The sequence below is a fragment of the Stomoxys calcitrans genome, chromosome 3, assembly GCF_963082655.1.
Source record: "Stomoxys calcitrans chromosome 3, idStoCalc2.1, whole genome shotgun sequence".
In the NCBI taxonomy this organism is placed as follows: Eukaryota; Metazoa; Arthropoda; class Insecta; order Diptera; family Muscidae; genus Stomoxys; species Stomoxys calcitrans.
In genome coordinates, this window is record NC_081554.1 from 47,517,953 (window position 1) to 47,806,310 (window position 288,358).

The following is a 288,358-nucleotide window of genomic DNA, read 5'->3' on the forward strand; positions in this document are numbered from 1 at the left end:
TTTATCAAAAAGCGGCTCAGGTAAGGTGAAATTCACAACGTCTGGAACATCGGATAGTGTACCAAGGATAACACAGTATATGTAGCCTCCACATGACCAAAGAGAAAGCACGCTTAACCTCACGACAGTGGTCGCAGCAATTTGTCTAGCCACATGTCCAGCGGCATTAGGTTAGGTTAGCCTGGGTTTGGTTGGAAAGAGTAGTAGTAGTTGTAGTAGTCCTATGTGTCCCGTTATGATACCAATAACTATACAGATCTCTTTCTTGCTTCTTTTCAGTAATAGCCTCGTCTTCTCACGATCCGGATACCCCCATAGGATTTTCGCCATCCTTCCGACCGTTTCGCTGTTCCACAATGTTGCATGCGCATCAACTCGGACTGCGTCGACCCGAAAGGCTTCAGGTTAACCAAGTTTATTGACTGCAGTCCTCTGGGCTTCACTGCCAAATCGTATACCCTTTTATTTCCCCTTACTCCGTTATGGCCCGGCACCCAAACGATGCGGATTTTCCCATCTTCAGAGAAGGCGTTAATCTCCTTCTTACACTCCAAGACTGTTCGTGACCTTACCGTCCTCTTCTTCTCACGATCCGGATACCCCCATAGGATTTTCGCAATCCTTCCGACCGTTTCGCTGTTCCACAATGTTGCATGCGCATTAACTCGGACTGCGTCGACCCGAAAGGCTTCGGGTTAACCAAGTTTATTGACTGCAGTCCTCTGGGCTTCACTGCCAAATCGTCTGCCCTTTTATTTCCCATTACTCCGTAATGGCCCGGCACCCAAACGATGCGGATTTTCCCATCCTCAGAAAAGGCGTTAATCTCCTTCTTACACTGCAAGACTGTCCGTGACCTTACCGTCTTGGTTGTTATTGCCCTAATGGCAATTTTACTGTCCGTAAAGATGTTCACACTCGACGTCTAAGCACCACACCACTTCACGCATTCCGTGATCGCCCGGATCTCCGCCTGCTGGACTGTATTATGGTCAGGCAGTCTAAAACAGATCTCAGTCCCTGGGATTTTCAATGTAAACCCCCTGGCCTACTCTGTCCTCTAGCTTTGATCCATCCGTGTAACATGATCTTCCAGATGACAATACTAGGCTTCTGTCAATCCAAGACTGTGCCGATGAGAGCAGTGCCTCGCACTCGACTTCAAGGCTCATCTCAGGTATCCGATCGGAAACCTCTCCCCTTCCTTCCAGGTTTCCTATCGTCGCCTCGATTATACCGCGACGGTATGAGCTGCTCCCATCCTCAATCCATTCTCACATCGCCTTAAGTCTCATAACCGCAGTGGCTGCCTCACACTTAGTCTGTATGTCAATGGGTCGGATATCTAGAATAGTCTCCAGTGCTCCAGTGGGCGTGGTCCTCATCGCTCCGCCTATGCCAAGACAACATGTTCTCTGAATCTGTTGTGTGGTCCTTATGTTGCACTTTTTCTCCATAGCAGTCCCACAAACTACTAAGGCGATGTAAGTATTGGTCAAATCACGCTTCTGTAGAGCCTGTGGACTATCCTAGGATTCAGGCGCCATTTCGAGCCTACGGCCCGACTACATAGTGCCCAACATCTGTGAGCCTTCTCAGTACGCTCCTGAATGTTACACTTCCAATTCAGTCTCCTGTCCAAGGGCATACCTAAATATTTCACCTTGTCAGATATCGAAATCGTTTTATTGAGGAAACGTGGTGCGTTAAATTGGCCCCGTTTTCGTCTTCCTCGTGAACAGGCATATTTCAGTCTTCTCTGGGTTAACATTGAGACCTCTGGGTCTAACCCATGTCATATGCCATGTGCTAGACTCTTTCGGCCCTTCTGCATAGCTTGTTCGGATCCTTTTTTGAGACCTCTGGGTCTAACCCATGTCATATGCCATGTGCAAGACCCTTTCGGCCCTTCTGCATAGCTCGTTCGGATCCTTACCACTTAAAAGTATTATAACATCCCTTCAAATCCCTCTTCAATCAACATTCGTAACAGGTCATTTATGGTGGTCACCCATAAGAGTAGCGATAAAATGCCCCCCTGTGGCGTGCCCTGTGCCACTTTCTCCCTCCCAGCGCCATTAGGTGTAGCATTAAAGTCAGTGCATCAGATGGTGTCGTCCTCAGTGCGGCTGTGATGAACAAACAAACCATCCTTTGTATCCAGTTGAGTATTAAACAATAGGTGGACTTTTGAAGCGCTGTCCACCACACCACAACACCATATAGACTTATAGGTCTGACAACTGCAGTATATACCCCATGGATGACGCACGTTCCAAACCCTTAACTTTTGCCAATGGCCCTTTCGCAGCTGAACAGGGCAAGAGTTGCCATTCTTGCCCTTTCCAAAATGTTGAATTTGAAGTTCAATTTCCTGACCAACAAAACAGCAACCTTTGGATCCATTTGAGTATTGAACAATAGGTGGACTTTTGAAGCGCTGTTCACCACACCACAACACCATATAGCTTTGTAGGGCTGACAACTGCAGTATATACCCCACGCATGACGCACGTTCCAAATCTTTTGCCTTCGTGTGGTAGGGTTTTCCTGCTATCGGAATGAGAAAGACCTTCGTGTGAGATCCCGGTTATACGGCTTAAATTTGTACAATCCAGCTCAATATTATGTCATTAGTTCACATTCGTCAGTCTTGCATTCATTTTCATTTCAAATATCCCCTTCACAACTTCTGCTGTCAAGTTTGTGTCTTAAGTCTTTCGTTTTCATTTCAACAAATCAATGCGATTTAAACACTGTCCTGCTGCCACAGTTTGTTGGGTGGCAAACTCAAATCATATGATTCCTCCACAATGACAACCATAAACATGGCATGTTTTTATGGACTTTTCAGCCTCAGTCTTTTCCTATAGAATTGCTTTTACAGCTATTCGCTGTGCTTTGTCATATATTGAACAACACACAGTGTGTGCAAATAAAAACACAATGAACCGGCAAAGTGAGGGACACTCGATTTGGTTGCAAGCCAAGCGGATGGACACCGACATTCGTTTCTGATTCTGTTTGGTATTTAATGATTGAGAAATATTGTTACAATTTGGGCATTTATTCGTGCAATTTACTTCTGTGGTTTTCTTTGACCACAATTCGATAAACAAAAAAAAAAAAAACTATTTCAGTTTTTATATCTCGTCTTTAGATTTCGTTTAAGTTTTTTGATGCTTGTTTGTTAAGTGTAACTTGTATTTTAATTTTTTGTTTTCCTAAACAATTGCAACTTCCCAAAGCAAGCCCAAGGCTTGTGAAATATAAACGGGGTTTGGTTTAAGGCTTTAATTTTGAAGCAATTGCAGGTTACAAAAATGCATTTAGTTTTAAAGAAGTGTTTTATCGATAAGTACCTGTCGATACAGGATGTAGGTAAGTAGTTGCTAATAACAAATCAGATAACAAGAGCGCTGAAAACAGTACAGGGCAAATTTTTATTGGCACCCTTATAGTAGTAACCCAAAAAACGCGAATTTGATACAAAAGTGTGTGTGTGTGTGTGGTGTTGGGAGGGGGGTGAATTCATAGAGAAAATCTCCCCACCCGAAAACATCCAAACTTGTGCCTGATAATAACTATATGGAAGTTAAATAAGGGAAGAGGAAATTTAGATCTAAGAGCCCCAGGTTCGTCCCACCCAAAAAGAAAACCCAAACGGACAATATGTGATAAGGGCTATATGTGACTTAAATGAAAGGTCTTTGATAGAAAAAGATATTCAAATTTGGCATCAAGTGTCTAAGGGGCCGCTCCTCCCTCAAAGGATATGTAGGTCAGTCGAGATAATATGAAGTTCAAATAAAAGGTTTTTGGGATATAAATTTGTGGAGTAAATTCACTGGAAAAAAGGGCGGCATGATGTTTTTCCCCAAGAAATTACACCCAAAATGCTTTACTTCTATTGGAGTCAATATGTGATTTCCTCCAATAAACCCCAATTATTCACTTTTAATTGAGGGTATAATAATAACGAGGCTTACTTTTACTGCGGGACCTTATTTCACAATTTTTGAGCTAAAAATTATTCATTATACTACAAAAAACAAGTAAAAAGGCATTAAGTTCGGCCGGGCCGAACTTTGGATACCAACCCCCTTTGGTCACAATCCAGTGAAAATTTAAGAATTTATGCAACCAAATTCGGCACGGACATTGAGTGATCTTATATATATATGTCACTATTCAATTTTGTACAACAAAATATTGGTCTTTTTGGCAGATATATCCAATTATAAACGGATCTGAACCATATTAAGTTCGGATATCGTGAGGCTCAGAAAAACTCACTGTTGCGAATTTCAGCGAAATCGGGTAAAAAATAAAGCTTTTATGGGCTTTAGTCCCCTTATCGGCCGATCGGCCTATATGGCAGCTATATCTAAATATAGTCTGATCTGAACCATATTTAGGTCGGATGATGGGAGGCTTAAAATAACCCATTTTTGCAAATTTCAGCGAAATCGGGTGAAAAATAAAGTTTTTATGGGCATCAGACCCTTATCGGGAGATCGGTCTATATATAACAGCTATATCTAAATATAGTCCGATCTGATCCATAATTATGTCAAATATCAGGAGGCTTAAAATAACCCGCTTTTTAAAATTTTAGCAAAATCGGTTAAAAAATAAAGCTTTTATGGCCTTCAGACCCTATATCGGGAGATCGGTCTATATGGTAGCTATATCTATTTATAGACCTATCTAATCTATATTTAGGTCGCGTGTCAGGAGTCTTAAAATAACCCTCTGTTTCAAATTTCAGCGAAGTCGATTAAAAAATAAAGCTTTAATAGCCTTCAGATCCTTTATTGGGAGATCGGTCTATATGACAGCTATATCTAAATATAGTCCGATCAGATCCATATCTAAGTCGGATGTTGGGAGGTCTTAACCTACTCACTGTTTCAAATTTCATCGAAATCGGGTAATAAATAAAGCTTTAATAGCCTTCAGATCCTTTATTGGGAGATCGGTCTATATGACAGCTATATCTAAATATAGTCCGATCAGATCCATATTTAAGTCGGATGTTGGGAGGTCTTAACCTACTCACTGTTTCAAATTTCAGCGAAATCGGGTAATAAATAAAGCTTTTATTGGCTTCAGTCCCCTTATCGGCAGATCGGTCTATATGGCAGCTATATCTAAATACAGTCCGATCTGAACCATATTTTGGTCGGATGAAGGGAGGCTAAAAATACCTGAATGAAGGGAGGCTAAAAATACCTTACTGTTTAAAATTTTAGCGAAATCGGTAAAAAAATAAAGCGTTTTATGGCCTTCGGAACTTTTAGCGAAATCGGTAAAAAAAAAATAAAGCGTTTTATGGCCTTCGGACCTTTTATCCTGAGATCGGTCTATATGACAGCTACATCTAAATATAGTCCGATCTGATCCATATTAACGTCAGATATCAGGAGGCTTAAAATAACCCACTTTTGCAAATTTCAGCAAAATCGAGTGAAAAACAAGTAAGAGCGTGCTAAGTTCGGCCGGGCCGAATCTTATATACCCTCGACATTGATCGCATTTGTCGAGTTCTATGTGCGATGTCTCTTTTTAGACAAACATAGAATATTGAATAAGAACTGTTATGCTATTGGAGCTACATCAAGTTGTAGTCCAATTCGGATCATAAATGAATGCTGAACATTGTAGAAGTCACAGTGTAATATTTCAGTTTATTTGGATAAGAATTGCGCCTTGTTGGGGCTCAAGAAGCAAAATCGGGAGATAAGTTTATATGGGAGCTGTATCAAACTATTGATCGATTCAGACCACATTAGACACCTATGTTGAAAGTCATTAGAGAATCCGTTGTACAAAATTTCTGCCAAATAGGGAGAGAATTCCGCCCTCTGGAGGCTCAAGAAGTCAAAATCCCAGATCGGTTTATATGGCAGCTATATCAGGTTATTTACCGATTTACGCCATACTTAGCACAGTTATTGGAAGTCATAACAAAACAACTCATGCAAAATTTCATTCAAATTGGACGAGAATTGCGCCCTCTAGAGGCTCAAGAAGTCACGACCCAAGATCGGTTTATAGGGCAGCTGTATCAGGTTATCCACCGATTTGAACCATACTCAGCACAGTTGTTGGAAGTGATATCAAAACACTATGTGCAAAATTTCAGTCAAATTGGATGAGAATTGCGCCCTCTAGAGGCTCAAGAAGTCAAGACCCAAGATCGGTTTATATGGCAGCTATATCAGGGTATGGACCGATTTGAACCATACTTGGTACAGTTGTTGGAAGTGATATCAAAACACTATGTGCAAAATTTCAATTAAATCAGTTAAATCAGTTAAATTCAGTTAAATTGGACGAGAATTGCGCCCTCTAGAGGCTCAAGAAGCCAAGATCCAAGATCGGTTTATATGGCAGCTTTATAAGGTTACGGACCCATTTCAACCATACTTCGCACAGTTGTTGGAAGTGATATCAATACACTTAGTGCAAAATTTCAGTTAAATCAGACGAGAATTGCGCCCTCTAGAGGTTCAAGAAGTCAAGACCCAAGATCGGTTTATATGACAGCTATATCAGGTTATGTACCGATTTGGACCATACCTAACACAGTTGTGGGAAGTGATATCAGAACACTATGTGCAAAATTTCAGTCAAATCGGACGAGAATTGCGCCCTCTAGAGGCTCAAGAAGTCAAGACCCAAGATCGGTTTATATGGCAGCTATATCAGGTTATGGACCCATTTGGACCATACTTCGCACAGTTGTTGGAAGTGATATCAAAACACTATGTGCAAAATTTCATTCAAATCGGATAAGAATTGGGCCCTATAGAGGCTCAAGAAGTCAAGACCCAAGATCGGTTTATATGGCAGCTATATCAGGTTATGGACCCATTTGGACCATACTTCGCACAGTTGTTGGAATTGATATCAAAACACTATGTGCAAAATTTCAGTCAAATCGGATAAGAATTCCGCCTTCTAAAAGCTCAAGAAGTCAAGACCCAAGATCGGTTTATATGGCTGCTTTATCAAAACATGGGACCGATTTGACCCATTTACAATCCCAACCGACCTCCACTAATAAGAAGTATTTGTACAAAATTTCAAGCGACTAGCTCTACTCCTTTAAAAGTTAGCGTGCTTTCGGCAGACAGACGGACGGACGGACATGGCTAGTTCGACTTAAAATGTCAGGACGATCAAGAGATCAAGAATATATATACTTTATGGGGTATTTGACGCATATTTCGAGGAGTTACAAACAGAATGACGAAATCATCCATCCTATGGTGGAGGGTATAAAAATGCATACATTTTGGTACCGATATTGGTACCTTTTGATACTTTATTTGCAGATGGAACTAGGGGTCTGAAATGTGGCGTGTAGGTACAAGAAGAAAATATTTAATGGGTGACTAACTGATCCATTCAAAATTCGTACATTTTGGTACCAAGTTGGTTTGGTGAAAAATAGGTTCTAATACATTCAAAATGGTACTTCCTTCACAAATGGAGCTAAAGCGCTCAAAAAAGCGATTTAGCTTTACCTTGACTATATATATTGGACTTTTTGATGCTTTGGTACTATTTGATACATTCTTTGCAGTAGGTGACCAATTTTTGAAATTTTATACCCAATATTACAAAACTTCATAATCTTATAAACTGGGTGCCTACCTAGGCTTTTAAAAGTCCTAAGAGGGTATCAAAAACGGGGGAAGCGAAGCCGACCATGGAATGCTAGTTTCTTATATAATAAGTACAGTGAAGTCAACGGTCGATTTCACGTATGGCTTATCGCTTAGGTGGAAATTTATTTCACTTATCTGAACTACGTTTAACTGCAAAATTACGGATAAGTGATGCGGTTTCGACAGTACCACCAATCTTTTAACATGATGTGGAATTTATCAAAATTTACTAATAGTAGATAGAAAATCCAATCATGTGGACCCCTTAAGGTCGAATCTGGATAAATTCGTAACAAACAAGGCACAGATGTTGGAGGTTATAACAAAACTCTCAAGAAGTTAAAATGGGGGATCGAAAATGAATGAAATATGAAAGCTATACTAAGTTGTGGATAATTGGTTTAAATCTTCTTCTGGTTATAGTACCCTGTGGTACACATAAAGTAAATTTGAAGTCAGTTTTCAATGTCCATCCTCCAAAAAAAAAAAAGCAAAATCCCATTTACATCATTAATTGGCAAGTTTTGTGCATCGCTTTCGATAACTCAAATCATCATCATCAAACTGTATGTCAATTGCAGTTGACGTTGCATTTTTTTCCAACTGTTCGACTTTCAATGCCGTTATCTTAACCGCCCATTTGTGTGTTGGTAGTAAAAGGCGTTTTGATCGAATTTTTGGTGACTTTTATTATTGCCGTTTCGTTCGTTTTATTTACTTTGCCTTTTTGCCATGCATGGCAATCTCATTAAAATATTCTGCTTTTATTGAAGTTTTGTGTTACACGTTCGTTGTCATGCATTAGTGCTGGTGGTATCATGAGCTCGCAGGAATTTCTTGTCAAATCATTTTCATTTAGTGGCAGTTTGGCTATTGTGTCTTGTTCGATGTCTGTTTTTTTTCTTTGCTTGGACTATCGACAAATGTTGGTTGAGTGCGGTTTTTCATTGGGGAATTTTAATTGTTATTTTACAAATAAATCTGTTCACTTGAGGTTTATGCGTTCCGTTTTGTGTGGTTTTTACTTTTACCAACAACAATACCAAAAAAAAAGTTTTATTGCATTTCATGTTACGTTTTCGAATTGAAATTCAAATTAAACGTCGGATTTTGTCATAATTGTTACACGTAATATTGTAATGTGTGTTTGTGTGTGTGTGTGTAATGTGTCTCGAAAGTGAGAGAGTGTGTAATTCAGTGCAATGCGCTTTGGTGTTATTGCATTTAACTAAATTGGGCAACGGTTCACTCAAAATAGGGGGTGGGGGGGAACGCGGTTTACTCCTAATTCAAATTGATTGAAAGTAAAAGTTTCGATTTGAATGATGAGGAAGTAATTAAAAAAAACTGAAGGAGAAGGAGGTTACAAGATGACACTGTATGTTATAACATTTTTGAAGAAGATATTGGGTTGCCCAAAAAGTAATTGCGGATTTTTTAAAAGAAAGTAAATGCATTTTTAATAAAAATTAGAATGAACTTTAATCAAATAAACTTTTTTTACACTTTTTTTCTAAAGCAAGCTAAAAGTAACAGCTGATAACAGACAGAAGAGAGAATGAAATTACAGAGTCACAAGCTGTGAAAAAATTTGTCAACGCCGACTATATGAAAAATCGGCAATTACTTTTTGGGCAACCCAATATTACGAAAGTTTGGGGTATTTAATATCATATGGACTGCAAAATAAGAAAATGACTAGTAAAAAGGGAGCCCCAAAGAATATCCTCAATTTTTAGTACATCAAATAACTCAAAATTAATTTCAGGTTCGATAAAGATATGTCCGTCCGACTGTCTGTCCATGTAAAAATGTAAATTTGTCCAGTATCATTCCATTAAGGAACAGGGGTAAATTTCTCACGTATCAATGAGTGTTGTCGGATTCAAGTTTTAAGCTCAATGATAAGGGGCTTCCTTTTTCTAGCCTAGTCCAAACGGCGTGCCGCAGTGCGATACCTCTTTGGGGAGAAGTTTATGTCAGGGTTTTCAATAAAATTGCTACAATTTTTCTCGACTTCTTTTGTATGGCCACCAAGTTCTCGCTTGCAGAAGTGCAGACCCTAAACACAATTTTCGATGGTTTTCAAGCTTAAATCGGCCGATACTGCTGCAACTTCGCCTTCGATATACGTACGAAGTTCTCAATCGTCGCTGGCTTGTAGGCATAGACCATAGACATGACGTAGCCTCATATGAAATCGGCGTCAAATCGCACGACCGAGGCGGCCAATCGACTGGGCCATTACGTGAGATACCACGTTCCACCCTTAACACAATTTTCGATGGTTTTCAAGCATAAATCGGCTGATACTGCTGCAACTTCGCGTTCGATATCCGTACGAAGTTCTCAATCGTCACTGGCTTGTAGGCATAAACCATAGACATGACGTAGCCCCATATCAAATCGGCGTCAAATCGCACGACACAGGCGGCCAATCGACTGGACCATTACGTGAGATACCAGGTACCACCCTTAACACAATTTTCGATGGTTTTCAAGCATAAATCGGCCGATAATGCTGCAAATTCACCTTCGATATCCGTACCAAGTTCTCAATCGTCGCTGGCTTGTAGGCATAGACCATAGACATGATGTAGTGCCACATCAAATCGGCGTCAAATCGCACGACCGAGGCGGCCAAACGACTGGACCATTACGTGAGATATCAGGTTCCACCCTAAACACAATTTTCGATAGTTTTCAAGCATAAATCGGCCGATAATGCTGCAAATTCACCTTCGATATACGTACAAAGTTCTCAATCGTCGCTGGCTTGTAGGCATAGACCATAGACATGACGTAGCCCCACAGGAAATAGTCTAACGGCGTCAAATCGCATGACCGAGGCGGCCAATCGACTGGACCATTACGTGAGATACCAGGTTCCACCCTAAACACAATTTTCGATAGTTTTCAAGCATAAATCGGCCGATACTGCTGCAACTTCGTCTTCGATATCCGTACGACGTTTTCAATCGTCGCTGGCTTGTAAGCATAGACCATAGACATGACGTAGCCCCATAGGAAATAGTCTAACGGCGTCACGTCGCCCGACCGAGGCGGCCAATCGACTGGACCATTACGTGAGATACCACCTTCTCCAAACATGGTTTCCAATAAATTGATTGTGACATTCGCTGTGTGGCTTGTGAAGCCGTCCTGTTCGAACCACATGTTCTCCAAGTACATATCATCCAATTGGGCCCACAAATATTCTGTTATCATTGAACAATAGCGATTTCCCTTCCTATTTTAATCCTCACGGAAGAAGTACGGCCCAATGACGCCGCCGGCCCATAAACCGCACCAAACGTAAATTTTTTGCAGTGGTGACTCATGCGGTACCTGTGGATTGCTGTCTGACCAATTACACATATTTTGCCCTCTGACGAAGCCATTCAGCCAAAAATGAGCCTCATCGCTAACGTTCTTAACGTTGACTCCCCTAACTCCGAATTTCGTTGTTGGCTGGTATATCTTTTCATCATGAAATGGCAAACCTTACTGAAGAGAAACATCAAAAGAGCGGCAAAAAATATGGCGTCCTTTGATGTCTCTTGGCAAACCTTACTGAAGAGAAACATCAAAACAGCGACAAAAAATATGGCGTATTTTGCTGTCCCTATCGGTCTACTTTTGTAAAGTCCCCGAAAAACCCTGTACATGGCATAATACCTCACAAATGTCACCAGCAGTAGGAGTCCATGTTATAGACGTTATTGCTACAATTGAAGCACAAGTTTGTTGTACAAATGTCACCAGATTTGACAACTATCACTTATGGTTTCTTTGTCATTAGTGATAATCACGTGTTCCCCACCTCGTATAATCTGCTCCAGAAAAGTTGCCTCCCAATGATGAACCTCCCGTCTGGTATTAAACGCTTCGTAGAGATTCTTTTCTATTCTTACTGAGGACAGTGTATCAGCAAACATCATTCTCCAGAGTCTTATCAAATTTGTTCAGTTCAGCTGGCAACCCATCGGCTTCTACTGCATTGTTGCTTTTCAATACGGTACTTGGACCTTATTCTGACTCTACAATGTATTTTTCCTAGTGTATGCAATGGAGGCCACCGTAGCGCAGAGATTAGCATGTCCGCCTATGACGCTGAACGCCTGGGTTCGAATCCTGGCGAGACTAGAAATAATTTTCAACGGTGGTTTTCCCCTCCTAATGCTGGCAACATTTGTGAAGCACTATGCCATGTAAAACTTCTTTCCAAAGAGGTGTCGCACTGCGCCACGCCGTTCGGACTCGGCTATAAAAAGGAGGCCCCCTACCATTGAGCTTAAAACTTGAATCGAACTGCACTCATTGATATGTGAGAAGTTTGCCCCTGTTCCTTAATGGAATAGTCATGGGCAAAATTTGCATGTGCATGCAATGTATACACTACGAAAAATTTTCTTTCCGCATGCAAAGCACACTATCTGTATCTGTTACAAGATTCACTCCTTCTTTTCAAAACATCACTACATTAGATTTGAAATAGCACGGCCAGCGCGGAATATAATAATCTTCCAAAATAAGATAAAAAACAACTGGCCAAATCTAAAAGGCTACTCATATGAAGACTTGGGCAAGATACTTAAAATTGTTTTAGCATAGAAGAGATTGACGATAATGTCAACAGGATTGCGTCTTGAAACTGGTGGGTCATTCGAAGATATTTCCCTCTTTGAGAAAGAAAGAAATCAGTCCAAGAAAAACCCTAGATGACCGGGAAGGTTCGCTAAATTGCAAAAGTGGTCCGCAGACTTGATAACAGAGCACGTCGCACAGTGGGCCTAACGACGAAAGTATTAAAAATAAATCCACAATTTTTTATCTGTTGATCTGAGCAGTAAATTAAACCTGTGGTATCACATTTGACTTAAAATGGTCTAAGTGAGTCTGTAAAGGACTGTGACCCTTACCTAACCTAACTTTCATATAAAACTGGACGAAATATGCAAAAATGTTGGGACGTCAAATAAAACACCTCTTGCTAAATTTTGTAAATATGGAATGAAAATTGTCGCTTCTACAGCCTAAAAGGCCATATCGTATGAAAGCTATATATATATGGGAGCTATATCTAAATCTGATCCAATTTTGATGAATTGTTGCCTACATATGGAGGAGACAGCCAAAACCAAATTGGCATTGTGGCTTCTACAGCTTTAATGCCCTTTTAAAGCTGTAGAAGCCACAATGGGATGAAAGACGTATATAGGAACTAAGTTCGGGCTGATTTTTATACCCACCACCATACGATGGGGGCATATTAATCTGGCCATACCGTTTGTAACACCTCGAAATATTGATCTAAGACCCCATAAAGTACATGTATATTCCCTTGATCGTCTCGACATTTGTCCGTCCGTCTGTCGAAATCACCATAGCGGTCGAACGCGTACTGATATTTACCATTGATGTAGGTCGTTGATTGCAAATAGGACATATCGGTTTAGATTTGAATATAGTTCCCATATAAACCAATCTACCGATTTGAAGTCTTTAGCCCCCAGAAGCCTCAATTTTTGAACGAAGTGGCAAAAATTTAGCATGAAGTGTTTTGTTATGACTTCCAGCAACTGTGCCAGGTACGGTCCAAATGGGTCTATAACCTGATATAACCGATCGCCCGATTAGACTTTTTGAGTGTAATGGCTCATGACTTTTGTCCAATTTGGCTGAAATTTTGCATATGGCGTTCTGTTATGATTTTCAACAACTGTGCCGTGGAAAGCTCAAATCGGCCTAAAACCTGAAATAGCTCCTATATAGTCCAACCTCCCGATTCGGCTTCTTGAGTCCATACAAGGCTCAATTTTTGTCCGATTTGGCTGAAATTTTGCATATAGTGTTCGCTTACGACTTCCAACAACTGTGCTAAATACGGTCCAGAAAGGATTCGGCACGGCCGAACTTAGCAGGCGTTTTCCATGTTATCTGTTAATCTGAGCGGTAAACAATGCTCTAGATATATGTATAGAGCAGAACAAAGGATTTCAGGAAAATGGCGTGGCACAGTGGGAGAATATCGAAAATAATAAAAAGTAAAAAGTATGGCGTGCGAGAACGGGTAAAGATATCCCTATGAAATTGGGACTCGACGCCTTTTAGCAGGCCCCTAAAGTTGGCCAAGTCAGTATTTCGAAAATTAGTTGGGGCTGTCAAATCTTCGTTTGTGGTCCGATTTCGAAAATTTTGCTGGATTGTATTCAAAAATCCTTACAAAAAAGTCCGCTTGATATCTACAACGTCACTGGTTTCGGAGATATTGGAATCATTTTTTTTTTTGCAATTTTGACCGAGACGCTGTCGTATTTTGCATATATAATAGATAGATTATATAGATCCCATATATATGTCAGATTTTAGGTAATTTACAATACTGTTGTCATTTTTTAACCGTAGGTATCACAGTTCAAACGCCGAGGTCCATCAAGATTGGTTCAGAATTAGATTTAGCTTCCTTTTTGTACTTACAGGATAGGTGTAGGGTATTATAAAGTTGACACCGTTCGACTTTTACCTTTGCTTACTCGTTTTTACTAATTTTATGCGATTTTCTCCCACTGTGCAACACCTGAAATTGTACGGCAAATGAAGGCTCGAATTTAAGGAAATACACGTCGCGGCGACAATCAAATGGCTAAATATCTGACAATATTCCGTGAAATGAGGTTCATTATGGCATGGCACACGATCTTATACCAAAGTAAAACAAGTAAAAAAGCATTAAGTACGGCCGGGCCTAATATTGGTACCCACCATCTTGTATATATGTTAAAAACCCTTCGTCTGTGAAAATGCATCATTTTCTATATAGCATAGCAGCTATATCAAAATATAGTTCGATCTCCACCATATTCAAGAAAGGATAAGGCACAACTCATTAGATTCACCTTTTATGGGTCTAAAATCTTAAATCGGGAAATCGGTATATATTGCAGCTATATCCAAATCTGGACATATCTGGGCCGTATTCAACAGGGATTGTGCCTAATTTCAACAAATGCGGTTAATAAATTCACCTTTTATGGGTCTAAAATCTTAAATCGGTATTTATAGCAGCTATATCCCAATCTGGACAGATCTGGACCATACTCAACAGGGATGTCGAGAACCCTAACACAGTAAATGCGCCTATTAAGGGGCCTTAAATCGAGAGATCTGTCTAAATAGCAGCTATATCTGAATCTAGACCGATCTGTATTGAACAAAGACGTGGAGAGGCCTAACACAACTCACTGTGCCAAATTTCAGCGAAATCGGATAATAAATGCAGCTTTAATGGGCCTAAGACTTCAAATCGGTTGATCGGTCTATATGGGGATATAGTCAAGATATAGTCCGATATAACCCATCTTAGAACTTAACCTGCCTATGGACATTAAAAGAATCTGTGCAAAATTCCAGCTCAATATCTATATTTTTGAAGATATTGAAGCGTAATTCCAACAAAAAGACGGACGAACGGGCGGGCGGACGGACGGAGGAACGGACGGTGGAACGGACGGACAGACGGTTGGAGGAACGAACGGTCTGACATTTCAAGCGGCTAGCTTTACGCTTTCGACCGCTATCGTGAAGCACAAATAAGCCATCCTTTGGATCCGGTTAAGTATTGAGCAGTAGGTGGATTTTTGCAGCGCCGTCCGCCAGACCACAACACCATATAGCACTCACTATAGGTTTGACAACTGCAGTATATTTTCAATGCATGACGCACGTTCCAATCCCCCACCTTTTGCCAATGACCCTCATGCAACTGTAAAGGGCAAGAGTTGCCTTTCTTGCTCTTTCCAAAATGTTGGATTTGAAGTTCAATTTCCAGTCCAGCAAAACACCAACATTTGGATCCAGTTGATTATTTAACAATAGGTGGACTTTTGAAGCGCCGTCCACCACACCACAACACCATATAGCTTCATAGGTCTGACAACTGCAGTATATATCCAATGCATGACACGCGATCCCCAACTAGTGCCAATGCCACTAGATCCCCAATTTTTGCCAATGGCTCTCTTGCAGGTGTATAGGGCAAGAGTGGCTATTCTTGCCCTTTCCAAAATGTTAGATTTGAAGTTCAATTTCCTGTCCAGCAAAACACCCAGGTATTTTGCGCTTTCTGTAAATGGAACATTCTCTCCACCTCTCTTGCTGAAAAGTACTACTTCTGTCTTGCACGAATTTATACCCAGTCCACTCTCGGTAGCCCACTTTGCTGTTGCACGTAGAGTTTCCTGAAGTATATCTCTTAGAGATATACTTCATGCAACTGTAAAGGGCAAGAGTTGCCTTTCTTGCTCTTTCCAAAATGTTGGATTTGAAGTTCAATTTCCTGTCCAGCAAAACACCAACATTTGGATCCAGTTGATTATTTAACAATAGGTGGACTTTTGAAGCGCCGTCCACCACACCACAACACCATATAGCTTCATAGGTCTGACAACTGCAGTATATATCCAATGCATGACACGCGATCCCCAACTAGTGCCAATGCCACTAGATCCCCAATTTTTGCCAATGGCTCTCTTGCAGGTGTATAGGGCAAGAGTGGCTATTCTTGCCCTTTCCAAAATGTTAGATTTGAAGTTCAATTTCCTGTCCAGCAAAACACCCAGGTATTTTGCGCTTTCTGTAAATGGAACATTCTCTCCACCTCTCTTGCTGAAAAGAACTACTTCTGTCTTGCACGAATTTATACCCAGTCCACTCTCGGTAGCCCACTTTGCTGTTGCACGTAGAGTTTCCTGAAGTATATCTCTTAGAGTGCTGGGAAACTTTCACCTAACCGCAATTGCCACGTCAGCAGCATACGCAAACACTTTTTCTCCTTTTTCTTCCAGGGACGTAGAGCTTTCTGAGTATATCTATTAGAGTGCTGGGAAACTTTTCCCTAACCGCATTTGCCACGTCAGCAGCATACACTTTTTCTCCTTCGTGAAGTGTATCTCTTAGAGTGCTGGGAAACTTTCACCTAACCGCAATTGCCACGTCAGCAGCATACGCAACCACTTTTTCTCCTTTTTCTTCCAGAGACGTAGAGATTCCTGAAGTATATCTCTTAGAGTGCTGGGAAACTTTCCCCTAACCACAATTGTCACGTTATCAGCATACGAGACCACTTTTTCTCCTCTTACTTCCAGAGACAATAATATATACAGTACCCCTCCTTGATGCGTTCCTCTGCTGACCCATCTGCCAAGCCTGCGTGTAATGCTTATTTTGCTAGGTAAGTTATTAACAAACTTTCTTACGGTAGAGTTTATGCCTACAAACTCCAACTCCTTTATGATTGACGTCGGTTTTACATTATTGAAAGCACCTTCAATGTCGAAAAATGCTACCATTGTACATTCCTTGACAGCGAGAGAACCCTCTATATAGCCGACTAGGTCGTGAAGGGCTGCTTCAGTGGATTTGCCTTTACTATATGCATGCGGCTGCCGCGACAGACGATCTCCAGGGATCTTCGCCCTAAGACATGTTTCTATCAATCTCTCAAGAGTCTTCAGCATAAAAGATGACATTCTAATGGGACGAAAATCTTTCACCTTCGTGTGGTAGGGTTTTCCTGCTTTCAGAAGGAAGATGACCTTCGTTTCCCATCATCTCACAGGTATATATGACACAAGCAGAGTATATCTCCCTAAGCCAGGCAACCAGTCTATCAGACACAGCTTGTTATTTAACCGGTGATACATCATCAGGGTGTGTCTCGAGGACAAATGCTAGATATAACATATTGGGTTGCCCAAAAAGTAATTGCGGATTTTTTAAAAGAAAGTAAATGCATTTTTAATAAAACTTAGAATGAACTTTAATCAAATATACTATTTTTACACATTTTTTCCAAACGCTCTATTGCTTTAGAATGTGTAAAAATAGTATATTCGATTAAAGTTCATTCTAAGTTTTATTAAAAATGCATTTACTTTCTTTTAAAAAATCCGCAATTACTTTTTGGGCAACCCAATAGATAATCCTTTTGAAGACTGATACATCGCTTCTGTGGCAAGTTTGGTGGCATTTAAAAGTCTTTTCCAGTGATCTCGATTTCAAGTTCCCTTCATATGTGCTGTGTCAATAGACACACAAATTAAATCACACTCAAGGATTTCTTACAATACAAAGACTAAACCAAACCAAACTAAACTTTTTCAAACAAACATAAAGGCTAGGAAATGAAAGAATAACAATACATAAATACATTAAAAGGGATTGGCCATAGTGAACACAACTAAATAAGTCAGTCACTCACTCCATGAAACCTGATATCAATAATATGAGAATAATTAATTGAATAAATTCTACAACTAAGCGTCAACCAAGGCACCTTTTTAAACGGATCTAGACAATGTGATAAGAGCTCAAGTGATTTGGTTTCCATTCACCAAATGAATTTTCATAAAACTCCGCTGGCAATTATTATGGCCCATGAAAAAAGCAATTTTCAAAAATAATAAATTACACATTGAACAGCATGAGAGCTCAGCCAGCAAACAACAACAAAGTAGTCCGCACCAGACGGGCGGTTAATGCGATTTCTAATAGTCAAAATCATAACACCCCCGACTTTAAACATCTCAAGAAAACCATTCGACAAAGCAAATAATATTTCATAATATTAAGAACTTTTCATAGAATGGCGTTAATACAAAAGGCAACCTTGGTTGGCAGCAATCAGCATTAAATCGTACATGAAAGCAATCTCAATGAGAGAATTAAAATAAAGAAACCGACTACAACTGATTGCAATTTAATATTGCCATACAACACTTGGCGAAGAACAATCCATCTGACATCAGAATCAGAGCAAGAATATAATAATCACAACGGCAACCAAATTGCAAATTTTAACGTCATTTACACTTTGGCTAATAATATCGGCCCAGAAAACAATACCCAGGGTACTTAAAATAAAGGCAGCACCAAATATCAATCCTTAGCCATTCGTGAATAATGAACGAATTTCAAAATTGCAATAATCATAAATTACTGAATGCAAATGGAGCAGAAATTTGGTATGTAAAATTCTCAAATTATTATGAGCCGATCCATTGTTCTATGGCGTTGTTCCAATGTATTTTTGCGGTTATCACAATTTGTTAGTGTTGTTATGAATTATGATTTTATGTTTCAGAAAATTTTAGATTTCGGCAATGGTTCATGCTTGCATTACAAGTGGGAAATTAACGAAAAGGAAAAAATTCAAAGTAATTCTTGCACAGTGACACAAAACATGTAAAAACAATTTCTTTATCTTATACCTTCTTCAATGATTGAAATCATGTTGCCACTGAGTCACACATCTTCCTAGATAAGTTTTACAAGGTTGAAGGAGTTACAAATACGGACAGCATTGGTTCTCAACATTCATAGTCATAGGCTGGCAATGAAACCTTCTCGGTGAGTTTAATGGAAGCTTGTCTTCATCCCTATCTTCAATCTTCAGCAATGATGATGTTTTAAGAAATGCAGGCTAGCGGGATCTTAAGAATAACATATGAGGCCAGCTTGACAAAATAATTCGAAGTAGTATGGATCTTGATATACCCACCACCATAGGATGGGGGTGCACTAATCTAGTCATTCCGTTTGTAACGCCTCGAAATAATGATCTGCGACCCCATAAAGTACTAGCATTCCGGTGATCCGCTTCGCAACCCCTGTTTTCGGCACCCCCTTTTTAGTGTCGATTTAAAAAAAAAAATTGGATAGTCATTCAGTTTATAAGGTTATGAAGTTTTGTACAATAATTGCATATAAAATTTTCGAAATCTGTCCCCTTCTATAAAGAAAGTACCAAATAGTAGCAAGAATAAAAATTCATGGGAAAAATCTTTTAGTTGCCCAATATATTGGGTTGCCCAAAAAGTAATTGCGGATTTTTTAAAAGAAAGTAAATGCATTTTTAATAAAACTTAGAATGAACTTTAATCAAATATACTTTTTTATACTTTTTTTTCTAAAGCAAGCTAAAAGTAACAGCTGATAACTGACAGAAGAAAGAATGCAATTACAGAGTTACAAGCAGTGAAAAAATTTGTCAACGCCGACTATATGAAAAATCCGAAATTACTTTTTGGCCAACCCAATATATTGTCAAGGTAAAAATGAATCCCAATTTTTAGCGCTTTAGAAAGAAATGTTTAGTTCCTAACCGAACGATTTGGAAAAAAAAATCTTATGGTCGTCCAAAATTCATTGTCAGTATGTAGTTTTATTCCAATTTTGAGACCCTTAGGTCACTCTGTAAACAAAGTTCCATTTTGTATGTTTGAGTATATAAATGCATGAATCGAAAACAAATCTTCTAACCGCCCAATGTTTAGTTGCCACTGTAACCGTATCTGAATATTGAGTGCTTTAGCTCAATTCGTAAAGAATGTACCATGTTGTATGTTTAACAACCTAACTGTACGATTTTCAATAATCTTCTGGTCATCCAAAATTTGTACTCAAGGTTTACTTGTATGCCAATTTTAAGAGCTTTAGCTCACTCCCTTAAGAAAGTATGATTTTGTATAATAAATAACAAATATCTTCTAGTTGCCCAATATAGTCTTTTAAGGTACCAATTTCACCACATTTAGTACGTTTTCTTCCACATATTGTATTTTTGGCAAGACTGTGATGTTTGTCGAATTGCTTAATTTAAGCTGTCCCCGTTCGATGCAGGCGATGATAAGCTATTTCGTACTATTTTGCACTTTTTGATATTAAAATGTACGAATTTTGAATGGATCATTTAGTCACCCATTCCTTTTTGTACCTACATGCCAAATTTCAGAACCCCCTCTCCATCTGAACAGAAATTAACAAATGGTATCAAAATGTAGGAACTTTGATTAGATCATTTAGTTACCCATCATTTATTTCTTAGATGTAACGACATGCCAAATTTTAGATTTCAAGCTCCATCTGAACAATTAAAAAAAAAATGGTACCAATTTTGGTACCAAAATATAAGAATTTTAAATAATCATTAAGTCATTCACCATTTCAGACTTCAAGCTACATCTAAAGAAAAAGAACAAAATTTTACCAATTTTGGTAGCAAAATTTTACGAATTTTGAGTAGATCATTTAGTCACCCATCATTTATTTCTTGATTACATGCCAAACTTCGGACCTCTAGCTCCAACAATGAAGAAATTGCCAAATGGTACCAATTTTATTACCAAAATGTGCAAATGGATAAAAGATCATTTAGCCACCCATCATTTATTCCTAAATAGTACCAAAAAGTAAGAATTGTGAATAGATCATTTAATCATCCATCATTTATTTCTTAGTTGTACCTACATGCCAAATTTCGGACCCCCAGCTCCATCTATAAAGACGGTACCAAATGGTACCAATTTTGTTGCTAAAATGTTCGAATTGTAAAAAAATCATTTAGTCGCCCATCATATGTTTCTTAGTTTTTCCTACATGCCAAATTTCGGAACTCTAGCTCCATCTAGACAGAAAATACAGACCTCCATCTGTAATGAAAGTACCTAAATGGTACCAATTGTGGTACTAAATGCACGTTTCCTCCCGTTACCAGTACTATTTTACAATTTTTTCTTCTAACCCTCATCCTTTTGCACCAGATATCTTTAAAGTCGAATTTCAAATCTCCAGCTCTATCCTATCTACTCTAGCCACCGTAGCGCAGAGGTTAGCATGTCCGCCTATGACGCTGAACGCCTGGGTTCGAATCCTGGCGAGACCATCACAACAAAATTTTCAGCGGTGGTTTTCCCCTCCTAATGCTGGCAACATTTGTCAGGTACTACGCCATGTAAAACTTCTCTCCAAAGAGGTATCGCACTGTGGTACCCATATTAAAATTGTTTGGCGTCAATTTTAATATGGGTACCACATGTATTGAAAGAAATTCATTTAACAGATCGAATCAACGCTTGTGATATGCACCTTAAACGATCCGTTTTTAAAACGAATCATAACTGGAGATGAAAAATGGATTGTTTACAACAACGTTAGTCGAAAACGATCATGGTCCAAGCATTGTGAACCAGCTCAAACCACTTCAAAGGCTGATATCCACCAAAAGAAGGTTATGCTGTCTGTTTGGTGGGATTGGAAGGGTGTGGTATATTTTGAGCTGCTTCCAAGGAACCAAACGATTAATTCGGATGTTTACTGTCAACAATTGGACAAATTGAATACAGCCATCAAGGAGAAGCGACCAGAATTGGTTAATCGTAAAGGTGTCATATTCCACCAGGACAACGCTAGAACGCACACATCTTTGGTCACTCGCCAAAAACTGAGTGAGCTTGGCTGGGAACTTTTGATGCATCCACCATATAGCCCTGACCTTGCACCATCAGACTACCATTTATTTCGATCTTTGCGGAACTTTCGGTAATGATGAGGCTATAAAATCGCACTTGGTTCAGTTTTTTGCATATAAAGGCCAGAAGTTCTATGAGCGTGGAATACTAAATTTGCCAGGAAGATGGCAAAAGGTTATCGAACAAAATGGCAATTATATATTTGATTAAAGTTCATTCTAATTTTTATTAAAAATGCATTTACTTTCTATTAAAAAATCCGCAATTACTTTTTAGGCAACCCAATAGTCCCCATATAAACCAATTCCCCGATTTGGACTTCGTCAGCCCCTAGAAGCCTCAATTTGCATCCAAATTTGGAACAAAGACTTGAATTACGATTTCCACCATCCATGACAAGTATGATCCGAATCGGTCTATAAACAGATATAGCCCCCATATAAACCGATCCCCGGATTTGACTTCTTGAGCCCTTAGAAGCATGCATTTTCATCTGATGTGGCTGAAATTTGAAACACAGACTTGAGTTATGACTTCCAGCATCCATGCTATGTATGATCGGCAGAAGGACTTCTCCAAGAATATCACCCTAAACAACCTTTACAAATTTCCATAGACATTGTAATGTTTAGCCAAACTTTCAATGTGGATTGAGCACAGGTCTTAAGATTTAACGTTAATCAAGTCAAACCCACTAAGCCATGGCAATTTTAACTAATCAGCGTAAAAACACCACAAATTACGGCCGACAACAATAGACAATGGCGTAGCCCAAAATCGAACTTTAATCAATGGATTTAAACAAATTGAAAGTGAAGTTGGCCAAACAACAAGTAATCCAACTCAAACTCAAAGAAGCCAATTTTTTGCTCTCTGGCAAATGGCAATAAAACCCACTACTCCAAGAAACAATATCGGCACACGAGCTATCTTTTGTTTTCATCTGAATACAAAACCAAAACGACAGCTATAAAGAAACAACGAAACTTAACAAAAGAACTTAAAATTGTATTTGGCTTAAATTGCTGCCAGTTGAGTTGAGGAATTAAAACAAAAAACCACAAAACAACAACACCCGCTAATATGTCAAAGAATTGGGTCAACAAATTCAAGCAAATAAATTGCTTTAGCAAGCCAGAGTCTAAGATGCTAAGTGTTTGCTGGTGCTAGGACTGGCTGCATTTAAAGCGTGTCTAACATTTAGATAACCCAGCACAGTGTCTGGCATGGTCTTGAAGGAAGTTCCAATAAGAGGAATATTGTTGGAGTATAGGGATGACATAAGGCTTGAAGGGATCAAGTAAGGGATCTTTCAAAATCCAGCCCTACACAGTTCCTTGATGAAAATGAGTTCGTTCCTGTGCTTTTAAATTTAAGCTTAGTCTGGGGAACTCGACATACAACTGTATTTGAAATAGGTACCACGGAAGTTCTATTTCATGTAACGAATCAGAGAGGGTTACAAAAGTCTCAGGCTAGCTTAAACTAAGATTGACTAATAACAGGATCATCAGCATAAATATTTCGATCATAGCGTCCACAGATGATGAAATCTCCATCGGACTTCTCAGTACTATTGGGTTGCCCAAAAAGTAATTGCGGATTTTTTAAAAGAAAGTAAATGCATTTTTAATAAAACTTAGAATGAACTTTAATCAAATATACTTTTTTTACACTAAAAGTAACAGCTGATAACTGACAGAAGAAAGAATGCAATTACAGAGTCACAAGCTGTGAAAAAATTTGTCAACGCCGACTATATGAAAAATCCGCAATTACTTTTTGGGCAACCCAATAGAAGTTTAAATGGAACCCTGTACATAAAAGCCTTGTTATCACACATGGAGAACTTACACATTGGCTTTTTCATTCTGGACCCTATGGATGGATTGGGCAGACTGAGGTGGGTCTCGGACTACCTGACTACTGACTACTACTATCCAATGGCAGAGGGCTGTACGCACCGGATTGACCCGATGGAATCCTCATCGGCAAGGGCTGCCGCCTCAGAGTAAGTGTTCGTCTTTTTTCGTCATGGGAGAGGCACATCCCGGAGTGCCTTCTCCGCAAGCTTCTGGTCCGTGCCGGAATCGAAAAGAAGCCCGGCCCTGGTTCTGTTCGGTTTACCAGAACCGCCTCCATTATCGATCGGTGTCGGTGAGATGTAACCGGTGCACGGAGTGGATACATTGCCGATCTTGCTCTGGCTTTACTTCACAACGGGAGTATAGTCATACTGGCTATGTTGCAAAGTGCTGTGCGAACATAGCCAGCAGTGAGTCACAAGCGTCGTCGTCATCGCCTTCTGCGTCCTCGTCGTCGGGCTATGTGACCTCAGCACCTGCAGCTTGCAGAGCTGTCACGGTTACAATGTGCTCGTAAGGATCGCTCAAGGAATGGAGGTGGGGGATTGGCCTTCGTAATACACCATTCCGTGCAATATGGACCTATCTCGCCTGAGCATGGCGCTAGTGACCCCTACATGGAATGCATGGGGATAGCAGTCTGGTCCGGCACTGCCGAGATAGAGCTATACAACGTGTACATACCGCCGGTTGGTAGCTGTCTCCCGTTTAATGGCCAGGCTTACAACCCCGACATAAGTTGCCATCTGGCCATAAACGTCTGGTTCTAGGGGACTTTAATGCGCATCACACGTCATGGCATTCTCCCCTAGGTAACGACCAGCGTGGCATAGCATTGGCAGAGCAGATTGAAAGCTCCACGTTTTGCACGGTGAATGAGGATGCCCCCACTAGGATTACGAGGAGGTGCAGCAGCTCGCCAGACATCTCCATTGTATCCCTGATCTCCTGAGTGACGTATCCTGGCAAGTCGTCATCTCTTTGGGGTCAGACCACCTCCCCATAACTCTCACCATCGACCGACCACCCGACTTCATAACCTCTGAGCGCCGGACGTTTATCAATCATAAGAAGGCCGATTGGGCTGGTTTCAGAGAGTATACCAATCGCCGCTTCAGTGAACTGCCACCCCCCTCTGATGTGCTAGTGGCCGCGAGGAAATTCCGAGACATCATTAACTTAGCAGCCGCTCGCTTTATACCAGCCGGTCGAATACCCCAAGTACGGCCCAATTTCCCGGCGCAAGCAGTGGTGAATTCGTGGTATGGACCCCGCTAAACCCAGCGAGCTGAATCTGGAAATAAACAGGGTAGTCAACGAATATAAGCGGAATTTGTGGCTGGAACACTTGGAGCAATGTTACTTTACACCGGTGTATGCGAACTGTGGCCTACTATTAAGTCACTCTCGAACCCGGGGTAGGCGGGATGACAGGACCTCATTCACTTTTGGCGAAATAACCGTGACTGATCTGAAGATATGCACCAGGTTGTTCAACCGTCAATTAATTGTGCATCCCCAAAGAGACAGGGCTAGGAGGAGAGTCATTCGACGCATCCATGGTCTCCAAGCCGGTGGACAGCCATCACAATTTACCGTGGGCGAAGTTACGAATGTCATCCGTGGCGACAAATCATCTAAGGCGTTGGACCTCGACGGAATCTCTACATTGATGTTGACGAATCTGGATTCACCTGGAGTTGAGTACCTTACCACTGTCCTCAAACTGTCTTTGAACACTCTTAGAGTTCCCGAATGTCTGGAAAATGGGCAGAGTGATCCCGCTACTGAAACCTGGATAAGACCTGAGTTTGGGGGAGTCGTACAGATCGATCTCCCTTCTCTCACCAGTGGCAAAGACGCTTGAGGCATTACTCCTACCGAGCCTCGTAGGAGAATTTCCATTCGCCGAGCATCAACATGGATTTCGAAGACTGCACAGCACAACAATAGCTTGGCATGCCATCACCGCACACATTTGCCAGGCCATGTGATAGGACGGTCCTCGTGGCACTGGACCTTTCGAAGGCATTCGCCACGGTCAGCCATGCCAAATTATTGGAGGACATCGCCAACACGTCCCTCCAGCCAGGCCTGAAACGATGGATCGCGAATTATCTGTGTGGTCGCCAGTCATTTGTGGAATTTAGGAATAAGAAATCGAAACACCGTAGAGTGAAACAGGGAGTTCCCCAAGGTGGGGTGATATCTCCGGCACTGTTTAACCTCTACCTATCCTCCATCCCACCTCCTCCAGACGGCATAGAGATCGTATCATATGTGGACGATTGTACGATCATGGCATCAGGCTCCCCACCCATTGATGACATCTGCGATAGATTGAACGTCTACCTCAACGAACTTGCCTCATATTTCGCTGCAAGAAATCTGAAGATAGCCGCCACCAAATCTTCAGCCACATTGTTCACTATAAGCTTGAGATGAATACTAAGCTGACTGTGATGGTCGAAGGAGAAATGATTCCGTCCCTCAAGTGTCCCAAAATACTTGGCGTCACATTTGACAGCTCTTACATATTCTCCTCACATGCCACAGCAATCTGCGATAAAATCAAAAGTAGAAACAAGATCTTCAAGTCACTTGCTGGCAACACTTGGGGTGCAGTCAAAGAAACCTTGTTGAGCACGTACCAAGCAATTGGCCGGTCTGTGGTAAGTTATGCAGCGCCAGTGTGGTCTCTTCCACTTTGTGACACGCAGTGGAATAATATTCAGATCTGTCAGAATGCCGCCTCCGAACTGCGACGGGGTGTCTCTTCAGTTCTCATGTGGACCACCTCTATCAGGCCACCACCAGTGCGAAGACATAACTACATGCTGTCCAAGCAATACCTTTTGGGCTGTTATCGCAGAAACCATCCAAACCATCATCTTGTGGATAGATATCCACCGCCCAGAAGCCTTAAGGTAGATCTACACGACCTAGAGCGTGAGGTTCAGCGCTACAAGAGAGATCAAGCGGCATATCAAGCGGGTCTAAACCACATTCATACAGACACGGTAGCAGATGCGGTAATTGGCTACCGGGTGAATGTAGTCCTTGGAGAACGACCGCCACCCATTGCACCCGAAGAAATCGACCTCCCCCGGCAAACCAGAGTTGTTCTGGCTCAATTACGTTCCAGCAGATGCAGCCGCCTCAATTCCCACAGAGCTAGGACTGATGCCGACGTGCAAGATGTATGTCCCGATTGTAACCAGGGATCGCACGATACACGTCACCTGTTTAACTACCCGGCCAGACCCACTCGACTCAGACCCAGATCCCTGTGGACGCACCCCATCTTAGTCGCAGAGTTCCTGGGTCTTGACACTCAACAGAATCAAGCAGACGAAAGATAGAACACAATAAACTGCTACAACAACAACAAGAACAGCGAACCGATTTAGACCTTACTTAGTAATGTTTGTTAAAAAACAAACACATTATGCAAAATTTCTTCCAATTCGGATAATAATTGCGCCCCTAGAGGCTCAAGAACTAAATCGGGAAATCGGTTTATATGGGAGCTTTATCAGGCTGCAGACCAAATCAGCCCATATTTGACGGACATGGGAGAAGCCGTTGTACAACATTTCAGCCAAATCGGATAAAATTGCGCCCTCTAGAGGCTTAAGAAGTATAACCGGGAAATTGGTTTATATGACAGCTTATTCAAGTTATGAACCAATTTAGACCGTACCTAGCATAGGTGTTGTAAGACAAAACAAAAAACACTGTATGCAAAATTTCAGCCATTGGGCCCTTAATTGGGCCCAAGAAACAAAATTGGGAGATCGGTTTATATGGGAGCTGTATCAGGCTATAGACAGGTTCAGACCATATTTGACACGTATGTTGAAGGTCATGAGCGAAGCCGTTGTTCAAAATGTCAGCCAAATCGATTAAGATTCACATCTTCTTTGAAGAAGTGCGGTCCAATGATGCCACCAGCCCATAAACCGCACTAAACTGTGACTTTTTTTGGATGCATTGTTAGAAACTGTCAATTAGGGCTTAGAACATACTATTCGCTCAAGAAATAAAATCGGGAGATCGGTTTATATGGGAGCTGTACACAGCAATAGACGGGTTCAGACCATATTTGACACGTATGTTGAAGGTCATGAGAGAAGCCGTTGTTCAAAATGTCAGCCAAATCGAATAAGATTCACATCTTCTTTGAAGAAGTGCGGTCCAATGATGACTCCAGCCCATAAACCGCACTAAACTGTGACTTTTTTTAGATGCATTAGTAGAAACTGTCAATCAGGGGTTTGAACGTACTAAACGTTCATATATCACATACGACTCGTGGTTTGAACCCAATATGATTTTCAACTTTCAAATTTCCTATTCTAATCCTCCGGTGCTCGTTTTGTTTTATCTCAGTCAAAAATTATACTTTCATATTTTTATTTTCATCTTTCCTTACGGCAGCAGTACCGACCTATGGATCACTGGAATAGTGCAATGCTGTAAAGAATAGGATGCGTGCGAGGGAGTTCGAGAAGATCCGCAACGCTGGCAGACCTGGAGGCGATACTGAATATGCAGCCCTTTGAGGACCATATTCGGGCGTGCTCGGCATGCTGAAGGAGGATGGTTGTGGCCATAGTTCCATTGTGGGTGTTATGTATGTGGAGGGTAGACTGAGGAGGATCTCCGACTAACTGGCACCAGTGCCGACTGCGGTGACGGCATTCGCGATTCATTTTCCTGTGAGGGAGAATGTGAATGGAGAGCCAATGTTGTACTTAAGGAGGGTGAGACCTCAATCCACACCTAAGGCTCCAAGATGGAGTCAGGGACTGGATTGGGGGTCTACTCTGATGCACTCAATATCAGTATGTCTCTGAGACTGTCGGGCGAGTGAACGGTCTATCAGGTCTGTGCCTTTGCAGTGGCCGCAAGAGAAATTCTGGGGAGGGATTTACCGCCCTCGAAACTCAGAATTTATGTGTACAGTATGTCGGCGCCCAAGGCCGTGGGGTCGAAGATGGTGAGGCCGAGATGCGTGGCGGATTGCTTGGAATCACTGGATAGGTTCCGGGGCAACGATTTGATGCTGACTTGGGTTCCTGGGCATAAGAGTATTCCAGGGAATGAGAGGACGGACGAGTGCGCCAGGACGCGTTCGTCTGCGACGGGCGGACCAGTCAACGGTCTTGCAAGCCATTTGTCGAGCTACTGAACATAGTAGAGGGTATGGGCAAGGCAGCGTCGGTGGCGAGTTGGGACCTGGAGGATGGTTGCCGGACTGCAAAGGCGCTATGGCCGGTCGTCGACCGAAAGAAGATGAGAGAGTGGCTGGCGTTCGTTAAGATGTCAATGCGTACCTTGACAGGGGTCATAACCGGACACTGGGCCATAGACACCATGGCAGCGGAGTGACTTCTGCTGGAGTTGCCTTAATGAGTATGAAGGGGAGACTATTGAGCACTTGCTGTGTTCATGTTCGGCTCTGCAGGGACGTAGGCTCTCCTTTCTGGGGAGTCGTTTCCTCTGTGATCAGGGTGAACTTGTGAACGTATCTATGGTAGGCCTTCTGAGATTTGTTGAAAGAACTGGATGGGGGCGCCATAAGCTGCGGCGTAGGTACATCCGTGATTGCGTGGGGATGGGCGTTTCTTCATTTCATTCATTATGATTCATTTTTATTTGAAATATTTTTCACACGAATTTTGTTGGTAATCGCCTTCACCTTCCTGAGAAGTGCAGTAAAGTATCGTCGCGTTTGGAGCCATTTTAAACAGCCCAACTTTGCTTAAATTAAGTTCAATAAAAGTTTCCTGTCGTTTAACAAATTGGTGTAGCCATATAGCAGCAAATGGTAGGGGCGGTAGCGGTGGCAATTGTAGGTGGTTATGGGGTTTACTGCATCACATTTTCAATGCCTTCAAACTACAATAGGAAGTTTTTTTTTTTTTTTAATGGTGAGCTATACCAATTTATACATTTAAAAAATAAACTGCACAAAACTGTAACATGGTTACTCGGCCACACATATTTAGTATGACTAACAAGTCTTCAATTTAAAACCCCCAAAACCTTCACAATTGAAATGATTTAGTTTCAAAGACTATGTACGTGCAAGTATTTAGTTCATACAAAATGGGTAAGGCTAGCAAAAATCTATGAACGTTTTTTTTTTTTCTTTTATAAATGCAGCAGTTTCTCATGGACTTTAGATGTGGAAAATTTTTATTAAAGTTAATGGATGCGGTTCTGAGTGATCAACGATAATACTAAAATAATCCAATGGATTACTGTGGGAGAATGGGCACAGTGGAAACAAAAATAGAGATATATACACATTGAATGATATTGCTGCAGGATGTTAGAGATTATTTTGGTAACTAAATTATGTAATTTTGCAAAAAATCTTAACAAAAAATCACAAAATTTATTGACATTTAAAAATTTGTTCTCGATACTGACCTTATTTGTTGTGATATCACTTCCATTTGGTGATCTGTGCAGCGCATCCATATTCTGTAAAAAAATAAAGAAATGCTTTTAGTTGCTTCACCAAACGTAATCGCAAAACTTAAAATACAATCTTTAGTTGAGGGAGGAGTAAATATTGATGTGGGCCCAACCAACGATACTTCATTTTTTTACCCTCCACCTTAGGATGGGCGGTTTGTCTGTTCATACCTCTGTCCGTCCGTCCGTCTGTGAAAAGCCTACTAATTTCCGAAAGAGTAAAGCTATGCTCTTGAAATTTTGCACAACTACTTACTATTAGCCCGGCGATACGGGAAGACTATGAGCACCACACAGGCTGGAACTTTGAGCTCCGACTTGTGTGGTGCCCATCGTTATCACGGGAAGCTTAGCTGAAAGCTAACGGGAGCGTCCACAGGTTGCGGATGGTAGAAAGCTCCGTTTTTATGCTCCGCATTACGATAACGATAACGATGGGCACCACACAAGTCGGAGCTCAAAGTTCCAGCCTGTGTGGTGCTCATAGTCATCCCGTATCGGCCGGCTAATAGTCAGTATTTGTGCAAAATTTCAAGCGCATGGCTTTACTCTTTCGGATTTTAGTAGGCTTTTTACAGACGGACGGACGGCCGCGGCCAGTCAGCGATTTTCGAGAGGAGAGTCTCAGTGAGGAGTCAGGTGGCACTGGCTCTTAATTAAATACTGAGTGCCAATGAAACTCGAGATGACAAGGCGAGTTATTGGCGCCTTCAAATAACCAATGGCCAAAATCAGCGTCTGTACCCAGGTTAGGGGCGGCTGGCGGCGAGCGTCGGATCTTGGAGCAAGCGGCTCGCCACAACGAGGGATACGTGTGTACAATCCCACGAAACCCATGCGGTTGGGGCGCTGGGCCAGTGACTTACCACCGGAAAACTGAGAACTATGAGAAACAAAGGAATAGTAAAAACGGGACCCCTTTGGCTCAGATAGGTCCAGATTCGAATATCGCTGCCATATAGACCGATCTCTCGATTAAAGGTCTTGGGCCTATAAAAGCAACATTTGTTATCCGATTTTTCTGAAATTTGGGACAGTGAGTTATGTTAGGCCCTTCAACACCCCTCTTCAATTTGGCTCAGATCGGTCCAGATTTGAATATAGCTGCCATATAGACCGATCTCTCGATTTAAGGTCTTGGGTCCATAAAAGCCACATTTATTATCCGATTTTGCTGAAATTTGGGACAGTGAGTTGTGTTGGGCCCTTCAACACCCCTCTTCAATTTGGCTCAGATCGGTCCAGATTTGAACATAGCTGCCATATAGACCGATCACTCGATTTAAAGTCTTGGGCCTTAAAAAGCCATATTTATTATCCGATTTTGCTGAAATTTGGGACAGTGAGTTATGTTTAGCCCTTCAACACCCCTTTTTAATTTGGCTCAGATCGGTCCAGATTTGAATATAGCTGCCATATAGACCGATCTCTCGATTTAAGGTCTTGGCCCTGTAAAAGTCACATTTATTATCAGATTTGCTGAAATTTGGGACAGTGAGTTGTGTTAGGCCCTTCAACACCCCTCTTCAATTTGGCTCAGATCGGTCTGGATTTGAGTATAGCTGCCATATAGACCGATCTCTCGACTAAAGGTCTTGGGCCTTAAAAAGCCATATTTATTATCCGATTTTTCTGAAATTTGGGACAGTGAGTTGCGTTAGGCCCTTCAACACCCCTCTTCAATTGGGCTCAGATCGGTCCAGATTTGGATCAGCTACCATATAGACCGATCTCTCGATTTAAGGTCTTGGGTCCATAAAAGCCACATTTATTATCCGATTTTGCTGAAATTTGGGAGAGTGATTTGTGTTGAGCCCTTCAACACCCATCTTCAATTTGGCTCAGATCGGTCCAGATTTGAATATAGCTGCCATATAGACCGATCTCTCGTTTTAAGGTCTTGGGCCTTTAAAAGCCAAATTTATTATCCGATTTTGCTGAAATTTGGGACAGTGAGTTGTGTTAGGCCCTGCGACACCCCTCTTCATTTTAGCCAAGATCGGTACAGATTTGAATATAGCTGTCATATATAGCCGATCTCTCGATTTAAAGTATTGGCCCTGTAAAAGGCAGATTTTTAATCCAATTGCGCTGAAATTTGACACTGTGAATTATGTTAGGCTTTGCGACGTCCGTGTCGTATATGGTTCAGATCGGTCTATATTTGGATTTATATACTTTGTTCTACAAAATTGAACAATAACTTGTTACGAATTTGATCCAAATCGGACAATATTTCGATGTAGCTACAAAGGGGGCATAAATTATGCACTTTTTACCAGACTATGACGAAAGGCGGTTTACCTATATACCCTAGGTGGTGGGTATTCAAAGTTCGGCCTGGCCGAACTTAATGCTTTTTTTACTTTTTCCTTTTGGAATAACATGTCCCTCAACATTAATTACAAATAGCATAACATTTTTCCGCCATAACCTTTTGGAGTTTACTATAAACAACACTAAAAACACAAAGTGAAATAAATAACAGCAAAATGTTGGTCAAAATAAGCCATAGCAATTAAAACACTTAAAGAACTGTTTAAATTCAAAAAAAAAAAAAAACAAAAAATATATGGCATTAATACCACCCAGTCATCATTCATTGTAAACTGTTGATGGTATGTACTAATAGACACGTTATAAACGGCCACAAACCAACGCCAACACCATAGAACAAAGGTAGCGTTGAACAAAAACTAAAACATTAAGGTGACTTAATAAATGCCATAAAAGGTCTGACTGGAGTCGCTGGCTCACTCATTCACATAAACTACAATACCTTCAAGAGAGGGGGTGGTTATATACAATGCAACTTTAGATATTTGTTGTCATTTATAATCGTTGTACAAGAACTCTGAAAAGAAGACAAAAGCCCAAAATCAAAATTGAACCAACGAGCGGGCGGAAATACTAATAACGATGGTGAGGGAAAATCGTGATTTACAATTTACAAGGACATGTTCAATATAATCTGACAATGGTTTAAGTTTTAGGGTAGTTAAACAAGAAGTTATTGTAGCTCAAGTAATTATTTGCAGCAAGTCTGTACCTCTTTGTCCACATTATATCAATGGCATAAATCGATTTTTATACAAAAACAGAACATTATAATTTTGCTTTAATAGTCGCCGAATTTGAACAAAAAACGAACGTTTGTTGTTATATTTTTGGCGCCACACTGACAGATAATATCAATAAATTCAATTATCAATTGCAAAATAATTTGAATATATTGATGGCTATGAGACAGAGGGCTTTAAGAACTTTTAACAAAAATTAAAAAAAAAACATAAAACAAAAGACTTAAGGCACGAACCTCATGAGCTAACAAACCCAAAAGTTCTTTTCGCCATCATTTGGTCATGCTGATGGCATAGGTGATTGGCACTGGCTTGCCGTTGATTTGTTTAAGAACCCACGTTGAAATCTATCGAATGGCTTCAAAATGATATATGCTATCGTTCCAAATAAGGAAATTGATTTGTTTATTATAGGTTTTTTCTCAAATGGAAACAATGTTCTGTCAGTAATGAATATGTTGTAATGATTTTTATTTCAATAATTCAATTAAAGCATTTAAAAATATTGTCATTTATAATATAGGTTTTGCAGTTGTCATTTATGTTATTCCAAAATTTCGGAATTTTAACGAAAATCGGCCAAAATGGCCATATCTCCTTAACTAAGCCTCGTAGAGCAAAACTAACGTTAATTCATGATCCCTTCCAAAATTTCCGAATTTTAATTAAAATCGGCCAAAATATTAAATTTTCACTTGCAAAACTTTAAATGGCCATATCTCCTAAACTAAGCCTCGTAGAGCAAAACTAACGTTAATTCGTGATCACTTCCAAAATTTCGGAATTTTGATGAAAATCGGCGAAAAATATCAAATTTCACTTGCAAAACTTTAAATGGCCATAACTCCTTAACTAAGCCTCGTAGAGCAAAACTAACGTTAATTCATGATCACTTCCAAAATTTCGGAATTTTAATTAAAATCGGCCAAAATATGAAATTTTCACTTGCAAAACTTTAAATGGCTATATCTCCTTAACTAAGCCTCGTAGAGCAAAACTAACGTTAATTCGTGATCACTTCCAAAATTTCGGAATTTTGATGAAAATCGGCCAAAATATCAAATTTTCACTTGCAAAACTTTAAATGGCCATATCTCCTTAACTAAGCCTCGTAGAACAAAACTAACGTTAATTCGTGATCACTTCCAAAATTTCCGAATTTTGATGAAAATCGGCCAAAATATGAAATTTTCACTTGCAAAACTTTAAATGGCCATATCTCCTTAACTAAGCCTCGTAGAGCAAAACTAACGTTAATTCGTGATCACTTCCAAAATTTCAGAATTTTGATGAAAATCGGCCAAAATATCAAATTTTCACTTGCAAAACTTTAAATGAGCCTCGTAGCGCAAAACTAACGTTAATTCGTGATCACTTCAAAAATTTCGGAATTTTGATGAAAATCGGCCAAAATATGAAATTTACACTTGCAAAACTTTAAATGGCCATATCTCCTTACGTAAGCCTCGTAGAGCAAAACTAACGTTAATACGTGATCACTTCCAAATTTCGGAATTTTGATGAAAATCGGCCAAAATATGAAATTTTCACTTGCAAAACTTTAAATGGCCATATCTCCTTAACTAAGCCTTGTAGAGCAAAACTAACGTTAATTCGTGATCACTTCCAAAATTTCCGAATTTTGATGAAAATCGGCCAAAATATCAAATTTTCACTTGCAAAATTTTAAATGGCCATATCTCCTTAACTAAGCCTCGTAGAGCAAAACTAACGTTAATTCGTGATCACTTCCAAAATTTCCGAATTTTGATGAAAATCGGCCAAAATATGAAATTTTCACTTGCAAAACTTTAAATGGCCATATCTCCTTAACTAAGCCTCGTAGAGCAAAACTAACGTTAATTCGTGATCACTTCCAAAATTTCGGAATTTTGATGAAAATCGGCCAAAATATGAAATTTTCACTTGCAAAACTTTAAATGGCCATATCTCCTTAACTAAGCCTCGTAGAGCAAAACTAACGTTAATTCGTGATCACTTCCAAAATTTCGGAATTTTGATGAAAATCGGCCAAAATATGAAATTTTCACTTGCAAAACTTTAAATGGGCATATCTCCTTAACTAAGCCTCGTAGAGCAAAACTAACGTTAATTCGTGATCACTTCCAAAATTTCGGAGTTTTAATGAAAATTGGCCAAAATATGAAATTTTCACTTGCAAAACTTTAAATGGCCATATCTCCTTAACTAAGCCTCGTAGACCAAAACTAACGTTAATTCGTGATCACTTCCAAAATCTCGGAATTTTCATGAAAATCAGCCAACATATGTAATTTTCACTTGCAAAACTTTAAATGGCCATATCTCCTTAACTAAGCCTCGTAGAGCAAAACTAAAGTTAATTCGTGATCACTTCCAAAATTTCCGAATTTTGATGAAAATCGGCCGAAATATGAAATTTTCACTAACTAACTAAGCCTCGTAGAGCAACACTAACATTAATTTCTGATCACTTCCAAAATTTCCGATTTTTGATGAAAATCGGCCAAAATTTCACTTGCAAAACTTTAAATGGCCATATCTCCTTAACTAAGCCTCGTAGAGCAAAACTAACGTTAATTCGTGATCTCTTCCAAATTTCCGAATTTTGATGAAAATCGGCCAAAATATGAAATTTTCACTTGCAAAACTTTAAATGGCCATATCTCCTTAACTAAGCCTCGTAGAGCAAAACTAACGTTAATTCGTGATCACTTCCAAAAATTCCGAATTTTGATGAAAATCGGCCAAAATATGAAATTTTCACTTGCAAAACTTTAAATGGCCATATCTCCTAAACTAAGCCGCGTAGAGCAAAACTAACGTTAATTCGTGATCACTTCCAAAATATCCGATTTTTGATGAAAATCGGCCAAAATTTCACTTGCAAAACTTTAAATGGCCATATCTCCTTAACTAAGCCGCGTAGAGCAAAACTAACGTTAATTCGTGATCACTTTCAAAATTTCGCAATTTTAATGAAAATCGGCCAAAATATGAAATTTTCACTTGCAAAACTTTAAATGGCCATATCTCCTTAACTAAGCCCCGTAGAGCAAAACTAACGTTAATTCGTGATCATTTCCAAAATTTCGCAATTTTAATGAAAATCGGCCAAAATATGAAATTTTCACTTGCAAAACTTTAAATGGCCATATCTCCTTAACTAAGCCTCGTAGAGCAAAACTAACGTTAATTCGTGATCACTTCCAAAATTTCAGAATTTTGATGAAAATCGGCCAAAATATCAAATTTTCACTTGCAAAACTTTAAATGGCCATATCTCCTAAACTACGAAGCGTAGAGCAAAACTAACGTTAATTCGTGATCCCTTCCAAAATTTCCGAATTTTGTTGAAAATCGGCCAAAATATGACATTTTCACTTGCAAAACTTTAAATGGCCATATCTCCTTAAATAAGCTCCGTAGAGCAAAACTAACGTTAATTCGTGATCACTTCCAAAAATTCCGAATTTTGATGAAAATCGGCCAAAATATGAAATTTTCACTTGCAAAACTTTAAATGGCCATATCTCCTAAACTAAGCCGCGTAGAGCAAAACTAACGTTAATTCGTGATCACTTCCAAAATATCCGATTTTTGATGAAAATCGGCCAAAATTTCACTTGCAAAACTTTAAATGGCCATATCTCCTTAACTAAGCCCCGTAGAGCAAAACTAACGTTAATTCGTGATCACTTTCAAAATTTCGCAATTTTAATCAAAATCGGCCAAAATATGAAATTTTCACTTGCAAAACTTTAAATGGCCATATCTCCTTAACTAAGCCCCGTAGAGCAAAACTAACGTTAATTCGTGATCATTTCCAAAATTTCGCAATTTTAATGAAAATCGGCCAAAATATGAAATTTTCACTTGCAAAACTTTAAATGGCCATATCTCCTTAACTAAGCCTCGTAGAGCAAAACTAACGTTAATTCGTGATCACTTCCAAAATTTCGGAATTTTGATGAAAATCGGCCAAAATATCAAATTATCACTTGCAAAACTTTAAATGGCCATATCTCCTTAACTAAGCCTCGTAGAGCAAAACTAACATTAATTCGTAATCACTTCCAAAATTTCCGAATGTTTATGAAAATCGGCCAAAATATGAAATTTTCACTTGCAAAACTTTAAATGTCCATATCTTCTTAACTAAGCCTCGTAGAGCAAAACTAACGTTAATTCGTAATCACTTCCTAAATTTCCGAATTTTGATGAAAATCTGCCAAAATATGAAATTTTCACTTGCAAAACTTTAAATGGCCATATCTCCTTAACTAAGCCCCGTAGAGCAAAACTAACATTAATTCGTAATCACTTCCAAAATTTCCGAATGTTTATGAAAATCGGCCAAAATATGAAATTTTCACTTGCAAAACTTTAAATGTCCATATCTTCTTAACTAAGCCTCGTAGAGCAAAACTAACGTTAATTCGTAATCACTTCCTAAATTTCCGAATTTTGATGAAAATCTGCCAAAATATGAAATTTTCACTTGCAAAACTTTAAATGGCCATATCTCCTTAACTAAGCCCCGTAGAGCAAAACTAACGTTAATTCGTGATCACTTCCAAATTTTGGAATTTTAATGAAAATCGGCCAAACTATGAAATTTTCACTTGGAAAACTTTAAATAACCATATCTCCTTAAATAAGCCTCGTAGAGCAAAACTAACGTTAATTCGTGATCACTTCCAAAAATTCCGAATTTTAATGAAAATAGGCCCAAATATGAAATTTTCACTTGCAAAACTTTAAATGGCCATATCTCCTAAACTAAGCCTCGTAGAGCAAAACTAACGTTAATTCGTAATCACTTCCTAAATTTCCGAATTTTGAAGAAAATCTGCCACAATATGAAATTTTCACCTGCAAAACTTTAAATGGCCATATCTCCTTAACTAAGCCTCGTAGGACAAAACTAACCTTAATTCGTGATCACTTCCAAAATTTCGGAATTTTGATGAAAATTGGCCGAAATATGAAATTTTCACTTGCAAAACTTTAAATGGCCATATCTCCTTAAATAAGCCTCGTAGAGCAAAACTAACGTTAATTCGTGATCACTTCCAAAATTTTGGAATTTTAATGAAAATCGGCCAAAATATGAAATTTTCACTTGCAAAACTTTAAATGGCCATATCTCCTTAACTAAGCCTCGTAGAGCAAAACTAACGTTAATTCGTGATCACTTCCAAAATTCAGAATTTTGATGAAAATCGGCCAAATATCAAATTTTCACTTGCAAAACTTTAAATGGCCATATCTCCTAAACTACGAAGCGTAGAGCAAAACTAACGTTAATTCGTGATCCCTTCCAAAATTTCCGAATTTTGTTGAAAATCGGCCAAAATATGAAATTTTCGCTTGCAAAACTTTAAATGGCCATATCTCCTTAACTAAGCCCCGTAGAGCAAAACTAACGTTAATTCGTGATCACTTTCAAAATTTCGCAATTTTAATCAAAATCGGCCAAAATATGAAATTTTCACTTGCAAAACTTTAAATGGCCATATCTCCTTAACTAAGCCCCGTAGAACAAAACTAACGTTAATTCGTGATCATTTCCAAAATTTCGCAATTTTAATGAAAATCGGCTAAAATATGAAATTTTCACTTGCAAAACTTTAAATGGCCATATCTCCTTAACTAAGCCTCGTAGAGCAAAACTAACGTTAATTCGTGATCACTTCCAAAATTTCCGAATTTTGATGAAAATCGGCCAAAATATCAAATTTTCACTTGCAAAACTTTAAATGGCCATATCTCCTTAACTAAGCCTCGTAGAGCAAAACTAACGTTAATTCGTAATCACTTCCAAAATTTCCGAATTTTTATGAAAATCGGCCAAAATATGAAATTTTCACTTGCAAAACTTTAAATGTCCATATCTTCTTAACTAAGCCTCGTAGAGCAAAACTAACGTTAATTCGTAATCACTTCCTAAATTTCCGAATTTTGATGAAAATCTGCCAAAATATGAAATTTTCACTTGCAAAACTTTAAATGGCCATATCTCCTTAACTAAGCCCCGTAGAGCAAAACTAACGTTAATTCGTGATCACTTCCAAAATTTCGCAATTTTAATGAAAATCGGCCAAAAATGAAATTTTCACTTGCAAAACTTTAAATGGCCATATCTCCTTAACTAAGCCTCGTAGAGCAAAACTAACGTTAATTCGTGATCACTTCCAAAATTTCGGAATTTAGATGAAAATCGGCCAAAATATCAAATTTTCACTTGCAAAACTTTAAATGGCCATATCTCCTTAACTAAGCCTCGTAGAGCAAAACTAACGTTAATTCGTGATCACTTCCAACATTTCAGAATTTTGATGAAAATCGGCCAAAATATGAAATTTTCACTTGCAAAACTTTAAATGGCCATATCTCCTTAACTAAGCCTCGTAGAGCAAAACTAACGTTAATTCGTGATCACTTCCAAAATTTCGGAATTTTAATGAAAATCGGCCAAAATATAAAATTTTCATTTGCAAAACTTTAAATGACCATATCTCCTTAACTAAGCCTCGTAGAGCAAAACTAACGTTAATTCGTGATCACTTCAAAAATTTCGGAATTTTGATGAAAATCGGCCAAAATATGAAATTTTCACTTGCAAAACTTTAAATGGCCATATCTCCTTAACTAAGCCTCGTAGAGCAAAACTAACGTTAATTCGTGATCACTTCCAACATTTCAGAATTTTGATGAAAATCGGCCAAAATATGAAATTTTCACTTGCAAAACTTTAAATGGCCATATCTCCTTAACTAAGCCTCGTAGAGCAAAACTAACGTTAATTCGTGATCACTTCCAAAATTTCGGAATTTTAATGAAAATCGGCCAAAATATAAAATTTTCATTTGCAAAACTTTAAAACTTTAAATCTCCTTAAATAAGCCTCGTAGAGCAAAACTAACATTAATTCGTGATCACTTCCAAAATTTCGGAATTTTGATGAAAATCGGCCAAAATATCAAATTTTCACTTGCAAAACTTTAAATGGCCATATCTCCTTAACTAAGCCTCGTAGAGCAAAACTAAAGTTAATTCGTGATCACTTCCAAAATTTCAGAATTTTGATGAAAATCGGCCAAAATATCAAATTTTCACTTGCAAAACTTTTAATGGCCATATCTCCTAAACTACGAAGCGTAGAGCAAAACTAAAGTTAATTCGTGATCACTTCCAAAATTTCGGAATTTTGATGAAAATTGGCCAAAATATGAATTTTTCACTTGCAAAACTTTAAATGGCCATATCTCCTTAAATAAGCCTCGTAGAGCAAAACTAACATTAATTGGTGATCACTTCCAAAATTTCGGAATTTTGATGAAAATCGGCCAAAATATCAAATTTTCACTTGCAAAACTTTAAATGGCCATATCTCCTTAACTAAGCCTCGTAGAGCAAAACTAACGTTAATTCGTGATCACTTCCAAAATTTCGGAATTTTGATGAAAATTGGCCAAAATATGAATTTTTCACTTGGAAAACTTTAAATGGCCATATCTCCTTAAATAAGCCTCGTAGAGCAAAACTAACGTTAATTGGTGATCACTTCCAAAAATTCCGAATTTTAATGAAAATCGGCCAAAATATGAAATTTTCACTTGCAAAACTTTAAATGGCCATATCTCCTTAACTAAGCCTCGTAGAGCAAAACTAACGTTAATTCGTGATCACTTCCAAAATTTCGGAATTTTGATGAAAATCGGCCAAAATATGAAATTTTCACTTGCAAAACTTTAAATGGTCATATCTCCTTAACTAAGCCTCGTAGAGCAAAACTAACGTTAATTCGTGATCACTTCCAAAATTTCGGAATTTTGATGAAAATCCGCCAAAATATGAAATTTTCACTTGCAAAACCTTAAATGGCCATATCTCCTTAACTAAGCCTCGTAGATCAAAACTAACGTTAATTCGTGATCACTTCCAAAATTTCCGAATTTTAATGAAAATCGGCCAAAATATGAAATTTTCACCTGCAAAACTTTAAATGGCCATATCTCCTTAACTAAGCCTCGTAGAGCAAAACTAACGTTAATTCGTGATCACTTCCAAAAATTCCGAATTTTGATGAAAATCGGCCAAAATATGAAATTTTCACTTGCAAAACTTTAAATGGCCATATCTCCTAAACTAAAAAGCGTAGAGCAAAACAAAAGTTAATTCATGATCCCTTCCAAAATTTCCGAATTTTGATGAAAATCGGCCAAAATATGAAATTTTCACTTGCAAAACTTTAAATGGCCATATCTCCTTAAATAAGCTTCGTAGAGCAAAACTAACGTTAATTCGTGATCACTTCCAAAAATTCCGAATTTTAATAAAAATCGGCTAAAATATGAAATTTTCACTTGCAAAACTTTAAATGTCCATATCTCCTTAAATAAGCCTCGTAGAGCAAAACTAACGTTAATTCGTGATCCCTTCCAAAATTTCCGAATTTTAATAAAAATCGGCCAAAATATGAAATTTTCACTTGCAAAACTTTAAATGGCCATATCTCCTTAAATAAGCCTCGTAGAGCAAAACTAACGTTAATTCGTAATCACTTCCAAAAATTCCGAATTTTAATGAAAATCGGCCCAAATATTAAATTTTCACTTGCAAAACTTTAAATGGCCATATCTCCTTAACTAAGCCCCGTAGAGCAAAACTAATGTTAATTCGTGATCACTTCCAAAATTTCCGAATTTTGATGAAAATCGGCCAAAATATGAAATTTTCACTTGCAAAACTTTAAATGGCCATATCTCCTAAACTAAGAAGCGTAGAGCAAAACAAAAGTTAATTCGTGATCCCTTCCAAAAATTCCGAATTTTAATGAAAATCGGCCAAAATATGAAATTTTCACTTGCAAAACTTTAAATGGCCATATCTCCTAAACTAAGCCTCGTAGAGCAAAATTAACGTTAATTCGTGATCACTTCCAAAATTTCGGAATTTTGATGAAAATCGGCCAAAATATCAAATTTTCACATGCAAAACTTTAAATGGCCATATCTCCTTAACTAAGCCTCGTAGAGCAAAACTAACGTTAATTCGTAATCACTTCCAAAATTTTGGAATTTTAATGAAAATCGGCCAAAATATGAAATTTTCACTTGCAAAACTTTAAATGGCCATATCTCCTTAACTAAGCCCCGTAGAGCAAAACTAATGTTAATTCGTGATCACTTCCAAAATTTCCGAATTTTGATGAAAATCGGCCAAAATATGAAATTTTCACTTGCAAAACTTTAAATGGCCATATCTCCTTAAATAAGCCTCGTAGAGCAAAACTAACGTTAATTGGTGATCACTTCCAAAAATTCCAAATTTTAATGAAAATCGGCCAAAATATGAAATTTTCACTTGCAAAACTTTAAATGGCCATATCTCCTAAACTAAGCCTCGTAGAGCAAAATTAACGTTAATTCGTGATCACTTCCAAAATTTCGGAATTTTGATGAAAATCGGCCAAAATATCAAATTTTCACTTGCAAAACTTTAAATGGCCATATCTCCTTAACTAAGCCTCGTAGAGCAAAACTAACGTTAATTCGTGATCACTTCCAAAATTTCGGAATTTTGATGAAAATCGGCCAAAATATCAAATTTTCACTTGCAAAACTTTAAATGGCCATATCTCCTTAACTAAGCCTCGTAGAGCAAAACTAACGTTAATTCGTGATCCCTTCCAAAAGTTCCGAATTTTGATAAAAATCTGCCAAAATATGAAATTTTCACTTGCAAAACCTTAAATGGCCATATCTCCTTAACTAAGCCTCGTAGATCAAAACTAACGTTAATTCGTGATCACTTCCAAAATTTCGGAATTTTGATGAAAATCGGCCAAAATATGAAATTTTCACTTGCAAAACTTTAAATGGCCATATCTCCTTAACTAAGCCCCGTAGAGCAAAACTAACGTTAATTCGTGATCACTTTTATGAAAATATGAACTTTTCACTTGCAAAACTTTAAATGGCCATATCTCCTTAACTAAGCCTCGTAGAGCAAAACTAACGTTAATTCGAGATCACTTTTATGAAAATATGAAATTTTCACTTGCAAAACTTTAAATGGCCATATCTCCTTAACTAAGCCTCGTAGAGCAAAACTAACGTTAATTCGTGATCACTTCCAAAATTTCCGAATTTTAATGAAAATCGGCCAAAATATGAAATTTTCACCTGCAAAACTTTAAATGGCCATATCTCCTTAACTAAGCCTCGTAGAGCAAAACTAACGTTAATTCGTGATCACTTCCAAAAATTCCGAATTTTGATGAAAATCGGCCAAAATATGAAATTTTCACTTGCAAAACTTTAAATGGCCATATCTCCTAAACTAAGAAGCGTAGAGCAAAACAAAAGTTAATTCGTGATCCCTTCCAAAATTTCCGAATTTTGATGAAAATCGGCCAAAATATGAAATTTTCACTTGCAAAACTTTAAATGGCCATATCACCTTAAATAAGCTTCGTAGAGCAAAACTAACGTTAATTCGTGATCACTTCCAAAAATTCCGAATTTTAATGAAAATCGGCCAAAATATGAAATTTTCACTTGCAAAACTTTAAATGGCCATATCTCCTTAAATAAGCCTCGTAGAGCAAAACTAACGTTAATTCGTGATCACTTCCAAAATTTTGGAATTTTAATAAAAATCGGCCAAAATATGAAATTTTCACTTGCAAAACTTTAAATGGCCATATCATATGAAATGTTCACTTGCAAAACTTTAAATGGCCATATCTCCTTAAATAAGCCTCGTAGAGCAAAACTAACGTTAATTCGTAATCACTTCCAAAAATTCCGAATTTTAATGAAAATCGGCTCAAATATTAAATTTTCACTTGCAAAACTTTAAATGGCCATATCTCCTTAACTAAGCCCCGTAGAGCAAAACTAATGTTAATTCGTGATCACTTCCAAAATTTCCGAATTTTGATGAAAATCGGCCAAAATATGAAATTTTCACTTGCAAAACTTTAAATGGCCATATCTCCTAAACTAAGAAGCGTAGAGCAAAACAAAAGTTAATTCGTGATCCCTTCCAAAATTTCCGAATTTTAATGAAAATCGGCCAAAATATGAAATTTTCACTTGCAAAACTTTAAATGGCCATATCTCCTAAACTAAGCCTCGTAGAGCAAAATTAACGTTAATTCGTGATCACTTCCAAAATTTCGGAATTTTGATGAAAATCGGCCAAAATATCAAATTTTCACTTGCAAAACTTTAAATGGCCATATCTCCTTAACTAAGCCTCGTAGAGCAAAACTAACGTTAATTCGTAATCACTTCCAAAATTTTGGAATTTTAATGAAAATCGGCCAAAATATGAAATTTTCACTTGCAAAACTTTAAATGGCCATATCTCCTTAACTAAGCCCCGTAGAGCAAAACTAACGTTAATTCGTGATCACTTCCAAAAATTCAAAATTTTAATGAAAATCGGCCAAAATATGAAATTTTCACTTGCAAAACTTTAAATGGCCATATCTCCTTAAATAAGCCTCGTAGAGCAAAACTAACGTTAATTGGTGATCACTTCCAAAAATTCAAAATTTTAATGAAAATCGGCCAAAATATGAAATTTTCACTTGCAAAACTTTAAATGGCCATATCTCCTTAACTAAGCCTCGTAGAGCAAAACTAACGTTAATTCGTGATCACTTCCAAAATTTCGGAATTTTGGTGAAAATTGGCCAAAATATCAAATTTTCACTTGCAAAACTTTAAATGGCCATATCTCCTTAACTAAGCCTCGTAGAGCAAAACTAACGTTAATTCGTGATCACTTCCAAAAGTTCCGAATTTTGATAAAAATCCGCCAAAATATGAAATTTTCACTTGCAAAACTTTAAATGGCCATATCTCCTTAACTAAGCCTCGTAGATCAAAACTAACGTTAATTCGTGATCACTTCCAAAATTTCGGAATTTTGATGAAAATCGGCCACAATATGAAATTTTCACTTGCAAAACTTTAAATGGCCATATCTCCTTAACTAAGCCCCGTAGAGCAAAACTAACGTTAATTCGTGATCACTTTTATGAAAATATGAACTTTTCACTTGCAAAACTTTAAATGGCCATATCTCCTTAACTAAGCCTCGTAGATCAAAACTAACGTTAATTCGTGATCACTTCCAAAATTTCCGAATTTTAATGAAAATCGGCCAAAATATGAAATTTTCACCTGCAAAACTTTAAATGGCCATATCTCCATAACTAAGCCTCGTAGAGCAAAACTAACGTTAATTCGTGATCACTTCCAAAAATTCCGAATTTTGATGAAAATCGGCCAAAATATGAAATGTTCACTTGCAAAACTTTAAATGGCCATATCTCCTTAAATAAGCCTCGTAGAGCAAAACTAACGTTAATTCGTAATCACTTCCAAAAGTTCCGAATTTTAATGAAAATCGGCCCAAATATTAAATTTTCACTTGCAAAACTTTAAATGGCCATATCTCCTTAACTAAGCCTCGTAGAGCAAAACTAACGTTAATTCGTGATCACTTCCAAAATATCGGAATTTTGATGAAATCGGCCAAAATATGAAATTTTCACTTGCAAAACTTTAAAAGGCCATATCTCCTTAAATAAGCCTTGTAGAGCAAAACTAACGTTAATTCGTAATCACTTCCAAAATTTTGGAATTTTAATGAAAATCGGCCAAAATATGAAATTTTCACTTGCAAAACTTTAAATGGCCATATCTCCTTAACTAAGCCTCGTAGAGCAAAACTAACGTTAATTCGTAATCACTTCCAAAACTTTGGAATTTTAATGAAAATCGGTTAAAATATGAAATTTTCACTTGCAAAACTTTAAATGGCCATATCTCCTTAACTAAGCCTCGTAGAGCAAAACTAAACTTAAATGGCCATATCTCTTTAACTTAGCCTCGTAGAGCAAAACTAACGTTAATTCGTGATCACTTCCAAAATTTCAGAATTTTGATGAAAATCGGCCAAAATATCAAATTTTCACTTGCAAAACTTTAAATGGCCATATCTCCTTAACTAAGCCTCATAGAGCAAAACTAACGTTAATTCGTGATCACTTCCAAAATTTCAGAATTTTGATGAAAATCGGCCAAAATATCAAATTTTCACTTGCAAAACTTTAAATGGCCATATCTCCTTAACTAAGCCTCGTAGAGCAAAACTAACGTTAATTCGTGATCACTTCCAAAATTTCAGAATTTTGATGAAAATCGGCCAAAATATCAAATTTTCACTTGCAAAACTTTAAATGGCCATATCTCCTTAACTAAGCCTCGTAGAGCAAAACTAACGTTAATTCGTGATCACTTCCAAAATTTCAGAATTTTGATGAAAATCGGCCAAAATATCAAATTTTCACTTGCAAAACTTTAAATGGCCATATCTCCTTAACTAAGCCTCGTAGATCAAAACTAACGTAAATTCGTGATCACTTTCAAAATTTCGGAATTTTGATGAAAATCGGCCAAAATATGAAATTTTCACTTGCAAAACTTTAAATGGTCATATCTCCTTAACTAAGCCTCGTAGAGCAAAACTAACGTTAATTCGTGATCACTTCCAAAATTTCCGAATTTTGATGAAAATCGGCCAAAATATCAAATTTTCACTTGCAAAACTTTAAATGGCCATATCTCCTTAACTAAGCCTCGTAGAGCAAAACTAACGTTAATTCGTGATCACTTCCAAAAATTCGGAATTTTGATGAAAATCGGCCAAAATATGAAATTTTCACTTGCAAAACTTTAAATGGCCATATCTCCTTAACTAAGCCTCGTAGAGCAAAACTAACGTTAATTCGTGATCACTTCCAAAATTTCCGAATTTTGATGAAAATCGGCCAAAATATCAAATTTTCACATGCAAAACTTTAAATGGCCATATCTCCTTAACTAAGCCTCGTAGAGCAAAACAGACGTTAATTCGTGATCACTTTCAAAATTTCCGAATTTTGATGAAAATCCGCCAAAATATCAAATTTTCACTTGCAAAACTTTAAATGGCCATATCTCCTTAACTAAGCCTCGTAGAGCAAAACTAACGTTAATTCGTGATCACTTCCAAAATTTCGGAATTTTGATGAAAATCGGCCAAAATATGAAATTTTCACTTGCAAAACTTTAAATGGCCATATCTCCTTAACTAAGCCTCGTAGAGCAAAACTAACGTTAATTCGTGATCACTTCCAAAATTTCAGAATTTTGATGAAAATCGGCCAAAATATCAAATTTTCACTTGCAAAACTTTAAATGGCCATATCTCCTTAACTAAGCCTCGTAGAGCAAAACTAACGTTAATTCGTAATTACTTCCAAAATTTCGGAATTTTTATGAAAATCGGCCACAATATGAAATTTTCACTTGCAAAACTTTAAATGGCCATATCTCCTAAACTAAGAAGCGTAGAGCAAAACTAACGTTAATTCGTGATCACTTCCAAAATTTCGGAATTTTGATGAAAATCGGCCAAAATATCAAATTTTCACTTGCAAATTTTTAAATGGCCATATCTCCTTAACTAAGCCTCGTAGAGCAAAACTAACGTTAATTCGTGATCACTTCCAAAATTTAGGAATTTTAATGAAAATCGGCCAAAATATGAAATTTTCACTTGCAAAACTTTAAATGGCCGTATCTCCTTAACTTAAATCGCGAGTCGATCGGTATACTTGTCACTGGGTCTATTACTTAATTATAATATACTGTGCCCCAGTAGTGGTGAAGAGTATAGATAGACGAGTTTACAAGGTTATATTTCACATAAATTCTTATTCTGTATTGTATTAAACTCCACCCAATTTTTAAATTTTCCCACAAAACTTGAATTTAATTACCACTGACCGCCTAAAAAAATTAACACAGCAATTAATTGTTCTCTATCCCCAATCTAAAATGGGACACTGCACCCAAATAAACTAAAACGAAAAACAAGTCCTATTTGTCGCACAAATAACATAAAACTGCATTTAGTCGGAGTATTGTATAACACTTTGATATTTTCAATAATTCGAGAGTAAAGAAGTAAAAAAAAACGCAAAAAGATTGTAAAGTTTTGATAAACACAAAAAACTAAAGCAGTTTTATATACAAAAAAAAAAGATCTGAACTCAACCCAAAACTACATAAAGTGAATGTCTTTTGGTCGAATAAATGTTTTACTTTATTTACAAAGCGGGGTTTCTGTTGGCGTAGTTTGGCAAATTGTGCGATGGAATGAACCACGCCAAGCCAAACTAACTCAAATTGCTCTCTTTTAGACATCGAACACAGTTTGCATTATACACAGCAAGAGGGGAGCTATGTAGTTCAATAGTAATGACTTTAAGAAACCATAAATGAAAACTATTTGACCAAAGGCTACACCCAATACAAGGGGGATGGTTGAGGCCACAGTTCGATTCTGGGTGTTATGGATGCGGAGGGTAGACTGAGGAGAATCTCCGACTACCTTGCACAAATGCCGACTGGAGTGAGAGCATTCGCGATTCAATTTCCTGTGAGGGACGAATGGAGAGCGAATGCTGTACTTGACGAGGATGAGACCTCAATCTACACAAATGGCTCCAAGATGGAGTCAGGGACTGGGTTGGGGGTCTACTCTGATGCACTCAATATCAGTATGTCTCTGAGACTTCCGGACGAGTGTACGGTCTTTAGGCAGAGGTCTGTGCCATTGCAGTGGCCGCAAGAGAAATTCTGGTAAGGGACTTACCGCTCTCGAAACATAGAATTTATGTGAAGAGTATGGCGGCGCTCAATGCCTTAGGGTCGAGGATGGTGACGTTTAAATGCGTGGCGGATTGTTTGGAGTCTCTGTGAAGGCTCCGGACCCACGATGTGACACTGACATGGGCTATTAGGCTTGAGGAGATTCCAGAGAATGAGAGGGCGGACGAATGAGCCAGGAGGGGTTTGTCTGCGTCGAGCGGACCAGTGATCGGTCCTGCCTACGTGCAATTTGGCAGGGTGGCGTCGGTGGCGAGGTGGGACCCGGTGGAAGGTTGCCGGACTGCAAAAGGCTATAGCCGATCATAGACCGGAGGAGGACGAGGGAGTTTCTGGCGTTCGGTAGGAGGTTAATGGGTCCCTTGACAAGGGGTAATAACCGGACACTGCCAGAGGCCGCATGTCCGCGTGCATGCGGATACCGCACAATGACTTTTGTAGGAGTTGCTTCGATGAGGATGAGAAGGAGACTATTGAGCTTTTGCTGGGTTCTTGTCCGGGTCTGCAGGGACGTAGGCTCTCCTTTCTAGGGAGCCGTTTCTTCGGTGATCTGGCTGAAATTGCGAACGTACCATGCTTGCGTGGTGGCGGGCGTTTTCTCACCCCCTGCTTGGTTTCTCCATTCCTCCTGCCTTTATTTTATTTGTGTATAACCTCTAGTCCGAGGTCTCACATCTTCTTTCTCTTTCCCTTCTCTCTAGGGTATCACAATGGGCCAAACTGGCCTCCGAGTGAACTCACCTTTTGGTGGGCAACCCATTCAACCTAACCTAAGCTAAGCTACATTCCAGGTCAAATACTTAGGAGTGATCTTAAACAGAAAGTTAAATTGGAAGTGTCACCTTCAGGAGCGTATCGAGAAGGTCCACAAACGTTGGGCACTATGTTGACGGTCTCACATCTTCTTTCTCTTTCCCTTCTCTCTAGGGTATCACAATGGGCCAAACTGGCCTCCGAGTGAACTCACCTTTTGGTGGGCAACCCATTCAACCCAACCTAAGCTATGCTACATTCCAGGTCAAATATTTAGGAGTGCTCTTGGACAGGAAGTTAAATTGGAAGTGTCACCTTCAGGAGCGTATCGGGAAGGTCCACAAACGTTGGGCACTATGTTGACGGGCCGTAGGCTCGAAATGGGGCCTGAATCCGAGGATGTCCACTGGCTCCACAGGAGCGTGATTAGATCAATACTTAGATACGCCTCAGTATTTTGGTGGACTCCGATGGAGAGCGATGAGGAATACCCCCACTAGGGCACTGGAAACTATTCTAGATATCCGACCCATTGACATACAGATTAAGTGTGAGGCAGCCATTGCAGCTATGAGACTTAGGTTAGGTAGAAAAGAGGGGGCGGATATTAATCCGCCACAAGCCACTACAGACATACACCTTAGCCATGAGACTTAAGGCAATGGGAGAATGGATAGAGGATAGGAGCAGGTCATACCATCGCGGTATACTCGAGAAGACTATACGGAACCTGGAAGGAAACGGATACCAGAGACGACACTTGAGGTCGAATGCGAGGCACTGCTGCCAATGTCACAGTCTTGGATTGACGGAATCCTAACATTGGCATCTGGAATATCATGTAACACGGATGGTTCAAAGCTAGGGAACAGAATTGGCCTGGAAATCAACATCTGGGGATTGAAATCTGTTTAAGACTGCCTGACCCTACGGTCGTGCTGGCGGAGATCCGGCCGATCACGTAATGCGTAAAGTGATGTGGAGTTAACGCGAGGACATCGAGTGTGAACATCTTTAGGGACAGTAAACTGGCTAGCAGGGCAATAATAACCAGGGCGGTAGGGTCACAAACAGTCTGGGAGTGAAAGAATAAGGTTAACGTCTTCTCTGAGAATGGCACGATCCGCATCGTTTGGGAGTCAGACCATAGTGGAGTAAGGGGGAATGCAAAAGCGGACGATTTGGCAGTGAAGGCTAGAGGACTGCCGTCAACAAACTTGATTAACCCAAAGCCTTACGAGTTGACGAAGTCCGAGCTAAGAACGTAGGCTGCGAACGCAAGGAACGCTGTAGAACTACGAAACGGTCGGTAGGACGGCGAAAATCCTATGGGGGATCCGGATTGTGAGAGGACGAGACTATTACTGAAAGGAAGCAAGCAGAGGGTCAGTAAAGCTTTCGGTATCATATAAGCACTCATGGGGCTACCAACTCATTTGTGGAGAAGATTATGAGACGTTGGAGCATTTCCAATATCATTGCCTGGCTTTCGCGGCTAACAGACACCAGACATTAACAAACTAAGGGGCGTGGTGTGGAAAACAATTAAGGATTTTGTAAGCAGCACTCAATTCCTGGCTTAAATTTTGTTTCTCGATGCTACTTGTTAGTATTGGGTTGCCCAAAAAGTAATTGCGGATTTTTTAAAAGAAAGTAAATGCATTTTTAATAAAACTAACTTTTTTTCTAAAGCAAGCTAAAAGTAATAGCTGATAACTGACAGAAGAAAGAATGCAATTACAGAGTCACAAGCTGGGAAAAAATTTGTCAACGCCGACTATATGAAAAATCCGCAATTACTTTTTGGGCAACCCGATATTTAGAGCGCACAACAATCCGATTACTGGCTTAGGTGTATGGTCATAGTGGCATGGGGCGGATTAATATCTGCAGCCCGTTTTCAAAATAATTTACCTAAGGTCTTGAGCGCATAAAAGGCTCATTTTTTGTTGATTTCGCTGAAATTTGGCACAGTGACTTGTATTACGCTTTTCGACATCGATATCCTTCTTGAAGATAACCCAGATCGGTTCAGATTTGGATATAGCTGCCATATAAACTGATCTCTCGATTTAAGGTCTTGGGCTCATAAAAGGGCGCATTTAATATCCGATTTTGCTGAAATTTGACACAGTGACTTATGTTAGGTTTTTCGACATCCGTGTCCTATATGGTTCAGATCGATCTATATTTGGGCCAAAAAGACTAGTATTGAAACAAAATTGAACAGTGACTTGTATTTGTTAGGCCACTTAATGCCAATGGCATCCAAGTCGGACAATATTTGGATATAGCTGCCATGGGTATGCATCAATGCATTTTTTACCGGACTATAAGAAAGGTCGTTTACATATACACCCGAGGTGGTGGATATCCAAAGTTCCGCCGGCCGAACTTAATGCCTGTTTACTTGTTTTCCTTACATTTAAGTACTACATTTACGATTTAGTTACCCATTTAGTATTGAATTTTCGTAACTCATTTAGAAAAAACTAATTTTTTTCTTAATATTAAAATTTTGTAGCATATATTGGGTTGCCCAAAAAGTAATTGCGGATTTTTTAAAAGAAAGTAAATGCATTTTTAATAAAGCTTAGAATAAACTTTAATCAAATATACTTTTTTACACTTTTTTCTAAAGCAAGCTAAAAGTAACAGCTGATAACTGACAGAAGAAAGAATGCAATCACAGAGTCACAAGCTGTGAAAAAATTTGTCAACGCCGACTATATGAAAAATCCGCAATTACTTTTTGGGCAACCCAATACAATTTGCTGTTTCTGCGTCAACGGGCAATGATTTCAAATTCCATAGTCATGTTCTTCGCTTCTGGTTTAACGTTGAATTGATAATAATGGGCTGAATTATTAATCCATTGCCTTTTACTTGACTCGAATACAAATTGAACTGGTTCTGCTAGTAAAAAGATTTTTCGATAAGTCGATAAAACTTGAATTTGTAGCCAAATGAAATAAGCCCAAAAGAATGAAAATATCACCATTTAAGTTTTTCTTTTTGTTTTTGAGTCTCAAAACAAAAAGAAAAGATCCATAACGAAATTTTCTCCAACTTAATATTGGGGCACAATTCGCATTTAATTTTGGGGTGCATTTGCATACTTTGGGGTTAATTTTTTTTTTTGAGTGATTTTTCATTCAACCCAAATTATATATTTTTATAACCTCCACCATAGGATGGGGGTATACTAATTTCATCATTCTCTTTGTAACTCCTCGAAATATGCGTTTAAGACCCCATAAAGAAAATATATTCATGATCGTCATGACATTTTAATTTGGGCTAGCCATGTCCGTCCGTCCGTCTGTCCGTCTGTCCGTCCGTCCGTCTGGCTGTCGAAAGCAGGCTAACTTTCGAAGGAGTAGAGCTAGGCGCTTGAAATTTCGCACAAATACTTATTATTAGTGTAGGTCATTTGGGATTGTAAATGGGCCAAATCAGTTCATATTTTGATATAGCTGCCATATAAACCGATCTTGGGTCTTGACTTCTTGACCCTCTAGAGGGCGCTATTCTCGTCCGATTTGGCTGTAATTTTGCACGTGGTTTTTTGGTATCACTTTCAACAACTGTGCTAAGTATGGTTGAAATCGTACAGCTGCCTTATAAACCGATCTTGGATCTTGACTTCTTGACCCTCTTGAGGGCGCTATTCTCGTCCGATTTGACTGTAATTTTGCACGCGGTGTTTTGGTATCACTTCCAACAACTGTGCCAAGTATGGTTGAAATCGTTTCATAACCTGATATAGCGGCCATATAAACCCACCTCCCGATTAAACTTCTTGACACTCTAGAGGGCGCAATTCTTGTCCGATTTGACCGAAATTTTGCACGTGGTGTTTTGGTATCACTTTCAACAACTGTGCTAAGTATGGTTGAAATCAATTCATAACCTGAAATAGCTGCCATATAAACCGATCTTGGGTCTTGAATTTTTCAGCTTTTAGAGGGCTCAATTCTTATCCGATTTGGGTGTAATTTTGCACGTGGTGTTTCAGTATCACTTCCAACATTTATGCCAATTATGGTTCAAATCGGTTCATAACCTTATATAGCTGGCATATATGACTTCTTGAGCCTCTAGAGGGCGCAATTCTTATCCGATTTGGCTGTGATAACAACTGTGCTAAGTATGGTTCAAATCGGTTCATAACCTTATATAGCTGGAATATACACCGATCTGGGATATTGACTTCTTGAGCCTCTAGAGGGCGCAATTCTTATCCGATGTGGCAGAATTTTTATAGAATGGCTTCTCTCATGACCTTCAAATTACGTGTCCAATATGGTCGGAATCGATCTATAGCCTGATACCGACCGATCTCCCGATTTTGCTTTTTGTGCGCCAACAAGGCGAAATTCTTATCCGAATGGACTGATATATTACACAATGACTTCTACAATGTTCAGCATTCACTTCATTTATAGTCCGAATCAGACTATAATTATTGGGTTGCCCAAAAAGTAATTGCGGATTTGTTAAAAGAAAGTAAATGCATTTTTAATAAAACTTACAATGAACTTTAATCAAATATACTTTTTTACACTTTTTTTCTTAAGCAAGCCAAAAGTGACAGCTGATAACTGACAGAAGATAGAATGCAATTACAGAGTCATAAGCCGTTGAAAAAATTTGTCAACGCCGACTATATGAAAAATCCGCAATTACTTTTTGGGCAACCCAATAGATATAGCTCCAATAGCTTAACAGTTCTTATTCATTATTCTTTGTTTGCATAAAAGAAGATACCGCGCAAAGATCTCGATATATGCGATCCATGGTGGAGGGTATAAAAGATTCGGCCCGGCCGAACTTAGCACGCTCTTACTTGTCCTTTTTATTGGATTGCCCAAAAAGTAATTGCGGATTTTTTAAAAGAAAGTAAATGCATTTTTAATAAAACTTAGAATGAACTTTAATCAAATATGCCTTTTTTACACTTTTTTTCTAAAGCAAGCCAAAAGTAATAGCTGATAACTGACAGAAGATAGAATGCAATTACAGAGTCATAAGCCGTTGAAAAAATTTGTCAACGCCGACTATATGAAAAATCCGCAATTACTTTTTGGGCAACCAATAATTGAGGATGTATCGGGCCCACTTTCATGGCACCAACATTTAAGCTCCTAGTGACGGTAGAAGGCTAACCGCAGATTAGTTTATATGAGAGTTATATCGACTATACACCGATATGAGACATACTTGACATGGTCGTTAAAAGTCATGACAGAACACAATGTGCAAAATTGCGGCTACTAAGCGCAAGAAGTCAAGTATAAGGACCACTTTATATGGATACTATATACAAATCTGAAGCGGTATGACCCATTTGCAATCCCCAACGACTTACATACATAAAAAAGAAGTATCTTTGCAAAATTTCGAGTTGCTACCTTTATGCGTTCATCCGCCATCGTGATGTCGACAGACGAATGGACGATGTCGCAGCCCGGCTGCCGCTTTCGGAAAAATGTCTTAAACGCATTACTGCACACTTGAATTAAGGTATTATCGCCTTATGGTAAACCTTTCTTTAATGTCTTTAAAAATGAGAAATTTTTTTTATTATGCATCTATATCTTGTAACAAATTAAGCTATTTTTTTTTTTCATTAAAAACAAGCTTAACCCTCCAAAATTATTATTCCATAAAAAAATATGACTTTTTTTTTAAGATAAGTACACACTTTTCTTTTTTCTACATTAAAATTTTCCAAAATCCAAAATAAACTTGTTGGACTTGCAATTGGGACCATGTTTACGATTGAATTTCTTGCCATGGTTTTATTTTTAATGATTATTAAGTAATTTTGTGCATAACCCAACCAAAAAAAAAAAAAAAAACTGAAACAGAAACAGAAGAAAACAAAAGTACCTTGGTGTACTTGTCGTTGGCTTAAATCTAATTAACCTTAACAAATGTGACAAATTGGTAACAACATTTTTACGAATACTTTAATGTTTGGTTTCTGTCTCACTTCACTTTTCCTTCGACTGGGCCATTCACTTTGCGTCATAATACCGGAATTTAAGTTAATGCAGCAATTGCTCAATTAAACTGAAATATTTCGTTGCGGTGTTGTTTTGAGCGATACGAGTGTATGATATTTAGATTTTGTTGTTTTTTTTTTTTTTTTTTTTTCAATCCCACATTATCTGGCAAAACAGTCGCTCTTATCGTTGGCATTGTTTTTGACGCCTTTCGTATTTTGAAATATTATTTTACTTTATTTGGTTAGGTTTTCTTCGTTCTCTATCAATCATTAAATGACAAATTAATTGCATTTTAAATTCTTTGTGGATAAGCTGTCATTTCATTTTCAAATGTACTGCGGAACAGAAAGTAATGTTCATAAGTAGTAGGCAGACTATGGGGTGAGTTAAGTGGTGGTTGGAAACCAAAATTTAGGTATAGAAGCAAAATTACAACAAAATGCCAAAAACAAATGGGAAGAATTTCAATGCCAAAAGTTTTAGTAATGTAATGTTTTTCAAAACATGTTTCTTCCCATTACCTACATCATTTTTCCTTCCGACTTTTTGCATAAATTATCACTAATTCAAAATAATGCTAAATTCGGCCGCGCCGAATCTTGCGAACCCACCATCATTGATGGTGTTAAAAATTTTTAAATACCATATTTCTACAATATAAGGCTACAATTGAAATTCGAAACTGATTTGAACCATATTTGGCACCATTATCGAAAGTTCTAACGAAGTATTCATGCAAACTTTCAGCCAAAACGAATAATAATTACGGCTTCTGGGGGCGCAGGATGTCAAATTGGGATATGGGTTTATATGGGAGCCATATCATATTTAAGACCGATTCTCACCATACTCAGCACGATTGTTGAAAGTCCTAACAGAACACTCCTTGCAAAACTTCGGCTCTACCGGAGTTTTGCGACTTTTAGGGGCTCAAGAAGTTAAATCGGTATATGGCCCATTTGCAATCCCCAATGACCTACATTTGTGCAAAGTTTGAAGCGGTAAGCTTTAAGTCCTGGCTATGCTTTCGTAAACATAACGTAAATGTAGAAAAACGTACCAACTGTTCTATTTTGCTGTATGAAAACACATGCAAATGATTACCGAAAGTCTGTTGACCGTAAACGGAAAGTAGGTTAGTTTAGGTTGGAAAAAGGGTGCATATATTAATCCGCCCCATGCCACTATGGACATACACCTAAGCCAGTAATCGGCTTGATTTCCTCTGGTTTCTAGTCTTCCGAATTCGGACAGCTGGTTTTAACTTAATACGGAAGCTTATTGGATTCGGCGTTGGTCGTGCTAATTAACCTAATGTAACAAGTATGCAATACTCACATTAGACACTAAATAACATGTCACAATGTTCAACTACTTTGCATTTACTTTAGATTTCATATACTATTCGATATGGTCATTGTTTAATTTGGATCACGTTTATGATATCAATAACATGCCACAGTACCCCATTTTGGCACCTTTGTCTTCAGATTCGAAAGTGCAACTAATTTCGGTTCATACGGTACAAAATTATTGTCCTGTTATCGGTAAATCAATGTTGAAATTATTTCCTTTGTTATAATGGTTAAAATCCACCAAACCATTGTCCAATATTTCAATTGTTCCCTCCCAAATTATTAATGCGTAAAAGCTGTTGACTTACGGCCATTATTCAAGGCTTATAATGCATTTTAGATTTTCTTTGATAATAAGCCAAATTCTTTGTGCTGCCCTTGCATTGAAATAATAATACTGATTATCCACTTTCACACAATTGAAATATGGTTCTTTATTTTGAATTTTTCACGGCTAGAAAATCATTTCAAAAAAAAGTCAATGTCCGCCAATATGGATAGGAAGGGCTGAAAAGATATTTTTTGGAAATGATTGATTTGTTTCATTGATAGATAACAGTTTAAGGCCCCATATCACAGTCTTTGGATGAAAGATAGTAGCATTGGATTTTAAGTTTGCGGTTTTGGAGAAATTTTTACAGCATTGATGAAATACAGAAGACTTAAAAAACATGCACCACCTCGGTTAATTATTTCCAAATTTCATCAAAATCGGATGAAAAATGCTCATTTAATAGGTTCAATACTCTATATCGGGAGATTGGTCTATATGGACGATATTCAACAAAAAGGTGTAGAGGTTTATCAAAACTCACTGTTTGAAATTTCATCAAAATCGGATAAAAAATGCTCATTTTATGGGCTCAATACTCTATACCAGTTCTCTATGACCAATTCTTGATCTCTAGAGTACCCCCCAAAGCCCACCCGGTCGTTTAGTTTAGAACCATCCGTATGGAACTCGATGTAACTTTTATAACCAGGGATATTGTAGTTCCGGAGGCCACAGTAGCGCAGAGGTAAGCATGTCCACCTATGACGCTGAACGCCTGGGTTCGAATCCTGGCGAGACCATCAGAAAAAATTTTCAGCGGTGGTTTTCCCCTAAACCACCGCTAAAAATTTTCGGGATTCAGGATTCGAACCCAGGTGTTCAGTGTCATAGGCTAACCTCTGCGCTACGGTGGCCTCCACTTTAAAATATTAAAAACGTAAAATTAGGTGATGTAATGTCGAGAGAAGAGAATAATATGTGAAGCAATGGCAAGAAGTGCATGTGTCTTAAGTCTTTTGTTTTGTATGAGAAATGTTAATTTCTTACAAAACAAAAGACTTAAGACACATGCACTTCTTGCCATTGCTCCACATATTATTCTCTTCTCTCGACATTACATCACCTTATTTTACCTTTTTAATATTTTAAAGTGCTTTTGATTAATACAACATTGACCAAAACCAAAATAGGTTTTTGTCGTTTTTTTTTCTGTTTCTGTGGAAATGACTTTCACTGCCACATTTTTACATCATATGTGGTGCTGGTTGGGGAATTTACAATTTTAGGTTATTACTCATTACATTGTAGGGGTTTTGCTGTAGAGCACAGTCTCTACATAATTGATGTTATTAATAAATTTCCACATGCCTTAGTGTAAGCATAGTAATTAGTTCAGTTTTTTTTTTTCTTTTTCCATTTTTCCCATTGTAGACGAATGTGTGAGCTCTTTAATTTGGGTAATTAATGATAAATTTCTGGTCAGAGAGCCCAGACAAAGCGCCAAAGTGCATTTCAAAGTAAGTACTGCTATTGCAAGAGAAAGGCTTGGGTGAATGATATGCACCTTTTGAGTTATCCAATGCATTGCCCCTCTTTTCATGGTGAAGGGCACATAATGACACAACCGTTTCACACCTAATCCCAAATGGTGAACCGAATGATTTGAATAAGGTGTTGAATGTGGTCAGAGGTTGGTGTGTTACATTCCTTAAATAATGAATATACAGGAAAAAATTTTTAACATTCAAGCTTACTTTCTACCAATATCCCCAAGGGATATGGGGGACTACAAGTAGTGCGCAAAAAAACTTACTTTAGTAATAGGCAAGTTGTTTGAATAACAGAGAAATACCTCTTATGGAAAAGTAGTACATTAATAAACAAATACGTATGCGTTCATCAATGGTATGCTTATATAATAAAAAACTCAATATTCTCAGAACCCAATTTGACCAATTGAACATCAAATCGATGATTTTGGTAAATGCACATCACACTGTTGGGACAAAAAAAAAAGAAATCTGCTAACATACAAAAAAGGTGTTAAGGCCGTGAAAGGAACTTTTTTTCGCAGCTGGTATTCGTTAGCAAAAGCGGAATGAAATTTCATCGAAAATTTATTTGAAATTGAAATTTCAGTTTGAAATCTTTAAAGTGCCTGTATCTCCTCAACTAAGCGAGAGATAAATAAAAGATAATTCATGACTCCATAAAAGATAAAAACAAGTAAAAAAGGCATTAAGTTCGTCCGGACCGGACTTTGGATCACCACCACCTCGGGTATATATGTAAACCCCCTTTCGTCACAATCCGGTAAAACTTGTATAACTTGAGTTCCCAAATTAGGTACGGACATTGAGTGGTCTAATAAATAAAAGCCACTGTTCAATTTTGTAGAACAAAATATTGGTCTTGTTGGCAGTTATACCCAAATAGAAAACGATCTGAACCATTTAGGACACGAATGTCGAAAAGCCTAACATAAGTCACTGGGTCACATTTCAACAAAATCAGATAATAAATGCGTTTTTTATAGGGCCAAGATTTTAAATCGAGAGATCGTTCTATATGGTACCTATAATCAAATTTGGGCCGATCAGCTATGTCCTATATATAGTCTGGTCAGAATGGGATGTGGGAGGCCTAAAACTACTCATAGTTTCAAATTTCAGGGAAATCGGGTAATAAAGAAAGCTTTTATGGACTTCAGACCCTTTATTGGCAGATCGGTCTATATGGCAGGTATATCTCAATATAGTCCGATGTAATTCATATTTAGGTCAGATGTCGGGAAGCTCAAAAAGACTCACTGTTACAAATTTCAGCGAAATCGGGTAATACATAAAGCTTTTATGGGCTTCAGACCCCTAATCAGCAGATCGGTCTATATGACAGCTATATCTTAATATACTTCGATCTGAAACATTTTTGTGGCGGATGTCGGGAGGCTTAAAATAACCCACTGTTTTAAACTTCAGCGAAATCGGTTAAAAAATAAAGCCTTTATGGGCTCCAGACCCTTTATCGGAAGATCGGTGTACATGGCAGCTATATCGAAATATTAGCCGATCTGAACCATATTTGGTTCAGACGTCGGGAGGTCTACAACTACTCACTTTTTCAAATTTCAACGAAATCGGTTAAAAAATAAAGTTTTTATGGGCTTCAGAACCTTTATCGGGGGATCGGTCTATATGGCAGCTATATCTAAATATCGTCCGATGTAATCCATATTGGGGTCAGATGTGGGGATGCTTAAAAGAACCCTCTGTTTTAAATTTCAGCGAAATCGGTTAAAAAAATAAAGCTTTTATGGGCTTCAGACCCTTTATCGGTAGATCGGTCTATATGGCAGCTATATCTAATTATGGTCCGATCTGAACCATACTAAAATCGGATAATGGGAGGCTCAAAACAATTCACTGTTTCAAATTTCAGCGAAATCGGTTAAAAAAAAAGCTTTTATGGGCTTCAGACCCCTTATCGGCAGATCGGTCTATATCCCAGCTATATCTAAATATAGTCCTATCAGAACCATATTTGGGTCAGATGTTGGAAGGCTCAAAAAAACTCACTGTTTCAAATTTCAGCGAAATCGGTTAATATATAAAGCTTTTATGGGCTTTAGACCCCTTATTGGCAGATCGGTCTATATGGGAGCTATATCTAAAAAAAGTCCGATCTGAAACATATTAAAGTCGGATAATGGGAGGCTCAAAAAAACTCACTTTTTCAAATCTCAGCGAAATCGGGTAATACATAAAGCCTTTATGGGCTTCAGGCCCCTTATCGGCAGATCGGTCTATATGGAATCTATATCTCAATATAGTCCGATCAGAACCTTATTTGGGTCAGATGTTGGGGGGCCAAAAATTACTCACTGTTTCAAATTTCAACGAAATCGGTTAAAAAATAAAGCTTTTATGGGCTCCAGACCCTTTATCGGTAGATCGGTCTATATGCCAGCTATATCTAAATATAGTTCGATCAGAAACATATTTGGGTCAGATGTTAAGAGGCCAAAAACTACTCACTGTTTCAAATTTCAGCCAAATCGGGTAATACATAAAGCTTTTATGGGCTTCAGACCCTATATCGGCAGATCGGTCTATATGACAGCTATATCGAAATATAATCCGATCTGAAACATTTTTAGGTCAGATGTCGGGAAGCTTAAAATAACTCACAGTTTCAAATTTCAGCGAAATCGGTTAAAAAATAAAGCATTTATGGGTATTAGACCCCTTATCGGGAGATCGGTCTATATGTCAGCTATATCTACATATGGTCCGATTTGGCCCATTCAAGAACTTATCTAGCGTGCATCAAAAAGACGTAACTGTGCCAAATTTCAGCTCAATATCTTAATTTTTGAAGGCTTTAGAGTGATTACAACAGACAAACGGACAGACACACGGACATTGTTAAATGGTTTTATTGGGTTACCCAAAAAGTAATTGCGGATTTTTCATATAGTCGGCGTTGACAAATTTTTTCACAGCTTGTGACCCTGTAATTGCATTCTTTCTTCTGTCAGTTATCAGCTGTTACTTTTAGCTTCCTTTAGAAAAAAGTGTAAAAAAAGTATATTTGATTAAAGTTCATTCTAAGTTTTATTAAAAATGCATTTACTTTCTTTTAAAAAATCCGCAATTACTTTTTGGGCAACCCAATATATACTCTGTAGGGTCGGAAATTGATATTTCTATGTGTTGCAAACGGAAAGAGTATTTGACTATACCCAAGGTGGTGGGTATAAAAAACTATGGAAAATCTACATAAAATCGAAATTTCAGTATGAAAACTTTAAATTGGCTGTATCTCCTAAACTAAACGTCCTAGAGGGAAATGGGGCTCAATTCGTTACATATTTAAGGTAATCAAAATTTCATTGAAAATTCATCCAAATCCCATATATCAATGTGAAAACTATAAATTGTCGGTATCTCCTAAACTAGGCCTACTATGGGGAAATGGGTCTGCACTCGCAACTTCATCAAAAAATTCAAATCAATCTAAAATCGAAATTTCAGTATTAAAATTTCAAATTGTTCGAACAAGTTTCATACGTTTTTGACTTTGACTTTTAAAGCTTTAACAATCAAGCCAAATGTTTAAAGAGAAACAAAACATAATACTACAAATCGTCCTTCACTTTTGCTAACGAGCCAATAAATGAAAAGTGTAACATGTTGAACAAAGGCGCACACATGCGCACATGCAATGGGTGTGGACTTCTTTGACCACTGACCGATCGACCGAACCGGACCATGCTTAGCCGGTGTTAAGGCATATGATACGGCATGGACTTGTTACAAAAAAGCAAAAAACAGAAACCAGACAATCATTGGCAAAGACTCGCACAAGTACAACAATTTAATTAAAACATTACACAAATGATTTGCCAAAATGACTTTACACTTTTCATTTCATCGATGAATGGAAGGACGGATGGTCCGCCATACAATGGCATATAGACCGCCCCACAACAACGCAGTCGCCAGGTGAACTGCAGCGGTTGATATGCCACGCCACGCCACACCACAAGCGGATACCCACCCCAACACATGTGTGTGGCCAAAGATTAAAATAATAAAAAAAAAAAACAAAAAACTTAAATTAACGTAAATATTGATAAACATATGCATGATAATGACCGTTAAATTTGAAAACAATTGACTAAGAAACGCTTGTATCGCACTGACGACGACGACGATTATTGGATCGATCGATTGATTTATTATGTTACGAATTGATAATGGCAACGGTGATGGTGATGATGATGATGATTTTTTAATTTCTGTTGTTATCTTTCACGGTTATGACAGGGGAGGGAAGGAAATTAGCAATTAAACATATGGACTTGAACCATAAGGTGGAACGTTGACAAAACGCATACAAAAAATGCCACAGGGTTATGGGTCTCCCCAGATAGAATAGTTGAAAACCAAATACTCCAACTAATAAAAAGAAGGTTAGGTTAGTTCAAAAGAAGTACAAAGGCATTAAGTTCCGACGAACCAAACTTTGCAGAAATTGCAGAAAGATGTCGAGGGGCCTAACATAACTCCCTGTACCAAATTTCAGCGAAATCGGATCCAAGACCTTAAATCGAGAGACCGGTCTATATGGCAGCTATTTTCAAATCTGGACCGATCTGGGGCAAATTAAAGAAGGATATCGAAGGGCCCACACCCTGTCCCAAATTTCGGCGACATCGGATAATAAATGCGCCTTTTATCGGTCCAAAACTTTAAATCGAGAGTTTCGACTCATTTGGGCCAAATTGCAGAAAGATGTCGAAGAGCCTAATACAACTCACTGTCTCAAATTTCGGCGAAGTCGGACAATAAATGAGCCTTTAATGGGACCAAAACCTTTAATCGAGAGATGGGTCTATATGGCAGTTATATCCAAATCAGGACCGATCTGGGCCAAATTGCAGATGGATGTCGAAAAGCCTAAAACAACTCACTGTCTCAAATTTCGGCGAAATCGGATAATAAAAGCGCCTTTTATGGGTCCAAAACCTCTATGTGGCAGCTATATCCAAATCTGGAGCGATCTGTGTAAAATTGCAGAAAGATGTCGAGAGGCCTAACACAACTCATTGTCCCAAATTTCGGCGACATCGCATAATAAATGCGCCTTTAATGGGCCCAAAACCTTAAATCGAGAGATCGGTTTATATGGCAGCTATATCCAAACCTAAACCGATCTGGGCCAAATTGCAGAAAGATGTCTGAGAGCTAAACATCACTCACTGTACCAAATTTCGGCGAAATAGGACAATAAATTCGCCTTTGATGGACCCAAAATCTTAAATCGAGAGTTGAGTCTATTTGGCAGCAATATCTAAATATGAATCGATCTGAGCCAAATTGAAGAAGGATATTGATGGGCATAACACATTTCACTGTCCAAAATTTCAGCGAAATCGGATAATAAATGCGCCGTAAAAGGCCCAAGATCTTAAATCGAGAGATCGGTCTATATGGCGACTATATCCAAATCTGGGCCAAATTGCAGAAGGATGTCGAAAAGCCTAAAACAACTCACTGTCCCAAATTTCGGCGACATCGGATAATAAATGCGCCGGGTCTGAAGGGTTTGATGCATAGCGACACCACTTGGTAGAGAAGTTGGTGGAATCCTCACACAAATGTAGCCAGCATTAGTAAGAGTAGAACCGCGGCTAATGTTCACGCTGGGATTTGAACCCAGGCGTTCGGCGCCGTAGGCGGACATGCAAAATCCTGCACCACGGTGGCCTCCGTGTACACTTATAATACCGAAAGCTATACTGACCTCCTTCTTACTTCCATTCAGTAATAGCCTCGTCTTCTCACGATCCGAATTTCCCCATCGAATTTTTGTTGTCCTACCGACCGTTTCGCATTTCCAGAGGGAAAGATGCGCTATCGTCACTCACGCTCTTAACTCGGACTACGTCGACCCGAAAGGCTTCGAGTTAACCAAGTTTATTGAGGGCAGTCCTCTGGTCTTCACTGCCAAATCTTCTGCTCCTTTATTACCACTTACTCCGCTTTGGCATGACACACAAACAATGCAATCCTACGAGAAGGCTGTTCAGGATTGTTCGTGATTGCCCTGCCTTGTTTGTGATTGCCCTGGTGGCCAGTTTACTGTCCTTAAAGATGTTCACACTCCCCATCCTCGCGTTAGCACCACACCACCTCACGCATTCCGTGATCGCCCAGATCTTCGCCTGCAGGACCTAACATAGATCTCAGTTACTGGATTCTCAATGTAGACTTTCAGGCCTAGCTTTGATCCATGCGTGTAACATGATCTTCCAGATGGCAATCCCAGAGTTCCGTCAATCCAAGACCGACCGCTGGAAGCAATACCCCGCACTCGACCCCAAGTGTCATCTGAGCTATCCATTTCGAAACCTCTTCCATTTCTTTCAGGTTTCATATTGTCGCCTCGATTATACTGCAATGGTATTACCAGCTCCTATCCTGTATCCATTCTCCCGTCGCCCTAAGTCTCATAGCCGCAATAGCTGCCTCACACTGAATCGGTGTGTCTATGGGTCGGATATCTAGAATAGTCTTCAGTGCCCTAATGGACGTAGCCTTCCAGATGGCAATCCCAGAGTTCCGTCAATCTAAGACCGAGCTGCTGGAAGCAATACCCCGCACTCGACCCCAAGTGTCATCTGAGCTATCCATTTCGAAACCTCTTCCATTCCTTTCAGGTATCATATTGTCGCCTCGATTATACTGCGATGGTATTACCAGCTCCTATCCATTCTCCCGTCGCCCTAAGTCTCATAGCCGCAATAGCTGCCTCACACTGAATCGGTGTGTCTATGGGTCGGATATTTAGAATAGTATTCAGTGCCCTAATGGGCGTAGTCTGCTCCGCCTAAGCTAAGACAATGTGATCTCTGAACCTGTTGATAATACAACAGGTTCAGAGATCACGTTGTCTTGGCACTTTTTCTCCAACGCAGTCCACCAAACTACTGACGTGTAAGTATGTATTGGTCTAAAAACGCTCCAGTAGAGCCAGTGGACTATTCTCGGATTTATGCCCTATTGCGTGCCAATGGCCCGTCTACATAGTGCACAACATCTGTGAGCCTTCTCGGTACGTTCCTGAATGTGACACTTCTTATTCAGTTTCCTGTCCAACATCACTCCTAAGTTTTTGATCTTGCCATATATCGAGATCGTTCTGTTGAGGAAACGTAGTATGTCTAATAGGCCCACCATCGTCTTCCTTGTGAACAGGCAGATTTCAGTTTTCTCTGGGTTAACACTGAGACCCTTAGAGACCCCTCCAAGTCACTTTAGGCCCTTTGCATAGCGGAATCGTATCCTTACCCCTGAGAAATGTTATAAAATCGTCTGCGCAGCAGACGCCTTCAAGTTCATACTCAGTCACCCATAGGACTGGCAATAAATTACCCCCCTATGGCGTGCTCCGAGCCACTCTCTCCCTTGTATTAATGTCATGGGACCCATAATTTATGCACCTGTTCCTTAGCATATGCTTTATCAAGTCTCTAAGGACCTTCAAAAAATCTATTTCAGGGAATTCAGGAAAACCTTAAACTTTTTCCATTCGGTACTACCTTAAATGCTCCAATGTCTCGTTGCTTTCCCAAGTCGCTTTCCCCAGTATGAGCCTCGTTTTGTCACAACCGTCCTGGTTTCTGGTGCCTTTAAGGCATCCTCGCTGTTTGATGTTCGCACTCGACATCCTATCACAGATTTACCATCTCACTCTTTCCACAGGATCATGTTATGGTCAGACAGCCGGAGGCAGACCTAGGTTTTCTACTCCTCTATATAAACGTCCAAATTTGTTCTACCCCTCCCAGAGATTCATCACCACAAGATTGCGCCACTGGCAACAGTGTCTCGCACTCGACCAAATAAGAGGAGAATAACGGAAAAATATTTGTTCTCTCAAAATTTTACAGCAAATTTCAAGCTTATAGGTGTCGGTAATCATTTTATTTTTCTTCAAGGCAATTAGCTTTGCCGAAAATATTAAAAAATCAAATTTACAGCAAAAAGAGATAAAATAAAAGAAAAACAGATACACATATTGGAAGCTAAGATTGTCGAAACTGTATACATGAGCATCCTTCACGGAAAATGAAATATTGAATATTTAGAAAATGCAAACGACGCAAACTGCATGCCATTGAGAGCAGAATCCAGCTTGCGACATATTCTTAGATAATTCTCATTTGTCTATATTCACCAGCGCCACCAACTCGACCTCAACATCTGTCTCAGATATCCGATTCGCAAGCCCTTCCAATCCAATAAGGTTTCCTATCATCGTGTCTATTATGCCGCTATGGTATCACCTGCTCTAATCCTCCATCGACCGAAATCTAATGGCCGCAGTGGTTGCCATGACAGAGTCTAGCTCTGAAACGCTCAACCTACTGCACTTTCGTGGCTGCTCGGATCTGTGGTTTGATATACCCGGATGACATCGATGTCCCTCTGATACAGAGCATAGTGCCGAGCCACTGTCCGTGGTTTAGGACATCATAAGATATATCGATCGACAGATAGAGAGAGACAAGCTCAATGATCGTTGATTTTCTTTGCAAATGGAAAAGGAAAACCGTTTCATCTTTGGTAAGAATACTTGTCAAACATATTAGGTATAATGGCTTCAAGGGCCGTAGGTTGGTATATTGTATTTGAATCGTTTTTATTGCGAAAACGCCTCTACGGTACAAATACCACATTAACCACGCTCGACAACCCTGTCTATTAGCTGTACCTTTCCCAATGCATGTGTTTTCGTGTAATGACAGATTTTTTTTCTGCGACAAGTACACTACTTCCATGGTGCACATGATTCTGTGCATCTGTTGGAAATTGTATTGATGGCTTTCAACGCTAGCCAACGGTAACGGCTATCGCTGTAGCTCCGTGTGCCTAGGTTCGAATCCCGGACGATTTTTTTTCGTTCTCAAGGTTTTTGCCTGTTGCCTTGTTTGTTTCTCTTTCGTCAATACAACTTCCAACACATGCACAGAATCATGTGCACCATGGAAGTAGTGCAATTGTCGCAGATAAAAAATCTGTCATTACACGAAAACACATGAATTGGGAAAAGTACAGCCAATAGACAGGGTTGTCGAGCGTGTTTAATGTGGTATTTGTATCGTAGAGGCGTTTTCGCAATAAATACGATTCAAATACAACATACCAACGTACGGCCATTGAAGCCATCACACCTAATATGTTTGACAAGTCTTCTAACCAAAGGAAAAACGCGTCCCATAGTAGTTGGTGGGTGTTGCGACCTCGGGTTTTCCTTTTCCATTTGCAAAGAAAATCTCCGATCAATGAGCTTGTCTCGAAAGAAAAACAAACAAAATTATAATATTTCGTCTTTATACCACCCTATGGTCTGTTGTCGCCACAATTGTTTATGATTCACTTGCCACTCTAATGATGATGTTATTATTATTTTGTAACCAACATATGCTTGAACAAATCGTCATTATTGCATCAAAATTCAAAGTGCAACATAATTGATTTTCGTTGCGACGCAAGATTTGTTTGTTTCAGTTGCCACCATGTCAAACTTTTAATTAATGTCACAATGGAAGTCTTTATTTCATTTCACACATCGGGAAGTTTTAATTTTTCATTTCCACGCTGATGATGGACAATTATGATTGCATGAAATTCAATTTGAAACAAGAAATCCGATTGTCTTGCCAATGTGTTACGGGATTTCGATAAAGATTGAGCAAAGGGAGTTGTCGAATAATTAAAAATAAAATGCTTAAAATTCCATTGTTTAACACTTTAAGGTCATACAAGAAGCAATGCAAGTCAATATCACCACAAAAAAAGTGTAACAACCATCAGATAGTACAGAGTATAAGTGATGACATAACGAGGGGGGTTAGGCAAAGTTAGGGTGAGCTAAAAAGTTTCACGTGGTGCTTACAACATGCAGAAAGAATACGAAACCCGAAATATTTACATATAAGCAGACCCTTTGATATGATTATTAGAGCCTTATATCGAACATATTTTTCCATTCCATTAAGGAACAGATTTTACAGAAATTATTTTGATTTTCTCACCATGAAGGTATATTAAGGCATAATCTATTTACGCTGTCGATATGACTCCCCTGGTTATTAAAATTCTTTATATAGAAGACTTTGGATGGTTAAACAAATTCCCTAGGTCATTAAAGTGCTTTAGACGGAAAATTTTAGATTGTAAAATATTTCTACCAATGGTATAAACCTTTAAAAAGAATTTTTCCTACAAAATATCATTATATTGGGTTGCCCAAAAAGTAATTGCGGATTTTTTAAAAGAAAGTGAATGCATTTTTAATAAAACTTAGAATGAACTTTAATCAAATATACTTTTTTTACAATTTTTTTCTAAAGCAAGCTAAAAGTAGCAGCTGATAACTGACAGAAGAAAGAATGTGATTACAGAGTCACAAGCTGTGAAAAAATTTGTCAACTCCGACTATATGAAAAATCCGCAACCCAATACAAACTCCATTCATCTCCTTCTTCAACTATTCACTTTACTTTACTTTACTTTAATTGGCTACGACAGAATATTTGTTCCACTAGCCGAACGTAGAATAGCGTTCCAAGCGCCTCGATCTTCTGCGCTCATTCTAAAATCTCTGACACCAAGTTTCGAGGTGTCTCCCACAACTTGATCTTTCCATCGGGCTTTTGGTCTTCCCGGTTTGCATGTACCACCGTGTTTGCCTTCAAAAGACTTCTTTGCTGAAGCTTCTTCATCCACTCTGACAACATGACCTAGCCAACGCAGCCTTTGTATTTTGATGCGTGTAACTATGCTATAGTCGTCATACAGCTCGTGGTTCATACGTGGTCTATATTCTCCGTTACCGCAAACTGGTCCATATATTTTACGAAGAATTTTTCTTTCAAATACTCCAAGTACTGCCTCAACTGCTTTCACAAGTACCCATGCTTCAGAACCATAAAACAGCACGGGTAGTATCAGTGTCTTGTATAGTGTAAACTTCGTTTGTCGAGAGGTGGCCTTGTTTCTAAGCTGCTTACTTAGTCCAAAGTAGCATCTGTTTGCCAGTATTATTCTTCGCTTTATCTCAAAACTGGTGTCATTCGTTTCGGTTACGGCGGCGCCGAGGTAGATAAAGTTACTGACTGTCTCAAAGTTGTGGTTCCCAATTTTCTCCATTTTCTTTATCTGCTCGGTTGTGCAAGGCTTTTTAGGAGCTGAAACCATCCATTTCGTCTTATCTCCATTTACTGCCAGACCCATTTTCACTGACTCTCTTTCGATTCTATCAAAGGCTGCAGTTACTACTTCCGGTGACCGACCTATGATATCGATATCGTCGGCATAGGCGAGTAGCATGTGCTCTCTTGTGATTATTGTGCCATATCTATTCACTTCTGCATCTCGTATAATCTTCTCCAGCAGGATGTTAAAGAGATCACTCGATAGGCTGTCTCCTTGTCTGAAACTTCGTCAGGTATTAAATGGTTCGGAGAGATTCTTTCCTATTCTTACTGAGGAACGCGTATCAGCAAGTGTCATCCTGCGGAGTCTTATTAAATTTGCAGGGATACCAAACTCAGACATGGCTTGAAATACCTATGAACGTAAAGGAGTATCGAAGGCGGCTTTGTAGTCAACGAAGAGATGGTAGGTGTTGATTTGTCCTTCTCGGGTCTTTTCCAGGATGGGCGCAGTGTGAATATCTGGTCTAGGGTGGATTTACCTGGTCTAAAGCCGCATTGATAGGGCCCAATTATCTCGCTGATTTTAGGTTTCAATCTTTCACACAGTACGCTCGAGAGTATCTTGTATGCGATGGGGAGGAGACTTATTTCTCTGTAGTTGGCACATTCCGTCTTGTCTCCTTGCTTGTGTACGGGACATAGTATGCTGAGGTCCCAATCATCGGGTATCCGATTACTGCAGATAATCTGATGCATACGCCTTATCAGCGTGTCGCCTCCGGTCGTAAATAGTTCAGCGGGTAACCCGTCGGCTCCTGCTGCCTTGTTGTTCTTTAGTCGGGTCATTGCTACTTGAACCTCATTCTGACTAGGAGGTAAACATTCTATACCATCATCAGGGATTGGTTATGCGGTACCCTCTTCGCCGCCAACATCGGACACTAGCAGTTGGGTAAAATGTTTTTTCCATATCCTTGCTATCTGTGTCAGTTACCTGATTTCCTTTTTTGTCTCTGCAGGAGAATGTACCTGCACCAAAGCCATCGGTTTGATGTTTAATTCTTTGGTAGAATTTCCGGACTTAATTCTGACTCCTGTACATCTCAATTCGCTCAATTGTTCAATTCTTTCCTTGTTCTTTTTCTTTCTACGGAATAGATGTTTTTCCTCTCTCCTTTTCTCCCGATATTTCTCCTTCATCTGGCGCGTTGCTACTGATTGCAGGGTTGCTCTATATGCCGCATTCTTGGCTTCAGTAGCATCTCGACACCCTTGATCGTATCATGGGTTTCTTGGAGGAGGCTTCCGGTACCCAAGTAAGAATTTCGCGGCATTTTCCATGGAGTGGGCAATAGTTTGCCACTGCTTCATTGTATCATCGGAACAAGGAGTGCTTTCATGAAGCAGTTGGGTCAGTCGAGTGGAGTATGCCGCTGCCATTTGTTGTGTTTGTAGCTTTCCAATGTCCAGCTTCCGTGCAGTGTCAGGTCGTACTTTCCTCGCCATGTTCAAACGGGTGCGAACCTTTGCTGCAACGAGGTAATGATCCAAATCTATATTCGCTCCACGGATCGATCGTACATCTAACACGCTGGATGAATGCCTCCCATCTATCACAACGTAATCAGTTTTGTTTCTCGCGTTTTGATCGGGTGACAGCCATATGGCTTTGTGAATATTTTCTTCAACTATTCACTAGCGGCATCAATTTGATAAAATTCTTTGGGTCACATTGTAAACCTAAACTCTGATTTTTTGATTTTACTTGGATCTAAGAAATTAGTTTTCCAACTTTTCAAACTCCCCGGTGATACAAAAAAAAATTAGTTTTAATACGAAACCATCAACTGGCGTATTATCACTTGCCATTTCCCTTACTCGTAAGCATTCATTCATCGACAACAACAGTATGCTCTTATTAGAGGTATCGGTAGCATTACCTTTACCGCCACCTCCACCTCCAACACCAACACCACAACCATGGCCAAATAGTCAACTCGCTAAGCCAATTGATTTTTAATAAGCCACAATTGTTACGCTCAAAGTGTCAAACCGTAACACCAAAATCAATAAATGAAAATAGAAACAAGACAAACGGTGGCACAGCATATTGAGAGCACTGACTGACGGCCCAAACAACAGAAAACTTCAAAAAATGCGTTTTTCAAACACCATTTAACCTTGTCCATGCTTCATTTGGAGGAGCTGCGTAAGAGCTATTTTGAACTTTAAATTTGATACTAACACTTAACACTGAGCTAAAATCGTTCATGCCTTGACTGCCTAAGCGAACAAGGTGTTAGGATGTACTCCAAACACAATTCTCTTTAATGGGCAATCAGCCAACATGGCCTATGCATGTCCAATTATTGATGTCATGAAAGTTCATTCATAAAAGCACCTTAGGGGGTACACTGTGTTTAACGAAAACAAAAAAAAACATGTATTCTTCCATTCAAATCAAGTATAATTAATGATTGGCTTTTAAGGGTTTGAGGTATCAAAATAATGGAGAAATGGATATTCCAATACCCACTCAAACTTCCTGCTTATTGCAGGGTTTTTCAGAGAACCATGTTTTCCATCATCTTGTCGGCATTGGTTCGACACACCTATGTCTAAAACCCTACAAGGTTTCAAAGAAGGAACTTGCCAGGTTAAAAAGTCGATCAATAGGGGACTTGTGAAGATGAATTACTGATGGTGTTTGTCTTAACGCCCAAATGATTTTTGTTAAAATGCATATCTCCAAGCTATAGAAAAATAAGACACAGGGCAGGTGGTATTAAACTGTGATATTCCCATACCTATATGTACTTGGTCACGACTAGACATCTAAACAACAAAGTTGCGGTGTAACTGGTAGCGCTACTAACTGAATAATTGGAAATAAGGCCCCGTGGGCGTGATTGTACCATTGGCCTTTTGTACGATCTCTACAGTGGTCACAAAATCTAAAGTCCTTATAAAATTACGCAAAAACAAATTTGCCATGAACAATCCGTTTAGGAACAGGGTCAAACCTCTCCCGATTCAAGTTTTAACTAAATGATAAGGGACCTTCCTCTTATAGCCGAGTTCGAACGGCGTGCTGCACTTCTTTGGCAGGAAGTTTTTACTTGGCAAAGAACCTTACAAATGTCGCCAGCATTAGGTGGGGATAACCACCGCTGAACATTTTTATTGTGATGTTTTCGACAGGATTCGAACCTAGGTGTTCAGCGTCATAGGTGTACATACAAACCTCTGCGCTACGGTGGCAACCAAAATAACGCAAGTTTCAAAATTTTATACAAAGACCAAAAATTGACCTCTTTTGAAGACAGAGGTTAAGTTAAGATTTAAGTTAATGTTAAGGTTAGGTTAGGATTAGAATTAGGTTAGGTTTGGTTTGGGTTAGGTTTAGGTTAATATTAGGTCTAGGTTAGGTATAGATTAGTTTTAGGTTCGGTTTAGATTTAGGTTAGGTGTAGGGTAGGCTTAGATTAAGTTAGGTTTAGATTGAGATTAGGTTTACGTAAGGTTTAGATTTAGGTAAGGTTTAGGTTAAAGTTGGGTTAGGTTTAGGTTAAGGTTATATATGGGTTAAGGTAAAGGTAGATGCAAAGGTAAAGGTAAAGGTAAAGATAAGGTAATGGTAAAGGTAAAGGTAAAGGTAAAGGTAAAGGTAAAGGTAAAGGTAAAGGTAAAGGTAAAGGTAAAGGTAAAGGTAAAGGTAAATGTAAAGGTTAAGGTAAAGGGAAAGGTAAAGGTAAAGGTAAAGGTAAAGGTAAAGGTAAAGGTAAAGGTAAAGGTAAAGGTAAAGGTAAAGGTAAAGGTAAAGGTAAAGGTAAAGGTAAAGGTAAAGGTAAAGGTAAAGGTAAAGGTAAAGGTAAAGGTAAAGGTAAAGGTAAAGGTAAAGGTAAAGGTAAAGGTAAAGGTAAAGGTAAAGGTAAAGGTAAAGGTAAAGGTAAAGGTAAAGGTAAAGGTAAAGGTAAAGGTAAAGGTAAAGGTAAAGGTAAAGGTAAAGGTAAAGGTAAAGGTAAAGGTAAAGGTAAAGGTAAAGGTAAAGGTAAAGGTAAAGGTAAAGGTAAAGGTAAAGGTAAAGGTAAAGGTAAAGGTAAAGGTAAAGGTAAAGGTAAAGGTAAAGGTAAAGGTAAAGGTAAAGGTAAAGGTAAAGGTAAAGGTAAAGGTAAAGGTAAAGGTAAAGGTAAAGGTAAAGGTAAAGGTAAAGGTAAAGGTAAAGGTAAAGGTAAAGGTAAAAGTAAAGGTAAAGGTAAAGGTAAAGGTAAAGGTAAAGGTAAAGGTAAAGGTAAAGGTAAAGGTAAAGGTAAAGGTAAAGGTAAAGGTAAAGGTAAAGGTAAAGGTAAAGGTAAAGGTAAAGGTAAAAGTGAAGGTAAAGGTAAAGGTAAAGGTAAAGGTAAAGGTAAAGGTAAAGGTAAAGGTAAAGGTAAAGGTAAAGGTAAAGGTAAAGGTAAAGGTAAAGGTAAAGGTAAAGGTAAAGGTAAAGGTAAAGGTAAAGGTAAAGGTAAAGGTAAAGGTAAAGGTAAAGGTAAAGGTAAAGGTAAAGGTAAAGGTAAGGTTAAAGTTAAGGTTAAGATTAAAGTTAAGGTTAAAGTTAAGGTTAAAGTTAAGGTTAAGGTTAAGGTTAAAGTCAAGGTTAAAGTTAAGGTTAAGATTAAAGTAAAGGTTAAAGTTAGGGTTAAGGTTAAAGTTAAGGTTAAGGTTAAAGTCAAGGTTAAAGTTAAGGTTAAGATTAAAGTAAAGGTTAAAGTTAGGGTTAAGGTTAAAGTTAAGGTTAAGGTTTAAGTTAAAGTTAAGGTTAAAGTTAAGGTTAAGTTAGGTTAAATTAGGTTAGGATTAGGTTAGGATAAGTTAGGTTTGCGGTTGGGTTAGGTTAGGCTTAAAATAAGGTTAGATTAGATTGAAAAGAGGATGCGGATATAAAAGTAAGGTTAACGTTACGGTTATGATTAAGGTGATTATTAAAGTTAAGGTTAAACTAAAGGTTGGATTAGGTTAGGTTAGGTTTAAAATATGGTTAGATTAGGTTGAAAAGAGAATGCGGATATAAAAGTGAGGGTAACGTTACTGTTAGGATTATGGTTATTATTAAAGTTAAGGTTAAGTTTACGCTTGGGTTAGATTAGGTTTAGACCTGCTTTAGCTTAGGTTAGGTTTATTTGAGGTTAATTTTAGTTTATTAGCTTAGGTCAGGTTGAAACAGGATGCGGATATTAATCCGCTCCATGCTATGGACGTATACCTAAACCTGTAATCGGTTTGTTGTGCGCTCTAAATACTAAAAAGTAACCTCGAAAAAGAAAATTAAAGTCAGGAAATCCGTGCTGCTTACACCATTTCTAATTGTTTTCCATACCACGTGCCTTAGTTCGTTTATGTCTGGTACAAACTAAAACAATTAGGGATTTAGGTTACGTTTTCGTTAGGTATAGTTTAACTTATGTTTGAGTTAGGTATTGGTTAGGGTTAGGTTAGGTTAGGTTTAGGTTAGGTTTATATTCATTTAAAGTCAGGTTTAGGTTAGGTTTATATTCATTTAAAGTCAGGTTTAGGTTAGGATTAGATTAGGTTTACATTATGTTTAGGTTAGGTTTAGATTAAGGTTATGTTTAGGTTCAGTTTAAGTTAGGTTTAGGTTAAGGTTTAGGCAAGGCTTAGGTTACGTTTAGGTTAGATTTAGGCTAGGTTAAGGTTAGGTTTAAGTGGTGGTCTGCAGTCTGAATTTTTAGACATATTCGTCCATTTTGATTTCCAAACAGGAGACTCCAATAACTGTGCTAAGTATGGTTCAAATCGATCTATAGTCTGTTATAGCTCCCATATATTCCGGCCCTTACAAGCCGCGATATTAATACGATTGCAACACATCGAAATATCCCTTTCCGACCCTACAAAGTGTATACTTTTCTTATCGTCGATTTAACGATGCCCGTGCGTCTGTCCTTTTCGTGTGACGGTCAGTTGTAATCACGCTACAGTCATTAAAAATTGAGATCTTGAGTTGAAATTTTGCACAGACTCTCATCTCTTTTATACGCAGGTAAAGTTTTTGAATGGGTCAAATCAGAGTATATTTGGGTATAGCTGCTATATAGAGATCGATCTGGCAATTTAGGGTATTAAGACCATAAAAGCCGCAATTATTATAATTTTGCACAGACTCGCATTTCATTTATACGCAGGTAAAGTTCTTAAATGGGCCAAATCAGAGTATATTTGGGTATAGCTGCCATTTAGAGATCGATCTGGCAATTTAGGGCCTTAAGCCCATAAAAGCCGCAATTATTTTCCAATTGTACTGAAATTTGAAATAGTGACTTTCTTAAAGAATCCCAATATCCGGCTCAAATATGGTTCAGATCGGACTTTATTCAGATATAGCTGTTATATAAACGGATCTGCCGATTAAGGGTGTCTTCATCCCATAAATAGCGTCAGTTTGGAAAAAAAACGGGTGTGCACCCAGTTAAGTGAATTTTTCCTACAGTGTCGTCGTCACTGCGGCTGAAATGCACAAACAAACCATACTTTGTATTCGGCTGAGTTTTAAACATTAGTTGGACTTTCGAAGCACGGTCCACCAGACCACAACAACATACAGCATTATAGGTCTGACAACTGCCGTGTATACTCAGTGCATGACACGCGCTTTAAACCCCCAAATTTTTGCAATGGCACTATAGCAGGTGTATAGGGTAAGATTTGCATTTCTTGCATATATCCAAATTTTTGATTTGACGTTAATTTTCCTGCCCAGATATTTTGCGTTGTCAGTAAATGGAGAACATTCTCTCCTCCTAAGAAGACATGTGCCACTGTAGGTCATTTCTTAATCGTCTTATATCAAGACTATCTAGAAAACATATGCTTTACGGGGTCCCATATCAAAAATTCGATGATAAACAACAGAATGACAAAGTAGGTATGCACTTCTCCTATGGCGGAGATAAAAAAGTTAGTTTAACTAGTGATAGGTTTCTCTGTTGACAAGATTGCCCTAACCTTTAAATTTCGAAGCCAATCAGTAAACTATTGACGACAAGAGCGACCTTCTGGTAGTTCCGTCATATACCCTTATTAAAACTTCAAAAGTTGATATTTAATTAATACTCATAAGCAATTTACCAAACCATTTTTACGTACGAACAAAGCTAATCGATCCTAATGAAAAAAATATTGCAATATTTTTATTGAATTCTACATTGCTGCAATTATTTTGTTTGAATGCTAGGAATACGATATTATTTCTACAAAACATTAACAATTTATTAATAAATGGAAGTTAACAAAACTTCAAGTTCCTGGTAAACAAAATAATCTAAAAAAGGGGACACACCTTGTTAACAATGGCAAAGCCAGTGTACGCCTTAAGTAACCTCGGAACTACTGCACTAATACGAATAAAGCCTTTGTAAACAAAATCTTAAACTAAAATTTTTTTTATTTCTAAAATTACTAAGAATCTAGTTTAGTAACTGATTGGTGGCTATTTATGGTACGCTTTGCAGCAAACTGCCTGTCTCGCTCACGGTGGCAGAGTACAAAATCGGCCAAACCCAAGATTTGATATTCCACAAGTACAATGTATGTATGTACTCGTACTTTATGCAATCGCTCCAGTGGCCTGTGAAACCAGTACAAATTGAAATTGGTCACACTCGATATCGTAGCAGTTTTGCGTCAACAAAAGACTGGATATCTCAGCTGAGATTAGTTGAAAGCAAATCAAATTCTAAGAGCAACTTATTCGATTAGTCAGCTCACCTAGCCAGCCCAGTCGACTGGTTGACCTTCTCGAGGAGTACATTGAATGGAAAGTGGACAGATGTACTACTACTAGTGTTAGAGCCACTGAGCAATCAACGGCATTGCATATGGACAAAGTTGTTGAAGTGCGCTTAATTGGTGGCATGAGTTGTTAATAGCTGCACTTTAAGATTGCTAGAATTGAAAACTTTCTCAAAATGTGACTATATATAAGTAAACTATAAAGAAACATTCATAGTAGATGCCATAGAGAATCTTTTTAAAACCTACCAAAAAATTAAGAGAGAGATATAAAGGGTGATTTTTTTGAGGTTAGGATTTTCATGCATTAGTATTTGACAGATCACGTGGGATTTTAGACATGGTGTCAAAGAGAAAGATGCTCAGTATGCTTTGACATTTCATCATGAATAGACTTACTAACGAGCAACGCTTGCAAATCATTGAATTTTATTACCAAAATCAGTGTTCGGTTCGAAATGTGTTCATTCACCGTTCAGCGATGAGGCTCATTTCTGGTTGAATGGCTACGTAAATAAGCAAAATTGCCGCATTTGGAGTGAAGAGCAACCTGAAGCCGTTCAAGAACTGCCCATGCATCCCGAAAAATGCACTGTTTGGTGTGGTTTGTACGCTGGTGGAATCATTGGACCGTATTTTTTCAAAGATGCTGTTGGACGCAACGTTACGGTGAATGAACACATTTCGAACCGAACACTGATTTTGGTAATAAAATTCAATGATTTGCAAGCGTTGCTCGTTAGTAAGTCTATTCATGATGAAATGTCAAAGCATACTGAGGATCTTTCTCTTTGACACCATGTCTGAAATCCCACGTGATCTGTCAAATACTAATGCATGAAAATCCTAACCTCAAAAAAATCACTCTTTACAACCAAACGCTCGTAAGCAAGAGCAGTTGTCAGACCAATAATACCGTAGTTGTCAAACCTATAATGCTATATGGTGTTGTGGTCTGGTGGATGGCGCTTCAAAAGTCCACCTACTGCTCAATACTTAACCGGATCCAAAGGATGGCTTGTTAATGCATCACAGCCGCACTGAGGACGACACCATTTGATGCACTGAATTTAATGCTACATCCTATGTCTGTGGCATTGTTGCTGGACATGTGTTGCATTGGACATGTGGTGGTACCACTATTCCTGATAGAACCGATTGGAACTACGATATCCATAGTAACAGAAATTGCATAGACTTCTATACGGATGGTTCCAAACTAAACGACCACCGTGGGCTTTGGGGTGTACTCTAATGATCTAGAACTGGTCATACTGCTGCAGTGTGTATCAAGCAGAGATTTTTGCAATTAAGGAAGTGGTGGAATGGCTAAGATTGGTATAAATATCTTCTGAGACAGCCAGGCAGCCATTAAATCTATGGAGAACTTATTTCTGCACACAAAAACCGAGATGGCTGAACAGTTCAAAATTAACCTATTCTGGGTGCCGGGCCACAGAGATATCCCAGGGAGTTGTAAAGCGAACGAGCTTGCGAGACTAGGAACTACCTTAGACATTACAGGGATACTGGAATCTGTTGGTATGCCTCTGGCGACATGTAAGCTAAGTTTACAGTACCAGACCGGAAGGATAACGAATGATAGAGGGAGCTGTGAGATTTCCAAAACTATGTGGCCTAATCTAGACTTGAAGAGGTCTACCGCTTTTCTGTCATTGCAGACAGGTCACTGTATAATCGGAAAACATGCTGACAGACTGAACGATGCCAGCAACGACTTCTGCAAAGCTGTGAGGGCATCGAAGAAGAAGAGACTATAGAATATCATTTGTGTGTGTGTGTGCCGCACTGGCAGTCAGAAGGAGTTCCACTTGAGGTTCTCACTTCTTTGAGAACCTGTCTGATTTAGCAGATGTGAACATTCTCAAGTTATTGGGCTTTTTAAAGAGATCTGGAAGGTTCAACGGTAGGAACTAGAAGGCATCTTCCTTTTTTCTGTTCCTGCTGTATCACAATGGACGAAAACCTCTAAGTGAGTCTGATGGCAGACTACCATTTAAATCTAACCTAAGCAAGAGCCGAAGACGATAACCTAGTCACCCCTCCAACCAATTAAACTACCTTTTTGTCAACCCTCGATTCTAATTAACTTGTGTTATCATTTAAGGATTATGGGTCAGTGAGTTGACCCTAGAGACGAATGAACTTTCCTCAACCTTCGACAAAACCACGTTACAACTTCCTTTGAGTGTAGGTCGGTTAGGATGGTACAAGGACTATATCGGTCCATGTTTTGATATAGCTGCCATATAAACCGATTTTGGATCTTAACTTCTTAAGCTTCTAGAAGGCGTAATTCTTATTCGATGTGGCTGTATGAGGGGTTTTGTTCTGACTTTCAACAACTACGCCAAGTATGGTCAAAATCGGTTCATGAATTGATATAGCTGTCATATAAACCGATCTCGGATCATACTTCTTGAGCCTCTAGAGAGCTCAATTATTATCTTATTTGGCTAAAATTTAGCATGGGATGTTTTGTTACAACTTCCAACAACTATGCCAAGTATGACCTAAATTGGTTCGAAACCTGAGCCCGCCCCGCTGCGCTTTCTTTCACTCTCTTATTTTATCTGAGCCCTTTACTGGCACGGTCAGGAAATAAGTCCTGTTTGGGGGTGTTGGTACGGCCTTTCAGATATGTCGCCCCAATGTGGATATCATATTGGTGCTCTACTCCCTAATACCTTTCATTTGAGACATACGGCCGGTATGGTGGTATTTTTGAGAGTAAGGTGGACCCCCATATATCAGATTCGTGCTCGAGTCTCAAATACCTTTCATGTGAACCCCATATTGTCATTATTGGTTTATATTTCCATATGGCGGGCTATGGAGGTGGAGCAGCCCCCTGGATATCCCACCCTTAATAAAGATACAAAATTTCTGCTTTTGAGTTATAGACAAATTAAATTTCGCTTAAATCGCCCACACATCTCCGAGATCTGGCGTTTTTGAATATAGGGTAAGGGGAGGGACTGCCCAATAAAGTTTGGATGTTAGATCTACTTCATTCTTTTGGTTTTGGTGGTGAATTGGAGTAGCCAAACCCTTTGCCCTCCCTCCCAAAAACCACATTTAAGCTTCATACTGTTATAGTCGGTATATAAGTGTGGTTTAGGGGGAATTTATGAGGTGCGGCGTCCCTAAACCACTTGACCTTAAACGAGATATCAAATTTGAGTCCCTTTTTGCCATAATTCACAAATATGACGCTAAGACCCAAAAGACAATTTATTCGAGTCCTTTATTGCCGCGATCTACATGCCTTGCCGAACTGCAGGACGTGACCGAAATACTTGAATACTTTACTTTACTTTAATTGGCTATGACAGTATACTTGTTCCAATAGGCGAACGTAGAGTAGCTTTCCAAGCGCATCGATCTTCTGCGCTCATTCTAAAATCTCTAACACCAAGTTTCCATATATCAATATTAGATTCGAACTCTACTGACATAGACCTTTCATGATGGTCTTTTATGCCCCCTTTGGACATCCAATTTTTAATATTCGATAATCATATTCGTACTCTACTCTCGAATACCTTTCATTGGAGTCCCATTTGGACCAGGTCGGTCTACTTTTGATTTTGATCGGTATTTTTGATGCGGTTTTGGGCTTGCGGTGGCGCCCTAGGCGTTTGGATTCTTGACATCATATTCGTATTATACTCCTGAAAACCTTCCACTATAGTCACATAATGTCCCAATCGGTCCACTTTGATTTTGGTAGTTTTTGGGCTTGAGAAGGCTCCCTAGATACTTGGATCCAATTTTTGTATATCATTTTCATACTCTACTCTTGAATACCTATCATTGGGGTCCTATATTTGTGCCGATCGGTCCACTGTTTATTTTGGGCGGTACTCTTGAGGGACGCCCTAGGTATTTGAATCCAATTTTTGACACCATGCTCGTATTCTAGGGCAGGAGGCCACCGTAGCGCAGAGGTTAGCATGTCCGCCTATGACGCTGAACGCCTGGGTTCGAATCCTGGCGAGACCATCAGAAAAAATTTTCAGCGGTGGTTTTCCCCTCGTGATGCTGGCAACATTTGTGAGGTACTATGCCATGTAAAACTTCTCTCCAAAGAGGTGTCGCACTGCGGCATACCGTTCGGACTCGGCTATAAAAAGGAGGCCCCTTGTCATTGAGCTTAACTTGATTCGGACTGCACTCATTGATAGGTGAGAAGTTTGCCCCTGTTCCTTAGTGGAATGTTCATGGGCAAAATTTGCATTTGCATTTGTATTTGCTAGTATTCTACTCACGAAAGAAGTCTTTCATTTGAGTCCCATATTGTCCCGATTGGTCCACTTTGATTTTTGGTGGTACTCTTAAGTTGGTTTTTGGACTTGGGAGGGCTCGCTAGGTACTTGAGCCCAATTTTAAATATCATATTCATATTCTTCTCCCAAATACCATTCATTTGAGTCCCATATTTGCCCGATCGGTCCGCTTTTGGTTTTGGGCATGACTGTGGGGTGGTATTGGGCCTGGGGCGGTCCCCTAGGTACTTGGATCCAATTTTTAATACCATATTAGTATTTAACTCCCAAATATCTTCCATTTTAGTCTCATATTGTCCCAATCGATAAATATGTCCTGCTGGGGAGTTTTGGGGGTGGAATAAATTTTTATGTCACATTTTTACTCTACTTTTAAATGCCTTTCATTTTATACCCCTATTTCCCAAAAACGGTAAAGAGCCCTGTTGGGGGGTTTTTTGGGGGTGGGGGACCCCCTCGAACACTTTGGGCAAAATGTGTATACCAAGTTCGTACTCTACTCTTAAATACCTTTCATTTGATACCCATATTGTCACAATCAATAAACATGTCCGTCCGGGTGGGTTTTTCGGATGGGGCGTACCCACAGGTTATTTGACCCCAAAATTTTATACCAATTTCGTGTTTTTAGGGTACCATTAGGTATTATGCAAAATTTCGCTTAAATCGGTGCACCCATCTCCAAGATCTGGCGTTTTGGAAAATTGGGGTAAGGGGGAGGGTCCGCCCTCCTGATTAAAACCTCCCAATATGCGACTCAAATATGGTTTAGATCGGTGTATATTCAGATATAGCTACCATATAGACCGATCTGCCGATTGAGGGTCTTGATTTCGCTGAAACTGTGATTTGCATGGAGTTCTTTTAAAAGAGGATGGTTAATTTATCCATGGTGGTGAGTATCCAAAGTTCGTTTTTGGGATGGGGCGTACCCACAGGTTATTTGACCCCAAAATTGTATACCAATTTCGTGTTTTTGGGGTACCATTAGGGGTTATGTAAAATTTCGCTTAAATCGGTGCACCCATCTCCGAGATCTGGTGTTTTGGAAAATTGGGGTATGGGGGAGGATCCGCCCTCCTGATTAAAGCCTCCCAATATGCGACTCAAATATGGTTTAGATGGGTGTATATTCAGATATAGCTACCTTATAGACCGATCTGCCGATTAAGGGTCTTGATTTCGCTGAAACTGTGATTTGCATAGAGTTCTTGTAAAAGAGGATGGTTAATTTATCCATTGTGGTGGATATCCAAAGTTCGGCACTGCCAAACATAACACGTTTTTACTTGTTTGCCTATAAGGAGCAACTGGGCAAAGAACCTGATAATTTCGATCCATGGTGGAGGGTATATAAGATTCGGCCTGGCCGAACTGAGCACACATTTTCTTGTCTGTTAAAATGTTAGATCCACAAAAGCACATCATATTCGTCCTTGCCTACCACGTCGTCAAAAAATTTCAAATAAACCACAGCCATTTGAAAAACCAGATCCGTTTGCCAATCAAATCAAAAGTTCTTAATAACACCAATCAATGGCTTAACGCCATTTATGACGATATTAAGGAATATTATTATTATCATTAATAATAACATGTTGTGTGTTTGCAAGTGAAGCAAACAAACAAAGCTTTTACATAACCATAGACAAAATTGGCACTAAACTCTACTAGCTCAACCATTTCCACGTTTAGTCAGAACAACATGAACTATCAACCCACTACTTCGCCCTACTTGTACCAATCACACCACACCTTCAAAATGGACAAATGGCTCCAAACAAAAAAAAATTAAACAACAGTAATTTAAACTTTTACTTTAGTTTCCCAATACGTTCAATCCATTGCGCAATTAAGATTCTGAAAATGAATGCATTTTAAAAACAGAAAATAAAAAAAGTATAATGGCAGTAATAGCAAGACAAGCATTGTTTAAAATTTTATTGTTTCTTAGAAGAAAAACTCAGATTTAGATGTGTATTAGGGGGTTGGTATGACAATTTGGTTAATTTCCTTGCATTTTATTATCAAAATGCGTGCTCTGCCAAGAAAGTTCATAGCGCGCTTCTTTCATTTTACGACGAAGCTTATTTTTGGCTCACTGAGTACATAAATATACAGAATTGTCGATTTTGGAGTGAAGATCAGCCACAAGCATTGCAAGAGCTACCAATGCATTCAGAAAAAGTCATAGTTGGGTGCGGTTTATGGGCTGGTGGCATCATTGGACCGTACTTCTTCAAAGATGATGCTAAACGTAACGTAACTGTGAATGGTGAGCACTATCGTAAGATGATAACCAACTTTTTTTTTGCCCAAAATGTCCATGTGGTTTCAACAAGACGGTGCCACATGCCACACAGCACACGTAACAAGGGTCTGATAATTTGCAATCTGACAATTTGTAAGAAAGGGGAAAAGCTGACCTTTATTACCAGCAACAGGCTGGTGGTACAAGACATTATCTTTGTATCGGGAGATATAAGCCCAATAATATGCGACTGGGAAGTGTTGGATGACCACGGCTTCTCTGATCATCGCTAAAATAGTTTCAGCCTTGGAGAAAATACTACAGAAATTGGAGAAATTCCCTCGGCTAAACAGAAGAAAGGCGGAGTGGGAAAAATTTCAGCACAAATTCTGCACGTCTATCCCTTCTAAACCAGAAAAAAATGTGGTAACTGCGGAGGATATAGACATAATAGTCAAGCGAAGCAAGAACGCCCTGAATGACTCGCTTACGTCTGCATGTCCTAGTGCCCAGCCAAGGGGCAAACAACGACCGCCTTGGTGCAGCCCAGAACTGGCTGGTCTAAGGAAGGACTGCAGAAAACTCTGCAACATAGCGAAAGCCCCAAGAGCACCACACAATTGGGACATCTATAAGGCTGAGCTAAGAAAATATAAGGGCGAGCTGAGAAAGGCTCAGAACAAATCCTGGGTGGAATTCTGTAGCTCCGTGGAGTATACATCTGAGGCATCTAGGCTAAGGAAGATTCTGTTCTCGAGACCTATTACGGTGGGGTATATAATGAACTCAGAGCATGTATAGTCAATGACTATTAAGGAAACACTAGAACTACTCGTTGATACACATTTCCCGGGAGGTTGTCGAAGGTATTGTGTCTGAGCCGAAAATTCTTTAGGTTTAAGAAGTTTCGACCCCTTTAAGTCTCCAGGCCCTGATGATGTATCACCGGTTGAATTACAAGCAGTTTCCGACAGACTGAATCCTTGGCTTGGGGAGATATACTCCGCTTCTATCAGCGTGTCGTATATACCTGTGGGATGGAAGGACACAAAGATTTTCATCTTGTTAGTCTGTCATCCTTTTTGCTAAAGACCCTTGAGAGGTTGATAGAAACATATCTTAGGGGAGAGATCCCTGGAGTACACCTGTCGCGGCAGCAGCATGCCTATGAAAATTTGCCCATGAACATTACTGCAGGAACTGGGGCAAACTTCTCACTAATCAATGAGTACTGTCCGATTCAATTTTAAGCTCAATGATAAGGGACCGCCTTTTCATAGCCGAGTCCAAACGGTGTGTCGCAAAGCGACATCTATTGGGTTGCCCAAAAAGTAATTGCGAATTTTTCATATAGTCGGCGTTGACAAATTTTTTCACAGCTTGTGACTCTGTAATTGCATCCTTTCTTCTGTCAGTTATCAACTGTAACTTTAAGCTTGCTTTAGAAAAAAAGTGTAAAAAAGTATATTTGATTAAAGTTCATTCTAAGTTTTATTAAAAATGCATTTACTTTTTTTTAAAAAATCCGCAATTACTTTTTTGGCAACCCAATATAATGCTATATGATGACCTACAATGCTATATGGTGACCTATAATGCTATATGGTGTTGTGGTCTGGATAACGGAGCTTCAAAAGTCCACCTACTGTTCAATAGTCAACCGGATCCGGAGGATGGCTTGTTTGTTCATCACAGCCGCACTGAGAACAACACCATCCACTGAATTTAATGCCTCTGGCAATTGTGGCTAGGCAAATTTCAGCGACCACTGTCGTAAGCCTATGGGAGCTTTCTCTTTGTTCGTGTGGCGGCTACGGACAATGCCCCATGTTCCAGGCAGTGTGGATTACACCCTACCCGAACCGCTTTTTGATAAAAAGTACTGTACCACTATTCCTGATAGAGGTAACCAGACCAAGAGAGGATCCTTGCAATTAAGGAAGTGGTCGACTGTCGCAGATCTCTTAACGATCTCTTTTTATACCCACCACCATAGGATGGGGATAACCCCATCCTATGGATGGGGATAACCCCACCCCTAATCTAGTCATTCCGTTTGTAATATTTGTCTGCGACCCATCGAGTTTATATGTCCGGGAACGTCTCGACATTCTGATTCGTTTTAGCAATGTCTGTCGAAATCTCGATAGCAGTCGAACGCGAACAGCAAGCCGCTTGAAATTTTGCACAGATACTTAGTTTTGATGTAGATCGTTGGGAATTGCAAATGGGCCATATCGGTTCAGATTTGGATACAGCTCCCATATAAACCTATCTCCCGATTCGACTTCTTGAGCTCCAAGAAGCCGCAATTTTTATCCGATTTGGCTGAAATATTGCACATTGTGTTCTGTTACGATGTTAAGGATGTAATGTTTATTGACATTTGTCTTAAATCTCTGGATGTGATAGTGGGTAAGAAAAATATGAGCCGGAAGTCGATTCCACATACGAACAGTTCTGGCGAAATAAGAATTTTCTCTGTAATGGATTGTCCGGTCCGCCAATCAATCAATTTAGTATTTCTGACAAACACCCTTACATCAGGAATAAGAAGACGAATATCAGACGAACACACACCATTAAAGTAACGATTGAACAGCACCAAACAACCCACGACGATGTTCAAAGGAGGCAATAGAGTTGGATACCCCACTTACCCCAAATAAACGCCATTGCTCTCCTCTGTACACGGTCCAGTAGCTCCAGGGATGATTTTAAAGCTCCAGCCCATACACATGAGTTGTATTCCATTTTCGGCCTTATGAATGTGGTATAGATGTTAAGAAGATCAGAAGGTGTGAAGTAATTCTTTTTCCGTTTAGGAAAGTCTAAGCACTTGAATGCTTCTTTCGACACTTCAAATACACGTTTAGTCCAACGGACATCACTTTGTATTTTCATGCCCAAAACATCAAGAGTTTCTGATTGCTCAACATCTATACCATTGATAGACAAAGATGATCGTAATGGGTCAGCAAATCGTTTGTGTGGCAAAAAAACAACACTGAGTCTTCCGTGCATTAAAATCCACTCGATTCATTCGACCCTACTCAGAAATGGCCAGCAAATCCCGGCAGAGTGTATCGTCCATAGCCCGCCTCTTGTCCGTCCATAGCCCGCCTCTTGTACGATTGACAGAGATTACTATCATCCGCAAATGAGTAGATCGGATTCGATGTCTGACTCAACAGATCGTTGATGAAAATAAGAAAAAAAGAAGGAGAAAGGACAGAGCCCAGGGGTACATCTGCGGCCAATTTATGCTCATTGGATGAGAACCCACCTATAATGACTCGAATAGTGCGATCTCTGAGAAAGCTCGAGAGAAGAATCTCGTACTCGAGTACGATTGACAGAGATTAAAAGCATCCTCAAATGAGTAGATCGGATACGATGTCTGACTCAACAGATCGTTGATGAAAGTAAAAAAAAAGAGAAGAATAAAATGAAAATAAGAAAAAAAAAGAGCCCTGGGGTACACCTGCGGTCAATTTATGCTCATTGGGTGAGAACCCATCTATAACGATAGAATAGTGCGATCTCTGAGAAAGCTCGAAATAAATCGAACGAAGGCATTAGCGAAACCAAATGCGACAAGTTTTGATAGTAGCGCACAGTCCCAGACTCCATCACATTGCCTTGGAGATATCCAGAGCCACAATATTACTCTCATCGAACTGATGGATTGAGCGAATCCAACGTCAGAAATGTCATGAGGTCGCCCTTAGAGCGATTTCTGCGGAACCCATACTGTTGGTCGCTAAGAAGGCCATTACACTCTAAATACCTCACAAGAGGGTGATTAACCATGCTCTCCATAGCCTTGGAGAGAGCGGAGCATATCGCAATTATCGCAATTGGTCGGTAATTCGCAGGGTTGTTCGCCTCACCCTTCTTGGGTGTTGGCTGAATGTTCGCAATCTTCCCAGGCGCCGGGAAGACTCCCACACGGTTGAAAAGGTTGTGTAATAGACGAGCAAGCGTCGAAGAACACTTGCGCAAGACAAGTGTTGATATGCCATCCGGGCCCGGGGATTTGTTTACGTCGAGATTCTCAAGAGCCCTTTTAACGCCACGAGTTCGAAAAAATATATTGGCCGGTAATTCGCAGGGTTGTTCGCCTCACCCTTCTTGGGTGTTGGCTGGATGTTCGCAATCTTCCCACGCGCCGGGAAGACTCCCATACGGTTGAAAAGGTTGTGTAATAAACGAGCAAGCGTCGAAGAACACTTGCGCAAGAGTAGTGTTCATATGCCATCCGGGCCCGGGGATTTGTTTACGTCGAGATTCTCAAGAGCCCTTTTAACGCCACGAGTTCAAAAAAATATTTGGGGCATGACGCCAAATACATTTTCGATTAAGGGGAGTGGTTGATTGCTATCCGGAAAATTTACCAATAAATATATCAACTAACAGGTTAGCCTTATCAACTTACGCAGTGAACGATTGATCATCCTTAACAAGATTTGGGATAGATGAAGAACTACCCTTTACCCAGCCCGTAAATACCAACCCGTTAACAAGGAAGAACTCCCCATGTTATATAATCTGTCACAAAGCACATAGCCCCACACAGCCGCAGAATCACCAGGCCCCAGCAGATTTTTAAAATATCCATTGCTTAAGGAACGCCTTATATTTTCAGTCTAAGGGCAATCTTTTTCGCCGCCCATTGCCCTTACACAACATCCATTTTGGTCCTGGGAAAGGAGGGTCTCCAGCCCATCAGCCCCATAACGTTTACAAGGAATAACTCCCCAGGTACATAATTCGTCACATCACACATAGGCTGCCGCCAAAACGCATGACCAGGCCCCAACAGATCAAAATAACGCTCATACTTCGAGTATCGCTTTGAGGTTCTCAATCTTCATTGCTGCACTCCCAGCATAAAAGTGGAAAGGCATTAGATTTTGCATGGCATTTAGCGCCTCCCTCGAGCGCCTTCCCTAATACCAGATTCCAAGAGGTGAGAACTAACTTTATACAAAAACCGATTTGCCGACTTATTTCATGAGCATCAGGAGGGAGCAAAAATGGAAGGTAGTGTTCTATTTTGACTCTCAATGTCAAATTTGATTTGGGATCGCCCAACAGCCGAACTTTATGCCTTTTTACATTTTTCTTATGTTTCAACACAATTTCTTTATCTTGTTCACATGCATTTCTTTTTTCATACCGCGGCCAGACTGGCCTTTAAAAGAACTCACCTTTGATGTTGGATTACCCACTTATGCAAGCCTGTCGTACTTTTGGTTTCACTTACGATACGTCAAGAATTTTATGAGTAAATCACAACACTTACCTGAAATGAAACAAACATAGAGGGGCCTTATTAAAACAGTTGAGAAGATATTACAAATTATTATGTCTCATTATATTGAAGTATACACATAGGTTAGGTTGAAAATAGGGTGCAGATATTAATCCACCATAGTGGCATGCCACTATGGACTTGTTGTGGGCTCTTAAAACTAAAAAGTAACCTCAAAAAAGAACTTTGGAACTCCGTGCTACTTACAAAATCCTTAATTGTTTTCCATACCACTCCCCTAAGTTAGTTCATGTCTGGTATCGTGTTCCCCCCTGTTACGCTCCAACGTCTTACCATATTCCCCACATGACTTACAAATGCTATCACTTGCCACACCAATATTGCGTAAGTGAGCACGTAGTCCTTAGTGTCCCGTTATGACACCAAAAGCTATACTAACCTACTTCTTACTAGGGTCCCGTTAGTTCAAGACTGTGCCGCTGGCAGCAGTGCCTCGCACTCGACCTCTAGTGTCGTCTCATATATCCCATCGGAAACCTCCTTCATTCCTTCCAGGTTTCATATCGTCACCTTGGTTATACCGCGATGGTATGAGCAGCTCCCATCATCAATCCATTCTCTCATCGCCTTAAGTCTCATAGCCGCAATGGTTGTCACACATTTTATCTAAATGTCAATGGGTCGGATATCTAGAATAGTTTCTAGTGCCCTAGTGGTCGTGGTCCTCATCGCTCTGCCTATGCCAAGACAAAATGTTCCCTGAATCTGTTGTATAGTCCTTATGTTGCACTATTCTCCATAGCAGTCCACCAAACTACTGAGGCGTAAGTAAGTATTGATCTAATCAAGCTTCTGTACAGCCAGTGGACTATCCTGGAATGCAGGCCCGATTTCGAGCCAACGGCCGGTCTGCATAGTGTCCAACATATGTTTCCTATCCAACATCACTCCAAACTATTTGACCTTGTCAGATATCGAAATCGTTTGATTGAGGAAATGTGGTGCGTTAAATTGGCCCAACTTCGTCTTCCTCGTGAACAGGCAGTCTTCTCTGGGTTAACATTGAGACCCCTGGGTCTAGACCAGTCATATGCCATATGCAAAACCTTTTCAGCCCTTCTGCATAGCTTCTTCGTATCCTTACCCCTAAGAAGTATTATAAAATCGTCTGCATAGCAGACGGGTTCAAATCCCTAATCAGTCAGCATCCGTAATGTGTTATTTATGGTGGTCACCCGAAGGAGTGGCGATAAAATGCCCCCCTGTGGCATGCCCTGTGCCTTTTTCACCCTTATGTTTATGTCATGGGACCCGCCATTTATCCACCTGTTTCTTAGCATATGATTTATCTAGTCTCTAAGGACCCGGTCCACCCAGTACTGGTCTAAGAATCGGATCAATGTGTCGGTCCCCACATTGTTAAACGCCCCCTCGATGTCAATGCAAACCGCCAGCGTGTTCGTCTTGGCATCGAAGGGTTCTTTTATTATATGCACAATCTCGTGCAGGGCAGTCTCCACTGACCTGCCCTTGACATAGGAATGCTGTTTGTATTTAAGCAGTTCGCTTTGCGTCCCATGGTTTTGAGTGGAAAGGACGTAAGGCTCATAGGCCTATAGGCCTTTTGTGTCGCATAACTCACTTTGCCGGGCTTGGGTATAAACACCACCCTTGCCCTCTGCCAGTCTTTCAGAGTATATGCAAGTGCTAGGCACGCTGTGAAAACAGTGGCCAGATGAGGCGCCAAATAGTCGGACTCCTTTTGTAGTAACGCCGTGACTTAAATGGTTTGAAGCTCCTCAAAACTTCCTTGATCATAAACTCCGTTATGAAAAACCTTCGATCAACCTCATTATTCCATGATTCTGGTGTCTTTGTGAGTACCGACGTATCCTGTGGAAAATGCGCTTTCATTCAAAGCGTCAACCTGTCCTCCGTTTTCTCTTCTCTCACCCCCATGTCGTCTACTAATGTTTCAGTTTTTGAAATGGATTTTTGAGAGAAACTTTGTCATTAACACTATGGACCTGGTCACAGAAAGGCTTCCAGGAGGCAAGTTTTGCCGCTCTGGTATTCCTATTGTATTCCTTGAGCCGTGTGTAATACACATCCCAATATTCTTCTGCTTTTTTACGACGTGCTTTGTTAAAATGTCTGCGGACCTCTTTCTCAAAGTTAGGAATCTCCCTGGTCAACCAGGACTTTTCTTGTGCTGATTTCCTTTCCCGAAGAGGATAATTTTCTTCTAGGGGCTTAAAAAATCAAAACAGAGTATCGAGGATTCGGATTATACTTGGCATGGATGCTGGAAATCATAACACAAGTCTTTGTTCTAAAGTTCAGCCAAATTGGATGAAAATTGAGGATTCTAGGGACTTAAGAAGTCTAATCCGAGGATCGGTTCATATGAGGGCTATATCGGTTTATAGACCGATTCAAATCATACTCGGCATACCCCGTACCCTAATTTTCAGAAACTCCATATCTCGGAGATGGGTGATGCGATTTAAGCGAAATTTTGTGTGCTCTCATATAGTACCCTATAAATAAAAATTTGGTATCCAAATTTCGGATGGGGTATCTAGGGGGGCTGTCCTACCCTAAAACCTGCCAAACATATATTTACACCAATCACGACAATATGGGAATCAAATGAAAGGTATTTAGGATAAGAAAACGTATTGTCGGACCAAGTGCTAGGGGGACCACCCCAAGCCCCAAAACACACCTAAATCGGATATATTTACCGACCATGTCAATATGGGACTCAAATGAAAGGTATTTGCGAGTAGAATACGAATCTGATATCCAAATGTGGGACCACGTTTCTGGGGGTCCACCCCTTTGTTTGTTTGTATGTTTGTGTGTTCCTTATAGACTCAGAAACGGCTGAACCGATTTTCTTGAAATTTTCACAGATGGTGCATAATGACCCCGTGGTGAAAATAGGGTACTACATTTTTTGATTTCTGAAGGGGGGGCGGACCCTCCCCCTTGCCCTAATTTTCAGAAACGCCAGATCTCATAGATGGGTGGTGCGATTTAAGCGAAATTTTGTTTTATAGTATCCTATAAATAAAAATTTGGTATCTAAATTTCGGATGGGGTACCTAGGGGGGCTGCCCTACCCTAAAACCTACCAAACATATTCTTAGACCAATCACGACAATATGGGACTCAAATGAAGGGTATTTAGGATAAGAAAACGTATCTGATATCCAATTGTCGGACCAAATGCTAGGGGGACCACCCAAGCCCCAAAACACCCCTAAATCGGATATATTTACCGACCATGGCAATATGGGACTCAAATGAAAGGTATTTGCGAGTAGAATACGAATCTGATATCCAAATGTGGGTCCACCCTTCTAGGGGTCCACCCCTTTCCCAAAACACACCCCAAACAGGACTTTTTTACTGACCATGGGAATATGGGGCTTAAATAAAAGGTATTTGAATGTAAAATACGAATCTGATATCCAAACATGGGACCAAGTATTTGGGAGGCCGCCTCTCACCAAAAGCATTCCACAAAGGGGACAAATTTACGACCGTAGCAATATGGGACTCAAATGAAAGGTCTTTGGAAGTAAAGCACGAATCTGATATCAATATTTGGGAAAAGTGTCTACGGGGCCACGCTACCCCCACAACACCACCCAAATAGTAAGTATGTTCTGACTATTGCAATATGAGGCTCAAATAAGAGGGTTTTTAAAGTGGAACACGAATCCGATAAATAATTTCAAGGCCAACTCACTGAGTGGCCGCCCATCCCCCAAAACACCCCCCAGGCCGGCCATGTTTGTCGACTATAGAAATATGGGGCTCAAATTAAAGGTATGTGGGAGTAGACCACGTATCTGATATCAACATTAGGGGCCAACTGTCTAGCGGACGTCCCACCACCATAACAACCCCCAAATAGGACATATTTGCTCACCAAGACAATTTGGGTCCTAAAGAGAGGGGAACTAAACATTCATAGTTTTTAGGTCCAATACCCCAATCCGGACATATTTGCTGACTTTTGCAATAAAGAGTTTAAATGAGATTAGAAAACGAATTTCGTATCCAATTTTGAGGCCAATGGCAATATGGGGTTCAAATAAATCATATATACAGGGTGATTTTTTTGAGGTTAGGATTTTCATGCATTAGTATTTGACAGATCACGTGGAATTTCAGACATGGTGTCAAAGAGAAAGATGCTCAGTATGCTTTGACATTTCATCATGAATAGACTTACTAACGAGCAACGCTTGCAAATCATTGAATTTTATTACCAAAATCAGTGTTCGGTTCGAAATGTGTTCATTCACCGTTCAGCGATGAGGCTCATTTCTGGTTGAATGGCTACGTAAATAAGCAAAATTGCCGCATTTGGAGTGAAGAGCAACCAGAAGCCGTTCAAGAACTGCCCATGCATCCCGAAAAATGCACTGTTTGGTGTGGTTTGTACGCTGGTGGAATCATTGGACCGTATTTTTTCAAAGATGCTGTTGGACGCAACGTTACGGTGAATGAACACATTTCGAACCGAACACTGATTTTGGTAATAAAATTCAATGATTTGCAAGCGTTGCTCGTTAGTAAGTCTATTCATGATGAAATGTCAAAGCATACTGAGCATCTTTCTCTTTGACACCATGTCTGAAATCCCACGTGATCTGTCAAATACTAATGCATGAAAATCCTAATCTCAAAAAAATCACCCTTTAGATATATGAGAATAGAGCACGTTGATGATATATTTTCCGGGCTTAGTGTTTGGGGGACTACCCCAATCCCCAACACACCCCTAAATCGGGCATATTTACCGGTCATGTCAATGTGGAGCTTTAATGAAAGGAATTGGGGGTAGAGCAATAATTGATACCCACTTTCGGGACCAATTTTCTGTGGTCTATCCCTTTCCCAAAATACCCCACAAACAGCAATATTTTAGTGACCATCGCAATATGGGGCTCAAGTAAAGGTATTTGGGAGTAGAATACGAATTTGATATCCAAATGTAGGACCATGTATTAAGGGCATCACCCCTTTCCCAAAACACTCCCAAAGGGAAAAAAATTTTCGACCATGCCAATATGTGGCTGAAATAAAAGGTATTTGAGATAAGAAAACGAATTTGATAACCTATTTTGGGGCCATGTGTTTGGGGGACGCCTCATCCTGCGAACTCCTCTTAAGCCAATGGCAATATGGGATTTAAATAAATGATATTTGAGAGAAGAGCACGATGCTGATATTTTGTCAGGGCCATGTATCAGGGGGACCACCTCTCCCCCGAAAACACCACTAAATCAGACATCATGAGAATATCGGGCTGAAATGAAGTATTTTAAGAATGGAGTACACCTTACATCCAAATTTAAATTCGTAGACCAATAAAAATCATGTGGGGTTCAGATAAAGGCACTTTTAAAGGCATTTTTAAACTGTTAGTTAAGTTTGTATGGTATTTCACTAAAAGCTCTTTAATTGTCGAAAATAAATATTTCAAGGAAACTTTTGTTCCATATAAAGTAAAAGAAGGCGCAGCGGAGCCCGGGTCAGCTAGTATCAGTATATAGACCGATTCGGATCATACTTGGCATGGATGTTGAAAGACATACCAGAAGTCATTGTGCCAAATTATTGGGTTGCACAAAAAGTAATTGCGGATTTTTTAAAAGAATGTAAATGCATTTTTAATAAAACTTAGAATGAACTTTAATCAAATATACTTTTTTTACACTTTTTTTCTAAAACAAGCTAAAAGTAACAGCTGATAACTGACAGAAGAAAGAATGCAATTACAGAATCACAAGCCGTTGAAAAAAATTGTCAACGCCGACTATATGAAAAATCCGCAATTACTTTTTGGGCAACCCAATAGATGAAAATTGAGGTTTCTGGGGACTTAGGAAGTCAAATTCGGGAATCGGTTTATATACTAGTCTATTGACCGATTCGGATCATAATCGTCAATGATGATAGAAGTCACAATAGAAATCTTTGTGTCACGTTTCATACAAATCGGATGAAAACTGAGGCTTCTAAGGACTCAAGAAGTCAAATCCGGGCTTCGGTTTGTATGGGGGCAATATCAGTTTATAAATCGATTCGTATCATACTCCGCACTAATATTGGAAGTCAAAACCCAATTTTATGCTTAACTTCAGCCGAATCAGATGAAAGTTGAGGTTTTTAAAGCTTAAGAAGTCAAAACTTGGGATCGGTTCATATGGGGGCTATATCTCGGCCCATTTGCAACGCCAAGAGCGACATCGATAAGAAGTATATGGGCAAAATTTCAAGCCGATATCTCTGTTCGTTCGAATGCTTTCGTGATTTCGACAGACTGACGGATATGGCTAGATCGATTCAGAATTTCAGACCTTCATAAGGTCTCAGATCAGATCAATATTTCTAGGTGTTACAACGGAATGACTAAATTAGTATACCCCCCTCCTATGTAGGTGGCCATTAAAAAATGTCTTTAGGAGTAGAGTACGTAGTAGTTTAGGGCCAAGTTTTGGGTGGGTAGGCCAAGCCTGCCTTCAAGTTTAAGCTCAATAAGCGACCTTCTTTTTATAACCGAGTCCGAACGGCTTGCCGACACCTTTTTGGGGAGAAGCTTTTACATGGCACAGTTCCTGCCAAGGAGGAAATAACCACCGCTGAAAAGATTTTTTTTTCCTGATGTTCTGGCTAGCAAACAGAAATGGGCATAAACAAGAATAATTAAGTTTCCACACAATTATTTATATTGGGTTGCCCAAAAAGTAACTGCGGATTTTTCATATAGTCGGCGTTGACAAATTATTTCACAGCTTGTGACTCTGTAATTGCAATCTTTCTTCTGTCAGTTATCAGCTGTTACTTTTATCTTGCTTTAGAAAAAAGTCTAAAAAAGTATATTTGACTAAAGTTCATTCTAAGTTTTTTTAAAAAATCCATTTACTTTCTTTTAAAAAATCCGCAATTACTTTTTGGGCAACCCAATAATACCTCCCTTTTACTTTTCTTATTATTTTTTAACCAAAATCTCCAGAACCCCTTCGTTAGTCACATGAGCGGAGAGTGTTGGTGTTGCTGCCGGTGCCGTTTCAATCATATGTCCAACTGCAATGATCCATTGTAGGAGAATTGATGTTGATTCCATTATGGTCAGCAAGCAACAAACTGTGCTCCACCTTAAATTGACTCAGTTACTATTTTCTGAGATTTTTTTTCTTGTATTTCGTTTAATTTTTTTTCCTATGCATTTTAGCAATTGTTGCTCTTGTTTGGAGTGGATTTGTTTGTTTATATTTTCTATGGCATGGCAACTTATAGTTGGATTTTTTTTCATTTTATATCTTTTGTGAATGTAGTCAATTTGAAATTTATTCTAAACTGAATTGATTGCTTTTCCTTTGCGAAAAATGTGACGAAAATATCAAAAACAACAACAACAACACACAATTGTGGTAAAGGCCACAAGTGGCATGAATTTGCAATTTTCGTTGAACCATTGAATGATTTTTGATTTGAGTTTGTTGGGGCTTGTTTAAATTCGATTACTTCAGAGATTTCAAATTTGATTTCGCTTTCGATTTCTTGCGTTTTCATCTAATGACCATATGAATGCTATGTTTAATTAATTAATTTCCAAAGGTTTGTTACAGTTTTTGAGACTGCGGCTCAACAAAAAATTTAACTCAAATTGGCAGAATATCCGCACCAGTTGTTCTATTTGTAAGCCACACAAAAAAGTAAGAACACCAACATGCCAACGACAAGTTTCCAGACATTTCCGTTGCTGTGTTACCGCTAAAGATTAAGACCTAATTAAAGTCATGGCGATTTTTTTTTTATTTCTAGTATAAAGAAAGAAAAACAAAAGACTTAAGAAACGAACTTCAGAAAATTCAGCTCAGAATTAAGGCATTATTAAGAAGTTTGCTAGAATAGACTTTAAAACTTTTGTAATGGCATTTCCTTTCAGAAGATTAAGGCATTTATTTTTAGTTAGTTTTTTGTATTGGATAAAATCAAGTTTTGCATACAATTAGGCAAAAAAAAGACAATTTTCAATTTTAGGCCAAATTCTTGTAACACAATGAACATCAACGCCTATGTTACTCTGTTTTTTCGGCATTGCATCATGTAGTACATCGCCGTGAAAGGTTTATCGAATATAAGGACTACACCCTGTTATCGCACAGTGGGTCAAACGGCGAAAAAATTGGAAATAAGCCCACAACTTTTTACCTGCTGATCTGGCGGTATAAAAAGTTCTAGACATTTGTAGGACAGGACATAGACATTCAGGTCTGTATCTTTAATACAGTGTAAGATACAGGATATCAAAATAGACAACTTTCAACTTCCCCAACTTTTAAGCGACTATAACTTTGGATCCACATAACCAATGATTTAGGACTCTAAAGAAAGTGCACGCTAATTTTTATTAGTGTAGGTCGGTTGGGATTGTAAATGGGCCATATCGGTCCATGTTTTGATATAGCTGCCATATAAACCGATCTTGGGTCTTGGCTTCTTGAGTCTCTAGAGGGCGCAATTCTCGTCCAATATGACTGAAATTGTACACGTGGTGTTTTGGTATCACCTTCAACAACTAAGGCGCTAATTATGGTTTAAATCGGTCCATGTCTTGATATAGCTGTCATATAAAGCGATCTTGGGTTTTGACTTCTTGAACCTCTAGAGGGCGCAATTCTTATCCGATTTGAATGAATTTTGCACGAAGTATTTTGTTATCATATCCAACAACTGTGCCAAGAATGGTTCAAATCGGTGAAGAACCCGATATAGCTCTAATATAAACCGATCTCCCGATTTGACTTCTTGAGCCCTGGAAGCCGCAATTTTTGCCCGATTTGACTGAAATTTGGCACATAATGTTATGTTATGACTTCCAACAACTGTGCAAAGTAAGGTCTAAATCGGTCTATAGCCTGATTTAACTTTTGAGCCCCTGGAACCCAAGAACTATGCCAAGTACGGTCTGAATCGATCTATAATCTGCTATAGCTCGCATATAAACCGATCTCCCGATTTTACTTCTTGAGTCCTGAAAGCCGCAATTTTTGTCCGATGTGGCTGAAACTTTGCACTTGGTTTTCTGTTACGACTTCCAACAACTGTGCAAAGTACAGTCTAAATCGGTCTATAACCTGATTTAGCTACCGTATAAGCCGATTGCCCGATTTAACTTTTGAGTCCCTGGAAACCAACAACTGTGCCAAATACGGTCCAAATCGGTCTATAACCTGGTATAGCTTCCATATACACTGATCTCCCGATTTAACTTCTTGAGCCATTTTTCATTGGATTTGGCTGCATTTTGCATGCGGTGTTTCGTTATGACTTCCAAAAATTGTGCTTGGTACAGTCAAAATCGGTCAAGAACCTAATATAGCTCCCATATAAACCCATCTCCCGATTTGACTTCTTGAGCCCCTGGAAACCGCAATTTTTGTCCGATTTAGCTGAAATTTCGCATATAGTGTAACGTTGTGACTTCTAACAACGCTGCCAAGTACCGTCCAAATCGATCAAGAACCTGATATAGCTCCCAAATATACCGATCTCCCGATTTGACTTCTTGAGCCCCTGGAAGCCGCAATTTTTGCTTGATTTGGCTGAAATTTTGCACATGGCGTTCTGTTACGACTCTCAACAGAACTCAACAACTTTGTCACGTGCAGTCCAAATCGCTTTATAACCAGATATAGCTCCCACATTTTAGCAAAATCCATGGTTGTGGATTCCCAAGATTCGGCCCAGCAGAACTTTGCACGATTTTACTTGTTCATTGCCATTTCCTCTCTTGCCTTCAAGGCGACCTGTCCAGACTGATTGATATGTAAATCTTCGTCTTGCTGGGGTTTATTTTTCCCACCCTGGGGATAAAGATCATTCTGACCCCTCTACATACCCTTGGTATGACGAATAATAAGGCGGAGTTACTCCAAGGCAATGCAGTAGTGGCGACGAGATGATTTCGTTCGTTCCGTCTAATTGAAATGGCTGAAAAATGCGAATCGCCCAAACTATCATCTCGTCGACGACAATGTCACCTATAAAGTCTTCCATAGATACATCTCCTGCGTGTACTGTGATATCTTGAGAGCCTACCCCTTTCTGGCCAACCGCCCTTGCTAGATCATTTACCACCCTGGCGATAAAGATCACTCCGACCCCTCAACATACACTTGGCATGTAGAATAATACTAGGCTCGACTAAATTTACGTTCTAACCATGGCGGAGTAACTCAAAGGCACTACAGCAGTTGCGCTGAGATGATTTCGTTCGTTCCGTCTAATTGAAATGGCTGAAAAATGCGAATCGCCCAAACTATCATCTGGTCGACGACAATGTCACCTATAAAGTCTTTCATAGACACATCTCCTACGTGTACTGTGATATCTTGAGAGCCTACCCCTTTCTGGCCAACCGCCCTTGCTAGATCCTTTACCACCCTGGCGATAAAGATCACTCTGACCCCTCAACATACCCTTGGCATGTAGAATAATGCTAGGCTTGACTAAATTTACGTTTCAGCCATGGCAGAGTTACTCCAAGGCACTATAGCAGTTGCGCCGGGATGCTTTCTTTCGATCCGTTCAATTTAAATGCCTAGAAAATGCGAATCGCCCAAACTATCATCTGGTCGACGACTATGTCACCTATAAAGTCTTCCATAGATACATCTCCTACGTGTATTGTGATATCTTGAATGCCTACCTCTTTCTGGCCCACCGCCCTTGCTAGATCCTTTACCACCCTGGGGATAAAGATCCCTCTGACCCCTCAACATACCCTTGGCATGTAGAATAATGCTAGGCTTGACTAAATTTACGTTTCAGCCATGGCGGAGTTACTCCAAGGCACTATAGCAGTTGCGCCGAGATGCTTTCTTTCGATCCGTCCAATTTAAATGCCTAGAAATTGCGAATCGCCCAAACTATCATCTGGTCGACGACTATGTCACCTATAAAGTCTTCCATAGATACATCTCCCACGTGTATTGTGATATCTTGAACGCCTATCCCTTTCTGGCCCACCGCCCTTGCTAGATCCTCTACTTACCCACACGAACAAAGTAAATTCCAAGAATCATTACACCTTTGTTTGTTATCTCAACTAAGCGACTAAATGTTGCGTTATATAATTTTGCTGATTTATGAGATTTCATATCAGTTGGGGGATCTGTCCATAATTACATCAATTCATTTTCTCATTAAATTCATTAATCAACATGAACACGTTCACAATTGATTCAATCAGTCATGTATCATTTTTGTTTTTACAAATAAGCAAAATAAAGTCGACCACCACCACCACCAGCAACCTCAGATGAAAATGAAAGTTCATGACAAATTATAAAGATTGATCACCCTTTGATTCAGCAAATTGCCACTTAAAATCAACCAATCGAAACAAAATTACCATGAGGTGGCAAAATTTGAAAACGTTCAGTATTTTTTTTTTTTTTTTTGATTTATTTTCCCAATAACTTGTTGTTATCACTTCATTCTTTGGCAGAAAACAAAATAACCATTTTTTAAAAGATTGTTATAACCGCACTTGGAATTGGCCTTTGGTAAACAATTGGGAAAAAAATAAAGAAACAAAACAGGATTTCAATTTCAAATTTGAACCAGGCACCACAATTAACCGCAGTACTAGCCCATGAGTAACAACCGACCTAATAATCAATCACCCCAACTTGGTATTTCCCCTTTTGGTCCAATAGAAAAATCTTATGACAATCACTTTTGCCAACAACATACCTATCTCAGACAAAACACAATATTTTGGTATTGGTCATTTTGTTGTTAATTATCGTTTTTGCTAAAGACCTTAAGTAACACCTTTGAAAATATTTGAAAGAACGAAATACCACAACAAGAGATCCAATGAGACCACCATCAGAAAAATCCCAGATAACTTAAGCAAAAACGATAAATATTAAGTAAATTTATAATGACCACAAAAATGTCGTTGGAGCTGTAAAGGAAAAAGAATTTTTTGAAACAAATTTAACCTTTATCTTTAGCTAGCTGACCCGAGCCCGATCCGCTGCGCCTTCTTTTACTTTATATGGAACAAAAGTTTCCTTGGAATATTTATTTTCGACAATTAAAGATGCTTTAGTGAAATACCATGCAAACTTGACTAACAGTTTAACAATATAAGTGCCTTTATCTGAATCCCACATGATCTTTATTGGTCTGCGAGTTTAAGTTTGGATGTAAGATGTACTCCATTCTTAAAATACTTCATTTCAGCCCAATATTCTCATGATGTCTGATTTAGTGGTGTCTTCGGGGGAGAGGTGGTCCCCCAGATACTTGGCCGTGCAAAATATCAGCATCGTGCTCCTCTTTCAAATACCATTTATTTAAACCCTATATTGCCATTGGCTTAAGAGGAGTTTGCATGATGAGGCTTCCTCCAAACACATGGCTCCAAAATAGGTTGCCAAATTCGTTTTCTAATCTCAAATACCTTTCATTTGAGCCACATATTGACATGGTCGAAAAATTTTGTTCCTTTGGGGGTGTTTTGGGAAAGGGGTGATGCCCTAAATACATGGTCCTACATTTGGATATCGAATTCGTATTCTACTCCCAAATACCTTTACTTGAGCCCCATATTGTGATGGTCACTAAAAAATTGCTCTTTGTGGGGTATTTTGGGAAAGTGGTAGACCCCCAGAAAATTGGTCCCGAAAATGGGTATCAATTCTTGCTCTACCCCCCAATAGCTTTCATTTAAGCTCCACATTGACATGGTCGGTAAATATGCCCGACTTAGGGGTGTTTTGGGGATTGGAGTGGTCCCCCAAACAATAAGCCCGGAAAAAATATCAGCAACGTGCTGTATTCTCATATATCTATATATCATTTATTTGAACCCCATATTACCATTGCCCTCAAAATTGGATATCAAATTCGTTTTCTCATCTCATTTAAACTCCTTATTGCAAAAGTCAGCAAATATGTCCGGTTTAGGGTATGGGCCCTAAAAACTATGAATATTTAGTTCCACTCTCTTTAAGACCCAAATAGTCTTGGTGAGCTAATACGTCCTATTTGGGGGTTGTCATGGTGGTGGGACGTCCGCTAGACAGTTGGCGCCTAATGTTGATATCAGATACGTGGTCTACTACCACATACCTTTAATTTGAGCCCCATATTTCCATAGTCGACAAATATGACCGGCTTGGGGGGTGTTTTGGGGGATGAGCGGCCACTCAGTGAGTTGGCCTTGAAAATATATATCGGGTTCGTATTCCACTTTAAAAACCCTCTTATTTAAGCCTCATATTGCAATAGTCAGAAAATACTTACTATTTGGGTGGAGTTGTGGGGGTGGGGTGGCCCCATAGACAATTTTCCCGAATATTGATATCAAATTCGTGCTTTCCTCCCAAAGACCTTTCATATGAGCCCCATGATTGCTATGGTCGTAAATTTTTTCCTTTTGGGGGTGTTTTTGGTGAGAGGCGGCCCCTCCAAATACTTGGTCTCATATTTGGATATCAGATTCGTATTCTACATTCAAATACCTTTTATTTAAGCTCCATATACCCATGGTCAATAAATAAGTCCTGTTTGGGGGGTGTTTTGGGAAAGGGGTGGACCTCCAGAAATGTGGTCCCATACTTGGATATCAGATTCGTATTCTACTCGCAAATACCTTTCTTTTGAGTCCCATATTACCATGGCCGGTAAATATGTCCGATTTAGGGGTGTTTTGGGGCTTGGGGTGCTCCCCCTAGCACTTTGTCCGACACTTGGATATCAGATACGTTTTCTTATCCTAAATACCTTTCATTTGAGTCCCATATTGTCGTGATTGGTCTAAATATATGATTGGTAGGTTTTAGGGTGGGGCAGCCCCCCTAGGTACCCCATCCGAATTTTGGATACCAAATTTTTATTTTTAGGGTACTATATGAGAGCACACAAAATTTCGCTTAAATCGCACTAACCATCTCCGAGATCTGGCGTTTCTGAAAATTAGGATAAGGGGGAGGGTCCGATATCTAAAAATGTAGTACCCTATTTTCACCACGGGGTCATTATGCACCATCTGTGAAAATTTCAAGAAAATCGCTTCAGCCATTTCTGAGTCTATAAGGAACACTCGAACATACAAACAAACAATCCTACAAACAAAATCAAATTGATTTTTATATATTAGATGTATTGGGTTGCCCAAAAATTAGTTGCGGATTTTTCATATAGTCGGCGTTGACAAATTTTCACAGGTTGTGACTCTGTAATTGCATTCTTTCTTCTGCCAGTTATCAGCTGTTACTTTTAGCTTGCTTTAGAAAAAAAGTGTAAAAAAAGTATATTTGATTAAAGTTCATTCTAAGTTTTATAAAAAATGCATTTACTTTCTTTTAAAAAATCCGCAATTACTTTTTGGGCAACCCAATAGTAACACTTCGAAATTTCAAATCGAAATCGGGTAATAAGTGCCCCCTTCATGTGATTAAGCGCTAATTCGGATGATCGATGTATATGACAGCTATATCTGAATATGATCCGATCTGGGCAATATTTGGTTCGGACGTAGGGAGTCTTAAAGAAGCTCTCTGTTTCAAACTTCAGCAACATCGGCGAAATAATTCGCATTTTATGGTGTTTAGGCCCGAAAGCTGAAGATTGGTCTCAATGGCGGCTATAATTAAATAAGGCCCGATCTGGACCAATTTCGGAACAGATGTTGGAAGTTTTAATACAAATCACTGTTCAAAATTTCAGCCAAGTCGGGTAATAAATGCGACTGTTATAAGCCTAAGATCCAAAATCGGCAGTTCGGTATATATGACAGCTATATCCAAATATTTTCCGATCGGGACCATTTTTGGTTCGGATATCGACAGGGCTAATAAAACTCACTGTTCTGAATTTTAGCAAAATCGGGTAACAAATGCACTTTTTATAGGCTTAAGACCCCAAATCGGCATATCGGTCTATATGCCAGCTATATGTAAATATGGTCCGATTTACACCATATTCGGATCGGATATTGAGGATCCTAGGCAACTGGGCAACACTGCTTAAAATTTCAGCAAAATCGAAAAATAAATGCGCCTTTTATGGTCTCTATACCCAAAAGCTGAAAGTCGGTCTCTATGGCAACTATTGGGTTGCCCAAAAAGTAATTGCGGATTTTTCATATTGTCGGAGTTGACAAAATTTTTCACAGCTTGTGACTCTGTAATTGCATTCTTTCTTCTGTCGGTTATCAGCTGTTACTTTTAGCTTGCTTTAGAAAAAAAGTGTAAAAAAAGTATATTTGATTAAAGCTCATTCTAAGTTTTATTAAAAATGCATTTACTTTCTTTTAAAAAATCCGCAATTACTTTTTGGGCAACCCAATATATTTAAATATAGCCCGATTTGGACCATGTTCGGAAAAGATTTTGGGAATCTTGATACAACTCAATATTTCAAATTTAAGCGGAATCGTGTAATAAATACTCCTGTTTTAGACCTAAAACCCAAAATCGGCAGATCGGTCTGCATATATTCCGATCCGGGCCATTTTAGGTTCGGATATTGACGGGTCTATTAAAACTCACTGTTTCGAATTTCAGCGAAAACCGGTTATAAATACGCCTGCTATAGGACCAAGATCCCAAATCGGCATATCACTCTATATGGCACCTATAGATATGGCTATTTAAAGTTTGCCTATCAAAACTTTAAATAGCCATATCTCCTTAACTAAGCCTCGTAGAGCAAAACTAACGTTAATTCGTGATCACTTCCAAATTTTCAGAATTTTGATGAAAATCGGCCAAAATATGAAATTTTCACTTGCAAAACTTTAAATGGCCATATCCCCTTAACGAAGCCTCGTAGAGCGAAATCGGCAAAAATATGAAATTTTCACTTGCATAACTTTAAATGGCCATATCTCCTTAACTAAGCCTCGTAGAGAAAAACTATCGTTAATTCGTGATCACTTCCAAAATTTCGGAATTTTAATGAAAATCGGCCTAAATATGACATTTTCACTTGCAAAACTTTAAATGGCCATATCTCGTTAACTAAGCCTCGTAGAGCAAAACTAACGTTAATTCGTGATCACTTAAGAAATTAACGGACATATTACTTGATTATGATAATGTGGGATTCAAATTCAATATATTTGAGAGCAGTGTACTAATTTGATGTTCAATTTTTTGGTTCAAGTATCTAAGGGTCGTCAATATTGATATCAAATAAAAGGGTTTTAAGAGTAGAATACGAAATGGCATTGGCCATACAAAGTAAAGTTAACTTCTTAAAATACTAATAAACGGACCTTTGGTCGCATTTCGCATTCCCTACATATTTATGTACATTTGTGACCATTTTAGACGTACATTTTGGATTCAAAAGCTCATATATAATTTTACTAGATATTTTGTTTTAGAAAGTTTGACTTTTGAACATCAAAAAAACTAAAAGATAAGTTGATATATATTGGGTTGCCCAAAAAGTAATTGCGGATTTTTCATATAGTCGGCGTTGACAAAATTTTTCACAGCTTGTGACTCTGTAATTGCATTCTTTCTTCTGTCAGTTATCAGCTGTTACTTTTAGCTTGCTTTAGAAAAAAGTGTAAAAAGGTATATTTGATTAAAGTTCATTCTAAATTTTTTTAAAAATGCATTTACTTTCTTTTAAAAAATCCGCAATTATTTTTTGGGCAACCGAATACATATATAATGACATTTAATATATGAAAATAGCAGAAAATGTTTGCCATTTTTGCAAAAAAAATTTTGCTTTCCCATTTCCAGCAGACTTTCTCTTGAAACTCCAATTTTTTTTTTTTTTTTTTGATTTTACTAACAAATTTGCAACTTTTTTGCAATATTGTACACAAACCTTTGAAGCCAAGATGCAACCATGAACCCTAGAAGTTTAGTTTACAAATTTAAGGAAATTTTTGTTTTGTCTATTGTGAAAGTGGGCTCAGCGGAGCGTGCATGGGTGGGCTAGTTTACCTTTAACTTGTGTCTTATCATTGTTCTACGTGGGCAATTCATTACTGTTTGAAATCATTTTTTCATCCAGATGCTTATTTCTTTCTTGCATGGCCTAAAGGCTGTTTTCTAAAAGAAACTCAATTTGTTGGAATTTAAACAACCTAATCTTAATATGATATTCTTTGTATTAATACCCACACATATAGACCTTAAGTAGCTTATTACAAAATGTTTTACTGTTATTTACACAGAACCTGTCTATTCAGTACCTGTTCATATCTATTCATTTTTAGTATAATAACTAAAATTGTTAGTGTCACATTGCTAGGCAATCAAATGACTAACTTGATATTGATCACTTGCAGTAGAAACACACTTGCATATGAATTTTGACAATTTAATTTCCATATATTATTTATGAAGTGGAAAGTTAGACTGAATAAGAAATTAAGTAAATCTAAGAAGGCAAGGTGGATTAATGTAAATATGAACTTATGAAGTGGACAACAGTGCACAGTGGTCGCTGCCATTGGCCAAAATTCGAAAAAATTAAAATCGAATGTTTAGTACCCAATATGTATACATTAACTCTTAAGAGGTTAAGCAATGGTACTCTTGAAGAATAGCACTAAAAGTGATGATATGTAATTATTGGGTTGCCCAAAAAATAATTGCGGATTTTTTAAAAGAAAGTAAAGGCATTTTTAATAAAACTTAGAATAAACTCTAATCAAATATACTTTTTTACACTTTTTTTCTAAAGCAAGCTAAAAGTAACAGCTGATAACTGACAGAAGAAAGAATGCAATTACAGAGTCACAAGCTGTGAAAAAAATTGTCAACGCCGACTATATGAAAAAATCCGCAATTACTTATTGGGCAACCCAAACTTAGTTTCAGGCTTGAGTTAAGTAAGATCTATAGCTTAAGACTCAAAATAGGCCGATCTGTCTGTATAGCATCTTTATCGAAATATTGCAAATTTGCCCATGAACATTCCAGTAAGGAAAAGGGACAAACTTCTCACATAGTACTCCTCACTGAATACAGTCCGATTCAAGTTTAAGCTCAATGATAAGGGACCGAGTTCTAACGGCATGCCGCAGTGCGACACCTCTTTTGGGGAGAAGTTTTTACATGACATAGTACCTCACATATATCGCTGGCATTAGGAGCGGACAACCACCACTGAAAATTTTATGATGGTGTCGCCAGGATTTGAACCCAGGCGTCCAGCGTCATAGGCGGACATGCTAACCTCTGCACTACGGTGGTCTTCAAAAAGTCATATTTTTACCATATTTGGTTAGTACATCGGATCGGACATAGTAAAAGAGTTCGTTTAAATTTTCAACGAAATAGGGTGCTCTTTACCCGTAGATATAAGATACCGGAGTTCAAACTCTCGTCCTTGGACGGGGTAACTCTGCAGCTGTCGTAGAAGGCGAAGTAACTAGGCATAGTCCTCGAATCGAAACTGTCCTGGCATAGGTACACCGAGGAAAAGCATTAAATAACTGTGAGCTTTTTATTCCTGCAGGAGGATGTTCGGTAGGAAGGGTTGAGGTAATCCCCAAGATGGTTTATTGGATGTATACGGCCATCGTGAGACTGGTATGGTAGAAGGCCGTAGAGAAGAGGACGCGTGCGAGAAAGTTCGAGAAGGTCTAGAGACTAGCCTGCATCAGGGTCACAGGAGCACCGCAGACAGATCTGGAGGCGATGTGGGATATGCAGCCCATTGAGGTTTATATTAGGAATTTCGCCCCCCAGATCGCGCTTAGGCTGAGGAAGCTAGACATGCCAAAGGAGGATGGATGTGGCTACAGTTCGATTCTGGGTGTTATGGGTGCGGTGTTGAGGAGGATCTCCGGTTACCTGGCACCAGTGGTGACTGATGCCAGTCGCATTCGCGATTCGTTTTCCTGAGAGGAATGAATGGAGGGAGAATGTTGTACTTGAGGAGGATGAGACCTCGATCTACACCGATGGCTTTAAGATTGGATCCAAGGGACTGGATTGGGGGTCTACTCTGACGCACTCAATATCGGTATGTCTCTAAGACTGCCGGACGAGTGTACGGTCTTTCAGGCCAAGGTCTGTGCAATTGCAGCGGAAAATTCTGGTAGGGGATTTACCGTCCTCAAAACTCAAAATTTATGTGGACACTATAGCGGCGCTCAAGGCCTTGGGGCCGAGGATGGTGAGATCGAGAAGAGTGGCAAATTGCTTGGAGTTCTTGGATGGGCTCCGGGCCCACGCAGTAATGGGTTCCTGGGCATGAGGGGATTCCGGAAAGTGAGAGAGCGTACAAGTGCGTCAGGAGGGGCTTGACTGCGCCGGGTGGATCAGTCACCGGCCTTGCCTACGTGCTATTTGTCGAGCTACTGCACACAGTAGAGGGGATGGCCAGGGCGGCGTCGGTGGAGAGATGGGTCTAGTTGGATGGTTGCTGTACAGCAAAGGCGCTTTAGCCTATCGTCGACCAGAGAAGGATGAGGGAGTTGCTGACGTTCGATAAGAAGTACATGAGTATCTTAACAGCGGTCATAACCGAGCACTATGCTATACCGCACAATGACTTCTGTAGGAGTTGCCTTGATGAGGATGAAGAGGAGACTACTGAGCACTTGCTGTGTTCATGACCGGCACTGCAGGGACGTAGGCTGCTACTTTCTGGGGAGCCGTTTCTTCTGTAATCTGGGTGAACTTGGGAACATACTTCTGGTAGCTCCCCTGAGATTTGTTGAAGGACGGGGGGTGCCATAAGCTCCGGCGCTGGTTCATCCGTGCTTGCATGGAGATAGACGTTTTTTCAACCCCCCGCTCGGTTTCTCCATTTCTCCAGTTTTTCTTTTACTTTAATTCGTGTATAACCTCTAGTCTGAGGTCTCACAACTTCTTTCTCTTCATTTTCTTTCTGGGGTACCGCAATGGGCCAGACTGCCTCCGAGAGTGAACTTCCCTTTAGTGGGCCAACCACTCAACCTAACCTGACCTACCTAGGGTAAAAAATGCGGCTTTTATGTATTTTTGACCGCATTTTCCATACAAGTGCGACCACAGTGCAGTGGTAAGAAATAAGAAACAAATGATAAGTTCAACCGGCAAACAATTTATACAGAATAAATTTTGTTGAAAGGCATAATTTTACACTACATACCAATCTTCTGCCAAACCAGCAAAAATTAAAGCTTCTAGGAACCGAACAAGGATGATCGAGAGACCGCTTTATATGGGAGCTATATCAGGTTATAGACTGATTTGGACCATATTTGGCAAAGTTGTTGGAAGTCGTAACAGAACAAATCACCAAATCGGACAAAAATTCCGGCTTCCATGGGCTCAAGAAGTCAAATCTGTAGATCGGTTTATATGGGAGCTATATCGGGTTATAGACCGATTTGAACCGTACTTGGCACGGTTGTTGCAAGTCATAACAGAACAACACATGCACAATTCAGCCAAATCGGATAAAAATTGCGGCTGGTAAGAGTAACATAACCACATGGAAGTCATAACCGAACACTATACGCAAAATTTCAACCAAACCCGACGAAAATTTCGGCTTGTAAGGGGTCAAGAAGTCAAATCGGGAGATCGGTTTATATGGGAGCTACATCAGGTTAAAGGCTGATTTGGACCGTACTTGGCACGGTTGTTGGAAGTCAAAACAGAACACTATATGCAAAATTTCAGCCAAATCGGACAAAAATTGTCGCCCACAGGGCTCAAGAAGTCAAATTTGGAGATCGGTTTATATAGGAGCTATATCTAAGTCTGAGCCGATAAGGCTCATTTGCAATCCCCAACGACCTACATCAATATTAAGAATCTGTGCAAAATTTCAAGCGGCCAGCTTTACGCGTTCAACCACTATCGTGATTTCGACAGTTGGACGGACGGACGGACATGGTTAGATCGACTTAGAGCGTCGAGACGATCAAGAATATATATACTTTATGGGGTCTTAGACGAATATTTCGAGGTGCTACAAACGGAGTGTTTAGATTAGTATACCCGCATCCTATGGTGGTGGTTATAAAAATACTAAAGCTTTGTGATGGATATTTTTAATGAAATATTTACAAAAATGTCCTGATGGCGAACATTCTCTTTCTCCCCTCTTGTTAGGTTACTTCGCGATGTAAACTTTCAAAACAACGATACAAGTGTCTTCTTTATTTGCCTCTTCTTTCGTAATCGGTTCCCCTTTTTCGAAAAGGGGGAATTTTGTTCCACAGTGTGTTATACGCCTCTTCTAGAGAAACTCAGAAGAATTTTTCAGCGTTGGTTTTCGCCCAACTAATTTTGACTATATTGGTGAGGTGTTTAGCCATGTAATTTTTTTTCTCAAGGATGACGATTAGCGATACACCATTCAAACTCAGCTATAAAATTAAGCGCTCTATCATTGAGTTTAAACTTCAATCGGATGGCACTCATTAATAAGAGAGAAGACTCCTCCATGTTCCTTTAGTGAGTGTTCGTTTTGCAAATTTTATTTGTTTGAACGAACGTCACCACTGTATGCTGCTTAAAAAAAGAACTAGTCTTCATATTAACCTTGTAGTAACACCAATTAAATATAATCAGCAAATTCCTCCACCAACCTGATATACATTTGCATAACAAATTATTTCGTTATCAAACACACAGGGCACAATTTTGTACAGCTATACTCCCACGGTTTTAATATTAAAAGTGCAAGTGTTTCTGGAAAGCTACAGAAATTATTAAATACTGCACACTATAACAATGTTAGATACCCAATTCTATGCCACTTGTGTTAAACCTTGGGGGCTCATGTGAACGAAAACCTGGATATCGGTTTATTTGGAGCATATATATATGCAAGAAGCATAATGGTATGTTTTTTTTCTGGGGAATTAATACCAAAACAATACCATATGGTATTTAAAACGTTTTACAGCATCCATACCATACGGTATTGTTTTGGTACTACTTTACGGTATTGCTTCACTATCAATACCCTTCGGTGTACTGAGCGTTAATATTGACTGTGATAAGAAGTATAAGAAGTTGGTGTTACTCCTAATATCCCTATAATTAAACTACCTTTATACTCCTGTTTGAGAGGCAAGATCGACGAGATAGTGGATTTTATGAGTCGGAAGAACATATTGGTTGCAGCGATCTAGGAGACAAAGCTGACCACTACCTGCAGCTTGCACAGTTGTCACGGATACAATGTGCTACGTGAGGATCGCTAAAGGAATGGAGGTGGGGGATTGGCCTTCGTTATATGCCATTCCGTACAGTATAAACCCATCTCGTCTGGTGCTAGTGACCTCAACATAAAGTGCATAGGGATAGCAGTTAAGTACGGTACTGCCGAGATGGAGATATACAACGTGTACATACCGCCGGTTGATAGCTGTGAACCAGTAAATGGCCAAGCTTACTTGCCCAACATAAGTGGGCGACTGTCTAGCCATAACCGTCTGGTTCTAGAAGGCTTTAATGCGCATCACGTTTTATAGCATTCTCCCCTAGGTAACGACCAGCGGGGCATAGCTTGGCAGAGCAGATTAAAGACTCCACGTTTTGCACGGTGAATGAAGATACCCCCACTAGGATTACGAGGAGGTGTAGCAGCTTGCAAGACATTTCCATTTTATTCCCTACTCTCCTGAGTGCCGTAACCTGGTAAGCCGTCATTTCTTTGGAATCAGACCATCACCCCATAATTCTCACCATCGACCGGTCGAATATCCCAAGTGCGACCCAATTTCCCGGCGCAGACAATGATATTCGCAGACGTGCGCGATGGGATTCGTTGCACGGAACCCACTAACGCCAGAATCAGCGAGCTGAATCTGAAAATTAACAGGGTAGTCAACGAACATAAGCGGAATTTGTGGCTGGAACATTTGGTAGGCTCGTCTTGGCTACTGGTGAGAGTAGGGAGATCGGTCGGTACGACTCCCCTCTACTCGGATCCTGTCCAGGTTTCAGTAGCGGGATCACTCTGCCCATCTTCCAGACATCGGGTGCTATAAGAGTGTTGAAAGACAGGTTGAGTACAGTCGTAAGGAATTCAACTCCAGGTTGATCCAGATTTTTTATCTTCAGTGTAGAGATTCCGTCGGGGCCAAACACATGACTTGGCGCCACGGATGACATCCGTAACTTCGTCTATTGTAAATTGTGATGCCTGTCCATCGGCTCGTAGACCACGGAAACCACGAATGGCTCTCCCCGTAGCCCTGTCACTCTTGGTATGCACAATAAATTGAAGGTTGAACAACCTGGCCCACCTCTTTGCATCAGTCACGGTTACGTCGCCGAAAGTAAGGTACTCGCCTCCAGTTTGATCCACATTTTTCAGCTTCAGTGTAGAGATTCCTTGGGGACTTAGGGCCTTGCATGACTTGGAGCCACGGATGACATCCGTAACTTTGTCTACTGTAAATTGTGATGCCTGTGCATCGGCTGTCACTCTCGGGATGCACAATAAATTGACGGTTGAACTACCTGGCGCACCTCTTCGGATCAGTCGCCAAAAGTGACTGAGGTCCTGTCGTCCAGACCACCGGGGTTCGAGAGTGACTTAGACCACAGCTTTCCTATACCGGTACCTAAGTTACATTGCTCCAAATGTTCCGCCGTGGCAGCCATCACAATTTACCGTGGACGAAGTAACAAATGTCATCCGTGGCGCCAAGTCATCCAAGGCGTTGGGCCCCGACGAAAACTCTACACTGATGCTGAAGAATCTGGATCAACCCGGAGTCGAGTACCTTACCCGATTTCCCGATGTCAGGAAGATGGACAGAGTGATCCCGCGGCTGAAGCCTGGAATAGATCCAAGTATGGGGAAGTCGTATAGACCGATCTCCCTTCTCTCACGAGTAGCCAAGACGAGCCTCCCGAGCCTCGTAGGAGAATTTCCATTCGTCGAGCATCAGCATCGATTTCGAACCAACTTTACATGCCATCATCACACATATTTGCTGTGGCTTCAATATGCCCAGGTCATATGACAGGACCCGAGTTTGGGGGATTTGTACAGACCGATCTTCCTACTCTCATCAGTAGCCAAGACGCTTGAGGTACTACTCCTACCGATAATTGTTGGAGAATTTCCATTCGCCAAGCATCAGCATGGGTTTCGAAGACTGCATAGCACAACAACTGCTCTGCATGCCATCACCGCACACATTTGCAATGGCTTCAATCAGCTCAGGCCATGTGATAGGACAGTCTTCGTGACACTGGACCTATCGGAGGCATTCGACACGGTCAGCCATGCCAAACTATTTAAGGACATCGCCAATACGTCTCTCCAGCCAGGCCTGAAACGCTGTTTCGCGAATTATCTGTTTGGTCGCCAGTCATTTGTGGAATTTAGGGATAAGAAATCGAAACACCGTAGAGTGAAACAGGGAGTTCCCTAAGGTGGGGTGATATCTCCGGCTCTGTTTAACCTCTACCTATCCTCCATTCCACTCCCTCCAGACGGCATAGAGATCGTATTATATGCGGACGATTGTACGATCATGGCATCAGGCACCCCCGAAACACCGAAGAGTGAAACAGGGAGTTCCCCAAGGCAGGGGGATATCTCCGGCACTGTTTAACCTCTACCTATCCTCCATTCCACTCCCTCCAGAGGGCATAGAGATCGTATTATATGCGGACGATTGTACGATCGTGGCATCAGGCCCCCCACGCATTGATGACATCTGCAATAGGTTAAACATCTGCCTCAACAAACTTGCGAAATACGCTGCAAGATATCTGCCACCAAATCTTCAGCCACATTGTTCACTACATAGACGCATGAGGTGCGTAGGGAGCTGAAAGTGATGGTCGACGGAGTGACAATGCCGGCCGTCAAGAGCCCCAAAATACGTGGACCACCTTCATCAGGAGACAAAGATCCTACCCGTCCGAAGACATAACTACATGCTGTCTAAACAATACCTTCTGGGTTGTTATCGCAGAGATCATCCAAATCATCATCTTGTGGATAGATATTCACCGACTATGATCTAGAGCGTGAGTTCCAACGCTACAAGAACGAACCTCTAGATCAAGCGGCATATCAAGCAGGTCTAAACAACATTCATGCAGACATGGCAGCAGATGCAGTGAATAGATACCGAGTGAATATGGTCCTTAAAGAACGACCGCCTCCCATTGTACCTGATGAAATCGACCTTCCCCGGCAAACCAGAGTAGTTATGGCTCAATTACGATCCGTCAGATGCAGCCGCCTCAATTCCTACAGAGCTAGGATTGATGACAACGTGCAGGTTGTATGTCCAGATTGTGACCATGGACCACACGACACACGTGACCTGTTAAACTGTCTAGCCGAACACACTCGTCTCAGACCTAGATCGCTCTGGACACACCCCATCTTAGTCGCAGAGTTTCTGGATTTCGACACTCAACAGAATCAAGCAGGCAAAAGATAGACCACTACACAATGCTACAATATGAACACTGTTGGTATGCATTTTTCGTTCGGTGTAGTTTAAGGACGTCACTGGAAAACATTTCTATCGTATCCTAATCTAAAGTTAAACTTTTTCAGAATATTTTAATCTTATAGTTAAATTCTTCATAAATTTTTATGTGTTTCAGACTTTGAGTTTCTTTAGTTGAGTTTATAACCAAATTTAATATTATATTGAATAACAAACCAATACAATTCATATAAAGTTAAGTTTATAGGTTTAAAAAAATATACACAAAACTGTTAACCACTATTCCAAATATGCAAAATAAAGTTTAAATTTTTTTCCAAATTTAAGCAGGATGACTCTGTCAAATTACACTGAATTACCATCGAAATATTTTAGTATTATTCGCTCAATAATAGCATTGTGAGATTAAATATCCAATCATGGGTTGAAGGACATATTGTTTGGGATTTTTTCTTTCTTCAATAAATACAACAAAGCAAACAATCAGATATGTCAAACTCACACTCCATCAAAGACCTGCGACAATCAAATGGGTCACAATAATCGCCTGATCAATTTAAATGTTCAGCTCAGATAATTGAAGTACAATAACACCCTTTCCATGTGTCATTTGATATACGATTGTCGATTTTTTTTTCTTATTGTTCTCTAACATGGCTTGGCGTTTTTTTTTTCTATAAAGGCGAAGAATAATCGACGAAAAGTGGATGCTTGTTATGTGCTATGTGGACGCAAAAATGTTTAATCATGCGTAATGGCAGCTAAGGTCAAGTGAATGGTATTCAATGGATACAGTGGAGTATAGCGATGACTTTTTTTTGGCCATTTAATTTGCACTTGACAATCATAGTTGTTTGTCGAAATTTCGGAAATTTCCTCAGTACGGTCAACTCGTACCAAGGTTCGTTCAGATTTAAAGTTTCTTTTTTTGCCATAAATTACAATATATCCTAATCACATTCTTAATTTGTAATTTATTTATTTACAGCCGCACAACAAGAATATAAAAATCTTGTAATTAAAGTGTGGGTAATATCTCCAACAATTGTACATAGTAAACACTTAAAACTAAGAATCTATAGCTGTAATATACATCACAAATTTTGAATAAATAACTTACTAACGGAAAAAAACTAACATTTGCGCCTTTGTAGATTTGAATTTAAAAGAAAAAACAAAAATGAATTTATCAATTAAAAAGGTATTAATAGACTTAGTTGATCCGAAAAAAAAAGAAATTACGGTAAGTATATAAGAATAAAAATAAATAAATGAGTCTTAACATTCATCAACTTAATGCAGTAAAATGTTTCCAAAGTCTGGTTTTAAATGTTGCCGAGTTACTGAGTAATTGCAGATCGTTAGGAAGTGAGTTCCAGAGACGTACAGCGAATATGAACATATGCCATTCAGAAACAAGCCTCCCATAAATTTTGGGAATGATTTTTTTTACCTCTAATAGATCTGGCGAAATCAATAATTCCATACAGATATTGTGGTGCCTGCGTGTAGATCAGTTTATGCAGAAAAGTAAGCGATCTCAGGTACAACAAGTACTGTAAGGAGACGCCATACAGGGATAAAGAGTATTTAGAGATGGAATCGCCCCGTCTCAAGCCAAATACATAACGAGTAACGCTATTAAAAAAGGTGTTCAGCTTACGTCTACTTACCGAGTCGCAATTAGCAAACAACTCACAGCCGTAAAGAATGCCAGGAACAAGATAAGTCTTTGCCAAGAGAGACCTAACCCGCAGCGGATTAACCGACTGAGTGGCCCAGAGAGCACGCAATTTTGAATATCCCTGACCAACGACAGAGTCGATATGATTACTCCAAGTCAGAGTGCTGTTAATAACCACGCCCAAGTTCTTTGCATAAGGAACGATTTCCAATCAGGAGTCGTTAATGAATATACCGACATCACATGAAAAACGAGACAACCTGTTTCTGATAACCACACACTTGGACTTTACGGGGTTGAGACACAGGCTATTGGATTTCGCCCATGTGCTGACTCTTGACAGATCATGATTAAGCAGACGTATGTTTTCAGCAATCTCATCCCTCGTACTGCCAATATATATTGGGTTGCCCAAAAAGTAATTGCGGATTTTTTAAAAGAAAGTAAATGCATTTTTAATAAAACTTAGAATGAACTTTAATCAAATATACTTTTTTTACACTTTTTTTCTAAAGCAAGCTAAAAGTAACAGCTGATAACTGACAGAAGAAAGAATGCAATTACAGAGTCACAAGCTGTGAAAAAATTTGTCAACGCCGACTATATGAAAAATCCGCAATTACTTTTTGGGCAACCCAATATATTTGTACATCGTCAGCGTACATATGTAAAATTGCAAATTTTGCCCATGAACATTCCACTAAGGAACAGGGGCATTTATATTGTGGACTGCTCAATGAGAGCAGTCCGATTCAAGTTTAAGCTCAGTGATAAGGAGCCTCCTTTTTATAGACGAGTCCGAACGGCGTGCTACAATGCGACACCTCTTTGGAGAGAAGTTTTACATGGCATAGTACCTCACAAATGTTGCCAGCATTAAGAGGGGAAAACCACCCCTGAAAAAATTAATTATTTTTCTTAAGGTCTCGCCAGGATTCGAACCCAGGCGTTCACCGTCATAGGCGGACATGCAAACCTCTCCCCTACGATGGCCTCCAGCGTACATATTTACCTTACAATAGGACAATTGACTCGCCAAGTCGTTACTGTACAATGAAAAGAGAAGAGGTCCCCAGAATTGAACCTTGAGGAACACCTTTTAAAACAAGCAGAGGGGACGATACAGAAGACTTATAACTGACGGACTGAGTGCGGTGTGACAGGTACGACAAAATAATACGAACGGACGTAAAAGAAAAATTGTAAAGATGTCTCATCTTATCACATAACAAGGAATGGTCCATAGTGTCAAATGCCTTAGAATGGTCAAGAAGAACAAGGAAATTTATCTTGTCATTCTCCAAATTGAGCCTGATCCCCTCTGTGACCTCTGCCATGGCAGTTACGCAGCTGTGGTTAGGTCGAAACCCGGACTATCTCACATATAACAAAGAGTTCTCGTTGACAAAAGACGACATTTGCAAATATTCGGTTGCCCAAAAAGTAATTGCGGATTTTTTAAAAGAAAGTAAATGCCTTTTTAATTAAAATTTAAAACGAACTTTAATCAAATATACTTTTTTTACACTTTTTTTCTAAAGCAAACTAAAAGTAACAGCTGATAACTGACAGAAGAAAGAATGCAATTACAGAGTCACAAGTTGTGAAAAAATTTGTCAACGCCGACTATATGAAAAATCCGCAATTACTTTTTGGGCAACCCATTACAATAATTTCTCAAAGACTTTTGACAAGTAACAAAGAATTGCAATCGGTCTATATTCCTTGGAATTTTTAGGCAGTGGGATGACCTTGGCATGTTCCCCCCCCCCCGCTAATGGAAAGTAACTCGTGGTCAAAATCCTATTGAAAACATAGGTTACATGAGGAATAATAAAGGGGAGCAAGAGTCTTACAAATCTAGGATCAATGCCATTATATCCGACAGCGTTAGACTTTACAGTCGCGACGTATTCAAGGACATCGGCGGGACCAATACAGCTGAAGCCAAAACCAGAGTCGTCATCAAAAGAGGGGAAGATATTGAAGCCATACAAATTGGGATCAACTGGGATCTGTGGGACATTAACAAAGGCATCGCTAAGCCCATTGATGTCCAAGTTTGTTGAACATCTATTAGTATCTTTCCCAATTCCTATGTATCGAATAACCTTCCACGTTCTATTGGAACCTATTGCAGAAGTAAAGCGTTTGTAATAGAGGTCTTTCTTCGCTTTCTTAATCAACTTATTGACGTGGTCTCTTGCTGAGCGAAAGGCATCATGTAACTCAGGCGTCCTGAAACGTCTCCACCTGCAATGTGACATATTCCTCTCGTGAATAGCCGAACGAATATCCCGGGAGAACTACGGTTCGATCTGGAGGACACTTCTCTGGTCTTGAGTGCAACCGTAAGTTCCTGTAGGTCACGGATATTCCTCTGTAGAAAATCAGTTTATTCATCGACAGTTTCCATACGAAATATCTGATCCCAGTCGATGAGCACAGCACTCGAAAGCAAAAAATCATGGTCGAGACGGGCAAAATCTCTATATGAATAAGTTTCCCTAGTCCTGGTGAGCTCAAATTCATAACATAAAAAGTGATGGTTCGAAAAACATGAGGCTGACAGTTGGTTGTATAGGAGGACTTTAGAAGTGTCACTTACAAAGTACAGATCGAGAAGCGTGCTGGAGGATGCGGAAAAATGCGTGGGAATTGTTGAATTGACAGGCAAAAGCCCCAAGGAAGACATTTCCATCGTCAAGCCCGTGTCCTGTAAAACGTTAGCGTTGAAGTCCCCAGCAACCACAATGTCTGAGTAAGCAAGAGAGAGAGAGGTTCAAGGACAGAGAAAAAATCTCGTGTATCCGTACGGTTGTTCGGTCTATAAACGCACCCCACTTTGTTTAGATTTTTCCAAATTTGTTCTATGTTAATAAAATACTTTCTATTTATGTGATTGATTGTGGGCTCATTTTTTCAGTTTTTGTGATTTGAATCTTAAAAATGGGTTGATGTGCACCCAACTGCATTACTATTAATGATAGCACACGCACGGGCAGATTTATCTCCATAATAGACAACATTAAAGTTATTGAATTATTTGTTCATATAGCAAGATATGTTACCTTTTAAAAACTTGGCAAACACATATTGGTACTATGGTTATTCCTGTCTAGTTGTTTTTGTGTTAACAGCATTCGATAAGGATTTTAAATACGGCAAGGGAATGTGAGACATTTGGAATCATAATTTCATTGTATGTTTAATTTGTATACCCTCCGCCATGGGATAGCGGGTATAGTCATTTAGTCTTTTCGTTTGTAACACATCGACATATCCACTTCCGACCCTACAAAGTATATATATTTCTGATCGTCGTAAAATTCTAAGACGACTGAACAATGTCCGTGTGTCTGTCCGTCTGTGTGTTCGTCAGATGTAATCACTCTACAGTCCTTAGATATTAAGCTGAAATTAGCACAGACTCGTTTTTCTTTTATAGGTAAAGGGGCCAAATCGGACTATATATGAATATGGTTGCCATATAGATCGATCATGCGATATGGGGTCTTAAGCCTTTAAAAAGTGAATTTATTATCAGATTTCGCTGAAATTTTATACAATGAGGTGATTTAAGACTCCCTATCCGACAAACCCTCTTTATTTCAATATTAACCGGTCCCCCGCTCCGCAGCCACTTCTTTAATGCTCTTATACATTTTACTGGTACCCTATATTGCAATGGTCGTTATATAAGTCCTGTTTTGGTAGAGTTTTAAAATGGGGACATTTCGCCCAAAATTTGGATATGGATTTCCTATCATTAAAGCGCAGAGGTAAGCAAGTCCGCCGATGATGCTAAACGAGTGAATTCAAATCCTGACAACAACATCGGAAAAATTGTAAATGGTGGTTATCCTCTCCTCATCTTGGCGACATTTGTGAGATACCATGCCATGCCTAGAGGTCAATTAAAAAGTAGGTCCTTTATCATTGAGCTTAAGCTTGAATCGGACAGGACTCATTGATATGTGAGAAGTTGGTCCCTGTTCTTTACTGAAATGTTTATGGGCAAATTTTTGCTCTACTCCTTTATACCTTTCATGGGGCTCACATAATGTAGTGGTTGAAAAATATGTTCGGTTTGGGGCGTATTTTTGGAATAAGGTAGCCATCCAGAAACTTAGCCCTTAAAGTAACTATAAGCGTCGTGCTAAACCCTCAAATACTTTTTATATGAGTCCCATATTACCATAGTCGATAAAAAAGTCCGGTATCATTTCTGTCCTATATTGTCGTGATTGGTCAATAAATCCATTTGACGGGGAGTGCTTTTTGAAGGTGGGATGCAACCTCAGACATTCCACCCAAATATGGATGTCAAATTCGTGCTCTACTCCCAAATACCTTTTGTTAAAGTGAAAAATTGCCATGGTTGATAAATAGGTACGGATTGGAGGGCATTCTGGGGCAGAGAATAGTTATCAAATTCGATCTCTACTCTTAAAAACCTTTCATTTGAGTCCAATATAGGCATGATAGGCAAATATGCCCATTTGGGGTGTTTTTGCGGCAGGGGAGGAGGGCACCTTCCATGACTTGCACCTAATTTTTTCTGACACATTCGAAATCTATTCCAGAATACCTTTCACTTGATTCCCATATTGACATGAACTTCTCTTTGGGAGAGTTTTGATACTCTGACCCAATTTTTAGTACCATATTCATACTCTACTCTCCAATACCTTTCATCAGATACCCATATTGTTCCGATTAGTCCACTTTTGATTTTCGGTGGTGTTTTTGGGGTAAGGGGGAGGTTGTACCGCCCTTCCGAAATCGAAAAATTTTATGGCCTATGTTTGCTTCCAGACCAACTCACACAATCTGTGAAAATTTCGACAAAAAACGGTTCTGCTCTTTTTGAGTCTATACGGAACAAATAAAAAAAAACGAGTCCCATATAGTCGTGATTGGCTAATATGCCCATTATGGGCGTTTTTGCGGGGTTAGTTGACCCCCTATACTTTGACCTTATTTTGTATTTCAGATTCGTAATCTACTCCAGAATACCTTTCATTTGAGCCCCATATTATTAGCAACGTTCTGCTTGGAGGAATTTTGGGGTTGGGACCACTTCCTGGGAACCTAGACCCAGTTTTTAATACCATATTCGATAATGGGGAAGGGTCCGCTCCCTTCCGATATCACAAAATTGTATTCCTCCTATCTGACCACATTCATAATCTACTCACGAATACCTTTCATTTGATAGTCCAAAAAAATTATTTTAGGGGGATTTGGGGTTGGGGCGGGCACCCAGTCACTTAGACCCAATTTTTATGCCCTCCACAATAGGATGGGGACATACTAATTTCGTCATTCTGTTTGTAACACCTTGAAATATGCGTCTGAAACCCCATAAAGTATATATATTCTTGATCGTCATGTCATTTTAAGTCGATCTAGCCATGTCCGTCCGCCTGTGTGTCGAAAGCACGCTAACTTTCGAAGGAGTAACGCCATCTGCTTGAAATTTTGCACAAATACTTTTTATTAGTGTAGGTCGGTTGGGATTGTAAATGGGCCAAATCGGTTCATATTTTGATATAGCTGCCATATAAACCGATCTTGGGTCTTGACTTCTTTGGCCTCTAGAGGGCGCAATTCTTATCCGATTTGGCTGACATTTTGTACGTGTTGTTTTGATATCACTTCCAACTGCTGTGCTGAGTATGGCTTAAATCGGTCTATAATCTGATATAGCTGCCATGTAAACCGATCTTGGTTCTTGATTTCTTTGGCCTCCAGAGGGCGCAATTCTTATCCAATTTGGTTGAAATTGTGTATGAAGTGTTTTGTTATGACTTTCAACAACTGTGCTATGTATGGTTCAAATCGGTCCATGGTTTGATATAACTGTCATATATACCGATCTTGGATCTTGACTTCTTGAGCCAATAGAGGGCGCAATTCTCATCCGATTTGACTGAAATTTAGCATAAAGTTGTTTAATATGACTTCCAACAACTGTGTTGAGTATAGTTCAAATCGATCTATGGTTGCCCAAAAAGTAATTGCGGATTTTTTAAAAGAAAGTAAATGCATTTTTATTAAAACTTAGAATGAACTTTAATCAAATATATAATTGCCATTTTGTTCGATAACCTTTTGCCATCTTCCTGGCAAATTTAGTATTCCACGCTCATAGAACTTCTGGCCTTTATCTGCAAAAAACTGAATCAAGTGCGATTTTATAGCCTCATCATTGCAGAAAGTCTTACCATTTAAGGAGTTCTGCAAAGATCGAAATAAATAGTAGTCTGATGGTGCAAGGTCAGGGCTATATGGTGGATGCATCAAAAGTTCCCAGCCAAGCTCACTCAGTTTTTGGCGAGTGACCAAAGATGTGTGCGGTCTAGCGTTGTCCTGGTGAAATATGACACCTTTACGATTGACCAATTCTGGTCGCTTCTTCTTGATGGCTGTATTCAATTTGTCCAATTGTTGACAGTAAACATCCGAATTAATCGTTTGGTTCCTTGGAAGCAGCTCAAAATATACCACACCCTTCCAATCCCACCAAACAGACAGCATAACCTTCTTTTGCTGGATATCAGCCTTTGAAGTGGTTTGAGCTGGTTCACCATGCTTGGACCATGATCGTTTTCGATTAACGTTGTTGTAAACAATCCATTTTTCATCTCCAGTTATGATTCGTTTTAAAAACGGATCGAATTCATTGCGTTTAAGGTGCATATCACAAGCGTTGATTCGGTTTGTTAAATGAATTTCTTTCAATACATGTGGTACCCAAATATCAAGCTTTTTCACCAGTCCAAGACTTTTTATTTGATAAATGATATCTCACGCTCAGTTACATGACGATCCAATTCGATTAATGCTTTGATTTGGTCATCATCAACTTCATTTGGCCGACCTGAACGTGGCTCATCTTTATGTGAAAAATCTCCAGAACGGAATTTGCGAAACCAATTTTGACACTGTCTTCCTTTTAAAGCTTTATCACCATACACATCTCGTAACTTTTTAGCAACCTGCTCCGCGTTTTTTCCTTTACGGAAATAATAGAGTAAAATATGACGAAAATGCTCCTTTGTGGGCTCCATATTAAAATTGACGCAAAACAAACAAATGTAAACAAAATTTCGCGCACTTTTTTTCTAAAGCAAGCTAAAAGTAACAGCTGATAACTGACAGAAGAAAGAATGCAATTACAGAGTCACAAGCCGTTGAAAAAATTTGTCAACGCCGACTATATGAAAAATCCGCAATTACTTTTTTGGCAACCAATATAACTTGGTCCAAATCTTGGCTTTTGACATCTTGAGCCACTAGAGGGCGCAATTGTTATCCGATTTGGCTGAAATTTGGCATGACGTAGTTTGTTATGACTTCCAACCACTGCGATAAATATGGTTTAAATCGGTACACAATAGATATAGCTGCCATTTAAACCGATATGGGATCTTGACTTCTTAAGCCTCTAGAGCGCGCAATTCTTATCTGATTTTGCTAAAGGCTTTTGTGCAACGGCTTCTACCATCTCATGACCATCAACATATGGGTCCAATATGGTCTTAATCGATCTTTATCCTGATACACCTCTTCCGATCTTCTGCTTCTTGAGCCCCTACAAGGCGCAATTCTTAACCGAATGGACTGATATATTACACAATGACTTCTACTAAGGTCTTCGACATTCAATTCACTTATGGTCTGAATCGGACTATAACTTGATATATCTCCAATAGCATAACAATTCTTATTCATTATTCTTTGTTTTTCTAAAAGGAGATACCGCGCAAAGAACTCGACAAATGCGATCCATGGTGGAGGGTATATAAGATTTTGCCCGGTCGAACTTAGCACGCTCTTACTTGTTTCGTATCTTTTGGACAACGCCATGTCATTTGGTAACACTACCAGTATCTTTTCGTGTCATCTACCGTACATTGATATATAAAATGTCATTTGAGGGTGAAACTAGGTACGCTTGGCCAGCTAATTTTCTGTTTAAATCAAACATGAATGAAACTTGCTTTCATTTACAAAAAACAAGTAAAAGCTTGCTAAATTCGGCCGGGCCGAATCTTATATACCCTCCACCATGAATCATCATACTTCACAAGACTATTGGAGACTAAAGTATGAAGTCATTATGCAAAATTTCAATCATATCGGATAAGATTTAAGCCCTCTAGGGGATTAAGAAATATAATCGGGAGATCGTTTTATGAGGGAGCAATATCAGGTTATCAACCGATAGTTGTTAAAAAATAAGACTCTTCATGCAAAATTTCAACCAAAGCGGATAATAATTTCGCCCACTAGGGACTCAAAAAATCAAGATCAGAGATCGGCTTATATGGCAGCTATATCAGGTTATGAACCGATGTTGACAATACTTTGGACAGTTGTTGAAAATCGTAACAAAACGTCTCATGCTAAATTTTAAACGAATCGGATAATAATTGCGCCTTTTAGAGTCTCAAGAAGTCAAATCTAAGATCGGTTTATATGGCAGCTATATCAAAACATGGGCCGATATAGCCCATTTACAGTCCCAACTGACCTACACTAATAGGAAGTATTCCTGCAAAATTTGAAACGCCTAGCTATATTTCTTCGAAAGTCAGCGTAGTTTCAACAGACAGACGGACATGGCTTAATCGACTTATAATGTTGCAGAACAATATTTCGAGGTGTTACAAGAGGAATGATGAAATTAGTATTCCTCCCATCCTGTGGTGGAATGTATAAACAACTGTTGGCAGCTAAATAGTTTTCTTTGTTGTTGTCCTAACAATTTTTTTGTATCATAATATGTAATAACAAAAGACTTAAGAAACATGCGCATAACAAACAATACCAAATATAAGGCAAAAAGCAGTACAATGGCAGTTTGATTATACGCACGCGCAAATACAAACATGAAACACTACATATACTCGTAACTTAATTATTAAATTCCCACAATTATTTAAAATGCCTACTTAATTCAATTATATATCGTACACACATTTAAGTCTCATTAATACCGGAAAGACAAAAAAAAAATTTTCAAGAAACCGAAACAAGTAACAACGCATTAAGTACTGCTTGCCCGAAGGTTATATACCCATTATAATGGCTTTGAATTTTATCAAAATTTATTTGTTGGGACCAAAGTTGAAGGGACCAAAACTAAACACTGTCCAAATATTGTTAAAATTGAGTTGCAAACTAGTAAAAGTGTACTAAGTTCGGCCCGGGGCGAATCTTGTATACCCTCCACCATGGATCGCATTTGTGAAGTACTTTGAATGATTTTTTCAATATATTGGGTTTCCCAAAAAGTAATTGCGGATTTTTCATATAGTCGGCGTTGACAAATTTTTTCATAGCTTGTGACTCTGTAATTGCATTCTTTCTTCAGTCAGTTATCAGCTGTTACTTTTAGCTTGTTTTAGAAAAAAAAAGTGTAAAAAAAGTATATTTGATTAAAGTTCATTCTAAGTTTCATTAAAAATGAATTTACTTTCTTTTAAAAAATCCGCAATTACTTTTTGGGCAACCCAATATATATAAGATACATCAAGTTATGCACCAATATGGACCGTACTTGTTATGGCAGTAAAAAGTGCGCCCTCCAGTGGCTCCGAGTGTCAAATTGGGAGATCGGTTTACATTGCAACTATATCAGGTAATCAATAGATTTAAACCATACTTGGTACAGTTGTTGGAAGTCATACCAAAACAATGTATGCAAAATTTAAACCTAATTGGATAAGAATTGCGACCTCTAGAGGCTCAAGAAGTCTAATTGACCTACCCTAATAGGAAGTATTCCTGCAAAACTTGAAACGCCTAGCTTTATTCCTTCGAAAGTCAGCGTAATTTCGACAGACGGACGGACATGGCTAAATCGACTTAGAATGTCAAGACGATCAAGAATATATATACGCTATGGGTGATCGGTTTATGTCGCGGCTAGAAGCTCAAGATATCTAATTGGGGATCGGTTTATGTCGCGGCTATATCAGGTTATGAACTGATTTGGACCGTACTTAGCACAGTTGCTGGAAGTCATTCCTAAACGTTATGTGCAAAATTTCAGCCAAATCGAATCACAATTGCGCCCTCTACAAGCTCACGAAGTCAAGACCCAAGTTCGGTTTATATGCTAGCCATAACAGATTATAAACCGATTTGAACCATACTTAGCACAGTGGTTGGAAGTGATATCAAAAAACCATGTGCACAATTTCAGCCAAATCGGATAAGAATTGCGCCCTCTAGAGGCCAAAAAAGTAAAGACCCAAGATCGGTTTATACGGCAGCTATATCAAAACATGGACCGATTTAAACCATACCTAGCGTAGTTGTTGGAAGTGATATCAAAACACCACGTGCAAAATTCCAGTCAAATCGGATAAAAATTGCGCCCTCTAGAGGCTCAAGAAGTCAAGACCCAAGATCGGTTTATGTGGCAGCTATATCAAAACATGGACCGATTTAAACCATACTTAGCGTAGTTGTTGGAAGTGTTACCAAAACACTACTTGCAAAATTTAAGTTAAATCGGACAAGAATTGCGCCCTCTAGAGGCTCAAGAAGTCAAGACCCAAGATAAGTTTATTAGGCAGCTTTATCAAAACATGGACCGGTTTAAACCATACTTAGCGTAGTTGTTGGAAGGGCTACCAAAACACCACGTGCAAAATTCCAATCAAATCGGATAAAAATTGTGCCCTCTAGAGGCCAAAGAAGTCAAGACCCAAGATCGGTTTATATGGCAGCTATATCAAAATATGGACCAATTCGGTCCATTTACAATAACACCGACCTACACTGATAAGATAGATTGGTGCAAAATTTCAATTGTCTAGCTTTACTCCTTCGAAAGTTAGCGTGCTTTCGACAGACGGACGGACGGACAGACGAGCGGACATGGCTAGATCGTCTTAAAATGTTATATCGATCAAGAATATGTATACTTTATGGGGTCTCAGATGCATATTTCGAGATGTTACAAATGTAATGGCAAAAATAGTATACCCCCATCCTATGGTGTAGGCTATAAAAAATAGACAATGATGCTAACTTGTTCAATGTTCACAAATGAACACCATAATGAAGATACCAAAAGATAAACCATAACATTTTTCCAGGTGCATTTGTCTTACTTAGCAGTTTAAATAGAAAATACTAAAAAATTTCCTTAACATTAATTATGAAATAAAAAAAATGTTCAGCAATTTGCAATGCTATGCTGGAAATCATAAAAATATTTTAAAATCATCACATTAGTTATAAAACAATTGAGAAATGGCATGCAAAAGTGTGCTAAGTTCAGCAGGGCCGAATCTTATAAGCCCTCCACCATGGATAGCATTAGTCAAATTCTTTTCCCGGTATCTCTGGAAAACAAAGGATATTGGAAATGAATTGCCATGATAGTAGAGCGATATTAGATTGTGTATGCATTCGGACCATACTTGACTTGGATGTTAAAGAGCATAGCCGAAGTCAATGTCTAACATTTCAGACAAATCGGACAAAAATTGCAGCTTCCAGGGGCTCAAGAAGTCAAATCGCGAGATCGGTTTATATGGGAACTGTATAAGGTTTTGACTTGGACATGGTGATGTTGGCAAAATCCAGGCTTATCTTGGTCTTTCTTCATCTAAATGTGGACACAAACTTCCCAGCAGTGTTACCTGGGTACCAACCTGAAACATTCGTTTAAGGTAGTGAGCTAAAATTTGCCACGAGTTCACCAGTAGAACGATAAAAAGATGGGTTGGGTCGTTTGGTTATTAGCCCATTAACCGAAAAACTTGAAGACATTACTTTGATGTTGCCTTTGTTGACGACCCCTGAAAACGTTTTAAGGAACATGATTTGCGTACCTGCACCCGCAATGTCCGCACTATTGCTAGAGAGTGCGCTGTATACACACTGGCGGATGTATTGGAGAAACATTTACAGGGCAGACATTACTGCCATACAGGAAGTTCGATGCCTCGGGAAGGGCTCCACAACAGCTTCAAAAGGTGACGCCCTATATAAAAATGCAAAATTCATCAACGTCAGCCTTATTTGCGCCCATGCCCCGACGAAAGACAAGGACGACCAGCGGACCATTAATGCGCTTTTCATGACCCAAAAACCTTAAACCGAGAGATCGGTCTATATGGCAGCTATATTCAAATCTGGACCAATCTGTGCCATATAGCAGAAGAATATCAAGGGGCTTAACCTAACTCACTGTCCCAAATTTCGGCGACATCGGACAATTAATGAGCCTTTTATGGGCCCAAAACCTTTAATCGAGGGATCGGTCTATATAGCAGCTATATCCAAATCTGGACCGATCAGGGCCAAATTGAAGAAAGATGTCGAAGGGCCTAACACAACTCACTCTCCCCAATTTCAGCAAAATCGGATAATAAATGTGGCTTTTATGGGCCCAAAACCCTAAATCGGAGGATCCGTCTATATGGCAGCTATATTCAAATCTGGACCGATCTGTGCCATATTGCAGAAGAATATCAAGGGGCTTAACATAACTCACTGTCCCAAATTTCGGCGACATCGGACAATTAATGCGACTTTAATGGGAAAAAAAACTTAAATCGAGGGATCAGTCTATATGGCAGCTATATCCAAATCTGGACCGATCAGGGCCAAATTGAAGAAAGATGTCGAAAGGCCTAAGACAACTCACTGTCCCCAATTTCAGCAAAATCGGATAATAAATGTGGCTTTTATGGGCTTAAGACCCTAAATCGGAGGATCGGTTTATATGGCAGCTATAACCAAATCTGGACCGATCTGGGCCAACTTGTCGAAGTATGTTGGAGGGCCTAACACAACACACTGTCCCAATTTTCAGCGAAATCGGATAATAAATGTGGCTTTTATGGGCCTAAGACCCTAAATCGGAGGATCGGTCTATATGGCAGCTATATTCAAATCTGGACCGATCTGTGCCATATTGCAGAAGAATATCAAGGGGCTTAACTTAACTCACTGCCCCAAATTTCGGCGACATCGGACAATTAATGCGCCTTTTATGGGCCCAAAACCTTACATCGAGGGATCGGTCTTTATAGCAGCTATATCCAAATCTGGACCGATCCGGGCCAAATTAACGAAGGATATCGAAGGGCCTAAGACAACTCACTGTCCCCAATTTCGGCAAAATCGGATAATAAGTGTGGCTTTTATGGGCCTAAGACCCTAAATCGGAGGAACGGTCTATATGACAGCTATAACCTAATCTGGACCGATCCGGGCCAAATTAACGAAGGATGTCGAAGAGCCTAACACAACTCACTGTCCCAAATTTCAGCAAAATCGGAAAATAAATGTGGCTTTTATGGGCCTAAGACCCTAAATCGGAGGATCGGTCTATATGGCAGCTATGTCCAAATCTGGACCGATCTGGGCCAACTTGACGAAGTATGTCGGAGGTCCTAACACATCTTACTGTACCAAATGTCATCAAAATCGGGTAATAAATGTGGCTTTTATGGGCCTAAGACCCTAAATCGGCGGATCGGTCTATATGGGGGCTATATCAAGATATAGTCCGATGTAGCCCATCTTCGAACTTAACCTGCTTATGGACAAAAAAAATAATCTGTGCAAAGTTTCAGCTTAATATCTCTATTTTTAAAGACAGTAGCGTGATTTAAACAGACAAACGGACAGACGGGCGGACATGTCTATATCGTCTTAGATTTTTACGCTGATCAAGAATATATATACTTTATAAGGTCGGAAATGGATATTTCGATGTGTTGCAAACGGAATGACAAAATGAATATACCCCCATGGATGTTTATAACCACCACTGAATGGTTAATTTTCATAACCTAATTTCCCTACAGCCGTTGGCATACTCCACTCGGCTGACCTAATTGCTTGAAGAAAACACTCCTAGGCTCAATGGCAAACCATTTCCCACTCCATGTAAAGAGCCCCAATATCCGTGCTTGTGCACCAAAAGCCTCCACCAAGGAACCCATGGTACGACCAGGAGTGCCAAAAAGCTACTGAGGCCTAGAATGCTGCATACAGGGCAACCTTACAGTCGGTAGCAATGCGCCAGATGAAGGAGAGTTAACTGAGAAAAAGGGGAGAAGAAAAACGTCTCTTGCGCAAGAAGAAAGAAATGGAAAGACTTGAGTGTGAGTGAATCGAGATGTTCAGGAGCTAGAATGAAGTCCCCGAATTCTACCAAAGAATTAAACATCAAACCGATGGCCTTGGTACAGGCACATCCTCCTGCAGCGGCAAAGAAGGAAACCTGGTAACTGATACAAATTGTGAGCAGAGGCCATCGTATCGCAGAGCTTAGCATGTCCGCCTAAGACGCTGTACGCCTAGGTTAAAATCATGTCGCCAACTGCAGAAAAAGTGTTAGCGTTTGTTATTCCCTCCCAATGTTGGTACTGTAAGGTACTCTGCCATGTAAAATCTTCTTCCCAAAGGGGAGGCCCGTTATCATAGAGCTTAAACTTGAACCAGACAGCACTCATTGATATGTGAGAAATTTGCCCCTGGAATGTTCATGGTCAAACTTGCAATTAGCAATTTGATCCTGGTAGTGTGCTAAGGATATGGAAAGAACGCTTTTCCCAGCTGCTGGTATCCAACGTTGGTGGAAATGGGTATACCACAGAACAAGTCTCTGATGATGGTAAATAATGTGTACCATCTAGCCAGAACGAGGTCCACGTAGCAGTAACCCGACTGAAGAACAACAAGGCAGCAGGAGCCGATGGGTTACCAGCTGTATTAAAGGGTGATCTTTTAGCTATGGCAATACTGGGTTAAATAGCTTACGCACGTTTCGTGTTTTATTCCACTCTCAAACATCTTCAATTTGGTCTATAATATACCATGAATCATCGTACAAACGAACAACGCCTGCAAGTTTTTGAATTTTATTATCAAAATGCGTGCTCTGTTAAGAAAGTTCAACGTGCGCTTCTTGCATTTTATGGTCAGTTTAATCGACCCACTGAAGCGTGGTAAAAGATATGTTAATAAGTGGAATTGTGGATTTTGAAGTGAAGATCAGCCAGAAGCATTGCAAGAGCTACCAATGCATCAAGAAAAATTCACAGTCTGGTGCGGTTTATGGTCTGGTGGCATCATTGGACCGTACTGCTTCAAAGATGATGCGAATCCTAAAGTAACTGTGAATGGTGAGCGCTATCGTGAGATAATATCACAATTTTTCTGCCCAAAATTCAAGAGCTTGACTTGTAGGACATGTGGTGTCAATGGACTTTTTGAGAGGCGAGTTCGGTGAACATTTTATTTCACATTCGAGACTGGTCAATTGGCGCCTAGATCATGCGATTTAACGCCTTAAGAGTATTTGTTGTGGTGTTATGTTAAAGCTCATATTTATACAGACAAGCCCGATTCAATTGAAGCATTAGAAGGCAACATTGCAGCATTTATTCGTGAGATACCGGCCGAAATGTTGGAAAGAGTATGCCAAAATTCGACTTAGCGGTCGGACCATTTTAGGCACAGTCAAGGCCGACATTTGCGTGAAGTAATCTTCACACATTAAATAATATGGACCGTACTATCGATTTCAATAAAGATTTATTGCACTTTTCGGAATTTTATGTGTTTTTTTTTTTTGGAAATCTTTCACTATCGGTTACCCCCACCGATTTTGGCTTAACGGTTTATCCCCCAGAGCAAAGTGCAACTTTTATTTAAAAACATATACCTTTCGTTCTTCTTTTACTCAAAAAAGATTTTTCTTAACAACTGATGTTGCTTATGAAATTTTTTCCACTTTACTTAACCTTAATGTATACACCGTGCCAAGCAAGTACACCTGAATGATTTACGCACAATTTATTTGAATTGTGGAGTTTTCTAGGATTAAGAAAATGTCTAGCAAGCTTGGCGTTTCCATCTGGAGCTATTGAACCAGTTTGTCATGTTGTCATACCACCGCTCCAATATGGTAATCAACAAATAATCAATTTGTATGAAGAAAAAAATGAAAAAAATAAAATGGGTTAACAGCGCCAATTTGTTGGAGCCAGTTTCACACTAATTTGGTGCTTATATTAAATGCTTCATACGCCAAATACCATCACTTTTTGGTTTTAAGAGCGTTTTTAAAGTGATAACTGAAAGTGTTAGGAATTGCATATGCTTTCATATTTTTTAGTAGTAGAAGAACAAATTTATCGTTCTATATATCGTTCTAAGGCATATTTTAAAAGTCTGCCGTGAGGTTGGAGTCCACAAATGACTCTTTTGTACGTATGGGTGTTTCAAGGTTGCTCGCACACGACGCACTTCCAAGCAAATGATCGCCAGCTTTTTTGGAAAAACTGGACATGTCGCAATCGTACCACTAGAACAACGCAGGATAGACAATTCTGAGTGGCACACAATCATTTGTTTGCCAGTTGTCTTCCAAGAAATCAGGAGAACCAACCGCCGAAGACGAACCACTCTTCACCACGACAATGTGAGATCTTACACATCGGCTCAAACAACTGCATTTTTGATCACTTAAAACATCGATTTGATGAGTCATCCGCTGTATAGTCCTGACCCAGCATCGAATGACTTCTTTTTATTCCCGTACGCAAAAAATAGAATGAGAGGTCAACGTTAAAGCGTTCAGAATGTATGTTTTGGAGATACCTCTATCAGAGTGGCAAAAGTCCTTCGACAATTGAACTTCTTGAGCGGCTAGAGGCCGCAATTATTGTCCGATTTGGCTGAAATTTTGTAATGTGACGTGTTCTATGACATTTAACAGATGCGTCATATAAACCGATCTCCCGATTATACTTCTTGAACCTCTAGCGGGGGCAGTTCTTATCCGAAGTGCCTGACATTTTTCAAAATCACTGTACCTATGATCTAACATACGTTGCAAATATGGTCCGAATCGGTTCATAACCTGATAAAGCTCCCATATAAACCGATTTCGCTATTCTACTTCTTGGACCCCTGGAGGGTATAATTCTTAACCGATTTAGATGTCATTTTGCACAGTCACTGTATCTATGACCTTTACAATACGTGTCAAATATGGTCAGAGTCGGTCCGTAAACTGATATAGCTCCCATATAAACCGATCTTCGAATTTTACTTCTTGGCCCGTTAGAGGGCGTAATTCTTATCCTCTAACATGAGCGCCAAATATGGTCTGAATCGGTTCATAACCTAATATAACTGCAATATAAACCGTTCTTCCGGATTTCAATTCCCGAAGCTCTATAGGGGGCAATTGTTATACGATTTTGCTGAAATGCACAGTCACTGTATCTATGACCTTTAATATGAGTGTCAAATATGGTCTGAATCGGTTCATAACCTGATATAGCTCCCATATAAACCGGTCTCGCGATTCTACTTCTTGAGCCTCCTGGAAGCTTTTCTGCGAACAGGTCGATAGCGATAATGATGCCGCCAAGATAAAAAAGTTTTTCTCAAAAACCCATGTTCGAACTGAACCATTAGTAGGCGACATTAGAGTGAGAGCAGAGACAACGGAGGACATGTTGAGGCTTTTGATGAAAACCCATGTTCCACAGGATGCGACGGGACTCACGGAGACACCAGAATCTTGGAATAATGATGTTGATCGAAGGTTTATAATTACAGAATTTATGGTGAAAGAATCCTTGAGGAGCTTAAAACCATTTAAGTCACCCGGACCTGATTAAATATTTTCAGCGTCACTACAGAAGGAGGCAGACTATCTGGCGGCACAGCTGGGCAATATTTTCACAGTGTGCCTGGTGCTTGCATATACTCCGAAAGCCTGGCAGGAGGCAAGGATTGTATTTATATCCAAGAACGACAAGGCAAGCTATGCGACATCAAAGGCCTGCTGACCCATAAGCCAGAAAGGACGTTAGCCCTTTCTACTCAAAACCATGGAACGTATTGCGGACACCATGATAAAGAGTAGGACATCCAGCGAACTGCTCAAATATACCTAAGTCAAGGGAAGGTCCGTGGAGACTGCCCTGCACGAAGTTGTGCATAAAATAGAAAAATCCTTCGATGGCAAAACGTACACACTGGCGGTATGCATTGACATCGAGGGTGGACTGACACACTGATCCAATCCTTAGACCAGTACCGGGGGGACCCGGTCTTTAGAGACAGGACAAGCCATATGATAAGGAACAGGTGGCTAAATTGAGTGTCCCAAGGCATAAATATAAGGGAGAAAGTGGAACAAGACACGCCGCAGGGGGGGGGGGGGGGGGCATTTTATCACCACTCTTTGGGTGACCACCATAAATGACCTATCACGGATGCTAACTGAGGAGGGATTTGAACCCGACGGTGTTATAATACTTCTAAGGGTAAGGCTCCGAACAAGCAATGCAGAAGGGTCGAAAGGGTCTTGCATATGGCATATGACTGGGCTAGACCCAGATGTCTCAATGTTAACCCAGAGAAGACTGGAATATGCCTGTTCACGAGGAACACGAAGACGAAGGTGGGCGAATTTAACGCACCACGTTTCCTCAATAAGACGATTTCGATATCTGACAAGGTCAAATACTTAGGTGTGATCTTGGACAGGAAACTGAATGGGACGTGTCACATTCAGGAGCGTACTGAGAAGGATCACAGATGTTGGGCATCATATAGACGGGCTCGAAATGGGGGCCTGAATCAGAGGATAGTCCACTGGCCCTACAGGAGCGTGATTGGACCAATACTTAGTTACGCCTCAGTAGTTTGCTGGACTGCTATGGAGAAAAAGTACAACATAAGGACCATACAACAGGTTCAGAGAACATGTTGTCTTGGCATAGGCGAAGCGATGAGGACCACGCCCACTATTGCACTGTAGACTATTCAAGATATCGGACCCATTGACATACAGATTAAGTGTGATGCAGCCACTGCGGCTATGAGACTTAAGGCAATGGGAGAATGGATTGAGGATGGAAGCAGCTCATACCATCACGGTATAACCGAGGCGACGATAGGAAACCTGAAAGAAAGGGAAGAGGCTTACGATCGGATACCTGAGATGAACCTTGAAGTCGAGTGCAAGGCACTGCTGCCATCGGCACAGTCTTGGATTGACGGAACCCTAGTATTGCCATATGGAAGATCATGTTATACGGATGGATCAAAGCTAGAGGACAGAGTGGGCCAGGGGGTTTACATTGAGAACCCAGGGACTTAGATCTGTTTTAGACTGCCTGACCATAATATGGACCTGCAGGCGGAGATCCGGGCCATCACTGAATGCGTGAAGTGGTGTGGTGCTAACGCGAGGACGTCGAGTGTGAACATCTTTACCGACAGTAAAGTTTCCATAAGGGCAATAAAAACCACGATGGTAAGGTCACAAACAGTCTTGCAGTGTAAGAAGGAGATTAACGCCTTCTCTGAGGATGGCAAAATCCTCAACGTTTATGAAATGAAAGAGCAGACGATTTGACGGTGAAGGCAAGAGGACTGACCTCAATAAACTTGGCTAACCCGAAGTCTTTCGGGTCGACGCAGTCCGAGTTAAGGAAGTGGGCGACGAATGCGCATGCAACATTGTGGAACAGCGAAACGGTCGGTAGTACGGCGAGAATCCTATGGGGGATGCAGATCGTGAGAGGACGAGGCTATTACTGAAAGCAAGAATGAAGGAGGTCAGTATAACTATTGGTACCATAACGGGACACATAGGACTACGAGCTCACTAATGTAAAATCGGTGCGGCAAGTGATAGCATGTGTAGGGCATGCGGGGAAGATCATGAGACCTTGGAGTATTTTCTTTGTCATTGCCCGACTTTCGCGTTTAACACATACCGACACTGAGGTGGGGACGCAATAACAGATATGAACCAGCTTAGAGGCGTGGCATGGAAAACAATTTAGGATTTTGTAAGTAGCACGGAATTCCTAACTAAGATTTTCTTTTTCGCGTTACTTTTTAGTTTTAAGAGCCCACCACAAGCCGATTTCTGGCTAGGGGTATGTTTATGGTGGCATGTGGCAGATTAGTATTTGCATCCTTTTTTCAGCCTAACCTAACCTAGTCAACCAACCATTCTTCTTCAAGCCCATGGTTCCTGCATAAAAACACGTCAAATCCTTCTACCATAAGAAGGACCTCTAGTGCCGCCGAAGTGGCCTTACAGAGAAAACATCATTGAAATTTTGTCTTGAGAGCACATTTTATTAAAAATTTTATGTTCAGAGAAAATATCATGGAAATTTTGTCTTTTGAGAACATTTCATTGAATTTTTGTCTTTAGTGAAAATTTCATGGAAATTTTGTCTTTAGAGACAATTTCATTGAAATTTTTTTTTTTTTTAGAGAAAATTTCTTAAAAATTTTGTCTTTAGAGAAAATTTCTTCGAAATTTTGTCTTTAGAGAAAATTTCTTAAAAAATTTTGTCTTTAGAAAAAATTTCATAGAAATTTTGTCTTTAGAGAAAATTTCATGGAAATTTTGTCTTTAGAGAAAATTTCTTACAAATTTTGTCTTTAGAGAAAATTTCTTACAAATTTTGTCTTTAGAGAAAATTTCTTACAAATTTTGTCTTTAGAGAAAATTTCTTCGAAATTTTGTCTTTAGAGAAAATTTCTTCGAAATTTTGTCTTTAGAGAAAATTTCTTCGAAATTTTGTCTTTAGAGAAAATTTCTTCGAAATTTTGTCTTTAGAGAAAATTTCTTCGAAATTTTGTCTTTAGAGAAAATTTCTTCGAAATTTTGTCTTTAGAGAAAATTTCTTCGAAATTTTGTCTTTAGAGAAAATTTCATTAATTTTGTCTTTAGAGAAAATGTCATAAATTTTGTCTTTAGAGAATTTTGTCTTTTAATGAAAATGTCCCTTTTTACTACGAAAAGCCTCCGATTTCGTTAAAGGGCGTTTCAGTGTTTCTTAGAAAAAAAATGAAAACTACAATACAGTTCCTTGCACAAAGCCCCACGAATTGGGTCATAGTAATCCGCCTTAATGGGCATGTCTTGTCAAGTTCAAGTTCGTTACTTAAGTCTTTTGATTCACCAAGTAAATGAGTTGGCAAAAAATAAAGAAAAAATTTAAACATCATAATTTTCAGGTCATTGCCAAAAATGGGCTATTGTAACGGAATACAGCAGTTGTTTATGTACCTCTAAGAGCAAATATCAAATGAAAGATACAAGAGTCTGTATTAATCTTTCATGAAATAAGTGCGACCAAAGAGGTGGTGTGGCACGCGTTATCGTTTGGTAAAATCTTCATTGAATGCCTTTGTGAAACAACAACAAAAGCTCCGCATAAGTATTAAAAATTACATGCCTTAAACATAAAAGTGAACTGCTTCAATAAATCAAAGATTTTAAAGTTACTCCTTGGATGCCCAGCTGAATAACGCCTTTATGTTGTTTATTGAAAATGAAATTGAAAGCAAAAGGAGCAGACTCCCCACCACATGTTGGTTGATTTTATTTGCCTTTTGACAGAAAATCCTAAGTACTAGGGGGATTTTGGTTTTGTTTGTTTTGAAAGCTTTAGGTTTTGGAAGTGAAAAGGCATTTCATTTTTATTTTCGCATAATACACCCAGTATGGAATATCGTGTATGCCACACTCTACCATGCCAATCGTCGTACTTTCAAGGTCACTTCGACGACAATTGATTGCATACTGTTTCATTTACAACAGGATGACAGGGACAGAGCGACAAGGAAAGCGAAATTAATTTACGAGTATTTGGCAGATTTCGATTGTTTGTTTCTTTCTTATCTCGTATAACGCACAGTGGGCGCTTTGGTGAACTTTAAAGAGAATGACAAGGCAAATCACAAGCAATGCCAATAATTGCTTATGAGTGAAAATGTTTTTAACACAAAACTGGTAATGGTAACACAGGATGTAATAATCATTAGAGCAAAATTAAAAAATTTAAAGATAATTTTATTTTAAGGACTTTTGCATCCAAATCTGTAATCATAGTTTCTTCGATTATTGTTACGGATTCCATAAGACCGAAAATAAAACAAAATCCTTAAACGATTTGTGCTGTTATATATTAAATGGGATTATAAAGGGTTTATGTTCAGCCTAAAGATGTCTTATAATCCATTGGCCATCTATGACGCTGAACCCCTGGGTTCGCATCCTGGCGAGAACATCAGAAGAAATTTTTCAGCGGTGGTAATCTACTCCTAATGCTGACGATATTTGTTAGATACTGTACCAATTGGTATGACAGACATGTAAAAACAACTCAACAAAGCATCTCGCACTGGGGCATGACGCTCAGACTCGGCTTAAAAGAAGGCCCCTTATCACTGAGCTTAAACAGCACTCAATGTTAAAGGATAAGTTTGCCCAGTTCCCTAATGTAATGTTCAAGGGGAAAATTTGCAATATTCTGTTGTCGGGACTAAAATTTAGTCGTTTCGATTTGCAAAATAGTTTTCGTAGACCATATTAACTATTTTCGTCAGCCCAAGCAGAAAATATCATGTCAAACAAGTAAAAAAGCGTTATGTTCGGCCGGGCCGAACTTTGGATACCCACCACCTCGGGTATATATATAAACCACCTTTCATCAAAATTCGGTGAAAATTTCATACCTTATGTCCCATATCAGTTTCATCAAAATATGTTCCGATTTGGACCAAATACTAATAAGTACACTAGCTATATCTAAAAATAAACCGATCTGAACTATATACGACACGGATGCCGAAAAGCCTAACATAAGTCACTGTGTCAAATTTCAGTGAAATCGGAAATCGAGATATCGGTCTACATGCCAGCTATATCCAAATCTGGACCGATTTGGCCCAAGTTGCATAAAAATGTCGAAGAGCCTAACCAAACTCACTGTCTCAAATTTCAGCGACATCGGACAATAAATGCGTCTTTTATGGCCCCAAAACCTAAAACCTAAATATCGGTCTATATGGCACAGAACGGTCCAAATCTGGACCGATCTGTGCGATATTGCAAATGAATGTCAAGGGGCTTAACTTAACACACTGCCCTAAATTTTGGCGACACCGAATAATAAATGAGCATTTTATTGGCCCAAAACCATAAATCAAGAAATCGGTCTATATGGCAGCTATATCCAAATCTGAACCGATCTGAGCCAAATTGACGAAGGTTGTTGAGGGGCCTAACACAACTCACTGTCCCAAATTTCACCAAAATCGGACAATAAATGTGGCTTTTATGGGCCTAACACCATGAATCGGAGGATCGGTCTATATGGCAGCTATATCCAAATCAGGACCGATCTGAGCCAAATTGACGAAGGGTGTCGACGGGCCTTACACAATTCACTGTCCCGAATTTTATCAAAATCGAATTATAAATGTGGCTTTTGTGGGCCTAAGACCCTAAACCGGAGGATCGGTCTATATGGCAGCTATATCCAAATCTGAACCGATCTGAGCCAATTTAACGAAGGATGTCTAAAGGCCTAACAAAACTCACTGTCCCAAATTTCAGCAAAATCGCATAGTAAATGTGGCTTTTATGGGCCTTAGACCCTAAATCGGAGGATCGGTCTATATGGCAGCTATATACAAATCTGGACCGATCTGAGCCAAATTGACGAAGGATGTCGAAGGGCCTAACACAACTCACTGCCCCAAATTTCAGCGAAAACGGATAATAAATGTGGCTTTTATGGGCCTAGACCCTAAATCGGCGGATCGGTCTATATGGGGGCTATATCAAGATATAATCCGATATAGCCCATTTTCGAACTTAACCTGCTTATGGACAAAAAGAGTTTCTGTGCAAAATTTCAGCTCAATATCTCTATTTTTAAAGGCTGTAGCGTGATTTCAACAGACAGACGGACAGACGGACGGACATGTCTAGATCGTCTTAGATTTTTACGCTGATCAAGAATATATATACTTTATAGGGTCGGAAATGGATATTTCGATGTGTTGCAAACGGAATGACAAAATGAATATACCCCCATCCTTCGGTGGTGGGTATAAAAATCTCAAACCCTTGAATGTTGAAATTCGACTTGCATCGTCTAAGGCGAAACAAGATAGTATGAATAATGGACTCAAGAAGAAGGATGAAAAAATGCAATACAGAAACTATTCACCCTATAACAGCCTTATATACCAATCGGATAATAATTGCGCCTTGTAGGGGCTCAAGTAGCATAATGGGGAGCTGCATCAGACTATAGATCGATTAAGACCATATTGGACATGTAGGTTGAAGGTCATTTGAGAAGCCGTTGTACAAAATTTCTGCCAATTCGGATGAGAATTACACCCTCTAGTAGCTCAAGAAGTCAAGATCTAAGATCGTTTTATATGGCAGTTATAGCAGGTTATGAACCGATTTAAAATATACCAAGCGCAGTTGTTGAAAGTCATAACAAAACACTTGCAAAATTTTAGCCAAATCGGATGATAATTGCGCCCTATAGAGGCTCAAGAAGTCAAGATCCAAGATCGGTTTCTATAGCAGCTATATCAGGTTATGAATCGATTTGAACCATACTCGGCACAGTTGTTGGAAGTAATAACAAACAACTTCATGCCAAATTTCAGCCAAATCAGAAGATAATTGCGCCCTATAGTGGCTCAAGAAGTCAAGATTCAAGATCGGTTTATATGGCAGCTATATCAGGTTAGTAACCGATTTGAACCACACTAAGCGCAGTTGTTGGAAGTCATAACAAAACGCGTCGTGCAAATTTTCATTCCAATCGGATAAGAATTGCGCACTCTAGAGGCTCAAGAAAGTCAAGACCCAAGATCGGTTTATATGTCAGCTATATCAAAACATGGACCGATATGGCCCACTTACAATACCAACCGACCTACACGAATAAGAATTATTTGTGCAAAATTTCAAGCGGCTAGCTTTACTCCTTCGGAAGTTAGCGTGCTTTCGACAGACAGACGGACGGACATGGGCGTAGAGAAAGGCACAACCCAATCCTTTGAACTTAAACTTCAACGGTATTTGGGAGTAAAGAACGAATTTGATATCTATTTTCAGGGAAAGTGCCGTTGGCCGCCCCAGCCCCAAAACATCCTCCAAACAATCACCATATAGAGCTCAAACGAAAGGTGCTTGAGGCTAATAAAACGAATTTGATAGCCAATTGAAGAGCCATATCATTGGGGAGCCGCCTAAGCCCAAAAACATCCCTATTCGGACGTATTTACCGACCATGGCAATGTGTGACTTATATAAAAGCTATTTTGGGAGTAGAGTACGAAATTGATACTCATTTTCGGGACAAAGACCCTGGGGTCAACCCCCCAACCTCAAACAGAACTTATTTACCGAGCATGGGACTTATATAGAATGTATTTTAAAGTAGAACACGAAAACTTATATTTACATTAAGGACCAAGGGTCTGTGTGGCCACCCCACTGCCGGAATACCCCTTAAACCGGAAATAATGTAAAATAGAACTCAAAAAGAAAGGCATTTGGGAGTAGAGTAAACATTTGCTCCGGAACCGAGAAAGAGCAAACATCTCACACATCAATGAGTGCTTTCCGATTCTAGTTTCAATGATAAGGGAACTTTTTTATGGCCGAGTGCGAACGGCATGCCCCAGTGCGACACATCTTTGGGGAGAAGTTGTTACATGACCACGCATGGCATGGCATGTCACAAAGGTAGCCAGCATTAAGAGGGGATAACCACCGCTGTAGCGCAGAGGTTAGCATGTCCATGGCCTATAACGCTGAATGCCTGGGTTCGAATCCTGGCGAGACCATCAGAAAAAAAATCATCGGTGGTTTTCCCCTCCTAATGCTGGCAATATTTGTGAGGTACTATGCCATGTAAAACTTCTCTCCACATAGTGGAGTGGAATGTTCTTGGGCAAAATTTGCATTTGCAACCATCGCTGTGAATTCTTTCCGATGTTCTCGCCAGAATTCGAACACAGGCCTTGTCATAAGCGGACATAGGCTGCAATGGCACGAATTTGATATCCACATTCAGGGCGAGTTAGAGAGCTAAAGAAGGAACAGCGAAGCGGGCCCGGGTCAGCTAGTTTACAAATAAAAAAAAACTAAAAGCAAAGGAGCGTGGAGCGAAAAAAATTGCCAAAGCGGAGCGGAATGACGGAATGGGAGTGGAGCGGAGCGGTAGAAAAGGAATCCGCTCTGGATCCGGATGGAGAAAATTGAGAACCACAACTTTGAGATAGTCAGTAACTTTAATTACCTCGGCACCGCCGTAACCGAAGCGAATGACACCCGTTTTGTGATAAAGCGAAGAATAATACTGGCAAACAGGTGCTACTTTGGACTAAGTAAGCAGTTTAGAAACAAGGCCACCTCTCGACAGGCGAAGACTACACTTTACAAGACACTGATGCTACCCGTGATGTTATATGGTTCTGAAGCATGGGTACTTGTGAAAGCAGATGAGGCAGTGCTTGGAGTATTTGAGAGAAAGATTCTTCGTAAAATATGTGGACCAGTTTGCGTTAACGGAGAATATAGGCGATGTATGAACCACGAGCTGTATGAGCTGTATTAGGACTATAGCATTTACACCCATCAATATACAACGGTTGCGTTGGCTTGGTCATGTTGTCAGAATGGATGAAGAAGCTCCAGCAAAGAAGTCTTCTGAAGGCAAACACTGTGGTACACGCAAATCGGGAAGACCAAAAGCGCCAATACCATGGCAGCCGGTTGTATGTACCGGATTGACCCGATGGAGTTCTTCATCGGCAAGGCCATCAAAAGCCTAATGGAAAGATCAAGTGGTAGGAGACACCTCGAAACTTGGTTCCAGCGATTTTAGAATGAGCGCAGAAGATCGAGGCGCTTGGAACGGTAATCTACGTTCGACTGGTGGAACAAATGTTCTGTCATAGCCAATTAAAGTAAAGTAAGTAAGCTCCGGATTCCTGGTTATAATACACCGTACAACCCTGTAATGGTGGAGTATACAATAATATATCGATATTTCTACAATTGTCATATGAACCAATAAAATGAAAATGTATGCCATTTTAACCCACTGTTCTTCCACCAATGTTATCCTTGCTTTACACTTCAAAGCATTTTATATTTCGTTGCTGTTCCGTTTTTTCTTTCGTACAAAATACGGAAGTTCCTTTTCAATTACTGGTCGTTGGTGATGATGATGGTGATGATAACACATTGAGTTGGTGAGGCGTAGCTTGGTGTGGCCGATTGGAATGAATGCAATGTTGTGGAGTGACAAATAGCCAATGACGACAAGAATTGCAAGTCAATTTACATGCCAATGCATTACAGCATTTTTCTTGGCCATTGAGGAGAGAAAAAGAAAAATGTGTTTGTAGGAAGAAACGTGAAAACAATTTATTGTACATGACACCAGGGACGTGGACTAGGTTTGTATTGAATAAAAGCTTTATTCTTTTTTTTGCAAAAGGTAGTACAATATTTTAGATGTTGTCTGAAAACAATTCACAATAAACGATACACAGTGAGATGAAAATGAGGGAGTTAAAAGTTCGTTACACACTTTACAAAACGGAGGTGTTTACTAGATGATCGATGAAGTTAAGGACCCTAACGGGTACGCGGTTCTATCAATGGAATCTCAAAATTAATCAGACTCTCCCTACGAACCCTTTATGGTAATCGGACAAAATATACAATACATGGACAGACAGACAAGGCTACAGGAAATGAGGAATCCGTATATTTAGCAATGGGTCTAGTACTTCCTCTCCATGACAAGTTACCCTGTGGCAAAGATTATTTCAAACGCAACAATGACATGGTCTTTGGAATCTTTAGAATGTTGAAGTAAAAAAGGTTTCAGCGTTTTCCCCCATAAATGCATTCTCCTCATAATTCCTTCAAAAAATAATCAACCACGTTTCTGTACTAATCTTTCCGGTTTCAATAAACAGTCAATTAACATTGACCACCACGGGTGAAACGCAATTTCCATTTAACCAACTTTTTTATAACATTGTTTTATGCAGTAAAGTCAGCTATAGGCTTAGATACAAAAAATTGCCTACTTTATTGCCAGTTCTTACAACGATTATCTTATATTGGGTTGCCCAAAAAGTAATTGCGGATTTTTCATATAGTCGGCGTTGACAAATTTTTTCACAGCTTGTGACTCTGTAATTGCATTCTTTCTTCTGTCAGTTATCAGCTGTTACTTTTAGCTTGCTTTAGAAAAAAAGTGTAAAAAAAGTATATTTGATTAAAGTTCATTCTAAGTTTTATTAAAAATGCATTAACTTTCTTTTAAAAAATCCGCAATTACTTTTTGGGCAACCCAATATATAAAATTCAATTTGTGTTTGTTTGTTTGTGTGTCTGTTTGTTTGTTTGTTTGTATGTCTGTTTGTTTGTTTGTTTGCTCAATAACGGCTGAACCGATTACATTGAAATCATATAGAGTTAGGGGGGGCGGACCCTCCCCCTTACCCTTAAATACTACCCAAAAATAAAAGTGGACCGATCGGGACAATATGGGATTCAAATGAAAGGTATTCAAGAGTAGAGTAGGAATTTCATAATAAAAGTTGGGTCCAAGTATCTGGGCTTTATAATTTATTGCTAACGGAAGGGGGCGGACCCTCTACCCAAAAACACCACCCAAAATCAAAATTAGACAATATGGGTATCAAATGAAAAGTATGCGGTAGTAGATAGCGAATCTGGCGTACAAATTCAAGTCGGAGTATGGGGGGTCACCCCACCCCCCCAAAAAAACACCCAAAATGGGCATATTAGCCAATCACGGATATATGGGACTCGATTTGTTTGTTCCGTATAGACTTAAAAGCAGCAGCACAGATTTTCTCGAAATTTTCGCATATTGTGTAGGTTGGTCTGAAATGAAACATAGAATATATTATTTTTCGGTATCGAAAGGGGGAAGGACCCTCCCCCTTATGTCAAAAACATAACCCAAAATCAAAAGTGGACCGATCGGCACAATATGGGTATCAAATGAAAGGTATTGGAGAGCAGAATACGAATATGGTATTCAAATTTGAGGCCTAAGTACCCATCGCGCCGCCCCAAAACTCAAAACTCCCCCAAACAGACATCATGTCAATATGGGTCTCAAAAGAAAGGTATTCGTTAGTAGATTTCGAATCTGGCATACAAACGCCATTAGACCCATTACGACTATATGCTACTTGGCAGAACTGATTTTCTTAAAATGTTCATAGATTGTGTACGTTTGTCTGGAAGAAGCCAAGGCTATATAATTTTTAGATATCAGATGGAGGCGGACGCTCCCCCTAACCCCAAAAACGCCACCCATATCCGAAAGTGGTCCGATGGGCACAATAGGGATATCCAATGAAAGGTATTGGAGACCAGAAAACGAATATGGTATTAAAGTTTGGGTCCAAACACACAGCGAGTACAAAACGAATTTGATATCCAATTTTGGAGCCAAGTGTTTTGGAATACGCCATAAAGCACCCCCTTAACTGAACTTTATTTCCATGGGGAATAAAGTGCGAATTTGATACCTTTTTTCAGTGCAAAGTGCCGCCCCAGCCACAAAACACCCTTCAAACGGTTCACTTATACCGGCCGTGACAATATGGGGAATATACGAATATGATATCCATATTTGAGTCGAAATGTCTGAGGTACCATCCTCTCTAATGAAAACATTACCCTAAGGAAGAACATTACCACCGATTCAAGTTTAAACTCAATGATAAGGGACCCTTTTTATAGCCGAGTCCAAACGGCGTCCCGCAGTGTGACACCTCCTTGGGGCATTGTACCTCCATACATGGCATTGTACCTCACAAATGTCGCCAACATTAAGATAAACACCACTTTGTCCGTTGTTCTCGCCAGGATTCGAACGCGTTCAGCGTCATAGGCTACCATGGCACGAATTCGATATCCGCATTCAGGGCGAAGTGTCCCCACCCTAAAAAGATATTAGAGAGTTAAAGAAGGCGCAGCGGAGCGGGCCCGATTCGTCTGGTACCTAAATAAAATGCAATATAGGGTTGCCCAAAAAGTAATTGCGGATTTTTCATATAGTCGGCGTTGACAAATTTTTTCACAGCTTGTGACATTCTTTGCATTCTTTTTTCTGTCAGTTATCAGCTGTTACTTTTAGCTTCCTTTAGAAAAAAAAAGTGTAAAAAAAGTATATTCGATTAAAGTTCATTCTAAGTTTTATTAAAAATGCATTTACTTTCTTTTAAAAAATCCGCAATTACTTTTTGGGCAACCCAATACTATGTGATGGCAAGTTACATTGGCCTACGCCCACATTTATTTATTGCCAAAAATGTTTTCTTTGATGTACAACTATGCAAGAGAACCGATTATGTTAGCCTAGTTTTTTTCTTTTTCTGCATACCTTTTACCGCCTCAAGAAGAAAGGACCATGTCGTTATGTGATGGTTTATTTGACTTCTCAGAAGAAAACAAAGCCAATGCAATACAACGTAACCTGTTACGTATTGTCTAAAGGAAAAGTGACTACCGTTATTGCGGGCCGGTCACCAACATCATGTCACAATGTCCGATGCCACCAACGCTCCACTATCTTTGAAGCATTGGCTAATAGTACCATGTTTACTTTTACTTTTCTTTCCATGTCTGCCCCATTTCCTTGTTCATGTGGACACAGCATGGTTGGTTGGCTGGTCGGCATACCCGCCTTTTGCAACAACCATTGACCATTGATTCATGTAGCCCCAAGAAGCCACCCCAACCCAGAAATTGAAAACTGTAACAGTTTAAGAGCCAACGGCAACAACAACAAATAGGAATCAATAGACGGCACTGTTAGTCTGTTGCAAAGCCTAGTGGGGAGTCTGTCTGGGAATTTGATTTAAAAGCGTGAATGTATTTTCTTATCGTACACAAAAAACGCCCCTTTTGTTAACCAACGCCTCAACTTTACTGTTAACACTTCTTTTTGTGTTTCTTGCCATGCCACAGATTTAGGTTGAATCGTTTAGTTAGGCAGCTGTTATCAACATGGCAAACGTTTAAGGAATATAATAGTCTGTAAATGCCAAATTGTTGGGACTCCAAAAGCAACAGCAACTAAGCATAGCAACAAACATTTCATTGTTGTCAATTGGCATGAACTATGAGCTCAAATATTATAGTACAACTAGTCAGGTTATATCAAAATGAGAAGCCATACTGGCAACAATTAAATATAGAATCTCTGGCCAAATAAATTTTGCCTATGTTAGACGAACCACCAACTACCATAGGTTAAATCAATTAAAAGTGGTAGTCTGCAATAAAACTCACTCGAATCTTGGGAACCCACCACCATGGATTCTGCTACAAATTTATACAAAATAAATTTAGTTGAAGGGAATAATTTTATTCTACAGCTTCTAGGAACCGAACAAGGATAATCGAGAGGCCGGTTTGTATGGGAGCTATGGCGGGTTATAAATCAATTTGGGCCGTACTTGGCTCAGTTCTTGGAAGTCATAACAAAATTTTAGCTAAATCGGACAAAAATTGGGGCTTTCAGGGACTAAAGATGTGAAATCGGGAGGTTTTTATGGGAGCTATATTATGTTTTAGCCCGATTTGCACCGTACTTGGCACTGGTGTTGGAAGTCGTTATAAAACACTACATGCAAAATTTCAGCCAAATCGGACAAAAATTGCGGCTAGTAAGAGCTCAAGAAGTCAAATCAGGAGATCGGTTTATATGGAAGCTATATCAGGTTAAAGACCGATTTGGACCGTACTCAGCACAAATGTTGAAAGCCATAACAGAGCACAATGTGCAAAATTTTAGCTAAATCGGACAAAAATTGCGGCTACCAGGGGCTCAAGAAGTCAAATCGGGGAGATCGGTTTATATGGGAGCTATATCAGGTTATACACCGATTCGGACCGTACTCAGCGCAGATGTTAATAGTCATAACAGAACACTACATGCTAAATTTCAGCCAAATCGGATGAAAATTACGGCTTGTAAGGGCTCAAGAAGTCAAATCGGGAGATCGGTTTATATGGAAGCTATATCAGGTAAGAGACCGATTCGGACCGTACTCAGCACAAATGTTGAAAGCCATTACAGAGCACCATGTGCAAAATTTTAGCTAAATCGGACAAAAATTGCGGCTACCAGGGGCTCAAGAAGTCAAATCGGGGAGATCGGTTTATATGGTAGCTATATCAGGTTATACACCGATTTGAACCGTACTTGGCGCTGTTGTTGGAAGTCGTTACAAAACACTACACGCAAAATTTCAGACACATCGGACAAAAATTGTGGCTTGTAAGGGCTCAAGAAGACAAATCGGGAGAGCGGTTTATATGGAAGCTATATCAGGTTATAGACCGATTTCGACCTTTCTTTGCACAGATGTTAAAAGTCATAACGAAACACTATGTGCAAAATTTCAGCCAAATCGGATGAAAATTACGGCTTGTAAGGGCTCAAGAAGTCAAATTGGGAAATCGGTTTACATAGGAGCTATATCAGGTTATAGACCGATTTGGACCGTACTCAATACTGATGTTGAAAGCCATAACAGAGCACCATGTGCAAAATTTTAGCCAAATCGGATGAAAATTACGGCTTGTAAAGGCTCAAGAAGTCAAATCGGGAGATCGGTTTATATGGGAGCTAAATCAAAATCTGAACCAATATGGCCCATTTCCAATCCCCAAAGACCTACATGAATATTAAACATCTGTGCAAAATTTCAAGAGGCTATCGTGATTTCGACAGACGGACCGATGGTTGTGGGTATATCCTTTGGTGGTGGGTATAAAAACAAGTAAAAACGTAACGCGTATGTTCGGACGGGTCGAATCTCAGTACCCTCCACCATGGACCGCAAGTGACAAGTTTTTTACCAGGTAATCTCTTTACAAGCAAACAAAGGATATTAGATTAGATATGCTATGCTATTGGAGCTATATCAGGTAATGAAACGAATCGGGCCATACTTGGCTTAGATGTTGGAGACCATAGTAGATACCATTGGGCAAAATTTCACACAAATCGTATAAGAATTGCGCCCTCTAGAGGCTCAAGAAGTAAAATCGAGAGATCGGTTTATATGGGAGCTATATCAGGTTATGGGCCAACCAGATTTGGTACGGATGTGCAATGTAAAAATAACCATGCAAGATTTCGCCAAATCGGATATAATTACGCCCTCTAAGCGGTTTATATGTGATGCAAATGCAATTTTGCCCACGAACATTCCATTAAGGAACTGAAGCAAACTTCTCACACTTCAATGTGATTCAATTTTAAGCTTAATGATAAGGGACCTCCTTTTGATAGTCGAGTCCGAACGGCGTAACACTGAGCGACACCTCTTTGGGGAGAAGTTTTTATATTGCAAAGTATCTCACAAATGTCGCAAGAATTAGGAGGGGATAACCACAGCTGAAATTTTCTGATGTTGCTGCCAGGATTCGAGCCCAGGCTTCCAGCACCATAGGCGGACATGCTAACCTTTAGGCTAAGGTGGCCTCCAATAGGGAGCTACATCTAAATATTGCAATCCCAACCTATCTACACTAATAGAAAGTAAAACGAGTAAGGAAAGGCCAAGGTCGGATGGAGCCGACTTTATAATACCCTACACCTACCCTATAAGTACCCACTGGGAGATATATCGAAATAGTAAAATGTGCCTTTTATGGTCCTTAGACCCCATAGCTGAAGATTGGTCTCTATGGCAGCTATATCTAAATATAGCCCCATCTGGACGATATTCGCAACAGATGTTTGGAGGTTCTAATACACCTCACTGTTCTAAATTTCAGCGAAATCGAATAATACATACGCCTGTTATAGGCCTAAGACCAAAAATCGGAATATTGGTCTATATGGCAGCTATATCCAAATATGTTTCGATCTGGACCATTATTGATTCGTATATCGACGAGCCCAATAAAACTCACTGTTCCGAATTTCAGCGAAATCGGGTAATAAATGCGCCTGTTATAGGCTTCATTCCCAAAATCGGCATATCAGTCTATATGGCAGCTATATGTGAATATGGTCCGATATACACCATATTCGGGTCGAATGTCGAGGCCCCTAGTGCAACTCCCTGTTTCAAATTTCAACAAAATTGAAGAGTAAATGTGCCTTTTATGGTCCTTAGACCCCATAGCTGAAGATTGGTCTCTATGGCAGCTATATCTAAATATAGCCCCATCTGGACCATATTCGCAACAGATGTTTGGAGGTTCTAATACACCTCACTGTTCTAAATTTCAGCAAAATCGCATAATAAATGCGCCTGTTATAAGCCCAAGACCCAAAATCGGCAGATCGGTCTATATGGCAGCTATACCCAAATATGTTACGATCTCGACCATTTTAGGTCAGGATATCGGCGGGTCCAATAAAACTCACTATGCCAAATTTCAGCGAAATAGGGCAAAAAATTCGCCTGTTATAGGTTTAAGACCCTAAATCGCCAGATCGGCCTATATGACAACTACGAGGGTTGCCTTTTATATTTCGGGACTAGAGAACAAAAAAAAAATATTAACCATCGAAAATTGCTTTATTATTTTTCTAAATATTCCCCATTAAAATCTATACACGTTTGCATGCGTTTGAACTAATTGTTGAAAAAATCTCCAGTGTTTTAGTTGGCATGGTCGTCATCGCCCCGTCTATGCTATGACAACATGTATTCTAAACCTGTTATTGGGTTGCCCAAAAAGTAATTGCGGATTTTTCATATAGTCGGCGTTGACAAATTATTTCACAGCTTATGACTCTGTAATTGCATTCTTTCTTCTGTCAGATATCAGCTGTTACTTTTAGCTTGCTTTAGAAAAAAAGTATAAAAAAAGTATATTTGATTAAAGTTCATTCTAAGTTTTATTAAAAATGCATTTACTTTCTTTTAAAAAATCCGCAATTACTTTTTGGGCAAGCCAATATTATCCTGACGTTGCACTTTTTCTCCATCGCAGTGCACCAAATACTAAGTATTAGTCCTATCACGCTCCTGCAGAGCCAAAGAACTATCCTCGGATTCAGGCCCGATTCCGGACCGTCTACATAGTGCCCAACATCTGTGAGTCTTCTTGATACACTCCCGAATGTGAGCTGGGATGACTTTTAGCACCGCACGGGTTGGAACTCAGAGCTCCGATTTATGTGGTGTTAATGGTCATTACAAGAAGCTCAGCTAAGAGCTACCGGGCCCGTCCAGGTTGATGATAGTGGAATGCTTCGTATACGGCAATTGCAGCAACGGACAATCGTGAAATATCGAGTGAAGAGTGTCTGTGAGGGGCCGCGCGGTACTGGCTCTTGGCTAAATACTGAGTGCCTTCGATACTCGTTATGACAGGGCGAGTTATTGTCGCCTTAAATAACCAATGATCATAACGTTCCTGCGGCGAGCAGTCCTATGGACCGGAACCTGCTTGCTTATTTTTGAAGCTTGATGAGGATCGCTACCTCCACATACAAATGTGGCTATAACAACAACACTTCCAGTTAAATTTTGAGTCCAAGATCACTCCTAAGTATTTGACCTTGTCGGATATCGAAATCGATCTATTGAGGAAACGTGGAGCTTCAAATAAGCCCACTTTCGTCATTCTCGTGAACAGGCAGAATTCAGTATTTGCTAGGTTTATTTTATTTTTTTTATTATTTCCTAGGTCTAGCCCAGTCGTATGCCATCTCCATGACGCTTTCGACCTTTCTGCATAGCTGATTCAGATCCCTACCCCTTAGAAGTGTTATAACATCGACTGCTTAGCATACGGCTTCATATCCTTTCTCAGTCAGCATCCGTAATAGGTTAATTATGGTAGTCACACATAAAAGTGGCGATTAAATGTCCCCTGTGGCATGCTCGGCACCACTTTCTCCCTTATACTTCTCATGGCGCCCACAATTTATCCACCTGTTCCCTAGCATATGGTTTATCCTGTCTCTATGGACCCGATGCAGCCTGTACTAGTGTAAGGATTGGATCAGTTTATCGATCCTCACAATAGAGCTGGCAACATATCGATGGCACTATCGATACAATCGATATTTTATTGTTTGTCTGAATATCGATTTATATTTTTCCTATCGATACTGTCGGCAAACCACCGTAGCGCAGAGGTTAGCATGTCCGCCTATGACGCTAAACACCTGGGTTCGAATCCTGTCGAGACCATCAGAAAAATTTTTAGCGGTGGTTTTCCCCTCCCAATGCTGGCAACATTTGTGAGGTACTATGCCATGTAAAACTTCTCTCCAAAGAGGTGTCGCACTGCGGCACGCCGTTCGGACTCGGCTATAAAATGGAGGCCCCTTGTCATTAGCTTAAACTTTAATCGGACTGCACTCATTGATATGTCCTTAGTGGAATGTTAATGGGCAAAATTTGCATTCACTATCGGCAAACCTAAATTTTTTACCAAATTGGGTTCGAATCCTGGCGAGACCATCAGAAAAAATTTTTAGCGGTGGTTTTCCCCTCCTAGTGCTGGCAACATTTATGACGTACTATGCCATGTAAAACTTCTCTCCAAAGAGGTGTCGCACTGCGGCACGCCGTTCGGACTCGGCTATAAAATGGAGGCCCCTTGTCATTAGCTTAAACTTGAATCGGACTGCACTCATTGATATGTCAGAGGTTTGCCCCTGTTCCTTAGTGGAATGTTAATGGGCAAAATTTGCATTTACTGTGGGCAAACCTAAATTTTTTGCCAAATTGAACACAAATAAGCGCTCCGACGCTGCATGTTTCCTATACGATACAATGTCCCTTCAGAGGGCGCAATTTCATCCGATTGTGCTTTCGATTGATATTTTTCCTGTCGATACTGCCGGCAAAGTTAAATTTATTTGCAAAATTTAACACAAATAAGCGCTCCGACGCTGGATGTTTTCTATACGATACATTGCGCCTACAGAGGGCGCAATTATCATCCGATTGGGCTCAAATGTTTTACAATGATTTCTCTCATGACTTTTAACTGATTTTATTAAATTTGGTTTTATTCCGTCTATGCATTGATTTTGCTTCGAAATAAATCGATTTCCTGATTTTTACTTCTCTTTTACGTTAAAAATATAGGTGATGGGAAACTATCGATAGTATCGATACTATCGATATTGATTATTAGAATATCGAAAGTATCGGATGTTGTTGTCGTTGTCGTAGCCCCATTCATGTAGAGGTGGCGATTCTCGTCAAGCTTCTGTAGGTGAGCAAGCTCGTTTTGGTCCAAAGTCCGATCGCCACGGGAACAAAGTGGCCATTGGTTATTTAAAGGCGCCAATAACTTGGCTTGGCATACCGAGCATCATAGGCACTCATAGGCCACGGAGGCCACCGTAGCGCAGAGGTTAGCACGTCCGTCTATGACGCTCAACGCCTGGGTTCGAATCCTGGCGAGACCAACAGAAAAAATTTTCAGCGCTGATTTTGCCCCCTAATGCTGGCAACATTTGTGGGGTACTATGCCATGTACAAACTTCTCTCCAAAGAGGTGTCGCACTGCGGCACGCCGTTCAGACTCCGAGGCCCTACTATAAAAAGGAGGCCGCTTTTCGGACCAGCTTAAACTTGAATCGAACTACACTCATTGATATGTGCGAAGTTTGCCCCTGTTTTTTAGTGGAATGTTCATGGACAAAAATTTGCAATTTGCATTTGCCGGTGCCACCCGACCTCTTACTGAGACTCTCCGCTCGATACCGCTGATTTTCCGCGACTGCCGTTGTAGTTACTCCATATGGGGCATTCCACTATCCGCATCCTGTGGACACGCCTGGTAGCTCGCAGCTAAGCTTCTCGTGACAGCAATGAACACCACACAGATCGGACCACAATGTTGCAGCCTGTGTGGTGCCCACAGCTATCTCGTGCCGGGATCCATAATGGTCGTTTAAGGCTGTGTAAACCACAGTTTTAATTTCTACAAAATTTGGCGTTATCTGTGTTATTTAACGTCCCAATATGTGTGCAAAATTTCATAAAAATCGATCTAGATTTTGATTTTATTGATTCATTCATAATTTACCCGAAAATTATTTCCAATATTAGTGAAACATTGTTCGTTGGGCCTCTTTATCCAGGAGAGGCTGTGGTATTCATGACTAAGCAGTGGTGCTTTTTCAGACTTTAGAAAACACACACCCGAACTAAGGTAAATACCTCAAAAGTGTCGCCAGCACTAGGAATGGTTAAGAACCGCTAAATCATTTATGTAACCAAATTTTCTGCCAATTTGGCATTATAATCTTCCTATACAGAATAATTAACCCACAAAATATTATTTACAATATTTTTTCTATTTAATTGAAGGATTACACGCCCAATTGATACAACTCCATGGTCATGCAAAATCAATGCAATTTATGTAGAAAAGAGAATATGAAAAAACTAAATACATTAACCTTTTGTAAATCAATGAAAACAATTTTTTAAGAAAAGAAAAAAAAACAATTGAAAACTTGACTCATTCCCTTTACCTTAATCGTTGCATTTTTGCTAGATCTTGCAAGCCACACCTCCAAATTCAAATACATATCATCTATTTAGATCTATTTTGAGGAACCATAGAAGAAAAAACAAAACAATAAACACACCATTGATTGCGAAAACAGCATATGTCGAAGGCAATAAATCGAAAAATGTAAAATAAATCTTCAATTATTCAAATCTCTGGCCCACAAATAGTCATGGGTCTCTAAACTCAAAAACAATGCTACCCCCACATCCATAACAACAGCCACCGCCTATAACACACCGCACAACAATGGCATGAATGGAAATCTTTAAAAGCAGAAAAAAGTTAAACAAAATAAAAAAAAAAAAATCATATTCACTTTTTTTATTCAGAATGAGATTTATATCTAAGAGCAGAAAAAAGGGGCTATAGAAACTCCAAAGCACAACTGAGGATACCCGGACCACCATCATCGTGCCAAAAGAATCGTGGCCCATGCACCATGAATGACAGTGAGATGTTGCAATTGACTGCCGCCTCGCCGTCGATTGGCATGATGCAGCTTCAGCTGTTGCCTTCTTTGTGGCAAGGTGTAAGGTCACATTGTTTGGCACGAGTCAATCATCGAATGTTTGAATGACAATAGCAGTGATGATGTCGTATCGCTCACCCACTACATCATGCCTATTATTATTTGTGAGGCATCATGCCATCTTACTTATCGAACAGAACATGAATTATGTTGTCGAAAATACATAAGTCGCAAATCACAGCAGCGATTTAAAGCAATTAGCAAAAAGTATTTTCAATAAGCCTACAGCAGGTAAACTAGGAAAACCACAAGTTTGGTCAAGTGCTTGGTCAAATTTGGAGGGCAGTTATATGTATGACACTGCATTTAAAATATTGTCGACATATTTAATGAAAACATGATTTCTTGAAGAGAAAATAAGAAAAATCTGTACGACCATTTTTCAGAGTAAATGGCCCACCGTGGCCAACAGGGAAATAGTGGGCTAAAACCATTTACACAAAATATACTATGGACCACACTTTTTCCCAATCTATTCAATTTGGAAGCCTCAGTATTAAAGAAACCAAGATATTGGCCATTTTTGGCGAAATTTTAAACATTTTACCCTATGATGCCCCATTTTTCAAAGTAAATGGCCCACCGTGGTCAACTGGGAAATAGTGGGCTAAAATCCTTTTCAGAAAACATTATGTGGATCAACCTCTTACCGACTCTGTCCAAGTTGGTACCATAAGTGCTAAAGAAAGGAAGATATTGGGGTTTTTTAAAAAAATTTTGTAGTTTTTCCTGGTGATACCCCATTTTTCAGAGCAAATGGCCCACTGTGGCCAGCTGGGATATAGTGGGCTATAATCATTTACATAAAATATACTATGGACTACACTTTTTCCGAATCTATACAATTTAAAAACCTAAGTCTTAAGGCACCCAAGATATTTGCGGATTTTTGGAAAAATTTGTTCATTTTGTCCCATAATGCCAGATTTTTCAGAGTAAATGGCCCACTGTAGCCAAATGGGAAATAGTGGGCAAAAACCAATAACAGGATATATAAAATCGACCACCTATCCAATGTGGAACCCCAGGTGTTAAAGTTGGCGATTTTTGGCAAAATTTGCTAATTTTTAATTTCGATGTCCCATTTTTTAGAGTAAATGGCCCACTGTGGTCAACTGGGAAATAGTGAGCTGAAATTGTTTCCAAGAAATATAACACTGACCATATTCCTTGCGAATCTATCCCAGTTGGAACCCTAATTTTGGCAAAATTTGGTCGTTTTTCTTACAATGCTCTATTTGTCGGTGAAAATGGCCCACTGTGGCCAACTGGGAAATAGTAGGCTAAAACTGTTAACAGGAAATATAGTAGGCACCACGCTCTTTCCGAAACTATTCAATTTGGAACCCTAAGTTATAAAGAAACCGGAATATTGGCCAGTTTTGGCATCATTTTGGTAATTTTTTCGATGATATCCCATTTTTCATAGTAAATGGACCACTGTGGCCAACTGGGAAATAGTGGGCTTAAACCATTTACACAAAATATACTAAGGATCACACTTTTCCCGAATCTATACAATTTGTATTAAAGAAACCAAGATATTGGCGATTTTTGGCAAAATTTGGTCATTTTGTCCCATAATGCCCCATTTTTCAGAGTAAGTGGCCCACTGTGGCCAACTAGGAAATAGTGGGCTAAAACCAATAACAGGATATTTAAAATCGACCACGCACATTCAGAATCTATTCAATGTGGAACCCCAGGTATTAACCAATACATTGGCGATATTTGGCAAAATTTGCTAATTTTTAATTTCGATGTCCAAATTTTTAGAGCAAATGGTCCACTGTGGCCAAGTGGGACATAGTGGGCTAAAATTGTTTCCAGGAAATATAATATCTACCACGTTCCTTGCAAATCTATCCCAGTTGGAACCCTAATTTTGGCAAAATTTGGTCGTTTTTCTTACAATGCTCCATTTTTCAGTGAAAATGGCCCACTGTGGCCAACTGGGAAATAGTGGGCTAAAACGGTTAACAGGAAATATAGCAGGCACCACGCTCTTTCCGAATCTATTCAATTTGGAGCCCTTAGTTTTAAAGAAACCGGAATATTGGCCAGTTTTGGCATCATTTTGGTAATTTTTTCTATGATGTCCCATTTTTCAGAGTAAATGGACCACTGTGGCCAACTGGGAAATAGTGGACTAAAGGACTAAAACCATTTACACAAAATATACTATGGACCACACTTTTTCCAAATCTATTCAATTTGTATTTAAGAAACCAAGATATTGGCGATGTTTGGCAAAATTTGGTAATTTTGTCCCAGAATGCCACATTTTTTAGAGTTAGTGCCCCCCTGTGGCCAACTGGGAAATAGTGGGCTAAAACCAAGAACAGAGTACATAAAATCGACTACGCACTTTCAGAATCTATCCAATGTGGAACCCAAGTGTTAAATAAACCAATACATTGGCGATATTTGGCAAAATTTGGTAATTTTTAATTTCGATGACCCCATTTTTTAGAGTAAATGGCCCATTGTGACCAACTAAGAAATAGTGAGCTAAAATTGTTTCCAGGAAATATAATATCGACCACGTTCCTTGCAAATCTATCCCAGTTGGAACCCTAATTTTAGCAAAATTTGGTCGTTTTTCTTACAATGCTCCATTTTTCAAAGTAAATGGCCCACTGTGGCCAACTGGGAAATAGTGGGCTGAAACCGTTTACATGAAATATAATATGGACCACGCTTTTTCCGAATCTATTAAATTCTATTAAATTTAAGCCCTTTTTTGCAAAATTTGATCTTTTTTTTATATGATTCCCCATTTTTCAAAGTAAATGCCCCACTATGGCCAACTGGGAAATAGTGAGCTTAAATCCTTTTCAGGAAATATAATAGGGACTACGCTCTTTCCGAATCTATTAAATTTGGAGCCGCAAGTATTAAAGAAGCCAAGATATTGGCCATTTTTGGCAAAATTTTGTAATTTTTTCTCATGATTCTCCAATTTTTTGAGTAAATGGCCCACTGTGGCCAACTGGGAAACAGGGGGCTAAATCCGTTCACAGGAAATATAAAATGGACCACGAAATTTCCGAATCTATTCAATTTAGAACCATAAGTGTTCAAGAAACCGAGATATGGACTATTTTAAGCAAAGTTTGGTAATTTTTCCCTATGATGCCTTATTTTTCAGAGTAAATGACCCACTGTGGCCAACTGGGAAATAGTGAGCTAAAACTGTTTAAAGGAAATAAAATATGGACCACGCTCTTTCGAACCTGTCCAAGTTGGGACCTTTAGTGTAGAAGAAAGGAAGATTTTTGGCGATTTTTGTCAAAATTTGCTAATTGTTCCCTATGATGCTCCATTTTTCAGAGTAAATGGTCATCTGTGGCCGACTGGAAACAGTGGGCTAAAACTGTTTACAGGACATAAAAAAAAACCAAGGTGTTTCCGAATCTTAGGGCAAAATTGGGGCATTTTGTCCTAAGATGCCCCATTTTTCGAAATGAATGCCCCACTGTGGCCAAATTGAAAATACTGGGCTAAAACCGTTTACAGAAAATATAATAGAGGCCACGGTCTTTCCGAATCTATCCAATTTGGAACCCCAGGTGTTAAAGAAATCAATATTTTGGCGATTTTTGGCGAAATTTGCTGATTTTTAATTTTAATGCCCCATTTTTCAGAGTAAATAGCCCACTGTGGCCAACTGGGGAATAGTAGGCTAAAACCGTTTACAGAAAATATAGAACGGACCACGGTCTTTTCGAATCTATACAATTTGAAAGCCTAAGTATTAAAGAAACCAAGATATTGGCGATTTTTGGCCAAATTCTGATATTTTGCCCAATGATGCCCCATTTTTCAGAAAAAATGACCCACTGTGGCCAACTGGGAAATAGTGGGCTTAAACGGTTAACAGGAAATATGGTAGGGACCACGCTCTTTCCGAATCTATTCAATTTGGAACCTTGAGTTTTAAAGAAACCGCAATATTGGCCAGTTTTGGCATAATTTGTTAATTTTTTCTATGATGTCCCATTTTTCAGAGTAAATGGCCCACTGTGGCCAACTGAGCAACAGTGGGCTAAAACTCTTTACAGGAAATATAATTAGAACCACACTCTTTCCGAATCTATCCAATGTGGAACACCAAGTATTAAAGAAACCAAGATATTGGCGGGTTTTGCCGAAATTTGGTCCTTTTCCTTTTGATGCGTTATTTTTCAGAGTTAATGGCCCACTGTGGCCAAGTGGAAAATAGTGAGCTAAACCCGTTTACAAAAAATACATAATATCAACCACGTTCTTTGAGAATCTATCCCAATTGGAACTCTAAGTATCAAAAAAAAGCAAAATGTTGGTTATTTTTTGTCCAAATTTGGCGATATTTCCTATGATGCCCGATTTTTGTGGCCCATTGTGGCCAACTTGGAAACAGTGGGCTACGCTGATGCGGTCATAACCCTCAAAATTTGTTTATGCATTAAGGCCGCCTGAAAATCGGCCAGAAAGCCCATTGGACATTATGACCTATTCTTGTTCTTAAAATAATTAAACCAATTTTGTCATTTTTTCCTATTATGCCCATATTTCGGAGTAAATGGCCCTTTATGGCAAACTTGGAAATAGGGGTCTAAAATAGTTTTCGGGAAATATAATATCGACCACCATCTCTCCGAATCTGTCCAAGTTGCAACCCTTTTGACATCTTGTGCCCATGGAAGCCGACAAACATTTTACTTTTGCAAGTTAACACATTATGTTTGCAGGTAAACATATTACGTTTGCAGGCAAACCTATTATGGTTGGAGGTGAACATATTATGTTTGCATCCAAACATTTTATGTTTGCAGCCAAACATTTTATGTTTGTGGGAAACTCTTATTGTATGTTGGTAAACATTTAATTTTTCTGGCAACCATGCAGGCAAACACACTACGTATTTGGGAAAACATATTATGTTTCCAGAAAACATATTGTGTTTGCAGGCAAACATATAATGTTTGTAGCCAAATACATTATTTATGTATGTTCGAATATTAGGTACGTAAGCAAAGATATTAGGTAATGTTAGATAAGGTAGAAAAGAGGATATTAATCTGCCCCATGCCACTATGTACATACATCTTAGCCAGTAATCGGTTTGTTGTGCTCTCTAAATACTAAAAACTAACCTTGGAAAAGAAAATTAAAGTCAGGAATTCCGTGCGGCTTACAAAATCCCCAATTGTTTTCCATGCCGCGTCCCTTAGGTGGTCTGGTTTTGTGTTCCCACCTAAGTGCCGGTGCCTGATAGCCGCGAAAGCCAAGCAATGACATACGAAATGCTCCAATGTCTCATCATCTTCCCCGCATGCCCTACACATGCTATCACTTGCTGCACCGATTTTGCATAAGTGAGCTCGTAGTCCTATGTGTACTGTTATGATACCGAAAGCTTTAATGACCTCCTGCTTGCCTTCTTTCAGTAATAGCTTCGTCTTCTCACAATCCGGAACTCCCCATAGGATTTTCATCGTCCTGCCGAACGTTTGGCTGTTCCAATGTGTTACATTCCCACGCTCTTAAATTGGACTGCGTCGACCCAAAAGGCTTCGGGTTAAGCAAGTTTGTTTATTTGTTTCTCTGACCTTCACTGCCAAATCGTCTGCTTTTTCATTCCCCTTACTCCGCTATGGCCCGGCACCCAAACGATGCGAATCGCGTCATTCTCAAAGAAGACGTTAATTTCCTTTTTACACTCCAAATCTGTTCGAGGCTTTACCGAACTGTTTGTTATAACCCTTAGGGCCAGTTTACTGTCCGTAAAGATGTTCACAATCGCCGTCCTCGCGATAGCACCACACCACCTCATCTCCGCCTGCAGGACCGTATTATGGTCGACTCCCAGGCCCACTTTGTCCACTGGCTTTGATCCATCCGTGGCAGCATTACCTCGCACTAGACCTCAACTGTCGTCTCAGGTATCCGATCGGAAACCTCTACCATTCCTTCCAGGTTTCCTATCGTCACCTCGGTTTTACCACGAAGGTATGACCCGCTCCTATCCTCTTTCCATCGCCTTAAGCCGCAAAGCCGCAATGGCTGCCTCACATTTAATCTGTATGTCTATAGGTCGGATATCTAAAATAGTCTCCAGTGCCCTTGTCGTCGTGGTCCTCATCGCTCCGTCTATGCCAAGGCAACATATTCTCTGAACCTGTTGTATCATCCTAACGTTGCACCTTGTCCCACTCTGTTTTCTAGCTTTGATCCATCTGTGTAACATGATTTTTCAGAGGGCAATACTAGGGTTTCGTCAATCCAAAACTGTGCCGCCGGCAGCATTACCTCGCACTCGACCTCAAATGTCGACTCAGCATTCGGATCGGAACCCTCTTCCCTTCCTTCCAGATTTCCCATCGTCGCCTCGATTATACCGCGATGGTATGACCTGCTTCTATCCTACATCCATTCTCCCATCACCTTAAGTCTCAAAGCCGCAATGGCTGCCTCACATTTAATCTGTACGTCTATGGGTCGGATATCTAAAATAGTCTCCAGTGCCCTTGTCGGCGTGGTCCTCATCGCTTCGCCTATGCCAAGACAACATATTTCCTGAACCTGTTGTATGGTCCTTATGTTGCACTTTTTCTCCATAGTAGTCCACCAAACTACTGAGGCGTAAGTAAGTATTTGTCTAATCACGCTCCTGTAGAGCCAGTGGACTATCCTGGAATTCAGGCCCTATTTCGAGCCTACGGAACGTCTACATTGAGCCTAATATCTGTGAGCCTTCTCGGTACGCTCCTGAATATGACCCTTCCAATTCGGTTTTCTGTCCAAGATCACTCCTAAGCATTATTTGAACTTGTCAGATATCAAAATCATTTTATTGAGGAAACGTGGTGCGTTAAATTGACCCAACTTCTGGGTAAACATTGACCCCTAAGTCTAGCACAGTCGTATGCCATCTGCAGGATCCCTGACCTTTCTGCATAGCTGATTCGGATCATTAGCCTTTAGAAAAATTATAACATCGTCTGCGTAGCAGACAGGTTCGAATCCCTTCTCGGTCATTATCCGTACTAGGTTATGATTGGTGGTCACCCATAGGAGTGGCTATAAAATGATGATGATTTGTAAGCAAATATATTATTGGTAGGCAAACATATTATGTTTGTTGGTAAACATATTATGTTTAATAGTAAACATATTATGTTTGTTGGTAAACATATTATGTTTGTTGATAAACATATTATGTTTGTAGGCAAAAATATTATGTTTGCAAGCAAACATAAACGTTTGTAGCAAAATTTTATGTGTTTGTAGGCAAACATATTATATTTGTAGGCAAATGTATTGTGTTTTGGGAAACATTTTGTGTTGGATTAGCAAACATATTTTGTGTATAGGCAAACATATTGTAGTATGTGTGCAGACAAACTCTTTATTGTATTTAGGCTAACAAATTATATCAAATTATATCAAATATCTTCATTGCTGGCAAAAATATTTTGTATATAGATAAACATATATTTGTTCTTAAACATAATTTTTGTTGCCAAACGTATGAAAACAAATCATGGTCGTAGTAAAAAAAGTAATCTTAATGTGGTTACTCACCTTCTATCTGCTTTGAATATCCGAATCCAATGGTTCCAATATAAGAAAATAACGCTGAAAGAAGAAAAAAAAGAAGTAATGCTATTAAAAACCAAATCAGGGATGTCAAAAGTCGGGTGGTATCGATTAAATTATACCCTACACCTGTCTTAAAAGTGTACTGGGTAATATTTTTATATATGGGCAATATTGTGGGCCTTAAACAGTTACGCTTTAAATTGTAAAAATACAATAATTAGACCGCAAATTTGGAGTTTTTTTGTATTATGCACCAGTAAAAAGGCGTTAAGTTCGGCCAGGCTGAACTTTGGATACCCACCACCTAGGGTATATATGTGAACCACCTTTCGTCATAATCCGGTAAAAATTGCATAATTTATGCCCCCATAGGAGCAATATCGAAATAGGTTCCGATTTGAACCAAATACGGCATGGACAATGAGTGGTCTAATAAGTGCAACTCGTTGTTCGATTTTGTAGAACAAAATATTGATCTTTTTGCTAGCTACATCCAAATATAGACCGATCTGAAGCATATACGACACGTATGTCGAAAAGCCTAACAAAAGTCACTGAGTCAAATTTCAGCGAATTTGGATTATATATGCGCCTTTTTCTGGGGCCAAGACTTTAAATCGAGAGATCGGTGTATATGGCAACTTTATCCAAATCTGAACCAATCTGGGCTAAATTGATGGTGGTTGCCTAAGGCCCTAATACAACTCACTGTCCCAAATTAGGGCGAAATCCGACAAAAAATACGTCTTTATGGACCGAAAACCCTAAATCGACAGATCGATTTATATGGCAGCCATATCCAAATCTTGATCGATGTGGGCTAAATTAAAGAAGAATGTCGAGGGGCCTATCGAAAGCGGACAATAAATGCGCTTTTTATAGGCCCAAAACCATAAACCGAGAGATCGGTCTATATGGCAGCTATATCCAAATCTGAAACGATCTGAGTTATATTGGACCTAACATAAGTCACTTAGTCAAACTTCAGCGAAATTGGATTATATATGCGCCTTTTATGGGGCCAAGATTTTAAATCGAGAGATCGGTCTGCATGGCAGCCATATCAATATTTGAACCAATCAGGGCCAAATTGATTATGGATGTCGAAGGGCCTTACACAATATACTGTTCCAAATTTCGGCGAAATCGAACAATACATTCGTCTTTTATGGGCCCAGGACCTTAACTCGAGAAATCGGTCTATATGGCAGATATATTCAAACCTGGACCAACCTGGGCTAAATTGAAGAAGAATATCGAAGGCCCTAACACAACTCACTGTCACAAACTTCGACAAAATGGGACAATAAAAGTACCTTTAATGGGCCCAAAACCTTAAATCGAGAGATCGGTAGCTATATCCAAATCTGAACCGGTCTGGGCTAAATTGTGATGAATTTTGAAGGGCCTAACACAACTCACTGTCCCAAATTTCGGCGAAATCGGACAATAAATGCGTCTTTTATGGGCCCAAGACCTAAATCGAGAGATCAGTCTACGTGGTAGCTGATCCAAATCTGGACCAATCTAGGCCAAATTGAAGAGGGATGTCGAAGGCCCTAACACAACTCACTGTCCCAAATTTCGGCGAAATCGGGCAATAAATGCTGGCAGCATTAGATTGTGCCACATAATCATTGAGCGTTCATGTCGCCCAATTTGTGGCCATTTGGGTTTCAGTGCCCCTCGAAACTCATCTCGAAAAGTTAGCTTAAATGTCGTTAAATGTGTAAGATATTGGATTGCCCAAAAAGTAATTGCGGATTTTTTAAAAGAAAGTAAATGCATTTTTAATAAAACTCAGAATGAACTTTAATCAAATATACTTTTATTACACTTTTTTTCAAAAGCAAGCTAAAAGTAACAGCTGATAACTGACAGAAGAAAGAATGCAATTACAGAGTCACAAGCTGTGAAAAAATTTGTCAACGCCGACTATATGAAAAATCCGCAATTACTTTTTGGGCAACTCAATAGTTCTAGTTTTACAAGCTCGACTTCTCCACAAATTCCCGGTATATGTCTTTGCCCCGACACCCACAGCAAGTGAATAACGAGCTGTTCAATTATATCAATAAAAGCTCTGGGATAGTCAAGAGTGGTTTTTGAATTCAATAATACATTCTTCAGAGATGTAAAGGCTGTTTGAGCAGATGTATGTGGTGAATGCCCACCTTAGTTAAGGCATTAGGCATTATATCTTAACCATTCCACCACTTCGTTCATTTCTATGATCTTTGCATGATACACACTACAGTGGTAAGTCCTATTTGTTAATCAGGTATAGCAGTACCGTCGAACTTATGAAATAGCTATTAACTACTAAATTTTGCATGAACACTCCATTAAGGAACAGAGCACACTTCTCTCATAGCAATGAGTGCAGTCCGATTAATGTATAACCTCAATGATAAGGGATCTCATTTTAATATCGACTACGAACGGCATGCCGCATGATGACACCACTTAGTAGCGAAGTTTTAACATGACAGGATACCTTACAAATTTAGCCAGCATTAGTAAAGGAATAACCACCTCTGAACGCGCCGGGATTTAAACCCAGTCGCAGTCTGGCATTGTATCAAGGACAACACATTTTTCGTAGCCGCTGCTTGAACAGTAGATGGATTTGTACAGCGCCTTTCACAAAACCACAACACCATACAGCATTGTAGGTCTAACACCTCCTAGTTAGACTGTTTCTGTTGACTAGCCCTTTCTTTACGACTGATGTTGACGAAACAGGTGATTCTTAGCATCTTCCGTTGGGGAAATCTTATATATAAAAATCAATTTGTGTTTGTTTGTAGATTTGTTTGTTTGTTTGTATGTTTGTGTGTTCCTTATAGACTCAGAAACGGCCGAACCGATTTTCTTGAAATTTTTACAGATGGTGCATAATGACCCCGTGGTGAAAATGGGGTACTACATTTTTTGATATCTGAAGGGGGGCGGACCCTCCCCCTTACCCTAATTTTCAGAAACGCCAGATCTCGGAGATTGGTGGTGCGATTTTAGCGAAATTTTGTGTACTCTCATATAGTACCCTATAAATAAAAATTTGGTATCCAAATTTCGGATGGGGTACCTAAGGGGGCTGCCCCACCCTAAAACCTACCAAACATATATTTTGACCAATCACGACAATATGGGACTCAAATGAAAGGTATTTAGGATGAAAAAACGCATCTTATATCCAATTGTCGTACCAAGTGCTAGGGGGACTTGGGGTGGTCCCCTCAAAACACCCCTAAATCGGACATATTTACCGACCATGGCAATATGGGACTCAAATGAAAGGTATTTGCGAGTAGAATACGAATCTGATACCCAAATGTGGGACCACGTTTCTGGGGGTCCACCCCTTCCCCAAAACACTCCCCAAACTGGACTTATTTACTGACCATGGGAATATGGGGCTTCAATAAAAGGTATTTGAATGTAGAATACGAATCTCATATCCAAATATGGGACCAAGTGTTTGGGGGGCCGCCTCCCACCAAAAAACCCTTAAATGAAAGGTCTTTGGGAGTAAGGCACGAATTTGATATCAATATTCGGGAAAAGTGTCTATGGGGCACGCCACCCCCACAATACCACCCAAATAGTAAATGTTTTCTGAATATTGCAATATGAGGCTCAAATAAGGGGGTTTTTAAAGGGGAACACGAATCCGATATATATTTTCAAGGCCAACTCACTGAGTGGCCGATATCAACATTAGGGGCTAACTGTCTAGCGGACGTCCCACCACCATAACAACCCCCATATAGGACGTATTTGCTCTCCAAGACAATTTGGGTCTTAAAGAGAGTGGAACTAAATATTAATAGTTTTTAGGGTCAATACCCCAAACCGGACATATTTGCTGACTTTTGCAATAAGGAGTTCAAATGAGATTAGAAAACGAATTTTATAACCAATTTTGATTTGGCAATGGGAATATGGGGTTCAAATAAATGATATGTAGATATATGAGAATAGAGCACGTTGTTGATATATCTTCAGGGCTTAGTGTTTGGGAGACCACCCCAATCCCCAAAACACCCCTAAATCGGGCATATTTACCGACCATGTCAATGTGGAGCTTAAATGAAATGTATTGGGGGATGGAGCAAGAATACCCATTTTCGGGTCTAATTTTCTGGGGATCTTCCCCTTTCCCAAAATACCCCACAAACTGCAATTTTTTAGTGACCATCGCAATATGGGGCTCAAATCAAGGTATTAGGGACTAGAATACGAATTTGATATCCAAATGTAGGACCATGTATTTAGGGCATCACCCTTTTCCCAAAACTCCTCCAAAGCAAGTATGTATATAAAATCTGACTAATAAGATGTAAAACTTCGGCTTACCATATAAATTTCCCTAAGTCATATCCTGACGATTTCGAGAAGTTGAAATATTCGGTTGTATCTACCACTCATTTGCTATTTCCATACAGCATTTAATTTGGATCATCTTCAAACTACAATAAACCATATTCCAGAATGCATTGAATTTACTTAGACAAACCATTTTTCTATGATGTCACCAACGCAATGATAAAAGGATTATACTTCCTTACCTATAGTAACGCCTATAACGAGTCATATTCTTTGAGTTTTGTTTTTAAATCGATGATAATCTCAGTTGATTTTATGAGATGCATATTTCAAAGTATTCATTATGAGGGCGTGGATGTTTGAAATGAAAAACTTTACAAATGTCATTTCAATTAAATGTCAACCACTAAGCAGGTGATTCAATGTGTCAGCCAGCCTGTCAACGACAAACAATGTCTTAATCATAGACAACATGAACAGGCTAAGCCCAAGTTTAAATTTTGTAAATAATTCAAAGTGATTGATTAAAGCCGTATCAGTTAAATTAATCAAATTATATGTGCATGAGTAGGATACCATGAACTATATAAAGGTAAGAAAACATTATTAGACATGGAAAACTTTATCAACTATGACTGTTTCCATATAAATTTCAGTCATGAAGGTTAGTAATGGTTGTTGAAAAAATAGGAATATTTCTAGCTAGTTACCTATGAATCTTCAAGATGCGACATATGGAGAGGAGGTTAAAAATGTATTTCAATAATTTATTTTGAGCAACTTGCAGCTTGTTTAGGCGACAAGCCCAAATCGGAGCTCCATAGAATAATGTAGGCTGAAAATGGATTTCATAAGTAACATCTTATTGCCTTCACTGAAGCTAGAATTTCGATTGACAAATGGGTAGAGTGACTTGGTGAGTAGTCCTATTTATTGGATGAGCATTATGCCCAGGTATGTGACTTTCTGCTCCCAATGAACTTCCCTATTCAGAATGACTACGGTATTCTGCGGAATAGAACATTCCTTACGCCTTCTGGTAAAATATATCGCTTGACACTTCCCACCGTTCACCAATATCCTCCATTTGTGAAAATATGCGAGCAGTCATGTCATACCTGCCTGTAAGCTGGAGATTATATCCGAAACAGCGGAGCTAAGTACCGCGGTGTCATCGGCAAAAATTGAATCATACAGTTCTAATGTGTATAAGTTGTACAGTGGAGGGACAATTGTCAAATTTCATGGAAAGTTTGTTTTGGAAACCTGGTTGTGAAAGAAAATTTCGTAGAAATTTTGTCCTTATAGAAAATTTCTAGAAATTTTGTCTTTATACAACACTAGCTGACCCGGGCCCGATCGGCTGCGTCTTCACTTACTTTATATGGAACAAAAGTCTCATTTGAATGTTTATTTTCGACAATTAAAGATCTTTTAGTGAAATACCATGCTAATTTGACTAACAGTTTAACAATATAAGTGCCTTTATCTGAATCCCATATGATCTTTATTGGTCTACGAACTTAAATTTGGATGTAAGGTGTACTCCATTCTTAAAATACTTCATTTCAGCCCGATATTCTCATGATGTCTGATTTAGTGGTGTTTTCGGGGGAGAGGTGGTCCCCCAGATACTTGGCCCTGAAAAACTGTCAGCATCGTGCTCTTATTTCAAATACAATTTATTTAATATATTGCCATTAGCTTAAGAGGAGTTTACAGGATGAGGCGTCCCCCAAACACATGGCCCCAAAATAGGTTATCAAATTCATTTTCTAATCTCAAATACCTTTCATTTGAGCCACATATTGCCATGGTCGAAAATTTTTTCCCCATTGGGGGTGTTTTGGGAAAGGGGTGATGCCCTAAATACATGGTCCTACATTTGGATATCAAATTTGTATTCTACTCCCAAATAACTTTATTTGAGCCCCATATTGCGATGGTCACAAAAAAATTTGCTGTTTGTGGAGTATTTTGGGAAAGGGGTAGACCCCCAGAAAAGTGGTTCCGAAAATGGGTATCAATTCTTGCTCTACCTCCCAATACCTTTCATTTAAGCTCCACATTGCTATGGTCGGTAAATATGCCCGATTTAGGGGTGTTTTGGGGAGTGGGGTGGTCCCCCAAACACTAAGCCCTGAAAATACATCAGCAACGTGCTCTATTCTCATATATCTATATATCATTTATTTAAACCCCATTTTGCCATTGCCCTCAAAATTGGATATCAAATTCGTTGTCTAACATCATTTAAACTCCTTATTGCAACAGTCAGCAAATATGTCGGGTTTGGGGTATTGGCCCCAAAGTTCCACTCTCTTTAAGTTCCAAATTGTCTTGGTGAGCAAATACGTCCTATTTGGGGGTTGTTATGGTGGTGGGACGCCCGCTAGACAGTTGGCCCCTTATGTTGATATTAGATACGTGGTCGACTCCCACATACCTTTAATTTCAGCCCCATATTTCCCTAGTCGGCAAACATGACTGGCTTGGGGGGTGTTTTGGGGGACGGGCGGCCACTCAGTGAGTTGGCCTTGAAAATATATATCGGATTCGTGTTCCTCTTTAAAATCCCTCTTATTTGAGTCTCATATTGCAAAAGTCAGAAAATACTTACTATTTGGGTGGTGTTTTTAGGGTGGGATGGCCCCATAGACACTTTTCCCGAATATTGATATCAGATTTGTGCTTTACTCCCAAAGACCTTTCATTTGAGCCCCATACTACTATGGTCGTAAATTTGTCCCCTTTGGGGGATGTTTTTGATGAAAGGCGGCCCCCCAAACACTTGGTCCCATATTTGGATATCAGATTCGTATTCTACATTCAAATACCTTTTATTTAAGCCCCATGTCGCCATGGTCAGTAAATAAGTCCTGTTTGGGGGTGTTTTGGGAAAGCGGAGGACCCGCAGAAACGTGGTCCCACATTTGGATATCAGATTCGTATTCTACTTGCAAATACCTTTCATTTGAGTCCCATATTGCCATGGTCGGTAAATATGTCCGATTTAGGGGTGTTTTGGGGCTTGGGGTGATCCCCCTAGCACTTGGTCCGACAATTGGATATCAAATACGTTTACTTATCCTAAATACCTTTCATTTGAGTCCCATATTGTCGTGATTGGTCTAAATATATGTTTGGTAGGTTTTAGGGTGGGGCAGCCCCCCTAGGTACCCCATCCGAAATTTGGACACCAAATTATTATTTTTAGTGTACTATATGAGAGCAAACAAAATTTCGCTTAGATCGCACCACCACCAGATCTGGTGTTTCTGAAAATTAGGGTAAGGGGGAGGGTCCGCCCCCCCTTCAGATATCAAAAAATTTAATACCCTATTTTCACCACGAGGTGATTATGCACCATCTGTGTAAATTTCAAGAAAATCGGTTCAGCCATTTCTGAGTCTATAAGGAACATACAAACAAACAAACCTACAAACAAACACAAATTGATTTTTATATGTAAGACTAGATGAACCGTGCCCTTTCCGCTACGCCTTCTTTTACAATATGTGGAATAAAATTATCCTTTGAATATTTAGTTTTATTTTTGGGGATGCTGCTACAGCCTTTCAGATATTTTGCCCCAATGTGGATATCATATTGGTGCTCTACTCCCAAATACCTTTCAGTCTCTTATTGCTTTAGTCGGTAAATATGTCCGGTATGGATTTTTTGGGGGGTGTGATTCGTGCTCTAGTCTCAAATACCTTTCCTTTTGAGTCCGATATCGTCATTATTGGTTTAAATATCCATTAGGCGGGCGACCGCCCTAGACATCCCAGCTTAAATAAGTAAACCAAATTTCTGTTTTTGAGTTAAATTGCAACAAACATAATTTCACGCAAATCGCCCCACCCATCTCCGTGATCTGGCGTTTTTGATAACATGGTAAGGGGAGGGTCCGCCCATTACAGTCTGGATGTTAGATCTATTTCATTCTTTTGGTTTTATTGGTGGATTGGAGTAGCCAAACCCTTTGCCCCGAAAGGGGATATCAGATTCCTACTCTACTCCCAAAATCAAATTTAAGCTACATATTGCTATAGTTGGTATATATGTATAGTTTAGGGAGAGTTTATGAGATGAGTCGTCCCTGAAACACTTGGCCATAAAACAGATATCAGATTTGAGCCCCTTTTTACCATAATCCACAAATATGTCCAGTTTAGGGGCGGCCACTCACGCACTTGGCCCTGAAAAAATATCAGCATCCTGCTCTTGTGTCAAATTCCTTATATCTGAGCCGCAATCGCAACTGGTTTAGGGGGAGTTTATGGGGTGGGAATGCCCTAAACGTTTGACCTCAAACTTGGATATCAAATTCGTTTTCTACTATCAAGTACCTATTATTTGAGCCCCTTATTGCCATAGTCGGCAAACATGGCCGGTTTGAAGGGAGTTTAGGAGGCGGACCCTGAAATAATATCAGCATCGTGCTAGAGCACGATTTTGTTTAAGCCCCATAATGTCAAGCATTTTGAAGGTGGCGATCAAATATTCAGGGCTATGGGTCTCGTTTAGATCCACACTAATTATTTCTTATTGTATCGGTTATCTACATTCAAAATCATATTTCAAAGCTACCACTTGGTATATCACATTTTTAACTATCCGCAGGTTCTCCTGTGCCTATCCAATTTGAGGGTAAAAAGGGTACTCTCCTACCAAAGACCTTTTATTGCTGTCCTATACTATCCCCGATCGGCCTTCATCTAATATTTTTAATTCCTTTTTATACCCACCACCGAAGGATGGAGGTATATTCATTTTGTCATTCCTTTTGCAACACATCGAAATATCCTTTTCCGACCCTATAAAGTATTGTGTTGCCCAAAAAGTAATTGCGGATTTTTCATATAGTCGGGGTTGACAAAATTTTTCACAGCTTGTGACTCTGTAATTGCATTCTTTCTTCTGTCAGTTATCAGCTGTTACTTTTAGCTTGCTTTAGAAAAAAAGTGTAAAAAAAGTATATTTGACTAAAGTTCATTCTAAGTTTTATTAAAAATGCATTTACTTTCTTTTAAAAAATCCGCAATTACTTTTTGGGCAACCCAATATATTGTTGATCGTCGTAAAAATCTAAGCGATCTAGCCATGTCCGTCCGTCTGTCTGTTGAAATCACGCTATAGTTTTTAAAAATTTAGATATTTAGCTGAAACTTTGCACAGCCTCTTTTTTTGTCCATGGGAAGGTTAAGTTCGAAGATGGGCTATATCGAACTATATCTAAATATAGCCCCCATTTAGACCGATCCGCTGATTTAAGGTCTTAGACCTATAAAAGCCACATTTATAATCCGATTTTGCTGAAATTTGAGATAGTGAGTTGTATTAGGCCCGTCAATATCAATTTGGCCCCGATCGGTTCAGATTTGGATATAGCTGCCATATAGACCGATCTCTCGATTTAAGATTTTGGACCCATAAAAGGTGCATTTATTGTCCGATTTCGCCAAAATTTTTTGACAGTGAGTTGTGTTAGGCCGTTCGGCATTCTTCTTCAATTTGGCCCAGAAGATGGGCTATATCGGACTATATCTAGATATAGCCCCCACATAGACCGATCCGCCGATTTAAGGTCTTAGGCCCATAAAGGCCAAATTTATTATCCGATTTTGCTGAAATTTGGGATAGTGAGTTTTGTTAGGCCGTTCGACATCCTTCTTCAATTTGTCCCCGATCGGTTCAGATTTGGATATAGCTGCCATATAGACCGATCTCTCGATTTAAGGTTTTGAACCCATAAAAGGTGAATTTATTTTCCGATGTCGCCAAAATTTGGGACAGTGAGTTGTGTTAGGCCGTTCGACATCCTTCTTCAATTTGGCCCAGATCGGTCCAGATTTGGATCTAGCTGGCATATAGACCGATCTCTCGATTTAAGGTTTTGGACCCATAAAAGGTGCATTTATTGTCCGATTTCACCAAAATTTGGGACAGCGAGTTGTGATAGGCAAATCGACATCCTTCTTCAATTTAGCCCAGATCGGTCCAGATTTGGATATAGCTGCCATATAACCCGATTTCTCTTGGGCCCATAAAAACGCATTTATTGTCAGATTTCGCCGAAATTTGGGCCCTTCGACATCCCTCTTCAATTTGGCCCAGATCGGTTCAGATTAGGATCAGCTACCATATAGGCCGATCTCTCGATTTAGGTCTTGGGCCCATAAAAGACGCATTCATTGTCCGATTTCGCCGAAATTTGGGACAGTGAGTTGTTAGGCCCTTCGAAATTCATCATCAATTTGGCCCAGATCGGTTCAGATTTGGATATAGCTACCGATCTCTCGATTTAAGGTTTTGGGCCCATTAAAGGTACTTTTATTGTCCGATTTCGTCGAAATTTGTGACAGTGAGTTGTGTTAGGGCCTTTGATATTCTTCTTCAATTTAGCCCATGTCGGTCCAGGTTTGAATATATCTGTCATATAGACCGATTTCTCGACTTAATGTCTTTCGCCGAAATTTGGGACAGTATGTTGTGTTAGGCCCTTCGACATCCATAATCAATTTGGCCCTGATTGGTTCAAATATCGATATGGCTGCCATGCAGACCGATCTGTCGATTTAAAATCTTGGCCTCATAAAAGGCGCATTTATAACCCAATTTCGCTGAAATTTGACACAGTGACTTATGTTAGGTTTTTCGACATTCGTGTCCTATATGGTTCAGATCATTTTATATTTTGATATAGCTATCAAAGGCCAACATTTTGTTCTGCAAAATTGAACAATGACTTGTACTTATTAGACCACTCAATGTCCATGCCGAATTTAGTCCAAATCGGACCATATTTTAATATAGCTGCTATGGGGCCATAAATTCAGCATATTTTACCGGATTATGACGTAAAGTGGTTTCCACATATGCATGAGGTGGTGACCAAATGCCGGCCCGGACAAACTTTACGCATTTTTTCTTGTTTTTGGATAGGATGGGGTGAGGGCGATTGCCCTCTGACACGTCCTTTTAGTTGAATACAATATATTCTCGTTCGTTCTACATGACAGTTTGGTGTTGTTTTTAGTTGGAGGAAAGGGTCCGTGCTCCCAACGCTAAGACCCAAAAGAGCATTTTTTTAGTCTTTTAATGTCGAGATCTACACGTCCGGTTGAACGGCAGGACGTGACCCAGATACTTGAAACCTTATGTTAACATTAGATTCGAACTCTACTGTCATATACCTTTCTTTTAATTGACATATTATCCCGATCGAACTACACGTCGTATTGAAGAGTACTTAGTGGATGGGCCGGTCCCAGACTCTGTCCTAAATGTGTATATCAGATTCGTAGTCACAGGCCTTTCATTTTATACCCATTTTGTGAAGTTGGACATGAATGCCGTATTGTGGTTTTTTGGGGTTGGAGAGGCGCCGTAGACAACTTGGACCAAATTCTTATAACAGATGTGTACTCAACTTCGAAACATCTTTCATTTGATATCCATATTGTCCCAATCGGTAAATACGTCCTGCTGGGGGGTTTTGGGGGTGGGAAGGCCCCTTAAATACCAACAAATACATTTTCATGTCATAGATCTACTATACTTTTAAATACCTGCCATTTGATACCCACATTGCCCAAAGCAGTAAAACTGTTCTGTTGGGTGGTGTTTTTGGGTGTGGGAAGGCCCCTTAAACACCAACGAATACATTTTCATGTCAGATATGTACTCTAATTCTAAATACCTGTCATTTGATACCCACATTGCCCAAAGCAGCAAAAGTGTCCTGTTGGGTGGTGTTTTTGGGGGTGGGGCACTCCTCCGACACCTAAGGGTGACATTTTTATGCCAAGTTCGGACTCTACTCTTAAATACCTTTAATTTGATACCCATATTGTCTCAATTGGTAAACATGCCCGCTCGGGTGGGTTTTGGGATGGGGCGTCCCCCAGATTATTCGACCCCAAAATTTTGCTTTAATCGGTGTTGCCATCTCCGAAATCTGGAGTTTTTTAAAACTGGGCTAAGAAGGAGGGAGAAAAGAGAAAATTTCATGGAAATTTTGTCTTTAGAGAAAATTTTATCTTTAGAGAAAATTTCATGGAAATTTTATCTTTAGAGAAAATTTCATGGAAATTTTGTCTTTTGAGAAAATTTCATGGAAATTTTGTCTTTAGAGAAAATTTCATGGAAATTTTGTCTTTAGAGAAAATTTCATGGAAATTTTGTCTTTAGAGAAAATTTCATGGAAATTTTGTCTTTAGAGAAAATTTCATGGAAATTTTGTCTTTAGAGAAAATTTCATGGAAATTTTGTCTTTAGAGAAAATTTCATGAAAATTTTGTCTTTAGAGGAAATTTCATGGAAATTTTGTCTTTAGAGAAAATTTCTTGGAAATTTTGTCTTTAGAGAAAATTTCTTGGAAATTTTGTCTTTAGAGAAAATTTCATCAAAATTTTGTCTTTAGAGAAAATTTCATCAAAATTTTGTCTTTAGAGAAAATTTCATCAAAATTTTGTCTTTAGAGAAAATTTCATAAAAATTTTTCGTTGGAGAAAATTTCATGGAAATTTTGTCTTTAGAGAAAATTTCATGGAAATTTTGTCTTTATAGAAAATTTCATGGAAATTTTGTCTTTAGAGAAAATTTCATGGAAATTTTGTCTTAGAGAAAATTTCATGGAAATTTCGTCTTTAGAGAAAATTTAATGGAAATTTTGACTTTAGAGAAAATTTCATGGAAATTTTGTCTTTAGAGAAAATTTTATGGAAATTTTGTCTTTAAAGAAAATTTCATCAAAATTTTGTCATTAGAAAAAATTTCATGGAAATTTTGTCTTTAGAGAAAATTTCATGGAAATTTTGTCTTTAGAGAAAATTTCATGGAAATTTTGTCTTTAGAGAAAATTTCATGGAAATTTTGTCTTTAGAGAAAATTTCATGGAAATTTTGTCTTTAGAGAAAATTTTAAGGAAATTTTGTCTTTAGAGAAAATTTTATGAAAATTTTGTCTTTAGAGAAAATTTTATGGAATTTTTGTCTTTAGAGAAAATTTCATGGAAATTTTGTCTTGAGAGAAAATTTCATGGAAATTTTGCCTTGAGAGAAAATTTCATGGAAATTTTGTCTTTAGAGAAAATTTCATGGAAAGTTTTCTTCACAAATTCTGGTTTCGAATCTAGGTCAGAACTTTACACCACTTTCAACGCTAGATATCCCATTACAGGCCTCAGTTATGAGGGCGAACAAATTAAATCCGTTTACACTCTGCACTGCTATTAAGAGAAGTTCGTGGGAAATATTAAGAAACTGTGGGTAAATTGCTTTAGCTTACGTTTGAACTGGTTAAAGTGCATTTAGATGCTAGTAATCAACAGGGGTATGCTTAAATCCAGCACCTAAACCCTTACACAAATTTTTTACATGTGTTTAACGGTCTGCATGACGTCTAATGCCACATGACCGACCAGCTCGATAGAGAACAACGAACAAAATCACGACATTACTTTACAAGGATGTCGTAAAAAAAAGAGATTAATTACACACCGCAGGGAATGATATGATTTAGAAAATCCAAACAAAAAACCACAGAAAAAAATTTAACTAAAGCTAAGCACGATTTTAAAGGCCTCTCACCTAATAAAAAGCGGCCAAGCAATGCAAAAGTTTAACATGGCTAAGACATTGTTATGACCGCAATATGTAATTCGAAGCCTCGAAAATTGTTTGAACTCAAAAGTGTGTTGTTAGACTGAAAAGTGCCCAAACACCAAAAGCATTACCAAGAAAACCATAAAAACTAGGGACTGAATGATTGCAAGCCTTTTTAGGAGTTAAAAAAAAGCAACAGCATTATTTTGTATTTAGTTTAAAAAAAGGTTATTCTAAATTTCATAAATGTCATAAGAAAAAAGAAACTTTAGATCCTATAGTAAACCAAAGCGTTTATATTTAAAGCTATGCAGGATCAGTCTAAAAAAATGTTAGGTAATTTTTTTTAATTACAATTTTTTACAAAATTTTCCTTAAAAATTCAAATAAGACAAGACAAGTAAAAGAGTGGTTAGTTTAGCCGAGCCGAATCTTATAAACCCTCCACCATGCATTGCACTTTTCAAGTTCTTTGCACGGTATCTCTTTATAGGCTAACAAAGTGCAATGTGAGAAATGCTATGCTATTGGAGCTATATGAGATTGTAGGCCCGACACGAGAAAGCTGCGAGCACCATACTAGCTGAAGCATTGAGTTCCGATCTGTGTGGTGTTCATTTCTGGCACGAGAAGTTTAGCTGCGTGCTACCGGGCGCGCCAACAAATTGTGGACAGTGGAATGCTACATACGAAATATTTGTATTTGCAGTCGCGGACAATCAGTGATATCGAGTGGAGAGTCTCACGAATGTCGAGTTTTACGCAGATACCTGCCATCACGGCCCAAACCTGCGAGGCCCAAGGGTGAATACAATCCGTCTACCAACGCCCCGACATGTGTTAACCCACACATGAGTACCAATTTGATTCCACGTATTTGGAAGTGTTCACCTCCTTGGTTAGGAGCGGAGCACTACCTAAAACTCCTTCCGATCTATGGGTCACGGCACCCTGCTGAAAACGCAACTCCACGCCGAGTTTATGCTCTACCCGCGATTTGGGTACAAACCACAGCCACCACGTTGCTCCCCAATGGGGCCTCACCATTGTCAGGCTGGAACCAAAGTTTCAGGGGCTCCTGATACCCGTGGTACCAGATTAAAGTCTCTGGTCAGACTTCGTAGCCTTAAAAACTACTACCAGTTGAACCCCAAACAGTTCCGGACTGGTCACCTGAATGGGAAAAATCGCCCTAAGCCGACCTCAAGCCAGCATACAAAAGTATGCATCAAACATACAAACGGACTATATACACAAAACACAAACAGGACACGGCAGCCCTCACAGGCTACGCCACATAAATCAGCATCAACATGGGACTTTACAATCAACGCGGCCACCCTCACGGGTGACCGATCACAACCACAACAGCTAAGGGAACCAACAATGGGCAAACACCGCTGCATCAATATGGGCAAGGCAGGTGCCTGGCCATGTCATGCGCAGCACCAAATCACAGTACAGCAACACCTCGTTATGGATAACTAGCGTGTATTCATGCCACCACTAAGTCTAGTCCGCCTCCTAAGAAATACTTCCTGGGAAAAAGTGGCCAGCCTTGCAACAGGCGTCTCGTCCTCAAGGGCCCTACTGAAATCCCACACCGCCTCACTAATCCCCATCGCGCCTAAATCTCTAATGTCTGCATAGTACGGGCATTCTGGCAGTACATGCCTCCAGTCCTCAGGTCTCCCACAGTCGCACAAATCAGTCGGGGACAAGTTCCTCTGATGCAAAAATGCATTAAAGGAATCATGTCCCGTCAGTATGAAACCCAGACTTAGGCCGAAGCCAAAGTCCGGGCGGTCTCGTACGAACGTCGCGTCACGAATAAATTCGTAAGTCACCCGACCATTGTCACTGTTCGTCCATCTATTGTAGTTCTCCACCTATCATCAAGACACTCCAAAAGGAGTGTCTTGAGCCGCCTAATATCCCCATCTGCAAACTCCGAAGTGGTAAACCAATCCTCACGCACTAATGGAATTCCCTTTTTCACACTATACAGAACGGCCATGCACACAGGCAAGCAAGCCAGCATTGCCACCCTCTGACAAGAGAGAATCTTCTTTCGTCCGACAGTCGCAGCAATTCCGTGCCATACAGGCGCTCCATAAGTTGCGCAAGCAACAAATAGACCACCATATATGGACCGAAAAGCGCGACGACTAAGACCCCAATCGCTTCTCAGAACACACTTAACCATACCGGCTACTCAGTGAGAGGTCAGGAGGGACCGGTTCTTGCACAAATACTGAGTGGCTATGATGCTCGATATCACAAGGCGAGTTATTGGCGAGCTAGCTCACCTACAGGATCTTAATGAAATGCCTTGATCGCCACCTCCACATGAAAATGTGGTTACAACAACAACAAGGGCCGATTCGTATCATACATGGTTCGGATGGTGGAATGCATAGTAGAAATTGTTGTTTCAGCCAAATCGGATTGAATTGCGCCCTCTAGAGGCTCAAGAAGTATAATCGGGAGTTCGGTTTATATGGGAGCTATATCAGGTTATGGACCTAGATTAAGACCATACTTGCCCTAGTTTTTGAAAGTCCTAACAAAACACTTCATGCAAAATTTCAGCCAAATCGGATAATAATTGGGCCCTCTAAGGCTCAAAGAGTTCAAATCCGAGATCGGTTTATATGACAGCCTCATCAGGTTATGAACCGATTTGAACCATACTTAGCACAGATGTTGGAAGTCATAACAAAACACCTTACACAAAATTTTAGCTAAATCAGATAAGAATTGCGCCCTAGAGTCTCAAGAAGTATAATCGGGAGATCGGTTTATATGGGAGCCATATCAGGTTATGAATTGATTAAGACCATACTTGGCATGGTTGTTTGAAATCCTAATAAAACACGTCAGGTCATGAACCGATTTCGATCATATTTAGCACAGTTGTTCGAAGTCATAACAAAACACAGATAAAAATTCACCCATGAACGTTCCATTAAGGAACATGGCCAAACTTCTCACATATCAGTAAGTGGTGTCCGATTCAAGTGCAATGATAAAAGGCCTTAAGGCCTTCTTTTTATATCCGAATCCGAACGGCATGCCCGTGAACTTTATTTTTGGCTTAATGGGTTCATGTGCTTTACGAATCAACACTTCATCCAAAAAAAATAACTGTTTGAGGCGGTTTGAATGCCGGCGGCGTCAATGGAACATACTTCTCACTGATTATTTTTGGAAGATATGAACCTGAATTGGAAGATATGGAACTGAAGGACATGTGGTTTCAACGGGACGGTAACACAGGCTACACAACACAAATTACAATCTAAAGGGTGATTTTTTTGAGGTTAGGATTTTCATGCATTAGTATTTGACAGATCACGTGGGATTTCAGACATGGTGTCAAAGAGAAAGATGCTCAGTATGCTTTGACATTTCATCATGAATAGACTTACTAACGAGCAACGCTTGCAAATCATTGAATTTTATTACCAAAATCAGTGTTCGGTTCGAAATGTGTTCATTCACCGTAACGTTGCGTCCAACAGCATCTTTGAAAAAATACGGTCCAATGATTCCACCAGCGTACAAACCACACCAAACAGTGCATTTTTCGGGATGCATGGGCAGTTCTTGAACGGCTTCTGGTTGCTCTTCACACCAAATGCGGCAATTTTGCTTATTTACGTAGCCATTCAACCAGAAATGAGCCTCATCGCTGAACAAAATGTGTCAAAATTTGAACACATTTCGAACCGAACACTGATTTTGGTAATAAAATTCAATGATTTGCAAGCGTTGCTCGTTAGTAAGTCTATTCATGATGAAATGTCAAAGCATACTGAGCATCTTTCTCTTTGACACCATGTCTGAAATCCCACGTGATCTGTCAAATACTAATGCATGAAAATCCTAACCTCAAAAAAATCACCCTTTATGTATTCATAGATTCATATTGAAGCTAAATGATAAGTGACCTCGTTTTTATGACTTTTATGACTTTATGACTAGCCTTAAGACTAATATTAACAAAAATTGCTCATATTGCAAAGGTCCTAAAATTTAAAATCGAGAGATACATATATGTGGAAGCTAAATATATCTACATCTAAACCCATTGCTATAAAATTTACTTGTGGTCAGAAGTGACGTAACAGAAGACTGTTCAAAATGTTGAGAAAATCTCTTATGAAATACACTGACAAAGGATTTAAAAGTGAAAATCCGGTGATACATATTTAGATATGAACCGATTTCTATGAAATTTAACAAATGACAGATGGACATAGCTAAATCGAATCACAAAGTTATTTTGCGTCGATCAGTATACTTATCAATGGGTCTTACTCTCTTCCTTCTAAGATATAATACAAACAAATGAACTAAGTTTTAATGCACTATACCGCAGTAGTGGTATTTGGAATGATTGCCAAATTCGTTACCAATTTTTTTCTTTTTACGAGTATTGAGTTTAAACTATTTACGAGACTTACACCACAACAAACAGCAAAGAAACAAAAATTAAAAAAAACCCAACGCATGTGCCGAAGTCAGATAAATGTCTCCTTAATAGAGATAAACAAAACTGGTGACTTGATGTTTGTAGACTTCTGCTATGTTTCCCTTTGGCGACAATGTCTCCATTAAATCTGCATTTTTAGTTCACTTTCAATTTCTTGCATTGGGTCAGTTCAAAACAACCTAAAAGTTGGTGTCGCCAATGGCCAGTAAATCAGACGTAAGGCCAGCGAATAGCCATTGTTGTAAATGTGTGTGTGTGTGTACTCGCATTGAGTGAATAGGGAAATTTCACATTTATTGGACGAATGTTGGACTTTATTTAAAACTAGCTGGCCCTGTGTGCTTCGCTTCACAAATAAGCGTTTACAGCCCTTTTTTGACATGGTCGAAATTTTAAAATATTTTGTATATTCGTATTTAACTCTCAAATAATTTTCATAAAAATCACATATGGTCCCGTTTGGTATACATATCCATTTGAGGTGGGGCAACTCCCCGGGAATTGCCCTAAATTTTTATATAATTTTCGTATTGTACTCTAAATTAGCTTTCGTTTGACACCAATCTTGTGCCGTTCGGTGTATATGTTTATTTGGTGCATAATTTCGGGGTGGGATAGCCAGCCTTTGAATAGATCCCAACTTTAATATAAATTTAGTGATCTACTCTAAAAAACCTTGCATTTGAATCCCATATTGTGCCGATCAGCCTACATGTCCGTTTGGGGGTTTTGATTTTAGGGGTAAGGAGGCCTCCATGAAACTTAACCCCAAATTTTTATATACATTTCGTATTCTATTCTCAATTACCTTTTGTGTGAATCCCACATTGGTAAATATGCCAGTTTGGCCCAATCGGTAAATGCCAGTTTAGGGCGGACCCCCGAAACCTGATATCGAATGGTTACATAAAATTCGCATTTTACTCTTAAATACCTTTTATTTGATACCCATACTGTCCCAATAGATAAACATGTCCGTTTGGGTGGATTTTGGGGTAGGGTTTAACCCCAAAATTATGTACCAATTTCGTGATCGATGCACCCGGCTGTGAGATTCGGAGTTTTTGAAAATTGTGGTCAGGACCCCACGTATATCACAAAATAAATTACCCCATTTTCAACGGGGTGGTTTAAATCTACCATCTGTGAAAATTTCATGAAAATCGCTTCAGCCGTTTTTGACCCTTTTCGGAACAAACAAACAAATGGCAACACCAACATGCTGAACCCGGCCCGCTTCGCTGCGCCTTTATTTACGCTAAGCGAAAAATATGTTTCTTGGTCTTAGTCTATAATAAAAATTTACATTTTAGATTTTTACTTCCAATTTCTTTAATCTATAGATTTTTTTTTATATTTCTTATTTTATCTAAGTGAAAGATAAGCTCTAAATTACTTTACAAAATTTTGTTAAAAATCAACTCAAGGTATATGCAAATTGCAAATTTTGCCCTTGAACATTCCACTAAGGAACAGGGTCAAACTTCTCACAGTGCAGTCCGTTTCAAGTTTAAGCTCAATGATAAGGGGCCTCCTTTTTATAGCTGAAACCGAACGGCGTGCCGCAGTGCGACACCACTTTGGAGAGAAGTTTTTCAGCGTTTCGTTAGGACGGTCTTGCGCTACACCCTTCTACCACTTGAGCACAAATCATAAAGTCGCACTCCTCTCAAAAATATCCACCACTTGATTGCCCATTGTCTTAATAGGTCAATTGGTCTATTTGGGACCCTTTTTGTAGGTAAAACGCCACCTAGATACATATTTTAATGCCAGACTCGTAATCTACTCCCAAATACCTATCATTTGCATCCCACATAGCCATGATCGGCTAATACGCCCATTTGGGGCTATGTTTTTGGGGGGAAGGGTGGGGGTGGGGGAAAGCTTGGGCTTCATTTTTTATGTCATATTCGTAATTTATTCCCGAATACCTTTCATTTGAGTCCTATATTGATATGTACCTCCAATATGTCTGTTTGGAACAGTTATCCCTATCGGTCCACTTTTGATTTTGGGTGCCGTTTTTGGGGTAACGGGGCAGGGTCCGCCCCCTTTCGATATCAACAAATCATATAGCCTATCGCATCTTCCAGACCATATTCGTAATCTACTCCCAAATAGCTTCTTTTGACCCCCATATTGTCATGGTCGTCCAAAATGCCTATTCGAGGGGGTTTTGGGGCCGGGGCAGCTCCCTAGATACTTGGACCCAAATTTTATTATCAAAATCGTATTCTACTCCCCAATACTTTTCATTTGAGTCCCATACTGTCCCGACCGGTCTACTTTTATTTTTAGGTGGTACTTTTCGGGTAAGAGCGAGGGTCCGCCACCCTTCCGATATCAAAAAATTTTATAACATTTTGTTCCTTCCATAATACCCCCGACAATCTGTGAACAATTCAAGAAAATGGGTTCAGTCGTCTATAAGGGACAAACTAACATACCCACAAATAAACAAACAACAAAACAAACAAACTAGCAAACAACATACAAATAAGCACAAATTCATTTTGTCTTTGTAACAAACATGCATATAAATATGTATCTACAAAGTTCTGGTTAAAGGCACAGCATTACCCATACATACATATGTGATTGCAAAATTTGTATTCTGTCCTAAAATTCTTCATACTAGGTACCAATTTCCTTCACAAAAATATTCCCCTAATAATATTGTCAATTTCATTATGACCAATACTTACCAACTTAATTATCTGCCTTTCATTTGAATATCCCTTTTTGTTTTGTTTTTTCATTCTCCTCCCCAACCTGTCGCTAACCCACCAACCCTCTTATGCTCTTTGATGACTCTCAGTGTTGCTTGCCGAATTGCCGAAACCGTTATTGAGACACAAGCAGTATGTAAACAGAAAAAAGCTTCTAACAACAATGCAAGTCATTCTTTGAAGATTCACAAATTGCTTTACTGTGGCAAAAACACACATTAAATTCACAGTAGTCACTTGTTGATTGTCTTTCATACTTTCCACTTAATTTCTATTACATTTAAATATTTTTAACATCCTTTTCTTTTGTAAAATAATTTATTTCGACCTAAATCACTTACGAACGGGCGAATGGTTAGAAAATAACTCAGGTGTAAGCAAACTGCAGAATAAGAACAAACACACACACACACACACTTTAAATGGGTATCCTCTCTCCCCATAGGCCCCTGATTGAAACCAATCAGTTTTAACAGTGAGAGTGAGAGTAACAATGTGAGGAGTTATGCTTTAGGATGAGCTCTCAATTATCTGTGAAGAATATCGAAAAATGCAGAATAAAGAAAATGCAAAGTTGTTTTTGCAAATATAATGCGTGTGAATATTTGGATAAATGCATGCAGTTTTGGCCTAGCGAACGTAAATAAACGCTTTTACAATAGTTTAGTTGTTAAAAAATAGTTACATAGCAAGTAATTTAAAAGATGTCAAAATATTGTCCCCATCGGTTCACTTTTGATTTTGGGTGGCGTTTTTGGGGTAACGGGCTGAGTCCGCCACCTGGCGATATCAACAAATTATATAGCCTATTGCACCTTCCAGACCATATTCGTAATATACTCCCAAATAGGTTTCTTTTGAGTCCCATATTGTCATGATTGTCCAAAATGCCTATTTTGAAGGGGTTGGACAGCTCCATAGGTACTTGGACCCAAATTTTAATATCAAAATCGTATTCTACTCCCGAATACCTTTCATTTGAGTCCCATATTGTCCCAATCGGTCTACTTTCATTTTAGGTAGTACTTTCGGAATTAAAGGTGGGGGGGGGGGTACTGCCAACCTCCCGATATCAAAAAATTGTATAGCCTTTTGTTCCTTCCAGACCAACCACAACAATCTGTGAACATTTCAAGAAAATCGGTTCAGCCGTTTTTGAGTATATAAGGAACAAACAAACTTGCATACGCACAAATAAACAAACAAAAAAAATAAAACGAACAAACTCAAATTCATCTTGTTTTTGTAACAAACATGCATAAAAATATGTACCTACAAAGTTCTGGTTAAAGACACAGCATTACCCACACATACATATGTGATTGCAAAATTTGTATTCTGTCCTAAAATTCTTCATACTAGGTACCAATTTCCTTCACAAAAATATTCCCCTAATAATATTGTCAATTTCATTATGACCAATACTTACCAACTTAATTATCTGCCTTTCATTTGAATATTCCTTCTTGTTTTGTTTTTCATTCTCCTCCCCAACCTGTCGCTAACCGCACAACCCTCTTATGCCCTTTGATCACTCTCAGTGTTGCTTGCCGAATTGCCGAAACCGTTATTGAGACACAAGCAGTATGTAAACAGAAAAAAACTTCTAACAACAATGCAAGTCATTCTTTGAAGATTCACAAATTGCTTTACTGTGGTAAAAACACACTTTAAATTCACAATAGTCACTTGTTGTTTGTCGTTCATACTCTCCACTTAATTTCTATTACATTTAGATATTTTGTAACATTCTTTTCTTTTGTAAAATAATATTTTTCGGCCTTAATCACAAATCACTTACGAACGCGCGAATGGTTAGAAAATAACTGAGGTGTTGACCGGCAGCAAACTGCAGAATAGGAACAAACGCACACACACTTGAAATGGGTATCCCCTCTCCCCTTAGCCACCTTATTGAAATAAATCAGTTTTAACAGTGAGAGTGAGAGAAACAATTTGAGGAGTTATGCATTAGGATGAGCACTCAATTGTCTGTGAAGAACACATCGAACGAAATGAAGAATAGAGAAAATGCAAAGTTGTTTTTGCAAAAAAAATTCGTGTGAATATTTGCATATATGTATGTAGTTATGGTTTGAGCAAATTCATGAGAGCTTAACGAACGTAAACAATAGCTTTTAGTTTAGTTTTTAAAAAGAAAAAGGTGCATAGCAAGTAATTTAAAAGACGTCAAAGAAAAACTGTTTTTTTTTAATTAAAAATATATTTTATGTATAGAGTGAGATGAAAGCCTCACTGTATGATTGTATTTGGGTTTCTTAAAGATCATAAATGTGCATGACTGCGAATCGGACAATCCATATGGAGTAATTTTTCTTATACATTTTGCAAAAATCAGGGGCCGAATTACGGCATACGTGAACGAGTAAAATCGTACGAAATCTCTCTATTGTGAATTATGTATATTTTTATTGAACGGGGATTGTTGAAATTTAGGAACGCCAGTATTTAAATCGATCATTATTGATAAAAACTTTGACACAACAATGTATATACAAGTGGCATAACTCCCATTAAATAAGAGTTTATATTTCATTCGATACGGAAGCGCACTCGATCACGTATGCGGTAATTCGGCCCCAGATAATATTACAATAGAACAAATCTATGCCGCTATAATTTTAAATCGGCCATGCATATATGTCTGTATTTGAAATCTGTATTCATGTTTAATCCATTTTCAAAGAGATTAATTTGTCAAACTGGTCATTAAAGAATCAATTCGCCGAATTTTGGGAATATCTGTTGATAAAAAAGAGCTTATTATGGCGCTATCACTAAAATCGCCTGATATGTAGATATACATGTGAGTCAACCTAAACCAAATCTATTTCTATCTAAACATATTTATCTTTCTATACAAAGAGTAAGTGCTCCTATGTTCGGTATGTACAGCAATAGGCACTTTTGTTTTTTGAACTGAAATAACTAAGAATATGTAGACCTTTATATTAAGATCTGACCTCCCCCGACCCTAAAAGCAACAAGTTAAGCGATTGAGACAATATGGAGCTCAAATAAAAGGTATTGGAGCAGAAATTTGGTTCCAAGTTCCTAGGAGACCGCCCTGATCCAAAAACCGCCCAAATGGGCATAATAATAACATAGGATGCAAATGAAAAGTATTTGGGAGTAGGTTACGTATAGGCCTAGAATGAGAAATAGGTCATGTAATTTGTTAACAACGGATGGGGGGCGAAACCCCGCCCCTACCACTACTCCAAAAACACGACCCAAAATCAAAAGTAGACCGATCGGGAAAATTTGGGTACTCAATTAAAGGTATTAGAGAGTAGCATATAATAAGGAAAAAAAAAACAAGAATAATCGAGAGACCAGTTTATATGGGAGCTATATGAAGTTATAGACCGATTTGGACCGCACTTTGCATAGATTTTGAAAGTAAAAACAGAACACCACATGTAAAATTTCAGCCAAATCGGACAAAAATTGTTGCTACCAGGGGCTCAAGAAGTCAAGTCGGGAGATCGGTTTATAGCAATATCAAATTATAGACCGATTTGAATCTTACTTGGCACAGTAGTTAAAAGCCATAACAGAACACTACATGAACATTTTCAGCCAAATCGGAAATTGCGGTTTGCAAGGGCTCAAGGTTTCAAATAGGGAGATCGGTTTATATGGGAGCTTACCAGGTTATAGACCGATTTGGACCGTACTCGCTCGACACAGTTATTGGAGGTCATAACAAAATGCTTTGAGCAAAATTTCAGCCAAAACGTATGAAAATTGCGGCTTCCAGGGGCTCAAGAAGTGAAATCAGGAGGTCGGCTTATATGGTAGCTTTATCAGATTGTAGACCGAGTTGGACCGTACTTGACACAGATAACAAAACACTACATGCAAAAAATTACGGTTTCCAGATTCTCAAGAAATCAAATCGGAATATCGGTTTATATGGGAGCTATATCCAAATCTGAACCGATATGTCCCATTTGCAACCCCAACGACCTACATCAATATTAAGCATCTGTGAAAAATGTCAAGTGTGTAGCTTTACGCGTTCAACCGCTTTCGTGATTTCGACAAAAGGACGGACGGACAGACATGACTAGATGACTATGATTGGATGACTAGATTTCTAGATTTCTATACCTCATTCTATTGTGGTGGTGGTTATAAAAAACATCCAATTGCACTAAAAAGGAGTGAAATTTGTGAATTTCATTATTTATATTATGCCGAAAAAATGTCACTTATTATTTGATCGATATGCATTTTTTATTTTCAAAACATTAAAAAACATGACTGCACACTAAAAATTAATACATCAATAAAGCAAACAAGCGCGAAAAATACTTTGGAACTCTTTTCTCGCACTCAATCTTCGCTCTCTACTCGCTGTTCACTATGTTATAAACAAGTTTATTTGCATTCACTTATAGGTAACCAGTTTTATCGCACTGAGAATCTTGGTTTGGCTTTCAGAGAGCACTCTCTTCGCATCCGGCACATAATGACCGTACTCGTCGTGTATACGTGTCGATTGGAGTTTCTGCCAAAAAAGCTACATTGTTTTTTTTACTTGCTTTGATTTTGTATAATTGTTCATACTTTACTTCTCATTGCTTAACCTTATTTGTCACAGAACGTGTTTTTCAATACCTGTCAATTAGTGATTACACATTTTTTTGTAAACAGTAATCGATAGACGTCATTCATCGAAAAAAATCAAATATGTACATGTGACAAATACAACATTGTTTTCACCAATACTAGTACAATGACCATACACCCGATGTGCCATGTAAACTCAGCATAAGAAACAAGGAGAACTCACTTATTTGCCTAGAATGTTGCATACGAATAATGTAATTTTCAGACATGAACATTCATGTGTTCCTAGCATATGTAAACAAATCGACTTACAGTCCACGTCAGCTAGGTTTTTATTGGGTAAGGCACATGTTGGGACCACTATCTTTTCCAACAATATGATGTGGAAACCTTAAAAGGATCGATTTACGGAACAAAACAACAAACACAATATTTTTTTATGAAGATACCTATACGAAAACTTGCTAACGAAACCTTCATAAGCAACATTATTTATGGCAGAATAGGTAGGTATTTAAATCTATAATTACCCCATGCCTAGTAATTTATCCACAGTAGTCTTTTTTTAGTTTTCTTGTCAATATTTTTTATGATCGTTACTCACCAAACTTTTTTTCTGCCGTTGGTAAGTAGCTTTTGGTGTTTTTATTTGTTAAATTCCATAAACCTCCGTTTTCCGCCTACCGCATGATACTCTTTTGCACTTTGTTCTATTTCACTATTGCTTGTCGATTCGGAACACTAAAACTACACGAGTTATTCTTTCGAGATTCACGCATTGTTTTACAGCAACAAAATTAGACTTTTAATTCACAATTGTGACATGAAAACAGCTCCTCGTATTTTCAATACGCTTTCTCTATAGTTTCGTTTTTCGCTCAACACACGAAACTTTTTTGCGCTATGCTCTTTCAATGTTGCTTGCTGTTTCCGAACTCCTAAATACACACTCGAATGTCACACAACGAATCATTCTTTTGGAGATTCACAAAATGCTTAGCCGCCGCTATATTACAATTTTAATTCACAATTACCTTAAGCTGTTTATATTTTTATTTGTTCATTTCAATACATCTCCTTCTCAAATAAATTTTCCGCCTATCGCATAATACTCTTTCGCATTTTATATGCCTTCACTCTTGTTGGACTTTACCGAACCCGTTTAAAAACGCTTTTACAAATTGCTTTACGGCCGCAATATCACAATTGCCTCATGTATGCAGCTCCTTGCATTTCTAATTGTTTAATTCAATACATTTTCAATACTCCCAAGTCTGCATCTCAGTTAACACATTAAACACTTTGTTCTTTTTCTCTGCTTTTCGTCTTTTTTGCCAAACTCGTTAATAAACACTTGGCACAACAGCCGATTACTGGCTTAGGAGTATGTCCATAGTGGCATCCGCACCCTCTTTTAAACCTAATAAACACTTTTCCTTCACACAACGAATCATCTTTCGGAGACTAACAAATTGCTTTAGCGCTGCAATATTACACTTTTAATTCCGTTTTCCGTTCACTACCTGATACAGTTTGGCACTTTCTTCTTCTTCACTGTTGCTTGCCTTTTCCAAAAATTTCAATAAACACATTTCAATCGTACAACGAATCATTCTTTTCGTAAATTTGCAAATTCCATTACCGGCTTAAAATTATACGCTTTATTCACACTTGTCTTATGTTTCTTTTGTAGATAAATTCTACATAAATTTGCTAATTTATTAACATCATATTCTTGCATTTTTTTTTCTTTTTGGTTTATTGCAAGATGCACAAATGAACACCGAACGCGCGAATGGTTAGAAAATAACTGAGGTGTCCGTCGGAAAGCAGCAGCATGACAAACATACTCATACACACATTAAATGACTGCCACACTCTCCCTCTCCCCCACCCTACATCAACACATTAGAATAAGTAAAAGTTTTAGGTGAGAGTGAGAATAAAATTTTGACGACAGTTTTACATGGGGATGAGCACTAAATTGTTCAAGGAGATCATAAAGAAAATGAGAAACAAAGAGAACGAGTTTAGAAAGGTTTAAGGCATAAAAACAACAACAAGATTTTGTTCTTGTGAAAACTGCAGTGTACAGTGGGAGACTCCGTGGTTTGCATTTTATTTAATCCATACCAAAAAAAACTCCAGGAATTTAAATTGAAATCTTTCATAGGTAAAGTGGTGAGAAAATAACTGTGGTGTCCGTCAGAAGACGGCAGCAAGGCAAACGCACCCATACACACAATAAATGACTTCCACCCAGACCCCCTCCCCCACCCTACATAACGCCATAGGAGTAAGTCGAAGTTTTAGGTGAGAGTAAAATTTTGATGTCAGTTTTGCATGGGGATGAGCACTGAATTGTTCAAGGAGATGAAGATCTAAGGGGTTGAAGTACTGAGGGGGAGGAGTGGTAATCAACTAATGTGTGTATGCATATGTTTGTCATGCTGCTGTCTTTTGACGGGCACCTCAGTTATTTTCTAACCATTCGCGCATTCGGTAGTAATTTGTGCATCTTGCAAAAAACCAAAAAGAAAGAAATTCAAGAATAGGATATAAATAAATTGCAGTTAATGTAGAAATTATCTTCAAAAGATAAACAATATAAGACAATTGTAAATAAAGCGTGTAATTTTTAGCCGGTAAAGAAAATTGTAAATCTTGAAAATTGTAAATTAAAATGTGTTATTATCACGTTTGGAAAAGGCAAGTAACAGTGAAGAAGAAAAAATTGCTTAACTGTATCAGGTAGTGAACGGAAAACAGAATTAAGAGTGTAATATTGCGGCGAATTTAGAAAGGGTTTAAGGTTAAAACACCGGGAGAAGTTAAAGTGGTAAGAAAACTGAAAAAAAACCTGCGGTGTCCGTCGGAAGGCAGCAGCATAACAAACATACTCATACACACATTAAATGACTACCACACTCTCCCCCTCCCCCACCCTACATCAACACATTTGAATAAGTAAAAGTTTTAGGTGAGAGTGAGAGTAAAATTTTGACGACAGTTTTACATGGGGATGAGCACTAAATTGTTCAAGGAGATCATAAAGAACGAAATGAGAAACAAAGAGAACGAATTTAGAAAGGTTTTAAGCACAAAAACAACAACAAGATTTTGTTCTTGTGAAAACTGCAGTGTACAGTGGGAGACTCCGTGGTTTGCATTTTATTTAATCCATACCAAAAAAAAAAAACTCCAGGAATTTAAATTGAAGTCTTTCATAGGTAAAGTGGTAAGAAAATAACTGAGGTGTCCATCAGAAGACGGCAGCAAGACAAACACACGTATACACACAATAAATGACTACCACCCAGACCCCCTCCCCCACCCTACATAAAGCCATTAGAATAAGTCGAAGTTTTAGGTGAGAGTAAAATTTTGATGTCAGTTATGCATGGGGATGAGCACTAAATCAAGGAGATAAAGATCTAAGGGGTTGAAGTACTGAGGGGGAGGAGTGGTAGTCAATTAATGTGTGTATGCGTATGTTTGTCATGCTGCCGTCTTCTGGCGGACACCTCAGTTATTTTCTAATCATTCGCGTGTTCGGTTTTAATTTGTGCATCTTGCAAGAATAGGATATAAATAAATTGCAGTATATGTAGAAATTATCTTCAAAAGATAAACAATATAAGACAATTTTGAATAAAGCGTGTAATTGTCAGCCGGTAAAGAAAATTGTAAATCTACGAAAAAGTGATTCGTTTTGCGATTGAAATGTGTTTATTAACACGTTTGGAAAAGGCAAGTAACAGTGAGGAAGAAGAAAGTGCTAAACTGTATCAGGTGGTGAGCGGAAAACGGAATTAAGAGTGTAATATTGCGGCGAATTTAGAAAGAGTTTAAGGTTAAGACGCCGGAAGAAGTTAAAGTGGTAAGAAAACTGAAAAAAAAACTGCGGTGTCCGTCAAAAGACGGCGGCATGACAAACATACGCATACACATATTAATTAACTACCACCCCTCCCCCACCATACTTTAATACATTAGAATAATATATAAATAAGAAAGTTTTAGGTGAGAGCGAGAGTGAAATTTTGATGAGTTATGCATGGGGATGAGCACTAAATTGTTCAAGTAGATCATAAAGAACGAAATGAGAAACAAAAAAAAATTAAAACTAATTTATTGGGAATAGAAAGGTTGTAAGCACAAAAAACAACAAAATGATTTTGTCTTTCAAAACTTTACGTTTATTTGACAGTTCTACAAAGGAATCGGGCATTTGTTTGGAGCAATCGATTTAGTTATAGTAAATGGATAGTAAATGGGTCAAATCGGTCCATTCTTTAATATAGCTGTCATATAAAGCGATCACGGGTCTTGAGCTTTTAGAGGGCGCAATTTTTATCCAATTTAGCTAAAAATTTGCATAAGGTGTTTTTTTATGACTTCCAATAACTGTGCTACGTATGGTCTAAATCAGTCCATAACCTGATATAGCTGTCATATATACCGATCTCCCAATAAAACTTCTTGAACTTCTGGAGGGCGCAATTCTTATCCGATCTGGCTGAAATTTTGAAGTGTTTTGGTTTGACAATCAACAACTTTGCCACATATAGTCTAAATCGGTTCAAACCGATATCGGATCTTGACTTCTTGAGCCGATAGAGACCGCAATTATTATCCGATTTGGCTGAAATTTTGCACAAAGTGATGCAGATTAACTATCAACAATTGCGCCACGTATGGTTCAAATCAGTTAATAACCTGATATAGTTCCCATATAAACCGATCTCAAATCTTGAGTTCTTGAGCCGCTAGAGGAAGCAAGTAATATACGATTTGTCTGAAATTTAGCATGAGGTGTTTTGGTTAGTAACCTGATATTGCTCCCATATAAACCGATCTCCAATCTTAATTTCTTGAAACGCTAGAGGACGCAATCATAATCGATTTGGCTGAAAATGTGCATAAGGTGTTTTGTTATGACTTCCAACAACTGTGCCAAGTATAGTCCAAATCGATTAATAACCTGTTATCCCATATAAACCGATTTTGGATCTTGACTTCCTAAGCCGCTAGAGGGCGCAATTATCATACGATTTAGCTGCAATTTTGCATGAGGTGTTTTTTCCAACAGCTGTGCTAAGTATGGTCAGAATCGGTCCGTAATCTGATATAACACCCATATAAACCGAACTCCTGAATATATTTTTGAGCCTCAAGAGGGCGCTATGCATATCCGATTTGGCTGAGATTTTGTACAACAACTTCTTCTATGACCTTCAACATACATGCTAAATATGGTCTGAATCGGTCCATGATATATCTCCCATATAACCAGCTCTCCCGATTTTACTTCTTGGGCCACTGTATGGCGTGACTGACTAATTGCTGACTGACTAACTGATCATCGCCCAGCCCAAACGCCAAAAGCACTTATATTGGTCTTGGGTCTAAGGCATAGGATAAGGCTGGATTTGGTGATATTCGTACGTTTAGGTACTAAAAAGTACCAAGTACTACGAAATGGTACATATTTGCCAAGCGCAAACGGAAAGAGCTGGAATTATGTTCTTGGGCTAAAATTAAAGAGCATCTCGAAAAAATAAGGTTTGGCAAAAAATTTGAAAAATTGTACCAGAAGTGGGGGAAATAGTACGTTTAGTACCACAATTGGCACTATTTGGTACTTTCTTTGTAAATTGAACTTGAGCTCTGACTTTTTAGTACTTAGGTACACCATTGCAACCTTAATTGGGGTAACTATAAGAATTTTTTGAAATTTGTAAATTTAGGAACTAAAAAAAGTACCAGAAGTAGGAGAAATAGTATGTTTTAGTACCGTAATTGGTACTATTTGGTACTTTCTTTGTAAATTGAACTAGAGCTCTGAATTTTAGGTACACTATTGCAACCTTAATTGAGTGACTATAAGAGTTTGTGGAAAAATGTATATTTAGGTGCTAAAAAAAGGTACCAAAATGTTACAAAATGGGTGAACTTTGTACAGGGCTGATGGATAGAGGTACAATCTTGAAATTTTTCTCAAAAGATATCTGGTGCAAAAGTATGAGGGTGAAAAGAAAAAATTGGAAAAATAGTACTGGCGACGGAAGAAAGCGTACGTTTAGTACCGCAATTGGTACCGCTTGGAACTTTCTTTAAATTTTCTCAAAAGACATCTGGTACAAAAGTATGAGGGTGAAAAGAAAAAATTGTAAAAATAGTACTGGCGACGGGAGAAAACGTACGTATAGTACCGAAATTGGTACCGTTTGATACTTTCTTTATAGATTGCGCTAGAGGTCTAGAAAAAGTATAATGGGTGACTACATGATCTATTCAAAATTCGTGCACTTTGGTACCAAAATTGCTACCATTTGGTACTTTCTATACAGAGGGAGCTAGAGGTCTGAAATTTGGCACGCAGGTACAACTGGGATATATATGATGGGTGACAATGATCTTTATACAATTCGTACATTTTGGTGCCCATATTTGGTTATTTCTATACAGATGCAGCAAGAGGTCTGAAATTTGGCACGTAAGTACAACTAAGAAATAGATAATGGATGATAAAATGATTTATTCAAAATTCGGTACCATTTTGTACTTTTTATTCAGATGGAGCTTGAGGTCTGAAATTTCGCAATAAGGTATAACTTAGAAACATATGATAGGCGACTAAATGTTCTATTATTCGTACATTTTGGTACCATTTGGTATTTTCTTAACAGATGTAGCTAGAGGTCTGAAAAGATGTCTAGGAAAAATAATATTGGTGACTTTGGTATTTTTATAATTCGTACATTTTTGTGCCCATACTGGTACCATTTGGTACTTTCTGTGTTGATGGGGCTAGAGGTATGAAATTTGGCATGTCGGTAAAACTTAGAAATATATGATGGGCGACTAAATGATTTTCTCATAATTCGAACATTTTCGTACCAAAATTGGTACTTTTTGGTACTTCCTTTATAGATGGAGCGAGAGGTCCGATTTTTGGCAACTTAGGTATAATTAAGAAATAGAAGATGGATGATTAAAAGATTTATTTAAAATTCGTACATTTTGGTACCAAAATTGGTACCATTTTGTACTTTCTGTTTAGATGTAGCGTGAGGTCTGAAATTTGGCATGCAGGTACACCTCTAGAGAATTTAATGGGAGACTAAAAAAATTTATTAAAAACTGGTACATTTGGTAACACTTTGATACTTTAGTACTTTCTTCACGGAAGGGAACAGATTTCAGAAATTTTATACGCAATTATTACAAAACTTCATAATCTTAGAAACCAAGTGACTACCTAGTTTTTTGGAAGTCCAACGCTAAAAAGGGATTATCAAAAAACGGGGGAAGCGAAGCGAACCACCGGGATGCTAGTTTGCCTATAAAGAGATATCGGGCAAAAAACTTGACAAAAGCGATCCATGCAGATCTGAAATGTGGCACGTGGGTGAAACATGAAATATATGATAAGCGACTGACTGATTTTTTCACAATTCCAACATTTTGGTACCAAAATTGGTACTTTTTGGTACTTTCTTTAAAGATGGAGCGAGAGATCAGACATTTGGCACGTAAGTCCAACTAAGAAATAGATGATGGATGATTAAATGATTTATTCAAAATTCGCATGCATATACAACTCGAGAGAATTTAATGGGTGACTAAATAATCTATTCACAAGTCGTACATTTGGTAACCTTTTGATACTTTGGTACTTTCTTCACAGAAGGGGAAAGATTTCTGAAATTTTATACGCAATTATTAAAGAAATTCATAATTTTAGAAACTGATTGACTACACTAAAAAGAGGGTGTCTTAAACGGGGGCAGTGAAGCGGACCACCGGTTTGCTAGTTTGCCTTTAAATAGATATCGGGCAAAGATCTTGATAAATGTGGTCCATGGTGGAGGGTATATAAGATTCGGCCTGGCCGAACTTAGCACGTTTTTACTTATTCATATAAAAGTTTTTGTCACACGATGTGTACTACTTTCAGAGTTGATATCTTTGAAAATTCGTATGACAATACACAGCATGTGCTGCTTTAGGAAGACTCAAACTAGTTTTTGCATTGTTTTAGCGTGGAATTGCCCCATCATATGAGGAACCATACATACAACAACCATCAAATGGCCTTCTAGAGTTCGCCCCTTTCCTTTTGACAATTGCGACCATATGGATCTTTGTTGCTCTTTGACCCAGTATTTCAAAATGAACATTGGAGATCTTAGTCAGCCACATAGCAGTTAATAAAATGTAGCCAAAACTCTGTTTGGTAGACTATGGCGATGACTACGTCATTGATTCCTTAGTGATCTGGATTTTTTATGGGCATTCCGTTATGGTCAATTGTTATGCAAGCGACTGTCTGTATATGCGCGGTGGACAAAAACGCCGTCCGTCGCTAAAATACCGAGGGAAAATTAATCATTTAACACTCTGTTTTTGGTAAAGGAATTGTCACGATTTAACTCTTAAGTTTTATTTCATTTTAGTTGTGTGTGAGTGTGTTTTTTACCAAAGTCTTGGTTTTATTTTTAGCCTACCTACCTTATTTTAGTTAGCCCCTTTAGTATGGCGATTAATCTGGTTTTGAATTTTAAACAACGCCAAAAGAAACGCAGTTGCTCTTTGGCCATTGTGTGGGGGTGTTGGCAAATAATTTTTTTCAAGCATCGGTCGCGCAGGCACTCCAAATAGAGTATGGTTAATTTCATTTGTTACGAAGCCAATTGTGGGCAATCTATAAGCAATGCAGCTGCTTCAATATTGCACATCATTAATTGCAAGGCGTTAATATATGGGTTTTTTTTATATATGAAGCAAAACCAAATGTACTGTTGAAATCATAAACTAAATTTTCAGAGAACTTAATTAATTGCTAAATTTCAATAACAAAACAGTACAAAATTAATAATTAATAAAAAAAAGTAAAAGTCTGCATCTGGATAGAAAGCATAAGTAAGGGTTTCCCCTTATAGCGCCCGAATGCTGGAGTTAAAACTGGCATTATTTCCTTACTAACTGAGACAATTATTATTAAAACTGGTTTTGTTTACGTCTTCCTCCCACCTTTCACTCAGTTTATGAACGCCCCAATTTCGCCAGAAATCGTCTGACTAGGAGTCTGAGAAATTGTTAGGCCAATTTTTATGTGCGAGATCTAGTGAATATGGCTATTGCAGACGAAACTTTCACTGCTGAAGAGCGACATTGACAACCCTTACCAACTTAGCCCCAACACGAAGTAGCTAAATCCAGGATAAGGTTTATATAGGGGCTATGTCTATTCACGGATCTATCAGAGCAGAATTTAGAGTGGGCAGTAAATGGTATAACCAACGTACGTAACATACCAAATTTCAAACAAATAAGATAAAATCTGAGGCCACTAGCGCTCAAATCCAAAATCGGGCAACAATTGCGCCCTCTATAGGCTCAAGAAGTCACATTAGGATATCACTTATTACGAGACCAATATCAGGCTATGGTCCTATATGAACTAAACTTGGCATGGATTTTGAGTCATGATAAACCACAACGTTTAAATTGGTTAAAGACTGCGCCCTCTAGAGGCTAAAGACTTCAAATATTAAGATCCGTTTATATGGGAGCTATATCAGGTTGGGAAACCACCGTGCTGCAGAACAGTCCATTGTGGGTATTTCCACCTATCGATGGCAACAATTGCCCATGACCATGCAAATGGCATAGCTGTTATGTAAAAACTTCCCTCCGAAGAGGTGTCGCCCTGCAGCATGCTTTTCGTGCACCCCTATAAACTGGAGGTTCCTTATCAATGCAAATTTGCTCATGAACATTTCATTGAGGAACAGGGGCAAACTTTTCACATATCAATGAGTGCTGCCCGATTTAAGTCTAAGCTCAATGAAAAAGTTAATCCTTCTTATAGCCTAGTCCGAAAGGCGTGCGGCAGTGCGACACCTCTTTAGGGAGAAGGAGGGTCATCTTCTCTCTTTTAGCTCTTGGTTATCTATAGGATTCTTAGGTCCTTCGAGTAGGAAAGAGCGAATATGGTTGCCAACGCTGATAATGTTGTCATATCGATTGGCGATCGCTTTCTCTCCACTATTATGGATATCCTTAAGGGGGCGAAAAGATGGGTCTACGATGTAGAATGGAGAAGGTACAGGGTATTGCGGTGGTGCTGATATCGAGTGAGAGGAGGAGTGCTGCGAGAATAGCACTAAATGCGATACTTGCTCTGAGAGCTTTGTTCTGGTTCGTGGAGTGAACTGCATTGTGGGCTACCCTTAGAATAGAACTGGCAAAATATCAATGACACTATCGATATCGAAAATGTCTGAATACCGATTGATATTATTTCTATCAATACTATCGGCAAACTTCACTTTTTTACAAAATTGAACAAAAATAGGCGATCCAACATAGAATGTATCATACATTGCGCCTATAGAGGGCGCAATTTTCATCCGATTTGGTAAAATTTTGTACAATAATTTATCTCATGACTTCCAACTGACTAAATAAAATTTGTGTTTGTTTCTCTTTCGAGACAAGCTCAATGATGGAAGATTTTCTTTGCAAATGGAAAAGGAAAGCAAGAAATCTCAACACACACCAACCACTATGGGACGTGTTTCGTCTTTGGTTAGAAGACTTTTCAATCATATAAGGTGTGAATGCCTCAAGGGCCGTACGTTGGTATGTTGCACTTCCATCGTATTTATTGCGAAAATGCCTCTAAGATACAATTACCACGTTAACCACGCTCGACAACCCTGTCTATTAGCTGTACATTTTCCAATGCATGTGTTTTCGTGCAATGACAATTTTTTTGTCTGCTACAATTACACTACTCCCATGGTAAGCACATGATTCTGTGCACCTGTTGGAAGTTGTATTGATGGCTTCAAACGCTAGATAATGGCATCGGCTCTGTTGTTCCGTGTGCCCAGGGTCGAATTCCGGTCGGGTTCTGCCGAATTTTTTCCATTTTAAAACTTTTTCCTTGTTAGAGCGAAGATCATTAAATTTCACAAAATTTTTTGTTTCTCTTTCGAGACAAGCTCAATGATAGGAGGAGACGGTCCACCATCTGCTGTGCCAATGCCTCGCAATGGCGTGGAAAAGGCGTAGGATTATGGTTGAGTCATTTCAACACCCGTGTCATTCTGGACTTCTGTAAAGGTCTGGGATGGCTAACGGGATGGCCCTCAAGTTGGTGAGACTTTTTTTCAGGCTATATTCAGAGTTTTCGCCTCTCTTCATTCTCTCTCACTCTTTCTCTCACTTACTTTCTTTGGAACAAGGAGGTCGGTTGGGGACGATGAGGTTTTCTCCAGGGTCTGTGGTGTGAGTAGACGGTCCACCATCTGCTGTGTCAATGCCCCTCGATGGCGGCGTGAAGGCGTAGGAATATGGGTGAGTCATTTCAACCCCCGAGTCATTCTGGGTTTCTGTAAGGGCCTGGAATGGCTGATGGGACGGCCCTCAAGTTGGTGAGACTTTTTTCGGCCTTTTTTCAGGGTTTTTTTTTCCCTCTTCACTCTCTTTCTTTCCCTTTCTGTCTTCTCTAGGACAAGGAAATCGATCAGGGACGATGAGGATTTCTCCAAGGTCTGTGGGGATGAGGAGACGATCTACCATCTGTTGTGTCAATGTCCCTCGACGGCGTGAAGAAAAATGAATATGGTTGAGTCATTTCAACCCCAGAGTCAATCTGGACTTCTATAAGGGACTGGGATGGCTGACGAGACGGCCCTCAAGTTGATGGGACTTTAAAGCAAGAGATGCCAATGAGTTGCCGTTAGATATTCACATTATGCCATTTCCTTCAAAGACCCAACAGAAGCACATTCTTCTGCTCCTTTCGTTTATTGCTCGACTATAGCCCCATTCTATTCAAAAGTATGGGGCTATAATAAATTGTGGCAGGTCGGTGGAGACTGCCTACACGAGGTAGTGCGTAAAATAGAAGAATCCTTCGAAGCCAAGGCTTTCACATTGGCGGTATGCATTGACATCGAGGGGGCTTTTAACATGGTGCGGGCCGACACACTGATCCGCGGGTCCCTAGAGACTGGATAAACCATATGTTAAGGAACAGGTGGATACATTTTTTTTCCCATGACATAAATATAAAGGAGAAAGTGGGCTTGTGCCATAGGGGGGCATTTTGTCACCACTTCTATGGGTGACCATCATAAATTACTTATTAGGGATGATGACTAAGGAGAGATTTGAACCCGTCTGCTACGCGATAGACGATACTATTATACTTCTAACGCCTAAAGATCGAAGTAGTGCCTGAATCCGAGAATAATCCACTGGCTTTACAGGGGCGTGATTAGACCGATGCTTACTTACCCCTCAGTAGTTTGGTGAACTGCGATGGAGAAATATTCCAACGTAAGGATATTGCAACAGGTTCAGAGAACATGTTGTCCTGGCTTGGGCGGAGCTATGAGGACTACGCCCACTAGAGCACTGGAGACTATTCTAGGTATCCTACCCCTAGACATACGGATTAAGTGTGAGGCAGCCACTGCGGCTATGAGACTAACGGCGATGGATTAATGGATAGAGAATAGAAGTAATTTATACCATCGCAGTATAATCGAGGCGACGATAGGAAATCTTGAAGGTATTAAAGAGGTTTCCGATCGGATACCTAAGATGACACTTGTGGTCGAGTGTGAGGTACTACTACCAGCTGCACACTCTTGGATTGACGGAACTCTGGGAGATCGTGTTACACAGATGGATCAAACCTTTAGCACAGAGTGGACCAAGGGGAAGTCACTACGCTGAACCCAATTTTCGACAGTTTTCAAGCATAAATAGGCCGATACTGCTGCAATTTCACGTTCGATATTCGTATAAAGTTCATCAATCGCCGCTGGATTGTTGGCATAAACCTAAGACTTGAAGTAGCCCCACAGGAAATAGTCGCAAGACCAAGGCGTCCAATCGACTGGATCATTTCGTGGCATAACACATTCTATTGGGTTGCCCAAAAAGTAATTGCGGATTTTTTAAAAGAAAGTAAATGCATTTTTAATAAAACTTAGAATGAACTTTAATCAAATATTCTTTTTTTACACTTTTTTTCTAAAGCAAGCTAAAAGTAACAGCTGATAACTGACAGAAGAAAGAATGCAATTACAGAATTACAGAAGCTGTGACACCGCAATTACTTTTTGGGCAACCCAATACAAACTTGGTTTCCAATAAATTGACTGTGACATTCGGTTTGTGGCTTGCGGCGCCTTCCTGTTGGCACCACATGTCCTTCAAGTCGATATCATCCAATAGCGATTCGCATTCACAGTAACGTGACGATCTTGATCATCACGGAAGAAGTACGGCCCAATGACGCCGCCGGCCCATAAACCACACCAAACCGTAATTTTTTCGGGATACAATGATGACTCATGGAGTATGTGTTTGGACTGCTGTTTGGCCAATAAAGCAAATTTTGCTTATTGACGAAGCCATTGAAATAGGACTAAATAGGACTCATTGCTAAACTGGATGTAACGCTCTTAAAGTTGAGGCCACTGACTCAGAATTTCGAAAGTAAATTTTAATAATTTCGGCTCGTTGTTGGCTCGTATATCTTTCTATCATGAAATGGCAAACCTTACTAAAGTGAAATGTCATAAGAGCAGCAAAAAATATGGCGTCGTTAGCTGTCCCTATCGGCCTTCTTTTGTAGCGTCTCTGTTCAAAAACCCTATACGTGGACAGTCAGGCGCCGCTGAAGGCTCTGTCCTAGTGCAGCGTGAAGTCAAAACTGGTTAGAAGATGTAAATGGCTTCTTCGAACTATGGTCCCAGACCATAAAAGCATGGCGGGGAATGAAGCGGCAGGAGAGCTGGCCAGAAATGGATCGCTGATTATCACAGATCTAGCTATGTAATCAGAGAAACCTCCGCTGTGCAAGCTTCTTGGTAAGGTTAACGCCTTCTACAATGACTGCACGACTAAGGTGCGCGCTGGTGCTGTAGGTTGTAGGGTGTCAAAGGTCCTGTGGCCGAGTATTTCGCAAAAAATGATGTCGCTTATCCTGGGACTGAGAAAGCATGACTTAGGACTGCTAATAGCTATGTAATCAGAGAAACCTCTGCTGTGCGAGCTTCTTGGTAAGGTGAACCCCTTCTACAATGACTGCACAACTAAGGCGCGCGCTGGTGCTGTAGGTTGTAGGGTGTCAAAGGTCCTGTGGCCGAGTATTTCGCAAAAAATTATGTCGCTTATCCTGGGACTGAGAAAGCATGACTTAGGACTGCTAATAGCAGTCCGGACTGGTCATTACAATGTCAGGTCTTTAACAACGTGCTGGGAGCAGGAAGAGGCAGACTTATGCAGGATGTGCGATAACGAAAGAAGTTGGAGACGGGCGAGCACCAGTTGTGTCACCGCCCCGCAATAGCGAGGAGAAGACTCAGGATAATAGGTAAACACCCCTTTCATTGTGGAATTCTGTAGCAGCCTGAATTGGCTGAATGGGCCATATTCTCGACGGTGAGTTTTTGTAGCCTGCGTTTAAAACACATCAAAATTTTAATCCAAGGCCCAACGAATTGTATATATTCTTGATCGTCTTGAGATTCTTAGTCAATTTCGTCCCTTCCATCTGTTGGTCTGTCGAAAGCACGCAAACTTTCGAAGGAATAAAGCTAGACGCTTGAAATTTTTCACAAATACCATTAGTGGCCACCATTAGTGGCCACCGTAGTGCAGAGGTTAGCATGTACGCCTATGACATTGAAAGCCTGGCTTCAAATCCTGGCAAGAACATAAGAAAAAATGTTCAGCGGTGGTTATCCCCTCCTAATGCTGGCAACATTTGTGAGTTACTTTGCCATATAAAAATTTCTCCCCAAAGAGGTGACGCACTGCGGCACGCCGTCCGGACTCGGACGCCCCTTATCATTGAGCTCAAACTTGAATCGGCCACCACTCATTGGTATGTGAGAAGTTTGCTGCTGTTCCTTAATGGTGTGTTCATGAGTAAATTTGCAAAGCCATTGAATCTCAATCATGTCTCAGAGTCATTGAAAATATAAGCCATCGGAAAGAGGTACGCCATTGAGGCTGTGGCAAGCACACAGAATTGTCATCGATTCTTGTTTCATATTAGATAATATTAGGATATCTTTAAAACTTGTTGCTCTATTGCAACGTTTATATTCCAACTACCACCATGGATCTTACCATGTTATATCCTGCATTGGTTTCTAAAAGCTAAATCATGCTTCACGTCGCCCTTATTGACATTGTTTACATTCTGCCTTGTCACGTTTCAACAAACATTCATTTACAACCGTTAACCGATATTTTGGACCACAAAATAACGCAACCACAAAACTTTCAAAACTAAAAAAAAAAAATCTCAATGCCTTTGCCTCAGACTCCAGCTCAAATGACATTGGGTCATTATCCGGAATATATCCCCACCACCATCCAGTGATGTAGTGTGGCCATTCATTTTTGGTAATGGAGAGCTTAGTCATGCAACGGCTATGTCCGTAAGGCAATTCGGAAAATTCTATGCAAACCAAGGAGTTGCACACACACCCACTCGAAATAGAAAACAACAAAAAGACAAACACCCAAATATAACAATTTAGGTAACCTGTGTTGAAATACTGCTGCACTCAGAAAACGTTGTCGCAGAACTTCAAAACAATTACAAATAAAACAAGGCTTTGACAAAACAAAAACGAAACATTTTAAAGTTCAAATAATTGGCAAAAAAAAAATGTGTGAGTGGCTTAAAAGGCGGGCACAGTGGCCAGGCGGTAACAGTGGGCTCGAATCGTAGATTTAGAACATTGATCAGTAAAAGAAAAAATGTCCATCGAAGAGCGTTTGGTAATTCTTAAGAGAATAATGATGATCTAATACTGTCTAAATAAGACGGATTCGCTTGGTGGGCAACTCATCGGTTCCTGGTGCCTAACTACACGAAATACTTGAATTTTTTCACTACCATCTTTTTGTACCCACCACCGAAGGATGGGGGTATATTCATTTTGTCATTCTATTTGCAACACATGGAAATATCCTTTTCCGACCCTACAAAGTGGGTATATTCTTAATCGTCGCAAAAATCTAAGACGGTCTAGCCATGTCTGTCTGTCCGTCTGTCTGTTGAAATCATGCTACAGTCTAGTAAAAGCCACCATGGCACATCTCTTTGGAGAGATGTTTTTACATGGCATAGTACCTCACAAAAGTCGTGAGGGCTGCACCGCTCTATATGTGAGAAACTACCTGAATACTCAGTTATGTATAAAGTCTAACCCTGGTGGCCCAATTGAGTATGTTTTTGTTGAGGTGTCTGCTGCCGTTACCAAGCTCCTAGTGGGGTGCGTTTATAGACCGATCGGATACGCGAGATTTTTTCTCTGTCCTTGAACCTCTCTCTCTCTTGCTTACTCAGACATTGTGGTTGCTGGGGACTTCAACTCTAACGTTTTACAGGACACGGGCTTGGCGTTTGAAATGTCTTCCTTGGGGCTTTTGCCTGTCAATTTAACAATTTCCACGCATTTTTCCGCATCCTCCAGCACGCTTCTCGATCTGAACTTTGTTAGTGACACTTCTAAAGTCCTCCTATACAACCAACGGTCAGCCTCAGGTTTTTCGAACCATCACTTGATATTTTTATGTTATGAATTTGAGGTCACCAGGACTAGGGAAACTTATTCATATAGAGATTTTGCCCATCTCGACCATGATTTTTTGCTTTCGAGTGGGATCTGATATTTCGTATGGAAACTATCGATGAACAAACTGACTTTCTACAGAGGAATATTCGTGACCTACAGGAACTTACGGTTCCACTCAAGACTAGAGAAGTGTCCTCCAGATCGAAACCGTGGTTCTCCCGGGATATTCGTTTGGCTATTCACGTGAAGAATATGTCGCATCGCAGGGGGAGACGTTTCAGGACGCCTGAGTTACATGATGCCTTTCGCTCAGCAAGAGACCACATCAATAAGTTGATTAAGAAAGCAAAGAAAGACCTCTATTACAAACGCTTTACTTCTGCAATAGGCTCCAAGAGAACGTGGAAGGTTATTCGAGACATAGGAATTGGAAAAGATACTAATAGATGTTCAACAAACTTGGACAGCAATGGGCTTAATGATGCCTTTGTTAATGTCCCACAGATCCCAGTTGATCCCAATTTCTATGGCTTCAATTTCTCCCCCTCTCTCAATGACGACTCTGGTTTTGGCTTCAGCTGTATTGGTCCCGCCGATGTCCTTGAGTGCGGTGCGTCTAACGCTGTCGGATATGATGGCATTGATCCTAGATTGATAAGACTCTTGTTCCCCCTTATTATTCCTCATGTAACCTACGTTTTCAATAGGAATTTGACCACGAGTTACTTTCCATTAGCGTGGAAACATGTCAAAGTCATCCCACAATTGCGATTCTTTGTTACTTGTTAAAGGTCTTTGAGAAATTGTTGTATTGGGTTGCCCAAAAAGTAATTGCGGATTTTTCATATAGTTGGCGCTGACAAATTTTTTCACAGCTTGTGACTCTGTAATGACATTCTTTCTTCTGTCAGTTATCAGCTGTTACTTTTAGCTTGCTTTAGAAAAAAGGTGTTAAAAAAGCATATTTGATTAAAGTTCATTCTATGTTTTATTAAAAATGCATTTACTTTCTTTTAAAAAATCCGCAATTACTTTTTGGGCAACCCAATATTTGCAAATGTCGTCTTTTGTCAACGAGAACTCTTTGTTATATGTGAGACATTCCGGCTTTCGACCTAACCACAGCTGCGTAACTGTCTTGGCAGAGGTCACTGGGAGGATCAGGGTCAATTTGGAGAATTGCAAGATAAAATTCCTTGTTCTTCTTGACCATTCTAAGGCATTTGACACTGTGGATCATTCCTTGTTATGTGATAAGATGAGACATCTTTACAATTTTCCTTCTACGTCCGTTCGTCTTATTTTGTCGTACCTGTCACGCTACGCACTCAGTCCGTCAGTTATAGGTCCCCTCTGCTTGTTTTAAAAGGTGTTCCTCAGGGATCAATTCTGGGGACCTCTTCTCTTTTCATTGTACAGTAACGACTTGGCGAGTCAATTGTCTTATTGTGAGGTACATATGTACGCTGACGATGTACAAATATATATCGGCAGGCCGAGGGATGAGATTGCTGAAAACATACGTCTGCTTAATCATGATCTGTCAAGAGTCAGCAAATGGCCTGTGTCTCAACCCTGTAAAGTCCAAGTGTGTGGTTATCAGAAACAGGCTGTCTCGTTTTTCATGTGATGTCGGTATATTCATAAACGACTCTAGATTGGAAATCGTTCCTCATGCAAAGAACTTGGGCGTGGTTATTAACAGCACTCTGACTTGGAGTAATCATATCGACTCTGTCGTTGGTCAGGGATATTCAAAATTGCGTGCTCTCTGGGCCACTCAGTCGGTTACTCCGCTGCGGGTTAGGTCTCTCTTGGCAAAGACTTATCTTGTTCCTGGCATTCTCTACGGCTGTGAGTTAGTTTGCTAATTGCGACTCGTTAAGTTGACATAAGCTTTTTTAATAGCGTTACTCGTTATGTATTTGGCTTGAGACGGCGCGATTCCATCTCCGAATACTCTTTATCCCTGTACTCTTTATGATGAAAATTTTCTCTGATGGTCTCGCCAGGACTCGAACCCAGGCGTTCAGCGTCATAAGCGGACATACAGTCATCATAGAACACCGCACGCAAATCTTCAGCCAAATCAGACAAAAATTGTGGTTCTAAGGACTCTAAAAGTCAAATCGGAAAACCGGTTTATATGGGAGCTATATCAGTTTATGGACCGATTCGGATCGTACTTAACACAGTGGTTGGAACTCATCACAGAACACCGCACGCAAATCTTCAGCCAAATCAGACAAAAACTGCGGCTTGTATGAGCTCAAGAAGTCACATCGTCAGATCGGTTTATAAGGGAGCTATATCAGGTTATACACCGATTCGGACCATACTTGGAATATTTGTTGAAAGTCGAAACGGAACACCACGTGCAAAATTTCAGCCAAATCGGACAAAAATTGCGGCATCCAGGAGCTCAAGAAGTCAAATCGGGAAACCGGTTTTTATGGGAGCTATATCAGTTTATGGACCGATTCGGATCGTACTTAACACAGTGGTTGGAACTCATCACAGAACACCGCACGCAAATCTTCAGCCAAATCAGACAAAAACTGCGGCTTGTATGAGCTCAAGAATTCACATCGGCAGATCGGTTTATAAGGGAGCTATATCAGGTTATACACCGATTCGGACCATACTTGGAATATTTGTTGAAAGTCGAAACGGAACACCACGTGCACAATTTCAGCTTGTAAGGGTTCAAGAAGTCAAATCGAGAGATCGGTTTATAAGGGAGCTATATCTAAATATGAACTGATATGGCCCATTTGCAATCCCCAACGACCTACATTAATATTAGGTGTATGTGCAAAATCTTGACATAGCCCCCATATAGTCCGATCTGCCGATTGAAGGCCTTAGGTCAGTTAGAGTTGCATTATCCGATTTCGCTGATATTTGGGACAGTGAGTTGTGAGTTGTTCAATACGGCCCAGATAGGTTCAGATTTCGATAAAGCTGCCATATAGACCGATCTCTCGATTTAAGGTCTTGGGGCTATAAGAGGCGCATTTATTGTCCGATTTTGCTGAAATTTGGCACAGTGAGTTTGGTTAGGTCCCCCGACATCTTTCTGCAATATGTCTCAGAACGTTCCAGATTTCGATATAGCTGACATATAGACCGATCTTTCGATTTAAGGTCTTAGGCCCACTAAAGCTACGTTTATTATCCGATTTCGCTGAAATTTGGGATAGTGAGTTGTATTAGGCCTCTCGACATCTTTGTGTAAACGACCCACATCGGTTCTGATTTAGATATAGCTGCCATATAGACCGATCTGCCGATTTAGGGTCTTAGACCCATTAAAACTACGTTTATTATCCGATTTCGATGAAATTTGGGACATTAAGTTAGGTTAGGCCTCTCGACATCCTTGTTTAATTCGACCAAGATCGGTCCAGATTCGAATAAAGTTGCCATATGTACCGATTACCCGAGTTAAGATTTAGACCCATGAAAGCTTAATTTTTTAACCGATTTTGCTGAAATTAGGCACAATGAGTTGCGTTAGTACCCTCAATATTTGTACCGAGTATGGTCGAGATCTTGCTGAATTTGGATATAGCCGCCATATGTACCGATCTCCCGATTTAAGTTCTTGGGACAATAAAAGCTAATAAACGTGCTTTTATTGTCCCAAGAACTCGATTTCTCTGAAATTTCACACAGTGGGCTGTGTTTAACTCCTCGACATTCGTGTTCTATGTGGTTCACATCGATCTATATATGGATATAGCTGTCATATACATATAACGATCTCTCGATTAAAGTTCTTAGGCCCATAAAAAGGTACATTTTTTAACCGATGAATGAGTTGTGTTAGACCCTTACATAGACTTCTTGAGAATGGTGGAGATCGGACTTCGGACTGCTATAAATATTGCATTTTTCACTGTATTATGATGAAAGGTTTTTATACCCTCCACCATAGGATGGAGGTATACCAATTTCGTCATTCTGTTTGTAACATTCCGAAATATTCGTCTAAGACCCCATATAGTATATATATTCTTGATCGTTAGGACATTTTAAGTCGGTCTAGCAATGTCCGTCCGTCCGTCGAAAGCAGGCCAACTTTAGTAAAGTAAAGCTAGCCGCTTGAAATACCGACCTACTTATTAGTGTAGGTCGGTTGGGATTGTAAATGGACCATACCATATAAACCGATCTTTGATCTTGACTTCTTGAGCCTCTAGAGGGCGCATTCTTATCCGATTTGGCTGAAATTTTGCATGAGGTATTTTTTTATGATTTCCATCAATTGTGTTCAATATGGTTCAAATCGATCCATATCCTGATATAGCTGCCATATAAACTGATCTCGGATCTTGACTTCTTGAGCCTCTAGAGGGCGCAATTCTTATCCGATTTGGCTGAAATTTAGCATGACGTGTTTTGTTATGACTTTCAATAACTGTGTCAAATATGATTTTAATTGGTTCATAACCTTATATAGCTGCCTTATAAATCGATCTGGGATCTTGACTTCTTGAACATCTAGAGTTCGCAATTATTATCCGATTTGGCTGAAATTTAGTACAACGACTTCTCTCATGAACTTCAACATACGTGTCAATTATGTTCTGAATCGGTCTATAGCCTGATACAGCTCCCATATAAACCGATCTCCCTATTTTACTTCTTGAGCCCCTTAAGGACGCAATTTTTATTCGAATTGGCTGTAATTTTACACAACGACTTCTACTATGGTCTCCAACATTCAGTTCAATTATGGTCCGATCGTACGATACGCACTTCTTTCCTTTTATCATATGATTGCCTATAAAGTGATAAAAGAAAAAAGAATTCGACATGCCTATAAAGTGATAAAAGAAAAAAGAATTCGACAAATGCGATCCATGGTGGAGGGTATATAAGATTCGGCTCGGCCGAACTTAGCACGCTTTTACTTGTTTTTTTTACGACTACTTAGCTTCATGGCTTACATATGTCATTTGTGTGCATCTTTGGAAGTTGTATTAATGCCTTCTAATGCTAAGACAACGGCTCTCGCTGCTGCTCCTTGCGGTTCGAATCCCGGCCGCAGTTATCTTTACATATTTCACAGTAATAGAAGATTTTTGGCAATTTTCGATTTTAAAAAATTATGAGGTGGTTTTCTGGTTTTCATAAAACAGCTGTTCAATGCTGCAAATATCCTCAATTGGGCATTTTGGACTATCATGACAATATGGAACTCAAACCAAAGATATTCGAGTGAAGATAACGAATGTGGTATTGAAACTGAGGTTCAAGTGATAGGTGGCCCACCCTCCAAAACCGCTCCCCATATAGGAATATTTGCTAATTATGGCTTAAAGACCCAGCGGAGCGGGATGGGAAACCAAACTTTTCGAAAAATTAATTATTAGTTAATTTTATCTTCTCTTTTCCTTTCAAAAAAATGTTATATCTAAAATATCACTGGTTTTAACGTTAAAATTCCAATAACTTAACCAATGACAGTCAATCATTTGGTACAGAACAATAACAGCCCAAAGACGCCCAATGATGTATGCCATGGCTGGTGTCATTCGCAGCAGCCATGTAATATCAACGGCAACAAATGGGGACAAAGCCGAGACAGCCAGTCAGCCACAACCCGTAAATGTCGTTCAATGAGTGAATGGTGGTATTAAAGTAGAAAATTTTTTGGAAAAATGCAACATTCTGTTTTTTGTTTTTCCTTTTTTTTTTTGTTAAGATTGCATGAGGTCAAATTTATGTCTCATGTTAGCCAAATGATGGGTGAGCGGTGTGGAGTACAATAGCCAAAAATGTGTTGCATTGGCTCCAAAAACCCATTTTTGCATTGTATTTTGTAAATGGGAATATTACCAGCTATCGCGTTTCATTTACCCAGGAATCTGTGTTGTAGGTTGAAGGACGGACGGAAGGACGGACGGAAGGACGGACGGAAGGACGGACGGAAGGACGGACGGAAGGACGGACGGAAGGACGGACGGAAGGACGGACGGAAGGACGGACGGAAGGACGGACGGAAGGACGGACGGAAGGACGGACGGAAGGACGGAAGGAAGGACGGACGGAAGGACGGACGGAAGGACGGACGGAAGGACGGACGGAAGGACGGACGGAAGGACGGACGGAAGGAAGGACGGACGGACGGAAGGACGGACGGAAGGACGGACGGAAGGACGGACGGAAGGACGGACGGAAGGACGGACGGAAGGACGGAAGGAAGGACGGACGGAAGGACGGACGGAAGGACGGACGGAAGGACGGACGGAAGGACGGACGGAAGGACGGACGGAAGGACGGACGGAAGGACGGACGGAAGGACGGACGGAAGGACGGACGGAAGGAAGGACGGACGGACGGACGGAAGGACGGACGGAAGGACGGACGGAAGGACGGACGGAAGGAAGGACGGACGGAAGGACGGACGGAAGGACGGACGGAAGGACGGACGGAAGGACGGACGGAAGGACGGACGGAAGGACGGACGGAAGGACGGAAGGACGGACGGAAGGACGGACGGAAGGACGGACGGAAGGGCGGACGGAAGGACGGACGGAAGGACGGACGGAAGGACGGAAGGAAGGACGGACGGAAGGACGGACGGAAGGACGGACGGAAGGACGGACGGAAGGACGGACGGAAGGACGGACGGAAGGACGGACGGAAGGACGGACGGAAGGAAGGACGGACGGAAGGACGGACGGAAGGACGGACGGAAGGACGGACGGAAGGACGGACGGAAGGACGGACGGAAGGACGGACGGAAGGACGGACGGACGGAAGGACGGACGGAAGGACGGACGGAAGGACGGACGGAAGGACGGACGGAAGGACGGACGGACGGAAGGACGGACGGAAGGACGGACGGAAGGACGGACGGAAGGACGGACGGAAGGACGGACGGAAGGACGGACGGAAGGACGGACGGAAGGACGGACGGAAGGACGGACGGAAGGACGGACGGAAGGACGGACGGAAGGACGGACGGAAGGACGGACGGAAGGACGGACGGAAGGACGGACGGAAGGACGGACGGAAGGACGGACGGAAGGACGGACGGAAGGACGGACGGAAGGACGGACGGAAGGACGGACGGAAGGACGGACGGAAGGACGGACGGAAGGACGGAAGGACGGACGGAAGGACGGAAGGACGGACGGAAGGACGGACGGAAGGACGGACGGAAGGACGGACGGAAGGACGGACGGAAGGACGGACGGAAGGACGGACGGAAGGACGGACGGAAGGACGGACGGAAGGACGGACGGAAGGACGGACGGAAGGACGGACGGAAGGACGGACGGAAGGACGGACGGAAGGACGGAAGGACGGACGGAAGGACGGACGGAAGGACGGACGGAAGGACGGACGGAAGGACGGACGGAAGGACGGACGGAAGGACGGACGGAAGGACGGACGGAAGGACGGACGGAAGGACGGACGGAAGGACGGACGGAAGGACGGACGGAAGGACGGACGGAAGGACGGACGGAAGGACGGACGGAAGGACGGACGGAAGGACGGACGGAAGGACGGACGGAAGGACGGACGGAAGGACGGACGGAAGGACGGACGGAAGGACGGACGGAAGGACGGACGGAAGGACGGACGGAAGGACGGACGGAAGGACGGACGGAAGGACGGACGGAAGGACGGACGGAAGGACGGACGGAAGGACGGACGGAAGGACGGACGGAAGGACGGACGGAAGGACGGACGGAAGGACGGACGGAAGGACGGACGGAAGGACGGACGGAAGGACGGACGGAAGGACGGACGGAAGGACGGACGGAAAGACGGACGGAAGGACGGACGGAAGGACGGACGGAAGGACTGACGGAAGGACGGACGGAAGGACGGAAGGACGGACGGAAGGACGGAAGGACGGACGGAAGGACGGACGGAAGGACGGACGGAAGGACGGACGGAAGGACGGACGGAAGGACGGACGGACGGACGGAAGGACGGACGGACGGACGGAAGGACGGACGGAAGGACGGACGGAAGGACGGAAGGACGGACGGAAGGACGGACGGAAGGACGGAAGGACGGACGGAAGGACGGACGGAAGGACGGACGGAAGGACGGACGGAAGGACGGACGGAAGGACGGACGGAAGGACGGACGGAAGGACGGACGGAAGGACGGACGGAAGGACGGACGGAAGGACGGACGGAAGGACGGACGGAAGGACGGACGGAAGGACGGACGGAAGGACGGACGGAAGGACGGACGGAAGGACGGACGGAAGGACGGACGGAAGGACGGACGGAAGGACGGACGGAAGGACGGACGGAAGGACGGACGGAAGGACGGACGGAAGGACGGACGGAAGGACGGACGGAAGGACGGACGGAAGGACGGACGGAAGGACGGACGGAAGGACGGACGGAAGGACGGACGGAAGGACGGACGGAAGGACGGACGGAAGGACGGACGGAAGGACGGACGGAAGGACGGACGGAAGGACGGACGGAAGGACGGACGGAAGGACGGACGGAAGGACGGACGGAAGGACGGACGGAAGGACGGACGGAAGGACGGACGGACGGACGGACGGAAGGACGGACGGAAGGACGGAAGGACGGACGGAAGGACGGACGGAAGGACGGACGGAAGGACGGACGGAAGGACGGACGGAAGGACGGACCGAAGGACGGACGGAAGGACGGACGGAAGGACGGACGGAAGGACGGACGGAAGGACGGACGGAAGGACGGACGGAAGGACGGACGGAAGGACGGACGGAAGGACGGACGGAAGGACGGACGGAAGGACGGCTTAAAATGTCATAACTATCAAGAATATATATACTTTATGGTGTCTTACACGAATATTTCGAGGAGTTACAAACAGAATGACGAAATTAGTATACCGCCACCCTATGGTGGGGGGTAATAAAAGAGATACAGACTTTGAGGTTGAGACTGACATTCGTGTCGAATATATGTATTTCCATCACATTACACTGTGCTTTGTAGCCTTGGGTCCATAAAAAGCGCACTATGGGATTTATATATATCCCCGGTGAATATGATCCCTCTTAAAAGACTCTTTCGAAAATTGTTCAAAGCACTTTAACGATTGATTGAAACTATCGCTTCAAATTGTAAGTGAATCTTACTTACATATTTATTTGAAATAAAGCATACTTTTAGGCTTGCTAAAATGTTTGAGATAGATAATGAAATGCCACCACAAACAAATTGCTTTCATTAAACGTGAAGAGTGTGTGCTTGATTGTATGTACAGTGGTGGTCAAAATCAAAGCACGCTTTAGTTGGTTAGTTTACTTTGCATTTCTTTTAAGTAGTTAAGTACTTTGCTTTTCAAGATAAGCCATATCAAATACGATTTGTGGAGGGGTCTATATATAGACATAGACTGATATTGTGTTGGGTGGGCTATTAGAAGGATGCACATTATTTTCAAACTTAATTGCACTGATATTGGATAACAGTAAAGGTTTCTATGCTGCGACCGTTGTATTCTGATACGTTTAACTATGCTATCGTCGTCATACAGCTCGTGGTTTATACGCAAAATGGTCCATATATTTTACGAAGGATTTTTCTCTCAAAAACTCCAAGTACTGACTCATCTGCTTTCGCAAGTACCCATGCTTCGGAGCCATAGAAAAGCACGGGTAGTATCAGTGTCCAGTATAGTGTAATTTTCGTCTGTCAATATTTTGCTTTGCCCCTCCGCTGCATGCTTAATCGATAGTAGCATCTGTTTGACAATATTATCCTTCGTTTTATTTCAAAACAAGTGTCATTTGTTTCGGTTACGGCGGTGCCGAGGTAGATAAAGTTGCTGACTATCTTAAGTTATAGTTCCCAACTTTCGCAATTTTCTTTATGTGCTCGGGTTTACAGGGCTTTGTGGGAGTTGATATCATCCACTTTGTTTTATCACCATTTGCTGCCAAACCAATTTTTGCTGACTCTCTTTCGATACTTTTGAAAGCTGCAATTGCTTCTTCCGGTGACCGACCCATAATATCGATGTCGTCGGCATAGGCCTATTCACACCAGCATTTTGTATAATCGACTTCAGCAGGATATTAAAGAGATCACACAATAGGCTGTCTCTCTATCTGAAATTTCGTTTGGTACTGAGCGCTTCGGAGAGGTTCTTTCCTAGTTTAACTCACGAGCGTGTTTTAGCAAACGTCACCCTGCAAAGTCGTATTAGTTTTGCGGGAATACCAAACTCAGAAATGGCTTGAAATACCGTTAAACGGTTGTCGAAGGCGAACGAAAAGATGGTAGATGTTGATTTGTCCTTTTCGGGTATATTTCAGGATTTGACGCAGTGTAAATATCTGGTCTATGATGGATTTACCAGGTCTTAATCCACAATAATAGGGCCCAATTATTACGTTGACTTTAGACTTTAATCTTTCACGCAGTACGCTCGAAAGTATCTTGTATGCGATGGGGAGAAGACTTATTCCTCTGTAGTTGGCCATTTTGTTCCCTTTCTTGTTCTTGTGTACGGGACATAGAATGGTTCCAATCAACTGTAATGCGTTCTTCTAGCCAGATTGCACAGATGATCTGATGCATACGCCTTATCAGTGTGTCGACTCCGGTGTTAAACAGTTCAGCGGGCCGGCCATCGGCTCCTGCTGCCTGATTGTCTTTCAGTCGTGTTGCTTCTATGTGGACCTCGTTCTGACAAGGTAGTACACATTCCATATCATCATCAGGGATAGGTTCTGCGGTATACTCATGGTAACCATCATCGGATATCAGCAGCTGGAAAAAGTGTTCTTTCCATATCCTCTGCACACTATCTGTATCATATACCAGATTTTCTTCTTTGTGTCTGTAGGAGCATTCTTGTCTTCAGTAGCTTTTTGGCTTTCGGTACCCAAGTACGGATGTTGCGCGCTCAATGGGCAATGGTTTGTAATTGAGCTGTTATACTATCGGGATTGGGAGAGCTTCCTTCAAGTAATTGGGTGAGCCGAGTGGAGTATACCGTTGCCACCTGTTGTGCTTGCAGATTTCTGTTGTCCAGCTTCGTCGTCAATGCAAAGGGGATCCGTTTTCAATGTTCTTCGTTTTTTCATAGTAATCTCTCCAAGTTTTCCGGGTGATGGGCTAACCAAATCCCCAAATCACCCAACTGACTGTCTCACTCTTTCGATATTCTCCGGAGTTGCTTAGTTTCCAACATTCCCAAGTCACCCAACTGACTGCCTCACTCTTTCGATATTCTCCGGAGTTATGATGATACGTTGAAGTCCCTTTTTGGGTTAAGCGATACACCCGCAATGAGTTGACAGAACTGAATAATGGCCATTTCAATGTGAGCTCCCTAGATCAGAGCAGAGTACGATGGACTGGAGAGAGAAACAAACTTGTGGCCTTCCCCCTCCAAATTCGCCCCGTTTCGACCCCCTTCCCAGCCAATTCCCGACTCTGGAGTTTTTTTAAATAAGCAAGTTTCTCTGGCGCACCTTGTATATGACATGCAGATGAGTACACCAAACCGTTTCTATTATTCTAGCCATCACTGTTAAAAACATATTTGTACCCAAAAGTGGAGTGCACACTCATAAGAGTATTAAGGCCGGTCGCGATATTTCAACAAGAATTGTTGGATACGTCATAAACCAAACCATTAACACTCACATACACAACGTCATTTACTTGCAAATCCAGTGTCACATGCACACAAACCCACACTGAGATAACGAGTGAGGGTGAATAACAGAGTATGATGGAAGCAAGAAATACATCAACAAATATAAGGTAAATACGAGAGGGAGGGAGAGAATTTAAACTTTGTTCCGTTAATGAGCCAACAGAGTGGAAGGCATTAATGATGTTTGAGTACGAAACCAGTCAAACGCTATGATCATTATTACTAGTAATGATGACGTTTAGTTAATAAAACTGATAAAAATAATAACGTGGTGAGTATTGCAAAAAAATGGAAATGTTTCAATGTTAATAGATATGTATATACAATGTGCGTTGTACATACATATGTATAAAAGAATAAAATGATTTGAAATAGAAAGTAGGGAATTATTAAGTAATTTTGTTTGAATTACGCATAAATTGTTGTATAATGATTCTGTTTACATAGTAGGTATAGGAAAATAAAAGTTGTCGCCAAAACGTTACAAATGCAATAAGTTTGAATAGCTCTTGTATCGTAAAACCCCTTGTATTCCATTTTTTAATAAATACCTATAAGACAACATAAAACATTTTATTCGATCAGACTAAGATTTTAAATTGTGTGTAAAGAAGTAAATATAGGCATCGTTATAAAGTTCAATATGGTAACATTTAAAACATTTCCACACAATTTTGAGGGTTTTTGGCTGCCTTGAGATCTACGCCAAAAAGTTCTATCAGTAAATAAATAATTTATTAATTAAGAGGGTGCGTATATTAATCAGCCCGTGTTCCTTAGTGGAATGTTCATGGGCAAAATTTGCAATTTGCACGCCACTATGGACATACACCTAAGCCAGTAATCAACTTGTTTTGCGCTCAAAGAACTAAAAAGTAACCTGAAAAAAATTTAAGTTAGGAATTGCTTGCTACTTAAAAAAATCCTTAATTGTTTTCCATGCCACTGCCCTAAGTTGGTTCATGTATGGTATTGTGTCCCCATCTAAGTACCGGTTTATTTTAGCCGCTAAAGCCGGGCAATGACATACGAAATGCTTCAACGTCTTATAATGTTCCCCTTCACTTACTGTAACTTGCCGCACCGATTTTGCATAAGGAAGCTCGTAGTCCTACGTTGATTCGTCCTCTTACGATCCGGATCCCCATATGACTTTCGCCGTCCTACTGGCTGTTTCACTGTTCCACAGTGCCACACGTTGCCCACGCCCTTAACTCGGACTGCATCGGCCCGAAAGGCATCGGGTTAAACATGTTTATTGACCGCAGTACTCTGGCCTCCACTGCCGAATCGTCTGCCCTTTCATTTCCCCTTACTCCGTTATGACCCGGTACCCAAACGATGCGGATTGTGTCATCCTCAGAGAAGGCGTTTATCTCATTCTTACACTACAAGGTTGGTCGTGACCTTACCGTCCTGGTTGTTATTGCCCTTACGGTCATTTTACTGTCCGTAAAGACGTTTACACTAGATGTTAGCAACACACAACCTCACGCATTTTGTAATCACCTGGATCTCCGCCTGTAGGACCGTATTATGTTCAGTCAGTATAAAACAGATATCAGTCCCTTGGTTCTCAATGTATTGTAGATCCCCAGGCTCACTCTGTTTCCTAGCTTTGATATATCCGTGTAACATGATCCTCGCACTTGACCTCAATTGCCGTCTCATGTATCCGATCGGAAACCTCTTCCTTTTCGTCCAGGTTTCCTATCATCGTTTATACCGCAAGGGTACGAAATGTTGCCATCCTCAATCTATTCTCACGCCGCCTTAAATCGCAATGGCTGCCTCAAACTTAATGTGTATGTCTATGGGTTGGATATCTAGAATAGTCTCCAGTGCCCTAGTGGGCGTGGTCCTCATCGCTCTGCCTATGCCAAGCTAACATGTTCTCTGAACCCGTTGTATATCCCTTATGTTGCACCTTTTCTCCATGGCAGTCCACCAAACTACTGAGGCGTAACTAAGTATTGGTCTAATCACGCTCATGTAGAGTAGAGTTTGCTATCCTCGGATTCAGGTACCATTTCGAGCCTTCGACCCGTCTATAAAGTGCCCAACATCTGTGAGCCTTCTCGGTACGCTCCTGAATGTGAGACTTCCAATTTAGTTTCCTATCGAAGATCACTTCTAAGTATTTGACCTTGTCAGATATCGAAATCGTTTTATTGAGGAAGCGTGGTGCATCATATGGGCCCACCTTCGTCCTCCTCGTGAACAGGCAAATTTCAGTCTTCTCTGGGTTAACATGGAGATCCCTGAGTCTTATGACATATGCAAGCCCTTTCGGAAACCCAGGCAATGAATCGGATGCTTAACTATAATCCTCTATCTTCTCCTTGAAACAGAGAAATGAAAGGTACTCGACCATTTTAAACCACAGAACCGCCCTTTTCCCCCTATGTCCAGCGCGATGTCAAAGACCTGACTTTACAATGCCAGACCTCCGGTCAGAAGTCCCAATTCATGGTTCCTGAGACCCAGGATATGTGATATCTTGTTTCGCGAAACACTCCACTACCTTGCAACTCTAAGCCTCATTTGCTTAAAAAAGGTACTGAATTTTGTGGACGAAGAGATGATGATAAAAAAGATGAAAAAGAGATGTGGGCCCAAGAGGGACATCCCGATGTAGAGGTTTGCATCGAGAGGATGCATAGAGATCGTATGGAAGCTCATTCCGATCCCTGATAGCACAAAGCTGCACTTAGTTAGGAATATGAAAGCTATAACAAGGGAAATTCACATTGTTTGGAATTGGATGTAATACCGAACTTGTACCCGAATACTGTAAATCTATTAATGCATGGTTTTTGAATTGGGCGCCAATAAGTTCATTTATGCAAAACTACGCACACTTGGATAACAATTTGAAAATTTATTACATATCCACACTCACATCATTAAGCAAAAGCGGACATGTGTTTTAAGATCTCCAGTAACCCAGGAAGCAAACGAACGCATTAAAATTGCATATGCTGATGTTCAATCATACATGCATACATACGTAGTTTGCAATGAGTAGGCCGAAGAGGACTGCATTCAGATATGAGATGTTATGTTTGTATAGGTGGCTATGACGTTGTGCGTAAGTATTTCATATTTTTGTAGCTTTTGTTCGCCCCGTAAACAAGGGAACAAATTCTCCCCCACTTCCATGCATACTTGTCTGTATGGTTTTTTACCACATTTTTTACGCAGCGAAAAAGCAAACAGCTACAGGCACTCAAACAACAGCCAAGTAAGTGAGCCCCACACTCTCTCTCACTCTCTGTGTCTTTATCTCGCTTATGCTCTTTTTTTACTTTTTTATGTTGCCCACCTCACAGAGTAAAACCTAATGTGTTGCCGTCTACCGTTCACGTGATAGAAAAAAATTTCAACGATACTCATGCACACACACATAGACACATTGCTAAAGCAAAAGTAAAATCAAAACACAAACAAGGGAGGTCGAATACAAAGCGAGTTCATGACTACACTTTTTTTAAACAGTGTGGCAAAAAAGTATTCGCATGTTTTTATACCCACCACCATAGGTTAGGATAGGTTGAAGGGCAAGCGGCTAGCAACCTCGTGTACTAGCCGCTTCACTCGGAGACCTTAGGTCCATTGTGTTCACCCTAGAGGAAGTGGAGGAGAAGAAGATGGAGATCAAATCAAGAAACACTAGTACAAGTGTGCTAAGTTCGACCGGGCCGAATGTTATATACCCTCCACCATGGATGGCATTTGTCATTGTTCATTGACTGTTGGGTGTGTGGCAACAAAGATCGCCATGAGTCTGAGGGAGTCGGGTACACGGCGCTATTGATTATATGCCAAAGGGAAGTCCTTTCTTGTTGATGGGTTAGAAAGCATTTTCCCGAAAAGGGATCTCTGGTTTGGGGGCACCCCGCCCTTCCTGGGACCATCTGTATACACGGATGGGTCTAAATTGTATTGGAGCACTGAAGGAAGAATCTTCTTTATGTAAATTTGCCCCTGAACATTCCATTAAGGATCAGGGGAAAACTTCTTACATATTAATGAGTGCTGTCCGATTCAAGCCGCTTTTTAATAGCAGAGCTCAAACGGCGTGCCGCAGAGCGGCACCTTTTTGGGGAGAAGTTTTAAAATGGCTGCCATATAATTTTTTCAAATGCCACTACACAAAAACAAATGCATTGGGAAAAGTACAGCTAATAGACAGGGTTGTCGAGCGTGGTTAATGCGGTTTTTATATCACAGAGGTGTTTTCGCAATAAATTATGTATAAGTACAACATACCATCGTAGACCCTTGAAGCCTTCACACCTAATAAGGCTGATGAGTAATTCAAAACCAAATTACGAAACGCTCCCCATAGTGGTTGGTGTGTATTGCGATCTCTGGCTTTCTTTCCTTTTCCATTTGCAATCTGAACGATATTTAGCAGAAAGGTGTAGAAGTCTATCAAAACTCACAGTTTCATATTTCATCAAAATCGGAGGATGAAAAATGCTCCTTTTATAGGCTCAATACCCTATATCGGGAAATAGGTCCTTATAGCATCTATATCCAAATATGGTTCGCCCTGGACGACATCCATTAAAATGGTGTAAAGGGGTACCAAAGTTCACTGTTTCAAATTTCATCGAAAACGGCTAAAAATTACGGCTTTTTTGGCCTCAATACCTTAAATTGGGAGATCGGTCTATATGGCAGCTATATCCAAATATGATCCGATCTAGACAACATTTAATAAAAAATGCTCCTTTTATAGGCTATATGCACTATATCAGGAGATCGGTCTATATATCCAAATATGGTCCGATCTGAACTACATTTGCCAAGAATGGGTAGGAATCTACCAGAACTCCCTGTGTCAATTTTCATGGAAATCGGGTAATAAATGGATCTTTTATGACATTAATACCCAATATCGGGGGATCGAGCGGTCGGTCTATAGGGCAGCTATATCGAAATATAGTCCGATCTGGACCACACTTCACAGAAAGGGGTAGGGATCTACCAGAACTCACTGTACCAAATCGGATGAAAAATTACCAATTTATTATCAAAAGGCTTTAAGTCTGGAGATCGGTCTATATAGCGGCTATGTATAACTAAATTTCAATTTTATGAGATCAGAAGGTCAGGTTTAAACACAAAAAATAGGAAATCATCAAAAATTGTTTGGAAAATGTTTTTATATCCAAGATATCTGCAAAATTATAAATACCCACCTTTTGATGAAATAAGTTTTGGTAGATCCCTACCCATGAGATCGGACCATATTTCGTGGTACAAATCGCACCATATTTCGATATAGCTGCCCTATAGACCGATCGCCCGATCTCCCGATGTGGGGTATTAAGCCAATAAAAGATCCATTTATCTATGGTGTATGGGGTATTAGTCAATAAAAGATCCATTTATTACCCGATTTCGATGAAAATTGGCACAGTGAGTTCTGGTAGATCACTGGGTAAATACCCGGGTATTTACCCAATTTACCCAAAACCTATTTACCCATCTCTATGAATAATTGATGTTCCAATTTAATTGAATCACCGATAATCGATACTCAACTATATTTTCACGGGTTGAGACCAATATTGTAATGTGTTACAAAAGAAATGACATGATTAGCATACCCCCAATCTATGGTGTATGGGTATAAAATTGTTGATCGATAAACTTAGTTAGCAATGTAAAAATTCTTCAAGTGTTACTAGTTATACTTTGATGATGAAGGCTAACTTTGCTAGCTATTGCATCTAGAATGCGAAGATTTTTGTTCCCCACTGTTTACAAATGCGAACATACATACATACACACATGCGAAAACAAAACGTGTCATATTTTGCCATTTATGGGCTTTACACTCTCTTGTATCCATGGCAAACGCATCTTAAATCCGGGGGGTGGTGATCATCGTTGTCGTTTTGTCATCGTACTCCTATGCATGCATGTATGTAAGAGTATGTATGTATGTACATACGTACACATGCATCATGCATTCTCTTGCAGGCAAGGTTGGCCGGCCAATAAGACATGCAACGAGATATTGTGTAAAATTGAAAACAACAGAGGGACAAGAAATTGCTTTGTGAATAAAACACACACCATTTGGGTGCTTCAACTACTGGAACTGGCGATACACATTTCACAGTCTGTGTGTGTGTACAAGTTAAGAGAAGTGCACATGTATTCTTTTATATAGAAGCAGTAGTAGTTGATTTCACTGGAAAGCCTCATATTTTGGCATAGTGTTCTCTGGACTATAGATTAATTTTATGGTAGCCTTTGGCATATGACATATCTAATTTGAGGTATCTATAATTTTGCAAAGAATTTCTCTCTCAAACACATCAGGTACTCAATATGTTCCTCCAATGTCGTATTAAGAGTCTAAACCAGTGATGGGCACACTGACACCGTTAAAAATACTAAACTGTATTTGTGTGAGTGGCAGTAAAATCCAAACAATCAACTAAGTGAGGAAGCTATGTAAAATAACAAGAATGCGCCAACTGGACGAAGCTAAACGAATCTACTTACACTGTACGTGTGTTCGGTTCGTTTTTCTTATGCCCGCGGGATATGTGTGTTGTTGCCCATCTAGGGTCTACACCCAATCAAAGAGTCAAGTGTCGGCGTCAAATTATTTTACAAGCATGTCATAAGGGAATCTCATGCCGCTGGCCTCCTGCGCTAGCCTTAGCGGCTTTTTGTTTCCCGTATGAATTTTATGAAAACATATTGACGCTGACTCTTGACTCTTTGATTGGGTTTAGACTCTAACTTTACAGGGATACCAAATTCAGGCATGGCTGGAAATACCTTTATCAAAAGTAGCTTTGTAGCCAACAATGTGTCGAGAAGTTTCGATTGGTTTCCCTTGTGTCTTTTTTTCGGGATTTGGCGTAGTGGGACTATTTGGTCTAGGGTGGACATTCCAGGGCGGAAGAGAAACTTATTCCTCTGTTGTTCGCACATGCTCGTACGAGTACTTTCTTGCCAGTAATGGGCTTGTTGTGCGCTCTAGGTCCGAAAAATAACCCGAAGACATCTATTTCAAGATTTCCAAGCTGCTCAGACAATCCTTGGAATCATATCCGCAACCTAGGAACGGAGTTGGTTAACTGCGAAAGAATGTCATTGGCATAGGAATTGTTCCATCCTCCCATCATGTTGTTGTTGTAGCCACATTTGCATGTGGAGGTGGCGCTCCTCGTCAAGCCCTTATGGTTGAGCAAGCTCTTTCCGCTTTATACGACTGATCGCCGCGGGAACCTAATGGCCATTTATGGTTATTTGAAGGCGCAACAATCTCGCTTGACGTACCGCCCGGCCTCTCACTGAGACTCTCCGTTCGATACCGCTGATTGTCTACGGCTGCAGTTGCAGCTACTCCCTATGGAGCGTTCCACTATCCGCAGTCTGTGGATGCGGCCGCTAGCTCCCATCTTAGCTTCTCATGATAACGAAGAACACCACACAGTTTGGAGCTCAAAGTTTCAGCTGTGCGATGTTCTTAGTTATCTCGTGCCGGGAACCTTTCATCATCTTCCCCATCTGCCCCACACATGCTGCCACCTATTCTGCATAAGTGGTCCTATAGTCCTATGTGACCCGTTATGATACAGAAAATAATAGCCTCATCTTCTCACGATATGGATCCTCCCAAAGAGTTTAGAGTCGTTCCATCGATTGTTCACAGTACTACAGAGTTACGTGCGGTTTCATTGCCAACACCCTTAACTCCAACTGGTTCGCCCAAAAGTTTGATGATGGCAGTCCTCTGGCACATACTGAGGCCTAAGTTAGTATTGGTCTAATCACGTGGCCCATCATTTTCTTCCTTGTAATCAGGGAGATATCTGTCTTCCATGGGTTAACATTCAGGCGCCCAGGTCTAGGTCTGGCATACAACTGATGCCATCTCCAATACTCTGTCGGACCATCTGCGCGGCTGATTCAGACTTCTATGCCTTAGAAGTATTCTCATAATTCCAGCGCCAAGTAAACATCATTGGCATATTAGAATTGATTCAGGACTACAAAACCACAAAACAGCACGTTGACCACGCAATGACACCTCATAGCTGCAATAACCACTCAGTCAAGTTAGACACAGGTCTTCGCATAGACATCACGCGAGTTGTAGCCAGCGTCCTTATCGCCAACAAATTTGTCATTTCGTTGCCCCGACACCGGGACGAGATCAAATGGAAGCCATGTAAAACTTCTCACCAAACAGATGTCGCACTGCAGCACGCCATTCGGACTAGGATATAAAAAGAAGGCCCCTTGTCATTGAGCTTAAACTTGAATCGAACTCAATCTAAACTTAAACGATGGTATCGCTCCATACTTTTCGATTCCCACAAATACCGGATCTAACTATCCAGTGGGGTAAGTGTATGAAAAGTATTTCCCACTGAGTAGGGAGGGCAGTGCAACGACGAAAGTCCCAAAAGCTCGTTTTTGATCTTTATTTAAGGCTATTGATCACTCGTTCGTTTCAACCGGTGTCGTAGGACATAGGTCACACCGTAAGTAAACCACGTCTCGGAAAACTAAGTAGCCTTCATGTAGCCCAGAGTCTCACTTACACAGAAGCCACTGACTCATTGATAAAGTTTTCGTTCAATAAGCCAGCCGTAAGTAAATCACGTGGGAATGAAAATAGTGCAGTGAGATTGGAGCCTGAAAATCAGATCACCGACCAAATAGTGCCAGTGTTTTACCCGATGTCTATCAGACACAGCCCCTGAACCACTGTTTGATCATCGCATTCTTTCCGCTACTTCACAACTCCATCACGCCGAGAGAAAACCATGTCTCGTTGACTTGCCTTGCCATCGTTCTACCATTCTCTTCAGACACAGGAGCCATTAACCACGTTTTTGTCTCGACCGCCTACTCCCAGTGACGTAATGCTTTGATCACGCCGTAATTGAACCATATGTCGGTGACTAGAGATGCCATAAGGCTACTCCCCCAATACATCTGCCTCAGAAACGTGGTTAACAAGTTGCCTTTATCCGGAGGGATATACGAGTATAAAGGCAACGACAGCATGGAGAGGTACAGTCTAGTGATAAGTACAATCAAGGGAATACCAAGTGAAAGAAAACAGTGAGCTTGACAATCAGAGCACCGACTAAATAGAACCAGTGTTTTGCCAGGTGTCTATGATACAAAGTACCTGAGCTGGCGTTCACCCGTCACCGCTTTCGCTAACTCACATTTCCGTCACGCTATCGCGCCGTCCGTGACTAACCTAGACAGCGTTCTGCCCTTCTTCAAGCGTCATTTCATCCCTTTGACCTAGTGCCTCGATCACGCCAATAGTGAACCATGTCTCCGTGACTAATCAGCCGGCGTTCTGCCCTTATCCTTAAACACAGGGGCCATTGATAACGCATTCGTTTTAACCGCCAACTTCTACGCCCCATTCACCAAGTGATTCGATCATATCCATTGTTCTGCTCTTGTCCTCAAACAAAGGAGCCATTGATCACGCTTTTACTACAATGGGCCACTTGCGCATCCCGGTGACCTAATGCCTCGCTCACGCTGTAAGTAAATCACGTCTCGATGGCCTAAGTAGCCTTCCTTTCGCCCAAAAAAAAACTCCCTACTCACATACTCCCATTATCAAGCCGTAAATGAACCACGTCTCCCTAATCAATTTTTCTGAAGCAGTTATGACGCGTTCGATCTAACCGCCTACTCCCACGCTCCGTTCGACCGCGCAATAAGTGAAACATGGCTTGGTGACGAGCCTATCCAACGTTCAGACCTTGTCCTCAAACACAGGAGCCATTGGTCACGATTTTATTGTAATCGTTTATTTCCGCTTCCCGGTGACCTAGTGCCTCGATCACGCTATAAGTAAATCACGTTTCGGTAGCCTTCCTTTCGCCCAATAACTCCCTACCCAACAACTCCCACTATCACGCCGTAAATGAACCACGTCTCCGTAAAATAAGTAGCCAACGCTTCTTCCAGTGCTCCACTGACATAATTGCCTACTCCCACGCCCCATTGACCTACCGATTCGATTATGCCATTAGTGAACCATGTCTCGGAAACTAGCCTATCCAACGTTCTGCCATTGTCTTCAAACAAAGGAGCCATTGATCAATCTTTTATTACAATCGCACTATCGCGTTTCGGTGCCTCTTCCACGCTGTAGGTAAATCACGTCTGGGTAATCTAAGCAGCCTTCGTTTCCCCCAAAAACTTCCTACCCACCCACTCTCACTATCACGCCGTCAATAAACCACGTCTCCGTAAACTAAGTAGCCAATGTTTCTTCCAGTGTGCCACTGACATAGGAGCTATTGAACCAGTTATCACGCGTTCGTTTAAACCAACTACTCCTGCGTACCGATGGCTCGATCACGCCATCAGTGAACCACGTCTCGACATGCACCCATTCTATGGCATACCATAACCGAGTTGCGGGAGTAGGCGGTTGAAACGAACTCATGATCATTGGCTGCAGTGTCTGAGAACAAGGGAAGAACGATGACCAGGTTAGTAGTTATGGTATGATATGCTATAGTATGGGCGTATGTCGCACGCCTATTATGGCATGCCATACCATAACTACTAATCTGGCCAGCGTTCTTTCCTTGCTCTCAGGCCCAGGAGCCAGTGATCGCGTAATCCCGCGTCCCATTGAGATAGTGTCTCGATCACGCCAATAGTGATCCGAGTCTCGAAGACTAACCTGCCTAGAGTTCTTCCCTTTTCCTCAAGCACAGGAACCAGTGATCACCTAGTTCCGGCGCTTCGACAACGCCGTAAGTGAACCACTTGATTACTTTCCTCGCAATCGCTCTGCCCTTTTCCTTAGATACTACTACTCCCGCGAACCGGTAACCTAGTTTCACCCAGAGTTATTTCCTTTTCGTCAGGCACAGGAACCGGTGATCACCTAGTGCTCTGCCCTTTTTCTTAGATGCTACTACTCCAGCGTACCGGTAGCCTAGTTTCACGATCACGCGTTGAATAAATCACGTCTCTGTTAACCAAGTAGCCAGTGTTCTGTCCAATACCTCGCTGAGACAAGAGCGATTGTGACATGGATGAGTCGTTCGCACCGGGCTCCTATACCCTCGTCACGATGTCACGCCCTGAGTCTCGGTAATCGGAGTATGCAGCGTAGTGCCAAGCGTCTGGTAGACCCGAAGCTGCTGAGACACTGACGGCAGTGGAGTGAACTTAACCAGGCGCCAATAACCCCCGGACCATATACCATAAGCCTAGCATGGAAGTGCATAGTTTAAGAACTGCTGCATTAAATAAAGAATAGTAGAAAACAAAACCCCTGGAGGCCACCAAAGCGCAGAGGTTAGCATGCCCGCCTATGACGCTGAACGCCTGGGTTCGAATCCTGGCGAGAACATCATGAAAAAAATGTTAGCGGTGGTTATCCCCTTCTAATGATAGCTGCATTTGTGAGGTACTTTGCCAGATAAAAACTTCTCCCCAAAGAGGTGTGCCGTTTGGAGTCGACTATAAAAAGGAAGCCCCTAACCATTAAGCTTAAACTAGAATCGGACAGCACTCATTGATAAGTGAGAAGTTTTCCCCTGTTGCTTTTAGGAAGCTTTATAGGCAAATTTGCTTTTGTAAAGCAAAGCAAACTTCGGTTTTCCTTTCTCTATCGGAGACAAAAATAAATTGTTGTGCAGTGCCCCAACAATCAGAGCTTAACTTGCCGTTGAAGTGGACTGAGACATACATCTCATTCTGAGAATGTTATGAGTTTGGAAGGACCCACAGGATCTTCCGCTGCTAATGTATTTGTATGTATTCTTCTTAATTGTACTCTTTCCCAAGGAGCTTTCATTGAAGCACCCTATTACCCTGGGTGGGTTGCTTGATTGGTGGGGAAATACTCAGACACTTCGCCCCCAATTTGGGTGTCAGATGAGTACGCTAATAAAGGGTGATTTTTTTGAGGTTAGGATTTTCATGCATTAGTATTTGACAGATCACGTGGGATTTCAGACATGGTGTCAAAGAGAAAGATGCTCAGTATGCTTTGACATTTCATCATGAATAGACTTACTAACGAGCAACGCTTGCAAATCATTGAATTTTATTACCAAAATCAGTGTTCGGTTCGAAATGTGTTCAAATTTTGACAAATTTTGTTCAGCGATGAGGCTCATTTCTGGTTGAATGGCTACGTAAATAAGCAAAATTGCCGCATTTGGAGTGAAGAGCAACCAGAAGCCGTTCAAGAACTGCCCATGCATCCCGAAAAATGCACTGTTTGGTGTGGTTTGTACGCTGGTGGAATCATTGGACCGTATTTTTTCAAAGATGCTGTTGGACGCAACGTTACGGTGAATGAACACATTTCGAACCGAACACTGATTTTGGTAATAAAATTCAATGATTTGCAAGCGTTGCTCGTTAGTAAGTCTATTCATGATGAAATGTCAAAGCATACTGAGCATCTTTCTCTTTGACATCATGTCTGAAATCCCACGTGATCTGTCAAATACTAATGCATGAAAATCCTAACCTCAAAAAAATCGCCCTTTAGTTTTGGTGTTTGAACAAATATACTGTGAAGCGAAAACGCGTGATTTGCTTTACATACATATTTCCCATTGAACATTCCATTAAGAAACAGAGGACACTGCATTGAGTATGTATGTAGGTAAGTGAGCTTACTGATTTGCTTTACCCAATGCAAATGTATTCCTCATGCAAAAACTGATCATCTTGTCTGCCTAGCTTAGATCTACCAAGTCAACAAGGAGTTTTTTACTTACACATTACCAGTGATCCCAGTTAAAGATCTCCAACAATTTCAAACATCCAAATGCACCAATATGTAGGCATGTAAGTATGTACCTACATATAAAATAAGGCAACATAAACCCCATTTCCATTGTCTCCACTCACACAGTAATCGTAATGGAAATAGATTGTCTTGCAAACTCTTCTGCACACATATGAACAAAGTGTATTTCTTTTTTTTTGCAAAAGAACTATAAAGCACTTTTTCAATTTCAGTTTGAATTTTTTTTCCTTTGTTTTCAAAATAGATTTAGTATTTCTAAGATATACATACAAACATATGTATGTATAAGCGTCCAAACGCAATGCATGAATAATTGAACGCATACGAACACAATTCATGCAAGTACGTGTCGTTATAATTCTGAGAATGTATTTATAGATTGCACTCATACATTCACATAACGATGAATTATAGGAAAAAAACACAAAATCGGTAAACAATTTACCCATACATTCTCATAAACATTCTACTCTCACCTATACTCTTTCAAAAAGTCATTTCGAAGACTTTCGCTCTTTCTCTCCTCTCTCTTTACCATCCACACACACACACATCGATGCTTGCATTCAGCAAACAACAACAACCTCCTCTCTCATTGCCATGGCAAACAGCAGAAAGCGAATGACGGCACAAAGCAAATCGGACAACACAAGTAGCCGTTCGTGGCTGAATAAGCGAATCACAAACACATGCGTTACAACGCTCGCCGGCTCTACATTCCCACAGCCCAATGTTGTGCCAGTACAAAGTCCACAGACAACACACACATTCTCACATCAAGTAGGCCATATGTGAGTGAGAATGCGAGTAATTCATTTTCGAATATTCGTGGGTGTGTGCAAGTGCGAGACAATCTGTGGGTGTGTAGCGCACATGCATGTAAACGAATAGAACGTATATTGTTTTTTTTTTGTTTTTTACTTTTGTTGCTTATTCCCCAATTATTGCGTGAGTGGTGTTCGTTCGTTCCATCAGCTTGGACTGGCACGTTTACAATGAAATGAAATGTTTACACGCGGGTGTTTGTGTGTGCATGTGTGCGTGCGTGTCAGAATGAGGGCATATTCAAAGCCGTATAGGAGAATGGGCAGGGTAAGAATGGAATAGAATAGAATAAAATATGATATAATAAGCGTTAAAACACCAGCTACCGAGCCTTATTGAGGAGGAAATAATGAATTTATGCTTTTACAAACGCACACACCCGCATTCGATGGCATAGCCATATACACATACAAACTCATTTATAGTTGCTATGACGGCCGTAGGAAGAATTTGCACAGATTAACAGCCCACGCATATTTGGTGGGGAATGGGATATGTTAATGACCTATTTTAACGCCGATAGGGACTGGGGTTAGAGTTTAATGAATTGCCCCTTCAATGGGAGCCAAAAGAACGGATTTCAATTTTGTAGGAACTTTGAATAAAGCTTGTGGGTGTTCCATCAAAATGGGATTAATTTATATTGACACACATTTTCGGTCCTGAAAGATCCGTGTTTGCCAATGTGGCTAAAATTTGACAAGTGAAGTTCAACTTGATATATGGTCTATAGTGGATTACCAGGATTACGAAGGGCACCGTAGCGCAGAGGTAAGCTTGCCCGCCTATGACGCTGAACGCCGGGGATCGAATCCTGGCGAGAGCATCAGAAAAAAAATTTTAGCGGTGCTCCTAATGCTGGCAACATTTGTGAGGTACTATGCCATGTCAAAAATTCTCCTCAAAGTGGTGTCGCACTGGAGCACGCCCTTCGGACTCGGCTATAAAAAAGAAGGCCCCTTATCATTGAACTTTAAATTTGAATCGGACAGCACTCAGTGATATGTTTCCCCCCGTTCCTTAGTGGAATGTTCATGGGCAAATTTTCAAAGCCGCATCGATGGGGCTCAATTATCTCATTGACACTATGTTTATTCTTTCACACAGTATTTCCGAAAGTCCCCGCAATTCGCATAAAAGCCAAATTCTTCAACATCAGCCTTATTTGTGCCCACGCCCCGACGGAAGACAAGGACGAGCAGACCAAGGATATATTCTACGAGCGCCTAGATAGAGAATATGACCGCTGCCCCGCCCATGATATTAAAATCGTTCTGGGAGATGTTCATGCCAAGATAGGGAAGGAAGACATCTTTGGTCCAAGAGTCGGAAAGTTTAGCCGAGGTAGTGTCCGGTACTGGGCAGAGGCTGATAGATTTCGTCGTGGCAAAAAAAAAACATGGTAGTTAGTAGTATCAGATTTCAACATAAAAAGATTCACAAAGCCACATGGCTGTCACCCGATCAAAACACGAGGAACAAATTGATCACTTTGTGATAGATGAATGAGGTCTAATAGCAGTGACCCGACTGAAGAACAACAAGGCAGCAGGAGCCGACGGGTTACCCGCTGAACTATTTAAGACCGGAAGCGACACGCTGATAAGGCGTATGCATCAACTTGTCTGCGCAATCTGGCTAGAAGAACTCATACCCGATATTCGGAACTTCAGCAACTACAGAGGAATAAGTCTCCTCCCCATCGCATACAAGAAACTCTCGAGCGTACTGTGTGTAAGATTAAAACCTAAAGTCAATGAGATAATTCGGCCCTATTAATGCAAGAGAAGATTAGCTCATCACTGCAGGGCAATCGGAGATCTTTGCAATTAAAGAAGTACTGCGATGGCTAGAATGTAACGTCATAACGATGATTAGGCTACATATCTTCTCAGACAGCCAGACAGCCATTAAATTCCTGGAAAACGTATTTCAGAATTCAAAAACCGCCCTCGACTGTCGTAGATCTCTCAACGGAATGGCTTAGAGATATCCCAGAAAATTGTAAAGTAGACGAGCTTCCGAGACTGTGAACTACCCCACACATTCCAGGTGAACTGGAATCAATGGGTATGCCTCTAACGACATGTAAGCTAAAGCTTCAGGATCAGGTCCGAAGGCCAACGAATGACAGATGATCACAAAGGGTGGGAGCTTGCGAGACTATAAACTAACCCACACATTCAAGGGGAACTGGAATCTGTGGGTATGCCTCTAACGACATGTGAGCTAAAGCTTCAGGATCAGGCCCGAAGGCCAACGAATGGCAGATGATCACAAAGGGTGAGTTGTGAACATTCTAAAATTATGTAACCTAATCTAGACATGAAGAGGTCTACCGCTCTGTTGTCGTTAGAACAGACGTCGCAGTCATTGTGTCCGACATGGCAGGAAAACATGCTGACAGAAAGGTATCTTCCTTCTACTGTTCCTGTGGTATTACAATGGACGAAAACCTCAAACATTCTATGACCATTTAGAGAAGATAAGAAGTGGTTTTTTTCACCGCAAAGAATTTTTATACCCTCCACCATAGGATGGGGGGTATACTAATTTCGTCATTCTGTTTGTAACTATTCGAAATATTCGTCTGAGATCCCATAAAGTATGTATATTCTTGATCGTCGTGACATTTTATGTCGATCTAGTCCGTCCGTCTGTCTGTCGAAAGCACGCTAACTTCCGAAGGAGTAAAGCTAGCCGCTTAAAATTTTGCACAAATACTTCTTATTAGTGTAGATCGGTTGGTATTGTAAATGGGCCATATCGGTCCATGTTTTGATATAGCTGCCATATAAACCGATCTTGGGTCTTGACTTCTTGAGCCTCCAGAGTGCACAATTCTTATCCGATTGGAATGAAATTTTGCACGACGTGTTTTGTTGTGATATCCAACAACTGTGCCAAGTATGGTTTAAATCGGTTTATAACCTGATATAGCTGCCATATAAACCGATCTTGGGTTTTGACTTCTTGAGCCTCTAGAGTGCGCAATTCTTATCCGATTGGAATGAAATTTCGCACGACGTGTTTTGTTATGATATCCAACAACTGTGCCAAGTATGGTTCAAATCGTTTCATAACTTGATATAGCTGTCATATAAACCGATCTTGGGTCTTGACTTCTTGAGCCTCTAGAGGGCGCAATTATTATCCATTTTGAATGAATTTTGGCACGACGTGTTTTGTTATGATATCCAACAACTGTGCCAAGTATGGTTCAAATCGGTCCATAACCTGATATAGCTGCCATATAAACCGATCTTGGGTCTTGACTTCTTCAGCCTCTAGAGTGCGCAATTCTTATCCGATTGGAATGAAATTTTGTACGACGGATTCTCTCATGACCATCAACATACGTGTTTATTATGGTCTGAATCGGTCTATAGCCCGATACAGCTCCCATATAAATCGATCTCTCTATTTTACTTCTTTAGCTCCCAAAGTGCGAAATTCTTATTCGAATTGGCTGACATTTTACACAGGTCTCCAACATATAATTTAATTGTGGTCCAAACCGGACCATATCTTGATATCGCTCTAATAGCAGAGCAAATCTTTTCTTATATCCTGTTTTGCCTAGAGGAGATGCCGGGAAAAGAACTTGACAAATTCGATCCATGGTGGAGGGTATATAAGATTCGGCCCGGCCGAACTTAGCACGCTTTTACTTGTTTAAAATTTTTTTGTTTGAATTGTTGAGCTATTAAAAGTTGCTGACGTTCGACAAGCCGATTTATCACCAAAACATGACTTAATATGACAGGAGAAATTTTTTAAACTAGATTCATTGGGCCGACTTACGCCATTTTAAACTACAATGGGATACCTCTTTCCTCAAACGAGTCAGAAATTTTGCTAAAAGAGCTCAATTGTTAGATATTTTTCTACCTTTGGGGTTGGATTTTGTTATCGTTTTGGGCATTGCTGTGTGACAAATACTTGTGATAGCGGTTTCCTCAGTTTGATATTCTCCCAGCAGTCTGTCAATCTCTTCTAGGAGTAATGTTGTGTCAAGCATGCTGACGTTCCATCTTCTGGTCTATTCGAAAATATTTCTTGGTTGTGAGTACTGAGTTGAAATCGCCTGTTAATACCAGCTAACCACCTTTGAGCCTTGCAAGGTCTTCGATGCTATCTAATTTTTCCTGAAAGAGCTCGATGCTGTCGCTTGTGGCAAGATAGCAGCTTACAATCGTCAACACTTCTCTTTGAATCCATACAAAGCCATATCCGCGTCCGCGGTCATATATCGGCTGTATGCACAATGGAGACCATATTCTTTTTTTCGTGTAACCGACACGCAGGGGATTTCCACTATATAAGCAGTGCATTGCGTTGGCAATTAGGAAAGTAAAGGGTTGCAGGGGAGAAAGAGGGAGTAGTCTTTATTGATATTAATCTTAAATTTCTGAACGTCAATGTCGGTGGGAAAGACATTAGCCGGAAGGCGATTCCACATACGAAAGGTTGGGGTGAAAAATGAATTTTCTCGGTAATGCATGGTTCAGTCGACTGGCCATTCAATTACAAGCGAGTGTGAGTTCCTGGCAAGTCTTGTATTCCTGGTGAACATCCTAACGTTAGGGATAAGAAGACGAACACCTTTGGAACACACGCCATGAAAATAACCATAGAGCAATACAACGCTACCCATATTCCGACGATGTTCAAGAGAAGCAATATAATTGGATACCCTATTGTCCCCAATCAACAACATCGCTCTTCGTTGACCCCGGTCAAGTAGCTCCAAGGATGATTTTGGAGCTCTTCCCCATATATGAGAGTTATATTCCATCCTCGGCCTGATGTGGGTAGTATAGATATTGAGAACATCAGAAGAGGTGAAATATGCACCGCTTAAGAAAGGCCAAACACTTGAATGCTTCTTTCGACACTTCGAATACGTGTTTTTATCAACGGACATCACATTGTATCTTCATGCCCAGAACATCAAGAGCTTCTGACTGTTCAATGTCTATACCGACGATTATAGTGGGTCAGTGAATCCCTTGTGAGGAACAGACAAGAAACAGCACTGCGTCTTCTGTGCTTTAAAATATACTCCGTTCATTCTACCCCACTCGAAAATGGCCAACAAATCCTGGGAGAGCGTCTCATCCATAATGCGCCTCCTGTCCACAATTTCTTGAGAAATGGGCCTATGGTCGAATGTATATGAATGACTCAGACTAATGTCATCGGCAAATGAGTAGACTGGATACGAAGTCTGATTCAATAGATTGTCAATGAAAATAAGAAAAATGGGAAGGGGAAAGGAAAAGGATAGATCCTTGTTGCACGCCTGTATCTGATGAGAACCCATCTACAACTACTCGCATAGTGCGATCTCTGAGAAAGCTCGATATAAATCGAACAAAGTTATTACCGACTCCCAAAGCGACAAGCTTTGATAAAAGTGCACCGTGCCAGACCCTATCAAATGCCTTGGAGATATCCAGAGCCACGACCTTACTCTCACCAAACTGGTGGATAGAACGAATCCATCGTTCCGACAAAAATGTCATTAGGTCTCCCGTAGAGCGATTGCGTAGTGGACGAGCATGCGTCGAAGAACACTTACAAAAGAAAAGTGTTGATATACAGTCCGGGCCTAGAGATTTATTATTAACGTCGAGATCCGCAAGGACCCTGTATTGCAGCAGTTACAGATTCATCTTTACGCCATAGACCATTAGACATCTTGGCGTATTGTTGGCAGATAATTATTATGTCTGCTTCCTCCTCGCATTCGCTTTTTGTGGCAAGAGCTTCACGGTGTTCTGTTTCCAGTGGGTTTGCAGCTTCGTGATCCAGATATGTGATTTGTTGAACTGCTTTCTCTCTCAAAGCAGACCCAGCATCTCATTGAATTCCTGCATTCCTTCATTTTGTGGGCCATTTCGCCACATCTTACACAAAGGCCTTTCTGTACGGGCCCTATATATAGTCTATAGTCTTCAAGGGCATAGGAATATTTTCGACTGATGCTTGGCTTAGTAACACTGCTGCTAGGTGTATCCTTGTCCAATGGGTTTGATTTATCTTTGTGAACCTCAACTTCAGAAGACAACAAATTTTAGGAATTTTGACCTCCAAGGCTTGCCATAGCAATAACATGCTAAGAAATTTTGGCCTATACATCTTTGGTAGCATTGGCTCTCACTAACACTAATCCAGAAGGACTCCACAATAAAAAGTAATTTTTTTGTAATTTTTTTTTTTTTAACGTACATCACGAAATTCCAACTGTAAAATGCTTTATGATAAACTCGATTACGTCTATCCTCATCAAGAGATAAACAAGCATATGCGAGTGTGTGCTTGTGTGCAAAAAAATGCACTCTGCCCCATTCTCCTGTACTCTGATGCACACAGCAAAGTCAGATTGTCTCCTGGTGAAACGTAGCAGTTGTTGCCGCACGAAATCTAAAAAAAAAAAACTAACTCAGTGCTTTATAAGCTGGTTTTGGATGTGGACTTAACATGCTAACAAAAAATCATCAAGACTGGTTTCTTTCACTAACACACATGCAACTCAACACGCTCATGCATGGGGCCATATTGAGTGTGTAAAGGCAAAACAACAGAAAAAACAAACTAAAATTAAGAGGCAGACAATACATTTGTGCCACAAACTAGAAAATCTTCGATGCCCTCAACACCACAGGACAGACAATATTTGCTATGAAAAAGTTTATAACCCACACAGCTGCAAGTTATAGACGATACACATGCATCATGTGGAGCCATGAATTGTACATGAAGCTAACACATCATCATCACTGAACGTTGCAATGCACCAATAATTGTTGCCACTAAAGCGGCAGCATATTCAGCATGCTGGACATGGTTTTTTTTAAGGAGGGGCAGAAGGAGTTATCGGCTTAGTTGGTCCATGTTAGCCCACCATTCTTTACACACATTGTAAAACAATTTTTTCTTTCAATCTCATCGATTACTTAGGCTCCTTAGTCAATGGATTCCAAGGTTTTAATAAGTATAGGCTCCTTAGTCAGTGGATTCCAAGGTTTTAATAAGTAGAAGGAAACTCTGGCAGATAACATTATCTGCCAGAGTTTCCTTCGACTTATTGAAACCTTGGAATCCATTGACTAAGGCGCCTAAGTAAACGATGAGATTGAAAGAAAAAATATAAGAAATGTTGAACTTTCTGAGAGGAAAAGAGGCCTAGGGGGACAGGTTCAAGAAGGTGACGAGGAGAGCGAATAGAGTTCCTGAGTGAAAATCTGCAAAGAATTCGAGGGCTCTAGAGAGGCATCTAGGTTGCGCAAAATGCTCTCTAAGGATCCCTGCACGCCAAGCTCTCTGAGAAGGGAAGTCGGAACTTATACCGAGAGCAGCTAGGACACGGTGGAATTTTTGATGGATACACACTTTTCAGGCAGCCAGGAGGAGGTCAGCGATTAAGACATCGTAATACGTTAAATTTTATCGGTTCCTACGAAAGATTTAATCCATGTCAAAGTTGACTAGGGGGAATATAGTGAGGGCGACTCGTACTTTCCAGCCGGACTGGACCGAATCATGTCGCCGATACTGCAGGAGTCGCTACATACACTGCTATGGCAAGAACGAAATTTCAAAGCGAAGCTGGCATTGTCCAATACAAAGGCTGGAAAAATCCCAAACCACAGTACGACTAAGGATTATAGGCCAATTAGTCTATGATCATTTTCACTCAAAACTATGGAAAGACTGATATACCTGAAGGTGATTGAGGAGGTGGCTGACGTCACCCATCGTTCAAGATGATTGAACGAGAATCAATCATCCTGATGATGATTGAGGGAGTGATTAAAGTCAGAGCTCTTCAGTGGTGCACAAAATGCATACCTTAAGGAAAGGTCGGTAGAGACGGCCCTCCTTAAAGTAGTGCGATAGACGAGACGTTTCAATGTGAAAGTGAAAGCGCCTGAATATTGAAAGGGTATTCAACAACTTGAAGATAGGGTCGAAAGTTGCCGCCCTGGCACGCACTGTGGTCCACCCGAATTTCTCCCGGAGAAGTATTATCAGTATTATCAGCCCATATTATCAACCCATACGGCAGTATTATCAACCCATACTAGGCAGATAGTATGGCCAGAAGGTTGGTGACAAGGAAAACACCCCAAGAAGGGTTGCAAATGCAAATTTTGCCCGTTCCAACATTCCACTAAGATACAGGGGCAAACTTCTCACATATCAATGAGTGCAGTCCGATTCAAGTTTTAAGCTCAAAGATAAGGGGCCTCCTTTTTATAGCCGAGTCCAAACGGCGTGCCGCAGTGCGACACCTCTTTGGAGAGAAGTTTTACATGGCATAGTTCCTCACAAAAGTTGCCAGCATTAGGAGGGGAAAACCACCGGTGAAAATTTTTCTGATGGTCTTGCCAGGATTCGACCCCAAGAGTTCAGCGTCATAGGCGGACATGCTAACCTCTACAGCTACGGTAGCCTCCAAGGGTGTTATTCTAGCCGTTTCTTTGGAGCCTAGTGATGAACGAAGATCAGCAAGATCATATTTAGAAAGATCACTGGGGAGAGTATCGAGATAGGCTACGAGAAATGAGTTGAGACCTTAAGTAGCCGTTGAGTGGAGCGGACGTGTTTTCATTTCGCTCCTCAAAGAAAAATATCCGTTTCTCGGAATAGGTACTCCCTTTTACAAAAATGAAATTTTAAAGCCTTTTTGGAGAAGGCTGAAAATAAACTCCAAAGACCCCACACAAGTGATGGTGGCGTCAGGCCGCAGCATTTTATCCTCCCTTCCTATAGGTATAGGTGCCTTGGCACCTGTAGTGGATAGTACTGCTTCAAGCCCACAACTAGCCGTCAGATTTATTAATGAGTAAGAGACGGATAAACCAGAGAGATGCAGAGTTCGTCCCCTGCCTTTAAGTAAAGGCGGTGTTTCCGACTCGGATTCAGACAGCGACAATGCTCTGCGTCTCAAAGTATGAGAGCAGTGCAAATACCGAATGGTGAGTTTCAGTTTTACACTGGCTTATTAGAATTGCAGAGCGACTGCTGACCAATGGTTGATCGTTCTATATGAGAATGTTTCTTGGTCGGCTGCCCTAACTGAACTCCCTTCACCCTTTGTTTGGATGCTCAGTTCAACCATCGGCCAGCAGCCGCTCTGCAATTCTAATAAGCCAGTGTGAGATGTGGGCAGCGGGATGATAGCTTTGCTAAGCTCACAAGCAGACTGGGAAAGCGATCCGGGGCACGACGAAGGAGACAGAGGAGTATGCACCGACAGCGTAATTGGGCAAAAGCGCAGGATGCTGAAAGGGATAGAACTGACATTCCAAGCACTTCTACGAAACTGGAAAAAGAATCAAATCAGAAACAGTCATCGCAGCCGAATCGAGAGATGTGGGCAGCGGGATGACGGCAGAAGTGAGCGATGGCTTTGATAAGCTCACAAGCAGACAGAGAAAGCGATCCAAGTCACGACGAAGTAGACAGAGATGTATGTACCGGCAGCGCAATCGGGCGTAAGTGCAGGATTCTGAAAGTAATAGAACTGACATTCCAAGCACGTCTACGGAAGCTGGAAAGATAATCAGATCCTCCGAATAGCATAACACTGCTAGAATGCTGGTTAACCATGTCATTTCTCCCACAGTATATGGTCTGCCAATGCTCTGGCTTATTAGAATTGCAGAGCGACGGCTGGCCGATTGTTGATCGTTGCATATGAGAATGTTTCTTGGTCGGCTGTCCTGTGGAGGGAGACAAAGTCGGAACAGCAACGAAGGAAGCGCGCACGGCCCTGAGTCTTCATGGAGGACTGCAACTGTGACCAAAAGTACGCCACAGCCATCACAGAAGGGGAAGATAATCGCTGGAAAAGGTAAGGAGCTGCCCTCTTACGCCGGAGTGGCAAGGAAGCACAACATAGATGAGATGACCTATGAAGTCATCGACATCGGCTGTGCATTCCATAGGATTCCACCAAATCGTCGGTCCCAGGTGAGGCATTTGGTAAACGCTCGGGTTATCGAACATGTATTGAACTCTGAAGGGGGTCCACTCGTACGAATTATGAGCTCTGAACATAGACATCTTAACGCTATGCTTTGCGTCACCGGAATGCAAAGCTCGACCTTGTGAGAAAGATGGACATCCCACAGTTCACAAAGGCGACGGTTTTCATCAAGGATGTGGTCGAAATCGCGACGGAACGCATGATGGAAGTCTTAAACAAGCAAACCCAAGAGTTGGTCGTGGAGAAATGGGAGGTTTCCACAGGGAGGGGAAGGAGGAGGGATCTCTCCTTGTGGAGGGCAATGATCAAGTCTCCGTGACAAGTTTGGTTATAGGCATGGCGTACTAAGGGGCCATGGCTGCCTCTTTCAACATTGGGAGGACAAGGATAGCCAAATATCCTCATATTAAGACATCAGGCGGTGCAGTGGCGGGACACTCACAAAAGCCTGACGGATAATGGGTCTACGACGAGATTATCACCGACTCTTTCAATATTGGGAAGACTAGGATAAGTAAGGATCCTAATACTAAAACATCAGGCAGTGCAAGGGCGAGAGACCCAACACAGTTTAACGAACAGCGACCCGACGACAGAACCAGCAAAGACTTTCTCGAGATTAAAAAGACTAGGATGGTAAACATCCTAATGCTTAAACATCAGCAGAGACACCGGAATCTTGGAATAATGAGGTTGATCGAAGGCTTATCATAACGAAATTGATGGTCAAGGAAGCCTGGAGGAGCTTCAATCCATTTAAGTCACCGGGACCTAATGGAATATTTCCAGCGTTACTACAAAAGGAGGCCGACTATCTGGCGCCTCATCTGACCACTTTTTTCACAGCATGCCTATGACTTGCATATACTGCGAAAGCCTGGCAGAAGGCAAGGGTGATATTTATACACAAGCCTGACAAGGCAAGTTATGCGACACCAAAGGCCTACAGGCTTATAAGCCTTACGTCCTTTCTACTCAAAACCATGGAACGCATTGTGGATACCATGATAAAGAGTAGGACATCCAACGAACTGCTGGAATACAAACAGCATGCCTATGTCAAGGGAAGGTCGGTGTAGAAGTATTCACGACGTGCACATTGGCGGTATGCATTGCCATTGAGGAGGCTTTTAACAATGTGTGGACCGACACACTGATCCAATCCTTAAACCAGTACCGGGCAGACCAGGTCCTTAGAGACTGGATAAACTATATGCCAAGAAGCTGGTGAATAAATTGCGGGTCCCATGACATAAATATAAGGGAGAAAGTGTCACAGGGCACTCCAAAGGGGGGCATTTTATCGGTCTCAATGTTAACCCAGAAAAGACCGAATTCTGCTTGTGCACGAGGAAGAAAATGGTGGGCCAATTTAATGCATCATGTTTCCTCAATAGAACGATTTCGATATCTGACAAGGTCAAATACTTAGGAGTGATCTTGGACAGAAAACTGAATTGGAAGTGCCATATTCAGGTGCGTACTGAGAAGATATTGGGCCCTATGTAGAAGGGCCGTAGGCTCAAAATGGGGCCCTGAATCCAAGGATAGTCCACTGGCTCCGCAGGAGCGTGATTAGACTAATACTTAGTTACGCCTCAGTAGTTTGGTCGACTGCGATGGAGAAGAAGTTCAACGTTAGGATAATGCAACAGGTGCAGAGAATATGTTGTCTTGGTATAGGCGGAGCAATGTGGACCACGCCCACTATGGCACTGAAGACTTTTCTAGATATTCTACCCATAGACATACAGATTAAGTGTGACGCAGCCATTGTGGCTATGAGACTTAAAGCGATGGGAAAATGGATAGAGGACAGAAGCAGCTCATACCATCGCGGTATAATCGAAGCGACGATAAGAAACATGGAAGGAATGTAAGAGGTTTCCGATCGGATACCTGAGATGACACTTGAGATCGAGTGCGAGGCACTGCTGCCAGTGACAGAGTCTTGGATTGACGGAACCCTAGTATTGTCATCAATTACGGGGATGGATCAAAGATTCGGACGATCATGGAATGCGTGGGATGGTGTGGTGCTAACGCAAGGACATCGAGTGTGAGCATATTTACGGACAGTAAACAGGCCATACGGGCAATAAAAACCAGGACGGTAAAGTCAAGAACAGTCTTGGAGTGTAAGAAGGAAATTAACGCCTTCTCTGAAACAGGACAAATAGGACTACGAGCTCACTCATGCAAATTGGTTTATATGCAAGTGATATCATGTGTAGGGCATGCGGGGAAGATGATGAGTCGTTCGATCATTTCCTATGTCATTGCTCTGCTTTCTAGGCTAACAGACACCGTTGGTGGGTGGGAACACAATACTAGACATAAACCAACCAAGGAGAGTGGCATGGAAAGCAATTAGGGATTTTCTAGGAGGCAAGGAATTCCTGACTTCGTGACTTTTTTTTCGAGATTACTTTTTAGTATTTATAGAACTGATTACTGGCTTAGGTATATGTCCATAGTGGCATGGGGCGGATTCATTTTCGCTACCTCTTTTCATCCTAACCTAACCCAGGGAAAGGGGAGATGGTGCTCTTCACTCGGAGATATAAAATACCGGATCCAAGAAGTAAGGGAAGACTGTGGAGAAGAGGATTCGCACTACATAGTTCCAGAAGGGTCATAGCCTGCATTGTAATCACCGCAACTGTACGGTCCATACAACAGGCTGCTTTTGAAGCGATGAATATGGAAGCCCTTGAGGTCTATATTCGGAACTGCGGCGCCAAGTTTCCGCTAAGGCTGAAAACGTGTACGACCGTGGATCCATTTTGGATACTAGGGATGTTGGATACTGAGAGGGTCTTAGACTACCTGAAACCAAGGCCGAGTCGAAATACTATCTTCTAGATTCGCTTTTCCGAGAGTGGGAAGTAGAAGGTCGACGTTGCTTTCAAACATGTCTCCAAATTTTGTCAGGGATTCAAAGAATGGTTTGTTTGTCCATCACAGCCGCACTGGGCACGACACCATTTGATGCACTGAATGGAATGCTTCACCTAATACCTCTGGACATTGTGGCCAGACAAATTGCTGCGACCACTACTGCCAGGCTAAGGGAACTTTCTCTTTGATCATGCAATAGCAACTTACAATATGTTATCCTTGATACAATGCCCAATGTTCCAGGCAGTGTGGACTATACATTGCCTGAGCCGCCTATTGATAAAAAGTACTGTACCACTATTCCTGATAGAGCAAATGGAACTGCAATATCCCTGGTAATAGAAATTACATATACGAATGATTCCTAACTAGGCGACCAGGTGGGCTTTGGGGTGTACTCTCAAGAACTTGAACTGGTCACATCGACCACTGCAGTACGTATCAATAGCCGCAAATGAAATCCTGGAAAAGGATTTACCTTTTTCGAATTTCAGGATTCTTGTGTGTAAGTTTGAAGGGCGTGGCGGATTTCTTAGATCGCTGAATAAACTTCAGGTCATGACATAGCGCTAATTTGTATTCTCGGACATGATGGAATTCCGTGAAATAAGAATGCGAACCTTCACTACGAGTCGCAAGTCTTGCATATTTGTCATTTGCCAAACATAGTATTGAAGTTGGTCAGTGCGGAAGAGGTGGCTAAGGGCGAATCTGTACATGGGTGCCGAACTGTCTAAACACTCGACCGAATGAGGGAAAAGGAACTGCTGGCCTTTGACTAGAGACCACTGAGTACTTTTACGGGAGTTATAACCGGACCCCAGACCAGAACTTCAAAAAACCAGTAGGAAAAGGCAAAAGTCGAGCGGGCGACTATATAACACCCTACAGAACTTATATCCAAATCTAATCAGACTTTAATTATGCATACCTATTGAAATATCGAATAGAACCTTGTAAGATTTTCTTACGATTCGTGGCTTTCTATAGCCTTAAAAGGTCATTTAGGATAATAGATATATATAGGAGCATCATCTAAATCTGAACCGATTTTAAAAAATTTTGCACACGTATTGGGATGTCGATTAAGACATCTCATGAAATTTTTTTAGAGATTAGAACCAAACTTGTGGCTTCTACAGCCTTAAAAAGCCCTATCCGATGAAAGATATATATGGGAGATACATCTAAATCTGAACCGACTTTTATGAAATTTTGCACACATAAGAGGACGTCAAACATAACACCTCATGCAAAATTTTGTAAGGACCGGACCAAAATTGTGGCTTCTACAGCCTTGAAAGTCAATATCGGATGAAGGATATATATGGGAGCTATATCTAAATCTGAACCGATTTTGTTTAAAATCAATAGCGTTCGTTCTTAGACCAAAGAAGTGAAATGTGCAAAATTTTGTGATAATCGGATAATAAAAGCGAGAATACAAGGGCAGACAGACGGACATAATCGAATCGGGAAGTGATTCTAAGTCGATCGGTATACTTATCTAGCTAGGTCTAGCTCTCTTTCTCTTTAGTGTTGCAAACAAATGCACAAAGTTATAATATCCTGTACCGCAGTAGTGGTGTAGGGAAGAAAAATGTTCAGCTATCCCCTCCTAGTGCTGGCGACACTTTTTAGATTTTTACCTTGAGCGCGTTGAGGAGGGTAGCGTTGAGAAATGCAACTTTGCATACAAATCCCCCAAAAACAACGCGCAAAAGATAAAGAACTTTCAACTTTGACGTCTGAAATCGGGCGTCATATGTTGCTATACGTGCAGTAAAGTTTTTAGGGGTCGAAGCTAAAAATTTTACTTTTCGCTATGCTTTTTATACCCACCACCTTAGGATGGGGTATACTTATCAAGTCATTCCGTTTGTAACACCTGGAAATGTTCCTCCAAGACCCCATAAAGTATATTTATTCTGGATCGTCTCGACGTTCTGAATCGATCTAGCCATGTCCTTCCGTGCGTCTGTCGAAATCACGATAGCGGTCGAACGCGTAAAGCTAGCCGCTTGAAACTTTGCACAGATACTTCATATTGGTCAAGGTCGTTGGGGATTGCAAATAGGCCATATCGGTTCAGATTAAGATATAGCTCCCATATAAACTGATCTCCCGATATGACGTCTTGAGTCCTTACAGCCGCAATTTCTGTCCAATTTGCCTGAAATATATTGTGCTCTGTTATGACTTCCAACAAATGTGCCAAATACAGTTCGAATCGGTCTATAACCTGATATAGCTCCTATATAAACCGATCTCCTGATTTGACTTCTCGAAATTTTTGACCAATTTGGCTGAAATTTTGCATGTGGTGTTCTGTTACGACTTTCAACAACTGTGCCAAATACAGTCCGAAGCGGTCTATGACATGATGTAGCTCCCATATAAACCGATATTTGACTTCTTGAGCTCCTGAAAGCCTCAATTTTCATCCGATTTGACTGAAATTTTGCACGTTGTATTCCCTTATGACTTCCAAAAACTGTGCCAAGTACGATCCAAATCGGTCTATAACCTGAAATAGCTTCCATATAAACCGATCTCCCGATTTGAGTTCTTGAGCCCTTATAAGCCGTAATTTTTGTTCGATTTGGCTGAAATTTTGAATGTGGTGTTCTGTTACGACTTCCAACAACTGTGCCAAGTACGGTCCAAATCAGTCTAGAATCTGATATAGCTCTCATGTTAACCGGTCTCTCGATCATCTTTGTTCGGTTCCTAGAAGCTTCAATTATTGCTGGTTTGACAGAAGTTTGGTATGTTGAATAAAATTATGGCCTTCAACTAAATTTATTTTGTATACATTTTGGCAGAATCCATGGTGGTGCGTTCCCAAGATTCGGCCCGGCCGATCTTAGCACGCTTCTACTTTCTTCTACATTTGCTTGCAGAGCTGCATTATTCGACGCAACGATCTTCAACGCGCTCATTCTGTCTTGGCCACAAATCCTTGTATAGTGTAATTATTGGCTGTCGAGAGGGGACATTGTTCCTAAACTGCTTGCTTAATCCAAAGTAGGAACTCTTGGCTAATAGACTCTGTAGACTCCAATACAACGACAACGAGTTAGTGATGGGCATCTATCCTTTTTTGACCTTTAGTGCTTAAGTTCGGCCATATCTACACAACTTACTAAGGCCACGGTGAAAGGTCTAATAGGTATACCTTGTAAAAATAGATCAACTCATAGAAGTTTTAAAGAATTGCATACTATTTCCTAAGGTAGGTGAGGTTACCAAAAATTCTATATTGACATAGAGGCCCGAATAGGAACCAACAATACACGTATTCGATGAATGTAAGTGATTGGAGATCAGACGACCCTGTTTTTTTTTTAACTCCAAACTCCTACGATTTCCTGCGGTCCAATTTTGCCCTGAAAATTACTTGCTAATTTAGCTTAAAAACCAACAATATGTGTTATATGCCTCCACCAAGGTAAAAACATGCAAGCATCTAAACTGACACACACATACATGAAAACCTGCACACAGTGTGAATAGAAACTCACACACGCATACCAACACCCGCAATGTATAGAATGGAAGAAATAAAGTGAGGAAAAGCTGAAGACCTTAGAAATACCCGGAACTATAAATTCAGTAGGCTGTATGCGTGAGTATTCTCTTCAGTGTAAGACTCAAGTTGGTCATGTCACATTAGGTCTTATCAACATTTGTATCCTCATTCAATACCATTAAAAGGTCACAAACATTTCATGGATCGTTATTTCCAATATGAACATTTTAAAGCAACTTTCGCCTAAGTTGACTCACAGCTCTCACGCATCGAACAATTTTTAAACACCAACACCATTACATAAATGAGGAATTGAATGGCAGTAGGTAACAACCACATGTAAATGCAGGCACATATACGAAAAACAAAAACAACTAATGTGGCTGAATGCGAAATACACTCGCATGCATAATCATCATCACAATTATGAACTGACTGCTGTTGTTGTTGTTTAATCATGTTCGACTCACTAACACTCTGAAATGGCAAGCAACCATTTCCACCAATACACTCATACATATTCACAATATCGCCAGTCAGACAGTCATGGTTGTCAGAGTCGTACAGAGCAAAGGCAAAGCACAGCAAAGCAACGAGTCTACCAAGCAAATACCCATACCACAGAACCCCCCTCATACTCGCGTGGCTGAGAAACATTTGCACACCAGCTCACATATACACATGCACCCTCAGCCGTAGTCACGGACGATGACAAATATAGATGCGTTGGTGTTGGTAAGCAACGATGACTACGACGATGGGCTACACTCGCCTTCATTGCTAACACACGCCAACAGTTTCCATTTGATCTCTCGCCAGTGCAAGTGTGTGTTCTCGTGGTGTGTTAACAACCATCGAAAGTGAAAAATAATAATCAGAAATTAAAAAGCAAAGCTGCTACTCACAAAAAATATAATAACCCCTTCAGCATAACAAAGTGGATTTACAATATACGATATCTGTAAGTGAATGAATAGATGTGTGTGTGTGGATAGCGGGGGAGGTGAGAAAGTGAAACTTACAGCAGCAAACAGCCTGCAAGAAATGCATTTGTTTAAAACAAAATTATGCAAAGAAAAGACAACAAAAAAAAGCTTACCTACCATGCCATGTGAGTTATGTGTTCGTGTTGTTGTTGTTAGTACAGTTCAAAGTGTTTTCGTTGATGATGGCCAATGCCATCTAGTGGTATGGTTTTAGTCCCCATATCCCATATGCCTGTTGTAGGCTCAGTGGAAATAAAGAAAGCCCCCTAAAAAAGCTACCCAAAAAAATATTTATCAAAAGGAACAACAACAACTACATAGACATCAAAAGAAAGAAACGAGAATCGAGAATTTATGACAAAAATAAGCCCATTAAACATACGACGAAGACCTTACAAAGTACCTTCTTTCTAGATACGGACATTCATACACCAACTTACATACAAACATACTTAAGCGCGACGCTTCTATCCCATACTAACGTAACTGGCCTCACACACACACACTCTTCCACATTTTCTACTCTCATCAGTTCTTCAAGAAGAAAAATTTCATTACAAAAAAATAAAACGGGACGAAGAAAAAAAAAATAAACCCTCATCCAAAGCAAAACACATGAATACGAAAACCTGCACACATACTTTTGTACATATGGGGTATTGAACAAACATTCATGGACACATCGCGTAGCCAAGCATTATTGACACAAGCAAGCAAATCGGCCTATGCAAAAATAATCGAAAAAGGCAACTACAACTCTGCAGGCAGCAACAACAATGGAAACAAAAAAACACATTCCTATATGTACAAATGTGTGTGGAAAATACCAATGTGTAGTACTTCCCAATACAACAACACTACGCAACACAGCATAATAATAAATAAACAACACAAGAACCATAGAATAACAAAGCAAAAGCAAGAAAATATAGAAACAAAAATACTCTCTTATTAGTCGCCGCCGCAGCCAGCCGTCTGTAGTTAGTTGTTTGCTTTAGTAGGCTATTTATTGGCGGTTTTCTTAGCACTTTGTTGGCGGCGAAGTTAAGAGCGAGAGAGATTTTTCGGCGAATCTTGTAACATAAAAGAAAACGTCAAAAATGATCTTTACGAACACATGTGATATTGTAAGAAGAAGAAAACAAAAACAGCAACAACCGGTGGCGGTAAGGTATAACCACTGGTGTTATTCTCTTCAACTCATACCGTTAGGATAGTGAAGCTACTGAGGAAAGAAACAAAGATAAAACATGTGTTGTTTTAAGAGTTGCCACTTTGTGTTTTTGAATGTTTGTTACTTTGTATTTTGTTACTTTGTAACATTTCATAGAAATACTTATTTTTACGGAAAAATTTCCAGAAGTTTTGTGTGATAGAAGTTGGTAGTAAAATTTGTCTTTAAGCCTATTACTGACTTCGACTTTTGCCGAGTTTTATAAGCAAAATAGTAGCGACATGTCGCTGCGTCAATACATATTTCGCTTCAATTAATTGCCAGTGTAATTAAATGCTCGCGAAAGGGGCACCAATCAACTGTGTTTTAATGATGTTATCTTTGTTGTGTGTTGTTGTTGGGCTTTTGTTTGTGTTTTGTCAAAGAATAGTGTGCGTCGGATATCGCAATAATTTAATAGGCATTTTCGCTGCGAATGAAGTCAGCACTAGGCTTCAGAAACAAAATATTTTCAATTGTATTGCCGAAAACAATAGCCTGAAATCTTATCTAAAACAAGTAAAAGCTTGCTAAGCTCGGCCGGGCCGATTCTTGGGAAACCACAACCATGAATTCTGCTAAAAATATATGTATTCAAAATAAATTTAGTTGAAGGGCATATACAGCGGTCAAAAAAAGTATTCATCATTAGCAAAATTGATAATAAATTCACTTATTTTGGGTAATTGAAGAAAATTTAAAGTAAACAAATAATGCAGTTTTATGCAATAGTTTATTTTTCGTAATATGTTTTAAAATAAATTCAAAAAATAAATTTAATTAGCGCAAAAAATGCAATTTTATATAATAACACCAAAAACAGAACAAAAAAAGTATTCATCATTGATGTGCTATCATCAAAGTCAAATTCAAATATTATTTGGGAATCCCCCTTTTCTGTTTTATTTAGTAAAGGAGGCTTTGCCCTTGACAGCAAATATTTAATTTCATTGAAAATATAGTTTTTGTCAAAATGGGTCGTAAGCAAAACGAGGTTTCTGATGAGGTAAAAGTTTTGATAATAAAACACCACAGGAATGGTTTAACTCAAAAAACTATCAGTGAAATATTAAATAGACCACGATCTACTATACAATCCATCATCAGAAAGTGGACAGAAACGAAAACTGCTGACAATAAACCAAGATCTGGTCGACCAAAAGCACTTTCAGTTGGAGATGTGCGTTGGCTAGTGCGGCAAGTTCAGAAAACTCCGAAGACAATTGCGACCATTCTTCGTAAAAACACTATGGAATATTTAGGGAAGGAAGTTACTACACAAACAATTCGAAATACACTCAAAAGGCATAGTTACAGAGGAAGAACTGCACGTAAGAAGCCCTTTATAAATAAAATAAACCGAGTGAAAAGGCTAAACTTCGCAAAAATGTATGTAAAACAGCCCGAATCATTTTGGAAAACAGTCATTTTTGCAGACGAGAGCAAGTTTAATCTTTTTGGGTGCGATGGAAAGGTCATAGTGTACAGAAAACCAAATACAGAGCTTGAAGAACGAAACACAGTTGCTACTGTAAAACATGGTGGAGATGGTTTAATGGTTTGGGGGTGTATGGCGGCTTCAGGAGCGGGAAATCTTGAAATTATTAATGGAGTAATGGATCATAAGTATTACATTGACATTTTAAAGAGGAATTTAAAAGATAGTGCTGTAAAACTTGGGCTTGGTAATAACTTTTAATATTATCAAGATAATGACCCCAAACATTCTGCTTTAAATACCAAGATGTGGATGCTGTATAACTGCCCCAAAGTCATTAAAACTCCTCCTCAAAGTCCCGACTTGAACCCAATTGAACATCTTTGGGAACATATCGAACGCAAATTGAGAACGCGCAATTTTTCGAGCAAGAGTCAAATGCAACAGGTGATAATGGAGGAATGGACTAATATAGACCAAAATATAACCGCTAAATTAGTCCAATCGATGTCAAACCGTTTAAAAGAAGTTATAAGACGCGGTGGTCGAATAACAAAGTATTATTTTTTTTAAATTATGTTATTTATTTTTTTGTTTTTTTGCAATGATGAATACTTTTTTTGTTTAATTTTTTGTGTTCAGCTGTAAAATGGCCCTTTTTGTTCCAATAAATACTATTTTTTTCTTTAAAAACAATGAAATTGTGTACATATATATCACACAAGCACTACTGCATCATTAGTTTAATATGTTTTTATTCCAATTGTCTTTTGTAGACTTATTAAAAAAAAAACATTGAATGATGAATACTTTTTTTGACCGCTGTATGTAATTTTATTCTACAAATTCTATTCTACTTCTGTCAAACCAACAAAAATTAAAGCTTATAGGAAACGAACAAGGATGATCGAGGGAGCGGCTTACGTGGGAGCTATATCAGATTATAGACTGACTTGGAACGTATTTGGCAAAGTTGTTAAAAGTCGCGACAGAACACCGAATGCAAAATTTCAGCCAAATCGGACAAAAGTTGCGACTTATAAGGGCTCAAGAAGTAAAATCGGGAGATTTTGGGAATTATATCAGTTTATATACCGATTTAGACCGCACTTGGTACAGTTGTCGAAAGTCAAAGCAGAACATGCAAGACCCTGTCAGCGTTTCAGCTTGGCTGATTCGGTCCCTACCCCTTAGAAATACAGGGTGCGCCAGAGAAACTTGTTTATTTGAAAAAACTCCCGAGCGGTGAGTTAAGCGAGAGGGCCGCATCTAGTGGTGGAAGTCCCCAAGTTTGTATCTCTCTGCCATCATGCTCTGGTCTAAAGAGCGGGCCGTCGAGAGCTTCTTTTCTAACGCTCGCTTACTTCTTGCTATACAATGTGCTATCCGCGCTCGCTTTGAAATTCCTCCTCAGAGACTCGTTCACGGCCGTAATTCGATTCTGTCGTGAATTAACTAACTTAAGTGTGGAAGTGTCGTAAAAACCAGAAATGGACATCAACAGACCATCAGAACTCCGAAAAATATCGAATAAATACCGAAAACTAGGGAGCCTTTTATATGATCCAGGAATTTTCTACTACAAGGCTTTCGGAGTATATACACGTCCTATGGAGACCTTTTGGGGCGGGAAATCCACTCAAAGATTTTTTCCCGCATGTGTATCAAAATCATGCTCCATTCCAAAATACTTGTCGTTTGAGCCCCATTTTGCCTTGGTCGGTAAATACGTCCTGTACAGGAGCCACCTTAGGGGTAGAGCGACCGCCCAGACATTTAGACCTAAAAATCGATACAAGATCCGTGCTCTGCCCTTAAATACCTTATATATGAGGCCCGTATCGGTCGGTAAATTTGTCCGTTTTAGAATGTGTTTAGGGGGAGGGACGGACCACCAAATCTTGGCCTTTAACTATCCTTTGGGTCTATAAACCTCTGGCGGGCTTCGAAGGTGAGGCGGTCCCCCACGCACTTGACCAAGGAGTTTTGTTTTTGAGTCACTATAAGAGCGCAAACATAATTTCGCTTGAATTGCGTTTTTGAAAATTATAAATGTCACACAACGTTATGTACATTGGTATGTATTGTTTACATAATATGTAATATGTATTATATACAGTATGGCCCTTAAAGTTTAACCAGTTGTTAGGTCAGTGTAACTTTAACAGAGATATGAAGAATTGCTACCAAGTTGCATACACTTTTTTTGACATTAAACACTTTATGGGACTTTGTCACTTTTGATTTTGGGCAAGTGCGGTTTTGCAAAAAATCTTCCGTAATCTTAAGAATAAATTATAATCTTAAGAATAAATAAAAATTACATATAGCGAAAACTGTAACTCACATGCATATAGATTTGAACTGTAATAAATCCAAAAAAAACCTAATGAGTTCGACCAATAACAGAGAAAACAAAAAAAAATTGTTTTCCATCAGTTCTTAATATCAATAATTTCAAATGTAAATTTGTTATACATACTCATTTACTTAATCATTTCTCTTTTTCAACAGAAACTCAAACAGGTGGCAACAGTAGTGGTTTTTACAGAACTGTAATATTCCTCTCTCACTGGCTGAGTGATAAAGAAAACAATTACAAAGTTAATGTGGGTGTCTGATGGAGCACACTTCCAGATGTAGTGGTGAGAGAATATTTGTTGCTCATAGAAGAGAAATGCTACAGTGCTCCGCAATGTGCAATGACAAATGTATGGAATAAAGTGGAAAGTGAAAGAAATATTTATGTAGTTAACACACTCATGTCAAGTGAGCAGAGCAAACGAGCCAAACAAAAATAAACTCACTCATATACGGACGCACACATAGGCGTGGAAAAAAACATCAGCCTGAATGAAAGCAACAAACATTATAGAATGAGATTGTAAGAAAACAAAGTAGAAACAAAAGAGAAATACAAAGTGTCAAATCACAATACAAAAGTGAGGCGACAAGAGCACAGCAAAACACAACGGTTAATATTCTAGTGAAATAAAACCCATATATATTTGTATATATATTGAACAGAACAACGCAATGTGAAGAATGAATGAAATTCAAATTAGTTGTAAAACAGTTTAACTGAAATATTAAGTGTAGTAGTTTAGTTAAACAGTGCCTAAATTACTAGTGAGTGAATAACAAACTGAGTCAGAGGCAAAACGTAATTGTGGAAACGAAATTTATATTAAAAACCCCCCAATCAACACCGCGCCACATTTCTGCGATCATGGATTTCCAATCAAATTTGGAGTTTTTATGCCGCGTTTGTGCTGCCAATACCAAAGGCAAAAACTCCGTGGCTGAATGTGTTTACATTTTAAAAACACCTGGACTACGAGACAAATTGGATAAATTTCTCTACTTAAAGGTGAGTTGAAGTTTTTTTTTTGTGTTTTCACTAGGGTCTTGTAGGAGTTGGGGCCATATAAGTTTTACGTAATTTTTTTTAAGCTACACGCTGTGTGAAATAAATTCGCAATAATGTTTGTATGCACACACACACGCATAGTCATACATTGGCATACGAAATCAATGCAAGTTGTTTTGGTATGCTTTTTTGTTTTATTCGCCGCTGTTGTATCGTATAAAGGTTTTACGTTTTTTGTTTTGCTCTTTATTCACTCACCTAAACTCACTACCAAACAACTTTGCACACATATAAATAGAATGGACAAAGTGAAACTATTTGTAGGGTTGCCCTTTAATACATAAATAGAAAATTTCCCTACTCTTATCCAAACCAATGCTATGGAACAGGGATTTATTTACAAATTTGAGTTTTATGCTATGCTAGGGTGCACCCCAGATTTATTTCATTTTTTTGCATCCCACCTAATTTAAACTCTAGGAACACGAATATGAAGTTGTTTTTGGGGCAAAAACCCCGGGGCCCCCTATGGCAATATGGGTATCACATGGAAGGTATTGTCAAGTAGATTACGAATATGCCAAAACATGTATAAAAATTGGACCAGGGAAGGACCTAAGGGGTCATAAAAATTTTGCACCTTGTTAACATAGATAATATGGTTATCAAATGAAAGGTACGAAGGTTTAGATTAAGATGGGTTTACTAAAAAAATGTCGTTATCAACTTGACAATACCTTTCATTTGAAAACCATATTGTCTAGGTTGGAACTAGGGAACTTTTTGTCTTTAAAGAAAATTTCATGCAACCAATTTCACATAAATTTTGTCTTTAGAGAAAATTTCTTTAAATTTTGTCTTTGGAAAAAATTTCATCATAATTTTGTCTTTAGAGAAAATTCATGAAAATTTTTCTTTAGAGAAAATTCAATGAAAATTTAGTCTTTAGAGAAAATTTCTTGGAAATTTTGTCTTTAGATAAAATTTCATGGAAGTTTTGTCTTTAGAGAAAATTTCATGGAAGTTTTGTGGAAATTTTTGTCTTTAGAGAAAATTTCATGGAAGTTTTGTCTTTAGAGATTTCATAGAAATTTTGTCTTTAAAGAAAATTTCATGAAAATTATGTCTTTAGAGAGAATTTCATGGAAGTTTTGTCTTTAGAGAAAATTTCATAAACATTTTGTTCTAGAGAAAATTTCAACATTTTGTCTTTAGAAAAATTTTATAGATTTATATCTTTTAAAAAATTTTGTCGTTAGAGAAAATTTCAGAAAAGTTTTAACTTATAGAAAATTTAATAGTTAACAAATTTTTCAACTTTCCCGTGTTGCTTTTGAGCTTAAAGTTGAATCGGGCGGCACTCAATGATGTGCAAGAAGTCTTTTGCCTGTTCCTTAATGGAATGTTAGTGGGCAATTATTCAAAGATACTTGGCGCCACATTTGGCAGCATTTACTCCACAGGAGTAAAAATAAATCCATAAGTCGCTTTCCGGCAGCACTATGTCCAGCAGCCGTCCCAACCACCAAGAAAAGCGGCCGCTGCCCGGAAATGTCGATTAGATCTTCAAGTTCTAGTTCCATAAAAGTAGGCCTTTAGATAAAACGTCGTATCAGCCTGACCACCACAGCATTCATACGTTTAAGCCACCTTAACTCCTTTTGGCAAGGAAAAACGCCAACATGCTGGATGTGTGCCCCGCATGCAACCAGGGACAACACGCCACAATTAATCTGTCTACCAGACCACTCTGGAAGCATCTAATTTAGCCAACGATTTTTGGATGAAGACGAAAGTTGTTATCACAACACATAAATATGGTGACAAGCTGTAGGCCATAATTGTGCACTATTAAAATACAAAAACTAAAACAAACATTACAAAAGCAACAGTAAATTTGTTTGTAAACTTTTTATCAACTTTTATAACTTTTTTTTGCTTATTCTTCCATTTTATGTTCTTTTTCCACAAGATAATAGTAAAATGTTTAGCCAAAATAAAACAGCTGAAGCAAAACAGCTGTTTTCGAGAATTCGAAATTCCCTCTCCCAAAAATTTCCTCTCCCCATTCAATCAGAATAGGAGGATTTTATTCGAGGGAGAAATTAATTCTCTGGGAATTTATTCCCATGGAGTTTCCAGAATTGAGCTGAACATTTTTGCCTTTGGTCAATGTTACTATTTAACTAATTGCACTAGTTGATAACTATAATCACTGTATCTATCCTCATAATTTTTATAATTCCAGATGTTTTTTTATACAAAGACTTTAACTTACTGAAGTTAATTCTACAAATTCCAATTCCAATTTGCAATTCCAGATGTTTTTTTATACAAAGACTTTAACTTACTGAAGTTAATTCTACAAAACTCAGCTCAACAAAGCTAATGGAAAACATTCTTCCAATTACCCGGTTTCGCATAATTGAAATCATCGGATAATTGAAATAAATTTCTTCTTGTATTTTGCTGTTTTCAACTAAGCGGATTTGACTGCCGTTGGCAACACTGCTATTATAACATTGGCATATATTTTTCTGCTGCAACACACATATTTGTGTGTGAGTGTAACTTTTTGCCCAATATTGGCATACATATGCTTAAGTTTGATGCGTTTGTATGTATGCCTTATGTTGTTGATGAGATGACGATGTTGGCGCTGTCAACTGCATTGCTATTGGTATTTTCGCTTAACATCTGATGGGTACAAGAGTAGTTAACTGTTGTTTCTCAGGCATAGTGGAAGCTAGACAACTTTGTTTTGTTGTTGTTGTTGGTGGTACGCGAATTGCATTTCGCTATTGTATATTTATTTTTTAGTCTTTATTATTCTCTCACTCTCTTTTTTCTCTCATGGGGGTTTTGTTAGTAATTTTGAGAGATACCACCATGCTGATCATATTGTTTGTTTGATCTGTAGTAATAGTCGAATAAAAACAAGTTATTTTAGCTTTGCTCCGGCATTGTTTTGATTGTTTTTCTTTTTGTTTTGCGTTTCTCGTTTATGGATACTTACTATGCAAAAAATTTGCAATTTTTATATCCACCACTAATGGATAGGGGGTAGTCATTCCGTTTGCAACACATCGAACACCGTCTGAGTGTCCGTCATTTGTAATCACGCTACAGTCTTTAAATACCGAATTGAAATTTTGCACCGACTCGTAGGTATTTCTTCTATACGCAAGTAAAGTTATTGAATGGGCCAAATCGGATATTTGGATACATATATCTGCCATATAGGCCGAGCTGGCGATTGCGGCTCTTAAGCCCATTAAAGCTGCATATTTTGTCCAATTTCGCTGAAATTTCATATAGACCGATCTGCCTACTTGAGTCTTAGGCCCATAACAGCCGCATTTCAAGGGCGAATTTTTATGAGTTATAGGAAAGTTTTTCAAAAAAACAACACATAAAATTCAGAAAAATTCATGAAATCTTTATTTAAATCAATAGTACGGTCCATATAATTCAATGTTTAAGAACTATTTCATGCAAATGTTGACCGTGACTGCGCCTCAAGTGGTTCATCTGCTTAGTCCAATTTTTTCATACTCTTTCCAACATTTTGACCGGTATCTCACGAATATATGCTTGAATGTTGTCTTCCAAAGCGTCAATTGTAGCAGGCTTGTTTGTATAGACATGAACTTTAACATAGTCCCACAAAAAATATTCTTAAATCGCACGATCTAGACGGCCAATTGACCGGTCCCCAACGTGAAAATAAAATTTGTTCACCGAACTTGCCTCTCAATAAGTCCATTCTTACGCGTGCTGTGTGGCACCGTCTTGTTGAAACCACATGTCATGCAACTCTAGCTCTTGCATTTTGGGCAAAAAAAAAGTTGGATATCATCTCACGATAGCGCTCACCATTCACAGTTACGTTACGATTCGCATAATATTTGAAAAAGTACGGTCCAATGATACCAACTGCCCATAAAACGCACCAAATTAGGGCTTTTTCTGGAAGCGTTGGTAGCTCTTATAATGCTTCTGGCTGATCTTCACTTCAAAATCGACAATTCTGTTTAATTACGTACCCATTGAGCCAAAAATGAGCTTTGTCGATGGAAGGGAAGAAGCGCGCAATGAACTTTCTTAACAGAGCACGCATTTTGATAAAAAAATGCAATAATTTGCAAGAGTTGTTCGTTTGCAAAACGATTCATGGTTAAATTATGGACCGAACTCAAGATGTTTGACATTAAAACAAAACACGAAACGTGCGTGTGCTTTTGAAACCAGTGTTGCCAAAAAGATAATTAATAAAAAATCACCCTTTATTAGCCAATTTCGCTGAAATTCGTAATAGAGGATTTTATTAGGCCCGTCAATATCCTAAATAAGTACATATGGTCCAGATCGGAATATATTTGGATATGGTTCCCATATAGACCGATTTGCCGACTTCGCCGAAATTTCGAACAGTGGGCTGTATCAAGATTCCCGCTATCTGTCCGGAATATGGTCCAGATCGGGTTATATTTAGATATAACTGCCATTAGACCGCTCTTCAGCCTTAAGGACTAGTGAAAATAATGCGACCGATTCTTATATATCCTACATAATTTATCCTATTTAATCTTCATGCGCTCTAGATTTTAAACTTTGGTTGACGGTTGTTTGACTACATATTTGGCATTTATCGATTTTTTTAAAGTACATACCTACTCTTAACTTTTTTCGAGACACCCTTATGTACACACATGTGAAACACAACGTAGAGCAAGAAAAAAAAAATATCCCATTAAAATAAACTTCAGAGAAGAAAAGAGAAAAATCGGCATTTAGCGGTAACACGATCTCGAACAATACTTTGAATCAAATACGAACGCAGCTACAACACTGTGTATACTAACACATGAGCAATTTACCAATGCTTGTGAGATATGTTTGTGTGCATTCAGCGAAAAAATATTGTGAAAATAAGCAGAAAATAGAATGTGCGATTAAAAACAACAATAACAATAATGTATCAATATCGATGAGGACAATGGATCCCAGCTTGCTCTCTCATTTCAGTGTGCAAAGAACAAAAAAAAAAATAATGGAAAAATAAGTAATTGTTGATTTAAGCTATACTTTAGTACTTAACTCTTGGTTCTCTAATCGGCACTTCACGTGAACAACTGTCAAACTCAGTAAAAAAAACATTTAAACTAAAAACGTAAAATTAATACATTTATTTTTTACGTTAATGGCTTAAAATGAGTACTTGAAAACAATTAATCCTAGTGTAATGTGAATATAAGATGAGTTAGTACAAAGAAGTCAAAGCGTGCTAAGTTCGGCCGGCCGAATCCAGGGAACCCACCTCCATGGATTCTTCTAAAAATTTATAAAAAATAAGTTTATATGGGAGCTATATCAGGTTTTAGACCGTTTTGGACCGTACTTAGCACAGTTATTCAGCCAAATCGGACAAAAATTGGGAGAGTGCAATACACACTAATTTTAAGAATCGCCAGATCTCGGAGATGAATGGTGCGATTTAAGCGAAATTGTGTGCTATCTTATAGTAGCCTAAAAGCAAAAATTTGGTGTCCAAATTTCGGATGGCGTACCAAGGGAGCCGCCCCACCCCCAAAACCTGCCAAATATAAATATAGACCAATCACTACAATATTGGACTCAAATGAAAGGTATTTAAGATAAGAAATCCAATTATCGGCCCATGAATTTGGGGGACCACCCCAACCCCTAAAACACCCCTAAATCGGACATATTTACCGATCATGGCAGTATGGCACTCAAATGAAAGGTGAGTAGAATACGAATCCCCTGAGATTAAAAATCCCTTGAGATAAAAAACGATGTTGATATCCAAATTTGAGGCCAATGGCAATATGGGGTTCAATAAAATATTTGAGAGTAGAGCACGATAGTGATATATTTTCAGGGCTAAGTGTTTGGGGAACCACCCCACACCTCTAAAGCGGACATATTTACCGATCAATGTGGGGCTCAAATGAAAGGTATTGGGGATTAGAGAACGAAATTGATACCCACTTTCGGGACCAATTTTCTGGAGATCTACTACTTTCCCAAAACACCCTACAAACAGCAATTATTTACTGAACTCGCAATATGGGGCTGAAATTAAGGTATTTGAGAGTAGAATACGAATCGAATATTTGGGAATAGAAAACGAATTTGATAACCAATATTGGAGCCAAGGGGACTCCTCATACCCTTAAACCAATCGCAATATGGGGTTTAAATAAATGGTATTTGAAAATGGAACACGATGGTAACATTTTTTTTTTCAGGACTAAGTGTCTGGGGGACCACCACAGAAAACATCCCCAAATCGGACATACATATTTACCTATCATGGCAGTATGGGGCTCAAATGAAAGGTATTTGGGAGTAGAGCACGAAATGCATACCCAGTTTCGGTAGTCCACGGTGGGATCCGCACCACCCCCTTAACGCGCCAATCACCACCCTAGCGGCCTTCCCACTCCCAAAATCCCCATGGGAATATCGGGCTCAAATAAAGTCGTTTAAGAATGGAGTTTATCTAACATCCAAACTTAAATGACCCTTAATCCTCCGAACTAATTCATAGGCCAATAAAGGTAATATAATTTAATTGTCGAAATAAATATTCAAAGGATAACCTTGTTCCATATTAAATAAATAAAGGCGCAGAGGAGCGGGCCCTCTTCAGCTAGTAATTCATAAAATCAGATATTGTCCGGCTGCAAACTGTACACTGAACGAAGTTTGTTATTCAAAACAGCAAAGTTATTTGCCAACAAAAAAGTTTTTGTCTGCTGAAAATGGAAAAGCCAATATGACAGCTGTTTCAGGAAAAAAAGGCCCCACTTTTTTGAGTGTACTATAAACGTTGACGTGTCGCGAGAAATTAAAATTAGTCGATGTGTGCATATGCCCATCTATGTTTTAAGGAGTCTTAAATCCCAGATTCATTATCGAATATCTACTGCTTATAAAAATGTTATATGTCGTCACATATAGCATACATGTATACTGTCCATACACACATCAACTAATATTTGGATGCAACAGGTTCTACACATACAGAAACTTGTTTTCCTTCACCTTGACCATTCTATGATCAACTGTAGACTTTTCACCCTTGCTTAGTGCATTTCTAGAGTGGATAGAATAGCAAAAAACTACAATGGCAACAAAAAAAAAAAAAAAAAAAACCATATGAGATTGAGATGAGCAAACGCAATTCAGCAAAGAATTGCGTTTGCTCACCAGACACAAATGTATGGTTTTTTATTTCTACGCAATGATCACCAAAATGGACAACAAAATTGTTTGTAATAAGTAAATTAGGGTGGAACGTGCAAATATATGGTTATGTTTCAAAAAATTTTATGAACGATAAAACTCATAACAGAATACTATCAAGAAGTCAAATCGGGAGATCGGTTTATATGGGAGCTATATCAGGTTATAGGCCGACTCGGACCGTACTGTACACAGTTTTTGGAAGTCACAAAGGAAAACCAAATGCAAAGTTTTAGCTAAATCGGACAAAAATTGCGGCTTTCCATAAAGTACATATTTAATTGGTCGTCCCGACGTTCTGAGTCGATCTGCGTCATGATATTTTAAGTCAATCAAGCCCTGTCCTTCCTTCCGTCTATCTGTCTGTCGAAAGCACGCTAACTTTCGAACGAGTAAAATACTTCTTACTGGTGTAGGTCGGTTGGGATTGTAAATGGGCCATGTCGGTCCATGTTTTTATATAGCTGCCATGTAAATCGATCTTGGATCTTAACTTCTTGATCCACTAGAGGGTGCAAATCTTATCCGATTTGACTGAAATTTTGTATAAGGTGTTTTGTTATGATTTTCAACAACTATGCCAAATATGATTTAAATCGGTCTATAACCTGATATAGCTGCCATATTAACCGGTCTGGGGTCTTGACTTCTTGAGCCTCTAGAGGGCGCAATTCCTATCCGATTTGGCTGAAATTTTGTATAAAGTGTTTTGTTATGACTTCCAACTACTGTGCTTAGTATGGTTCAAATCGGTAAATAACCTGATATAAACCGATTTGGGAACCAAAGCTATTTTGAGCAAACGACTCGTTTTCCCTTTATAATGCTCTGAAAATTACTCTTTTTTTCGTTTACAATTTTTAGGGCAAAACGACTCGTTTGCCACAAAAACGAGTCATTTTAAACATGCGAGTCCAAATAAATGCCTAAATTGTGATAAAGAAACACATCCCTGCATAATATATAAAAAAATAAAAAATCTAATTTTTTCCAAAAAATATGCAACTTTTTCGATTAAAATCTAGTACTGACTTCATTCACAGCGAAAATGCCTCTTAAATTATAGCGAAATACGACGGACTCTTTTTTTTTGTCAGAACACAAACAAACGTCAAACAACAAAGACAACTGTATGGAAGAAGCAGAGTTGATTCGGCACATTTCGTAAACATTTAATTACATTTGCAATTAAAATTGTGCGAAATTTATCCTAATGTAGTGACATGTCACTACAATTTTGCTCATAGAACTCAGTTCCACTTGTACGGAATTTGTTCGCATTATCTTCGTTACCATTTTTTTATAGTCAGAACTAGGCTTAAATCGAGCTTTTATTACATCGAAAATACATATGACAATACATGCCGATTAGAGCGCGCTCTATTCGTATTCGACGTACATAAGACAAATCTTATGAATACAGAAAGTGACAGCTCATATGACATGTCTTATCGTCTAATGTCAGCTTAAACAGAAAAGTTTAAAATGTCATATCGACTTAGTGATTGAAGAATGCAACAAAGAACGGAGACCGCTGACACTTTAAAATACCACGCACAGCGACATTGTGTGTGTGGCATTTTGAAGTGTCAATGGCACACTCCACCTCTCATATTTAGAAAACGTATATAACACGGAATGGTGTTGTACAATACAACTGGTATTAGGTTTGTTCGCGTACTTTTCCAGCAAAAATTTGCAGAGAATACGAGCAACATTTACCTTATTTCGTTATTTTTGTTTTTTTGAATAAGGCAGTTGATTGTCACAAAACATCTGATCAAAGCTGCGTTTACACTGCTCCTTAAATCAGGATTTAATGGCCCGATCATCTGTTTTCCCTTATAAAATCAGCTGACGAGAGCCATAAATTATATATCGGCGTTTTAAAAGTTTACATCGAAAAGTAACCAAACAAGAGTGGGGAAGTTTCCTCCCTCTGGAAATTTCTCTAAATATTCCTCTTATGATCCTTTCATTTTAGGTGTATAGTCTATTCGGCAATATTACTGACAAGACTGTGAGCAATATTATTGTAGAATATTTCAACCCTCAACCGGCTCACTAAAGGGGTCTTTTTCGTAACTTTTTCAAAAAAGCGTTAAAAGCTCATTTAAAATTAATTTATAGGTCTCTGAAGACACCAAAACCCAAATCTTAACCTAAAAGCCAAAAATCGATTTAAATATAAAGTACATTTTAGGGTTAAATTATTATTATTGTTGTTGTTGTAGCGGTGTGTTATACACTGAAGCGGCAGCCCTTGCCGATGAAGGAGTCCATCGTGTAAACCCGGTACGCACAACCGGCTGCCATGAGATAGGGTTAAAGTATTACCTTTTTCTAATTTGCTATCAGATTTGCCAATAAAACTTCATAGTAGAAGGATTAGGTCAAAGACAAAAATGTTCCTTTTGTTGGGGGTCTAATACTCTTAAAGGGGACTCACTTTTTAAAATTTTGGAGAAAAATTTAATATGTTCTGCTATTGACTACAACTGGTACAAGAGTCAAAGGATCTGCACCAAATTTGCAAATGTAGGGAAAAATTGGGCTTTCGTCCGATTGCCTCCAATCGCCAGATCAGGCTATATGGCAGCTACATACAATTATGAACAGTTCTGGTCCATACTCGGGTGCTGAGAGGTACAATGCAGCTCACTGTAATGGCGGAAAAGGGTAGTAAATCTGGAGACAGCTTTATCCGACATTGTTGTTCATCGAAATCGGGGCAATATAGAATTTTTACTAATTCAAGAATTGTTATCGGGAAATCGGTATAATGGGTGCTATATCCATATATAGGTCATCTTTAACTACACAAATTTGCCCATGAACATTCCATTAAGGAATAGGGGCAAACATCTTATAAACAAACATCTTATAATAAAGTTTAAGCTCAATGATAAGGAGCCTCCGTTTTACAGCCGAGTCCGAATGACGACACCTATTTGCGGAGAAGTTTTTACACGGATTTCATACCAAATGGTACAGTACCTTACATATGTCACCAGCATTAGGAGAGGATAAATACTGCTGAAAATTTTTCCACCGTTCTCTTCAGTATTCAGATCCGGTCATTCAGAGTTATAGGCGAGCTTGCGCTACGGTGGCCTCCATCCTTAACAATGACCTATATTTTTATAGGCTATAGAGTGATTTCAACCGAATGAATCTATAAACCTTAAGACGATCTGGTTTTGGTTGCATTTTTGGCTTGTAGAACTTTTGGTAGGTTTTGGTCGCGTTTGGTAGGTTTTTTCTTAAAAGTTGGTAGGAAATCATTTTCTTGTGTCGCAACACTGTATCCAACACCATAGGATGGGAGTATACTAATCTAGCCATTCCGTTTGTAACACCTCGAAATATTGATCTGCAACCCCATAAAGTATATATTCTGAATCGTCTCGACAATTTAAGTCGATCTAGCCCTGTCCATCCGTCCGTCTGTAGAAATCACGATAGCGGTCAAACGCGTAAAGTTAGCCGCTGGAAATTTCGCACCGATACATCTTTTTGATGTATTTCGTTGGGGATCGCTAATAGGCCATATCGGTTAAAATTTGGATATAGCTCCCATATAAACCGATCTCCCGATTTTACTTCTTAAGCCCTTGCAAATTGCAAATTTTGCTCAAAAAATACTGAAAATTTTTTTCTGATGGTCTCGCCAGAATTCGAACCCAGGCGTTCAGCGTCAAAGGAGAACATGCTAACCTCTGCGCTACGATGAGCTCTTAAATGCCGCAATTTTTGTCCGATTCCGCTAAAATTTTGCAACTGGTGTTCTTATGGCTTTCAATAACTGTACTAAGTAAAGTCCAAATCGGTCTATAACCTGGTATTGCTCCCATATAAACCGATCTGTCGATTTGACTTCTTGAGTCGTTACAAACAGGAATTTTTGTCCGATCTGGCTGAAATTTTGCGCACTGCGTTCTGTTGCGACTTCCAACAACTGTGCCAAGTACGGTCCAAATTAGTCTATAACCTCATATAGCTCCCATACACACCGGTCTCTCGATTATCCTTGTTCGGTTCGTGGAAGCTTTAATTTTTGCTGATTAGACAGCTGTTTGGTATGTAGAATAAAATTATGCCCTTAAACTAATATCATAATGGGACACTTAGGACTACGAGCTCACTTATGTAAAATCGGTGCGACAAGTGATAGCATGTGTAGGGCATACGGGGAAGATGATGAGAGGTTGGAGCATTTCTTTTGTCATTGCCGCGCTTTCGCGTCAAATAGATAACGGTACTTAGGTGGAGACACAATACCAGACATGAACCAACTTAGGGGAGTGGTATTGAAAACAATTAAGGATTTTGTAAGTAGCACGGAATTCCTAACTTAAAATTTTCTTTTTAGAGGTTACTTTATAGTTTTTAGAGCGCACAACAAGCCGATTACTGGAATATTAATACAAAATTCCAGAAGAAGAAATTTCCCCCTCTTGCTTGGTTGGTTATTCTTCGATGTAAACTATGAAAACGCCCATACATGTGTTTTTTCTTTTTGTTGAATTTTGTTCCACAGTGTTATCAAACTCAAAATTTTGCTCAAATTTGCAAAAATGTTTGAGTACGCGAACACACCTATTAAGATCAGTGTGCAACGCACTACTACAAGAACAACAACCAAACATATGGGTGGTACACCGTCTACTGAATATAAACATAGGCTAACCAGAACAATGCATAAATTCACACACACAAACATAATAGCAGATACGTAAGATATCAATGTAAGCAGAGAATCAATTCTAAAAAATGTACATAAAAGGCCGGAGTTCATGGAGGCAGCAATCAGTATTGATTTGATCTTCAAGTCGAGGCCGAATGCGATTTCTCCACCTAAGAAGACTTAACACATCATTTTTATTTCAAACCCAGGCTTTACATTCAGCCTTAAGAAGGTGTCACACCATTCGATGTAAGAAAAGAGGCTCTACGTATATGCTTTGTCAACCAACTACAGACTTCAAGTTTCAGACTTACTGGCTTATAGTGGTATTAATGTCAAGGTTTGTTTTTGTAGCCAAGTTCGCCGTAAGTGTACAATTTATTCTTTCTAAGATCATTCTTAACCGGCTGATATCTTCCGACGCAACTCCAGAAATGTGGTGGCTTTAATTGCAGCGGTCCATAAGCGTTCTGGAGTTAGATTAGTTGCTTTCTCCAAACATGTACAAGGTTGTGGAGGTGGCGATCCTCATCAAGCTCTCTTGTGTGAGCAAACTCGTTCCGGTCCAAAGGACCGATCGCCGCATTAACAAGGCGGCAATTGGTTATTTAAAGACGCCAATAACTCGCCTTGTCATATCGAGCATCATAGGCACTCAGTATTCGTGCAAGAGCCGGTGCCACCCGGCCTCTCACTGAGACTCTCCGTTCGATAACGCTGATTGTCCGCGACTGCCGCTGCAGCTACTCCGTATGGAGCATTGGTATCCGCAACCTGTAGCCTGGTAGCTCGCAGCTAAGCTTCTCGTGACAGCAATGAACACCACACAGATCGGACCTCAGTGTTCCAGCCTATGTGGTGCTTACAGCTATCCCGTTCCGTGTTTTAAAGGTGATTAGGGGTCATGGCGTCCTGTGTTGCGTGTAGAGCAAATTTTGGGGATGGTATCGTCTAACCTTGAGTGATAAGATTAAAATTTGCTACACCATGTGAATGTTAATTGAGATTTAATAAGGCTTTTCAAAAATTTTTGTGTCAAATGTTGGACTCAACTCTAGACTCGTATATGTTGTATTGTAACATTCTTGTAATTTTTTGTATTACATTTTTTTAATTCACACCAAATCTCATTAATCTTTCATTTCAGATCTTTGAAAATGATGCCTTGCCAAAAGTTTTGTGCAAATCCTGCTTTCGCCAGGTGGAGGCCACTGCGTCTCTATCAAAGATTGCCAAACATACACAACAAGTTTTCCGAGATTTCCTATTCAGCAGCCTGGTAAGTTCCCCCAAGGCAACAAAATATGAATTTGCAATAAAATGTTATACAAATTTCAGCCCAAAGGTACAACCACTACGACCAATGCCGCCCCTACAGATAACAGCAATAGTACGGAGTATACCTCATCCGATTTCCTAAGCAAAAAGGATGCACAAAAAGCTCAAAAACCCAGTGAATTGCCTGCAGGCTCAACAGTTGCCACAACTTCTGCAGCAGCCAGCGTAACGCATTTAGTCTCACCACCGCCGCCCCCAGCACCACCTACCTTGCAGAACCTAATACCAGCGGGGCATACTACACCGCGCAAAGACGACGTAATTGTAAATGTATCCGTATCCGATCCACTGACCCGAGAGAATCAACAAAAAGTCATCTCGCATTCACAAAGACGTCACAGTATAATGATTGAAGCCTCCTCGGCGGCGGCCTTTGCAAATCTGGCTCAGATGCAACAGAAGAAAAATGCGACAGTCAATAGTGGACGTAAGTCTTCAAGCCCAGCTCGTGTTTTGAATTACTGTCCCATAGCTCCAAAAAACCTGCAAGCCTCACAACAACCCACACAAATCACCACCTTCTCCAGTGGGGGCTATGTCATAGGACCTGTGAAACCTCCAACTATAATAGGACCAGAAATTGTGGTGGCCGTTGAAAAGGATAGTGCCAAGAAGACAACGACACCTTTGGCTCCTGGCACTGCCATAACTGTCAAGGATAATACCATCTTGCAACAGAAACGCAAAAATCTGGTCAAGGCTTTAAACAACATCAAGGCCAACAGCACGGGCCAGGTTTCCTTGCTAAAGAGTGCTCAACCCAAACAGCAATCATTGCTTATATCCAATCAAATGCCTTTGGAGCAAAGCAAGCAGGCCATTGCGGATGAATTGCCGGATCGTATTATCATAGCAGCACCCAAAAACAAACAGGCCAGCACAGGTAATAAGGTGGCTTCAAAACCCAGCGAAGACAACATTGTCACTACTGCCTTGCCGGCTAATACAACGGTGACGGTAACAACAACAGACACAACATCAGCTAGTAACGCCTCAAGTACACCCGAAGCTCCTAAGGCACCCAGCTTCCCTGAGGATATTCTATTGGGCAGAGTTATAAGAGACATAGATTTGCTAAAGCTTATCCTAAAGGCCTTAAAGTGGCCGGTCAATAAGCAAAATATGGAGCTGCAATTGCAGCGTCTAAAGAATACCCGTTTCACTGACATCATGTCCGATTCAAATCTCTTGCAGGACACTGATTTAACCCAGTTATTGGGTCCCTACTTGGCTCCTGTGTTGATGGCAGCCCAGGCTTTGCAACAGCAACAACAATTGGTTATGAAAAATCCAACGCCCTCTGCCTCCAAGAAAACCAATGTCACAACGAATGCCAACAACAGTAAATCTGCCAACGTAGCTTCTGCTATGAACTCCAAACCCATATCCTTAGACCCTACCGCTGAGGAAATCAATAAAGCCATGCCTTACAAATTGCCACCCGAAACATCGGTACAGCTGGTGCCAGCATTACCAGAGGAAATGACACAGTCTATAGCAGGCAAAAGGTCTCTAACTAAAGAAACTCCCCTAACCCCTGCCACAGCAAACACTGCTAAGCGCCAACGTAAATCCAACACACAAAAACATCGTGATTCCATTGTGATCTCCGATGATGACAATGAGGAAGTTAGTGCTGAGAAGTCGCAAAAACCTTCCTCCAGACCACGAAACCCAGTGAATAATTTCGAAATTGATCTCTCCAATCCCAGTTTTCTGGCTCAGTTAAGCCTGCTCAATGGATCTTCTAGTGAATTGGCCAATGAAGCCTTAATGGCCTTGCTGCAGAAACAAAGGGTAACCATGTCGCGGCAACAGAAACCTCCAAAAAGGCGCCATAATAGTTTAACAAGTGTGGATGCTGCTGCCGTGCAGAATAGTAACAACGCCAATGAATTCGATGCCTTAATCAACATCGATGATGATATTGTGCTAATGGAACCTGTCACCACTACCACCACAGCAGTTACCAACAAACCAGCGACTAGTACAACAGTGGTGGCAGCAGCGGATGCATTAAAAACCCAGGCACCGACCACTGGGTTACCAATTGATCTCAATAACTTTGTTATGCCAGGCCAGATGCATAATACGGCACCGCTTATAACCCGTCCCATAATAAAGCGTAGGAAAACTGTTATACAATCATCACGTGCAAATAGCAAGGACAACTCTTTGTTATCTACCATGAACAAGGATTTAATGAACAAATCTGAAACAACACAGACCAGTGCCATAAGTACAAATTTAGCAAATGTGGAGAAATTGAAAGAAAAAGATTTGCAATCACCAGCAAAGGCTGCTAACGGCAACGAAGTTATGGCTGTTTGCCTAACCAGCGGCAGCACGGAAACATCACCCTCCAAACAGGGCTCTCGCAAACAACAAAATAAATCAGCCTTGGGTCAACAGTTGTTAGAAGCCATAGGTTTGCAAAAAATCAATTCCAAAGCCTCGCTACCACTGCAATATATTGCTGCTGCGGGCAGTACCACCTCAATGGCGAACTCTTCCGACTCTTCCAATGTAGCGTCACTTGTCAATACCAAACAATCGGTGCAACAGATACGTTCAGCTCTCAAAAGATCTCTGAAACAAGCTCAAGAGAAACAAGAAATGCGTAGCAAGGAAATATCCTCCACCGTTTCCACCACAGTCATACAGGATGCTGACTCCACAACTAAACCTGCCATCAAGGAGATTGTCATCGAACACCGCAGCAACAAAGTATCAAACAGCTCTTCTTCCAACGTCGATGTGGAGGAACAAATCGATAAGATTACCTTGGTTAAGAGCCAAAATACACCTGCAACCCAAACGACATTAGCGTTGGATAAAGCTGAGACCAAGAAGGAGCAGCGGCAGCAACAGCAGGCAGCCAAAAAACGGGCTTTAACTGCTGCGCGCATAACAGAACGCCGCTGTACTTTACCCTCATCGGTGGGTAGAGGTCGCTTTACTCTGAACACAAAGGTGGATAAGGAGAAGGCCCTCATCAATGGGCCGGCTGAAACTATTGTCGTCGCCGAGACGAAAGAGCCACAAGAGAAGGAGAAAATGTAAGTTTTAAGTTAAGGAACATTAAATTTCCCTCAGAATTAGGTTTTTGTTAGAAAAAATGAAATTTTCAACGAAAATTTAGTCCAAGTATTGTCCCACTGCGATACCCTAGCAAAAAGCAAATTAGGTGAGAAGGTATATAAAATTATGAGTCGCCGGTGAAGATAGCGAGATAAAAGATGTATGAAAAGAGTAGGGAGTATGCATCTTTCCGACACACTGGCATGTGCATTAGGGTGGGCCAATCGCAATCCACGACAAATTCTAGGAAGTTAACTTAAAATCGGTGTGCAACACACTGCTAGAACTACATTATTCTTTGACCTTATCCTAATGTGCATCCCCAAAATTTCCACTTTTTCTTCGGCCGACTTTAGACCAGAATGTCCTGGTGGTACGGTAGACATTTCCACCCTTCCACCGATTCCTTCCATCCCCTTTCCATGTTCAGTAGTTCGGCACATTTGCAAGGCCGGCGACGGGTTCGCTCACTGTGGGCGAGCCCTTCCTATCATAATGGTCCATTTTCTTTCTTTCCAAAATTACATCGTGCACATTAGGACTTTCCAAACTTTTGTCAGGTACCGCGTCCTGTCTGTTCTTAAATTGAAGGCTTTAATACGCAAAATGGAACTGTAAATGTAACTCTTTCAGCATGGTGAGCTCCTTTCTCAGCGCAACTTTGGAGGCAAAGTTCCGTATATACCCCCAAATAAGCTTCATCACACAGCATCGTTTTCGTTTTGTGCACCCTTAGCTGCGAGCTACCGGGCGTGCAGCTAAGGGTGCTCTATACGGAGTAGCTGTAACTACAGTCGCAGACAATCAGCGGTATCGAGTGGAGAGTCTTAGTGAGAGGTCGGATGCAAATGCAAGTGCCTATGATACTCGATATGACACGGCGAGTTATTGGCGCCCTTAAATAACCAATGGCCACCATGTTCCCGTGGTGATCGGTACTTTGGACCGGAACAAGTTTGCTCACCTACATCGGTACTTTGGACCGGAACAAGTTTGCTCACCTACAGGAGCTTGACGAGGATCTCTACCTCCACGTGAAAATGTGGTTACAACAACAACAACCCCAACGCTCCCATGATTCCGATGCAGGCCAGTCTCTGCGCCTTCGTGGTACAAGTTCGGACGTATTGGGCGCTGGTCATACTTCATCACTGTCTTGTTTTGTAAAAAACTCGGGCAGGGCACGGGTCACTGAGTCAATAGCCAAAGATGAAGAAAACAGCTTGAGATTCACCGTAGTACGAAAAGGGTAGGGAAAATTAACTCACATGACAAACAGGAGCAGAGTTTCTTTGGTAGGAGCTTCCTCCAGTCAACCACTTGAAGCCTTATTAGTAGTCAAGATCAACAAGAGGGAGGAGGTTCTGGCACGAAAAAAGAAGTGTTCCCACATATTTTTGCCCTCAATTACGGGGCAGTGACAAAAATTTGCTCAATCGTTGCCAACTCCTCCCATGACAGCCGGTTGTACGTACCGGATTGGCCCGATGGAGTCTTTCATCGGCAAGGGCTGCCGCCTCAATGTACAACACTCTGCTAGAACAACAACAACCATAAACTCTGCAGAAGAAGTCCCGACTGGTCGCCTCCCCCTATTTCGCGAAATCAAAGAGCTGACGTAGCAATAACCACTCAGGGCTCCTACCATCAATCACAGGTCATGCTTCCTCAGCCCCAGAATAAGTGGCCTTTAGGACCGCAAAGACGCCTTTGCCAGCCAGCAACACTTTTGCGTTGTTATCGTAGAAAGCGCCTATCTTGCTATAAAATAATCGCAGGGGAGGGTTCAGCAGCGTGATAATCACTTACTAGCTATCCATTTCTGACTGCTCGTTAGCAGCCTCATTTCCTGTCACAACTTGATGAGACAGACCCAGCAAAGTTTTATAGCCTGTCCCAGTCTCGACCTCACTTGCACTGACGTCAAGTAACTCCCAAATCAATAAAGACTGCAGACCAGGTATCGGTGACCACTCTAGTCTAGATCCATCCCTGTATACAGACGGTTCATGGAAAAACGGGATACCCCCATTTATCCTCTAGGGAAAACGACGTGCAACAAGAAAGGAAACCCTGGTAACGAATCAGCCGCGCTTTATATTTATACCCTGGGGTAGTACCGCAACTACAGCACTTAATAGAATAAAAGGGTGCCCATAGTTTGAAAGGAGGTTCCCGGTGCCTCAATTTAACTGCTATGCTTTTTGTCACACACAATGCAAATTCAGATTTGCCCATGAACATTCTATTAAGTTTATGCTCAATGATAAGGGGCCTCCTTTTTACAGCCGAGTCCGGCTTGTCGCAGTGCGACAACTCTTTGTGAAGTTTTTACATGGCTGCCACACCAAATGGCACAGTACCTCTCAAAGGTTGCCACCTATAGGAGGGGATAACCACCGCTAAAAACTTTTCTGATTTTCTCGCCAGGATTCTAACCCAGGCGTTCAGCGTCATAGGTGGACATGCCTCTACGCTACGGTGATGTCCACATAATATATACTCGGATTTAGGTGTAAATGGATAGATAGAGCAGTGATGGGCCCACAAACATATTTTTACATTATTTCCAAGTCCACGGGCTTTTGCTTTGTCGCTGAGTTAAAGTATAACATTCAGTGCCTCCCTCTGGACGCTTCACCTTAACTTAGAGACTAGCACCCTGTACTTGTTGGAGCATTCTTTCAAACTACAAATTTTTCCCATTAACATTCCACTAAGAAACACGGTCAAATTTCTCACATATCAATGATCGGTGCAAAGTCCTCGGCCTAATCTCTCCAACTCCTACTTATCGAAATTCGACATGAGCTGAGCGCATTCAGTCTCATTTTGACCCTCTCTTCAACGTTCTTTTTTCAGTTTGGTTTCTTGGCTAGGTACTTGACTTCCCAAGAGAGTGGCAGCTCTATTTCATCCAGGAAAAGTCCCCTGTAAAACGGCACGGAATGATTATGAGCATCACAAGGGTTGGAACTCTCAGCTTCGATTTGTGTGGTGTTCGTTGTTGTTGTTGTAACCACATTTTCATGTGGAGGTGGCAATACTCGTCAAGCTCCTACAGGCGAGCAAGCTCGCTCCGGTCCAAAGGACCGATCATCGCGGAACCAGGCTGGCCATTGTTTATTTAAAGGCGCCAATAATTCGCCTTGTCATATCGAGCATCATAGGCAATCAATATGTGTGCAAGAGCTGGAGCCACCCGACCTCTCACTGAGACTCTCCGCTCGATACCGCTGATCGTCCGCGACTGCCGTTGCAGCAACTCCGTATGTAGCATTAGCTTGCAGCTAAGCTTCTCGTGACAACAATTAACACCACACAGATCGGACCTCAATGTTCTAGCTTGTATGGTGCTCACAGCTATCCCGAGCTGGCCGGCACCGGCTCTTGCTAAAATACTGGGTGCCAATGATACTCGATATGACATGGCAAGTTATTGACGCTATTGTTATTATTGCTCACCTATGGAGCTGGATGAGGATCGCCACCTCCATCTTGCACCCATATTTTCATATGGAGGTGGCGATCCTCGTCAAACTCCTGCGTGAGCTAGCTCGCTCCGATCCAAAGGACCGATTGTCGCGGGAACAAGGTGGCCATTGGTTATTTAAAGGCGCCAATAACTTGCCTTGTCATATCGAGGATCATACGCACACAGTATTTAAGAAAGAGCCGGTGGCACCCGGCCTCTCATTGGGAGGCTGCAATTGCAGCTACTTCGCATGGAACATTCCACTATCCGCAATCTGTGGACGCGCCCGGTAGCTCCCAGCTAAGCTACTCGTGATAACGAAGAACACCACACAGATTGGAGCTCAAAGTTCCAGCCTGTGTGATGCTCATAGTTATCCCGTGTCGGGATTGTCCTCTGTCCATCCAGACAGCTCAATGTCCTCTGAACAAGGTCCTTAATAGTAAGCGACCATTTATCATGACACTATCACCGCGTATGCAACGACTTTCACCCTTTCCTCCTCGAAGGACCTGATAATCCCATTGACAACCTAAGGCCACAAAAGAGGAATACGGGAGGTATTTTAAAGTCTAACAAATTTGTTTTTTTCGGGTTCGTTCTTTACCTGTTTACCATTGTCTAAGTGGTCTCCATGCCAAAAAGGAAATTGCCTCGAACTAGCTGCAATATATTGTTCGCATATGATATGTTGAAACATTAACTTGCTGCTTCTTTCCCGGTTATTCCTTTTCCATGACAATTGGAGGCCATCGTGGCGTAGACGTTCTGAACGTCTGGGTTCCAATACCAAGTGGTATCGCTATGCGGCACGCTGTTCAAACTCGGCACAAAAAAGGAGGTCTCTTATCATTGAGCTTAGACTTTAATCGGACTGCACTCATTGACATGAGAGATGTATCCCCTATTTCTTAATGCAACGTTCATGGGAAATTTACTAGTTTGTATGACAATTTCGAATTGAGAATTAGTCCTAATTCTACTTTTTGCTCCCTTATATCTACGTTCTAAAAGCCATTTCGATAGTCCTTGCAGATCCAAAGATTTTTATTTTTCTTTACAACCTTCATTTCATCTATAACCTTATTTTCCATTCTTATTTCAGAAATTCCGATAATATGGTCGTGGATGGCATAAATGTCAGTTCCTCTAACATAACCTCAACTGAAGTGATTCAAACGAAGGATGAAGGTGTAACGGCACCACGTCGCCGAGGGCGTAAACGAAACGCAGACAAAATTGATGCCAACAAAACGGAAAGCGGTTCAGTAGAAAACGACAAAGAAAAAGAGAATGGAAAACAGCAGAAGGATAAGGAGAATCACAATGAAAAGGATAAAGAAAAGGAGAAAGACACCAGCAAGGATAAAGATAAGGATAACAACAACGGCAAAGAAAAAGATAAAGAAAATCAAAAAGGCAAGGACAAAGACTATGAAAAGGATAGTAAATCATCTTTAGAGAAATCTAAGGCATTGGAAAAGAACAAAGATGAACAGGATGAGACCTCAAGGTAAGATTTACTTTTTTTGGGATTGTGAGAATTTGTTCTATATATTGTTTTTTTTTCTTTTGCAGCAATTCGGGTCGCCCTACCAGACAGAGTAAAACTCAGTCGAAATATTACAAAGGTCCAGATAAAGTGCCAGCTGCTGGCAGACGTTCATTACCGGCAAGATCTACTAGAAATAGGTAAATTTAAATCCAATGCCCAATAGTTTTAAACACACATAGCATTGTTTTAAGACTCATTTTATCTGCAATAACTCTTAAGTAAGAGATTGGAAAGGTTGTTAGCTTAAGGCACATCTAAGGAATTTATATGCCAGTATGAATGGTTCTTTGGCCTTTGAAGGTAATCATATTCATGGCCTCTAAACTATTGATATCCTTTTGAAAACCCCAATATAAGTTTGATAGTGGCTTCTAATTTTTAACCATTGTCTTCATATCTGCGAATTACTCCGAGGCAAAACTATACTCGTTCGTTACTTGTTCATTGATTTCTCCCCCACTTTTTCCAGCTGCAACTGCTTTTTTATTTTGTAAAAAGTTATTTTTTGGCTAACTGTAACTGCTTTATTATGGCACCTTGGATTTTACTTTTGACATGGTATGAATAAACAATTGTAGGTATTGAAATCATGTAGATGCGATGTCTATATTTAATACCCTATGTCACTGGTAAAATACTGGTTCATAGTCGCATGAACTTTAAAAAGTAAAAAAAAAATACAGTGGTTTGGAAGAGAAAAGCCTTAAATATGTGCCTGCCATCAAAGAAACACTTAAATCTTTTCTTAAATAAAACAGCTCCAAAGAAAGTCAAAAACATGTGTCTGCCATGGCATTGCCCCATCAGAAAACCAGGTAAAAATTTTCTTAAATAAAATTGCTCAAAAGGAAGTTTTTATGTGCTTTACATTGCTTTGCATTTGCAGAAAAAATTTCTAAAAGATGTATTGAATGTGTGCACTCGCCAAGTCTTACACCGCAAGGTGTATGGTTCCGTCTGTAGCGAGGGAACAGGGGATCAGCACTTTTCGCGACTTACTGTTATTCCTTTATTTTTTGCTCATACGCTTTCTGAATAAGTTTCTTATTTCTGATCAGATCTTTGATTGCTTGACTACTATTAACCTTTATATCCAGTTATATTTAGGAAAGATTTCTAGGGTTAATTCCCATTCTCTCATCCTCATTAGTAAATGTGTCAACATAAACTACACCAGGTCCTTTCTGGCCTTGTAATATTGGCCTCATATTGTGTTGGTCTTATATATTGTGGCTGATGAGATGACTGATTGATGTTACAAATGAAAAAAAAAAAATGATATTGTGATGAACTTTCATGTATTGGAAGTTACGAATTTTGGTTGGATTCTGGACTATGGTGTCTTTCCTGCTGCTTATTGCATGATTGAAGTAGGTAACTGGTGCTTATGTGTTTGCTGCTGATATATCAACTGTTGATTACTATAGCTCGAAAACAAAAAATGCTATCCTAGTGGCTTTCGTGGGTACTGCCTTTTTATTACACTTTCAATAATCGTTGTCTTATGAAATTGTCACTATTCAACCTTCGGTAGAGAACTGTCTCATTAGCCTCGCTGCACTGGCTACCTGTCGATCTGTGCACGGCTAGTGGGTGTTTGTTGCGTGCAAACGAAAGAATGGTGTTTAAATAAAAACAAATTGAACCATTGCGGAAAAGTACCAAAGAATACAAAAATAGTCGTGGGAATTGAACCTTGACTTATTTGGACGTGGATTGAAGATGTCATTCACCAACAGGCTTTCCTCCCTCGGTTACTTACCAGTAACCTAAGCATGATAACCCTGATTCTATATTCCAATTGTTTCAATTTTACCTTGTCCTATGCCGCTGAAATTTGAGATATGGTTTCTATTTATGAAATGGTGAGCTATTTGATTTGACTAAGGAGACATCTGCTCCAATGTCCACTAACAGTATAATTATGTTGTTTGTCTGTTTAACTTTAAGAGATATGAAAAGGCTTAAATTTAGGCGGATATTATACACTTTTATTGCTCTTATCTAAGGGGTTTTCTGAGTTTTTAGAACTTCCACTTTCAATACTCATGAAATTTACGTCACGTTTGTTATTACATCTGGCTTGATTAGATCGTCCTTTGTTATTCTGTCCGTTGCTTCTATACTTATTGCCATTCTTGTAATTATTGCCATTATTATTTCGATAGTTTCGTCTAAACTTTCTATTCTTTCCTCTTTAGCCTCTACGCAAATTATTCTTGAAGTAAAATACAGAGTTTTGTTCTCGTGTTGCTTCTGTACAACTTCTGACAAATTTTTCAACGACCTCGTTCATGGAGTTAAACTGACCTGCTTCCATTATCAGTTTAACCTTATCACTGGTGCAGTTCTTCGTAATTGCTTTAACGGCAACACGAGTGGAGTACTTGGATGCTAGCTCAACCGGTAGACCTTCTGAAATGTACAATAGGCTCCTTCTAACGATTTAGAGTAAGCATTTGCGGTCTTACTGGTTTGTTTGATATTCATTATTTTTTGCTGAAAAGACCTCGACCGATTCTCCCTTAATTCCAGACTGTAGTCTGTTTATTATTTGTGGAATGGTCGATTCCTCACATATCACATTCCTATTTTCTGCTTTTGTCTAGACCATTTTATCTTCCGTTTCGTCTTTGTCTGAATCAAAATCTTCGTCTATCGGTCCAAGTGTTTTTCAAAACAAGAATAATACGTTTATATCGATTTCTAGAGGGGTTTCTAATGTATGTGGAACTTCTTGACCTATTTTGTATCTGGACAATATCTTTGCTAGTTGGACCCTTAATGTCCAATAAAGGTCGAGGCTACATTTCTTATGCTCCACGGTTATTTTGTTCCTATATTCATATATTAGTTTCCTAATACTTTCAAATGAACTTAGTATTCCTAAATGTTTTCTGACTGTTTCCGGACGAACATATGCACTTTTGTTTATGCATTTAAATGATTTTAAATTTTTTTTCTCTGATTCTAGAATTGTCTTTAGTAAATCTCATTCCATTTTATTTAAATTCAGTTTGAATTTTTATTCTGGTTTAAATATTTTTTCTTAAGTATTTTATGATGCATAAATTATATTTTTATTACAAAATTTAAACCCGCCAAAATGGTGAGGGCAACGAGGCAAACTTCAATCAGAAAAAGATTTTCTAATTTTTCCACAACCCTTACCTCGTTTATCACGTTGGCATTTGCATTTACTATTTTCGATTCTGGCTGTCCCATATTCCGGATTTACAATTGGTGATTAAAAAAAAAATATTTCTATTTTCATTTGATGTTTTAGTTAAAAAAAAAAAAATTCTATTTATGATATTATATTAATATTATTGGAACAAATTTTGTAATTTGGAAATAGCTAATATTGACAATTTTTGTTTATCATAGGTAAGATTAAAAAAATTTTTAATCCACGGTCCTCGGCTTTGACCGGACTGTCCGGACAGTCTGGGCAGTCTCCTCTAATATTTTGCGGATAACAACGCAAGGAAGTTTTGCTGATTGGAGCAAATCGGGATCAATTGCGACTTTTAGATACGCAAAGTTGGCAGAATCGTCAATTGGAAATAAAAAGAAGTCTTCACAAAGGGAGTTTTTGGATCAGGCAGATATATGCCTGATGACATTACTTTATTGAATGGATGTTTTTGGAGAAATGCCATCGAATTTATACTAAAAGATCGGCTCTGTCGGCGTCATTCGATGGTTCCCCAAAATCAATCTTTTCAATACACTTATTACTAATACATACCAATATTTCTCACATCTAAGTTATTATGCATCAAGTGCATTTATGAAGTCCATTTCTTTTTACTGGCCCTAAGAGTGCAGATTTTTGCACCTCTTTAAAAGCTAAAGGTTATTTTAACATTCGATTTTTGATTCAAAGTATTATTTAAGGAGGAAATCTATTTCATCGATTCTTTTCCAATATGCCGAAGCGTTTTTCCAGCTTGGTGGGGTAGAACTAGTTACCGATCTGATGAGTATCTCCTTTTCTCTTTTGAGGCTCCAGGTGTATCCTCCTCGTCTTTTTGGCGGTTGAACTGCGAGCTCCACCGGTCCTTTATCGACTTTAACTGCCTTTTTTGTTCACTTCCAATATTCAGCTATAGTCAGAGGTTTTGGACCTGGCTCAGTCATCTTATCAAATTTTCACAAGGGTTCAGCCTTTAGTATTCCAATTTTAAATCAACGGTTTGACCGGACTGTCCGGACAGTCTTGGCATCCTCCAATATTTTGCGGGTAACGAGGCAAGGATATTTTACTGATTGGAGCAAATCGGGATCAATTGCGACTTTTAGATACGCAAAGTTGGCAGAATCGCCATGTGGAAATAAAAAGAAGTCTTCGCAAAGCGAGTTGTTGGATTAGGCAGATATATGCCTGATGACATTACTTTATTGAATGGATGTTTTTGGAGAAATGCCATCGAATTTATACTAAAATATTGGCTCTACCGGCGTTATTCGATTGTTCCCCAAATTCAATCTTTTTAATACACTTATTACTAATACATACCAATACAAAATATGCATCTAGTGCATTTCGTGCATCCCCACGAATGGGGATGAAACGAAATGTGTTTTGAGGGTGTTAAACTTTCCATAGGTTTCCTAATATTTGAATGATTTCCATAAATTTCATTGCAGTCCTTTATAAATTTTTCTAAAAATTTCTTTGAAGCATTCTTGCCACTATATATACTGAACTTGCACAAATTCTTATCGAAATTACATTTAATGTTATAATTAACGTCACACGGTACATGTTAATTTTTTAATCTTCATTTTTTAAAGTGCTATTGCTACTATTGTCTACGATTATTAAATCAAATACTCCTGTATTGTCAGCCTCTTTGGTCCAGGCTCACTCATATAATTGTTTCCGCGGTCCTGGGCTTGAACCGAACTCGCTGAACAGTATGGTATTGTCGTCTTATCCATCTTGGGATTGCGGACACAAAGCTTATTTTGCTGATAAAAGTAAATTCAGGAACAATTGCGGTTTTAAAAATGAAAAACAGAAAGGGATCGTCATGTAGAATGTGCCTTCTTGTTGGTTTCAGGGCAGCGAGAGCCCTCGATGGTTCCCCAAAATCAAAAATCTGTCACTGTTCAGACTATTTCGAGTCACTGGTTTAGTTTTATATGCATTTCAAAGATTTTTCTTTGAAGACTGTTTTATTGGCTTATTTGACAGTTTGGTATCTTTTTTGTATTCCCGTTGAGCGCCAATTAAAAAGCTTTCGGGTTCTTGGATGTTGTTGTTGTAGTAGCAGTGTGTGGTACACTGAAGCGGCAGCCCTTGCTGATGAAGGAATTAATCAGGTCAATCCGGTACATACAACCGGCTGCCATGGGATTGTCTTGGATGTATTTTGGTTTTATTGATTACTTCATAACGAGCTCCGTAAGAAGAGTGAATATTTTATATATGTATACTAAAACCTACTTGTAATTGCTTGCACCTATATTGTTTTGTGCTGACACTGCGCCTCGTGTGTGGTGTTGCTTTTCCTTGTACTGGGCTTGTGTTGAAAAATATGCTTCGGCTGACAACTCCGTTTGAGGGGAATTTCTGTCGTTGAACAGTTATTAGGCTGGTACGTAATTTTCGGTTTTCTAATTACCGATCACCAGTGACTATGTCAAATTACATATGTCATATTATATATATATATATATATATATTTTGTTCCATTTTTAAATTTTGTATGCATTTTATATTGTGTATTGTTGACCTTTTTGATTATAATTTAGTGGATAGTTCGGCTTGAGGTCATGTACAATTATCAAAAACAGATGTCGGTGTTTTTTTATTAATTGTTTTATTTTAAAATTTTCCAATATTTCGATTACCGCAGGTAATCTTCATCAGGGAATGGATAAATTTTAAAACAAGTGAACTTATTTCTTACACCATACAAGAATGACTCAGTCATGATGAAGATTACCGCCGGTAATCGAAATATTGGAAATTTTAAAATAAAACAATTAATAAAAAAACACCGATATCTGTTTTTAATAATTGTTCATGAACTCAAGCCGAACTATCCACGAAATTATTTTGTATGCATTTTAAAGATTTTGTTATTTTACTGATTGAAAAACTTAAAAGACTGTGTAATTGGCTTATCTGAAAGTTTTATATTATTTTGTTTTTTTCATATATTCAAATATTTTCCCCAGATCTAATAGCTTGGGAGATTACAGTTGTTATTTAAATTACTTAGAGATCACAAGAATGATTGAGATGGCAAAACGTGTTTTGTCTTAAAGCAAAATTTTTCAATATCACCACGATGACATATGGCAATCCAAAACCGTGATGATTTCAATATAACATATTTGGACTTGGAGTTTTGAAGCAAAATCATGAGTAAAAGCATCTGTTGCTTAAAAATTTATTGAAGCAAATTTTGAAGATTTCCATTGAATGAAGATTGATCGAAGCAATGTATGACGATTTATTGATTGAAGCAATTTATGAAGATTTCCATTAAAGATGACAAAATTTCATCTGGTAAATGATGATTGATTGAAGCAATGCATCAAGATTTCCATTGAATGAAGATTAATTGAAACCAAAAATAAAGAATAATTGAAGCATAGAAGATTGATTGAAGCAAATTATCAAGATTTTCCTTGAAAATTACAAAATTTCTATTATGTTGGCTAGTGTACTCAAAATGAAAACTAATAAAGAAATTATTGTTGAATTAAAGATTTTATGAAATAAATCCAAAGTATATTGGATGTATGTAGCGAAGTTATATATAGATTCCATATGTTAATCTAAACATCTTATATATGTATGAGAGGTGTACATTGTTTAGTTTTATTCCGAAATATTCAACTTCATTAAATGAAATCATTTATGACTTAAATCCATGGTTTTCACAACCCTGTTTAAATTGTATTCAAACCTATATTGATGGTTTTATGTTTATGCGTTGAAAAACTTTGAAGACTGTTTAATTTGCTTAATTGAAAGTTTCATATTATTTTGTTTTTTTTTTCATATATTCAAATATCTTACCCAGATCCAATAGCTTGGGAGATTACAGTTGTTATTTAAATTACTTAGAGATCACAAGAATTATTGAGATGGCAAAACGTGTTTTGTCTTAAAGCAAAATTTTTCAATATCACCACGATGACATATGCCAATCCTAAACCGCGATGACTTCAATATAACATATTTGGATTTGGATTTTTGAGGCAAACTCATGAGTTAAAGCAACTGTTGCATAAAGCTTTATTGAAGTAAATTTTGAAGATTTCCATTGAATGAAGATTGATCAAAGCATTTTATGAAGATTTTTTATGACAAACTCTCAAGATTGCCATTGAAGATGACAATATTTTATCTGGTAAATGAAGATTGATTGAAGCAATGTATCAAGATTTTCCTTGAACGAAGATTCATTGAAACATAAAATGAAGAGTACTTGAAGCATAGAATGGAGATGATTGAAGCAAATTATCAAGATTTCCCTTGGAAAGTACAAAATTTCTATCATGTTGACTTGTGTATTCAGAATGAAAACTAATGAACAAATTATCATTTAAATGGAATATATCCAAAGTATATTGAGTTGTATGTAGCGAAGTTTTGTATAGATTCCATACAATATTCTAAACATCTTATATATGTATGGGAGGTGTATATTGTTTAGTTTTATTCCGACATTTTCCGACTTCAATAATGTTATTTATAAGATAAATCTATGGTTTTCACAAACCTATTTGAATTGTATTCAAGCCTATATCGTTGGTTGTATGTTTATATGTTCCATGCAATATATTTTACTATTCTAGTTGAAGCTGCCTTACAAAGTTTAGAATCATGTTCTTTTAGAATTCTTGTTCTGTTTTTTCCTATCTTAAGTTTTCAACATATTCCTTCATTAAAGGAACACTATTTCTAAACAAAGAAATGGTTTATGGAAAAAACACATATTAAGCATGCAACCTACCATATATCAAATCACTAAGTTTAAAATGTATAGAAATTTTTGATTAATTTGTAAAAAAAAAATATGGAATCGTTCTTTAATTTTTTTTTTTTAATCTAACTTGTCACAGATTATAATAATCAACTAAATTGCTTTAAAGCCATAGTCAGTTTTTTAGTTTCTTCATCTAGTGTAACTTGAAGATACAAATTTATTGGTAATTATAAGGTTTTCTTCTAAAAAGCTTAAGGGTAGCTTAAATTTCATTATTCAACTTTAATTCTGTCCTTATATAATAATTTTTCTATATCATTAACACTCTTTCATATTAATTGATTTAATACACATTTTTTTCCAACCACTAAGAATTTATTGATAAATTGTAAGGATTTCCTTTTAAAAGCTTAAGGATAGCTTAATTTTCTTATTCAACTTAATAGTCAGTGAAATAGCTTTTTTTTATTTTTTTTCTCATATGTACAACAATCTTTAGGTTTATGTACCGCTAGCTACAACTAGCTCCAATCTCTTAGATTATAAGTTATTTGTTTTTTTCATCTAACATGCTTTCTGCCATTTTCCATCACTTTACTTATCCATTCTCTCGGCCAGTATTCTAAATTTTAAACTTTTTCTCTCTTTTTTTCCTTTCTCCTGTGTACTTTTCCCAACAGAAAATATACTTAATTTAGTATAATATTTCAAAATGATATGCAATTTTATGAATTGTAAGTAAGTACAAGTAATTTTCATGCAATTGAGCAAAAAATCTGTGTTTCTTAAATTTAAGAAAATTAAAATATGGGTCTTATGATACCAATATATAAGTTTTAAGGAAAATATTATGTTTTTTGTATTTTTAACCATTTTAGAATTTAATTTTGTGGATGGTTTGTTTTGAGGTCATGAATAGTTATTCAAAATAGATGTTGGTGTTCTTTATAAAATTATTGATATTTCAATTACCAACGGACAAGGGATCCCAAAGTCGACTAACGACTAATAAATTTTTTGTGTAAAAAAATCGAAAAGTCGAATATTCGATTTTGAAGTCGAAAAGTAAGCTGCACAGGAAAAAACATGGACTATCAGCCCTATTCTGAATAACAATTTCCTGCGAATTTTTTCCCTACTCACGTTTCCCTTATTCAAAACAAACTTTAGAAAGGGAAATGTCTCCCAGGGATAAAATGTAGATATTCTGAATCGAAATGAAAGGGAGAATGAGACGATAAAATTGAAAAAAAATTCCCCTAAACAAATGGAAGGGAGCTAGTATAAAAAATTATGAATATAAGTAAAAATTTTGTTAGGTTTTCCCGGCTTAAATGTGTCATGTACAGTGTGTCCGTTTTCGGTAGATTCCTGCCAAATTTGGTAGGTTTTTATTCTGTTGGTAGGCTGACCTTAATTTTTGGTAGATTTTTCCCAACGCCAGGGATAACTCAAAATTCGTTTCTGTGTATTCGTTAAGAGTGCAGACCTCGAAAGACCAAATACTGTTACAAGGAGTCTTACTGCTTTAAATTTCAGTAAAAGGGCCATAAGTTCTGATATTGAATGTTACTGGTGCGAATGTTAAGGCATCTCTTCAAAATTTTTTTAAATTGTTGTAGGAAATGCTGCTTTTGTGCGTTCAATACCTTCAATAACAGGGCTATGTTGCAGCTGCATAAAAATATGGTCAGATCTGATCCATACTCAGATGTTGAGACGTCCATGCAACTCACTGTAAAATGATTAGTAAAAGTGCATTTCTGGGCTCAAACAGATCGCTCAATCGGCAGATCGCTTTATCCAAACTCGGCATGGTTGTTCACTGAAATCAGGGCAAAAATGTGACTTTATTAACTCAAAATTTCTTATCGGGAGATAGGCATAAAGGGTGCTTTATCAAGATATAGGCCAACTGTTCGGTGGTGGGTATAAAAACATATATGTACCGCATTTTTGCCTTTTAGAACATTTATAAGATTTGGTAAAATTTTTCTTAAATTTTGGTAGGAAATAATATTCTTGAGTGGCAACACTGGTCACATAACCCCCAGAAGGTTTGCATTAGTTTTCAAATTGATTGACAATAAAAGGCAAGAATTCTAGAATTGGTGGTATATGAATATACATAGGTATGTAGTTGTTGTTATAGCAGTGTGTTGTACATTGAGGCGGCAGCCCTTGCCGTTGAAGGACTCCATCGAGTCAATCCGGTACATGCAACCGTCCTGCCATGTCATATACATAGGTATCAAAATATGTGGTTTATTTTTAAATATTCTAAGAGAAGTTGACAAGTGATACTAAAAGAAGGTCCCTTATCATTGAGCTAAAAGTAAAATCGGTCAGCACTCGTTGATATGCAAGAAGTCTTCTGCCTGTTGCATAATGGAATGTTCTTGGGCAAATTTGCAATATTGCACAGTACCATCAATTACTCCAGAATACTTGGTGCCACATTCGGCAGCATTTACGCCACAGGGATATAAATAAATCCAGAAGTCGCTTTTCGGCGGCACTATGTCCAACAGCCCTGTCTCAACCAACAAGAAAAGCGGCCACCGCCCGAAAATGCCGATTAGATCTTCAAGTTCTAGCTCCATAATGTAGGTCTTTAGATAAATCAGCGTATCAGGCAGACCACCACAGCTTTCATGACGACGTAGGAGAAGCAAACATTTATACTATTCACCAAATTAGTTCTGCCTAAGAACGACACGGTTATTTAGCCACTCTGGAAGCATCTCATTTCAGAAGCGTCAGATCTCGATGATAGGTGATGCTCTTATAGTAACCTAAAAATAAAAATTTGGTATTCAAATTTCCCCAAAACCTATCAAATATATATTTAGACCAATTACGACAATATGGAACTCAAATGAAAGGTATTTAGTATAAGAAAACGTATCTGATATCCAATTGTCGGACCACCCCATCCCGAAAAAATATCCATAAAAAAATATCCTAAAATATATACCGACAATGGCAATATGGGACTCAAATGAAAGATATTTGGGAGTAGAATACGAATTTGATATCCAAATGTGGGACCAAGTTTCTGGGGTTCCATCCCTTCCCCAAACAGGACTTATTTTCTGATTATGGCAATATGTGGCTTAAATAAAATGTATTTGAGTGTAGAATACGAATTGGATATCCAAATGTGGGGCCAAGAGTTTGGGGGCCGCCCTTCCCAAAACCACAACCTAAAGAGAATAAATTTACGACCATAGCAATATGGGGTTCAAATAAAAGCTCTTTGGGAGTAAAGCACGAATTTGATATCAATATTCGGGAATAAGTGTCTATGGGACCATCCTACCCCCATAACATAACCCATAAAGGACGTATTTACTGACCATTTCAATATGGTACTGTAATAAGAGGTCTTTTAGAGTACAACACGAATCTGATATATATCAAGTCCCTGAACCGCCGTCCCAAACCGGCCATGTTTGCCGACTATGGAAATATGGTATTCACTAAAAGCTCTTTATTTGACGAAAATAAATATTCAAAGGATAATTTGGTTCCATAGAAATTATATGAAGGCGAAGCGGAATGGGTCCGGTATAGGTAGTACATTATAAAGAATAACAACATCTTTCTTTAATAATTGTTCATGACCTCAAGTCCAACCCAACCGTCCAAAATATTATTTAGGAAGAATATTTTATAAATGTTTAAACTATTTTCCCCCATTTTTAGCGTTAAACAGGAGAATTATTTCGTTAGGCTCCTTAGTTTTTTACATAGATTCAAAAGAATTTTTATTTTTTTTTTTTAATTTATACTTTTTAATAATTTTCCCCAGTGTTTTTTTTTTCGAAATTTTTACATATGATGCATATATGTACATACACAGGTTTTCACAAAGCTTAATGTAGCTATGAAATGGGTTTATTTGACAGATTTCTTTTATAGAGCTGTGAAATAATCCTATTTTAAGGCTTCATTAAGTTTTTTTATAATTAATTAAGATATTAATTATAAATATGAAGTTTTACATAAAATGAACAAAAAAGTTATGGCTTTAACTTTACTACAAATAAACTATATATAATAACACTATATAATATATTTATAACAATATATAAAACAATAAATATAATTATATATGATATACATAATATATAACATCGTATGTTCGAAAAAATCCTTTCACATTAATTTACCTATAAACATAGAACTACAATTACAGTTTTGTATAAATTCAAATTAACTTTTTAATGAAGTTTAATACATCGATT

The 288,358-nt window shown here is 39.7% G+C and overlaps 1 protein-coding gene and 1 long non-coding RNA gene across 2 annotated transcripts; one reads left to right on the forward strand and one right to left on the reverse strand.

Annotated features, from left to right (window-relative positions):
- Positions 1-30,294: 30,294 nt before the first annotated feature.
- On the reverse strand, positions 30,295-190,307 carry LOC131996262 (uncharacterized). The gene is made up of 3 exons (XR_009397738.1): positions 189,994-190,307; positions 163,603-163,656; positions 30,295-30,348 (listed from the first exon to the last, which is right to left on the reverse strand). It is a non-coding gene; the product is annotated as an uncharacterized LOC131996262 (long non-coding RNA).
- Positions 190,308-248,551: 58,244 nt separating this feature from the next.
- LOC106082771 (uncharacterized) lies at positions 248,552-284,932 on the forward strand. Its single transcript, XM_013245501.2, has 7 exons — positions 248,552-248,696; positions 253,887-254,742; positions 267,852-267,983; positions 268,043-271,101; positions 275,704-276,111; positions 276,177-276,290; positions 284,789-284,932. Exons 2-7 carry the CDS (start codon positions 254,602-254,604, stop codon positions 284,799-284,801), a joined length of 3,867 nt encoding a protein of 1,288 aa, XP_013100955.2. The 5' UTR covers positions 248,552-248,696; positions 253,887-254,601; the 3' UTR covers positions 284,802-284,932.
- The last annotated feature ends 3,426 nt before the right edge of the window (positions 284,933-288,358 follow it).

Bases quoted from the DNA above. Each gene is read 5' to 3' on its own strand.
- LOC106082771 (XM_013245501.2), top strand. From the start codon at position 254,602: ATGGATTTCCAATCAAATTTGGAGTTTTTATGCCGCGTTTGTGCTGCC. The intron at 254,743-267,851 runs GTGAGTTGAAGT...CTTTCATTTCAG, and splicing joins ATAAATTTCTCTACTTAAAG to ATCTTTGAAAATGATGCCTT. The intron at 276,112-276,176 runs GTAAGATTTACT...TTTCTTTTGCAG, and splicing joins GAACAGGATGAGACCTCAAG to CAATTCGGGTCGCCCTACCA.